At 45.3% G+C, this 287,263-nt stretch overlaps 5 protein-coding genes across 14 annotated transcripts; 3 read left to right on the forward strand and 2 right to left on the reverse strand.

The window, feature by feature from the left end:
* Positions 1 to 3,017: 3,017 nt before the first annotated feature.
* On the reverse strand, positions 3,018 to 151,957 carry MYO5B (myosin VB). Of its 2 annotated transcripts, XM_037374114.1 has the most exons (39): positions 151,832 to 151,957; positions 122,519 to 122,629; positions 118,800 to 118,968; positions 116,424 to 116,568; positions 101,417 to 101,573; positions 98,406 to 98,549; positions 97,385 to 97,466; positions 93,305 to 93,412; positions 91,042 to 91,151; positions 89,188 to 89,453; positions 84,163 to 84,244; positions 82,502 to 82,642; positions 74,810 to 74,932; positions 73,439 to 73,522; positions 67,656 to 67,805; positions 66,891 to 66,988; positions 61,375 to 61,461; positions 52,740 to 52,851; positions 51,376 to 51,587; positions 48,664 to 48,820; positions 46,174 to 46,413; positions 40,758 to 40,997; positions 35,972 to 36,056; positions 34,410 to 34,558; positions 33,495 to 33,614; positions 31,377 to 31,439; positions 24,531 to 24,782; positions 23,625 to 23,722; positions 17,417 to 17,494; positions 13,989 to 14,187; positions 13,058 to 13,151; positions 11,682 to 11,825; positions 10,431 to 10,582; positions 10,000 to 10,089; positions 7,862 to 8,012; positions 6,419 to 6,704; positions 5,148 to 5,322; positions 4,099 to 4,179; positions 3,018 to 3,284 (listed from the first exon to the last, which is right to left on the reverse strand). In XM_037374114.1, exons 1-39 carry the CDS (start codon positions 151,856 to 151,858, stop codon positions 3,132 to 3,134), a joined length of 5,415 nt encoding a protein of 1,804 aa, XP_037230011.1. In that variant the 5' UTR covers positions 151,859 to 151,957; the 3' UTR covers positions 3,018 to 3,131. The 2 variants fall into 2 exon arrangements, with proteins under 2 accessions (XP_037230011.1, XP_037230010.1); XM_037374113.1 differs by lacking the exon at positions 17,417 to 17,494 and having other exon boundaries at positions 151,832 to 151,956.
* A 6,207-nt stretch (positions 151,958 to 158,164) lies between these two features.
* On the reverse strand, positions 158,165 to 183,424 carry CFAP53 (cilia and flagella associated protein 53). Of its 3 annotated transcripts, none has more exons than XM_037374116.1 (8): positions 177,399 to 183,424; positions 175,873 to 176,102; positions 173,445 to 173,618; positions 166,713 to 167,016; positions 162,637 to 162,855; positions 160,841 to 161,057; positions 160,235 to 160,337; positions 158,165 to 158,741 (listed from the first exon to the last, which is right to left on the reverse strand). In XM_037374116.1, the coding sequence occupies exons 1-8, from the start codon at positions 177,417 to 177,419 to the stop codon at positions 158,519 to 158,521; spliced, it is 1,491 nt and encodes a 496-aa protein (XP_037230013.1). In that variant the 5' UTR covers positions 177,420 to 183,424; the 3' UTR covers positions 158,165 to 158,518. The 3 variants fall into 3 exon arrangements, with proteins under 3 accessions (XP_037230013.1, XP_037230012.1, XP_037230014.1); XM_037374115.1 differs by lacking the exon at positions 177,399 to 183,424 and adding an exon at positions 177,012 to 177,087; XM_037374117.1 differs by lacking the exons at positions 173,445 to 173,618; positions 177,399 to 183,424 and adding an exon at positions 177,012 to 177,087.
* A 1,332-nt stretch (positions 183,425 to 184,756) lies between these two features.
* On the forward strand, positions 184,757 to 205,438 carry LOC119141636 (tetraspanin-36-like). 2 transcript variants are annotated; one of them, XM_037374122.1, is made up of 7 exons: positions 184,757 to 184,886; positions 199,298 to 199,489; positions 200,332 to 200,406; positions 200,865 to 200,960; positions 201,530 to 201,682; positions 202,415 to 202,498; positions 203,901 to 205,438. In XM_037374122.1, exons 1-7 carry the CDS (start codon positions 184,827 to 184,829, stop codon positions 203,985 to 203,987), a joined length of 747 nt encoding a protein of 248 aa, XP_037230019.1. In that variant the 5' UTR covers positions 184,757 to 184,826; the 3' UTR covers positions 203,988 to 205,438. The 2 variants fall into 2 exon arrangements, with proteins under 2 accessions (XP_037230019.1, XP_037230020.1); XM_037374123.1 differs by lacking the exon at positions 184,757 to 184,886 and adding an exon at positions 191,199 to 191,345.
* Positions 205,439 to 205,660: 222 nt separating this feature from the next.
* SKA1 (spindle and kinetochore associated complex subunit 1) lies at positions 205,661 to 222,643 on the forward strand. 3 transcript variants are annotated; one of them, XM_037374121.1, is made up of 7 exons: positions 205,661 to 205,861; positions 206,715 to 206,818; positions 207,763 to 207,887; positions 208,588 to 208,679; positions 212,084 to 212,221; positions 214,106 to 214,275; positions 218,833 to 220,377. In XM_037374121.1, exons 2-7 carry the CDS (start codon positions 206,722 to 206,724, stop codon positions 218,979 to 218,981), a joined length of 771 nt encoding a protein of 256 aa, XP_037230018.1. In that variant the 5' UTR covers positions 205,661 to 205,861; positions 206,715 to 206,721; the 3' UTR covers positions 218,982 to 220,377. The 3 variants fall into 3 exon arrangements, with proteins under 3 accessions (XP_037230018.1, XP_037230015.1, XP_037230017.1); XM_037374118.1 differs by lacking the exon at positions 205,661 to 205,861 and adding an exon at positions 205,869 to 205,986 and having other exon boundaries at positions 218,833 to 222,643; XM_037374120.1 differs by lacking the exons at positions 205,661 to 205,861; positions 206,715 to 206,818 and adding an exon at positions 206,851 to 206,939 and having other exon boundaries at positions 218,833 to 222,643.
* Positions 222,644 to 239,946: 17,303 nt separating this feature from the next.
* MAPK4 (mitogen-activated protein kinase 4) lies at positions 239,947 to 286,366 on the forward strand. Of its 4 annotated transcripts, XM_037374225.1 has the most exons (7): positions 252,130 to 252,137; positions 255,044 to 255,053; positions 262,348 to 262,521; positions 271,936 to 272,080; positions 278,562 to 278,723; positions 280,877 to 281,078; positions 282,907 to 286,366. In XM_037374225.1, the coding sequence occupies exons 3-7, from the start codon at positions 262,363 to 262,365 to the stop codon at positions 283,592 to 283,594; spliced, it is 1,356 nt and encodes a 451-aa protein (XP_037230122.1). In that variant the 5' UTR covers positions 252,130 to 252,137; positions 255,044 to 255,053; positions 262,348 to 262,362; the 3' UTR covers positions 283,595 to 286,366. The 4 variants fall into 4 exon arrangements, with proteins under 4 accessions (XP_037230119.1, XP_037230121.1, XP_037230122.1 ...); XM_037374222.1 differs by lacking the exons at positions 252,130 to 252,137; positions 255,044 to 255,053 and adding an exon at positions 239,947 to 240,007 and having other exon boundaries at positions 261,113 to 262,521; XM_037374224.1 differs by lacking the exons at positions 252,130 to 252,137; positions 255,044 to 255,053 and adding an exon at positions 239,947 to 240,007 and having other exon boundaries at positions 261,113 to 262,521; positions 280,931 to 281,078.
* The last annotated feature ends 897 nt before the right edge of the window (positions 286,367 to 287,263 follow it).

The raw sequence follows: 287,263 nt of genomic DNA on the forward strand, positions 1-287,263 counted from the left end.
ACAGCTAAAGGCACACAGTGGGAAAATGCTCAACTTAATAAACAATATTTAAAAATAATGACAGATCTGGAAAACGGCCAGCTTTCTCAAAGCCATGCTTTGTGTTAAATTGGCTCTTTCGATAAAGAAGTGCCGATCTGAGGAAAAAAGGCATGCTTGAGCATAGCAATTTAACAAAACTAACATTTAAAAACAAATCTAGAAAATTGCTAACAGAAAAAATAATATATATATTAAAGATATTTCATACAGAGTCCTCTTCCAGATGGATTTTTATGGAGGAACTGCATTGTCACAGATCAAGACATTAAATCCCCATTTCCATCTAATACATATCAAGAGTTTTTAAGAAAGTCTCTTTGTTGTATATATAAATGATGATCCTTAAAATGCCAGTGAAAGACTGTTATCCCCTAGAAGACCGTTAACCACATTCTGTAATTGTGATCAGCAACAAAACTGTCATAGAATAGGATTCAGCAGCAACTGTCATTAGTCTGAACAATAAGCATTGGTTTAATCAATCTGTTGGGAATTGTACTCTGAATAATTTACATCAGAAAGAGGTAGAGACATGAAGAGCCTGAGAGGAAACTGCTGGCCTAAGGTGAATTGTGAGAACTAGCTATGTGTTAAAACGAAAGACTGAATTCTGCGTGGAATTTTTTTTTTTTTACATTTTTAAACTGTCATTAACTACTGTAGCATGGGATAAAAGTGATAGGATACAACTAAAAGATGAAATTCAGAGCACTGCAAAAACATTCATTTGCAAAACATGAAAAGAGGTAGAAACAATAAATAAAAATATTGTAGGTGAGCAAGTGACCAAAGAGCGTGGGCTCGCTGGGCACAGACAGCAAAACGGTGGCGTTATCCTTCTTGTGCATGAAGAGGAGATGAAGGCACTACTGAATATGCGCAGTACATGCAAATACTCAAGGACTTTAGCTTGGAGGTAGCGCAGGTACTATACAAGCAATAAATCTTCTATAATTAGCTGGGGAATCTTATCTTCTACAATCAGAGGAAAAGAGAACTTTTCCCTAGGGAACGGCCTCAAGTCTGTCTTTCAGTGGTAACAGCTGTGCTAAACCATGGGCCATCTGAAACAAGGTGTTTACCCACTGGTGTAGACCAATCTAATTCTTCACAACACTTGACTTTTTCTTAAAAAAATGTGCTTTTTGGATAGTAATATACATATATAGTACATACAGGACTATTACAGTTGGTATATACATAGATTATATACATGATGCTTAAATCAAAACACACTCCTTGATCTAAAAAGGTGATTGCAGCATGGCGGGATTTAGTTTATTTTTTAAAAGACTCCACATTCTATTTTAATCCCCAGACCAGATAGGGTACCTGGTCATGAATTTGCTGTTTGGATATGTTTTACACCAACTAAAAGTAGTCAGATGCAGAGAGGTGTTTTTGAATGCTCCTTCATCACTGTGGTATTGCTGAGACTTCAGGAACCACAAAAGCAGGTGAGTTAAGATCTACTTAGAAACAACTGTTATGCAAGCCAAAAGGGCAGGAAGCTCATCACAAAGTGCTGAGACGAGAGGCACTTTTGCTGCTGACAAACATCTTAGCTGCATTTTGGCATGCTGAGCTACGGCAGCAGCATCGCCGCATCTGCACTGGGGTCCTTGTAGAGCATCCCTCAGCCTCGGGAAGCCACCTTTTCCCCTTCTCGGCAGGGAGAGTGGTGCTGCTGTAATGGAGAATTCAACATGCCATAGCAAGTACCAAGAAAAATCAGCAACTGCACTTGTGAGTAGCTGCCCCCTTTCCATGGCTGCATAGCAAGGTCAAAGGGTTGGCTTGTTTTTATTTGTAAGTCAGATAAAAAGAAATCCTAACAGAATTTGAATTGCTTGCAATTATTCATTGAAGGTTGTTGTAGACAAGGAGTTCGTGTTCACACTTAAAGAAATGGATTACATTACTAACACATTATCATTCTTTTGTTAAAAGATTTTGTTAAAAGATCATTCTTTGTTAAAAGATTTTGTTGCTTATCCATTCTCTTTTTGGTTTAAAATTTTCTTTTTTAAAGTATTCTTCACTTATAAGCCCTGTATTTTCACAACTGGTAAAATTTTGGGTGGCTTTTGAACTGAATCGAATTTTTCCATGGACTGCTATAAGCTAAGACTAACCCACTCAATGTAAGTAGGACTAGGGACCTGACAATTAAACTGGGCTGCTTTAGCACGTCTTATCTACACCTGACATTCTGATACAGGCCACACAGGAGGTCTAGGAACCTTGACAGACACTGGAGGAAAGTTTTTCACTTTTGAAAGCAGAGGGAAAGCCAACAGTAGGGATCAGGATGACACTCACCTACACTAGAAGCAGGAGGCCTAAGGCAGTCCCTTTGTCTCCATACTATTTCACTAGGACAAAACCTTCACAAGTCACTAATGCAAATCTGGTAAAGGAAGAAAGTCTGAACTGCCAATCTAATCAAATTCTTATGAAGCAGATGTACTTAGTGTAGTTAGGAGGAGCAACAGCATTTCTCAAACATAGAATTGGTGACAAATTTGACACTGTGGAAACAAGCAGCGTCCAAGCCCGTTACGTTAAATGGCACGATAAATACATATTTGCACCTTCTGCAGTTCACTTTCTCCACTCACTAGCATGATGCAGTTACTAGCAAGAACAGGAGGCAGAATTGCATGTCCCATTATTAATACATCCAAACCCACCCAGCTATTAGACAAACTACATCCTTCAAGGCAGCATAGGTGTTTCAGATTTCATTTTAGATTTAACTCATTTCTTCATAGACACCTGCAAAGATCAAAGCTGTCTCCCACTCACCATTCTTTTTTGTTAGTGATTATGGGCTTTGAACTATGTCAATGTAAAATCAAGCAGTAAAAAATAAATCTACATTTCAAGTATCCTTATTTCTGAGCTGCAAATTAGCAAAAAAAAAAAAAATCACATAGAGATCAGTCTCTTTTTTTACTGTACAGTTTCACATCCATTTATTGGTTCTTCCGCAAGCCTGTTTGGTCCACATTTAAAGAGCTCCTTAAATTCCTTTCATGACTTTTCTTTTGTTGCTGGAGGTCTCTGGGTATGACAGATGGGCTTAATTAAACTTTCTTGAGAAATTCCAAGTGGAGGGAAGCAGGGATATGAATAGAGTCCATGGTTATGGAGGATGGGTTGAACGGGAACAAAACTGGGAATATGTGCTTGAAGTCTAACAGCAGCTGTGGAGGGTCATTGCGCTCTTGCAAGTGCTTCTATGAGGTGCGGGAGAAGAAAAAGTTAGTATCAGTTATTGCCTTTGCATTTGTCATGTTTAATGTCATCAAAGGTTTGAGAAGTGTACACAATTTTAGAGATACTGCAAAAAACAGAACTATTTTGTTCTCTGGTGCAGCAGCCTACCTCTGAGCAAATATTTACAGCAACTTCTACACAGGTGGTAAGAAACTGTTTCAGAAGAACCTGGCTATGTTTTCTACATGACCACAAAGCAAGATACAGGACTTGGAAATGACATGATCCCCTTGCACAGCAGCAGCAGCACTGCACAGAAGCACAGAATTGTTTAGGTTGGAAAAGACCTTTAAGATCGTGAAGTCCAACCATTAACCAACATGATACCCGCAGACCACTTTTGATTCAGCCGCTCAGCGATGGGGACACATTCCAGGAGTAGCTGAACACATTTCTGTTTCCTTTTCCTGCCTCCTCCTTGAGAGCATTAAAAAATGTTTTAATTTATTTATTTTTCCTTTAGTAGCTGATTGTATCAGAGAAGCAGCTCCATTTCACCAATGCTTCACTGACTGCTGCAACCTTACTTCTGAGTCACCTTGCTACCAAAGAGCTGGTTAGCTGAGCTGGGAGCGTAGGTGCTTATTGCTCTTTGTGATTAACAGCCTGGTTATCCCTGCAGCTCTATGTTGCAAGTAAGTGTGTGCACATACAGAGAACTAAATTCAGGACAACATGCAGCAGCATGCTTATTACAAAACACCTGAGTTAGTAGTGATTTTAATACAGATGTCATTAGCACTACCTCCTCCACGTTACAGCCCTTTAACTTACCTGTATGTCTCGTATGAAAGCTACTGTCACACGTTCTTCAAACTCATTCACAGGAGTGTAGAGATTAAGTATCTTTACAATCTGTTGAAAACAAAATAGGATTACAGACAGTCATGAGAAGCCAAACTATTTCAGAATACAAAGCACCACCAACCCTTTGTCTTGATACGGCCATAACAAGCGTCCCATGACACTACTGGGAAGCAGAAGCAGCACAAGTATCACCCTGGTGTTCCTTTGCCTGCTGTAAGCCTCCGTGGACCTGTCAAAGCCACTTCTTACAGCAACGTTTGTAAATTGGGAATAGACTTGAACAACAGCTTTATACAGGAACTCCACTTGGCTGGCACACGGTGACACAGCTGACCACTTCCCAGTACTTCTGATGTCACCTCTACAACACTTCTCCTGATGCTCCCTCACTCCTGCTCCTCCCCTACCACCCCTTGGCTTCTCTCAAGAACACATGTTCAAGACAGGGCGATGAGAGATACAGGAGAAAGGATCTCCACGAACCACTGGAGATCAGCTCACACCTCTCACTTCTCCCTTCCTACAACATCATCAAATTAAGGCCAGGCAATCCAGCAGCAAAAACCCCTGAGTTTATATCCTCCTGGAACAGAGTCTCAAAGTTTGAGGTCCCAGCCAGCCAGCCTAGGTGGGCAGTTCTCAGTCTCCTGCCCCGAATGTGAATCCTTGGTGGGCATCCTGCAGACCTAGCCAGGTTAGACCCTGGCAAAAAACAACAGGTGGGTTTAAAATCCCAAAGTTCTGAGTTATACCATGACCTCCTCAGGGCTGGGTTTCATCTTTGCCGACTTCTGGAGCTCCAGCACCATCAGAGGCGCTGCCAGAGAGGAGCCACCATGGTGACCATCTCTGACAGGGTTCAGTACCTAACATCTGTCCTGAAAAGGACAAGCTGTCCCCACTGTGCGAATGGCACACTGAGTTGGGGCAGTGAAGAGCTGGCTCCAGGAGACCACCCTTTCCCTCTCCTTTAATTAGCAGTACCCTCTGGTGTAAATCTCTGCCCTGCTCCCTACCTGCTGGGTCGTGAGCGATGTGCACAAGGAGCAGATGGCCTCGGCATCTTCTGAGGTTTTCTTTTTCAGCTGCAGAAGCTGCGCTGCCTGAATCAAGGGCTCCAAAGTTTGTGCTGCTCCACTCTGCTGCAGATTCTTCCCATGCAACCATTCCTCCAGCTGGCTTATGTTAAACCTGGGTGAAAAAACAAGACAAGATGTGAGCTGAAAGTCAAGAAATAAGATGTAGCATTTCAAAAATCCTCTCTGAGACTTAAGGTATGTAGCAGTGCTGGTATACGTGGCTTTTTGTGATGCACATTTGCAATACCCATGGCAAGAGACAACCAGACCAAAGCTTAATACTCAACAACTTGGCAAAATTCATACTCTGTGTACCTTAGAAATAGACAAGCCATGTAACAGCTAACAGGACAAGGGATGCGCTTCTCTACAGCGTTCAGATTCGTTCAAATTTCCAAAGTCAACTAAAATTACACTTTTAAAAATCTTTTAAATGCTAACAAAATCCTACAAGGTACCCAAGGACCTCTGAAAACATCTACACAAAACATGTCTTTGCCTGTGCCCACTCTCAGGCTCAAGGGGAACATGTAAAGATCCACTGTGGGCAGAGGACAACAGAAGGAAGGTTTAAATAATTTGCTCCGAGAAGTAAGTTGATAGATTTATGCCAGGGCTGACAAATACTCATTGCCCCTTTCTGGCAGGTTTGCGCTAGCTGTCCTTTCAATTTTTAATCCTTATTACAACACTACACTAAGACAGTGACGGGGCAGGCAGGCCCCTAATCTCAGCCCAGCAGATGCCTGTGCTGCCGCTTGCGGGCAGCTCACAGGAGGCCAGAGGCGCACAGCAACAGGGGTTTCTGTTTAAGATCCACTTGCGGAATCGGAGCCTTCGGCACCACAGCACTTGTTACCTGAAACTCGCGGACATGGCAGTGGGAGAACACCACAGACTTCTCCATCCCACGTGCAATCCATCCTACCTCACCTGGTGTAGTCTTTGTGCAGCCTTCCCGCTCAGGCAAGGGTGGGGAAAGCCCACCCCAGAGATAATTACTGTAACATGCATTTAACTCACAAGTGGCACAGCAAACTGCATTGCACAGACATTACACAATGGGCGTTAGCTTTAACGGGCACTGCATCGGTCTCCTGCTGAATCCAGTTTCTCCCCTCACTTACACTATTGCATTTTATTTTCCTATTTTCCACTACCTTATAAAATCAACAAAACTTCGTTAAGCAGGTACATCCCCGTCCCACCTTAGCTGCATGCCCGTGCTCCACGAGCAGACATCCTTCCTCAGCAGGAGGTTGTTCAGGGCGACAGCATTGATCATGTAGAAAAGCTGCTTGAAGACCTGCTGCACAACCTCTGGGTCCAGACCCTGGTCACACATGACACTGTGGAATGTGTTCAGCTGGTGAATGATTTCGTCTAAGCTGTAGGAGCTGTCACCATCTGGCATGCTGGAGGAACGATTCCTGTAGCCCATCGGTTTGATACCCGAAAGCCCCTGGATACTCTCATTTTCCAGCACCGCAGACACTGAAAAGGGGGGAGGGGGGGGGAAATGAGCTAAAAAAGCCTGCATCCACCTAACAGTCACTAGAGGTAAGAATTGGTCCCTTCGTGGGCAGTCATAAACATGCAGCAGCCTCAGTGATGCACCACGATGGACACTGGGAGATCTGAAAGCAGAACTGATCCACAGATTACTAGTTTACTATGAAAATATGAAACAGTTGAAGCACACAAAAATATCTGTAAGATCATGCCTTGCCTCCCCCCCTGCCCCTTGGTGTTACTACACAGAAATCACTTACCATGCTGCAGAAACAGGGAACAGCTCTCCTTTGAGTTGTAATCAATTCTCCCTCTATACCCACCACAGAGCCTTAAATTCTGCAGTCAAAGTGATTAACTAGCTCAAAGGATTGGGAGAAATAAAGATAGATTAAAAGTAATAAAATTCTTACAGCCTGACTGATAGAGGAATGGGACAACTTTCTACAAGGAGCAGGAGGTACACGCAGTGATGCCACCAGATGCAGCCAGAATTTGCGCAATGACATTTGGAGGGTAAAGGGAAACAGTCCCAGACAGGAGTCCAGGCTGGGAGCTCAAGGGAAACACCAGTAGTTAGAAAATACAAAGCACTGAGGACAGACCCTCAATTAGCTTAGCAAGGAGGAGGACAGATGTAGCTGGGGAGGTAACTCTTGTTATACTGACTCACCCTTGCAAAACAAGGTCTTTGCTAAGCTTTTTCTTCCTCCCATTTCTCTCCTCCCTCATAATGCACACTTCCACATAAAGAACTTAACCATGAACCTGGTCTGGAGGGGAACACTGTTCCTAGAGACACCACCAGCACCACCTCACTTCCCTCACAGAAAGGAAGGAGGTATTTTCTATCATGGGGGAAATAAGCCTCATCCCTATTAGTTGCATATCATGGGGGAAAATAAAAACTCATCCAGGTTTGCTTCCCTAACTCCAGGTCACTGCTTACACCAGGACCTGCTTCAAACCAAGATTTTTTTTTAAATTTTTTTTTTTAGTGTAGCATATTTCTCTCTAGCAGCTGCGGGCTTTTCCTTCAGCGAGAAGTCATGCCAGCACCTTACAAAGGTCTGAAGAACACTCTGAGTAGGTAATTAAAAAAAAACACCTTCCTAAAAGCTAATGTGCTACAAACTTACCGATCATGGGTTGGAGCATGCCCTCTAATATCTTAATGAGCTGCTGGTAGATCTGGACGGAGAGGTGGCTCAGCACCTGGCAGTACTCGGTCAGGTCAAAGTTCTTCAGACAGTGCTCATTCTGCTTCGGTGTGTTTTGTGTCATGAAACCCTGAACAGGAGGAGATTAAAACACCCGGTTTCATTACTCCACTTCTAGTCCAGTGAAGTCACTGTATTAGTTAAAAAAAAACAACTTAAAATATACAATATATCCAGGTATGTTACCAAAGGACATTTTTACTCTATTATGGAAAAGATCAAGACTCATAAATCACTTTTGATTTACTCAGCCATTTGTTCACAAATTTTTATTAGAGGGATGCTTTTTGAAGAAAAGCATCATTAGCGGTAAGTTTTTCATTTTAACTTCCACAAGGATCAACCTTTGTATTAACTGCAAAATATATATATATATGAACTAGAAAATTTCAGTCCCTGAAAAACTTTTTCTAGCTATTTATTTATCCCTGTGAGTTGCAATGATTTAATTTTGTAATTAACACAGACGCTTTAATTGCCTATTCATACAGTGTTATCAGTTTGGTGTCAAAATGAGAACTCTGCAACCGTCTTCGTTGTTTGCCAACCAGTAAAATGCAAAAATACAACATGAATAATTTGAGTTGACTTCAGAATTTCTATATTTACCTCACCAATGAAAAAGTGCTTTTTGCACTGCAAGACTTGGGATTTTCTTTTTAACCTGTTTTCTTAAAAATTGGTTGGATTTCAAACTAAATGTAACACTATTTTGGAAACTTCTCAGAAAGATTCACACACACACACACGCCCCCGGTTTTTTGCACCAAATTATCAACTGAATTTGTAAATAGCTGCTTCATTTAACACAGTAAATAATGGCAAAGAATGTGAAATTTAAGTTTGGGTTGTTTTGGTTTTTTTACCCTGTCGTTTTCCGTAAGTAATTTTCTTTAAATGTAATGTTGTCACTCAGGCAGAAGAGGGCAAACAGGAGCATATATATTAGTAAGAATTGTCTAAATAACTTTTCTTTTTAATTTAACTTTTCAGGTCCTGCACTGAGGTTTTACACACAAGCCATCATCTTGTGAATGACCTGAGTAGTTAAACTGATTCCATGAAATTTTTTTTACTTATTCTTAAAGCTTGATTGCTTACTATATCTAACACAAATCAAGACTAAATGAGAAATGACATAATTTGGCTCTGCTGAAAATTTTGATACCCAGAACATATGACTGTAAGGATGACAGCGCGTAACATACTAAGAGGACTACGATAATCTGATTTTGTCGGAAGGGATCAGTTGTAACAAAATGTATTTCAGTTTATGAAATATTACTGAAGCAGCAAGAAATGAGAGTATTTCCTTCTGAAATCACACATTGTGGTTATGCATTTTTGCTCTCTTGAAGGGTTATTTTGATCTAGTTGAACTGAACAGAAAAAAAAAAGTCAAGTAGAAACAATCAGAATAAAAATCACAAAATTTGGAACAGTTTTCACCTGTCTAAAAATCTTGGGTAATGAAAAGCTGCGGGACCTACTAAAGCCAGGGGAACAGCCTTCAAAACAGCCTACCAGAAGGAAATCCCCTGCTCAGGCAAATCAAGGCGCATGGTTGGCTATGAAATTCAAAATACTCTGGTACATGTTCTGTTGGAAGGGTCTTGGTTTCAGCTCTCAAATGTCTTGTCTCAGTGCAATGGCCCATGAACCTCTAGTCTAGCTCAGACTAGACAGAAGGAAGAAATGTTTTACGCTAGGGATGGTGAGACACTGGCACAGGCGGCCCAGAGAGGTGCCCGATGGCCCATCCCTGGGAACATCCAAGGCCAGGCTGGACGGGCTCTGAGCAACCTGATCCAGCTGAAGGTGTCCCTGCCCATGGCAGGGGGCTGGGCTGGGGGGACTTTGAAGGTCCCGTCCCACCCAAACCATTCGGTGATACCACAATTCTAGGAACTGCCTCACGTTATATCCAAATTAACGAAAAGAGAAAAGGCAGAGATGACCCCATGTCGTTACCAGAGGGAAGTCACTAGACCCAGAAGACCTGAAGACCCTTCCTGGAGGAATGCCAACATACTCAAGATCAACAACGAGTTTCTTACCGCATCTCCACTGTACTGCTTTAAACAGTGCAGGAGGCGACACGTATTCGCCAGCCAAAACGACGTCATCTGAAAATCATTGCTGTTTTTCTGGAGGAACAAAATTAAAACATGTGAGACCACCCCCCCTTCAGCAGGTGCTGCTGACATAGCAAGACAAAGTGCTTTTGAGTTTCCCCACCCAGAATCAGGAAGCTCTCTCTCTGAGAATGTGCAGTATTAGCCATTTGTTCCCTGCAAATATTTTTTTAAAATCTGTGAATGCAAAATGTTCTTGCTAAGATCGTAGTTCTCCTTACATAAAGTGAAGCCGTAAGACTGACTTGATTTGGGAATCGCTATAAGAGCTGAACATCACATACTTTGACATGGTTATTACCATCTTGCACCATTCTCAACCCCAAGACAAGAGAGAACAGATGGACACCTACCTTCAGCACCTTCTTAATGCCATTCATAGTGGAAGTGAGCAAGGAGTGCACTTTCTGGTCATCGTTGATGTAATCTGCGTGTCTGATGCACATGTAAAGGATGTAGGCAGGAAGGCAGGGAACAGTAGCAGACACTGCCTCAGGCTTGAGATCTAGAAGTTTTTTTAAAGTATCTTAAAATTCACCAACTGCCACGTGAAGCAGGGAACACCAGAGCTGGAGATGTACCCAGGCAAACCCCTCTCCCCCCAGCCCTGTGGAAGATGAGATTTCATCTCTGCAGCTTGCATCCCTCCCTGCAGCACAGACACATAACCAGAAGCCCAACTGCAGGACAGACGGACCTGCTGGAGCCAGCCAAAGCAGCAGAGCCGCAGGACTAAGGCTCAGGAGGGTAGCATCGTCTGCACTGAAGTTTGTGACACTGTCCTGTTACACCTTACGGATGCGCAGGTAGCATTAGATCTTCTCTACCATGTAAAAGCCTACCCAAGCAGCACACAAATAACCTTAGAAAAAAGCTCCAGGAAGCTTTCAGGAATACCTCTCACAGGTCATAAACCCCCACCTCCAAATTCACAACATAGTAAAATCACTCTTTCCCTCAAGCTACTGAATCCTAATGGCTGATGTGGGAATTTGCAGCCCCTAAAGAAAAAGCCTGTCTGATGAGGGGAACATCAAAGACCACATCAGTGGGCTAACACTGCTCTTTGAGCACTTTTTAGATCCTCACTAGATTCTGCTGCAGTTATGGAGTGATGGCAAATACCAACACTCAGCCAGGGAAGCCTGACTTCTCTAATAGCGCTGAGTAAGGGAATGCTGCAGCAATTCTGATCAGAACTTTCAGCGTGAAAGAGCTCACAAGTTTATTATCTGTTATTATCTCATAAACCAACTACCTTTGTTTCATTGCTGTGCAAAATCCCTGTGGTCTATCCCTTGCTGTGCCCTCCCCATCTATTACCACGTTGTATCAAGCTCAGCAAGTTACTGCCTGCTGTAAAAACTGCAACCTCCTTTTTGCATTTTCCATTTTTTTGCTATTCCTAAGGATAATATCCATGCTGGTCTATCTGCTTAGTGCTGCGCTGCTTTACATACCAAAATCACTTCCAATGAAAACAGGCAGCCCCCAAAGGGATTAATTTGACACAATCTATTTGCCTGTCTTGAGCTCTCAAGTTTACAAACTCTCTCAGGCAAGAGGAGGAGGAGCCAGGAACAGGAGCAGAGCAAGTTCCTCACCTGTAACAAGGTTTTGGATGAGGAGTGGCTCATCTTCTTTGTGATATTCCAACATGCCCTGAAAATCTTTCTCCTTTCTCTGGACAGCAACTTGTATGTTATGCTCATGCCACCTCCCCCTCATCGGTACAATGGCTTGGGTTGCTGCGAAAAGAAAAGAGCACAAAAGGTGGCACCTGGCAATCAAGGACTATTCAGGCCCTTCATTGGCCTTAGAGCAGACACCAGGTCAAAGCGTTATATATTAAATTCCTAATAACATTATCAGCTTTGACAGACTTACAAAAATATAAAGAACCAGGTCCTGAATTACCAGTCAGCAGTAGTTCTGACTCTGAATGAATGACAGAATGCAAAAAGTGGACCTAACGAGGAAAAGATGAAGTTGTCGTTTATTTTCCAAGGAACCACAGGCTAGAAGATAGTAACCTTACAGGAAGCTTTTTTAGTGTATGATTTTCACAGAGGAGAAAAAAGGTAGCCAGGCAATGAAAAAATACCTAAGCATCACATCTTCTGCCTGGTTGTAAAGCTCAAAAACTGCGGTGACACACCGTCAAACGTTGCGCTTCCATAAAAGTTTAATAAAACAGAAGAGACCAGCATGCAAATACTGCAGTAAGCAGCAGGCTGCTTGCATGCAAATTATGCTGACAGAGACCAGCTGTGCTAGCCATGGAAATCCTCCAGTTATTCAGCTTGATTTCACTTAATGCCTAGATTTCCAAAATTAGCTCCTGAGAATGGGATTCTCTGATTAATCATGGCATCTCCAGTGAATGGGAAGCTCCTTCTATACAACACAGATGTGACATTTAAGATTTTTTTTCTGATCAAGCAGAATATACATATGTATTTTAATCCTAAGTGGTTTTAATTCCCCCTCAAAAATTGCCAGATCAGAACAGTTGCCTGCTAGCCACTGGTCTCCTTCTCTATATGACATACATATACATGCATGCTTGGGTCAAAGCAGTAACAGCAATGACAGCAAAAAGGTTTCTTTAATTACCCTCCAAACCCTGGTACGCCAATCATCAGATCAACACCTCCAGCAAGCGCTCACCCTGCATCACTTCATGGACCCTCTTCCAATGTTTTGTTTAACGCCATCAACAAGCTAAAGCTACTGCAGCACAGCTGTACTTGCTCAAAGGCAGCCGAAGCATGACCTAGGAGCTTCATCTGGACTCTCAGGTCCCTGCTGTCGTGCCAACAATGAGCTCAGAGCTTAGTGCAAGTTAAGTGCCAGAATGAGCAAAAATCTTACTTTAATAGAAAGAAAAAGAAAAATCCTGCAGCTCTCCAAAGCTGGCTGACAAAGCAAAACCAGAGTGCTGTTCCCCCACCCCAATGTCTACCCACAGCCAAGTCACCTTCAAAATCCCGGACCTTCTTCAGGTAAATCTTCAGCTGCTTCCTCAGCTTCTTTTCATTCTTTTCCAACTTCTCTAGCAATTCTTTAAGAGCCTGAAAAACAGAAGATGCATTGGGTTAAGAAAAAATAATAACTAAACCCAAAACCAACTCATCTGGGGTGAGTTTGAGGCTGGGGTCACTTGGCAGTCTGGTCTATGCACTGCTACTGCACAGTGTAAGCATCCTGGTAGAAAAGCCATGTTGGCCCTGGATCACTCAGAGAGACCTTCACCGAAACCACAAAGACTGTGGATGTCGTCTGCCTGCTTTTTCCAGAAGCAGGCTACAGCAGGCAATACAAAACACCACCCAATCCATTTTACTCCTGGCTGTTAATGATGTTTAAAACAGTTCCAACACTATTTAGAGACCGGAGTTGTTGAGAAAGGCAAAAAGCCCTAACCTGAACTCAGGAGGGAACAACAGTCATTCCAGACCTTGCACACAGGTACAGGAGTGAGAAAGGGAAAATTTATCATCATCCAGGCCAACTTTTTGGAGTGGCAACCGCCCCTCCACATTCCCAATAAATCCCAGTAAGAAAAAAGGATCATGTTGTCTTTTTGTGCATAATTAAGAGTACGGGGGTCCTCAGCAATCTCATTTGGTAGGCAATGCCACAAAGTAGACAGGCTTAAAAAAAAAATTTAAAAAATGAAGTACCTAGGGAGTCAGAAGAGTCATACAGCCATTGAACAATGGTTCAAGGCCAAGTACCAGCGCTCCCAAGTGCACCAGTGGGAGATGCTGAAGGATTCTGCGGAGAGTTTATGAGGGATGGGGGAGACCCCAGCACTTCCCCTTTCCCTTCATGCTTCCCATCTCCTTTCTCTCACCCTGGTTTTTTTCCCCTCTTCCTTAGGCTGTGCACTCAGTTCAGCCTCTTACCAGATTTTCACTGGTGAGACGTGTAGTTTCTTGCTGAAGTCCAAACTCCACCTGGGCCTCTGGTAACAGCTGCAAGGTCTGCAGGAAAGCCTGCTGCTGTTTCTCCTGCTCTTCTTTCATTACATCCACCTGGTTTTTCAGAGCTTCTACCTCCTGCTCATGCTCTCTTCTCTGATCCTGGAGCTGCATTTCCAGCAACCTGAGAAAAGGACCACATTGATCAGACTGTGATTTCAGCATCATGGTAGTAACCATTGTTTGGGTTTAGATCCTTCTAAGTCGGCTAACTCAGGAGATGCTCCTGGTCAACCTCCCTATAAAACTGACACAAAGTGGTGCTACAGCTATTATTGCCACATTAATCTGTCATTTGCTATGCTGCAGATTAAATAGTTTTGAAATTAGAGACATGAGATCAAAATTTTGTGGGTTTTGTTTTGGGGTTGTTTTTTTTTTAAATAAAAGGGAGAAAAAAAAATCAGGAACTCCCTTTTTTCTGTAACTGTATCACAAATTTGGGTTCCTTTACTCTTCCCGTTAGCAAAAAGCAAATACATGGCAAGAGAGCGGTACAGATCAACACTTACAGGCTTTTTTTTGAAAGCTCAGCTTGAAGGGCATTTATTCTTGTGCTCACCCCCTTTCAAACATCAGTTCTTACTCTTGAAAACTGAACTGTATGTCTTGCAAATGACTCTGTTCAATTGGACTGCCACAGGCTTCATTTGCTACTGCTAGGAGTTTCAAGAAAGGTAGAAGGCGAAACCCATCATTCCTTCTAGTCGTTTGTAGAGCTGCTACTTATCTTTGCTTAAAAAGAAGTATATTCATGTATTTCTCAATTTTCATTCATAAACTACCCGCAGAAAACAATGCACAGGGCAGTTTTCCATCATCTTGATCAGTTCCTGCTCTCATTGTTGCTGCTGGCTTCACCAGAAGGAAAGAAGACTTCTCTCCTTGTACTCCATGATATACAAACACAAATGCCATGATACACAGCTGACAGAAGTCACCAAAACTAGCCCTTCTCCCACTTTTCAGTGAGTAGCCAATTTTTTCTCTAAAAATTTGCCCTACCATCCTCTCCCACCCATCTTTCCCCTACAGCAGCTCTCCCTCCATCCCTGCCCTGAGCCTGTGCACAAGGTCAACCCCTGGGGGGGTGGGGGAGTGGGAAACGCTGGCCTAAAGGGTTAGGACATTTAGTTAATGTATTACCCAGGCATTTGCTAAACCAGCATGCCTTTGTTAATCCAGCAGAAGAATAATTCATCACTGAGATGCTAACTGCTTTCCTGCACACACTCATGCTGATGGGCATGCTGATAAACCTGGCAAGTGATACAGTAACTAATTTTTTAAGGGTAACTCCTACCCTCTGCTTAACAGAAATCTCCACCTGCTCTTTCAAGAAGACCAAAATAAGTGACTCCAGAAGGTATGACACGCAGAGGAAGGGCCATCAAGCCAGAAACTGCAAAGTATTACTCCCAGATTACACTGGGCAATGGTGGCAAGGAGGAGGAATGATCCAGGGGGATAACCAAGCCCATGTCCTTGCTGTAGCTCATGGATGTGCTCTCCTCAGCAGAGCTACGGGCAGCCACACACCTGGCTCAGGGGCTTCATCTCTTCTAGTATCGGATGCAAACAGCAATCCTTAAAGACGAGGAAGACTCTGGTGTCAACAGCTTGGCAGGACACCCAGGACAAGCACAGACACAGAGCTGTGCCAGTGAGGAGAAAGCTACAACTCTTTTGGGTCCACTGGGAAACTCGTGGAGATTCATGCCTGTGAACTGTCTCCCTGCAGGAACAATTAAGCATTTTTTTGTTGTTGCTGTTGTGGGTTTTTTTTGTCGTTTTTTTGGTTTGTTTTTTTTTTCCAGGGCTTGCATAAAAGAACACATGCCTTCTATGAAAAATTTCAGGATGAAAAGTATTAATCATAGTATTAATCATTCTCCAGGGTTGTTTTATTTTGGGGTTTTTTGTTTTTGTTGTTGTTGTTTTACCTCTACTCCTACATTCCAGCAAGACAGAAAAGCATGTTTTCCAACTACAGAAACACGGGAAATAATGCACACAGCCTCATAATCATGTCAGGAGTTATATTCTTAATAGGCTTGGGAAGTACCTGCCTACCATGAAGTAAGCATCAAGTACTTAATTTTCATTTTATTTCTTCATATAAGTTCAGATTAGCCATGAGCCAGCCTCAGAAAAACATGCTCCTTCTATGAACTGGAGTTCCTACATTGCTTTGAAAAACCACATGAATCATCGCTGATATTTTTCCTGTTATTGTCTGGTTTTACTCTGGTATCTTGAGATGCAACCACTTTAGACTATAAAAAATATTTTAAACTTTCCTCTCCATAGCATCCTTAATCAGCTCATTTCATCCTCTATAAAAACCATATACATCGGCACCTCATAACCACCCTGCAAGGAGAACACAGGCTGATTAACATTTAATTATCTGCTCTTCCAAGCACCAGGCTGAACCAGGGGAAGAACCCAGCAGTCCTTCTGCCTAGCTGTGTTTCTAGATGTTCATTAGCTTGGAGATGAGAGATCATTACAGAATCACCAGCTTCCTCAGGACGTACAGCGGCTGCAGGTACTGCCCCGGTGTGTCCCGCTGGGATATTTTCCCACCAGACCAGGACACAGGGAAAGCCTTGGAAGGATGGCACTGTGGCATCCACCATGCACCTTCCTCCTTATACCTATAGACAATGCATGGATGGGAGCACACAATCCCCAGAAGCATGCAAAGAAGACAGCATCACAACACAAGCATGGGGACTCCAATTCTGACATGTCAAGGACTGGGAGAAAACAGTTCAGGGAGGTACCGTATCTTAGCGTAATTCAGGAAAAAACCCCCACATCTAAAAGGGGGGGGGGGGGGGGGGGGGGGGGGGGTTGCCTTCCTGGAGAGTACAGCTTCCTGCCACCTTTATCATACAATTTCCCATTAACCTAACATAATTCTTACTGAATCACAGCTCTGACGTTAGTCACAACAGCTACCACCAGGCAATGCCCAATTAGAATTGCAGTGACTTCCCTAATTTTAAGAGGAAGGTCTCAATTCCATCCACAACTATTGAGTTGTGGGTGCCCCGTCCCTGGCAGTGCCCAAGGCCAGGCTGGATGGGGCTTGGAGCCACCTGGTCGGGTGGAAGGTGTCCCTGCCCATGGCGAGGGGTTGGAACTAGATGGTCTTTATGGTCCCTTCCAACCCAAACCACACTATGATGTAAATTCCTCCAGTTTGGATATCCTACCTCTGGCTGCTCCTATAGAGGACAACAGGTCTTATAGAGAACAACAGCAGAGGAAGAGAAAGAAACAAGAAGGACAAGTGAAAGGAAGAGAAGGGAGAAGCAGCAGTGGAAAAAAAGAAAGTGTTTGACCTGGCAACTTGCTTTAAACCTTGATAAGCCAAGCCGAGCTCTCCATCTTCATTGAGATACCCCCAGTCCTCAGTCTTGCTAGAAATAAAGGACAGAAAAAGGAAACAAAGAGGACAGAGAAAGACAAAAGGTCAATTGCAATGGAAGGGGAGAAGGTACAGAACCCTTATTAATTCGGTTTTATTTTTTAAAGCACACTTTCATTACTATGCATTTACTTTTCCACCACAGTGAAGGAGAACCATGCCCTGGTCATGCCCCATCTGACACCCCTGGCTAGTGGAGCTTCTCCTCCCTTGCCAGCTGTGAAATGTGTCCTCGTACAGCCCTCTCCTCCCCAACCCACTGCAGCCAACATAGGAACCCCAAATCATGCAGGTCAGAAGGGATCATTCCAGATCACCCAATCCAACCTCCTGGCAGGTTAACATCATTCCTGAGTGGTTACTGGTTTTACCAAAAAGCCCAACTCCTGGAGGCCAAGGCCCGAGTTTTTGATTCTGTATGGTTAAACTGTTTCCCATATGATAGCAAGGAAAAGCTGGTGAGCCCAGGCAACACGAGCTAGCTCAGATCCTCATTAAAACCTTATGCTTAAACCCAGGGAGGAGAAACAAGGACCATGGGGGATAAATAGGAGAGCAGAAGTTTGCATGAGGGGTAAGGAAAAGCTGTCCAAACACAGATGGTGTGAAATGAAAAGTACAGAGTGATCCTTAGCAGCTCCAAAAAAGTCTTCTTGCCTCTCCCCACCCGCCCCGAAAAAAAAAAAAAAAAAAAGGAACTATTTTTGAGCTGGAACAGCACCCAGACACTTCCAACTCACAGTGCAAACACAACCCAACCCCGTATTTTGTTGTACACCGATAGCCTGGCACAGTTCCGTCCCAGACCTTCTGTGCTCTGGCATATTCCACCAGTAAGACATTTTAAAGACCAGTTTCTCCATTTTCTTTCTTCTGCAGCAACTTCCACCAGTTTAAAATAAATTTCTTCTATTTCAGTTAAGGTTCTCCTCAGCCATTAAGTCAAACACATGAGCCTTTCCTCAGGGCAACCTTCGGTCCCAACACCCCTTGGATGTTTGTTTCCTTCCATCCATATGAGATCAAATCTCCGCCGTATGCATCCAGGCAGAAAAATGCCCAGAAAAGCCTCATCTCACTTTAATATTAAAAGTTTCCTTTTGATAGGTTGGTTTTTTTTTTTTTTAAAAAAAATGTTATAAAAGGCAGGAAGCTTATTTATCTTCTTTAATGAGGTGCTGAACACATTAAAAATGAGCGGTCAGCCTAACTAGGAACACTTGCTACAGTAAGATTTCACTTGGCTTCGATGTCAGTTAGAAAATAGGGGTTTTTTTGGAAAAAATAATAGAAAAATCAAATAACCACAAAAAAAATAATCACTTAATAGATCATTAAACTTTCAGACAAAAAAAAAAAAGAACCACCAAGCCAATATACATCTCCTATTTTGTAAAGAGATGTAGCAGATGCCATTCACTGGCAGTGAAAGCTCCGCATATTTAAGTGGAAAAGCACAAGACACAAACTTCCTACAGCAAATCTTCACACAAGGAAAGCCGTGAGAGGTGCGGTGCTGCAGCACTCCCACCAAAGGGCTCAAGAGATGTCTCACCACCGCAGACAGCTTGTACATCCCTTCCATCCTGGTGTAGGAGCACAGCATTTCTCAAAACTAGCAAAAGTTTCATGCATTAACATTTGGAAAATTCAGCTGTTAAAGCTGTATATACAAATTTAAATTAAACCTTGGGGTTTACCCCATGCGCAGCACATTTCCAAAAGGGTCTGTAGGCTGACAGATACAGGGTTTATTGGTCTGATTTGGATCGGTTTATTAGTAAGGGGTTTTTTTGTTTGTTTGTTCAGATAACCTTAACAGAAGATGTACTGAGAACCATGAAAGAAAGCAGGAAGGATCCTTGCTATTTATTACAAGTCAGTGACCTGGGAAGTAACACAATGAGCAGGATTTTTGAGAGATGCATTTTCCTGGATAGCCTCCTTTGAAAAATAGCCTTCTTTCCTTTTTTAATTGTATGCGTTGCGGTAAATGAGGAAATCCGCTCAAGGGGGTGCCATTATACTAAGGGAAAACTGCCCTGGGAAATAAGCATTTGGTCCATGTCCGTCAACACAGCAGTGCCTCAGAAATCAGAGATCCCCTTCTCCCAGAAGCCCATATTGACCAAGACATTAAAAGTCAATCGGGGTCCTTTCAAGCTAATTAGATTAATTAGTATGCGCCAAAATAATTTCCTAAAATGCTGAGTAAAACCTTCTCTCAAATAAGGCTGAAAGGAGTTGAAAGGGCATGACTTGCAAAGCCTCATTTCTCCTTTATCCTTATCTTGGAGGTACAGGTCTGGGGGAGCAGCTGGCGACCTGCCGTTGGCAAAGTGCCTCCATGATCGAAGAGAAATTCCTGCCCAAACACCTCCCTCCCCTCCCCCAGCAGCCTGATGCAAGTAGCTTAAAGGACATGCACATACACCAAACCCCAGAGATGCTAATTTTAACATCTTCAGATAATCATCATCTCTTAATAAAGAAGGGGCATTTCATTTTCAAACACAGATATGCTTTTTTTTATTTTAACTAAATGGAAAACTAATGCACACCACAGATTAGATATAAGACAGAGTGGGAAGCAGCGGTAAGAGACACATTGGAGAGTGGGAAGCAGAGATATGAACCCTTTCCATGCTATGGCCTCTTCCAGCTGCAAAAGCGTCCTCCATGGGAAACCAGCATCAGCCCTTCACTTTGCACTGCAGGTGGGACTTACCCAGCAGCACAAAAATCCCCGTGCACTCTACCGACATCACCTGGAAGTCAGCACAGAAATTAATTTCAAAGACTAAGCCTGATCTGCTTTGAGCTGCCAGGTTATTATCTCTAACATCACCACCTGCTCTTTTGTTGGCTCTACGTTTCCATCAAGATCAAACAGGCTTGAAAGAAAGATCCCAAGAACCGAAACAGGGAACAAAAAGCCCACTGAGCTTTACATTCAGTTACTGAAGCAGAAAATTAGCTGGAAACTTCATGTTTTTCCCTTTAGCAGTTGAAAGTCGGCAGGGAAAAACAAACAAACAAACAAAAAAAAAACCCAAAAGAAAACAAGCTGAGTTCGCTGCATTTATAAGGGGCTGCTTTTAATTCAAACTCCCTCTTGACCTGGCATCGAAGGGCTTTCCTCTGAGAGCAGCGTGGAGAAAGAGAATCTCAATGTGGGCAGCGTTAGTGGCACCTGGCAGTTTTCCTGATTTCCTCCTGCTGTAATTAAAAGTCCTGGCTTTTTATATATATATCTAGACAAAGAGTGAATAAAAGGTCTGTCTCCCACCAAAATAAAGCCATGCTTTCTCCCCAGCCTAAATAGCTAAGACATGATGACTTCAAGTTAGGAGTGACCCATGGGTGGACCATGGTTTTACTGCATTGATCAGACTGGACCAGTGGAAGAGCATCCACCTCAGTTAGAAACAGCCCGCGGAATGAGAGCTATCGGGGTAAAGAGGGATGAGAGCACTTCCTGCAGCGCAGGTGGGAGAAAAAGTGGCTCTTGCTTATTAATCCCAATTCAGAACTGCAATCCCACCAGAAAAGCTTTCCATTAAAATATTTATTGATCAAGATTATAAAGACAAAGCAGTTTTATTTCTCATGCTGACACACTTGGGTATAGCACTGCATAAGAATGAATGCAAACTTGCACTGGGGGGAGGACATATTAATTTATAGCCACAAATACAATAATCCATGCTCCCTGAGCGTTTGTTTTCATCTGTTTTATTGCCATCAACTCAAGCCTACAGTTTATAAACCAATCCAATATACAAACAAATGCACAGGGAACCATATAACTGGGAAGCAGGTGGTGATTAATGAGCCACTGGATAAATCACTGCAGAAAATCAGGCTGATAGTACACAGAGCCACTGTGTTACAGGAGCCAAGCTCCAGCCAAGCTTCATATGAGGCAGATGAGAGAGCTAATAGGGAACAGCCTGGAAACCGCAAATTGCCCCTCTCAGATCTCAAGAGGCCACAAACCACCAAGACCTGATCACATGAACTTCTTAAATCGCAACTCACCTGCGCAATCGCAAGGGAGACAGCTGTACTCTTGAGGAAAATTAGATCATTGTAACATTTTTTATGATTGATTGTTTTTGATGATTCCTGTGTTTGATTCAATTCTCCCTGCAGTAATTGTTAAGTCTGGAAACCAGAACACCTGAAGAAGGACCAGAGTCTCCTGGCAGGCTCGGAGAAAGTGGACAACATGTACTCCAGGATGACCAAATATCAATTACTATTGGGGACTGGTGATACAGCCTGGGCAGACACATGCCCTATGGAAGCAGCAACTCTTACTTTGACTCCAGCTCCTTTACCAACACCTGAACACAAACTAACCATCCCTAGATGTGCACACTGGAAAATGAAGTTAAGGGAGTAATTATAGCTGTGCCCAACAGTGGGATTTCACACCCCATACCAGTGCCCACAGCTCCAGGAGGAAGTTGGAAGGAAACAGGAGAAATCCACAGAATTCATTAAGTGACCAAACCCCACACCTTGCAGTACAAAGCACACTGAGCTCCATCGGTTTACTGACAAAAAGGTGATGTTTAAATCAATCTCATCACCTCTACTGCAGGAAGGGCAGAAATTTCATCAGCAAGTTCACTTCAGAAAAGCAAATATTCAATGGCAACAAGTCGAAAAAAAATAAACACTAGTCCTGACCCAGCTAGACATGATGCCCAGGTGAGAACCCAGTGCCACAAGAGCCCTGGACCCTAACAATCCCCACCCCTCCAGGTCCCCGGGCAGAAGTGAAAGCTGGCGGAACTAGTGTGGGCAGCACCTCAGTCCAGCCATCAGGGTTTTAAAGTATCTTTAAATGCAATGCATGTGGAACCCAGCCCTTCCAGGAAGCCTGTCTCTGTACACATACACCAGGAGTTCTCCAAGGTTTTCCTAGAGCTTTTACAAGAAGTAAAATAGAAGAAAATTCAGAAAAATCTAGCCCATACTATGGCAGGAATTTGGGGGACATATAGCACAGGCACAATGACCAAAGCTGACTGTACAGCTATATATGTTGTATTTTTGCACATCAATCCAGGCACGCGGATTTCCCATTGCACCTTTTTGGCCATCCAGTTCTGAAAGGGTTAATCAACTCTTCATGTTTTTTCATATTGCATTCAAAGAGCGCATGCATGCCTTTGCTCATATTCGTACTGGCATGAACAAAATCCTAATTAAGTCATGGTCTTTCCCAGCCTGGTCTGCTAACAGCCTTCTGCAACCAGTTTCCAAAGTGGCAAAGTATACTGTATTATCAAAAGCCCTTAATCCACAACAGCTAGGTCTTCCGAGTACCTTGCTGAATGCAAATTATTTTGGAAAAAAGCCTCAAACATCGTATTTGTCAAAACAAAAGATGATGAACATTCGATTTCCTTGCGGTAAAATAAATATTTGCTTTATATATCATCTTGCGGTTTAAGCCATATCATTTTGTCTTCTTGCACGATACTAATTTTTTTTTTTAATGTCCTCCTGGATAGCTGCAGGGATTGCTCTAGCCCATTGTTACTGTAAGGACAGACACATGTTCACAATATTAAACCTCGCTATGGTAAACCTGTAACCAAACAGATGTTCCCAACTCTCTGTTTAGATGCAAGAAAAATCAAGAATGTGGGTGTTGCCAGAGAATACAGTGTGTGTTCATCAGCTTGGTTTGCCACCACGGTCTTTTTCTCCAGGAAAACAAGAGGGAACCGAGCTGTATTCCCAGCACAGTATAAGGACTCAATTGAAATAAGTAACTCTTAAATATATCCCAAATCCTAGTCCTACTACTATATATGTACTGGAAGCAAAGTCAAAATCCAGTGTTGCTCACCTCCATGGTGTCTCTTCTACCTGCCCAGTATCTCCCCTCCCTTTGGGGACACACCGCCCCCAGCAGGGCTCCTCACCCATTACAAGACATGCGCCTTCAGTCTCATCTTTATGGCCCATTCTTGACCCCAGGCCCAGAACACAATCCAGAAGCTGGTAACTCTCTAAAACACGTCGTTAATTCTAGTTTGGATCCCATCCCTCACACTTTTGTCAGCCCCTCCTGCTGCTGGAAATACTTGGGCCATGCTTACCGGTTCGTCTCGCGCATGCACTGGTAGGCTTCAGTCACATCCTCCTGATCAGTGTGCCCGTCACTCTTCGGCGAGCTGGCACTGGTAGTGATGCTTTCCTAAATTCAACATGCAAAACACAGCAGCGTGACATCCTGCACATCTCTTCCTGCCTTTCGAAGTCCCTGATACTGAACAAATCCCAGCAATCCTGAGCAGAGCTTTCTCGGAGCATCCATCTGACTAGAGAGTTTCTATGAATTCACACACATGAAAACAGACAGTAGCAGAGATTAGGCGATGGAAGGAGGATGCAGTGAACCTGGGAAGGAGATCAAGTGGGTGTGTGGTCTGAAGTACAAAACATACCAAAACCTCGAGGAATGACAAGGCAGTAAGTTAAAAAGCCCAAGTGAGAGTTTCCAGAAAACATACTCTTCCATCTGAACGAATCTAAGCAAAAGGCCCTTGAATGACTGGTAAGACAGGCTCTCTTCTTGCCTACATGTCAGTAGAAACATATCACAGTTGCTCCAGCATCAAGTGAGCAAAATCTGGTCCAGAGGCTCTTCTCCCCCCATCCCATTTCTTTGCAGAATAAGCTAGTTGTCACAAAACATCACCGGGAACATCTCAGACCATCGTATCTTGGTGCAGGGCTGAAGAAGTCGCTCCTTACCATGGGCTCGCTAGACCTCATCAGGTATGGGCTCCAGCACCCTACAGCAGTAAAAATCACCCTGGGACATACAGCCCTGAGCTGTCTGAAATGATGTCATGGACTACAACTCATCCATAGGCAGAACTTTCTATAACCTCTCCGTGCCATCCTGCTGCCCAGAGCCTACCAAAGCAGAAACAGCATCACTCAGGCAGTCTGTGAATTCCCAGCAACAAGAGTGGGAAAAGGAAAACAAAATCCATTACCCTCTCAGTTACCAAGTTTGTCGCCATCTCTTTTTGCTGGGCTGTCTTCATAATCTGTGCCCTCAGGATCAGCACCTCCTCCTTCCGTACTTCCAACTCCTCGTTGGCCGATTTCAGCTGATTCAGTAAGAGGTTATAACTGTCCTGAATATCGCTGGATGAGTCGTTCTGGGTTGCTTGGTCTGCGATAGCCTTCCTCAGCTCATTGAGTTCGTTTTTCAGCTTCTTGTTCTCTGATTCCAGCTCCTGCCTCTGGAAAACACCAAGCCATTAACCAATTTAGATAAACTCTCTTGCAGAGCCTCATCCTCTTCTGAGAGGCCTGTAAGGTAACTCAATTACTGATGATCACAGCTGAACAATCAATTCATTGCAGGATCTGGATTTCGCTGCCAGGCCAGCCATGAGTGGTTCAGAGATTTTTGCTGTAATCAGTAGCCTACTGCTACTTAGTAACAAAATACAAGGTGACACAGGGAGATTTTTTTATTCAGTGACACTGTTTTTAAACACAAAAGCAAGTCATTAGAGAAGCCAAACACGTTTGTTTTTTCTCCCTCCCTTTTCCTTCTAAATCAAGAAGTCACCACAAACCCCATGATGTTTAGCTTAACTTTCATATTCATTAGATAAGCTGAAAGATGCCAATTTGCATTACCCTTCATCATGGCAGGCATCCCATTAGGTGAGCTACAGCTGTGTGAACTCCCACTACAGCTTCTTTTCTCATACATTGTATAATTCTCCCACCCCTGTGCTATGTTTGCAGTTGGAGGATTTTCTCACCCGATGTCTCATCAGCTGCTGGCATTTGACAGGCAGGGGCAACACCGTACAAGTTTGACGGCAACTGCTTCTCCTGAATAACGATGCATGAGCATCGCTGTGTTTGCCAAGACAACTGAAGGGCTTATTTGCTTTGGTATGACAGTAGAAGACAGAAGAATAAAAATCTGGCAGCAGCAACAGCCTTTATTTCAGTATTCTACCAGGAAGCTTTGTTTGCAGGTGGTAACAGAACATTAGGCAGCTCTTTACCAGCACCCAAAACCTGCCTGGAGCATCCCAGCTGGATCAAGAGCAGCTTCGCTCCTGCAGATGGTGCAGTCCTTGCTCTGGGTCATGGACAAGGGGGGAGCCAGACCCCCGGGGTTCTGCTCACAGCCTGAATCCCAACAACCCACCTTCTCTTTGCACGAGATCCTCCATCACCAGGTGCCATCCATGGTAGCACCCAGGACTGCTCCCTCCTGTCCCCACACACCTAGACCTCTCCAACAACGCCAAAACCCAACAGGATCCATATCCAACTACTGCATGGGAAAAACAAGACATCTGTAAGTGAGCTGACAATGTCTGGTGCCTGGCTGACTTGGGGCCAAGCTCTTTCTTAGGGAACAACCCCCATCCATGTGGATTCTCTAGTGTCTAAAATAGCACAAGCTCTTTCCCCACTGAGATCCAGGTGCTTCCCCCTCTCCCCCACTGCCTTTTGAGCCTTTCCACAGCTTTCTTGCACAATCTCTCTCATCTATGGGAGATCTGCTTCATTATCAGTTTAGCTGAGGTGAGCTAATGAATCTAAAAATGGCTGGGGGGGATGGGCAATTTGCACAATTTATACAGTGTGTAGCTAGCACAGCTGTGTAAACCTCGCTTCCATAGGAAATGGGTGTTATAATTATAAATCCTTAAAAATTATAAATAGCATGTCTTATCACAGCAGAGGTGTGAACAGAATAGCTGATCTGGCATGTGGACAGCCAGCATACTTCTAGCTGAACAAACACCATCAGTAACGGAGCATATTCAGGTACTTTATACCATCTGTCATTTAAGAGAAAAAAAGTATAATAAATGCATTAGACCCAGTAATTCCTCCACATCCACACTAATCACAGCTCAGCACAGGAAGTTTGTAAGAGACAACCCTTTTTATTTATTTTTTAATTTTATTTGTTTTTTAAAACAAGAGTTTGAAAAGCATGCACATGGTGTCAAACAGATACCAAACTGGGTTTAACTCTTCTTGCTATGTGCCCAGAGCATCGACTTGCTTTCCACTTTTCTCTAATCATGCTGAGACTGCTGAAGGGTAAGATGAAAGCTTTTCTACACAATGACACCGTGATTTTTGTTATTTCTGGGTAAGACATCTGCTTTTATTTTCCCCTCCTTCTGCCTCCTTTTCCTCTTCTTTCCCTCCCTCCTTTTCCTCTTCTTTCCCTCCCTCCTTTTCCTCTTCTTTCCCTCCCTCCTTTTCCTCTTCTTTCCCTCCCTCCTTTTCCTCTTCTTTCCCTCCCTCCTTTTCCTCTTCTTTCCCTCCCTCCTTTTCCTCTTCTTTCCCTCCCTCCTTTTCCTCTTCTTTCCCTCCCTCCTTTTCCTCTTCTTTCCCTCCCTCCTTTTCCTCCTTCCGCCTCCTTTTCCTCTTCTTTCCCTCCCTTCCGCCTCCTTTTCCTCTTCTTTCCCTCCCTTCCGCCTCCTTTTCCTCTTCTTTCCCTCCCCTTCCCCTTCCTCCGCCTCCTTTTCCTCTTCTTTCCCTCCCCTTCCCCTTCCTCCGCCTCCTTTTCCTCTTCTTTCCCTCCCCTTCCTCCTCCTCCTCCTTTGTTTTTATGAAAGGGTCAGCCACACTGCTAAATCCAGGGACGGGTCACCTCAGGCTGTGCTCTGATTAGAAACAAAGTTGGGAAGATCAGGAAAAAAGCAATAACCAACAACCCTATCCCAAGAGCCCATGCCCTTGCCTCTTTTCAGAGTTTACACACATAAATCCATTCCCTACTCCTTTCTTGGTGCATTTCGTGGAGCAATGTTAAAATACCTATAGATATGGGCCAGATATTTACTGTCCCCTGCCCATATGCCCTTTTTGCACCAGCATCAGCGATGGCAGAACAGAAGCCTAAATAAAATGCTTTGAATGTGGAAAGGGAGATTTCTACTTGTGCTGCAAGAAATGCTCACTCTTCAGCCATAGTCAAATAGCGGTTATTTATTTGACAAATTATCCAGTCAGGGCATCCTGAACTTGAACTCGCACTTGTCCCCAACATGTACAGCATTACGGAGGTGTGAAAGGGGTACCCAAGCACTAACCGTGATGGAAATAGCCTCATTCTTTGGGAAGGGGCTTATATAGCAGCACTGGGTAAAGTATGAGCCTGTGTAAATCAGAGGTTAGCACTGCCATGCTGGGAATTTGCCATCTCTTCCATTTCTAGTACTTGATAGGAAAAGACAATAAAATCCTCTAGAAGCTCATTTCCTGTAAGCTTCCAAGTCCAAGGGACGAAACAAACATCCCAGCTACGTGAAAAGTGAGGAACTGAATTTTGCATTGTGCTCCTGCTAAGGAACATAGAGTCAGGGCAAGGACTCCTTCCTGCCTTCATTCCTGCTCCCACTTCCCCAGCCTGAAGAAACAAGCTGGAAAATAATGTTTCACTGGGGAACTTTGTCATACAGGCATGACATGGGGACTTATGTCCTCCCAGGGAGATGTTTTACACCCTTCCAGCCCTGCATCACGGCTAACCAAACACCTGGCTGGGCATATTTTGGGACAGCATCTACTGCAAACTCAATGTATCCATCACAAAGGATGCATAATTCATACCTACTGTAAATATATCAGTGTTAGCCCAAGTTTCTCACATTTCTTTGCAGTGTCAGAAGAACAAACAACCCACCCTTATCCAAATGAGCCTCTCTAAGGAAAGGTTGTGCCTCACTCGCATCTCAATCAAAAGCTGCTCCAAGAACAGGCTCCCCACCAAAAACTGATCCCAAAACCCCTGCCATCGTGGGTGCTGTGATGGTACAGGACAATTACACTGAGACACAAAGCTGGATGACAGCAGACAAATATGAAGTGGCACATCATGTGCTGTTTGCAAAAAAACAAGCCTATATGGCCATCCACTAACAATCACACCTTGTATCATCCTGCCCGAGGGGCTGTGCATGTCAAAAAGATCTTGAATGGGACCCAAAAGCAAACAGAAGGCAGTGAAGACTCACGACACAGAGTACTGAACAAGACCCAGAAACACCCTTAACCCCCAATAAAACCTGCTCTTCAGCAATAACCACATTCATTACATTTACCTAAACTGCTGTTCGTATGCATTATTTTAAAATAATGCATGTACTTACAAATACATTTACATTTTTATTGTATTTATATATTTTTACTCATATTTAACCAAACTAAACTCTGGGTTGTTCATGACCTTATCCAAATATCTCTTTCCCCATCCAGTGCAAGACTCCTACACCACGAGGAGCTGTTTGGCTGCATCAGCAACAGTCTTCACACCTCACCTAGGTCAAAATTCAGGTTAATTTCAGGGAAATATACTGGTTTCTGAAAAGACACTGCAGCCACCTTTTCTAAAACCTTCTGACCTTCCAACCTGGCTAAAGATTCTCAGTTTCCAAAATATAGTGTATCAGTGGTTCATCAAAACCAACATTCCTTCCTCCTCTGTCAGTATCTCATAAACCACTCAAGAGCATCCAAAGGAAGAGTTTGCCACGTGTAAGCTTTCAGACACCTCAGCCTAGTTCCCCAAGATAAAAGACTTTTTAAGCTGGCAAAAAGAAATAAATAATAATTTAATTGCACAAGACTCTTGAAGGAGCCAGAGATCATACAAATATTTGAGAGAGAAGTTTGCAGAATAAATAGAGAGAAGAAAGAGCTTTGTTATAGTCACAGAAGCAGCTGTCATGGGGGAAGGAGGGAAAAGCAGTGCTCAGAATCGGCAGTGAGTCACTTTCATTGCAGAGGGAGGCTTCAGGCAGTGCCCTATATTCAGAAGTGGGGAAAACATCAGTGAGTTGTATTTCTCTCTTTTTCAGTGGTTCCTAAGGCCAACCTACCTATGAGGAAGGCAAAATCCTTTCCTTTAGGGCTAGGGGTTGCCTCTCACTCTGGCAATGGAAGCAAGTGCTCCTTGCTTTTCACAGGGTCCTCAGCTCTTCCTAGACTGACAGTCACACAACATGCCAGTACCCAAAACACCACATGCTACAGCTGGTCCGAGCAGCTCATAGACCTCGTTGTTCCTTGTTGCAACTCTCAGCTCACTTTCCTGAAGTTCCAGCCAGATCCTTGTGCTGGAAAATCCTTAAAGAGAAACCCTTACGGTGCAATGCCACTAAAAACTAACTCTGAGATGTGTCTCCTTGCAAGTTCATTTTCCACCTTAGGATAATGAAATTAAGTTTTATGCTAAAGGTTAAATGAACTTAATTTAAATTGTTAAATTAGATTAGTTTTAGGCTAAAGGTTAATGAACCCTGCTCTTTTTGTAACAGATGCTACCTATTGTTATGAAATGGTAGTGGTAGGAAATTATTACGGTTGTTAGATATTTAGGACTATGTGTGTTATGTTAGGAAACCAGAAAGTAGGAAAATCCAAAATGAGTATTTCCATTCTGAACTTCCTGGGTTGAAACTCAAAGAAAACACAATTTGTGAACTCACACAGAAGTCGGAACTCCAGAAGCCATCTAAGAAGGTGGCAGTTCTTATCTGCTGAGTCTTCCCATTCCAAACTGCAACTTCACTTTGCTTTACAAGATCAAGAAACTTAAAACTTCCACAGCCACATTTAACCAGCTGGAAGACACTTGGGCAATGATCTTAAATTTCTTGTGCCACGCTTCTACTCCGGCAGGCTGTGCAGAGATACTAACAAAACTCAGCAGGGTTTCTCTCAATCACAAACAGCACATCTAGCAAATGCAACACAAATACTGTGCTTTGAGACTAAAAATTGCATGGACTAAGTGCCAGAAAAAGCTTTTGCTGGAGGTATGCTTTCAGTGGGGGTTGAACATACCTCCTTTCCATCTCTAATTTCTGCTTTTTTGCATCCTTCAGAGGAGATGACAGCAAAAATTGGTATTACTACTGTCAGATGGTTTGGTATGATATTATTCTGGGTAATGCAGGTTCCTCTGGATTTCTCAGTTGTATTGCCATATTTGTTAAGGGAACAGGGAGAGAATGAACATCTGAAATGTAGTTGTGCACTGAAAATAAACAAATAAATAAAAAAAAAATCCTTTACAAAGCCCATCCTAGAAACTGGTTTTCTGAGGATGAGCAGGACAGAAGAATTAGCCTAAAAGTCAAGCCCAGAAGTATTTGGGTCTAGTTAGAGCTGGAGGACACAACACACACAAGCCACAACAGGAGCCTAGCAGGCTTCAGTCACACTGTATGTCATGGGGAGAAAATCACAGAGGCGTAAGTGTAAGGATCTGGAGCTTAGGGACAAGAAGAATTGTAGGGTAGGACAATAGCTGGGAAGACACAAGATGACTATGGTGAGTCAGAACTTCTGCAGGGAGATGGAGGCTGTTACTGCAACTCATGCAGATTTATTTGGTTTTGACCTGAGTGGCACTTTTACTTTTGGGAACGTAAGGAAAGCAGACAAGAGGCAGAATTGGAGCCTGGAATAAGAAACACGTTAAGGGCTTCAGCCATGAGAATTCACATCTACTGCAGAGCAAACTGCTGAGGCCTCCAAGTGTCACATGTCAAAGGAAACCCAAGAAAAGTTCCAGTGGAAAAAGCACACTTCACCATAAGGGGGCTTGTTACCACCACGAATGACTCAAACTGGTAGCCCACTAGAGAACAGATGTTACTCAGAGAGAAACACCTGTGAGCCCACCTCAGGCCCAGAAGCCAATGGAGAGCTACAGCTTTCCAGCTGCCATTTCTAATAGAGACATTACAGGAGACTTGCGGTTATTACCACATTTAGACAAATTCTTTGGGCTCTTGGAGCCATGCAGCATGTTACAGGACCAAGTACGAACTCACCTTCAGACTGTTGTATGCAAAATCCTCATAGTCTGAAGAAACTTCAGTCTTCACATCGATTTCCTGCATGGATTAAAGAGATAAATTTATATTTAAAAGCAACCAGAGGAACAGGCACATGGCACAGGATAGCTAGGCATGCCTCCATCTACAGCCAGCCCCACTGTAGCGCTGCCAGCCAGCTCAACTGAAATAATGTTATTAATTGCCATTAGACAGAGTCCCAGCAACACATAGTGGGGTGGGGGTCACTTAAGGAGAAAATGGTTTAATCTCTCGTTAGTATCTTGACAACTGTGGCTTGCTGCAGCTTTCAAACAATGACAGTCATCAGGGTAACAATCCTCAACACAGCAGTTGGAGACCAGGTTTTCCATCTGCTTCTGCAGCAAGGAGGAGAGCCTGGGGAGTATTTCTACTTCATGTGCTTCCCGCAAATTGCTAGAGACAATTCATAAGAATATCTAGTGAAGCAAGTAAATAGTTACTGTTGATGATTTTGTTGAACCTCTTATTGTGTTCATCAAAAGATGTATAGATCTCACACTGGAAAGTAATGAAACAATTCCCAGACAAAGCAACAGAAGCCCCAGAAATTTCAAATATAAATCCAAGAGTGATGCCATTTGCTCAGCATTTCATACAAAAGCATCTTTACTGCTTCATGACATCATGCACACAGCACTGCTGTTTCATGGCATGCATCATCTCCCACACTCTGGCCTCTGAACAAGCCACAAAGCCTCAGTTACAGAAGGCAGACTAAAATGTATACAGGAGATCTGCTACTAAAAGCTCCCCATGCCAAACACCAGCTCACTGGCAGCTAGAGAGCTGTATTTCCAGACTAGCTGCAGACCTGGGCTGTTAGTAGTCTTGAATTTTTCAAGTATTTTTTTTTTCACTTGCTTCCAAGCAAATTACTCAAACTGTAGTACATATCAAATAATAATCATAAATAATAAAGAATATATCAAAGCAATATCCCTGTCCTGCAAAAGAAAAGAAGAAGCCATTCTTCTAACAGCTATCGTGCTATTTTTGATTTATTATACTGTTTTTTAAGCTACATTCCTATATGATTGTTATTGGGTGAAAAAAACCCCACCACACAGATTGTAACACCACCAAACTGAGGATGCAAGCATGACATGCCTGTGAAGTATTTAACAGTTCACGCCGCACATTGATGGATGGAGGGGAAGCCAGGACTGCAAAGAAATGCTTGAATAACCTGAACCAACCAAAATAAAGGACTGCTGGAGATGTGGGGTACTGGGGCCTTTGCCTACACAGCTCCCAAGCACTGACATGCCTCTAGGTTTGATCCAGCCAAAAGGTGGTATCTGTGTGTCCATAAGGCTGCAGCATCATGTCCATGTGCAATCCTCCAAACAGAATCACAGAATCCTAAAATCATTTAACTGGAAAAGACCTTCCAGATCACCAAGTCCAACCGCTAACCCAGCACTGCCAAGGCCACCGCTAAGCCCTGGCCCCGAGCGCCACAGCTACAGGTGTTATAAATCCCCCCAGGGCGGGTGCCGCCAGCCCCCCGGGCAGCCTGTGCCAGCCTTGGCCACCCTTTCCGTGACGGGATTTTCCCTCATTCCCAACCTAACCCTCCCCCGGCACAAGGTGAGGCCGTTCCCTCTCGTCCTGTCGCCTGTTCCCTGGGAGAAGAGCCCGACCCCCCTGGCTCCAGCCCCTCTCAGGGGGTTGCAGGGAGCCAGAAGGTCTCCCCTCAGCCCCCCCTCTCCAGGCTGACCCCCCAGCTCCCCCAGCCGCTCCCCACAGCACTTGTGCCCCAGCCCCTTCCCCAGCCCCCTGCCCGGCTCTGGGCACGCTCCAGCCCCTCAGGGTCTGTCTGGGAGCTTCATTATTTTCAGTGCCCTGTTTAAGCCTGATACCACGAACAAGTAAGCATTTGCCATAGCACCACAACTCTGCAATCCCTCTCATGCAATTAACAATGTATTTCTGTAGCACGAAATCAATTTCATCCATCACACCCTACCATCCCACCTGCATTCCTCCCATGTGCTCCAAGGCCCACTTCAATCACCCCTGCAGAGCAGGGCTCTCCACCTCCCCCTGAGCGTGCCCCATGTACTGTACCTCCACTTGCTGTATTCCATCCTCGGTGTCTTCTATCTCAGAGGTTGATATGGATGGATAATTGGAATCTGACTCCAAGCTGCTCTGGTTGGATGAGTTTCTTCTGTGCCCTGGTACTTCCTGCCAAGGAGCGGTGCAGATATGTAGAGCATTCAGGGTTTAAGGAAGGATCCTTCACAAAGCATTAGTTTCTTAGAGCAAATATTTGTCTATATAGTAAGGTTACCTTTATGAAAGGCCTGACTGTCACTTTGTAGTGAATTCCAGTTTCTAGTTCTTATGCCCTAGTGTAACATTCACATTAACACAAGGGAATACTTTAAAACATGACGTGATACAGAATCTCAGTTTAAAAATTCTCCATTAATTAAATGTTTCTTCATGACACCAGATGCCTGTTAAGTGCAAACATGCAAATCTGAGCTCAAAATTACGCTCACAGTTCACAGAACCCTGTGGGCCTCCCTCTAAACGCTCAACCTTCCACCTAATCTGGTAGCCCTTTAGCAATTATCTAATTTTCAACAGTTCTACCACTGTAGCAAAGCTGAACCTAAAAACTTCAGCTTCTGAAATCCTGAAGTCACGTTGATGGTTTTGTTTGTTGGGTTTTTTGTTTTTATTTTCTTTAACCAAACACACTAGAACATTGCTGAAACAAAAAGCAAAACAAGAAGCATGAACCAGCTTTTGCTGAGATTCACAGAGATCTCTAAGTAGTTAACAGAGAAGTGTGAAAGATCAGGCCTCTTTTTAAAAGCACACATATGGTTTGGCTTCAGCACAGAAGTTCAGTCTTAGAAATATCAAGCACAAATGGCACAATAACATCACTTCTGTTAAGTGTTCTGGTGTTCCAGCCATCATCACCAGGTCTAGGACACAACAGAATAGGGGTAATTCCAGTTTTATTACCTGTATAATAATAATTTCATCCCACAAGCGGTCGTATCTCTGCTCCAGCACTGAATACTCTTTTACCAGGTTCTGATAACGAGATCTCTCTTCTTCCAGCTCTTTCCTCATCTGGATATTTTCCTCAACTGTATTTCGTGCATATTCATCTTTAAAATATGAAAAAGAAAAAAAAATTGTGATCAACATCGCCAAAATTAACTTTTGTAAATATGTGCAATAACAACAAGTAATTAACAAAATGCTCTCTGCCAGGAACCTTTAGAATACATGTAAGCATTCTCTAATATTTAGAGACTATTATAATCTAGATCTGTCTCCTTGCCACTTGGAACAGCTTGAGCTGTTCTGCCTGGAAAGCACACTGCTCTGCCTTTTGAGTTAATGAAAGGTCTCCAGCACCTATAGACCATCAGACATATTATGCTTAACTCAGCTGTGCCAACTCCAGCTCCCATGGGCCTGCCATAAACCCACTTCAGAAAAGACCAGCACAGTATGGAAATACATTCATGTGTAAGAAGTGGTACTTGCTGCAGCTAAAGACTTCTCTGCCTGCTTCCCACCACCAGATCTGGCATAGGAGCCCATCAACAGCAGCATCTTTTTCTCATGTCATCATCAACACTTGCCATGTTAAGACAGTGGGGGTTCGAAATATTTCACAACCAAATAAATTAATTTTTTTGTTACAGACTTCCTTTTGGAAGCAAATCTGGTCCCTCCTCTTTCTAAGGAACCACGAGAATATAGTCCATGCGTCCTTTTAAATGGGTGAGCACCAAACAAACCCTTCCACTTGCTTCCCCCAAGCTTCAATGCTCTGAATGCATCCTGTAAGAGACAAAGAAACATTTGCAGCGATTTTCTTTTTAACATGTTATTTTCATTCCTTTACATTGGGCTGAGAGCAAGAGGTACTTCACGAGTACCACGGAGCACTGATAGATACACAATACAGAATGATGCATGATGTTCTTCGTAAATCCTGTAACCAAATCAAAGCCAAAACGGATGATAAAAAATACAAAAGCTCAATACACGCATGAGAGTTTCTTTTGTGGCTTGGGATTTTCCCAGACTGCTTTTCTCTACAGACGCCTCACCATCTAAGTGTCTGCTTTAAAAAACACTCCCAGACTCCTGTCACGTTACAGAAATCCTTTGTCACAGCTCAGTGTTGTTAACTGTGCAGTTCCTTGGATCCTTTATTCAGTCTTGGGACACTGTCATTCTCTACCCTCCACTCCCAGCAGCCCCCTCTGCCTCCCACATCGCCTGCAGCAAGTGCTGCAACACAGCTAAACTAAAAAGCCCTTTTAGGTACTTTATTCCATATTTCACCAATTAAACCAGCCTCTGTCTGAACATCCACCAGCAGGACAGCATGAACAGAGCTACCTGCACAACAGAACAGTGACAAAAACCACCAGAAAAGGGTTGCAGGAAGATTAGCACTTTTCAAGGTAGGAAAAGCACACAGGAAAAACAACCTTCAAGGGAGAACAGTTAAGCTCCTCGCTCAGTGGAGGCATAATGATGCTATAAGCATTTTTTCTTACTTTCAGATTGACACAGGATACTGCTGTCAAGCTCCTCTTTTTCCTGCTTCAGGAGAGCATTTTCTTCTTCCAAGTCGGATATGAGCTACAAAACAAGACAAAGAATTACTGCTTGCTGCAGGTCAGAGCCTCTGCAGAGGGATTACATTTCACCTGGCTGGAGCCAGGGAGCTTTGTTCGGGCTTTCTTTGCCATTTAAAAGATCTATCCCCTTGTGCTTTGCCAGTTTTTCTTTGTACATCAGGAGCTGAAGAGCAGGAGAACTGTGCTGAAACAACAGAGCCTAACTCTTCCCTGGGTGCATTTCTCCCTTAAATTCATGTTTTCAACAGAATCTCGTAAAACACTGAGCAGCTGGATATGGTGACCACAATCTGCAGGAATGAAACTCTTACAAGTGATCAGGTCATCAAATCAGAGGTTTATTTCCGCACCTCAACAGGCTTCATCATTATCTTAACCACAGCACTGACTGCTGTTGGGAGGGGAAAAAACCCAATCTGCTAATCGTTTCGAGCAACGTAGCACTTAGCAGTTAAGGTGGACACTACAAATGCCAGCAACAACACTAAATAGTTCAGGCTTTTCCAGGTTCATGTGTATTGTACCCAATTAATGTAATATGATTTGTCACTGTAATGCTTCACACTACTGCAGAACCTCTAGCATGGTGATGCATGGCATGTACTGGGGCCTTTGGTAATAAAACAGGAGCGTGTGTAATAATTAACACCAACAGTTGCCTAGCAAAAATTAGTGAGAACAGAAACTACACCCTGCAAAATACTATTATTCTCTTTTAACTACCTCTTTATTAAAGATGAAGGGAAGCAAGGCCACTTGCTACAGCTATAAGGCTGGACTGATGCTGACAGCAACCAATCCTATAATTTTGTTCATCCTCAGGAATTTTGATGTTTTCCACAGTGTTATCTCAGAACACAAAAACATCACATTATCAAGTGAAATATGGTGCTACGGTGAAGCAGGATGATTCTGCTGCTGTCAGACAGGAGAACAAACTGACACATCACCCCAGCACAATGTCATCTCTACGGCTGCTGCATCACATCCTCTAGGCATGGCTTAGAAAACAGGTACACACAACAGAAGAATCTCAAGATGCCAAAGATAAACACCACTGTACACACCATAATAAAAGTTTTCAGTGCTCAAGAGTAATAATTTTGCTGTCACCACTACACAAAATTTAGAGGGAGCCCATCTGGCATGCATTCCTAGCACAGACTTCAGTCTTCCACACCAACGTGTTCAAATCAAGGAATTTTATCAAGTACCAGATACATACAAATGGTGAAGATAAAAGCAGAACAAGTATTTTACTGTAAGTCAAGATCGAAGCAGCCATATCCCACACACAGAAACTGGAAGACCCCACTACCCCTTGCTCTCTGATCTGCTCATTTGCTTCAGCTGTCTCCACAAGACTATAATCTCCTGCATCTCATATATATAATAGGAAAGTTGGAGGCTGGAGATAACAATTAGAGTGAAGAAAACACAATTTAAGGTATACAGAGCTACTGGTATTTTTAAATGCTCTGAACTGAACTACGATTTTAATATTCTGTACCAAAACCAATCACATTCCCTCATTTGTACATCACTGAAATAAATACCGCAGTAGATATGCAGCCATTAAATCAGCACTAGTGTCTTCGAGTTCGGAAGAATTCTTAAAAAATAGGTGAAAAGCTACAAGAGTGGTAGAAGGGAAGGAAAACCTGCACTGCAATGGGACAGCAAGGAATTCAAATCTTTTCCCTGATGGAATGAGTTAAGGTAATGGGATTATTTTACCACTTCTCTTTAATGGGTGCTGATAATGAACCCTTCAGCCCAAAGGACAAAGCTATGATGGCTGGAAAACAAAACTAGACAAAAATTTGGAGTATTTTCAACTGTGTTGGGGGGTATTTCAGAACTGAAAGACTCGGTAGAATCTGCAATTATTCCCAGGTTTTAAAAATTTCTAATCCACATTGGGTATAGATGTTTTTAAGACGTGATTGTAAGTGGTTGAGCTTGTTTATCGCATTCCTTTCCAGTGAAACAGAAACAAGCTGCAATTCAAATTTGTGTTTAACAGAAACCTAATGAAAATGAAAACAGTCCCTTAAACACAGGTAGAGGCAAGCCGAGCAGGTTCCACAACAGTCAAGCAGCACAAACTCCATCTCTGGTACCTACACTGGTACCTTCTGTACCCCTTGCTCACCTTGCCATAGAAACAGATCTTTGAAGATGCTTCAAATGCAACAGCACCTGGTTTGAAGGATTTCTATGGAAAGTGTTGAGTGAGCACTCATGACGGCTTTAACCCTTTGAAATGTTACACTGGAATTACCTGTTTATGAGATTTGGCTCCAGTTGTCCCCCTAACCTTGTGAGGAAAGATGACGGCATTTAAGATTTTCCAAATAAAACTCCTGGCCAGGCTTTGAATCACCTTAGCTCACCAAGTGAAAAGATTAGGTGCTACTAAAAGCCCTAAGAAGAGCTGCTTGTACTCACCCAGATCTGACATTTTAAAATAAGAAGAGTTATTCTAAAATTAAGGAGTCAGAGAGAAAAGCTTTAAGGAAGAGATTAAAGGACTTTTTCCAGTAACAAAATCATAACTAATACAAATTTGCAGAAGCTGCAGCCCCAGCTGAAGCTGATAAAATTTAAGGCTGTCATTTGTCTCACTCAGAAGTGTCTGACGACTTTGGGTATCATCTCTAGAGCGAATGCATCCCCACCACAGCCACTGCCATCTTGATATTGAAAGCAAAAAGGGCTTCTCACTTGAATACAGTTTTGTGACACTTCCCATGATTTTGGTGGTTATTAGAACTCCTCAAAAATCTCTACCAGAATTTTCTCAGAAAGTGTTTTGGCTAAACAGGAAGGAAGGAAGGGAACAGGTCTTCTCCATCTTCCCACTGACAAGGAACTGAAGGGAGCTACTGAAAGTTGCTGTCAGCAACGGGAGCTCCCACTGCTCAGTAGAAATGTTTTATAATTAAACCATTTATTGTCACGGTAAAGTGCACAGTATTTGCTCTGCTGTAGGCACCTCTACAACAAGGGAAAGCTCTTGCTTTATTTTCATGCTTTTTGAAAGCATTTTTTTGGTCATTAAGCCAACCTTTCTTTTGAGTGCTCGAAGGGGATTTGCAATCAAGAACAAAGCGAAGCGGTTTTTCCCCAGCTGCATCACCTTCAAAATAAAGCATCTTTTCAGGCTCTAAAAGCTTGTGCTGCAGCCAGCTGATAAACTGAGCCCTGTGCCAAAAAGGATCTTCTAATTTGGTGCTGGAGAAAAGAAAATCACTGATTTCATACATCTCTGTGTGGGTACGATACAGGTGCAAAGAGCAGAGTAACTGCTATTCTGACAGCTCTTGGTCCAGCCAGAAGACAACATGGGTACAGGCTGAACGCCCTTTTGAGAAGCACATACAAAAATGCACTTCAGCTGCACTAAATTATTCAGATTAAGTTATCGTGACCACACAGTTCCCACAGGTTTGCACCCAAACCCACCATCTGGTGGCTTATCCCAAGAGGAGCTTGGCCAGGGCAGGTGCTGCTGAGTGAAGTGCCACAGAAGAGCCCCATCTGGGCATTCTTCCATCATAATAAAAACATGGCTAATCCAAGACCTTTTCTTCCCTAATCTCCAGAAGTGACTCATCTTCAGGTTGTCACACAAAAAGCGTATTCTAGAGTAACAGCTGCAAACCAGCTTTTTCTCTGCAACGTATCAAGTAGAAAAGCCCTAAATTCTTTCCAACAGCAGATTAAAGAAACCATTTCAATTGCTGATGCACAAGAAAGATCACAGATTTAACCTGAGCAGTCACATGCACTTGCAGCAGAAAACTAAACCCATACCTTAGTGCTTTAGGTTATGAGAACGGACATGAAGGTTATTCAGAATGAACCTGATCAGCAAAGAAGTTCAGGGTAAAAGGTCCATTTTTACTACTTGCAAAAAAACTCCACACTCTGAAGCCTGCTTCTTCCACTAGAGCACTTTCTCATACAACAGTGGCAATGCTGGACCACCTCCACCTCAAGAGGTCCAGAAAGCATAGAAGTTTGCATGAAGGAGGAAAAAAAAAAGTAAAAGTTTTCAGTCTGCATCACATCTCCAAACCCTACAAAGGCTCACAACAACCAGCCTAACTTGTGTTCGAGCAGTGCCTCTGCTTGGGTGGGACAAGCTGGTCCCCACACAGGTCATACTCTGCATACGCCTACAACACCAACCACTACAACCAGCTGCAACAGCCACGGACTGCACCACAGAGACCAAGCCCTCACGTCCCATACCAGGCTGGGCTGAGGAATGACATCTTCCTAATATTTACAGCATCGGCAACAGCCTTCTCCAGTGTTTTGTACTATATACTGTGAGGAATCACTACATACACAACACTCTTGCATATCCACATTTATTAACCACCCTTATTTCCAGATGGGACTGGAATTGTGGAGTTTCTTCATGGCTGGCAGTACAAAAGGCATCAAGATGGGGCATCCTCCTGACATGAGGCAGTCGCTGCTCCTGCAGGGATATCCACCTGCCCTTCCTGCCCTGTGACCTAGCTACAAAGGCAAAATTTAGGGGCATTCATTAACAAAAAGGAAAAAAAAAATCTGAATTAAAGAGTAGTAATTCTTTCCCCTTCAGACCTATTTTTTTCATGTACTTTCACCAGTATGACCACCTGCAGGAGTCCTACACAACATGAGATGTGACAAACAGACATACCCTTCTCAATAGGTCTTGCTCCTTAATGTAGCTGTCTTCCATAACCATCCTCTCACTGTTGGCTTTCTCAAGCTTCAGCCGGAGGTGCCCCACCTCTTCTTGCAAGCTCACAAGCTGGCTGCTGTCACCCCACTGGCTCTGCTGATATTGTGCCAGTTCCTTCTTCAGCTTTTCCACCTCAGAGGAGTAGGATGACATAAGCGTAGAGAGCTGTTCATTCAGAAGTTTGTATTCCTTGTTCTGCAGCCAACATCCCCAAAAGAAGAAAGACATACCATAAGCAAGATCAATGCATGCACCTGATGCACTACAAAAGTAACTGTTAAAAATCCTTGAACATGGTGGGTAATAAACTTCCAATAACAAACATTTCCAGGAAAATGCTAAAAGCTCAAGACAATTCCAAACTGTGACAAAAGCTCAATAATATTTTGGTAACAATTATACAAGCATTTGTTAAATTGATGTTAATTTAAATTTTAAATAAACCTTGAAGCAAAGGCAAACAATGCTTGGTAGCGGCTGGCAACCAAACCAAAAATCCTACTTATATTACAGCTTCCACACAATGTTGCTTAATGCAATTGGTTTGCAATTTTTTTTTGTCTGTAACGTCAGGTTTGCAGCTTATCCTTTTATTCCTGTCTCCTAGGCCTGCAGGAACCTGGGGTGACAATGAGTTGTAGCATAATTGCAGCCTCGAGCACAAAAAGCTCCCTAAATCCCAGCTTTAAGCCATGTGCCAGCTCAATCACCTCTTTATTTGCTCAGATTTTCCCTTTTAAAGCACTTAGCAAGGATTTGCTCCCAAGGTTTGAGACCTTAAAATTCAGCAGCCTCATTTGATTTTTCTGTGGTTCAAATCAAAGTCAATGGGGACTACACAGTGACTAATAAAACAGCATCATTATTAACCAGCCCCAGAAACGACATTCACAACAGACCAAGAGCTTCAGTAAAGAGCCTACGACATAGCTTTGATAACTTTAGGGAGACAATCATGAGAGCAAATGAAGTGTTTTGCAACGTATAGTCTGGTTTTTAGAGTTCCCTTTCTGAAAGCTTTTAATACAGCTTTAAAGATCGGGGCTCCTATCACTCACTGTACAACAGATTCAAAAGGCTTTCCTTTCTTGAATGGGGCTTTGGTAGATACTTTACTTATGTATCACAGATACCAGTTTGGGCCTTTCTTGGTCTTGCTGGAAAACATTTGACAAGAGTTCATTGTTCAGACCAGGTAAGTGTCACAGTAGTCTGTTAACTTTTTTTTTTTTTTTTTTTTTAACAAGTGACTTTTTACAAGGGCATGTAGCAATAAGACAAGGGGGAATGGTTTTCAACTGAAAAAAGGAAGATTTATCTTGGATATTGGGAAGGAATTGCTCCCTGTGAGGGTGGGAGGCGCCGGCAGAGGCTGCCCGGGGCAGCTGTGGGTGCCCCGTCCCCGGCAGTGCCCACGGCCAGGCTGGGGCTGGGACCCACCTGGGCTGGGGGGAGGTGGCCCTGCCCGGGGCAGGGGGTGGGACTGGGTGGGCTTTAAGGTCCCTTCCAACCCAAACCATTCGGTGAGTCTATGAACTCAGCCTTTCACTGTTTCTCAGAGCTCTAGTAACCAGCATTGTTACACCAGCTCATGTGAAAATGCTCCTTCCGTCCTGAAGTTTTTAGCTGATGTGGAGGCCAAGATAAGCTGAAGTGAATAAGCCAGAAGTCAAAAGTCTTAAGACACAAATGTATCATTTTAAAAAGTCAATGGACTAGGGAAGTCCTCATTTATAGCTTTTGACTGGTCAGGATGAGCAGAAAAGGTGCAAAGTCACACATCCTGAGATGCAGCTTCTTCCTCCAAGACGTTCACCGGAGTCAAGTAAGCAAGAGAAAGTTTCAATGAAAAAAAAAAAAAAAAGGTATGATCTATCTCTGTGATAGGGTCAAAGGCTCCCAATAGCTCCTGTACAACAGAGTTAGTTTTCAAAGAATTTTATAGCCTAGAAAAAAAAAAGAAAAAAACCCCATGAAAGTAGATAATTTTATCTTCTAGGTCTACACAGCTTCTTCCAGACCAGACAGGCCCCTGTACAAATGCATGGTGAGTGGGCAAATACCAAAATCCCCACCCATACTCTGGATTAGTCTCTTAGATTCCTAATGTGGCTCACAGGACTATTTCTTCTACTACCACACTGACCATCCTTGTGGCCCCTCTACAGGTGACCTCCCGAAGCACACCACTCTCCCTGCAGTCTCAGCACTCTGAAGCAAGATAAAGACATCTCAAATGGAAAAACAAGTAAATAAGGGATATTAACATCTTTTCCTTTGCTCCTTGTAAAGAATTATTAGTGAACATAAAAATTCAGCATTCATACAGTATTAAGGACTTAGTATTTCTGCATGACTGAAGACATTTCCAAAGAGAACCATTCAGAGAGAAAAGCTTTATAGAGAATGGCAATAATCATTCTGGTTCATGAAACTCTGCTGCTTCCCCCAGTCTCTGCTCATTTTCCGACACACAACGTTTCATGGCTTTGTGTCCCAAGGTTTATGTATATAATTTTAAGCATCAGCCAACTGAGATTTCAACCCAGATACAAGACAAATGCACAGGAATATTTTTTCTTGTTATAGGCTGCTAGAGACAGGAGAGAGCATTTAGTGTCTCATACCAAAATGGCTGGTCTCCATTGCAGCTGGAGGTTGCTCCACAGACTCCACTAAACCTGAACTTGCTTTATCTTAAATCATTATCCAGCCTAGCACAGCTATGACAGTCCCGGTTCCAACCCAGGCTCTGCGAAGCAATCTAGAGTTTATTTTGCAGAGACAACAACTTCATCACTGCTGGTACCCAAACTAGCTTTAGTCACAATAAACACTCCCAGAGATACTGCCGCTTGCAGAGACAGTGTGGGGAGCTCACTGTGAGTCTAATTATTGGCTGCGTGAACACAACACTAAATTAGGTAACAGCCTTAAAAGCGTCTCACACAGCTACAACACACACATTCACAGAAACTCACTTAACTGAAAAGAGGAAAAAAGAAAAAAGTGGCCCAACATGGATAGATAAAAGTGGTCCAGTATGGATATTTTGCAGCAAAACAGATTTAAACCTTTCTCGTGTGTGCAAAAAATCCATCACCTGATTCAGAAACTGCATTAAATAGGCCCAGTTACGGATACTAGAGTGCATGAAGCTGACATACAATAATAGGTTTTAATCTTTTTAAAGAAAGATCTTCTCTTCCCCAGGGGCACAGGGAGTATCGCATCTCTCTACTCACGCATGAGTTAAAGCAGCTGCAATGGAAGCATTTCTTTCATGGCTAGTCAGAAAACGATACAACTGCTGCTCTCCAGGTTACCTGCAGATTTTTTTTTCTTACAAATTTCACTGGCATTTTGAAAGGTTGTGTTTATGGATTAGTGAGGACTGAAATAAAGATATTTCTGGGAAATGACGGTGCAACAAATTCACTGCTGCCAGAAAAAAACTCAGTGTACTGAAAGGAAATTCCACTAGAACAGCACTTCTTATTAGCACTTCCAAAGCATCCCAGGGAAACCTGTCAGTCTTGAAACAAGGGTTGAAATTATCTCACTGGACAGACTACAGCGAGTAATACAGAGCAGTAATTCTTTCCTGCAGAAGTTACACACAAAGCAGCAAACTCCTTTAAAATGGTCTGTGCAGAGATCAAGACAAGCTCCAGCCCATTATTTCTGCCTACTTAAAAGCTCTTGATGCCTCCTTCCCTAAAGTAGAGCTTTCTGCTGCTTTCGTAAGTCCCAACAGGAAAGCCAACATTAACCAAAGATTGTTTTTTCTTTATTGTTCCACCCCTGCACTTTTCCTAGCAGTAAATCAGTAAATGGCAAGGAATTGGGGGGGGGGGGGGGGGGGGGGGGGGCGATCAAAAAAATTAATACTGCTGCTCCACTGCCAATTCCAGCAGACAGCAGACCTAACACTGATGCTCACGCTCATTGCATGACTTCAGCTCAAATACCTGGACCTGAAATGACTCATCCCAATTAATCCAACCGAATACCCTCCAGATGAAGGGTCATATCAAACAGGTTTCTAATATATAAAGAAAACCTTACGCTCAACATTTTCCATTCCTAAGCTATGGCTTGTCTGCAAAATCTAAGGATGCAATCAGGCATTTTAAATTGAAACACTGCGGTTTCAAAGTCAGACTCTACTGCGGTACACACTTTGCAGCCAATTAATACAGCAATGAAAGCAGCCAGCAGTAATGCAAATCCCTGGGTGTCTTGACTCTGCAGTATCTGAGCCAACGCAGAGTCATTTCTCATCATTTTCACGGCAGGAACTCTTGTGTCATACATACACATAGGGATGGGAGAGATTTAAGGCAGCAAGGAAACCAAGTGTGATATATAAGCATCCCTGTCAACATCCCATATAGACTGGTAAACTACGATTGCCAATAACTGGTATTACAGATAACTAGGTCTCCTGACTTACAGAGAACGTTTCTCTTGCCCGTAAAAAGGCTGTTTAAGGATACAGGTGGATATGAATTTCCCCACTGATACTGGTGGATACAATGGGGCCCTATTCAGCTTTTCTTATACTCATCCCTGAAATCTTTGTACAGCACTGGGAAGGAATATAGAGGGTATTTATCAGAGTAACTTGTACACGTTAGTAGGTGGGAAAACCCTCCTACATGTGTAATCAAACTATTATTCTGCAGCTCATTAATGACAAGCAGCAATTGATGAAGACCTCTCTGTGGTCAAGTAGTCACAGTAAGACCATCAAGTCACTCGCACAGGCATCTGTCGCTTCCATGGTACCATCTCACCCCTGATCAAGGCTTACTTCTGCACAGTTGTTATGTCTAGTAACACAAATATGCTCAAACTACTTTGCAAAGCGAGTATTCCCCCAATTTACTGCTGACCTTCTAAGTAACATGACTCCTAAGACATACAGTTCAGTAAAAGAAAAAAACTGTGGCAGACACTGCATCCTCAGTGCTTGCAAAGCAGAAAGCACAATGGAACAATCCAGCCCAAAGCTTGTTTGACATTGGGATCTCACATGGAGCTGGCCTGGGTTTTGAAGCAACACCTTTCAAAACTGCCATTTTACCTTCCTCTTCTGAGTTCTTCTGGGCAGTTCTCACAACAATTACAATGCAGCGCTTGCAGCTTACTGAGCAAGCTCTTCAGACAAGGTGGAGACCCAAGATCCAAGTGCATCTGCACTTCCACGGCAGTGTCCCTTACAAATGGCTGGCCAGCAGTAGCAGAAGGCTACCATGACATCCTTCCTAGACATCATAGGAAGATAAAATCCTTCCTGAGAAGGACAACAGAAGAGAGGCAAAGCTGAAGCAGGAGCATGCTTGTCCCAGCACAGCTCAGGACGTACCTGCTCTTCGATCTTCCTTTGAAGCTGGACCACCTTGTTCTCCATGCCAATGTTGAGCTTCTTCAGGTGCTGGGCTGATCGGGCCTCAATCTTCAGCGCCTTTAGCTCCCGCCTGGCCTTCATGCGCCGGTAGTAGCACTGCAGAACAATGGTAGCATCCCTGACCCGGCGGAAGCGAGTGCGGGCCAGCCAGCCACGGGTGTACTTCTGGAGGATGGTGGCTTTGTGCTCTGCGAGGATCTACAAAACACAGGTAGAAACGGGACAATCAAAGGAAAAAGTCACCTGTAAAGGTAGCAGCAGCCCTAGCTTGGTTGCGACGTGGCACTCAGCACTTCCCAATCTGCCTTTGAAAGGGCTTCTCCTCCAAGAAGGAATGTCCTGGTAGGTACAGGGGGCGACGGCGGGAGATAGAGACTGTTCTTTCACATCCTCTTTCATAGATGGGAAGAACTGCTTCAAACCCCACTCCTGGGGGGTTTCTCTAGTCACTGTGCTCAACTGATGCAGGCAAGACACATCCAGTCCTCCCTTAGGAGCCATGCTGCTCTTTTTAGAGTCAGGCCAGAGAAATGGGGGATATGAGCCTGGCTGGCAAGCAGAAGACTCAATGGGGATGGGGGACATCTTGGCTCAAGTGGGACCAGTACTCAGACCCATGAGATCCACAGCTAGCAGAATAAATAGCCATTAACAGATGCACCAACACTTAGCAATAAATTTACTGTCCCTTCAGCATCAGATATAACTCAAACCAGAACAGGTTTGTAGATTTTTTTCCCCTGTGTCGCACCCCTGTATTATGATAATTTGTACTGCAGATAAACACTGCCCCAGTGGGATTTCTTACCATGCAAATAACCTCCAAATAAAATCCTCAAGTCCTGTCCTTTCACTACAGTCTGCAGCCAGTTCTCTTGCATGATTCAATTTCTACAGACTTTTATCTGGTTTTGTGAAAAGGCTGGTACTTTTGCATTCAATTTCTCCCCAAAAATTTACAGCAATCTTTTCAGTAGGTGGTGGTCTAATTCCTTCCTCTAAAACTGAAGGCTGAATATTAAGAGATACGACCAGCATGCTGCTAATAATTTTAAGTTGATTTATGCTGCAGTATTGTGAGGAAAGAAATCGCAGGAGAATTTACGGATTACCAGACACTTTGCTGTTGTAAGTTTGGAATAAGTTGTCTCAAAAAAGATAACATATCAGCTTCTCTTACAAATCCTTTGTTTCACCCTAAGGTTTTCTTTGCACTTACAAATTTTAGTTCAGAATAAAGGGATTTTGTGAACTCAGGATGCACTAGGAGTTACTCTGTAACGAGCTTCATATGTCTCCAGCCCTGGCAGTCTTAGATGGAAAACACTGGGGGTACCCAAAGAGCTAGAAGAAACCCTACTGAATTGCCTTGAGGCCGACTGCAGCCTTACAGCAAAGTCTTGGTGGGCACAAGGCATGCCCTGACCCCACGGAGCATCACCTGCAGCCCTGCATCTGTTGCTGAGCATGCACGTGAACCAACACCAATGTCCAACACCTGTATCTGGGTGCTCCGGAGATTAAGGATGTTCAGATTTGAGAGGCCTGAACTTCAGCCAACTTCTACACCTCGTTAAGATTTTGCATTGCCTTAGACAGTTTAAATGCTGGACCGGCTGTCTCCCCTGCAGAGGCTTCCGATTTGAAAAACAGATGCTGAAAAAGCAGCAGCAGCACTAATTCCTGATCAGCAGCATCCAGATGCACTGTTTCAGAGGACAACCTTGTTCTCTCTGATGGGTTACATGGAGTCCAGGTAACCTCCATCATCTCCAGGAACAGGCTCTCGGCTCATTGTGCCTCTGATATTCTCTGAGTATTCTCGTGACTACATCTAGGCAGAAATTCAGGTAACTACCAAAACAAGGCTGGACCTGAGGAGTAGACAGAAGGTTCCCCAAAGCTGTTTTCATTTTCCTGACAGGCAGTTTCTCACTGTATCACTTGCTGTCATCAACCTTTAATTCCTTGCTTTCAGCTCCTGGTCCAACACAGAATACTAAGTGGTTAGAACTAATTAAAAAGGGATTTATATCAATAAATAACTTGATACCTTCCATGACAGGCCCTACTGGTCTTCCCACCATACTAGAAACAGCACTGGCAGCACAGCTCAGACACAAATTGGGGTTACCAAGGAGGTTTTTGCTGAGTATGAGTTAGATCAAATGACATTTCCAGATTTGCACAGTGCCTCCTGGCAGCCGAATGACTAATTTAATTTAGCTGCTCCACTGAGGTGCTGCTGCCAAAATCTTTTTTTCTTGCACTGCTTTAAATGGCAATGCTTGCCGTCACCACGTGCTCTCCAGAAACACCAGAGGGCTGTCGGCTTTGTAAAACATCAAAACAGCCGCAATAAATACACCACCGTGCTATGCCAGTGGAGGTAAATATAAAGGCTCTTCCTACCCTTCTCTAACGCAAAGATGCTCCATGGAGTTGTACCTTGTGATAAATCCTCCTGACAAACATGCCCCGAGCAAAAGCCTGAATGGTGATGGTTGCGGTGCGGACCCTCTGGAAAGCTCGGAGGATCTGCAGCATTCGGTACTGCTTCTGGAAAATGATGGCAGCTCTCGTCCTTCTCAGGTGCTCAGCCAGTCTGCAAAGCACAGAAAAGAGATTAGGGGTAAAACTAAACTCCCCTTCTTTCCGTTGTAGTAAGTTTTAAACTGGGCAGAAAGAAAAACCTTTTGCCCAGAAGTAGCTTGACAGTATTCAAAACAGACCATCCCAGCAACAGGGTTGAGAAAAGAGCAGCTGATAGCATGTCTGCCAGAATTATGGGAACACGCATGCAATCAGCGTCCATGGCACCCAGGAGCACTGGGATCAGAAATCAACACACCTCATGACTCCTAAACAGCATTAAACCCAAATATTTCCCCACTTTTCTCTTGGTTTGATCTCTCTGCCTTACATGCTTCAGCCAAACAGTGTCCAGGTTGGCTCCATCACTTCCCTAACTATAAAAAGCAAGCATCACGCAGGGTATCTACCAACTCAGTGAAAACGGCAGCAAATTGATTTGACATTTAAACCAGTGTGCACTGGTTTGGCAACATTCATGAGCAGAGCCTGAAGCAACTCAACAGAGTAAATAATAAGGGATGTGGTCAATTCCATGCCATGCTGCTCCCCATTCTCCAACTGAATTCATGTTCAATTTGCTGTTACACTAGTTAATATATGTCCATAAAACCTCCATTTGATTTGGTAATTAGCTCATTTTGCTGAATTTATGATTCATTTACTGCTCTCAGCATGAGGCATCATATAGATACTTGATCCACCTCGATCAAAACTAAAGAGCCATATAGGATTGGTTTATATATTCTTATTGTCAAGGCTAATGGTTTCTCATTAGAACCCACTGAACTAGAGCTTACAGAAGAGGACAAGCGATGGTCTGTTTCCAAAAAGAGGAGAAAGCATTATTTAGATGACATCCATCCCTACAAAACCCGCACAAAGATGAGAACTGAAAAAAATCACACTGAAGAAACACTGCAGCACGTGGTTTTGGCACATCTGTTTCCAACCACTCTTTTAGCTCGTACACCATCACTTCAGCATCACCAGGGATTCCTCCTCCCCTCCTTAGAAGGATGGATGGCTGATGCGAAGTCAAATATAGAGTCCAAGCCTGTAAGTATGCGTGGAGAGCCCACGGGAGGGGCAGTTAATCACCGACTCTCCCTTTTTCTTAACCATCCTCTCACGGCTTAGGTATCACCTGCCTTATCTTCAAGTCAGCTATAAGACTGCGAGAGGGACCTGCAGCCACCAGCCTAGAGAAGTACCTAAACTTCCAAGGACAAGAAAACCCTGTGCTTATTTGTGTCAAATAAGCTTTGCTTATTTGAGATCTTCACATCCCTGAATTCCTTCACAAGCACAACACCAAAAATCCAGCTAGCATCTCTGATGTTCATTCCAAGGATTTCCTCTAAATCGTACTGTATTTTGGAAGAACATGGAAGTTCTTCACCTTTAGTCGCTTCAATAATTGATAGAAATAGATATTCATTCAGCAATCAGGAGTGAAGAAGTGACTGTGCAGGAGCCTTGTAGCATAGTGGCAGCACCTGTTATTGCCCACGTGCAAGCAGAGTTAATTGGGCTTGCAGATCAGGCAGAAGTACTTCTGATGGGCAGATGCTGACTCAGAGCAAGGGAGAACATTGCTGTTCAAAACCAAACAACATAGCTCACACACCACAGCTTCTTTGAGCAGAAAACAAGAAGGGAAACAAATCTGAAAGGACCCACATCTACTCCTACCTGTGAATTGCCCAAAGCCAGCCTGGCTAGATGCAAGAGAACGGCAGTGTTTGACACCAATATGGGGCACAAGATGCAAGGTGAGCTGTGTGTTGGGATGCTATTACATTACACCAACCCCACATCTCCTACTAGCAGTAGCACTCTCCAGTACAGCACTCTCTACAGAAATCCCAATGAGCCACTGACACAAGGTAGCTTCAGGTTCCTGCACACAGAGAGTTAAACATCGAGCTCTATTACTCTGTACTGTAAATAGCCCCATCGCCAGCAATTTGGACTGATTTTTCTCGTTACAAAGAATACAGTAAATCAGTTCTGAGAACTCCCCTGGGATACCAAGGAGGCACAAACTTGGTCCTTGCAGAAGAGGAACACATACCAACTAGGCAAACTGCTCCCTGGCTGATCCAAACACCCTTTGCCAAAGGAAGTCCCAGAAAAATATCAGTTCTGTGAAACTCTTTCACCTAAACTCCTCAGAGTACTTTAGTCATCTGATTATAACCTAGTTGCCTATGTTATAACCCTGGCCCAGCACCTAGAAATTAAATTAATACCAATATGAAATCAGTTTGAGGCAAAGAAATTTCATCTTTTGCCCCCAAATAAAGCTGGAGAGAGTGGTCAGGAACGAGTCCCGACTTCAGCACAGAAACTTCCACCACAGTAGTACCTACATGCACAATATGGGTCTTGTTTTCACAGGGCTGAAAGGCAACACCCCATGCAGAGCATTTTCAATGCTTCTCACATGAAACCTTAAGTTTAAAGTCTATAAGATGGAACAGATTGAAAACACAAAGTACCCAAAAGCATTTTTCCACTTGACCTCCGAGCTAGCTCTTCCTCAGAGGGCTTCCCAGGACCCACCTCCGTGCCAGGTGCCCACGCGTGTAGCACTGGATGACGATTGCAGCTTGTCTCAGCCTTTTGTACTTGACCCTCTGCAGCCAGCCCCTCACCGTCTTCTGAATCATGATTGTGGCAGCCCTGAACTTAACTGCTCGAAGTTTCTCCAGATATGCCACCTGGCCTGCACGGAAAAAGATCTTGGTACGTCCAAACTGGAACTTGTCTGGATCCTTTTCAAAAACATAAAGGAAACTAAATTTAATTAAGGCAAACATTTATTTTTTTTTCAGTCTATGCTGCTCAGTAGACACATATTAAAAAAAACCACTTTGAACCAAATTTATCAGCTCAGCTCACATCTCTTCTTAATTAGGTGATGAAGGTATTATTAGATTCCAAACAACTTAAGCTTCTATATACCAACTGAGGAATGCAGCACTAGGATTCAGTCTTAAGTTTGATACACTTAGACAAATTTTGAATGTTTTTGGGGGTTTGGGATTTTTTGTTGGGTTGTTTTTTTTTAGTTAAATAGAGCAATGTGATGCCAGATAGTTCTTTCTCAAAAAGATTAAGGCTTACATCTCCAAAATCATACAAGCACTCTGGCTCTGTAGCTAAGGGAAACACTTGGTGCATACAGAGAACGACTTTTGCAGAGGAACTCAATTGAGTAAATTCCTCAAAATCCCACAAGGAGAACAAGAAATCAAAAATTACAACCTGGCTAAAGTGCTGTGCGCATTCTGGGCTGGTCAACAGCGAGAAACTTTTGTATGCATATTTGCAATTTTAAAATAATGCACAAGTCTGAGCAGTAAGGTTTTGCTGAGGAGAGGTGGCAAAGACTCCTTATTTGCTTAAGGGAAAAAAAGTCCCAATCTATGGGATGCTTTTTCTGCACATTAATAGCTATTAAAAGTCTCCCACATATCAAGATAGGGCATTTATTGCTTTTTTCTCTTACTCATTTGTGCAAAGAGCCATTTAATGACTGACTAAGGTTCCTGGTTTTGTCCAAAGCTGGACCTCTAAAATGTGCTCCAGCTCCAGCTAGCCAAAACCAGAAGGAGGGGTTGGGGGGATGTATTTTCTAAATGTGGCCCGTTGTTCACATACAGTCAGTGATAGTTCTGGACTTCTCCAGCACTGAAATGGCACACTCAGCTTGACTGCAATCAAGAGAACCCATGTCATGCTTCCTCTCGGCTACACCCTTACAAGACTCTCTCACTTTGGAAAAAGCCCCAAGCTGCCTACACTGAAGAAACACCTGCACAAGTAGCAGGTAAAGCAGGAGCAGGAAGAGCAATTCAGATCACATCAATGCCACAAGCTTCCATGCTGTAAGAATCATTGCCAAAGATCTGGTCCCAGCTCACCGTAATGAGGTCTTCCAACAGGGTCTGGCAGATCTGCTTCTTGTCATTCTTAGAGAGGTCTCTCTCTTTCATCAGAACACGGTACCTATTGAAAAAGTCATGGTAGGACCATCTGAAAGCAAAGAATACACAGGATTAGTCTGCATGCTGGGCATTATTTCCTTAAAATAAAGCATTTGGAGTCACAGAGGACTCAAAATATGAAACTCATATACTGAGGGATCTCTCACCACCACCCTCAGTATGGAACAAAGCCACCTGAAAGAAGTCTGATCACCCAAAAGCTGCCCCCAGTCTCAGCCCTCCCCTGCCACCAAGTGACCTTATCAGTGCATTTCTAGCCTGGAACAGAAAGGCCACAGACCACCTTGTTTTCACTCCTGATGTCCTTCCCAGGCTGCTGCATTTTACCAGTCAAATGCAACAACGCTGTTCCCTTCAGAAAGGATATGCTAAATTGAAGATATCACGGATCTCCTGAGATGGCAAATAAAATTTTAAAAGAAATTTTGATAAGATGATAGAGAATGGATCAAATAGAAACTCTTCCTTGTTTTGCTTTTCCAAACTCTGCTGAATATTAATCTGAATCAATTAATTCACTAATCACTCCATGCTGAGGTCTGTCGCTGACACTCTTAAAAACCAAGACTCCGAAAAGACAAAGCAGCTACCTGGAAGATGCCTCACCATCACCAGTAGTCAAGCTTCCAAACACACAACAGTACTTGCAGGAATTGGAGTATTGCTAGGAAATATCATCTCCTGCTGCTACTGTTAGATGTGGAGCCTGCAGACCAGATCCTGAAATTGGTTCAGCATCTGCCAAGTTTCAACCTCCTCCAAATGAACACAGTGAGTTATGAACCCCTCAAAACCCTGAGTTTTTAATTAAAACACTAGCCATGTCCAGCAATGTCAAGTACGGCCACTGTTATTTCAAAAAAGCACACAGAACAAATGTCAGAGGAAGACAGAAGAAGATTACAAATATTTTTACTTCTGCCTTCACTCAACTAAACCATCTGTGAGCCTGATCCTCACCCACATGGATGTTCTGGCAGCCAAAACTGTATGAAAAGGAGCCATAGAAACATGTCATCCTCTGCCCAGCAGCCCCACACATGCCTTTATTTTTGTGTTATTAAACCAATTCTTCCACTTCCAGAGACAGAGAGGGTAAAGAAAGACAAAATAAATTGCAATGGGCCACAGTGATGCTTGTAATGGGTCCTTACACTTGCCTAGTTTGCAGTGGTGGGGCTGGGTGAGATGTCACACCACCCGAACAAAGAAAAAAATAAAAAACCCCAACTGCTAAGAATTGGGAAGTACCACACAATTCCTGCATGGACACACAGCACCCAGGACACCACTTGCAAAGATATATGGGAATGGCAAAGACTAGAAAGAGTCCTTAGCATTGCACTTGAAGCAATGCAAGGTAAGGTGGAGGGCTCCTGGAGACAGGAGCAAGGACAAAACTGTAATCAGAGGACTTCCCATGGTCAGAGTAGCTCCCAAGTAGCCAGATTTAGTGATGATTTCACCCCTGTCTACATGGGCTAGCCCTGGGGCTGGACAGCCAAGGCTACCCACCCTTCAAATAACTAAAAGTACTGGATTATCACCCTGAAAAACCCAACAAAAACCTGCAAGGGGGAGCTCTCTCTGGGGAGAGGTACAGAAAAACTAAGCACAAAGATTACATGCAAGACTACAGGCTTGTGGCATGTAGGGTTTAAGCTTTAATGTGCTTTCTCTTTGCTTCTAGGTGCCTTGGATTTGTAATTACATTTCCCATTTTGTACCTGCAACCTCATCCTTTCGCACTGTGCAAATAAAACCCACGTTCATTTTAAGCACATCTGAGGCTTACGCAGCTCCAAGTCAAACCCAAATGAAATGGGAGAAGCGAACCACACAGTTCCCGAGGCACGCAGCCAAGCACGCGATGCTGGAGACCTCCTGCCTGGCTTAGGTATTACTCAGGCCAGGGAGAGCTTCAGGCAGGGAGGAAAAAAACGCCAGGAAGGGGTATTCCCATTAACCTGCAAGAGTCAGTTTAGGGACTGATATTCCTAACTGATGCTATTCAGAGGAAGAAACCATCCTGCAGTGCCACCCAGGCTCCTCCAGCAAAGAGCAGATGGTGGGTAGGCAACATGTAACTGAGGACACAGGTCCAAGCTGGGCAGAAAGCATCGAAATCCATCACCTTCCTGCCCCAAGACAGAGGTGGCAAAATCCTGCAGCTGCTTCAAACAAGAATCAGACACCTGCAGAAGTTCCTTAAAAACAGATCATAAGTCACTACACAGAGGGCCTTTCTTCGGAGCCTGTTCTCATTTCACAAGGTGGTAAAAACTGATTTTCTACTTGTTTCTATCTGAGTCCATCTTTAATATAAATAACTCACTTATTAGGATTAGGTCTCACACAAGACATTGGAAGTGGCAGGGAATAAGCTCACTGATTGCTGTCAGGCTGTTTTGCTGCTCTCACCATTCTCACTGATTTAGCAGAAGACAGTCCTGAGATAGATCACATTGCTTGTATTACTGTCCACAGAACATCAAGACAAAAGCTCTGCTACATGGGGGCTCAGGAGTTTCACTGAATATTTGCAGTCCCAGTTCACAAGCAAAAGAAAACTGCATGGGTTCATAGGTGCTGTTACAGGATCCCTCCCAGAGAAAGGAACAATTAAAGCACTCAGGTTTAATATAACATGCCTGGTTAAACAACTTCAGGTTCAAAGCAGTATAAAATTACCTTACAACTACGTGCTTTGAGAAAAACAAACATGATCCCCCAACCCTACACAGGAGATCTCTCTAATGCAGAAATACCAAAGCTGAATGCTTTGGTACACACGCTTCCCCCCCCCCCCCCCATTCTTCTGCATACATGACTTTTTTTTTTTTTTTAAAGGTTCAACATCCACATCTTCAACAACAAAAAAAAGGAAAAAAGAAGAAAATATATTTCCCTCCTGCTTGTTCACAAAGTGATTCCTAGCATGAGACAGAAGATGTGCCACATTACCCTAGCACTTAGCAGGTCAGGAGAGATTACAGGAAGGTTACACCTTGGTTCAACTCGATGACAGGTATTAAATTAAAAGCAGAAACTAGGTTTTCAGGATGCTGCCACAAAACACACAGCATGGGCACCTCTCATTGCTAGGAGTTGGAATCACAGCATGGTTTGTGTTGGAGGGACCCTAAAGCCCCCCCGGCCACCCCCTGCACCTCCCCCCAGCCCAGGTGGGTCCCAGCCCCAGCCTGGCCGTGGGCACTGCCGGGGACGGGGCACCCACAGCTGCCCCGGGCAGCCTCTGCCAGTGCCTTGCCGCTCTCACAATGAAGAATTTGTTCCTAATAGCTAATCTAAATCTCCCCTCTTTGAGTTTAAAACCATCCCCCTTGTCCTATTGCTACAGGCCTTACTAAAAAAATCTGTCCCCATCTTTCTCCTAAGCCCCCTTTAGGTACTGGGAGGCCAGAAACCACCAAGGACCACTAAATAAATACAATACCTTGTAATTATCAAGTTATAAGATCCAGACAGGTAGGCAAAGGGCTGTAAACAGGAGAATTTTCGTACCTGTGCAACTAAGAGGAAGAAAGACGCACGAAAGATGAGACAGATACTACTCAACTTTCCCAAGAGGAAAAAAAAAATAATAATAATCTCAGAGCTAAGGTCAAGCACTGTCAAACTCAAACACTGTTTGCTTTGAAGTCAGCACAGGTCACTAAAGGGAAAAGGCAATATAAGGAATGGAAGGACACAGGAAAATAACTTATGCCTGTGGAAAAAACCACCTCCCTGGGCTTGAGCAGCAAGCAGGATGCTTGAGGGCTTGGGCAGGAGCAGCAGACTTGGTCAGCTCACCTACTTCTGTGTCATCTCTAGGAATTAGACAGAGGGAATAAACCGTAACACATCCCACAGATTAAGCCTTTTATCTGCAGTTTGAAAAACAAGATTTGGATGCTTTACACAAAGCCACAACCGGGTGCAAAGCAAACAAGCTGCTCCTGCCCAAAATCACAGGGCTACGAACCCAAGAGCAGCTCTCATGCTGTAGAGCCAGCTGGATTTAATACAACCATGCAATTAAAGGGAGGGCTTGAGTAAGAAACAGGGTGAAATTCTACTCCCAAGGAAGCCTCTGAAAAGCACCTCTCCAAGCAGTCAGAAACTGCCCAAAACATCTCCAACCTATTGTTTTAGGGTGATTACGTAACATTATTTCAGCGGCACTGAATGAAGAGCTGAAAGGAATATAGTAAGAGTCTGACACTTTTATGACTTCACCATAATATGGCTTTTTTTGTTGGCCTAAAATAACTGAATGCAGAATTTTCCCATTAAGGGAAAATAAATCCATTGCCCCCCATCACCCAAGATCATCTTAGCAACTGTGTGCTGAGCAAACCTGGCTTCGTTAAGAAATCCCACCAGCATCACGTGGTACTTTCCTCTGAAGGGATCAATATTTTAGTAATCTCCGTAAGGAGCTGGGCTTTATGGGTCATTCTATAGGAGCCAAGGCCTATTTGGGGGCACACAGGTTGAATATCTGAGCCAAGATTTGACATTAAATTATTTTAGAATCTGTGGTTCATAGAGAAAATGTCTCTTGCCTTGTTTACTGCAGCAGAACAGATTTGCCTTTCAATTAGCTCTGAAACATGCACACTGGCATGGCTTGAAATTAGCTGGAATATATTCAAAGAGCTGAATGAGGGGGGAAAAACCTGCTATTTACATATTACACCTTTGTTGCGAGTGGGGGGAGTGGGTAAACAGAACTGCTAGTAGCCAGTCATTTATAGTTTGTATTTCCCTGAAATAATTGCACAACAGCTAAACACACATTATCAAAAAATAAATTTATATCCAAGGATGCCCACGATACATCTCAATTACGAATGTTTAATGTTTATAGAGTTTAACAGCTGTGATTTTATATGGAATTGATACAAAGATGCTGCATCTGACAGTCAGCTCCAGCAACCACAGGAAGCAGCCAAAGGCCAAGAATACTTCAACAATAAATTTCATACATAACAACTAAAATAAGAGTGTTTCAGCAAGACTGCAAAGACCACATTACTGAGAGTGACAGCACAGTGGGAGTCTAGTGATGTGGTACCATTGACTGGAAACCATCAGAACCAGAGAGTTTTGACAAAATGCAAGTTAAAACCTTGTTTTAAAGAATATTTTGTTACTAATGGCAATCTACACCAGTTAATTCTCTATAGACTAATCCTTACGTAGCCAGTTTCTATAAAGAAGATGAATGGTTTTATAGTACAGAGACATCTTCCATACTTTACCCATGCAAGCTGACAGATTTACTATCTACACATCTGAGACAGTCCATTCATCACAGTCATTTACGTACACGCGAACAAATACATTTCAAACCAAATGATACGTTTTCATTCCCATTTACTTGAGATAGCGGCAAAGCACAGCATACCATGGAAATGATAAAATAAAGCCAGGCATACCCGAAGTGCAGAGTGTGAGGCTTCATCTTTCAGTGGGAATACATCATGACTTACATGGGTTGAAGGACACTAAAAATTATATTAAAACTTTTTTTTTTCTTAAAGGAACCAGGTAAAAAAAGATAAAAATTACCAAAGCCTCAAAACACTCAGTTCCTCAAGTCATAAAGTAACTGTGATGGAGAAGAATGAAGTAACAGCAGAAGGTGGCTTTACCCAGACATGTCTGACCCAAGGCCACATCTGAGAAGAGTAACTCAGAGTGACAGTATGCTGGAAAATATTTAGATGTAAATACTACAGGATGAAAGTGAACATTTTCTCCTATTTCCGTAAAAAAAAAACCTCCTCTTGAGATAAAACATTTTGAAAAATCCTCGTTTCTCTACAGGTGAATTGCTTACACTGAAGTGAAACAAAACTCACAAAGGTTAAGTTTCCCATTATTATTTGAAGTGGTTTAAATTTACAGCCTTCATGCATGGTTAAAATTTAAAGCAGTGACCCTCCTTTTTGGTTTTATCCTTAATCAATCATGATAATCTGACTTATCTGTAAAATATAAGGAAATACAGAGGAATAATCAATGCTCACTGTGACGAAAACTGAGACAGATTGCATGGATGTAAAAATGCAGAAGGAACTAAAACATCTATTACATTTCCCACTAAATAAGATCCTGTGGAAGCGGGTTTTCCCAAGCTGGTTTATAAAGCAAATTCAAATATACCAAGTATTCAGAATCTTTCAATGAAGTTGTCCATCTCCTAGGTCTGGATTTTCAAGACTGGAATTCTATGACCAAGAGGGTAAAAGAATACCTGAACCCAAAGTGAGTATCTTATTTAGTGCAGAATTGTTCCTGAATAAAATTATCTTCTAGGAACACTAAAACTAAAAACAAACAAAAAAACCCAAAAAACAAACCCACGAAAAAAAACCCAAACCTCTCCTTGAAGCATCCCAAACACTGAATTGGAGAAGGTCACTCTCAAAGGCTCAAATAGCTGTTTGCACCCTTTTTTTTTTTAGCCCTGGAGGAAGAAAGCTGACAAGTTGCGGTGATGGAAGAGTTCTGTTATTCTTAGTGTCCTGGGAAAAAGATCTCATAACCAAAAGCATGTGCAAGCAGAGCTGAAAGCATCACTTTTGCATTTTTCAGGATGAAGCAGTCTTTGTACCAGTCAATTATTTGCCATAAATAGATCTTGTCTGGTCTCCAGGTGCTGCAGTGGTTCCTCCTCTCTGCTCCCCCTCCCCAGTTACTAATTACATGTCGATTTTAGTACTGTAGGGTCTAAAATACAGTTAGGTGAGCAGATACGGGAAAATGCTGCAAGTCTGTAGGAAAACAATGAATGGAGAGGAACAGAGGGTATCCCTGCAGGTATGCTAAAACCAGCAGCAAAACCTAGAGACAACCCTCAAGCCGGAGCTCCCCCTATCTCCCCAGGACCCACCGCCACAGAGCCAGGAGTGCAGACTGCACCAGGGGAACATGACCACTTGGCTTAGTGAGCACAAAACTGCCTTTCTGTGGCCTCTTCCAAATGAAACCACAGCTGTTGCACTGCTTTAGGGCTTTTACTGCAAGTAGGCAAACAGATCCGGCCCTGCAGCTACTCCAATAGAGATAACAGAAGACCCAGCCCATGGGCTGGTTTTTACTACTTTGCCGTGGAACTTAAGAGCATCTTTTTCTTTGTTACTTCCGCAAATGCCCTGAAGACTGCAGAGGTGGGAGCCAAAGGCGGTGCTGGGTCCTCTAACAGGGCCAGACCTCCAACATGAGGATGCAAATCTCCACGCACCTCTGCCACCCTCCCACGCTGGCAGAGGAGAGAAAGAAATTGGTTTCCATTAAACTTTTTATTTTTTGTTTCCCCCTTTTTTTCTTTTTCAGGCATTGAGCTCAGCTGGCTAAGGAGATCCCCATCACCAGTTTTTGCCCATCCATGGAGGTCACTGGCCAACAGAGGTTTGGTGCAGCAAAGCCACCTCATGTCAATGCGCAGAAGCTGCCATCAATTGTCAGAGGATCTTTGCAGCTGCGCTGGAGATGAGAGTAACTGGTAAGGCAGCACACACCTGCCCAAAAACCAGGGCAGGGAGTTTCTCATGAGGTTCAGCATCACACTTAGCCAACTCTTTACTGAGCATATTTATAACTCCTTTGTTCCTTATAAAAAGGCCGATGGCTATGCTGACATTAACACAAAGCTGCCTGCACTAAAATGCAATTGATGCATTATTTTTTTTTAGAATTATTTGTCCCTGTCATCTTCAGGGCTTATTTATAGTTTGTTTTCTGATTTATTAGGCCCTAAAAACCTCTTTTGAATTTTGTATCGCGATCAGCAAGAGCCACACCACCTATAACCTTTCCATTTGAGATGCAAGAGTCTGAAACCTGATGTATTTTGGATGTGCAGAGTGAAAGTCTCCAATAATAATTTACAACCCTTATTTTCCTTCTCTGCAAATATAATGAAATTTTTTTTGGCTGAAATGATTATTGCAGCAGGTGTCCAAAGCCAGGGAAAAAAAACCAAAACCAAACCACAGAAAGGAAAGCAAACTGTACACTGCAAAGAGCTTATGTATGGGGAGCTTCAGGCAAGCAGTGAAGAAGTCTTCTAGGGCAATATTTGCTTCCAGGGAAGATGAGTGCAGAGGATATAGAGCTGTTATTTTGCTTCTTGCTGTCCCCCTCCATATGGGATCACGGCTGGATTCCTTTATCTGCCATGCACCAGTGTTTTCAGAGATTTCACCACAGCAAATTACTTCTGAGGACCAAACTGAAAGCACCAGCTGAAGCGCTGGACACAACACAACAAACCCTCCAGCAGCCTCACTCTGCAGCTCATCACTTGATAACAAATCTCTTTGACTTGAGGAACCCAGGACTTAATGGGGGTCTTGCAAAACGAGAAAAAATACTAAAAAGGGAAAAATCTATACTGGATATAAACCAATGTAAATAAAACCTGTTTGTCCTGAAAACACTAGTGTTTTCTTTTCCCTCCCTCTCCCCAGATAACGAGTGAACCTGCCGAGTAAAGCACACCAGTAGCACGCCTCACCAAATCCCAGCACAGTACCTGGACGGGAAGCCAGCTGCGCTGATGTGGATGGTCTCCAGCACTCCACAAGCTCTCAGCTGCTGTACCACTCTCACCGGATCAAACCTGCAATTATATTTAGGATAGAGGTTAACACAGTGAGAAGGAACCACGTCAACCACCAAGCTGATAATGATTCTTCTGGGGACAGGAACTGTTTTCTGATTTGTGGTAGAGAGCTCTGTCCTCACCATTAGTACAGGGGCTGCAGAAACCACACATCCATGGATAGCTTTTGTCCACAGCCATTCCCTTGCAAACCTCAGCATAACCACAAACCCCATGCCTTGCTTTGGGTACAGGCTGCACAGATGTCACACATTTTCACTCCATGTCACAAGACATTGTGCTTTTCAAGTGCAACAGACCTCGCTATTGCCCTATTATCAATGCCAAGTGGTACTCTTGGGATGAGAGAACAGTTTGTTACAATTAAGTCTCTACAGCCATAATCTACCCAGCTGTGTACAGCAACACAATTATGATTAAGGAGGGAAGAGGTTACCCCACCACAAGCTGCTTGACGAGCAAGACAGTATTACTTTTGCAGCTATAAGGGCAACAATATATTTCCAGAATAAAATCACATTCAACAGCAAAATAAATCTGACCTATTACATTTCCACCAAAACAGAGTAATTAACAGATCCCACAGATTTGCAATCTTTAAGTTTACCAAGAACAGCAGCATTCATGTTCCAGACTAAATGTTTCAGTAGACATCATGTGGAAATTCAAGGTATTTCTGCTCCCAGCTGCCTGCCCTCCTCTTTTTAGCTGGCACAACCCCTTACCACTGGCATCTCATTTCCATCAGCAATTTGTGCCAACAAACTTTGTGCCAACTTCCAGCTGAGTACTTGAGCTGTGCTCTCTCTGGTTCCTGGCATGAACCCACTTTCAGATCAGCCTATCTTTGCAGAGAGTGAGTGAGTCCAAGTACCAGCATCCCCCATCACTTATCCACCCTTCCACCCCTGACATCGAAGGCACAAAGAGGTCCCAGCTCTTCAGCTCGAGATGTTGGACCCTGGAAGAGGTTGATGGATCAAGCTTAGATTCATATGATGCAGATGTCCGTAACTGTGTCAGATTTCCAGAACAAAGGTGAGGAACAAAAGCATCTTGGGTACCTGCTTGTCCTTTCCTGAAAGCCCAACCTGAATGAATAGTTCTGCCCAGCCTCTGCTGTGCAAAAGCAGCATAAGAAACAGTCCCCTGCTACTTCGTGCATTTCCAAATTCCCTGGATCTGTCAAGTCTACAGTAAGTTATTCACTACAACACCACAAACGTGACACAGAGTGGAAAATCAGTTTTGGCTGTCACTCACTTCAAGGAAGAACCCACAAGGGTACAGTTTCCATAACAATAAATAAGAAACAGGACTGGTAGATGGATGGAGAAGCTTCAGTCCTGGAAGATCCCAGGGCAATCTGTGCTGTACACAAGGGGAGCTCTCCGCAACACAGCCAAGCCCTGCTCAGTGGGGTGAAATGCAGTAACCAGAGCGGCTGCAGTCATTTATCAGCACAGAAAGCCAAGACCTTCTCTAGCCACAACTCCAGCTACAGACTAAAGCTGAAAAAAGAGTTTAAAAGGACAATACACATTATTATGAACGCCTTTTCCTTGCCATGGCAGACAGAAGCACGTGACAAGTTGCTTTTGGCCTGGAAACCCAAGTAAGAGATCATAAACCCTGCCTGAAACAGAATTTGGGAGGAAAATTGTCAAAGGTACAAGCTGAAGTCAGGCATTCCCCTTGCACCTCTCTCTTTGAAGTCTTCTCCCTCCACAAGGGATCAACCTCAGACGCAGCCAGCCTGCAGTGAGATGCAGCAAATGCCACTGTGTGGTGCTAATCCTTCCTCCAGGCTGGAGTTCTGATAGCCCTCACCTTCCTACAAAACAAAGCTTACATTTGCACCAAGATTTAAAGTTGGAATGAGAGTAATACAGGGTGCAAGGGACCTTAGGAGGTCTCTAGTCCAACCTCCTATATTCAAAAGCTGGGGCAGTTAAGAGGCAGACCTATAGCTCAGGGCTTTATCCAGTCAAAGACTGAAAACCTCCCAAGATGGAGGCTGCACAACCTCTCCAGGCAGCCTGCTCCACTGATAGACTGTCCTCACGGAGGCAAAAAAAAAAAAGTTTCCCTATCTCCATCTGAACCTCTCATGTCAATTTGTAGCTATCCATTCCCGTCCTCCCACCACAGACCACAGTGAAGGGCATGGTTTCATCCTCTTGGTAGCTCCTGTAGGTACCAGAAGGCTGCTGTTAGGTCCCATCTCTTCTTGGGCTAAATCTCATTTTAGCAAAACCTTAATGCTCTTGTGAGCTGAAAAATGTTATGTTTTAGAAAAAGAAAAAGGTATTTGTTTTTTTTTACTGAACAGTGAACATAATACCAACTGTTCTGCATGCTACAAGATACTTCAGTGCTAACCTAGAGCAGTGCCACTGATGTTTCTTCACTAATGCCTCCTAGCATCGTGTATTTTTCAGCACAAGTGCCTCTGAAATGCAGACTCATTCACAGCCAGCCCCATATTCTCTGAATTGTACATATAAACAAATAGACTTTACTGGAGCCACGCTGCCGTGATTGAGAGACAGGACACAGCTTGATGCAAGCAAATGTCACTTTAATTAGCTTAATATCATGATCATATACACACAAGCAATTGTTACATCTTATTTTGATCGGTTCAAAAACTTGCTTATTCTATAACTGTGTGGCAACTCCCGCAAGGATCTCACGCTAGGTATTTAGCAATTCAGCAATAGTTAAAGACAACAATTCTGCTGTTCTTGCGCCACGTCCTTGAGCGAGCTGACAAACCAACCGCCTTATTCCTTGTATAGTCTCAACTTGATACTTAGTCCTTGTTTCTATACCCTTCAGTAATTTCTCACGTCCCTTATCACCAGGGCTTGCGGCCCACAAGCTCAAGCACATTCCTTTCAACTAACTGATTGTTACTTGTGGTCCTGCTTCCCAGACCCCCTCCTGCATCTCCCCCTTCTTGTTTTTGAGCAATCCAAATCCTGTTTGTTTTAAACATGCGTTTGATCAAGTTACTCATCACTTGTTGTAAACATTGAAACAAACAAGGAACAAATAATACTAAGACTAACAATACTGTCAATACCATCAATGTTCCTTCGATTATGGTTTGTAACCAGACCCCTAACCCAAGGCTTAAAAGCCAGTCTGTTAACCCGTTCTCAGTCTTTATGGCCTGTACATTTTTTCTCAACTCAGCAAGCTGCTTATGAATAGAGTTTGAGTAATCAGTCAAATTCACACAATGCTTCCCTTAGCGCTGTTCACTATAGGCTACTCTCTACTGCTCATGCTGCTTCCTTATCTTCTAGAGGCGAGATCACATTCCTGCTTTGTTTCTGTCTCATCCTAGTTTCTTCTTGTACTCCCTCAAAGTTATTTAACTCTTTGCTGCAGGATCTCAGCTGCACATTGCCGAAGCAAGGCCAAAACTGCACATCATCAATGTCAAAACCCACTGTCCCTGTGCCGTACAATTCTACACCATGCTAAGGATACAAATTCCTCAAAGCTGGTGGCAGCAAGATCAACATTGAGCAAGATTTCTATATCATAATTTCAATTAAGCAGTCCATGATGAGTGAGGAGGGAGATAACCTCTTGCAGAAATGCCCCCAGTACAAGACACCTAAACCAGTGCTTTCTGGCTTGTAGATGGGGATGTGACACCACCACCCCAACCCAAAGCACTCTTGCGTAGTTTCCAGACCACAGCGACTCCTGCAATGCTGCTGGCTAGGCACCTACATACTGCACCTCCAGACCATTCTTAGGTCTATTTTTGTTTGCTATTTGTTCCCCAAATCCTGACATTTGCCAGTGGGGAGCATCGCACTGGACCAAGTTACCACAGACTGCGAGCAGACGCAAGCAGAATTACCCTCCTGGTATTTGCTACCCATAACATCTTAGAAGTACAACTTTGTTAATTTAGGTAATTACTGCACCTTGACAAGCAGGAGGTTGCAAATTTATAAAATTATGTTCACTGTATCCTGAGCATCACATGAAAAACTGAACTGCAAAGTTAAAGGCAAAGAAGTGAAGAAGGATGGGCTGAAGGTAGAACTGAGTTTGGGACACGGAGTCTTGGAAACACCCTTTGGAAAGGTGAAGCCATTTCACCATGCAGAGCATCTACCACACTTCCCACTACAGAAAGTTAGAAAATACTTTTGTGCTTTATCTAAAGAAAGCAATCAAACAAAAAGTGTAATGCTGAATTTCATTTAAGTGGACAACCTCTGCAATAGGCAACATGAGACTAAGGCCCTAAGCTTCTCCAATATCTACAAAATGGTACATGAAACTGATACAACAGACCACAGAAACCACCATCCCAGCACTGCCAGCCTTCTCCAGAGCTGTTAACTAATCATCTAATGAATCAGTTAATTGCAAGCCAGTTCCTGAATCTCTTCTAACTATTAATACCCTCTGCTTTGCTGTTTGCAGCAGGAGAAGCATGGAGCCAGGGAAGCTTCCTGGAGGATACATACCCACCAGCATGTCATGGCCAAGGGTAAGCCTGTTCAGGGATGCTTAGTCCTGCTTTGCAGGACAATGCTGGAGCCGTCTCTTCACTCTGAGGTGGCATCATGCTCACTGGGAGCACTCAGGTTGCATTGGATCAGCTGGAGGGCAATGCCTCACTGCTTACAAGTTACAATCATAACACTTTCTTAAATGTCACCACCTGCAGTTTATGCCAGGGTCTTTAGAAGACATCACAATGAGATCTTTGAGGTCCCTGCATACTAATGGCCAAGCTTTTTTGGAGTTACAGGGCACAAAACTGGGTAAAAATACATTGCCAAGAAGTCAAAAAAGGCTAACAGCTACTTGACCACAGTGTTTGCAGCTTGCAATACAGCTCTGAACTACAGAGGAAGATCAAGACTAGCTTTTTGCTTCAGCTGTTCACTCATCTGGAAACCTGCCTGAAGTTGATACAAGTCACATCTTTACTTTTCCCACATTTATTTTGGAAGCACCAAGACATTTTTAATAAATTTTACAAGCCATTTTGCAAGCACACTACTTATCTCCACTCTTTCACACCTTTCTCTACTACTTTTCACGGTTTAGTACTCTAACTATTTAAATCAAAGTGATTCTATGATGAAATTGTACAAAGACCCTATTACTGCAAAGCAAGGATGCTCAGAATTAGCAGAGTGTATCTATGAATTACTAGGACCTGCATTAGTTCTTATTGCATAAATTAAATATATAAATAAATATATAATAATGATATAATGATAAAATGAATGAAACCCAAGAGAATTAACTCCAGCAAACTACAGGGACCTTCCAGTTACGGGAACAACTTTACAAGCGGGAAAACTCTGGCAAGAGGAAAGGTCCAAAGCACACTCTTGCTACAAGGCTGAACACATTTGCTTATCTGAAAGCCCACTCACTTAAAGGGGAGCTTCTCATCATTCGGCTTGATGCAGCGCACATAGTGCGGCGTGGTCGCATTCAGAGTCTCCATGAGCAAATGCAGGGAGTTGCGGAACTGAAAGACAAAACCACTCGTTTTGAGGAGGCATGAAGGTGCCGTACCATGCAACCCAAGTTGGCAGGCGCTGCAAGCCACCTGCGGTGCAAGCCTCTGGACGTGACACAGCGTGAACCTCCCCATCAGCCCAGCATATACAGGAACAATTCAGAGAAGACCCTGGCGGGTTGAGGGCTTCCAGCTCAATGAGGTACAAGCAATAAGCATTTGCTTGGGACTTTACCCAGTTGGGTCCTAAAAAATCTCCAAGGGTGGAGACTGCACAACCTATCTGGGTCTCTGTTACACTGCTTGACTCTCCACACAGGGGGAAAAACGCTCTTTTTCTCAAATTGTTTTGATTTATGAGCACCATAGTGCACTGGGATACCGTCCGGTGAATCCCAAAGTGGCTTCCACCCTCCTTAGTTTCAATTGCTTCCAGTCAAGACTACTCAAGCTTGCTCTTCCAGAGGCACTGCTAGAAGGTGCCCAAAATGCCACAGCCAAATTGTCCCTACCCTACAAGACAGGTCACAGGAAAGCCTCCTTGCTCCCCACCCCCAAACAACTTTTTATTTATCTGTTTCACACTGAAGAAATGAGATCTTAACTGTAAAAATCTATCTGGATCCCCTGCCCAGCTCTCCTGCTGTTAACTGACCCCACTGAAGTCATACGTTACCTGGTGCCCCACCGTTTTCTTGTGCTTCTTACTGGCAGCTTTGATCACTGGTCTGGCAGAACGGACACTGATTTTGGATGTTCCCGTTCCCATGGAAGTGGTGGGTGCAGCATCCTTCTCATCTTGAAATAAGTCTGCTACCATCTGATCCTAAAACAAAAGACAATGCCTGAGCACCTCTGGCCCTGTGCTTTGCTGAATGAACCCACCCAAGTCACATTGCTCCGGTCATTTTTTGCCCATCTTCAACCAGGAAGGGGAAAAAGAAAATAAAAGCGAAAGGAAGAAGCGTTGCCTATATAAACCACATCAGCAGGACCACTGGACATTCTGTTTTGTAGTTCAAACAAGAAAAAAAAAGTAAAAAGAGGATGAGGTGTTGTCCAAGACACAAAACCTCATGAACGCAAGGTGACTCTTGCTCCCAGGTTTCGTTTCAAAGTACTGATCCAGTCCTGACCACAGCAAGGATGCTGCCAGCACAGTGCACGCCCCAGGAACAGGGGTCTCCACGTGAGGACAGGCAGCACCCACTCCCACCACGGACCCCAGAGGCACCCTTGCTTTTCCAGTTAAGAGACACCAGCACTTCCACACTAATTACCTGCATTTCAGCATGAATGAGCAAGGTGACAGCAGGACCACCATTCTGCAGCCCTGGAAACACTACATTTAGCGCCTCAGATCCCTGAAGTCTGGGATTTCTGGCAAGCCAGCAACAGCATTTCCACTTCATAAATGGGAGAACAGGTGAGCTGGCAAATGCAGTGATGCTTTTTTTTTTGTTGTTTTGTTTTGTAAAGGATAAGATATTCAATTTTGCACTAGCATGGGGAACATAAATACTAAGTCACAATAAACCTGATCTGTTCAGCAAGGCTGTTAAATTTTCACATCTCTAATCCATCTATGCACCCACACTGGCTCCCGCCACAGCTGCGCTAACATACAAACAGTAAATTCTTAAATTCTTAATTCATGGGCCTGTTGGAGCGGGGCCAGAGGAGGCCACAAAGATGATCAGAGGCTGGGGCACCTCTGCTGTGAAGAAAGGCTGAAAGAACTGGGGTTGTCCAGCCTGGAGAAGTGAAAGCTCTGAGGAGACCTTACTGCAGCCTTTCGGTACCTAACGGGGGCTTAGAAGAAAGTAGGGAACAAACTTCTTAGTAAGGCCTGTAGTGATAGGATCAGGGCTAATGGTTTTAAACTTTAAAAAGGGTAGATTTAGATTACATATTAGGAAGAAATTCCTTACTGTGAGGGTGGCGAGGTGCTGGCACAGGTTACACAGAGAAGCCCCATCCCTGGAAGCCTTCAAGGCCAGGTTGGACAGGGCTTGGAGCAACCTGGGCTGGTGGAAGGCACCCCTGCCCAGGGCAGGGGCTCGGAACTAGCTAGCCTTTAAGGTCCCTTCCAACCCAAACCATTCTATGGTTCTGTGAAATGTAAGAAAAACCACTCTCACCAGGTAGAACTTCATTTCTTACCAAGCTGAGCAGGGCTCCAGCCCAGTGCCACACCAGTGGCACATGCACCACCAGCAACACACACTCTGGAGCATCTGTAGGAGAGGGCATCAGCATCACCTTTCCCTTGTCCATGGCATGCTATGCCCAAAACTTCCATGCAAAACCACTGACATGACGCAGCAGTGTGCTGCACAGTGCTCTTGCCTCCGTCCCAGGCTTTTACAAAAGCCAGACTTGATTGTATTTCCATTAATGGCTTGCAGGTTTTTTGTAGTGTTTTAATGTTTTGTAGACATTAACAGACAGCCTGCTGTGAAGAGCTGCCTGGCGCTCTGCCACATCCCTGGCCTACGACAGGAATGCTTCCAGCCCCAGCCCTGCAGGCTGTTCACACAGCTCCCTAGAACAGCAGCCTAAATAACACTGTGGGAAGGAAACTGTTTGCATTGCATTAGCAAATTGCTTGCAGACTCTAGGACAGCACCTACTAAAGATCTCCTTCAAACTCACAGCTTTTATTTTTATCTCTGCAGCTCACTCAACTCCCACCAGAATAAAGGCTTGTGCATTCTTTGCTTAACCCTCTACACCCCCTCCAAAAAAAACATTCTGACAGCTGCTGTATTTCAATGACATGTCACTGTCTTGGGTGCTTTGACTCCTGCAAACATGGGATGTTTGGGGGGCACATGCTTGATGCTGGAAGTCATCCAACAGCCTCCACACGCTACTATCTCACACTTGATAACGCAGCAAAATCCCAGCTGTAATTTCAGGTTTCAAAATATCTTCTCAGCACATAGCTGGAAGTGCCATCGACCCCTCCATCCACTTGCTATTAATAATAGCAGTGCTTGCCTCCAGGCAAACGCTCCACAAGATTGGCAGAGGTGAGCTTTCACCTTGTGTAATGATCCCAGTTACACCAGTTTTGCATCTTTAGCAGCCCAGGATCTATTCCACAGATGCAGGGGGACAAGCAAGAAGGATGGATCCCTCCTTCCCAACTCGGAGTTGAAACCATTGGTGCATTATTCGCATTATAGAGAACTGGAATATGTTATCTTGACAGCATGCCTGTGTAGTTTTGATCAGTATTCAAATCAGTTTTCTTAATTCAAAGAACATCAACTCTCAACTCTTTTAGCTGACCAGCCCTAACAAAACTAATTTGCTATTTTTATAAAGTCTCTTTCACAATCTTGTTAATGGCAGTAATTGCATTCTAATTAGCAGAAAGCAATTCTGCCTTGGTGGAAGAACACTTCATCAGCAATGCACTTTAAGTCCTTGCCATGTTAAACGGAGTGTTCCCCTTCCTCTGTGTACTGTTTTAATGGGAATATAAAGAAGGTGGCAGTGAATACTGTATGCAGGCCTGATCCTGAGTACAGGACAAAGTCCTTGTGGCACAGCCTTTTGCAGCAGATGTTTAAGTTTTAGTCAAATTAGCACATCTGAGCAGCAGACTCAGCACTGGCACTGCCACTTTTTTTGGTTCAGAGAAACCAGGTTGCTTTTTACAGCAAAATAAAAAAATCTCTTATTTCTTTATCACCTGGAGGGCACATGATAGATGAGAGAAAAAAAACCCCCACACTAACTCAATCTACTGGCCAACGGGGTTAGGGAAAGCAAGAGCAGAGGATCAGGTTTTGGAAGTTTTGCAGGAAGATGAAGAGGATGAGGATGCTACTGGCAAGGGAAGCACTGCCCTTCCCTCCAGGACAGCACAGCATTGCCACAGGCTGACAACAGCCACCGCTTCCACATCATTAAGGAAATGGTTCAAAGGCAGAAGTTCATCAAACAAAAAACAAAAACTCTCAAACCAAGTGCATTTGAGAGTTTTTTAAGCTGGATCACATATGCAGATGTTGGTGTCACCTACAGAGCCACCACTGTGAATCCAGAAGGTCCTAACGCCTGGTCCCAAGGAGCACTAGCTTAGTTTGTAGGCCACGTAAACCCAGATCTTTGATCCTGAGGCACACGCGTTAATGGCTCTCTAGGTCAGGCAAGCCAGTTGCAAGGAGCTGGGTTTGGGTTTTGTTGTTTTTTTTTTTAATTAAACTGAAACCCAGCCTGCTGTGATATTATATTATGGTCCCTAAGTGAGATACCTATGTCAGTATTTTTTTTTTTCCATTTCTTTTTTTAAGGAATAGCACCGTCCCTACCACTCTACAACACACCACTCCAGTGAGCTACAGCTCCCCTCTGCACCCCTGCAGAGAAGTCAAACTGAAATCCCTACCAGGCACCGCCAGTTCTGCAGCACTACCCCCAACAGCATGTTCAGCACTGGCTAAATAATTAATTGTACAGCATCAATTATTCCTGCAGGTTACCTGGCATTTCTAATAAGCTCTAATCATGCCCAGTTTTTACCCTAGGAAAGCTGTGAGCTTCCCAAATGCACAGAGATCTTGATTTGGGTGTTATGAAAGCCCAGCTCCACAGTTATTAGACTCCCAACTACCCCCAGAGATGAGAAAACTGCATATCTTGCCATCTTCATATGAATTCACTGCTGAGACAAGGGAAAGCCACTGACAATACTCAATTAATTTCCGATTCTCATCTCTCATAACTTTGACAGGAACAAACTCCCATTTAAAATGCTCCTAAAAGTAGTACTTCCATCTCCCCTCATCACGCTCCTTGTTTAGGATGGCATGTGGAAGGTCACAGCCAGCAGTAAACTCAAGGGAGAGTGACAAGAAGAGAAGAAATCTGGATACACAAGACATCTGCTTGCAACATGCAGAGGGGATTCAAAATTTGTACTGCAAAAAAAAAAAAATTAAAAAATAATCAATGCAAGTTAACAAGCTGGCCCATGCTGGGTGAGGCTTTGAAATGGTTTGGAGAAAAGCAGATATATTCCTTCCCTACAACACAGACAAGGTCTGGTGGAAACAAGGGTGCCCCAAAGTCATGCAGTATTGATTCTGGCTGCTGGATGGTGTGCTGGACTCCACAGGGCTGGATTTTCATATTAACTTCCTAAAAAGTTAGAGAGCTGCCCCCGGAAGGGTTAATGTTGTTTGAAGTCTCAACTCATTAATTGACAATGAAAGACTCAAGGTTGCAGGGAGGAACTTTTGGTCTGCTTTTAAACAACAAGGACTTTAAATTCCTTAGATGTCTGTGTTACTGACACTTTTAACCCAACCTCAAGCGCAGATGGAGCACCCAAGTGCTCATGGAGAAGAGTGCCATGTAAGGAAGTCAATGTAAAATCTGCTCAGGTCATACAAGCAACTGTAAGGTCTCCAACGCGAAGCCCACTTGCCAAGTGCTCACTTCACTTACTGCAGGCACGACCCATGCCAAAGCCTGCAGAGCCCCGCAGCCACTCCTTTTCTGCTTCCAACAGCCCACTGAGTTCACAGCCCTCAGGACTAACAGAGACTTTAAACCCCAGGTGCCAAAAAGCTCTTTACCAGGAGACTTGGTATTTGAGATCAGTCAATACGTCTCCGCTGGCACTTGATGCAATGACAAGTCAACAAATCGGTTGCACAATACTCAGGAGAGCAAAGGTACATGGCACAAAATCTTGTAATACAGAAATGACAGTGAGCATGGCCATCAATATGTGTTAATTTGTTAATATTACATACTGGCAGTAGTGTAAAATACCTCTACAGCAGTGAGAATGTCTCAGAGTTCATGTTACATTTCCAGAATCATATATTGACTCTATTTTTTTTGCATACTAATTATTAAAGTAATTAAAAGTTGCAGGGCCAAGTATGATGGACTACAGTAAGGGTAACAGCCGATTTTATACAGAAGGGTGGTAGGGTCAGCATATACAATATACAAATACAGAGCACCACAAACTACACTGCTGATCATGGCTTTTAACCCCAGGATTCCCTGTGGCTCCACATGTCTTTAAGAACACCTTCAGTGCCCAGGTGATGGGCGGGGAGCTCTGAACAAGAGTTAAATGGGATTTACAATGCCCCATAACTGGCTGTTCCAAATTTTTGCTGTGACCAAGAAAGAAGACCATCAGCAGGTTTGGAGAGGATTTTTGTGATGCATCTTGACAGGATACCAGCACCAGGGTGGAGGAGAGCAGAGGACCATGCACATCCACACTTGGGTGCAACCATAACCCCCAGCACCCTCCTCTGCCCCTTTACTCCCTCCTCCACACACTGTTTATTTGCCTCTTTCACTGCTGTTAGCTGTTGGAGGCACCTGCATGCTCACATACACAGTATGCTGTGTCACGGCACAGGGATGCATGTACAGAGCCCACGTTTTGGAGAGTGGCAGCGCCAATTTAGCTTTTACCTTGCTGGCTTTCAGGATGTGGATCTGTTCCTCATACACGGTATCCCTGTTCTTCTCCAGAAATCCCTCACTCTGGTATTCCACCTAACAGGAGACAAAGGAAGAGCCCAGAGGGTAAAGCACAACCACACAGGGACAAGGTGCTGTGTCCCACCACTCCCCCAGTGTCAGGAGTTCACCTGAAAAATCTGAGAGGGAGGAGGATGGGGGAACAACTGGAATTTAAAGGTCACTTTTTATCAAAGAAAGTTAATTAAATTAAAGCAAAAATCCTTACTGCAAACACAGATTGCTTCTTAGTCCTTAAATTGCTCTGTATGGGACCCAACCACACTTCCACGGAAACAGGGGTAAAAATGCAACAATCATCAGTACCTCTATATGCTCTTTTGTCCACTCCTGAATAACTTGTAAGGTAATCAACAAATCTCAAAAGACACCCTGGCTACATCCCCTGTATGTCTCTTGTTTTTCAAATTGCGGAGGGTTGGGATGCAAAGGAAGAATTCAGAGAGGAGAAAATTTTATGTTATGTTTTACATTTGAAGTTGGCTAAAATAACTGACCATATACACACCAAAAAAAAAGGAAAACTCGCAAAGAGACATCATTTGCGAAGTATGCATGTGCAGAATCACAGGCCTGAGGAAAGGGAAGCATCATCCTTTGCCATGAAAAGTGTCACTCGCATCCAAGGCAAACCTGGTTAGAAGAAGCACCTGTGTGGGATCACAGCACCTGCAGTCATCTGGCTCTGCAGACACATCTCCAGGCTGGTTTTACATTTTTCTTTCTAACAAACATGTGTTTTGGATAACTGCAAGCTCTTAAGATTCTTATTTGCTGTGAGTAACACCTGTCACATCAGGGTTTCAGTGAAGCTGGAGCCCATGGACAAGACCCTACAGCACCAGACAGTGGGATTCAGAGTCCCACAGTTGGCATCTTCTCCCTTGGAAGGGTGAGATCAGCCCAGGGTCACCTCTCACATGCTCCTCCCCACTGTACCTTGCTGATGCTCACAGCTCCTGCTCTTGAAAAATAATTCCCTTCACTGGAAAATTTTTCATTTTCAGTCAAACTGCCCTTTACAGAAATTCATTTTGCTGCAGCTTTGAGAAAAAGGATTTTCTCTCCTCTAGAAAACATAACTATTTAAAGCTTAGCACGATAGTTTGGAGGCTGAAGTCCTCCAAGCTGATCTAGATTGCAGCATGAACCAAGATTACTGCCAACCAAGCATCCCTATCACCAAAAAAGCATCTCAGCGGTGCTATAAACTAGTTTTCCTTTGTGAAGTTCTTTTTTCCTCTCCATACATTTCCCATTTCTGCATTCAAGTCCCAGCGCATGCAACACACGCCTGGTTACCTTATCAGCGAAATGCAGGATGATGAAGGAGGAGTTGGACATGCGGGGCTTCTGGAAGTGCTGGCTGCCAGCGTGCTGGTCGTACAGCTTCTGCATCCAGTTCTGGTCAGTGCCTTTGGGAACCTGGATGGGGAGAAAATGGACCAGAAAAAGTCAAGGTCAGGCATGCAAAGGGGGTGTGCAGAGGTATTGGAGAAACCCTCCTTACGGGCCTTCTGTAGTCCACATGAGCTACAGGAATATTTGAGAAAAAGCAGTCCACCCTCTAGTTCTAGGAGCATGTGTTATTTTATTTTCATGTATATACTTGACAGATATGCTAGAATTTCATTTCCAGTGAAAAACACCCAGATGCTGGTTCTGCTCCAACAGCCAGAACAGCTCTTGCAGGAAAAAAAAAATTTAAAGAAGTATTTTTGCATTTAAGTTACAGTAATTGCTGAGACACCAACATTACTTTCTTAAAGCAACTTTTGGTGACCAAATAATTTCACGAACTGCCATCCAACATAACATGTGGGAGACTAATTTAAAATAATAATGATAATACAATAGTATATTAAAATATTAAAAAGTAATATTATAATAAATAACGTTAATAATAAAACCGGTAATTCTTAAGAAACTTCTGCCTCTCAGTAGGCTTGGGGTGGGGTCACTTGGATCCCAAACACAGGATGATTAAGTCCATTTGCACACAGAGTTGGGACTTCAGCCCCACACACCTGTCCAACCGCAGCTGAATGATTCCCACATCCCCCTCCCACACACCCAGCCTCCTGGACCACAAACCTCCTGGATGCCAAGCCCTCCTCCTGCACCCTATTTACACAAAAATCAGGGTCCAAGTCCTATGCAGACCTGCCGTTGAAAGAATTTGACCACAGTACACCAAGATATCAGGTGTTGCCCAAGACATTGTTTTGGTAGGATGGGGCAGAGAATGAAGAAATCCTAAACAACTGCCATGAGTAAAAATACCTCACAACACCACCTGTGCAGCAAGGGAACGGGCTACCTCTCACAAATCAGCAGTTATAAGGAGGGCTTGAGCTTGCTTTCCCACCCAGCACCTGCAGTTTTTACCCACTAAATAATCATAAATTTCTTCACTTAAAGCAATACACTGCCAAGATTAGAGAGAAAAAAATAATTCTGGTTTTGATTATTTTGCAAGCGTATAGCTGTATAGCAGTATGTAACAATATATTGTAAATTCCAATGCTCAATGCTCTCATGATTACACTTCCCGTAAAGATTCTTTTTTTTTTTTTTTTTTTTTTTTTTTAGGGTATGTTTAGGTCCCTCTAAGGCTAACCAGCCAAACCCCCAAACCTTTCCAAAAAACATAAGGGCATTTGAGGAAAGCACCATGGTTGTAAATATCTTTTATTTTGTACTTTTCCAGCACAAGTTTGCCATAAAGCAAAATTCTTGAAAACCAAACGAAACAAGGAGTGAAGTAGTTACACTTGAGAGCTGTGAGCCCCACAGTAAATGGGACTCGTCCTCATCCCTCCTGCCTGCCTGCCGGGGATGGAAAAGGCAGGGGATGGTGGACTCTCCATCACTCCCAACAGAACACCAATGGTTGCACATATATACACATAAATAATTTCTAAACAAAAAATGGCTGATCGGATTATTTGGGTTAGAAAAAGAGGAGTCAGGAGAAAAGTGTTAGGCAATATTTAAAATCAGGTGGCTGAAAGCCGAGAAATCACGGAACAATTGTGCAGCATCAGGGAAAACTCTGGGTAATCCATCAGGTCTTTTCATAGACCTTTATAAGAAAGGTGACAGCGGAATAGGAACAGCAAACAGTAAGAAGGAAAACTTGAGACAGAAGAGCAGTATTTCTTTACACTCCTCTGAAACAGCCTTTGATTTCATGACAGCAAGCCAAAACATGCCAGAAGGGTTCTGGACACTGGGACAAGCATCTCCTGCCCACCCCCATTAACTGGAAAATGTGGATTAACTAAACACAGCAGCCACTCATGCAAGCCATGCTACGTCAGATGTTTTATATTTATAAATTATATTTACAGCTGTAATATTACAGGTGCAAGTGTAGTCAATTATGGATACACATAGAAATAACAGATTATATATAAATATTAGAAGTCATTTATTTATGCAATTATAGATATATTTTATTATGCAAGACAGACATGCATGTTCCAGCTATGGAGTTATATAAATGCAGATGGGTTTCTTTTCATCAGTTATATTTAATATTTATATGCAAAACAACATCCTTTCTGGAGGTACCATTAGGCATTTCCTGCTCAGGACTGAGCTGTGGGTACAGAGCAGGAGCACTGCAGAAACCTGAACTGCCAGGTGCTGCAGAGAGCAGATTTGTCCTGCACCAGCGCTCTTTTAGGCGATTCACTTTTCTGAAAAACCTGCTTATCTCAGAGCTGAACTTCAAAGGTATCACTCCTGCCTCCCAGAAAGAGGGTTTCACTGTACCCGCGCTGCTCCCTGCTCACCGTTTTGCAGCCTGGGTATTTTTAGCTGCCTGAGAAGCACCTGATAGGGACCAAGTCTCAGAGATAAAAACTAAACTAACAGGGCCATTATCTGTACTATTGTAACAGCTTTTGGTATTGGCTTGGCAGCTTAAGGCCTTCAGAGCCACTGAGGAAGTTATTTGAGACTCACTCATCAGTGCAAGATGTTCTTTAGGGGATGGGGAAGAAGAAAACCGATGCAAGTATTGCTTGGAAGTCTCTTAACAGGAAAAACCTTCATCCACTAATTACACAAAGTCATTGCTTCTGCTTGTCTGCCCTCACCATCCCTCTGCCCATCACTCTGGATAAAATCGGTCAGGCAGTGTAATTCTGGCCGGTGTCATCTCCCATTTTCATACACTGCCCTCTGAGCTGCCAGGAACTACTGCAACTGGAATCAAACCCACCCAGCTCAGCCAGGGTCAGCCCCCAGGCTCCAGTCTGCTACTTTTGTATCAGAAGCATCCCATGGCCAAGAACCCACCCTGTTCTTCAAGAACCACCAGACAGCTGAGGAAATGTTAAGAGCTGCTTGGACTAAAGGGTGAGATTCCCACCACCATCACCTCCAGCAGAAGGACAGTTAAATGGATAAAAGCAACAAAGGTCCATTAAAATGTAATGACCCAAATGTCAACCCTCTGAAAACACAGTGGGAGCTATTTACATTTTATTTCCTTTGTCCTTATCACTCCAACACATACTAAAGCCTGAGAAGAGCCTGGGCCTCCTCCACGCTGCAGAGACACATTCCACTACAAGTGATCTGCCTGACTTTAAAAGTCATAAAAGCTGAAACCATGATGTAGGCAAGGTTATTCTGCCATCAAATCAGGTGGTCTGCCCGAAAGGAAAGCCCAGCGGTCCAACCTCCATGTATCTGCTCGTGGAGCTGAAACCCCCCTCGACAGGACAAGGCGGCACAGGAAGGCAGCATGTTAATTTCTAATGTTCAAAAAACTAACAAGTCCAGACAAGGAACACACATTTGTTCAGATACCCAAGTTCACAGTGATGCACAGGGACAAGCAGGACTGAAAACAGGTCTGCTAGAAGCCGACTTCAACATTTCTAGCACTTGACAGAAAGACACAGGAAAGGTTAAAGAGCATCTTTTGAACAGCGTTAGAAAATGCGTTTGGCACAGTAACAGCCTAACATGATGGCAACGTGCCATAAAACACAAAACTGAGCCACGAGAGAGTTCGAGAACATGAGGGAGTTTGTGGGTTTGGCTGGACACTTCCCCCCTTTGGCAGCCTTGGGGTCACTTTCCTCCTCAGCAGAAAGAACTTCACTAAGATCCCTAATAAATCTTGGACAACAATGCCGAGATTGATACATCAACTCTTCCAACCAGCCCATTCTGGGTCAAACCCTTTTAGATGCACTTCATGCTAATGGCAAAAAAAATTGTCATTAATTTTTCCGTTCCTGCTCCCATTCCAATGGCATAGGCAAAAGCAAGAAAGCAGCCAGGCAGCAGGATACCTTACAGAGAATCCTGGACATCCATAGAAACTTCTGACTGTCCTCCCAAATGGCACTTGGGAAGCATATGGAAGACAAGCAGAGCAAGTAGTTTCAGCCTGAAAAGCAGGACACTTGATCCAGCTTTGACACAGAGACTTGACAACATTTCTAGGAGTTTTCACCTTTCTTTGAACATTATTTAAGTCTCTTGAAACATCAATCCTGAATGGCTGCTCCTCTTCAGAGTGCAGAAGTCACTCTTCACGTTCCCTCAAAGCCTTTAAAATCTTCCTAGAAAGTCCGCTGTCCCTTCCACCAAAGTAATTCCCTCCACAAGAAGGCCAACCACACCCTAAAGCCATCCCAGACATCCAAGCAATCTTCCACATGTCCTCCCAACTTTCCACAACTGCATTTGCAGGGGACAGCCTCCCTCTTTAACACCCGTCTCTTCTCATAGGCTCTACATTTGTCTTCTTGCTCTCCTCAAGGACTCCGCCCTTATCCCAGATTATTTCCTACCACCGCTGGCCTTACAGTCACTCCATGCACACGTCACAGCTCACCAGCAGGGAGGTTCTCCTGGATGCCCTTCTCCAATTCTCTTCAGGCTTATCAGTTTGTGCTACAGGACTTCAATGTTGTGCACACCATGGTAGCCTTGACATGGCCATGGTTTCTAGCCAAGGCCATTTCTGTCTGTGTGACAAACTCTTGCTGTCCCTCTGGCATCTTTTTAGGTCAAAACAAAAATCAAGAGGTCCTAAAAGCTCCCAATCTGGGCAAATGACACTCTAGTGCAGGAAGCAGGGAAAAGGCACCTAGAGGACTCCAAGGTCACTTAGAAGAGAACATCAGGTCACAGTCCCATGGAAATTAGAAGGCTTCCTCTAGGCAGACCAGGGACATACCTGGAGGTTGGACCAGATGACCTCCAGAAGCCCGCTTCCAACTTAATTCTACAACAGCTTCCAATTCCTAAGACCTCAAAGCTGTTTAAGAAACTCCAGCCCAAACATATCATAAAGCCCTCTTTTTTCAGAGCTAGGGGTTTTATTATTTGCTTCCATGAGACAGGTTTAGTCCTTAAAATTCTGAACTCAATTCAAGAGCCCTCTTTTTAATTGTCAATTCCTATTTCAACCCTGTCTGCTCCCCCTCCTTCTCTAAACGGCAGCAAGACTCTCATATGACCTTTTTTAGCTGAACTGCTTCAGCACATACCCAGACACCCCCTCCTCAACCTCACATTAAAGATTTAACAAAAATAAAATCCATACTGTGAAGCAAGAACATTAGCGACAAACCCTCTGCATTTGCATTGTTGTTCCATTACGTTGGCAGGACCCCCTCGATGACACTTCAAGTCCCAGAGTATATTTATCTGCTGTTGTACGTGCTAATGAGATGGCCTGCAATTACCCTATCGTGGTCCTGCGCCCATCATGGCCAGCTCCCCCTGAGAGCTGAAATGCTGCTGCAGGGGTAAAGGTTTTCACCCATAAACCGATGCTTTCAGTTGACAGGCTCTGCTGAAATTTTCATAAACTGGAAACATTCTCCGGCTTTATTATAAAAGAGTCAATTACAGGGCCCATAATAAGGGCCTGTGACTAATGACAGCATTCCCCACTGACAGGTAAATACCCAGATAATTGGCATTTGATGTGGTGGGGGGAACAGATCCTGCATTTCATTTTTGTGGTAAAAAAAAAAAAAAAAGCATGAATGAAAAAAGTAGCCCAAATTACTGCTGGTGCATGAGTCACTGTCTAATGCAAAGTCACCAGCAGCAACCAGTACCAGGTGTTTCAGGGAGAAGCAAAGAGCATTACAGTCAATATGGCATGAAGGAAACTTCCCACAACGGTCCTCAACACCTAGGAGCCAGCTCGAGCCTAAAGAATTTAACAGGCTTAATAGCGCAGAGACCAAATTAAATGGTACTGAATATCAAAGAAATAATCTGACCTCCTTATGAGCCAGCACTGGCTATGATGCTGTTCTTAAGGGAATCAAGTTAAGTTTCATTTGTTCTCATTTTTAAGAAGTCTTCCTGAAACCAGATTGAAGAAGGACAAAACCCCGACTCCAGCTCATCACAAAGGGATAGTCAGAGTGCCTGTACCCCAGACAAGGTTTGAGCTCGTGAGACATGCAAGCTGGGGCAGTGCCGTCATGCCTGGGAAGGGAGCCCTGTCAGGAAGAGAGCAGTCACTTGACAGGTCACCTCTCTCCCAGACACGGACAGGTCACACATCTCCTTAAATCCCAACAGGGACACTAGTCTAAATAATGGGTCCAAACTTTTCCCTCTAATGCAACAGGACACTCCTGCCCTTGGGCCACGGCATCTGCACTCCATGCCCATGGATTCCACAGAGCCAACAAGAATCTGTTGTGTCCTTCTGTATCACCTTGGCTATCCTGGTGGGGGGGACTCTTCCCGGCTTCAGCTCTCCCACCATCCCCTTGCCTCATCCTTCCCTGCCCTCGTTCAAAAACACTCAAAAGCCCTTCCACAATCAGTAAGACATTTCCTGACACAGAACACATCCAGATCTTGATGGAAGCTCTTCCCAAGGACAACTTGTTGATCACACCATAGCAAAACCAGTCTGAGGCTCCACATGGCAGCCTCATCCAGCAGGAAGGCAGTCACCGTGCTCTTCCACTAGGCTGTTCTCTGTATTAAAAAGGCTTATTTCATGGTTGAATCTGTCCAACTTTTAGCTGTTGCACACTAGAGGCTTTTTTGTACTGAAGGGTCTGAACACCCTCCCATTCACTATGACTTACAATCGCTCCTGTGTATCACTCAAGTTTCTTTATCCTCAGTATCATAATGTTTTATAGCCCTCTTCTGGTAACACTCTCTCAAGTATTTCCTTGTCATCATTGCGGTGCAGACACCAGAAATCAAGAGATACGAGCTGCTCTGCCCAGCCTAAGAGGCTTTTTCACCACAGCATCACACCGAGCTCTGCTGTCAAGATGACCATACCTGAAGACCCTAGACCTTCCACGTACTCTTTGCACCAAAGACCTTCAAAACAGGCATCCCAACTTCTCAAGAAAAATCTCCCATCTTAAATTTCCTGTTCCTAGATGCTCTTAATTCATGACTGAACTGGGAGTCCAGCCTTTCTTATGGACTCTCATAAAGGTCTGTGGTTCTGGCCTTTCTTCTCAACTTTTAAGCAAGATTTAAATTTAGGCTGGTATGAGAGAGAGAGGGTACAAGACAGCAAACTACTCTCCCAACATTACAAGCACCTGAAGTCTGTACACTAAATGCAATCGACTTTACACCAAATAGCTACCACAAGACGACACAGGTTTCCCTCAAGACAAAATAAAGCTTGAGACAGGGAGGAATTCCAGCTCCTGGGTAACACTGAAGAAATCAAGAGTCACAAGCAACAGCTGTTCCTAAGTACACCCAGGTCAGAAACATGATGTCCAGTAACACATGGTGAGATCAGGTACCCAGGCTGGCAGCCAACATCTGCCAAGGAGGTTCTCAATCATCCTAGAGCAAAGCAAATGTCAAAAGCCTACCCTAGCCATGAGCAGCCCAGCAATGCATGTGAAAGGAGATGTTTACCCTCTTGCAAGCTACCACAGGTCAAAGCCGGCTCTTTTAATCTTTTATGAAAATAAAAATACCAGTGAAAAGGTGGGTCATCCTCTTTACCTTGCATTCTTCATCCAGTAGGTCCAAGATACCAAGTTTCATCTCTATAAGGTCTATGCAGGGTTGGTTATCGCAGAAGTCTATGAGAGTCCAAGGGATTCCCTCCTTCATGTACTCTTCTTGTTCCAGCTTAAACACATGCTGAGAGTGGAAAAACAGCAGTTACTGACTGTGACCTTAACCAGCCCCTTCCCCATTCACCCACTTGTCCCTGCTGGAGCAGAGTATTCCATCAGCACATCCAGAAGCCATAGAAGCTTTAGATGCCCTCACGTGCAGTTTTGTACAGCCTCTACCACTTATACAATCTAACTTCTGGCAAGGAAAATTAAAGTATTACAGTAGGACACCATGGGAAAAGAAAAAAAGGCTTTAAATTACTTTCACTGGAAAATGACTGAAACTGTCACTACACCTTGGTGGAAGCCATACACTGAAATGGCACTTATCTCTTGGGCTGACAAAAATCCCTCTTCTCCTTTAGCACTCTGCTGATTAAACTAGTGACCTGTAGCAGGTTCATACGCTGGAAGCTGAGTGCAGGTGCCCCCATCTGTGCTTCACAAAGAGCACCCATCATCCTAGAAGGGATATCAGCAGTAGTATCTGACTGACTCAGGAACACTTCTATTGCAAATTACTATTTTAAAAAAAAACTAAACATCCTATTAAAAAAGAAAAAAAAAAAATCTTTGCATGGCTTATGTATTTCAGACCTCTGCCCAAGCAGATAAATTGTCTCTGACTATTTCTGAGATACTCTAAGCATATTAAAAAATGATTTTTCAAATGCACTTTTTTCTTCAAAGATAGCTTTTTAAAATCTCTTCAAACACATCATCTCAGAGTTTGAATTTATAAGCTTCAGAAGTGATAGTTGGACATACTAAGTAAGATATGAATAGTGCAAATACCATCCATAATTTACTTTTCATTTTTAGTAGCAGTGATCTGATATATTAGATATACTGCAAATGTTCACGTCTATGCATATAAAACTGTTTCAAAGTGCCAAACTACTCTGCAGTACTTAGCTGATCAAATTTAACAAGTTTTCTCTTGTATCCTGAAACTAACAGTAATTTTTCCCCTGCTTACCACAAAAGCAGGAAACGGCCCCTTACTGGTTACACTTCCAACGCAGGCAAGCACTTATATCTAATAAAATACAAGAATCCCAGGTTTTTGAGGGGCACATCCAAGTGAAAAATGGGGAGCGTGTCCAATCCTGCTATTTATAACACAGTTTTTGTTGCAGAGGCTTAAGCCACACTTAATAGGCAGGTTTCTACCCAGGCTTTCTCTCACACTGGAAATCAGGACTCTGCACAAGATCATCCAGGTTTCAGTTTGAAACTATGAAAAAAAAAATATATTGGCAAACTATCTACTTACTCAAAATCACCAGTGAACCTTTGCATAAACCATTTGCAAACCTGCTTCCAGTATTGACCTTATAAGTCAACTAAGCAACATTTTCAACTTCATATGAATATTTAGCACAATTGCAATGCATAATCGTTACCTGGGAGAGACTGTATCCCATTCATGCTGGCCACATGATCTGGCCAGGCTGCAGGTAAATGGCACCAAACATAAAATAATCCCACTTTGACACATTTTCTGCTATGTTTTATAGAACATTTCCAAGCTGACCTTACCAAGTTGAACTGCTGCTGGAGCTTTTCGTTGGCATAGTTGATACAAAACTGTTCAAAGCTATTCACTTCGAAAGTTTCAAACCTGCAAAGCAATGAATAAAATAGCATTAAGCCTTGCTTAGTCTCAAAATCAACTTCTGTTTGCAACCACGTCATCTGTGTGATGGATAACACCACTTATTACACGGTGTCTTCGCATTCCTCCTATCCTAGATCTACACTTTATTCCTCATTCCCCAAAACAGGTATCTTTCCTCGCAACAACTCAAGGGATTCAAGAGGTCTCTCTGCTACACAGATGAGATATTCAGCGTGACTGTAGCTTCCTGCCCATCAGGCAGAAGTGCTGTCTAAGGCACGAAATGTAACAGCCTCTCTTGGGGAAAAATATTATGAAATACCAAGTCCAAATACATTCACTGCAAAGGTGATGGAGAAACAGTTAACTGCTGTCTTAAAAGACCCAACGTGGTATTTTTAAAGCAATTCAATAGAGCAGAAAAAGAAGGTATTAAATTCATAATTATAGTCTCTGTATTGCATCCCTGATAGCACAAAAATTAGATACATGCAAGCAAGTGACTTCTGGAGGCAGAGAGAGAAATGGTGCTTTCAGCTCTGATTCCGACACATTCCTTAGAGGGAGGTTGGTGTTAGTCTCTGTGATTCCCCCTCTTCACTAGGGCTTCCAAAGCTCCCCTCGCCAAAATATTATCCCACCCCTCTGCAGGCCAACTCCAAACTGAGCTCAATACTGGCTTCCTAGTCACAATTAGGAAAAAAAAAAATTTTAAAAATGCAGTTTTAATAACACAAACTACAGGCAAGCAGCAGAGAGCCAGCACAGCCCCAGAGGTGGTCAGGGCTGAAGCACGCAATGTCCAGGAACAGGCACAGGGAGCTGGGCTTACTCTTAAAAGAGAAAAAAAAAAAATTCAGCTACCACAGGGAATTATGTGATTTCTATTTTTAAGGCACAGTTGGAAGGGAGAGGGGGAAAAAAAGTCTTTGACACATGACTGTAAGGATTAAACTAAGGGAAAAAGCGGCAAGGGCTGCTGTAATGATAAATGCGTGGCAAAATATTTACTCAGGTAATAGGTGCTGTACGAGCTGGCCGTACAGTCTCAAAGCGCTAAACAAGTGAAGCCTTTTCCCCCTTCCCTCAAAAGAAAAAATAAATTAAAATCAGCATTTCTTGTACTTTCTGAGGACTACCTGGCTGTTATCTACACGATGCAGTTATTCCCCAGGTAGTGCCATGCAGTAAAGCCCTCACGATACAAAATGCCTCAGCCCTTGAGGAAAGGCAATACAAAAAAGCTAAAGGAAAAGGGGGCATAGGAAAAAGGTGTCATTTTGGTGCTTTTATCAGCCCCACAGCTCTCCAGGAAAGCCAGGACTGTTCCCCCTCTGCCTGACCCAAGGTTGGCATTGCTCCCAGAGCCACTGCAGCCCATGCTGAGCAGAGGATTCTCAATCCATCCCCATGCCAGGAACCAAGCTTTACAATCTTTAATGCAGCAAAATCTGGTGGCTGGGACACACAAATGTTTATATTAAACACGTCGCCAGAGCCTCCATGATGAATGTGTCCTTGAAGAGCTGCTGCTGCGCTTGGATCTTGGTTGCAACAGCCATCACACCGAGCAGATCCCTGCCTTCAGCTCTTGCAATTAAAGGGACTCTACTTTCCCAGTACTCCTCAGAAATCCCAGTCCTGCAGGTTCATGATTAGAGCCACAGGGCAAGGAAAGACTTAATTAAAACAGAGATGGAGAGGCACAATGAGCTAGGTGGGAAAACGCAATGAGAGCGAGGGTACAAGAGGAAAAGATATCAGAGTGGAAACTTTTTCCACTTGAGAAACACCAGATGTGATTTACGAACCCTCTTCAGTGCGGGCCAGCCGGGGGCAGAGCAGCTGTACAATATCAACTCCAAGGGAGATTTTGTGAAGTTTTTGATTACGGGACTCTGCCAGTGCAATTTGCTCATTGACAGAGCAGTTTGATCACCAGTTCCTCATGCACATTCACCAGGAGGTCCTACCTGCACACAGTGACTGCACTAAAATGACATCCTATTGGGAAAAGGAAACCAATGGCCATTTTGGTTTCTATTCATTTTAGGGCACTATATTTTGGTGCAAAAAATAAGCATATTCACTGCTCCAACCCACCATCATGACTCCCGGGAAGGCTTGGGGACAGCTCCTGTGAGCAGATGTTGGGAGCAAATGTTGCATTTTGGTTTTTCTTCTGTTCCCTTTTCTGCTGTGCGACTGGTATCTCCTAAATCTGCTGCAGCACCAGGGTTTATACTAAAATATTTAAACTTCATAAATAAGTCCAGCATACAGCTGGATGCCTGGATGTTCACACTTCTCTTCACATGGCAAACAGAGGAAAAACAAGCCATCCCCACCAAGTCCAGGAATGCCACGTGAACGCACTCTTCAGATGGACTGGGGTATTGCTAGTATAGTAAATGACATGATTTCAATAAAAGCATAAAGGCTTTTAGTGTGGCACCCTCTCACCTCAGTGTTAACAGAGAATTAAGGATGTGGAGTTAAGTATTAGAGAATTCGGAAAGAAACTCCACAGCCTCTAGACCATCTCCATTTGGACTTTGTCCCTAGAAATCCCACCCATGGGGACAGTCCTCCCCCAGGAGCACCAGGACAGAGGTGCTCTCAGGATGTTAGGGATGTGTGGTGAAGGCTGCTTGCAGGCTCCCTGCCTTTCTAGCTTAATTCCTCTCCTAGAGGAAAACCAACAAGCATTTAGGGAAAAAAACCAAACTAATTTCCAGTATTCGGCAGAATGCGTTGAAACTCCCAAATAACCCGAGCCTGGGGAACAAACCACTGTCCAGGACTGCAGAGAGTCAGGTTGTCAGTCCCCAAAGTCCCTGTATTGTTAGTTACTTGGCATTTACACAGCAAAACCCCCTTCTGAAAGGGATTTATGGTCTCTTGAGGAGGCCGGACTCTCACACAAGTATTACAGCCCACAGAGCAGAAACCCTTCCCCTGCAAACCTGCCTATTTCTACAGGACCTGCCAGTACCTGTGAAAAACCCCTGCTGTACCCCACGGTGACACTGGTGCTGTAAAAGCACCTGCTAGCTCACACACTGGATGTGACGTAGGAGACCTGCAGCTAAGGGAGGATTTTCTTCCACTCTAACAGGTTTTCAAGTCCAGCTTAATCTTTCATGACTGTTATCCTCAAGTCTCCTTTTATTCAGGTTTCTGCAAGGCCACATCTGATTTTTTAACTCAGACATCCAATTTTCTGTGCTGACCCACCATCACTCACATGGCTCCATCTCAAAGCTTTAGTTATCATATCCCAGCCTGCAGAAATCTCTATTTGTAGGGACACTGATGGGAAACAGCTTTTCCATGTCATACAGTCTTCAAACCAGACTGTGCCAATACCATCTGGTTATTTAAGATATTCCAGGTCCCATGCTATCTACCAAGCCCAGACACTTGCAAACCTCTGAGGGCCATCTCACCATCTCAACCCCTCCCACTGAAACCCCAAAACCAGAGGACTGTATTCTTACCATACTTGACACAAGTGTTCCTGTAAACCCTGCCATAGGCAGCAATCACTGATGGAGATGAGCAGGCAGTGGGCTATGCTGATGCTCCAGCAATTTCTGGTATCCTTTCTGCTGTCATGGCTGTCCAGTGGATGTTAAAATCAACATCCCAAACACCAGGAGCTGTAGAACCTTCCCTGGGAGGTTTTATACACAAGATCCAATTCCAGCAACCGTGTAAGTATTATAGATATCAAAGCTTTCTGCAGCTGACCCAGAGCTGCTTCGGCAGGATCTCATGCTGAGTTTCAGGTCCATCTAGATCTGACACACCTTACAAGGAGTCTGCCATTACACGGGATTTGGGATTCAGCAAGGACAGCAACTGCACTGGGTCAGGGGCTGGTTCCTGGTACATCTACAACTGATCCATCCCACCTCCGAAACAGGAGCAACTGAGAATCTTAATGTATTAAGGGAGCACAGCAGGTCACTGCTGTCCCACTTAGACTCACAGAATGGTTTGGATTGGAAGGGACCTTTAAAGACCATCAGGTACAACGCCCTGCCACCAGCAGGGACATCCTCAGCTGGATCAGGTTGCTCAGAGCCCCGTCCCATCTGACCTTGGATGTTGCCAGGGATGGGGCATCGGGCACCTCTCTGTGCAGCCTGTGACTTCTCTCTTGTCCTTGCTCCCCAGAGAGACAGAAAAGGGATGGTGTTGAAAGAGGGGAGGTGAAAATCCAAACCCAGAAAACCTCTTTCCATTCCCACTGACAGAATCCCTTCCTTTCTACTACATCTTCTGCTTCTTCAGTTAAAATGAATTCTTCTTCAGTTAAAATGAATTCTTCACAGCCAACTCTTGCATCCCTCTTCTACCAATGCTCAGGTGCCAGGATGAAAGACTGGACGGTAACTGGTACCCAGTCTGAATTTAAAGAGATTGCAGGCTGCAAGCCTTGCCTTCAGTTATGGCAGAGCCTTCTGCACCTTACTCCCTGCCACAGGCTCCCAAAGTGCTCTGAAAGCTCTTGGTGCACAAGGGCCCTGCAGCAACAGTTTCACAGCTGAAGAAGCAAAATAGTTTCCTCAAATCCCACAGCAACCCCAAGCAGAGCCTAGCACAGTCTTTGGTCTCCACATCAGCACCTTTACTCCTTGCTTATCTTTAAGCTCGATGCTTTCAACAGCATGGAGAATACAAATCCTGAATGGTGATGGCACAGGAACTAAATCCCAAAAGCAAACATCAAACAGATCTGTATGCGCTGTTTCAAGGTCAGGGTTGTGCAACCTAAAGGAGGATCAAAACTGAAAAACACACACAACTGCACTGTTTTGCACTCCTTTCTATTATTCCCATCACCTGCTGCAAGCCAAGGTCAAGCATGTGTTGCCACAAGGGTGAGACAAATCAGAAAGGACTAATTAAACAGCCTTAAAAGCAAAAAATATGCATACCCATATATATCGAGCACACCAATGAAGGAGTGCTGCTTGACGGTGGTGTGCATGGCCTTGTTGACATGCTGCACAATCCAACTGAAGAGTTGAGCATAGATGTGTTTGGCCAGGGCATTCCTGGCATTCACCACTTGCTGCACAGACATGCTCTTTATGTAGGTCTCTGCCATGGTGACGAGCTTGTAATGGCAAAGCCAGTGCTGCATCTGGCTGCACTCCACACCCAGCAAGCTGCAGAATTTGTTCAAGTGTTCATCCTCGCTCTAGGGGTAACAAGAAGCAAAGTCAGCAAGTTGGTGACACTCCAAAACTGCAGTTTAAATACTGAGTTCCCAGATCAGCACAAGAAGTTAGCAGTATTTCTTAACTATCTAGGGAAATACTCTGTTCCTCTGGTTGGTAAGAAACAAAAAAAGCAATGAGCACTCATCCAGTTGCACTACTTTTCATGGACATGGGTAACACTGCTTACAGAGAGCTCTGAACAGTGGTACACATATGGCTTTGCTCCGGCTGTTCTTAAGGTTTTGATTTTCAGAAAGAGCAGATTTCCACAATGACTGGCAACAGGAGAAAGCACTCTACCCCTCCTTGAGCTGCAACTACACATTCCTTCAGAGCAACCTTGAATAAGCCTTAAGTTAAAGCTTAGGGCATGCCATTACATCATGCCTTTTACAAACCAACTTAATTCGAATCACAAAGTTGCAAAATGTGCATTACCAGAAGGGCTCGTGTTTTGCATAATCAATAAAATGAACTTCATTTTTTCTAGTGCATTGTATTTTTCCCCCCTCAAAGACAGACAAGGCAGTTCTGAGTCTCTATTATGCTAAGATAGCAGGCACTGCCTCTTGGACAATGAGAAATCAATTTCCCTTTTCTCAGTGTAATAATACATGTCTAAAGGAAGTAAATTGTTTCCAGTTAGATACGAGCATGCACAGAAGCTGCATGGGTTTGGGGATGGAGAGAAAAATGCCTTTTAGAAGACCTCTAGGATGCTTTATTACTATGACATCTTTTTGACCACGGATTCAAAGTCATAACAGGATTGATTTAATACCTTGCAATTACATCTGAAAGTAATTAAACAACGTGAACACCATTACAGAACTCAACATTGTCGGAGCACGCGACTTTCACATATCTGTGTTTCCAAATATCAAGTAAATTACCCCCAGCATCTAACTAACTGAGCACTCCATTATGTCAAGGGCAACACTAAAAGTGTGTGCAGAACTCATTTAAATACTTTAATTAGGAACAAACGACCCAGTCTAGGTTGCGGTGATAATTGATAGGACAGACAGTATTTTCCATATAACTGCCTTTATTTTTGCCCTCCCTGAACAAACACAGAAAGAGAAAAAACACCACTAAGGCATCTTTGGTCTTATTTATTCCGGCTAATTAACTGTGCAGTCCTTCTTTGCATACTGCATGGCCAGATTAAAAGCAGCAGCTACATGGCTTTGCCTATAGGAAAGTGGTTGTAGGGCATCTCACCTTCTCCTGGGGGAGTCACTGTTCCCCCAAGGTCCCCCAATGTGTATCAAGTCTTTCAAGAAAGCGGGAAAAGTTAAAAGATGGGTTGGGATGAAAGGTGGCAAGCAACCTTTGAATCATCTCGCTTATCGAATGGCTAGAGCAGAGAAATAATACACTATCTTCCAGGAAAAACCAAGCAACCAGGAAATTACACTGTGTTTTCAAAAAAAGAAAAGAAAACCAGGGGGAAAAAAGGGCTTTCCATCAAAGGACACTGCTGTGAAGCCCAGCACACCCAATGTGGCTTAATTTATGAGCATACAAAGCTCCCCACATGCCCCACTCTTGCTGGTGACATACCGATATGCTACAGGCATCGCCATCTTGTTCCACTTGGATTTCCACGTTCCCTAGGTGCAGAATGGCAGCAATTATCCTAAAAATGGTTGTCTGATGAGACTCCTTCACTCCTATGAGAACAATTGAGAGCTGACTGTCACAACAGAACACAAACAGTCTTCACTGAAAATGCTTGCAGTGTTCGATTTCCTTCCCAGGCTGTAGGTAGAGAGACCTCTGCTAGTAAACACATCATAAACTCTCAGTAAAGTAAAAAATGACAGCAGAGACTGTGAGAGGAGCTCATGTAATTTCTTTACCCCTGTTGCTTGCCATTTTATCACAGACAGGTTTAGTACTATTGCGAACATGCATGAAACCAAGGATGCTACTCCGTAATGATCAAACAGGATTAGAGCTATAAGGACTCTGCAGCTTCTTTAGAACAAGGAGTTGCTTCTCTACAATCATAGTCCAACAGTGAGATCTAGCTGACAACTGAAGCACAAAAATCACAACTTATTCCCAGTGCCCCACAAACAGGAGAGAAAATTAAAGCCATGCAGGTGATGCACAACGCCTCCAGACCAGTGCTACAGCTGGGTGCAGCCAGTCACCAGGGAGGTGATGTGGAGCTCTGCCTTACTGTCCCCCCAGTGTCTCAACAGGAGCCACAAGTTGTGGGTCTTTGCTGGGGGTGTGAGATGTTATTTCTTTACATATTTTTTCTGGCAGACTTTTGCAGGCCTTCCCAGCAGAAGCTTTGCTCAGCAGCAGCCCGCACAGGGCTTTCTTGCCATACCTTGCATTTTTACATCCCATTTGGGTTTGTGTGTCCCTTTTGTGTTCAGTACTGGTGCCCTAATTATCCACCCAAAGTCTGAGGCATCACCTGCTGGCTTTTTGATTACCAAGAGCTTCCTCTTCTCTCTCCAGACTTTTCTGTTATCAGCACAGTGAAAAACGTTTCAAGGTTACTAAAAGGAGCAATGCTCTGCTGTTACTTGGCTCTCCTAATTAGAGTTAAGCCTGGCTAGGGTGGAGATTTAAAAACACATCTGATTTCTCCTTGTTACACATAAAGGCAAGACTAGAAAGTGTAGCAGCAATTTCACCAGGCCCTGAACAGAAGCAGACAAAGCTGGGAAACATTGAAGGAAAACAGGGAAAGGCAGAGCCAGAGGAAGCATGTGAAGAGCAGAAAAACGTCATCAAATTGGCAGCAAAGATGCTCACACAGTGCTTCACAGGGAAAGGAGACAAGGAGTCTGCTTGGGGAGGCAGAGAAGGGGACAAAGAAAGACTTGACCCTGGCAAGAAGATAAGGAGAGTGTTCCTGGGTGATTACAGACCTGTAGGCAAGTCTGGAGCAACCAGTGGAGTCTCTCTTTGAGTAGTTAACAGTTAGAAGTCACACAAGCCAGACTAGAGAAGGATAAACACAAGACCCCACTATCACCCCCTCAAAAAAGAGATCAAGCCCATCTAAAACACAAAGAGGATAAATCTGGGGGAAACACCTGCAGTTACAAAACTTGAAATGATTCCCCACGCTTGCTGCTGGCACAGTACAGTGGATGCGATACAGCGTTCGGGGGGATTTCACAACTGGCTGTGAACACCATGAGCTCCTCTCCCAACATATAAAATGCAGCAGAGACACCAAGACTTACCAGGATTTTAAAAACTGGTTTCAGATGAATACTAATAAACTGGGAAAGCTTTTCCCTGCAAAAATTGTTTTTCTTTTCAAACATTTGCTGCTGCAGGCAGGCTATGGCACTGCTCAACTGCAGCATGCACAGATGGTTGTTGCAGCAATAGATTTTGCAGCTGGCCATGCAAATGCAGACTCTGCACAGCAGGGATCTACTCGGACTCATTATTCCCAGGAATCAGCTACTCAATACAATACTGTGATGGTCTGAGAAGTGATGTCACCCTCAACCAAAATACAGACTGAATTGCAGAAAAATAGCTCTTTTCCTGCTTGTAAATAGGGTAAAAAATAACAAGTCAAAGCTGCAGCACAGCTTTGACTCCAGAATGGTTTGTTTAGGTGTCTCTTGAATTCAGTGTCCTCCATTTCACTGCTGCTTTGCAGACAGCTGTAAAAAACACTTCTGCAGCTCATATGAAAGAACAAGGTAAAGTCAACCCAGTCAATAGGAACATGGATTTATACCTCTTAGTGTTACAGGAGAGCCATGTAATTCAGACAGAATTCTGAAAGCATTTGCAAGAGACTTCTGCTGGGAAGGTTCCAAGAAGAGCAACCCCTTACCAAGCAGAGTGAAGGCATGTCTGGTTTTCTCAAAGTCATCAGCATCGTCCACACCACCAATAGATGTGTAGCCTCCCTGAGAAGTGTAGAAAAAGTCTTCAGCACATGCTAGGAGAGAAAAGAGAGAAGAAATACATCAGCAAGCAGCACTCACCTGCTGCAGCCACTCCCTGAGGCATGCACTGGGGTGCTCCCCGTCCCCCATCCTGCCCAACCTCAAAGGGCACCTGTTTCCTTTGAACGATAGTTTACTTAGAAATGAAGTATAACCTTGGTAAGTGACCGTTTAACTACTTCTTGTAGTGATGAAACCCTTCCCCAGAGCTATAGTATATTTGGGATTCAAATAACTGCTTCATTGTATGGGTGCAGGCTATTTCAAATACTGAGGTTACTACTTTTAGGGGATTTTATCCTGTTTTACATACCCATGACCAGTGCAGACACTTTAACACCTTTCTCACCTACCACTTTAAACCCAGGGAGCAAAGTGAATGAAGCATAGCTCCATTTAAGCGTCCGTGCTTTAGCAAAGTTATTTCAGGATGACACAAAGCTAAAACCTACGGAAACCAAGAGGCATGCAAACACAGATACAAGAAGAGGTCGCAGGATTTATATCCACTTAAAGCTGCACGTACAATTGCCTCCCCTTCAAACAAGTGCTTACTTGAGGCCAAAACCATTAAGATATGTTAAGGCTTGGTCCCAGGGATGGCTGGGGTAGCCGAGGAGTGGACAGCTGCCCCATCCCACCCAGAATCCGTTCTCAGCACCAGCTTTAGCTCATTTCAAAATGGGTAGGAGTGACTTGCCAAGAAAAACTCAGAAAGACTGTTAACACTCAGAAACACATTTCCCAAGTATCACAAAAATAATGAGAAAAACAGCCTACTGTGTGTTCCACATCAGCCTGCTGGTAATCTTTAAAATCACTACAATCTGCACTTTTTTTGACTCACAGTGCTACCAGAAAGTCCCCAACCCTTCCCAGCCCTCTCACAGGCTTTTGCATTAGCTGTACTTTCAGGCTCTAAGAAAAACATTTAATTCTTTTTGGCATACAAAGCCCTGGGACCCAGAGGTTTCAGCAACTCTGCTCATTGCTGGAGCATCAGGAATAAGGGGCAGAAAATTCTGACTGGGATCAGAGAGCCAACGTCCATCCTGGTCCTGCTAGCACAACAGCAGCTCACAACAGAGCGTGTGGCATTAACAGCTTGATGTTGCTGCATGTTGCCCTGCAAGGTGCATCCAGGTCTGGCAGTGGTTGATAGGACCAAGACATCAGCCTCCAATTTTAATCATCCACAATGGGATCCGTTTCTGCCTCAAGTCATCCCTGACGCCAATATAACTGACTCCAATATTTATATTTCAATATGTGTGCAATAATTTTAACAACCACAGAAACCCTTTGATTCACTGCAAGCAAATAAAATGTATTCCTGCTTTGCGCCGCTGCCCAGGCATCGTTAAGTTAGACACCACACTTCAAAAGGCACTGTGTTACACACAGGCTCCCACATCTTAAGTCAAATATTTACTTTCTCGTTTAAAATCAACCCTTTTGGATCACTCTGACTGAGGAGCCAACATTTACTGGTTTGCTCTGCTGGCTCACATAATTTTAGAGACTCTATTTTCCAGCATTTTGCAATACAAAAGAAAGTAACAACAATTCTTTCTATGCACAACACCCAAGGGAGAAGCAACAGCTCCTACTTTTGATATGGAAAAATAGACACCCTCCTCTGTCTAATAAAAAGTGGATTTCCACATCAAGGCACCTCTTGTTCTGTATAAGCCTTGGGAAGACAAGGTTGACAGATAAGATACAGCTTACATGACAAAGTAAGTTTGAGTTTTGACTAACCATCTCAAGATACAGGCTAGTAAATCTGAAGTGAAGGTGGCAATGAAAAAGATCCCTCAAAAGAAAGGAAAGTAAGTGAATTATGCACTTCTGCACTCACAGCACTAGTAACTCAACAGGTCAAAGCAGAGCCTTGTTCAGTCCAACAAAAGCAGCTCATGGCATCCACATGCCCCAGAAGCCATCCCCACTGAGCAATGTGAGCAACACTGCATCTGCCAGCTACGAAAACACTTCAGGGAGTTTTAAGCTTTTGCAAGGTGACAGTGCAGGAAACACCAAAGACACACAGCTTTCATTTTGGAGAGCATGACTTCTTTTTCCCTTGTTGCATTTCACCTGAATGCACAAGCAGTGGGTTGAGTGGATACATGTACACGCCGCGACACAGGAAATGCACAGGCACTACAGAAAAGTGCAGCTGCAGACTGACATGCACCAACACATCAAATTTTGATTAGAAATTACCTAAGAGGACTTCTTTGTGGGCTAACGACACTGGTACCCACCACCTCCTACACCGCCAGCTTGAGACACTGAAGTTGAGAACCACAATCACAACAGCACAAAGATGTCCTGGGTGATGCACCAGGAGCGCAGAGCTCTCAACCTTCACTATTACAGTCACCTCAAATACAGATGATGCTTTTAGAGAGCCATGTTGAACAAGACTGGTATTTCCTCTGATCCACATGTTCCCAAGAAGAGAAAGGTGGTTTCACAGCTAGAGCTCTGCCACATCAGCTCATCTGCCAGACTGGGTTGAAATAATTTGTGCCTGAATTTTAAGATGCCAGCAGACAACATCATCAATACTCAAAGTATCTTTGCAAAAATGAAGCATGTAAGCCCACAGCAGAAACTTTTGGAAGTGGCCAAAAGATGTGCTCTGGGGTCATACAAGCATGCAAGAGGACCAAACACAGGCTCTTTGACTGTAGCTGGGAAGCCACTGTCAGAACTTCGTTTTGGGACCCCTACAGACTGAAAGGAGCCTCAGGTCCATCACAAGCCAGGTTTTATACTATGGCTAGTGCCCAGTGAATCACACAAAACCTTCACATCCCACCCAGGTGTCCTGGGACAGACATTAAGGTTTACATCTAGACAGTCTCAGAAGTTATGTTATGCCTTAGCAAACTCCTGGATGTGGTTATCTGGTCTGGTGTCACTGGGGAAGAGTATGGACTGCAGTTTGGTAATATGCTGAGGTTTACCGGTGACAACAGGATGACAACAGGAACGCTTCCATTTCAGCACCGATACTCAGTAATTGTGACCAACGTGCCTATGGCAACCCAAAAGTCAAAGACAAACCCAGAATTACCCAGAAACTGAAAGCCTCTCTCTTGACCAGCTGACCAGCCACTCCTCTATAGCCACATAGTCTCCGTGAGACTGTAGCAGCAAGATGCTCTGCATTGGGATCACAACCTGCCTTGCTCACCATTTTAAATGCTTAAAAGCATGTTTTAAGCCTTACTTCTTTTAAGCAACAGCAGATATTGAAGATAAATAAATTACAAAACATCTCTGCACCCCCTGCTGCAAGTGCAAACCCTCTTAATCAGATGTCTTACAGAGATTTTGCTGCCAAGTCTGGGGAAAAAAAACACAACTCTGGATACAACCCAGGAGTTAACCACTGAAAAAACGTAACTGATTCAAAGGACACAACTGCTCCTGCCAAGACTCTGGCCAGATCAACCCACACTCACACTTGATATAAAATACACATCTTTAGGTAAGTTTCGTACAATATTAACACATGCTCTCCCTGCATCATCTGGCATCTATCACACGTGGTTGCACCGTGGCTCTGCAGGTAGCTTCTAGAAAACACACAGGTTTACTCCCTTCTCCCACCACGGTTAACCTCCAGCAACAGCTCCTGCCTACCAGCAGCACTTGGAGTAGCCTAACAGTGCTGACCAGTGCAACACAAACATCATGCACTTTATGCAGCATGCTGCTGCACAACAGAGGTGATAAGCACTGGTGTCTCATCCAAGGTGTCACATCCCCAAAGACGGCACAAGCAAACCTTGGCACCACAGGGGAGAAGCAGCCCTTCAAACACATCTCCTTTTACCTCCTCCCACTGAACAGGCACACACGACCCCATCACTGACCTGCATTTCCAACCCCACCACAATTTCCTGTTGCCATCACAACTAGGAGCACAGGGAGGTTGAAGTACTTACTTAGTCCAAGGTCTTTGAATTCTGGAAGACTTGCCGAGGCACAAAGTTGATAGAAGATGTGGTAGTTGCGCTCAGCCTCTGCCTACGGGGAAAGCACCGTTACCAGAGGCACAAAGAGGTTACAGCAGTGTTCCCACCCTCAGCCCAGTGCCAGATGAGCCCAGGGCCACCCTGACCCCATCCCCTGCGTCCCACCATCAAGACTCCCTCAGTGCCAGCAAAAAGACTGGGACCTCTATCCACCTAGGAGAACAGAGGTGCTAAGCTTTGCCCTGATCAATGTACATTGTCCATCTTGCAAATGTAATATACAGCTTTACTACCTTCCATGCCTTAAGTTAGCTAGCAAGCACGGCACTGCAAACCGACAGTAATGTAAAAAGAAGTGGCCTATACTTGCGGCTTCCCAGCGTTGTTCGTTTTTAGGATTTTTGTAGTTGGGTTGTTTGCTTTTTTCTGTGCAAGGACAAAATGTTTGCAGGTCCTTTTGAGCTGTATCTCAAGCACAAACCAGCAGAGACTGAGCTGAGCCCTATGGACTCTAAGCATAAAAAAATCCATGGGATATGCTGCAGCAGATACATCAGCCTCCTCAGCCTTTTTCCTGCCTCTCCTCTGTCTTCAAACCTGAAGACTGTTGCCTGCAATTTATTCTTCCTGGGTTTTTACAAGGTGCAGTAGAGATCTCAGCAGCTGCCCACAGAAAAGCTTTCCATCTGGGCTGAGCATCCAGGCCAGAAGCAACAGTCCCTCATCAGGGCTCCAGCTTCCGGCAGATGTAGGGAACAACCAGAGGCCAACTAACAAGTCTCTCAGATACATATTCCTCCAGAATGAGGTCATCAGGTTGGGATCATCAAGAACAACTGCAAAAAACTAAGCCTGAAAGATCTCTGGAAGCCATGTCCACCAGGAAAGCTACTTTTGAAGTAATTTATCTATGGAGAAGACCTTGACTATGAAATTCCTGGAGTACAGCACCCAAAAGAAAGAAAAGAAGGAAAAAAGCACAACTCCTCACCTGGAATACAACTCGTGATTTTTCCAACAGATATGTCCTCATGTTGGCACCAGTGATGCGGCTTCTCTTATCAAAGCCGATCTGAATGTATTTCCCAAAGCGACTGCTGTTGTTATTCCTCGTTGTTTTAGCATTTCCGATTGCCTGCATAAAACAAAATTAAACATTAATTTTAAATTTAATTTTTAAAAGTTTTTAAATATTTAAGTCTGTAATCAGTTTTATGTAAACAGTCATGGGAGAATTTGAGGGAAACCCCTTCCCAGGTGCAGAAGGCAGAGCAACAATGTGACTTTGGGGAGGACTCTTCACTGAAAACATGGTGTCTCCAGGATTTTTATGGAAGAAAAACCCATATAAACAGCAATGAGAATCTGTGCAGCAATTAGACCATCTACACACCAATAGCCACAGTACTCCTGTTTTCTTTTTTAGGATGCCCCCACCTTTGTTCACAGTCAACACTGGCAGGTTTCCTCGAGGGGACATGGGCAATGAAGCCCTGCGAGAGGGAGGGAACCAGTTGCAATATGTCACCAGATGCTTGGGCTTTGGTCCATGGATTTGGTGATGGGGCCAGAGTCCCTCTGTGGCTCTCCAGCACCTACCTGTCACCTCATGGTCATGTAATGCTGACACACACAGTGGCAGAAGGAAGCAGAAAGAAACCAGGCAACATGCAAACATCAGGGGTGCAGCACTGCAAACATGGGAAACCATCAAGCAGCCAAAGGAGCAACTCGTGGTGATGCAAGAAGGCCAGAGAAAGACAATGTTCTACTTCATAGCTACACTAGCCTTATTTTCTACCACCATTCCCCTGTCCTGAGACGATGAGCCTCAAGCAGGCACAGGAGAAGTGATGGAAGGGAATGGACATGTACAAGAAAAAGCCCTCGGGCACCTCTTGAAGGCTGGCTGCATTTCCCAGACTCTCCTTGCAGACCACCTCTACCTACAGCACAGCTCTTGGGGAACATGTCAAGCATGCACACTTAGCAAGAATCACAGTATTACCTACAGCATCACGTTGACATCACCCGAAACTTTTGATTGTAGGACCTGATACCTCAAGTTGCATGTAGTGGACACCCCACCCCCAGGGAATGACTCTGTGCAGCACGGTGCTGTCTACACCAAGGCTGCTGCACACGCAAAGCTGCTGTTTGCTGCCTGCCCCTTTGGCCACTCCACCTCTCCATTAAAGCATCACACCTAGAGCGAGCCCTGCCTGCTCCCTGCCCTATCCATCCACCACCAGCCCAACTCCTCCACTAGCCAATGCACCTCCTTTCCCCAAAGCCCACTTATGTACCCTTTTACCGCAGCTCACCCTTCCCATCGTTTAGTGCTTCCAGACTCACAGCCCCCAGTTCCCACCTCCAACCCTCCAGCACGCATCCCAGACCATACATAAAAACAGCAAGGCAGAGCACACACACTGCATTTCTGCCTAGAGCCCAGTGCTGATTCCCCAGAAATAAAGGGGTTCACAAACTGCTACAACAAACACTGCAATAGATATTTTCCATGCTGAATTGAGCATCCAGAATATCATCATCATCTTGTGTGCTTCAATTCCGTGTCTATAAAGCAGAGATACCTGCCCCATCTCTCAGCAGGGACATACACCCCACACAAACACAGTGCACCTCAGTAGTAAGAACTCCTTCATGACACACACCTGCTCTACTCCATCTTCACGTGGTAACTTCAGGGGGTTTTGCAAACCAGGCAGTTCTTTTTCATTGTTTTTGTGTGGGCAACATTCTCATCTATTTCCAATAAAGACAAACAGGTTCCCTGTCCCCAGCACTTGGAAATTACATCCAGAACTGAACACAGGCAAAAAAACTAGAGCAATAAAATTATGGGGTCATACAGAAAAATAGCATGCACTATGAATTTTTCCTAGGATGCTTTTAAGTGTTCCCAGGTATTGCAGCCATTTCACAGAGGCACAGGAGATGAGCAAGGAAAGGAGTAAAATAGCGTGAAGCCCGCACTGCAGCAGATCGAGTATCCTTGTTCTCTGCCAGCCATACACCTGTGTGGCTTTTCTTACTGCTCATCTGCACCATCACTTGTTTTATCCTTCCAGCTTGTACTCCACATCAGGCAGCACAGCGCTAGACCGTGCGTGCTGCCTCTTGGGCTGGGTTTTTGTCCTGGATCAGCCACTACCTCCATGTCTATCAGACAATTTGGCCACAAGGCACTGAGGAAGCCTCCCTGGAGGTTAAGCCAAGCCTAAGATTAAGCACAGGACAATGTTACGCTCTGCTACAGCAGCACTGCTAGTCATACAGGTCTGAAGTGTTTAATGGACTTTGGAAAAGCCCAAATCTTGTCTTCATGCTGACTTGGATATTTTGCAAATGAAGGCACTCAGACTCCAAAATCTGTTTGGAAAAATGGGGTTTAGGCACTCAAAAATTTATTTTCACCATCTGATCACAGTGCAATGAAACAAAGCTGCTTTCTCCCTTTCTTTTATATTTATAAAAGGAATTTTTTTCCATCAGAGCAGGGATTTCCCTCTAACGGGACTTGTTATTCTCCTACATGATGGATAGCAACAAAAAATTAACAAAAATAAAACTGTTGAAATATCTCAGATTAATCCCTTTCTTTTCTATTTCAGATCTGTATAATTAAAGAAGATTAGAAGGTACCACGTGGTGGCAAAAGAACAAGGAAGACTATAAAATACTAATCGTCCGGCAGCACTGCTCAGGCTCTCCACTCTGAAGCCCGCTCAAAGCCTGGCTCCTGGAGCCATGCTGGGGATGGACAGGCTCAGCTTTAAGACCATCAAATAGAGGAGCAATTGGGGTGGGCTAAATGGAGGCTACCAACGTATTTCTGCATTTTCATTCCAGCTCAGGGCTGCTGTGAGGCTGCAAATCGGGTCTGGCTCACAAGCCCCTATGGCTCTCACTGTTTTTGTGACTTCTGGAGAGAAACAGTGATCATTGCAAGCAGGACAAAGGAAATTATGCAGCTTTTACCTCCATAATTGGGTTTGATGCAAGGACTTTGGCTTCAATGTTGGTCTCGCTGGCAGAACCACCAACAGTTGCAAAGAAGCGCATGGCATATTTGGCAGAGACTGTCTTTCCAGCACCCGACTCTCCACTCACGATGATGGACTGGTTCTTCTCATCCCTGTCATGACACAGAAGAAAAGCTTCTGTAAATTAATTTGTTCTCTTGTTAACAGTTCATTTGCATCATGTAACAATCTTCCATCTTCATATGTCTGCCTCCCTTGCCTTGTTGCCACCTACATTATGGATGGTGGATTTATTCTGGACTCTACCAGGTTAACAGTGAATAACACACTATCGTGACACATCTCAGCTAAAACATAAAGGACACTGAACATCTCCAAGGGCTTGCCAAGGCAGCGGGAGATGAACCCCTGCATGAAGCACTGGTGCTTTCTTCACCCCTGGAGCACATAGCCCAGCGTTAGGAAGTCCACTGCTTACATGCTGCAATAACAAAACCTCTGCTGCTTGACATTTGTCTGGACAACTATTAACAGGCATTGGCTGAATATCAGCTTCTAATATTATATACTTAATTTTCCCCTCCAAGGTCTTCACTCAGGCATTTGAAACTTTGCTCAACAAAAAGGGCAACTAGTTGTGAAATTCACTTAAGTAGAGTATTGCTGAGCTATTAAAACATAGATACCCAGAAAGGTTCCTCTAATGCTCAAAATATGTTAAAAATATTGAAGTTGTGAAATCAAGCACCCTGAAATTAGGAAATAGCAGAAGTCATTTGATTCCCTATGCAATTAAATGAACCCAACATCTGGTTAAAACTTTGACAACAATAATACAAAGCATTCTCCGACATCAGACTCGCACCGTCTATTCACCCCTGAACCTTGAGTCACTGCTCCAAAACACAGAGGTACGTCTGGGACCAAGGGGTAAGAAAAAGAGAATAAAGAGTTTAAAAGCAATTCCTGGTAGACTGCACTAGGTCAAGTTTGTTCAGCTCCTGAAGCTCTGCAAAACAAAGTAGTTTCTAAGAGGGACTCATTTATTAACAGAGGGATCAGGCAGCCTTGCCCTCTCCAAGCACACACCAAATTTGCTTACAGACAGATAGACAGAGGTGTGCCAGCACCAGGGTAACAAAATCCAAGCAAATACACACCAGTTTTATCTGCACATATGAAAATGCTTTGCAGGAGTAGGAAGCATTATCCCAGCACCGAGGGGCTGGTGCAAACCCTTCTCTGGCTGTGATGGAAGCAGATGCCACTGCCCCATCCCTGGGCTGGTGCTGGGTCACGGGAGCAGCTCTGCCTCTCCGGGCTGCTCATGCCATCAGAGCCAGAGAAGACCACCCGATAGCTCCAGGGCACAGGACTTTGCATGGAAAAGTTGAGGGTGTGCCACCTCACGTAGCTTTTGAGCCTTGCACAGAGCACAAGACTCATTCAAATACCTTTTCCTACTTGCAAAATTAATCATTTAAACACAAAAAAACATTGCACAAGTCATCGTGGCTATATTAAATACCCAGCCCTTCCCATCACAGGTGTACAAGATGGTACCCACTAAATACATCCCAACAGTTAACCAGCTTAACATGCTTGAGCCACAAGGCAGATGAAGGGCCAAGGCAGTAAGAGGAGCTCATTTCCAGGAGAGCTACACCTCTCTAGGCAAAGATCTGCCAGCAGTGGGAGCAAGTACCTCTGCTGCAGTGGGATGCATTCCCCAGAGCATCACTGGCACATGGCAAACCCAGCACCTCAGCAATTTGACCATGGGCTTTGGGAAGGAGAGAGTTTTCACTACAGGACTTCATATAAGCTCCCAAAATACCAGAGCTATTGGGGTAAGCTGTAAGTACATTATTGAGTGTGTTTTTAAATAAGATCAAATTAAACTGCCCAGACTCTGCCTGGCTTTCATGAATTACAGCTGAATGCAAGCACACAAAATCCTATATACGAGTGCAACAATAAATTTACACCTTGCATTTTTCTTGACATCAAGAAAGACCATAAAAATGCATTTCAATTTAAGATACTCACTTCAAGTTTATACCAGCAAGAGATGAAAACAAAGACTAAATAATTGCCATATACCAACTTCACATTTTCAACAAAAATACAAATGTGCTGCAACATCACACCATTACTTTCCTCCGCCGTCAGGCATACACTTCTTAATTCTTTCTAGGCTCAAGATAATTGGTTTAGGGGAAAAAAACTCAGTCAAGTTAAACATGTAACATTATGGTGCAGACCACAATTTTGCAACACTTCCAGCAGGAAAGGACTGGCAAGCTGATTTCCAGTTCTGTTTATATTTTTCAGGCACCTACTGACAAAGTACATCCCCAAGACAGCTCCACCGCTCTCCTGGGCACGAACCAGCCGGAAGGAAACAGGAACCTCCAACCTCTCCAGCTCTGAGGCTGAGAAGCTTCACCTCCACTTTGATCATCTTCATGGACAACCACTTGCCGAGCTCGAGCAGGAACATCCCATGCTGGTCATCAGTAGCATACAACACATAAAACTCATGTCGGCTAAAAGAAAGGGGCAGACAGAGGCTTTGGCATGGGCTGCAAGCGCAGATAAACAGATTATCCTTCATCAGATGTGAGGGAAATGCAGAAGGAAGATGTGACAACCAAGACCTCTGCCAGCAAGCGCTGGCCCAGCAAATGGAACTCTGCAAAAGGTGGCTTGGCTTAGAGCTACACTTGCCTAAAAGTTACTTGAGAATTATTGCTTCTTACCCTTCTCAGCATGACAGGTACTGTCAAAGTGGCACATTTCAGAATACATTTCGCTACCACTTTTTTCTTTAAGCCAGAAAATGAAAACTACACCAGCCTGGGAGAGACTGTCCAGTTGAATGAAGCCAACAGAGCTCAAAAAAGAGGAACTACGCATTACCTGGCATGCAGTCAGCATTGCTACAAGATAGTATTTTGTAACCTGTCTTTTTTTTCTATCTGAGATTCATAACTAAGACCTCACGTTACCAACTTTGACCTCTTTCACATTTCTCTGCATCAGCTGCATGGGTGTGCCTGGTTGGAGGAGCCCATCCAAGGAGCTCTCCAGACCCACAGTCTCTGCAGGCTTCAGGTCTCATCACAAACTGCCTTTTATCTGGCATCCTGAGTGGTTTATTCCTCCCTCTGGCTTGTCTCTTTTTAAAAGTACCATCATTCTCCAGAAGACACTGATCCTAGTGACATAAATCACAGCCAGCACACTTACTGCTATTGCAGTTGCTCTGCCAGGTCGCGTTTTCATAGAGTTTCTCCAGAATTTGCCCTAATGGCTAATGTGCTGCTACATGAAATGGGTCAGGTAGGTTCTCTCCATGGCACAAGAAAACTTCTGGAGTTCTATTATATCAATAACGTAAAACAAAATTTGAAAAAAAAAAAAAAAAGTGCTGTCTTCCAAGCAAGACAGCAAGGCCACTCAAGCGCCTGCATTTCTAGTAACATGTCTCTTCTGTGGTTTTTTGGTGGAAAATGCACATTCAGACATTTCATTTCCTAATTCAAAGGATAAAGGCTACAGAGACTTTCCTTTTCCCTGTACAAGTTAACCAACTGCTGCAACGTCCACCAGTGCTCTGCTCCCCGTGGCAAACAGCCCCCACGATGCACACATGCTGGCACACAACACGCTCACACTCATCCAGCGGTGCGGGGCGTGCAATGGGGATTAGGTTTCAGCGATGGCCGAAAGCGCTTTTCCCACCACATGCCACTGCTGCAGCTCAAAACTAGGTAGGAGCCACTTAAGGATGCAATTCCCCAACCTTCACCCCACGAGTTTGCAGCATTTTGCTTCTTCACTTAGAGCAGCTTTCCAAGACCACCCACAGCCTGGAAAACCAAAACCATGATCTGAGCTACAGCCTCCATCCATGAGAGAAGGTAAAAACCATCAAAGCACAGAAGCCCGATATTATTTCTTCAATGCAAGGGGGCAAAAACAAGGAGGCAAAAGCACCTTCAAAGCTGCTGTGCAGGTGAATGACACATTATTATTGTTTTATTTGCAGACATTTGTCACGTTATGAAGAATACCCACCAAGACTCTCACTTTTGGCCACACACACAGCAAGAGATGGGCGAGGTACCCAGCCCAGCAAAACAATGAAGGCAGTGACAGGAGTTTTCACTACATGTGAAAAAAATCACAGTATCACAGAACGGTTTGGCTTGGAAGGGACCTTCAAAGTCCCTCCAGCCCAGCCCCCTGCCATGGGCAGGGACACCTTCAGCTGGATCAGGTTGCTCAGAGCCCGTCCAGCCTGGCCTTGGATGTTCCCAGGGATGGGCCATCGGGCACCTCTCTGGGCCGCCTGTGCCAGTGCCTCACCACCCTCAGCATAAAACATTTCTTCCTTCTATTTAGTACGAAAGTCTAGTAGATACCAGGTTTTTTTATTAATTGCCTGGGGCAATAAAATCAGCTGTCTATGAAGAGGAAGGACACTTCAAACAGATACCTGTGCTGATTAGGACTAGCTGCTAATTACCAGCCTTTACATGGAGGAAATGGATTTCCCTGCTTGTTTAAGCAGTCAGTCCTTCATCTGCAGCAATGCAAAGAATACTGCTACCCTTGGAGGTGCCTCCAAACAGCCTGGGAAAGGTGTGTATAAAAGTCCAAACTTCAAGCCCGCCCAGCTGGACATAGCTCTCCAACTGTACTAAAAGCTGCCCCCTTTCTGGTTGCATCAGAGCAATCAGAGATGAGACACTGCTCCGTATTTCAATACGTGGTTCTCAGCCTGGAAACGTCACTAGTCACTGTAATACATGATTTCCCATTCATTTACCTGATTAGTCAGGGCTGAACATCCCTGGAAGCCCTCAACGCAGGAAAATGGATGGTCAAGCCACAGCAACAGCAAAGGGGTTGAACACAAGGACAGCGATGGTTCTCACCACCAGTTCCCACCACCTCCATCTATCAGGAAGAGATAGGGGACATAGCACACACGTATACATCCAAGATCCCTAGCCTTCACTAACACTGCCTGAAAGCAAGAGAATTTGAAGACAAACATACCCCAAATGTTCTCCAGACCTAATTCAGAGTTTTTCCAAAGTCAGCTTTCTTTAAAGCAGTAATCTAAAGCACAAGAAGGGACCCAGAACTTATAGGACTTGTTTTCATAGTCATCTCTTCCAAAAACATCACCAGCAGCTTAAGCAAACCATGGTGCAATTTCATCTTCATCCCAGTGGTGAGAGCAAAACCAGTTGCACTGAAAACATGGCTCAACTGAGAGAAAAATATCCGAAAAATACCCGAAGCAAAAGAAGGCTGAGCCAGACCCTGTGAATAATTACCAGGGGTCACGCCAGCTCTAATCTCGGATCTGATACTAATTCTCCACACCGTGGAACAAGTCCCTCCACCATGGAAATCATATTTAACCTACTTCTTTCAGGATGCTTGGAGGATTAGTGTCCATAAAGCAATCTGAAGATTAAAAATGCTTTAAGTACCATAGTTTGAATTTAGCCTGACCACAACAAGAACACCCACAAAGCCCCAAAGCACAGCAGGCTCTAATACACTTCTGTATTGACAGAGCTGGGCAAGCTAAAAACAAACATGGCTATTGTACTGCATTGTTAGCGAAACATAAAAATGCAATAATTTCATTAGCACTTGGAGGGATGCAATCCAACGGTAATTACAGTGATGAAAAATTGGGGCTGTCTAACACAGCCTTGAACGGAATAAACAGAAGTTGTACACTGTGAAGATAAAAATCAGAGTGTTGTAGCACTGTAACAACGGGAAGAGCTGCCACTGAAACACCCTCTGACACCAGGAATTGATCCCATTTCAGCAGGATAACTGGAATTTGGAGCAGCATCACTACTGAGAGTGGCAGCAGGTATTCTTGTTGGCTTTAACTTGGGTTTTTCTGAATACCACGCCTGGCATTGTCACTCAATGCAAATATGAGGACAGAACTTTGGGGTAGTCAGACTTTCCCCTCAGGGAACCTGAAGATATTAATTCATCATCCAGACAAACAAGACTGTTTAAGGGCATACTTTCTGTTTGCATTATCAAACTTCGGCTGCAAATGCTTGTTTTATGCTGCAGCTGCTGAAGTCAGCAGCGACATAAGGACAGCTTTTCAAGGGCTATATATTCATCCGGGTGGTTTTTTTGCACTGTATGTTTCATAAATAGCATGGATTACCCTATAAACTGCTTTTTCTTTTTTTTTCTTTTGGAGATAACTCACCATCTTTGGAGGTATTTATAAGATGTGTAGAAGTAGTGCTTAGGGACACAGTCTGGTGGTAGGCTTGGCAGTGCTGCGTTAACAGTTGGACTTGATCTTAAAGGTCTTTTCCAACCTAAATGATTCTATGATACGTTTTATACAGTAGCTTATACTGAATGGGTGAGAGTGAGTTTTCTCACCAGCAACCTACACCCACATGGACTACATCACAGCTCAAAACCACGTTTTGGCCAGAACCACTCCAGAGCTGCTGTAACCCTTCTCCATCCTGGTACCATTGCAACTGTAAAGGTAATGCTGCACCTTAATGCAACGAACTAGAGAAAGAAAACAGCAATATCCGATTTCAGCAACGCCAAAGCCTGGTGTAACCTCACTCAGTTGTTGCAGGTGTCCCTGAGGATGTTAGATCATGCACAGCCCACCCAGGGTCTTCGTCGAGAAGATGCATCAGGGATGATGTACTCCTCAGCATCCATCCTGTGCAGCTTTGGAGACAATTTGTTCACACACCCCTGGGTTTCAGCAAGAAGCCAGAGAGAAAATACAGGCTTGAATCTCCCAGTGCTGTGGAAAAGCCTAAAAGTACCAGTTTGGCCCTGAACAGGAAAGGATGAGCATGTGGCATGATGCTCAAAGAACAAGGAATATGCAAATCAACCTTATCTTTTGTGGCACTCACCAGCAGCACAAAGCATTACCTTCCCTCCATACACCATTAGTTAACATGCCTATCAATCTACGTTTCTAAGCTGAGATCAAATACCACGGTGCAAATTAAGATGTCTTTGCAGAGGTCAGACACCTTTTATGCGATGCTCCTGCAAACCAGTTACTCCTCCTGTGAGAGAGGTGGGAGTCCCACTGGACTCGGCTCATTAAGGTACTTTCTCCCCAGACTGCTTTGTGCATCCAGCTGGAAATGCCCCTTCAATAGCAAGGAAAATCCTGCATACTCAAAGCTTCTGGAAAACGCTGTGCTGTCTCCAGTCCTTCCACCTATTCCTGAGGGCAGGCAGGAAGGACGACCTTCTCCCAGGATTTATGCTTTGCATACCCCATTGGGGAAAAATACAAGCTCCTCAGCTACGCTAAAACGAGGTCAGCAATTCTTTTGTGCTCTGTTTCTAATGAGAGCAAAACATGCACCCAGCCAATTTTATTAGCTCTCTGGCACCCTGATGCTCTTTTCTGCACTGGGATCACACTACAGAGTGTCACTGGCTCTGGCCCAAACCACCTGCAAGCAGCTGGCCCCCGTAGAGCACTGCAGATGGAGGAGGTTTTGTACTGTCCCCTCCCAAAAGGCATCACACAGGGGCATGATTCAAGCAGACTTTCTTCCCACCAAGCTTGTGAGATGCTACGCCTGGAAGTTCAGCTCTGCTGGCACCAGCACAAGTCAGTTGTTCTTCCACCCCATGGCAGTCCCAGAAAGAAAGTCCTTCCTACAGACCTCATCACTTCAACCATCATCAACCACTGATGCTTGTAGAACTCTTACACTACCATCTAATTAATTACAGTTTATACACATCAAGAAAACCGCAAAAAGATTTTCAGAAACCAGCAGGACCATTGACTTTTGAGTGCACACTCTAGGTTCTCCGTCCTGAAGTCTCCAACACTTCCACCAAGTATGTGGGACAGCAATCACTGAACACAAGGTGGGTAAGGGCAATCCTAAGTCTTTGTGCTCTGATGCAATTATGAAGCTTGTAAACACTTTTTTTGAATGTTTAACGATAGCGTCACAGCTTTCACACCTCAGAGCTTGAACAGTTCTCCTGCATCACGGCAGTAATTACGTGTCTGATGTAGCCTATTACAACTCCATCCAAGCTGGTGATACTTCACACGCACAATCATTACTCTTAGTCAAGTACTGACCTTTCTGTATCTTAGGCTCTCCTATGCTAGTGCTGTCCCATTGTAAGTATTTATGATTTTCCTGTAAGAGATGTCTCATTTATGATTAAAGCTGCTAGGAATTAGCATCATTCTCATTCCAAATTGCCAAAAAGAAAAAACCAAGAAACAAAAAAAAAAAAGGGGGGGGGGGAGATCATTTAGTTGGCCACTTACCACTTAACCTCAGAGCATCTCTGTCCCCTCCCATAGCAGGGCTAGTAAGACAAGAGGGTCTCTCCTCCAGTCCTTGGGAATCTCTCCTATTTTCTTTATGCCACCTCTGGAGAAGTTGCATCCAGCTGCTTTTGGTCTACCACCAGCATGTTTATGGCACTGCACTTCCAAAACCTTCTCTCCTCCTCCCCTTCCCACTTCTAACTAAACAGAAGAGATGCCCCTCAAGTTTCTCCCCTTCCTAAATTCAGGTTATTGAGGTTCACTGTTTCTCCTCCTGACCCTTTCTTTAGGCTAGGGCTCCAGTTTTGAGACGGTACCTGCTGTAAAGCCCTGCTGAGCTTCAGCACAGATCAGCCCTGCAGCTCGGTGCAAACCCCCGACCCAGCCTCATTCACCAGGAGACCTAAACCCTTCCCTGCCATTAATATAGCACAGCATTCAGCCTTATTTATTGAGCCAGTCTGATTCCTCTTGCATCTCTGTCGGGGGTTAATCTCTCTTTTAACTCCTACCCGCTCTCTCATTGTATGGTTTTAAATCCTCTTGTAAAGCTTTACATTTGAATTGCTATCAAAGGACACCCCCAACCATGCCCATACCTCTCCCCGCCTCTATTAGGTTATGGGCAGGGTCAATGCTGCAATTTTTGCTCTTTTCCAGCTCCAGCATCACACCCCACAGCAGAAAAGGCAGCAGTCATGGCCATGCACAGCTCCACCAGCACCTGTATTTCTGCAAGACACAGACCATCTGTGTCGCATGCTGATGTAGCCAAGCAGTGATTTTTACACTTTGACATATGCTTTTGCCAGTGCAATGCAAGACTTGGGCGCACTGACTTCCCACAAAAATGGAAAGCCACTACTAAGTAGTTACCCATCTGCACTCCAGGTGTTTGAGCATTTTGTGCCAGAAACAGCATGCCAGCAGCAGGGCTGAAAAGGGAAGACATGCTATTTCCATGTAACTTATAATTTAGGTATCACACAGTAGCTTCTGACCCTGGTTTGAATTGCACACACCAGGGGTTATCCAGTACCCACTGAGCTGCAGGTGAGACCAGCAGTCCAGATACACAGAAGCTGAACAATTCCACCAAATCACTCTTGCATTTCTTATTTTATTTCTTCTGCAAGAGCTATCAACAACACTGTGATGAGAACCTCACGCTGAGAAGAAGGAAACTCCAGTCTAACCAACAGTTTACCAGAATACTTGCTTGCCCACCAGTGTTGCAAGGGTCATTTAAGGTCTGCAGAGCCCTTTCACGTTCCTGGCAGAATGCTGAAATGGTCCACATTTCCAATTTAGCAGTTATACATGGATCAGATCAAGATATTTTTGTCTGACCACATGAAACAGCTTTGCACACATCATGCATCTGTGAAAGCATCAGCCTGATGGATACACAAGTGAATAAAGAGCGTGGCACTTCACAGAGTCCATGCACTTCTTCAGAGGCTTTTGCAAGTCCTTTATTACCCAAGATCTTTTTCACTGTACGATCTGAACATTGCACTTGTTTTGTATTTATCAGCTGACATGGACTGCTGCCACGTCATGTCAGTTAACAGGCCCACATATGGGATATAATGTTGATAGCACATCTGGATCTTGCCATGATAACTGGAAAACACATAGAATATACAAGCAAGGGGGTTAGGATGCTTTTGACATTTGATTTATGATTTGAGCAAAAGCCACCTTCACTACCTGCTCCCTGCTTTTGAAAGGTATTTGACAGCCTTAGGAAGGTTCTCCTGCCTTTCTCCTGCCCTATCACCCATAGCATTATTATTCACAATCACGTATCTTTATCCCCTAGTGCTGTTCAATTTTGCATTTTATTAACTATAACGTGTGACTTTAAAAAAAAGACACTAAAACCCTCACTTGGACTAGCAAGTCCTGGCCCGTGTCCAAAGTGAACCCTATGGTACAAAAGGGAGAGACAGGGGCCAAAGACAGAAAAGCCACACAAATATAATCACTACTATGGCACACTGCAGAGATCTTCCCAACAGACTCAGCTCAGCACCAGGAGACAACGCTGTGTCTGCACTGACAAGCCAAGCTGGCTGAGGATAGCTGGGGAGAAGGAAAATGGGGCTGCAGACACAAAGGGGAATATCTAACTAAAGCCCCCAAAGGCTGGGAATAGGAAGCTGGTGTTACACTGTCACCATGCAAAATTCAGGTGCCTCCATGGAGCTGGCACTAACTAATGGGATGTATCATCAAGAGGAACGTAGGTCAGGGCAAGAAGTGAGGAACAATCCCTGCTCGTGCACGGAAAGCTGCTGGTCAGGCTGACTTCAGCAGAAATAAAGTTTCATGCGTAATTCTTGCTGAACTCCAGGGTTCTGCCCACAGCAATGATACACAAGGAATTAGAGCCGCTTGCTGGGATTTAGGCACACAAGGGTTCTTTTGTTCTTCTGTAAAAACAGCAAGAAGCAATCAGCCAGGGCACTGGCGGCTGTTCTGGCTCTCCAAGCAGTCCTGGATGTTCCCCCAAACAGTATGCTTTCCGGAGCACAAATGCCTTCCACAGCACCCAAAGGTGTAAAAGGCACTAACACCCAACACACCTCACCAGGTAGCATTAGGAGGACAGAGACAAAGACCACAGGAGGAGACAGTTGCATTGCCCTGCAGAAAATGTGTGTCCCAAAGCACAAATTACTTCAAACCCCACACCGCCAGCTATTAGCAATCACTAAGTAATCCATCCTTCCACCACCCCAACACCTGACTCTGCCACCTCTGGTAGCAGCACATGGAGCAAATTAACTCTATGCTGTGTATTTTGCCTAAACCGGTATTGTTTCAATGACCCAAGCATGCTCAGTCTCCTACCGAGTACGCAGGGAGTTTATCTAAAGAGCTGGTCACTGCAAAAATTAGAGGCTGTCACATATGAATTTTAAGCACTTGCCTTTTTTCAAGCTGTTTTACATCAAGTACTGCAAAGCAACTCTCTGCAAAGCACCCTCTTTGGGAAAATCCTTCATTTAGAGGAGAGTTTTAACACATGCCCAAATCATAGTAGGTGTTCAGATGCTTTGTGAACTATTTTGTCCCAAAAAAGGGATCAGATGTTGTTATACATTCTCTGCAGCCACTTGTCCAGCCCACCCATGGCTTTTTATCCTTCCCCCCCCCCCCCCCCCCCCCCCGCCCCACTCCTCCTTTTAAATTGGCTTTTCCTGATGACAGGACAACACCAGACATAGGACCCAGCAGAGCTTTACAGCCACCTGTGAAGATTCCTCCAGTCCAATCTTCTGGATACTGTTGGCTTGCGGGAGGTAAGAAAGCACAGGACAACTTCACTAACACTTGTACACCAGCAAATGTCTTAAACTCTGCCCTGACACCCTGTACCTACATAGCAACGGTACACCAGAAGCCCAGAGAAGTAAAAATCTAATTGTCTCCAACTTCCCTCATTTAACAATTAATCTTGGACTTTGTGCCCCTTTTCCTTGCCATCTATGCAATGCCATTCAGTCATCTCCGTTACATCTTCCCAGTGTGCTCTAGGCCACTAATAAAGCTAAAATATACATATATCTATTATGCATTTTATGTAATTATATATGTATGTTTATTATTTATTTTTTATATATATGACCTTGCCTTCTGTACTGGAAAAGAGCTCTTCAAGGTGCCTGCATGGTTCCTGATTATGTCCTTGCCCTGTTTGTTCTATAAAAACATGTCACACCTTGCAGCCTTCCTTATCCAGGTCTTCATGAAAAGGACAAAGAGTTTACCCTTGGAGTTTACCCTTACCACTGCAACTTCCCCACAGCACGGGAGAAGACGGCACCATCAGCCCACTCACAGGCACTTGCTCCAAGTTCACACTATTTGCCTGTGGCCCCAAAAGAAGTCTTGAGCGTGATTTCAGCAATATTTTTTTTTTGAAGCGTTTATTAGCCCAGTGCAGTGTTTGATAGGAAGGAAGCAGTTCACTGAGAGTCAACTAATGAAATTCTGCTTTGCCACTCAAACCACACGAGTATTATCCTACGGACATATATGAAAATGAAGAAGCCACTCATTACAAAACTTGGAGATGACACTCCAAAGACCAGACAAGCTCACACGGCAACAACTGCTTGATGGCTCCAGCAAGGTATTTACTCAGCACCTTTTTTGCTCAGTGATGCTGCAAATAACATCAGCTCTTTCCAAGCAGCCTTCCATGAAGAAAGCTTGTTTCACTTGTTTGATTTTCTTACTTACACTGAAGACACTATCATTCAAAGAAAACCAGAGAAATTCAAACAATGCACATCTACATTATTAATCTTTCTTCTATGATGTGATTTGCATTTAATATTAGAATAATTCCATTTAAAAAAAAATATAAGCCTATATGTGCATATACATACACAAGTACACACTTGCATAAAGAAAGCAAAACAGAAGGCTAGCTAGAGACCTGCTTGCCTGCACTCAGTCACGTTGCAAGTTTGACCTTCTGAGATTGAAGGTTTGAGTTTTATTCCTGGTCTATCGGATGCACCAGACATAATACAATTTTTTAAAAGCCAAGACAATGCAAAACAAGTGATGTTTTTGCACCAGTTTAGGTTTAACATGCTCACAGACCTCCATCCTGATGGCTGAACTGCCCAAGTACCCATGCCCCACCATGCTCACGTGCACCACAACTGCCTAAAGCAGAGATCAGACAACACACCCCACAGAGTCAGTAATTCAGTGAAAATGAAAAAGAAAAAAGTACTTTCCAATGCACTACATCCATCACTCATGGGACAGGCCGTCCACACACCCTGCCTGAGCAGCTCCACCACTCTCACTGCGGCACTGTAGAGGGAAAAGCCCAAATCAAACTCCGGAGAACACAATGTCCACCCAGAAGCTTTCAGATTGAAAATAGTGTGCTACATTTTAAGGCACTTTACAAATAACCAGGCAGATTCCTATAATCCACATTCCAATCTCCTCTCAACCCCATTTGAATCCCTCTTTTGTACCCGAGCCTGCAATTACCATAGTATCATCCCAAGACAAAAAGCACAAGAGCAGCAGTGAACAGCAAGCATCTTGTTTAAGAGCTTTGAAGGTGGTTATTTCCACATCCCCCTGCAAAGAGAGGCGTCCTAACCATTCAGAGACAGCAGTTACCAATTACAGGTGGCTGTCAAGAGTAGATTTACTCTGATAAGGAGGAGAGCAGACATGAGCATCTCTGGCTAGAGCTGTCTGTTAGCAGACTGCCTGCAAAATTACACAGGAATGCCAGAAACCACCAAGTCTTCCCCAGCACAGACTTCAGCAGAAAAGCAAGTAATTGCCTTGTATTTAAGAAACATGCCCAGGAAAATCCATGGGTCCTGTCCACGCCGGTCAGCAAAACCTTGACATCTTCTAAAAACAACTATGCAGCTTGCTGCTGAGCCACGTAAAAAGGACACAGTCCTAAGTCCTTCTCTTCTACAGACAGCTCGCCACATTTCTAAATTCTTCTCAAGCGGTTTTGCTGAAAGCGCAAACACTTGCAGGTGGTCTGAACCGCAAGCCAGAGTCCGTTTGGGTACAATCCATCTGATCTCCACCCATGGCAGTGCTCTTCCAGGTCACCTCTGGATTGAACTCTGGCTCATACTTGAGTAGAAATGCATCCTAACTCACTACTTAAAGCCAAGACACAGCAGAAAACAGGCTGCAGCCCTTGGTAAACAGTTCAGTGCTGACTCTTGCTATTAAAAGCCAGGGCTGTATAAAAATCACAGCTAACCCACAAGCAAATCTAAACAGTGTGCAAGTCCAGAAAACTGTAATAAAACGATCCCTGATGCCACAACTTTCAGCTTCCTCTCAAATTCTCTTTTAGATCGTGGCTTACCTAGTAAGAACAAAATCCTGCATCTGTCCTCAGCAACACCACAGACAGAAATAAAGTCAAGTCATACTAATTCATCTGGTGAAGACACTGCTTTGAAGGATCCAAGTATCTCCAAAGGATTTAAGTATCTACAAATATCTGCCAGTCACCTCCTAACTCAAAATCACAGCGTCCCCATAAAAATGACTAACATTAAGCTCCTGGGTTTAGTCTGATTATCTCGCCAAATTATCTGAAATGTGGTTTCCTCCAAGATATTAAATATGACATTTGCAGAGTGGTTTGAATTTCTTCCAGGAAACTCATCCAAGCAGGAACAGAAGATTCCCTATCTGAATCACAGTTGCACCAAGCCCATGAGCTACCAAGGACCACAGAGATCCCGAGCAGTCTCAGCAGCCCATTAAACAGAATTAATTAGAAATACCTGACCTCAAAAAGATTTCAGTGTAAAGCAGTTCTGCACCATGCAAGCAAGGCTGCTGCAAGAACCAAGTCTTGCATCTCACAGAAAAGGGAGTGAGCTACAGCACCCATGGGTGAAGACAGCCACCATGATGGGGAGATGTCATACCAATCTAGGGATATAAAAGCATGATAGCAGACTCCCTGTTCTCAGCAGAGATGAAAATCTGGAAGTTTCATACTCCTCTCCACAACTTCACTTTAACTGCATATTTGCAGTATTTAACTGCATATTTACCTGCTTTTGATCCAACAGTTCGATCCGATCCCAATGCCTGTGCACCCACTCACCTTGACATCTGCTTATAGGCTTCCTCTGCCACCGCAAAGATGTGAGGATCCATATCCCCCGTGTTTTGGTCTCTGTACGCATAGATGACATCTTGTTCATAGATTGGCATCTGTTCATATGGATTGATGGCAACTAGTACAATACCTTCAAAGAGATAAATAGACATGTTACAAACCAAGCACAGAGTTACTACTTCAGGCTTTTCAGGAACTGCATTAGTTTTTTTGATCAATATTTGTCGTTTTCTTAAACATGATGACTGGAGGAAACAAAGAAGAAAAAAATAAGGAGGACAAAGGAATGGGGATAGACTCCCAATTCTCATCTCAGCATTTCCTTCAAAGTGCTATGCTTCGATAGCAAGGCAATCAGCTCCCGTACAGCTACAGAGGCGGCATACAAAACTGTTGAAAAGAGCAAATATATAACCTACATTGTGTGGAACCAGACTTTGCAGGGGAGTGAGAAGAGCTAACAGTGCCTGAGCCACCACTTCAGAAAAGCAGTACCTATGCAACCAAAGCTCTGCTAGACCCAAACAGATATCCTGGATTTTCCTCAGCTTAAATTCTGAGAAAAAGCTCATAACAAAGGAGGTACTCAAATCAAAATGAAATGCATAAATCACAGGAAAGGAATGCCAGAGCCTGCATTAAAGCTTTAATGTCTTCTTCTTCAGCTCTGGGAATGCCATGCCTGCCCAGAAGAGGCAGTGAGCCCAGGACTTACTGAGGGGCAAAGCCACTCGTGGTGCTACCTGTACGCTCAAGAGAGCTGGTCTGCACCCTGAAAAACTGAGGCACTACAAGTTCCACCTCCAAAGTACCTTCAGGTTTTGCTAGTTTAAAATGTTACTGTAAGGAGCTCTGGAAAGCACGTGGCCGGTGGGAGTGGGTGCTGCGTTCCCAGCACAGCCACGTTGAAGTTACAGCAAATCACAGGATACATGAGTTAAAGCGCAACGAAAGGCAAAGTTCAGCTAAGTCACATTACCTGCCTCTGTGGGATATTAACCCAACAGCTTCACCTCACTGTGCCCTGCTCCTGTTTGCTGCTCGGTTCTTTTAGGGTCATGCATCACTTTCCCTTAGTAACCAAAAACACACCTGCAGCCACAACGCAAGTCAAGCTGAAGGGCTGTAGTTGCCTCAGCACTGGCTGCCTGATAAGCACTTTTCGCCTTTTCTCAACTACTTTATAACCAAAGCACAAGGTATACTGCACCAACACAGAGTTTTGTAGCTAAATCTACACTAGCTAAGCCCAAACAGCTAAGCCTAAACTCATGTATCTTCATTAGCTCAATGCTGTGCTCAAGATTATCATAAACCTTCACAAAAAGCTGCACTAAAGAAACCTCACTGATTTTGGATGAGGGCAGGCTGGCAGCTCACTGGGAGCACACATGCACCTGCAAAAGGCTGCAAGTCATGCCCATAGTCTAACATTACGTATCATTAAATATGTAAAGCAAAGTCACCGCTTACCAGCCACTGAGGCCACGTATTTCAAGGGCACTACTTTAAGAAGTCAGATCCCGCCAAGCTTTTCTTCAACAACCCTAAATTGCAACACTTAATCATAGCTGCACACACCAGCCTTAACCCTGCTACGCAAATAGTCCCATGCATTTTGCTGAAATCTTGCAACTCATCACTTAGAGAATCATTAAGTCTATACCACTGCTAACAAGGTCATCTGGAGTGCCAGCAAGAGGGTTCAATATTCTTCAATGTAACTGAATAAAAGTGGCTGAATCACCTTTTTTCCTCTTTTTTTTTTTTTTTTTTTTTCCAGGTTGCAATTTATTTTCATCCCTTTACAGGTAACTGCTGTCTTGACTGGCTTTGGCAGGCCACCTTTCCTGGGGAATGACAATGACAAACCCAAGTTCACAGCTGCCTGCCCTCCTGCTTTGAATTTGTTAGATGACCCCCAAAGTCATCATGAAAAAGAAAGAAACAGCAGTGCAGCAAGGGGCTTTTTTTGCAGCCTTTCAGAAAGAAAACCTGCTGTGGACATTCTTCAGTCTGATCACACCTTTCTGGCACACTGCTGTTCTCCTGTGGTTTGCTAGGTCCAACTTTTTCCCCCCCTCAGGCTGCCAAGCACACACAAAGTTGGCCTCAAACTCATCTGACAACACGTTACCACCAAGAGTTACATACATGGATCATAAGGCTCAGGAAGTTCACAATGCACCCACCCTCAAAACCCACCTCTGGTTTTCCAACCTAAAGCTTATTGGCACGCACTCATGTTGTCCCACATGCCCCAAACTCACAGCCCCTGGCTTGTGGTCTCAAGGGGTTTCTTTGTGGACATGCTCTAACCTACTGCTTCCCAGGAGCTGAACGTGTGGCCTGGACACTCACCACAGTATGTGTAGATGTGGTTGGACTCAAGGAACCTGACTTTGAGGTTGTGGAGGACTGCAGGCTCGTGCAGGTAGCTCAGGGCCGTTAGGTCATTCTCTCCCACCAGGATATCTGGATTGCGCAGGAAAGGCAGCTCATTTCCTTGGTCAATAGGATATTCATAGAGCTGAAAAGACACACGCGAGGAACATGAGAACACAAAAAGTAACAGCCCCTTCAATGTCTTACAACCTATTCATAACTTAACTTATCCAAGCATAACTCCATCCTGATACTATAAAATACTTACACCTCCCACTCTAAATGGAATGAAAGCCCCTTTGAGCTAAATGCTATAGGGACCTGGCTGACATGCTACCAGGTAACAGATCATCCCCTTGGTATTTGAGCTGGCCAACAGACAGTCCTGGTGGACACTGATGGTCCGCAAGCATCAACCTGAGCATACCCGAGTTGTTTTCAGGTCAGCCTTGGGGCAAATAGCCTTTAGCCAGCTCTGAGCAGTAATAGGTACCATATAGAAAATCACAGTTTCATCTGACCTAAGCATCTTCACACTCTTTGAAAAGCAGCTTCATTTCAAACTACACCATATTCTTCCCATCAGAGCAATTTCTCAACTCATTTTTAATTCAAGTTACTTTTATACTCAAAATCCTACACCCCTTCAGGCAGAGGACATGGAGAAGCACAGAGCCCCTGCTGCTTCAATACCTGAAGAGCCAGGTTATGCTCTTGAAACATATGGCTGCCCATATGCTAACAATTTTTGACTCATCCCCAAATGAACAGCAGACCCAAAAGCTAAAGAAAAAGCGTAATTTTCTTCCTTTACAGTAAAGGAAAACAGAAATGGCCTATAATACTGCTTCCCACAGGGTGTCTCAGGAAGGGATCCCAATGCTCAGCTCCCAGAAGAAGGGAGGAATCCCAGTGTGCAAGCAAAAGGGCATCACTACCATTGCACTTGCACTGGATCGCTGCCCATGCAAACAGACCAAGAAAAACCCACCCAAGTCCACAAGAACAGGCTCAAGAGCTTCTGACAACCTCAGGCTTCTTTTATACTCCAATTCCATGTTGCCCATGCCAATTTTCAAGAGTCTGCACTCCGTCTCGCATCTTAATGGAAAACACACCAGGGATCCCTTGTGGTATTTAAAAATCAGCTCTTCATTCAGAGAGAGTACTCTTGCATACAGGGTACAGTCAGAAATGACAAAAACCATGAAAATTCACTTAAAGCACAAGGACAAAGGAGAAGCACTAAACAGTTGGGTAATGCACGTTGGCTGTCAGGAATAAAAGGCTTTCAACAGCTTCAAATCCCCCGAAGATACATATGCTCAGTATCTCCATCTGATGCACATATGCACCATTCCTCTTTGCTAAATATTTTCAGCCCAACATGATTTGGGTTCAGGCAGGGTTTAATACTGAAAAGCATCACACAAGTCTCTGGGAGCACCCACACTAAGCCGTGCTCTCTTGCACAACCTCAAAATGAGCCATTCCCGTGTTTCACCATGACAGCGACATGCTTATTAAGCTACTATCTACAACACCTAGTAATCCTTTAATCAACTTGTTCTTTCATGTTGCTGACCCTAAACTCTGCTGTACAAAAAGGCCAGATCTTGCAGGACTTCTTAGCCCCTTTGGTTTCTGGGGAGATATCCAGATTAAAGAGGAAAAAAGGTAAAGACCTATCCTGCCTCTCAAGTACTAGAACTGCTAAACATCTCAACCAGAAAAGAAGGATGGAGGGTGCAGTACTCAGCAATACATGCAGATGTACTTTGGCAGCCTGAGCACAGCAAGTGGTAGGTAAGAGCTGCTGCGGATGAGATGGGCACCCACCTGCACCCAGGCACCCATCTCTGCTGGGCACCCATTAGGGCTGCTCATGAAACCTGCCTCAGAGTCAAAGCCCGTAGTGCTTTTCACACCCTTCATAAGTTTCTTGCAAAGCCTTAAGCATTTGTGCTTGGTTTCTCCAAGGGTTCTATCTTCTTGCCTCAAGGCCAAGAAAAAAATATGTAAAAACCTGCCACAAGGGTAATCCCTTGGTATCTGATGCCACTGGAAGGCAGAAACAAGCTGCTGTGTGCATTGACTGGAATGATGGAAGCATGCCCATCATAAGCATCATGTCACTGAAGAAAAAGATATGGTCAAATGATGATTGATATGACTTCGAACAGGAAGTAACAGACACAGGATGGTCCACGAGGTCCAGCCACAGGGCTACTGGACAGGGAGCCCACCAAGAACCAAGGGGCAGTGACTCATGGTCCTACAAGAACTGCCTGCTGTTTCCAAGGGACAGTGAGGTGGTATCTGTGAATCTCCTCATCTAGATTTATTACCATGGAGGGGAAAAGAGCATCTTCAAGAGCAGCACCATCCACACTCTACACCCTCCTCGGAAAGCTGCCCTGTGCTGGAAGGACAAACTGAGGAGGACATCAAATCCAGTCGAGGCTGACCTGGGAATAGCCAACAGCACCGTGCACTGGGTGCAGATTTCAACACGAATGACTTTCTTTGCAAACCTGGCACATTCACATATTGCATACAGCCCATGCTTTGCTGCTCTGAAAGAATTCTTTTGATGAACAGTCTAATCAAGCATCTCTCATTCCTGTTCTCCATCTTCTCATTAAGTAATATGGTGAAAATACTCCCCACAGCATCAAAATGGTTGGCTGGCAGGGGATGTGAATTACTCACTCTCCTCAGAGTCTTTTCAAATTGGAGAAAGTGGCTTCTACTAACTCTTCCAAGCAACAGACCAGACCACGCTCTAGATAATAAAGAAAGCCATACCTGCTCAGTGAAGAGAGCTGGCTTAGGTGGAATTCTTCGTGAAAAATATATTTATTCTTCGCTACACCAGGCACCACACATGGGAAATGCACCTCGTGGTGGGTATGCAGCACGGCTGCTCCCCACCCATAAGCCACCCAAATTTTGCAGCCAATGCAAATGCCATGGTTAACTACATCTGCAATCCCCCACCGTTAACCTAACATCCCACCACGTGAGGTTTTTGTGCAGGACAGAAAGCAACTGCTCTTCCCCAGCCTCCGTCATGCTTTGGAAATGATTTATCACTGGCTGCACACATGCCATGAGCCGTGGCTGCTGTTGCATTTGAAAGCAGCACTTGCTAAAAAACATCTACATTTAAATGAGTTTTCTCATATCTGTCTTTTAGAGTTTTTAATTTTTTAAAAAATAGAGAAAAAAGGGGTTTAAATAAGATTATACTTAAAGAGGAAAAACTAAGGTGTAGAGAAAGCTGTTGCACAGCAGTCACTTCTGCGCTCTATGTGATTTTTTTCCATTGGTACCCAAGTTTGAGTAGATGCTACCAGCCATGCTCTTTCCAATTTGTTCAGCAGTAAAAAGCACAAACTGATATTTCTAACATACTGCTGCTATTAAAAAAAAAAAATAATTCATTCTGATATCACAGACTATTACAGCTTTGCCAGGGGATGAAGACAGATGAGGGAGGTCAAGGGCTTTTCTCATAACCTACTATAACACAAGCGTCTGGGGAGGCAGCAGGCAAGGAAAAGCTGGAAGTGCTAAGGCAATAAAACACATTTTAAAATACTTCCTAAAAAATATGAGATGGCTCAGTCTTCTTCACACATCAATTCAAAGCTTTAAATTACTGAAAAGAATAATGATGTTCAAAAGCTTACAGTTTCATCTTCAAGTTTCAGATGGAGGCTTTTATCTCCTTCTTTGTAATCCTTGATAATTTCTGCCGATCTCCAAACTTCATCAGGGTCGGGAATCCAAACCTTAGTGTTCTGGGGATAGGGAGGAGGGGGGGCAGAGAAAGAAAGAAAAAAAAACTTAAACACAAGAAAACCTCAAGAAATTAAATCAGAAATAAATAATTCACCACGGATACAATTTCACACTCATTGTAATGTCAGCGCAGCTAAACCATTTATTTCAGGCCAAAAAAAAAATATTCTCATTTTAGGTTTGGGGGCAAATTATAGACCAGAAGTCTGATATTCAATCAGGCTTCTCCCGGACAAGGGGTACACTGGCTTCTAATCGATCTAACAAAGTAACATAGAGTCTCAAGGTAAATGTGGAATTTAATTTCCCTGGGAAAAAAATTAAACAGAACAGCCTTCCAGAGGCCTTTATGAAGTTACACAATTCACCCCCAGCAGACTGTACACCAAAGCGTATTTCTTTTGCACAAAACAACAACAGGTTGCTCTCCGCACAGCAAGCCCTAACCCAATCCTACTGCTGTGGAGCTAAGCAGGCAAAAGACAACACTAAAGCCAATTTCTTCAGTTGGAGGCAAAGCTGCAAACAGGCTTCAAGGTTCCAGGAAAATGTTTAGGTGCAATGTTCAACCTTTTTAGCATCTCCGAAGTTAGGGCCACCGTTATGCCTTCAAGGAGAAATCCCAAAGGCAGACCTGTACAGCCCAGCCAAACTGTCCATGAAGGGACAAAATCCAAAAGCAAGTAGCACCACTCACATGTAACAAGATTATGGCGTTACTCAAGAGCCGCAACACTTCCTGCTAATGAGATTTAATTGCTTTTATGATGCAGAGATAAATACTCTGCCCAGACTGCATAAAAGCGTCCCCCCCCCATGCAGAGCAAGGAACTGTTGCTGTGCCAAGACCTCCAGTACAACCCTCAGGAGCTGGGACAAATGCACTGCAGACCCAGCAGTAACCCTGCAACCTCCATCCATGTGTTTCCCTCACCCTCTACCTTTCTTTTTGCCAGAGCAGGCACCAGATTCCCTGCTCATGAGGCTGCCAGGGCAAGATCCTGACCAACAAGGAAGGCAAAACTGCTCCATCTCTGCAGGGAGTCACCTTAAGCCAGGCTTTTGTTGCTAGACATGGACCCATAAAAGCCAGCCTGATGCTGGACTCAGCCAGCCAACACAGTCAACAGGAACCCTTCAACAATCACTTATTTATTGGCATTTGGGGTGGCATGTCTCCTCCCAACTCGTCCTGCTGATTGCAGCAAGAACTATATAAACTTACTGTTACACAAAACACAAAGCATTGGGGGAAATCCTAGCAAATCCAAGCAACACCAGTACCATAGCACCAAAGATGGGTTTGGCCCTCATCTTAAAACCAAAACCCCAGCACACTACAGCCAAATAACTCTCATAGCAACCCAAGAGTTAAAGCAGAAGCAGCAGCCCGCTCTGCAGCTGAAGAGCAATAGATTTTTATATGTATCGCATGTGATTATTTTTAGAGCTGCTCAATAGCTACAGCAGCAGGAACCTTTAGATGTTAATGGAGCTCCACAGATGCATTGCTACAACAGCAGTTTTATCATAGAAGGGAAAATAAATAAATAAATAAATAGATTTTTCTTAGCATATCACCTCTCACCCCATGAGCCTTCAGTGTTTTCCCTGCCACAAGGAAGGGGCCAGTTTGAGACCCCCAGCCCAATCGCCCCTGCCCCCTCCAGCAAGCAGTGTTGCAAGAAACAAAACATCCCTGCAGCATAGCCAGAAGCCCCATCTTTGGCTGGACCATAAAAGGAGCAGGTGCAGCTGGCAAGATGGCAATGCATCACTCAGCTTTCCTCACCCCAGTTTCTCCAGGCTCCAACAGTACGGGAAGGGCTTCACAGACCACTGCTGCAGCTCTCATCCCTCCTGCAAAGTGCCTTGCTTGCCTTTTCATCCCCATCCCTGCGGTTTCATCCAGTGCCAGTTCTCTCCTGGCAGAAGAGCTATCAAACACGTTCTAGAACTGCCCAAAATAGCCAAGGAACAGGATGTACCTGGCCCAAGGCAGCTTCAAAAACAAAATGTTGCTGGTCTTGACTGGAGTCATGCAAATTCACCACCTGTGCGCAGGGCTGGGCTGAGCCATGGACCTGCCTGGACAGAGGGATGCAGAGTGCAGCACGCTGACGCCAAAGCAACCCAAACGCCATGATGATGCCTGCGCACACTTTGGTGGATGAAATCTGGGTTGACCTCCAGCAGCAGTAAGAGGTCACATCGGCCCCTCTCAGCAACTCATCACCAACCATGGCCAAGAGCCACCTAACACCCGGGTGAGATGCAAGGCTCTGCCACTGCTGGTGGAGGGTAGTAGCTCTCAGCACTCACTGCCCAGGGATGGACTTACAACGTGGTGTGGAAGACTTCACATCCCATCAGCCGCCCCGACCAGAAAACTACAGAATTTTAATGATAAAACTGATTTTTCAAAACTCTCTGTACACACACACAGGGGCAGAGGACCACACAGTACAGAAGGCAGTAAGACCGAAGTGTTTGTCAGGTCTCAGGAGCCCTGGGGTAAATTGTTCCCCAGCTGGGAGATCCCAAATGCAATTGCAGCTCCAGCAAAAACACTCCCCGCACCGAGCACTTCCCATCCTCCTAAGTAGCTGCAGGCTGTTAGAACAGGCTGTTATGAATGCATTTCCCCAAGCAGCTATAATGCTGTCATCTCGTGCATGCATGCACACATACATCCAAAACAAGGAGCCCTTTTTTTTTTGGCCTGTGTTTTCACCATCCTCCCCTCCTTGCTGAGAGAGCTCCAGCAGAGATACAAGTGCTCAGCCCTGCAGGCAGGGCAGGTGGCTACACAAACCCGCACCCAACCCTTCCCTTTCCTCCATAAATCCCACATATATTAAACCATAGACCGCTGAAATAAGAGCACTTTGTCATTCGTAGATCTTTACAAGGCAAGCTTTAATTAAAACCCGACAGGCCTTGGAGGCAGCCCATGTTGGGGGCACGCTGGAGCCCCATGCTATCATTGCCTGCCTTCCCTGACTCTTGACTTCTGTAACCTGCTCCCTCCAAAGCGACTTCACTCACCATACATTAGCCAATTAAATTCACATGGATGAAAGCCACCAGGCCACCAAAACCATGTCCCCAGGCAGGTACCCATCCAGGCAGGAATAGAGAATCTCTGTGAACCTCCACTTCCATAATATCACCTCTAGAGTAATTACTCCACTTTATATGCCATGTCCTGGCTTCATTAGCTTTAACCATTTAACTTCTGGAGGAGCTTGTTATAAAGGGAAAGGGCAAGTGGGTCTATCTGGAAGTCCTTGGACCAGAGAATTAGCTGGACTTCGGGCTCAGGAGACACAACCCTGGCTAGACCACTTAACCTCCCGATACTCCAGTGTCTCCATCCAGGAGGACAGAAAGAAAAGCATTTCTTTAATCCTGCAGGACATGTTTGAATGATGTGTTAGCATTAACCAGAAACAGTTCAGCATGTCCAGCCTCTCAAGAAAAAAATAAAATCTGCATTTGTTTTTGTTTGTTTTTTTTTTAAACCAGATTCCAAATAAAACCAAAGTGATTTGGTGCTCTTGAAGCCTCTTGCATTATTCCACCCAGCTTAAGCAGAAGCTTAATAAATTCAGTCCCCACCTTCTGATTTGATTTAGATTTTAGCAGGATGCTGCTGTGGATGCAGATTAAAACAAACATTAAATTAGAAGAGGCAGGTTTTGTTTTGCTGTTCAAAAGCCATTGGTGCTAGCCAAAGGCACTCCCAACAAACTCTGGGTGATGTGTTTGGTGGATGCTCCATCACATCAGGAAGGGATGCTGGTGTGCATGGAAGGAGACACGTCTGTATGAACCGAGTATAATCTTCCATTAAACTGAAAGAGTATAACCTTCCATTAAATTAAGAAAAGAAAAATGCTTAAAAATTAGCTATCTCAGTTTAGCCTGTTTGGTGGCTGCAAGTCTTCGTGGCAAGTTGGAAGTCAGCAAATCCGTCTTTATTATTATTGGATTTTAATCCCCTGAGTTATTTCAGGAATGGCAATACTCACAGCTGACCCTGAGAAGTTTTCACTGCTCCTGGGTCAAGGGCACTTTTCCAGGAGCATCCTTCCAACAGGACTGCAGCAAGAGGGAGGGCACGACAGAAAACCCACAATACTGTCAATACAACAACACCAACCTCCTGTGCTATTAGGAATTCAGTAACAAAGATTAAGATACAGTGTCTCATGACTAAGGTTCTTCCACATAGGTTAAGGAAAACTTACGAAAAGACTTCAGTAGCAACCAGAGACAGTGATGTGCACCTTAGAAAAATCAAAGGTGAACACACAAATGTGAACTAAGAAAGATGTGAAGATTAGGAAAATTACCTAGATATTTTTCTTCATAAAGCAAGCACACTCCTACTTTTTCCCCTTTGCTCAGGCTTATTGTCAACCTTATTTAACACTCTTAAAAGAAATAACATGGTCCAGTATTACTGTATGCTCCTGAAGAGGACAAAAACATACAAAAGAAAAACCAGCATGAGCTTCAGTCCTGGTTTCCCCAGAATACTGGCATTTATACATACAGCATGTGAATGGTTAAGCAGCTTGCTTTGAAACAGTCCAACCATCACCCTGCAGCTCTTACAAGCCACCTATTACTTAAAATTAAAAGTTTTCCCCAACTTTGCTTTTCCCAAGTAAAAAAAGCAAAATACACACTCTACCTCAAATTAAAAGTGATCATATCAAGCAGCACAACTCAGGGTTTGGATATAATTTTTCTTTTCCCTATTTGTTTTTAAACCACTATTTAAATGATCTCTGTGGAGTTATCTTTAAGAGACTCTTGCAGCAAAAAAACAGGACTCTCCTTGCAGCCACTGTACATGGATGCTAACAGACCTGCTTCTAGCTCTGCACTAAAGCAAACAAACTTCTCTTCATTAATTTGCACTGGGTGTGCAGTCCTGGGCTGAATTGGGGTCACCGCCACATGTGTTTTTGTCCATCCACTGGCATTATGCCCACTGCAGCAGGATCCCACATCCCTTGTGATTAACAGGTGGTTATGGAGTTGTTTAGTTGTGCTAAATGTGCTTGTGCAAACCACCATGCTTGCTGGTGCTAGGAAAAGCCGCTCGATGGGTGCTGTCAGCAGGAGGGCATGGAAAGGCATCAGCTCCAGGGCTCTCCTGGGTGCCTTGCAGCCTTAAAAATCCATTCTACCCCACTTGGCAGATCCTCAGGAGAAAAATCTGCTTTGCCTGTGACACAGCAAGGCACAGGCAAGTTCTTCAGCAGCAGAGCAAAAACCTCTCTGGTAAGGGACTTGTGGATCATTAACTTTTTATTATTATTTACAATATTGAACATCAGGGCAGATGGCAAACCATAATCCTCCCTTTCCAATCCTCCGAACAAGACTTTTCATCCCAGGAGTGATTTCTCCCCTGCCCGACAGACAAGCAAAGCCCATATTTAGGTCAGAGCTCCCCAAGCTGCACCGCGACTCGAGGACCCACTGACCCCTGCATCTCACCCCAGGCTGGCTTCTTCATTTGCTGTCAGGTACCACTGGCTGGCAAACCCTCACAAGGGTCAGGAGGGGATGGCAGAGAGTTTCACCGTTTGGTACAGAGCAGGCAGGGACACTCATGCTGTACTCCTCTCCACTGCCATTTCTACACCAGTACATAATGGTGGGACACCACACATGAGCCCAGCACCCCCAGCACAGTCAGAGGGCATCTGCTCATAACAAAGACCTCTAACAGGAAAAGACCCACTTCTTCCTCACCATAAGAACCCAAAAAGGCTGAAAGGAGAGGTCATGACTACCAAATCAGCATTTCAACACACAGCAAGGAACACACACTACCCCAACATCATGCTCAAGGAGCAGGGAAAAAAAATAATAGTGGTTTACTTGTTAAAAACAAAAAACACCTCATTTTGAACTACAGAATGCAAACACTAACTTGCTGAGAGTGTCAAATGCAAAGGGAAGGCAACAGCACGCTGCAGAAACATCTCTGGTTCCTCAGCGTGAGAACAGGCAATTTGTGTATTTCCAGGACTGATAAAAATGCACAAATCCAAACAGTCAAGCCAAGGCCGATAAGCATATGTACATCTTGCCTCAAACTCCCCATCCTACTTGTGCTATCAGTGCAGAGACGGACCCAGGGAAAGCACGTAAATGCACACCCAGACCATGGCCACATCAAGGCAGGGCTCCTGAATTTTGGGAAGCATCTCTGTTCATCCCACAGCACTGTAGGGGTCGCTGGATTTGAGCTAGCAATGCACACGCTTCGCTGATGTCTCCTAGGTACAGGGCTATTTTCCTTCCCCCAAAGAGCTGTCACACTGATGGATGGCTCCACGTCTCCCACCAGCACTAAATCTGCTCTATTTCTCTTTGCTGAATTTTATTCCCCTGCCCAAATTAACTCAAGATGATGATTTGCATAAAGTGTCACAGCAGCTGAGCAGTACTCAGCTGCTCGGACAAGCAGCCTCTGCAGCATTTATCCACTGGCTCGTTAGCAGCATTTCCAATAAAGGGGCATTTAAAAGTCCTCAGTTCATCACTGCACTGCCTTCACCTCACCACCAGCAGAAGTAAAACTGGCACTGAGCAGAGCAGGGCTGCAGGCAAGCCCTGACACCAGGACAGAAATACTGGGGGTACCCTTGAAGGCTTTGCTTTACTTAATACATGATTTCCAGGACAATTTCCAGGGCTAAGCAAGTGTCTCATGTAACCAACAGTCTTCCCATCCTTTCCCCTACCATTTCCTCCACAGTGTCTCAGCGGTGCTCATTACTTCAGGCTTAATTAAGACTGACAAGTTCAGAGCCAAGGTCTCAGGCACACACACAGCCCTGCTCTCACTGCAGCAATGGGCTGAAACGTAAAACCCCTCGTGCATTAAGTCATTAGATGCTGCAAAACCAGAGAGATCCCTAGGTGCTTTGGGACAGTGCAAACAAACCATTCTGTTTTAATTTTGGGGGAAAAGCAGTCCCTTTCCTGGGCTGGGAAGCGATCCCCTTGTAGGCTGCAAGACCAGGATTTGCTCCAGGCACTGCAACAACTCTTGTATTTTTACTTTGCTCCTCTACTCTTTAAGAAACAACAAAACCAAACCTCTCTGCCAGGGTCAACAAGACTTCACCCACAGGGGATGTGCATTATCACCTGCATTGCCGCTAACGAACCATCTCACAGCAGCTTGAGATGCTACAGGAGGAGCACTGTGCCTGTTTAGCTGGAGCTGGCAGCACTTGGGGTCTCGCTGTCCATCTCCTTCTGCAGCAGTGCCTTTCCAGCCTTGCATCAGGTTGAGCACAGGAGCCCTTCATCTTTGGTTGCTCTGAAGCAGCATTAGCATAGCAAAGGCTGAGAGCTGCCAGCAGGACAGGTAGGCTGCTGCCTGCTGCAAGGACGCAGCCAGGAGCCTGATGAAAACATGGGGTACGAGGCAGGGCTGCCCCTCTGGATGTCTAAGCCTGGATTTAAAGCACATGCTGCACAGGAAAATTTGCTACAAAGCCTGGCAAAGCCCCCACAAAACTTAATATTCACTAGCATTAGAGAGCTGCACCAAGAGATGCCAGCAACTGGTCTGCTGGGTGGGAGACTTCACCCCAGGTCGTGTCCCAGGAGTAGCGCCAGGAGAGGGGATCACCACCCCAGCGAGCCACAGAAAGCACCAAGGTTCTCTTCTATCAGGCCCAGTGCAGCCCTGCGAGACACTCACCACTTGCTCTACAAGACGCTGACCATCACCTCTGCCCCACTGCCAGAAAGAGGAATGCTCTGCAACCCCCCTAAATCACTACAGAGTCGCTGGGGAAGCACAAAAGGTCTGGCGATAAAGCCACTCCAAATAATCATGCACTTGACTTGCAGCTCATTGTGAAAGAGCTGCAGGCATCAGGGCAGCAGCAGTTTGGAGCAGGCGGCTCAACACCCCTTTCCCAAGCACCTCCCCTGGGTCTGGCACCCACGGGGCACTCACAGCCACGCTCCAGCACCACCCACCCAACCCTGCTCCTCCAGTGCTCCTTACCTCTTCTTCCAAGCCACTGATTAAAAATTTGGCACACCATGAAGGATCAAGAAAAAAATCCTTGACCCAGTGTCCAAGGGGAATCAGGATGAGACCTGTGGTCCTAACTCAGCTGTGCAAGCCAGGTTTCTTTATTCCATTAAGGATTACTGGGGGTTTACAGACTTTCTCTTTTTTTGCCTTTTTAATTAAAAACCCCACACAGGGGTCAAGCGTCTCCATAGCATGACTTCTACCAAACAGCTTGTCATATTGCAAAAGTTAAATCCTTCCAGGCTACTTTGTGCAAATCCCTGTTGATTGGCATTAATTACCCTTCTCTCATATAATTCTCAATTAATCAAAACTTTGAGTAGTGCTGTGGTATAATCTTGTCTTCCCAGCTCCCTTTTCCATCTGAACTCCACCTAAGCACCCTGATGAACATATACTGGATCCAAAACATGCTCGATATACACCATATACATTTGACCACTAATAAAGTAGTTTTAAAACAGCCTCTGGGTTTCAATTAAGTAGTTAAAAATGGCCTTTCACTCTGGGTTTTCACAGTCTTCCATCTATAACATAGCCTCATGATGCTTTAGGGAAACTCATAAGCATGTTCATTCCCCAGTGCAGTGACCACCCTCCATTATATGATTTTATATGAAAACAGTTCTGTGAAGAGCCTGGCTCAGTGGCACAGGGCAGCCCTGGCCACAAGATGCAGTCAGGGGACACATTTTCCACTGGAAACGTTAAAAAACGTGGCCAACTCTAGGCTGTAATTGCAGTAACACACATGGCATTTACGGTGTCACAAGCATCTTCCAAAACTCAGGGTACAAGTCACCTCAGCCCTCACTTGAGTGCTCAGCTATCCTCCCTACCAAGCACTGCTATGCCCAAACAGCACCACCAAAATCTACATTTAATTGCAAGGCAACCTCTCCATCAGACCGGATTTTCAAGCTTATTAGAAAGAAGTAATTGGATTAATCAACCTATATAGTTATCCCTCACCTCTCTAGAACTCATGTGTTAAAAAACCCTCTTGGAGCATCACTCCATGCATGCTTAATTCAAAGGAGTTTTGACCGATAGTTTTATTTATGGGGCATTTCTTCAGCACTTTCTAACCAGAGGGGTGTGCTGCAAGACCCCCAGGCCGTTTTCTACATCCTTTTCATTGCTGAGCAGCTGAAGGAAAACAAACTGATTACTGGGGATTTAAGTAAGCAACATTTTACTGGTTATAATTAAGAAATTCCAGCAATAAGGGTTGTTAGCAAGGACACATTAGACACCCGGAGAACAGCACCAGGGATCAAGACACGAAGCTGATATAAGTAAGTTTCATCAAATTATTTGAAGGGGTGATCAAACACACACTCCCACTTGCTTAGGAATGGCGGTGGCACAGAAAATGTCTCCTGGAGCGAAGGACTCTCTTGCATTTTCATTTCATTGCAGTAATTTCCAGGTCTTTGGGAACATTATTTGCACCCAGCCCTGCTTTTTCCAGGATGTCTGCATGTCCAACCCTCAGGTGCGCAGCTGTGCAATGAGCTACTCTATATTAGCATATGAACTTTGCCTCTTCTCCCCAGTGAGACATAAGCTGAAATTGGTTCAAATCACATCTCCAAGAAAAATCAAACAAAAGGTGATTTCCTTTTTAATAAATAAAATAGAAAGTACAGGATGGCTAGACAGTCACCTGTTTTCCTCTCTATTCCTTCTAATAACTTCAGCTGTCCAGCCACAATACTGACATTTTGGCTTTCCAGAACTTCCAGCACTGATACCCTGCAGCCTTTTATTTATACCACACAGCAGCTCCCTGGAAAAAATCCCCTAAATCCCATACAGTTTTCTCTAACAAATTTAGTGGAGATAAGGAAGGATGCAGGAAAAAACACCTCCACCAACCCCTAAATTCTGAATTGCAGGAGGAGATCTGAGGGGTGATGCCGCTAACAAAACAGCATTTGTGTTCTGCAGGAAGGGCTCGAGATCAAAATGCAGAAGACTGCCTAAGTAGAGGGAGGGTTGCAAGAAGGGCAACTGCACCCACATAAAATGAAAAAAATAAAATAAAATCTAAAATCTAAATGCGTCTTTTCTAGCCTTCACCTTCTGGTTTGAATTTCTCCCCTGACTTGGAAACTTCCTCTGTGTGTTAGGCGCATCCAAGGTTATGTTATCTCTTCCCCTCGCAAGGGCAGATGACCCACAGCAGCACACAAACACACACTCCTATGCAGATCAAACACAGCTATCACAAAACATCAAAGTGTCCACACAGCAAAGCACCGAAAATCGAAGGAGAAAATAAATGTTAAAAAAAGCTATCACAGTCACCAGGTGCTGTCTCTTCCTTCCCCATTCCCACAACAAAACCTCTCTGTTGTGTGTCTCTTGGATCGACACACGGGACAACATCTGTAACCCAGCAGATGTATTTACTCATTTATATATTCCTCCCTGTCTTACAGGAGCTTTTTTTTTATTCCTCCCAAGCAGTTACACGCTACCTCTGGGCACAGGCAGCACTGAGCGGACAGCAGGTGCAGAGTTTCAATGCAGGTAAGTCCCAGCTCTCGCTCTTCCCATCATCACCACCAGCATCACATCACCCCAGGGACACCCCAGCTACAGGATTTCTATCCCACTACACATCACCCAGCTTATGAGGGTTTTGCTCCAAGACCGGAAAACCCAGTTCCCACTCAAGGAATGTGTTTCCTTTTGGGAAAGACATGCATTTATGGTCACACTTTGGCCAGTGCCACTTGCCTTGAAGCCACCGGGTACCACCAGCACAGTTTAAGAACTACAACTTGTTTCAAGCAGCACTAGTTAACATCTCCTCTAGGGAATGACTTCATGTTTTGCTAGGCAGCTGAATAAAACAAGGGGAAAAAAACTAAACTGAATTGAAGAAACATTATGCTACCCAGTTTACTTTTCTGTGAAAGCAAAGCTTTTTCAAACTCTGCTGCTAGCTCCCGGCTCATAACATACATGCCCACTATCTTCCGCCTTTTCTGACAAAATACTCCATCCAAGACCTGCAACTCCCATGGGCCAGAGGCTGGATGGGGACACCTGAACTTGTGCAGCTACCTTCAGCCACTGCCATGGGCAAACTGGCACACATGAGGCCCCAGATAACCCACAGCATCACTCACATTATGGGTTTGTCCCACAGGACCTCCAAACGCATCAAAAGAGGAGTGGTCTTGCACATCCATGCAGGCAGCAGTGATTTAGGACCCTGCTCACAACGGGGCAAAAAGCAGAGAGATGCTGAAGCAATGCATGTCCCTTCATAGCTGCTCCTTCTTCCAGTTGGCCACCCTTTATCTCCCCCTTGGGCTAGAAGGTGTTTTCCCCTGTCCAACACCACAGAGAAATTGTAGTCTGCTGTAAATTTTCAAAAAGGTATTTTTAAGTGCTGTCTTAAGAAAAAAAAAATATCCCTGTTTGGATCACTGCATCTGGCCATCACTTATAGCCGCCCAACCTGTGAAGCACATATCAGCACGTTGGTCCTGGGAAAAACCCAGTTGCACAGTGTGTTGGGGCTGCCCACACCTGGTGGGAAGCCAGGCGGGCACGGGGGGCAAGGCACAATCCTCACCATCACCATGGTGCCCAAACCGCTCCAGCCTTTTCAAACCTCATATGCAGATCAGCAAAGACTTTTCTGCCTAATAGTAAGCATGCAATGAGTCCAAATGTGTATTTTAGGAACAATTTCCAAAGCCTTTAGCACCCCTGCCTTGCCAATAGCCCCTTAATGACATGCATTTCAAGTTCCACAGCAGTCAGCCTTTGAAATACTATTGCCTTTCCCAGAGAGATGCATCCACACCAGCTCCCTCCCAGCAACTAACGGGAAAACCAGCTGCTGCAAGCCAATGGCTGTCAGCTCAACAGGTTGCAAGAAAAGAAATCACACTCGTCCACCTCCTCCTCAATAGGAACATCCAATTTAGAGAAATACTCTATGTTATGTTGTTCATAGGCATTTCTTGTTAAGCCATTGCTGCTAAGGCACCCACCAGCATCTTCAAGTGGATGCCATGTCCAGCCTTTCACTTCTCTCAATTTTGGATTTGCTGGATGAAGGTTCCTCATCCCATAAGGGCCTCAGCATAAGCGTGGATGTTAAACAGTTTAGTCAGAAGCAGTCGTATCAACATAACTAAAACCTCAAGCAACATTCAGGCATGCAACGTGATGCAGTAGGCTGTAATGCTTCTTTCCTGTCTATGAAATGTCTCATGTATGTTTTTAGTACGAGCTTTCTTCAACTGTCTAGAACTTGATCTAGATCTTGTCTGAAGATCCATTCCCCCACATACCTAGTGCTAAGTGCCACGCAAGCTCTGGAGCATTAAGCAAATGCCAGTGCAGGAGATGCCCTTGCAGGACCTCCCCTTTGCAGGGGCCTCGGCGTTGTCTGAAAGCCAAGGGCACAAGCACACGATGGCACCAGACAAGGGACCACATCTCCACAGGCTTCAGCAGCACAGCCGGCACTGGGAAGCAGCTCAGGAGAGACATCACCAAGGCATGGTATATTTTTGGTGTCCATAAATAAATGAAATACAGGTCCTTTTTGGAGGGACCAGCAGACAGCGTCTTCCATATATGCAGAGTATAAATGACTCCTCCATTCACAGACAATTACAGTCAATGAATAACTTAGATGAAAGGGATGATGATGCTGTTATCCCCAAGCCAAACATGACCCACATAGCTGAACTCCCAGAGCTTAAGAAACACAGAGTTAAAACTCCCAGAGCAACCTTAGCCCTGCTTCACACCATGGCTGCAAAGGTCCAAGGTATTTTAACCTTCAACTTGGACAGTTAAAGGCACTTTTTGACTTCTTGCCCCAAATCAAGACAGTTTTTCAGGCATACAACACAGACACCTCTTGCCTGTAGAAGCATCCTGTGCTGTGATCCCATCACCCAGCCTACTGAGAATACACACAAGCATCAAGCCTGACTGCAGGATTAAGCTGAAAGTCGTGATCTGAACTTTAGTTATTCTCCATCCATGTCAAAACTGCCTAGAGGAACTGAAAAGGGTTCCCCCACCCCAGCTGGACACAGCTGCGCAGATAAGAGTCACTTTTCCACTACTCGCATCCCACGAAAGCTCTCCTAAGTGACATCAGAAGTAACTGAAGTATTACTGTGCTTTGAGCACAATTATAAGCCTTTACTCAAGCAATAGGTATTAAATGTTGAATTTCAGCTGAACTCAGAGCAGTTTTAAGTAGAAATTCTAAGAAAAAGGTTATTTATATATATAAAAATATTTATTTATAAAATGAAGCCACAAGAGTAGGAATCAGAATTTGGAGTTAATTTCTCATCAACTTATCCTGTCGGAAGAGCTGTAATTTCAAGCTTTCTGCTTTTCAGGCCACCTCAGGAGGGTAGGCAGAGCTCAGTGACTATCACAGGGACAGTGGCCTCACTGAGGCAGCACCAGGAACCCAACTGCAGAATTACCCAAAGCTCAGCTAGCAGCTGAAAGTAGGTTTCCATCACATCCCAGACTTCTCCACTTGAATCAACTCCCTTTTCCCCTTAAAGCCACAGAGGTATCATCAATACCCATTTCCCCAGAAATTTCAGAATATCAGATGCAAGCCCCAAGTTACCTTAATTACTGGGCTATAATTCATGAAAGTAAGGCATAACAAATTGGGGTATGGGATGTTTAAGGAATAAAATAACCTCAAACCACTGACTTGATAAACATAAAAGTCATTGAGATTCAGTTTTTATCAAAGAAATCATGCCCTTGCCTCTGCTCCTCCCAGTATATTGAGATAAGCAGTGCATAGGTGCTTTCCAAACTTAGGACCAAACTCTTCACCTCCTTCATGCACCAGCCAAGCTGTCTACCAAATACCAACCAGCCTTTGCCACCATTTCAGTTTTCCTTCTCCCCACGGCACCTCTCACCCTGCTGCTCCCCGATAAGCCAGTGCTGAGCCCTTATCAGAGCATTATTAAAGCTACTATTGGAGCACAGCCTCCTTATTCCCAGCTACGGTGGAGATAAGACCCACTTTCTGTAAATAAACAGTACATTCAGAAATACTTGAGTAAGAGCAGAGACTTGAATGAGAGAGGAACAGGTCCTACCAAAGCATCAGCAAGATTGATTAAACAGCAGAAATGCAAATATTTGCTTTCCCCTCCTCTCCTGCATTGTCCTCCCTTTCCTCCCTGCATTGTATTTGCAAGACAGGGTCACTTCCAGATGCAAAGCTAAAGGATGTTCCCAGCAGTAACTGCACCACACTGGAAAGCCCCCTGTCAAGCAGCCCTGCGGACCAAAACCAGCCTGACCCAGTGCCCAGGGGACCTGCTGGTCACCTCCTGTTGGATCTTCCTTGATGATTTCAATCATTCCCCTACAAAGGTGGTGCAGAATCCCTACATTTCCATGCTCCCTCTCTTTCTGGCATTTCTAGCCACAGCAATGTGGATCGAAGTGCCAGCCTAACGCGTTTTGGAGAAGCCACCTCAGTCAAAACACAACACTGCCCAAGTCTTTGCAATGTCTGCAAAGATGACACCAATGGCCACAGCAATGCAGGAGCAGGGGACAAAGTGGCCATCACCAATGGGAACAGCACAGCCACGAACCAAGCTCATTTTGGCTGCCAGCACTGATATTCCACTGAGAAACCCAATGGAGTGGTTTTCACAAGAGCTCTTTTCATAGGAAAGCAGTTTAACCTGTTTAAAGGATATTTTAGCCTGTTCTCAGAGGTTTTCTCTCCATCAGCTACCAGCAAAGCACTGTCAGAAGGCTAGGCTTTGTTTGAAAGTAAACCAGCACACCTCAGCATTCCCACTGCCTGTTTCCAGCCAGAAATGCTGGCTGGGAAAGCTCACAAGCTGGGATTTCCTTGTTCTTCCTACACTTTTGAACTCCCTTCAGGATTTACAAGCACAGAAGAAAGCCCAAATCCCATTTTGCACCGACACAGGGGAAAACAAGTTACAAGTCTCTCCCTATCACAAGATATGAAAGGGTAGGGGCTGCTCCAGTAGCCAGACTGCTGCAGTTCAATGTTATCAACGGTCCTAACACATGTTTAATTGCTACAGCAAATTTATCCCCAGCATCATATGCTCAATCTGCAAGAGACATCCCCAGAAACTGTTTAAATCTCCTGAAGTGGGAAGTTCTCTGAGCATGTGGAAGGGACATGCAATATAAGTAGAGAGATCAGCAATCTCTAAACACACACAGGGGAGCTCAGGGCTCTCTAATTCCACAGGCTCACAGCATCCTCATGGACCAGAGAAGCTCTCAGTGAGACTCATGCTGGTGAAAAGGATGCTGTTCCAGCATGCAGCTGCAAGACATTGCCACCAGCACAAGTAGCATTTGGTTACTGAAGGGACACCTAAACCCTGAAGAGACGGATCGAGATTTCACATGCCACTTCAGCCCCACAAATGTTCAAGGCTGATTTAGCGGCTAAATGACACTACCATACTTTCACACCTGCCTTGACTGCCCACATTCAGTGCAATCAAGTGTTGATGGGATGAAGGAAGCTCCACCCACCCCCTCGCTGCAGGTGTATTACCAGAGCACAAGACCTACACATGGCTTTCTGGTGGCTTAGTTTTTCTTCAGCTCTACCTGAAAATAAAGGGTGAACAAAGCTAAGTCTCCATTTTTAACTGGCCTGCTTCCATAAAACAACTTAAAACATCCTTAACACAACCCAGCTCAACCATCTAACATGAATCCTTTTGATGAGTGCTGTGACTCCCAAGAAACTCCTCCAAGCCTCAATCATGGGCACTGGACAACTGTGTTAACACAGCAGTCAGCTTTAAAGCAGACATAAATCAGACAAAAAACATGTAAGAGGCAAGGGTCAGTGCTGTTTATGGGGTTAAAGCAGGTAAGGCAAATGCAGCCAGGGCCCTTCCGTCTCTTGGAGCGTTTCAAAAGCTATGCAGCTCTCAAGTCACGAGCCATGGTTCAAACCTGCATTTGTTTCCAGCACATCCAGCTGCTGGGCTGGCTCTTTCAAGCCTTGACCACCACACTTTGCTCTGTCCTGACTTGCTAAATTACATACGTTTTGTGTGAGCAGGAGGAGTGGAGCCAAGTCCTTCCAAAACGGGCTCTTCCCTCCCAGACAAATTAACTATATTGAAGTTTAGCCTGACTGCAGGACAGGTTTGTCCAGATCCCAGATGTATTTTAGCTCTTCTCAACCTTCCATCTGCTTCGTAGGCACGTGAGAGTGAGCAGGCAGGCACCAGCAACACCGGTGCTTACAGAAGCAGCAAGACCACCTTCCTGCCTGACTACGTACCATCGCTCCTGAGTCATCCAAAGATCACACAAGCTCTCAGCATCACACATGACTTCAATCCAGGCTTCAACATCCGCTGCTAATGCTTCAGAATTGCACTTAAGTATTTCAAGGGACACAATGATAATTTGAAGTTCAGAGCCCCCATGAATACCCAGTGATCAATTCACCAAACAACCCAGAGATATGTGCAAAGGAAATGGATTTATCTAGAAAAGAACCAGGGCTACACACCTTGCAGCTATCACAGCAACAGCACATAAAATCAGCATTTACCAACAGAGATGCACCCAAAAAACTGTTAAGTCTACTAGCTTTGAAGCTTAAAGGCAGAAGAAGCAAGACTTTAACTTCAGGAAGGCACTAACTTGCTTGGTAAAGATGCTTAAAGCTTGTTGTAGCATGGCTCTCAAAACAAGAGAATCTGGGCAACACTTAGAAAATGAGCACCTTTTTTACTGTAGAAGAGCAGCAACAGAGTCACGGCTACAGGCAAAAATAAAATCAAAAATAAAAATTAAAAACCAGCCACAGCTGAACGATCATACAAAAGATTGTTTTCAAAAATAACAATAGAAGTTTTAAATACTTGGATCCCCTTCCAGAAGCCAGCAGAAGTTCCAGCACAGCCTTAAGGTGGAGTTTCCCCAAAAAAAACCACTGCCCATGCAGCACAACTCATCTTCCCATTTTCAGGTGGGCTCTGACATTGCTCCCTTGTGTTAGATACTCACACCAGCAAGGCAAATTGCAAGAAATTGCCAGAGTTTACCTACAATATGAAGTTAAGACAGAAGTGTTGTTGCTGTACTCTGGAAGGATTACAAAACTATGTTTAATAAGAGGTTATAATAAGTTTTAGGCATACTTTTTGTTGTTTTTGTTCAGCTCATACAGCTGCAAAGATAAAACCCTGAACAAAGGAACAGCCACAACAAGCTGCCTGACAGAACTTGCAGTGCTGAAAATCATGCAGCTACTACTTAAAGAATGCTCTCTCATTGTCTTTGAAGAAAAAGTTTATATACTACAACTTCAAGCATCAGGTATGGCTTTCTCACAGGCATCATAGTACTACACCTCTGCAATTTCTGTTGCTGTTTTGGTCAGAAGTCCCCAATAACACAGGTATAGGGATGAACCACATAGAAGGTTTGTGGTGTGAAGAAAACACAGAAACCTGGCTTTACAAATTAATATTCTTCTCTCTTTATGTACTTAAGGCACACTTTATAGGGTGGTCACCCTCCTGAGCTGGGACACTCAAGGCAAACTCCCACACCAGGTTCCCCATCCCTAGTCAATGCTGGTCACCAACAGCTAGACCAGAGCCACATCATGCTAGACCACAGTTCCCAACACCCTCCATCATGACAGCCATCAGCCACCTCCTGTGCCCAAAGGGGCATCCCAAAGGTGACTGGCATCTGCAGCCCAGAGACGGCCATCTCCAGATAACACATATTTGTTGACAACCAGTTAGTACCAGTATTTTCTTTTTCTAACAAACAAAAAAACCACACACCAACACACACACTCCCAAAAAAAACACCAACAAAAAAAACACACAACACACACACCCCAAAATAACCAAAGGGGGGGGGGTGGAGGGGGGGTTGAGGAACAACATAACAAGAAAGCAAACATGCATCCCAAGCCTGGGAAAGAGTCAGCACAAGAAAATAAAAATTTCAAAATTATAATTACTAATTATTTCTACTCTGTGACTTTTTCTCCCTCCCCCACCATGTAGCACAACCTCTATTGTCTGAAAAGCGTTTATCTGAAAGTGGGTCATGTCTCCTGGCATTACTAAATCTTCCCAAATTTCCCCTGATTAGTCAAACGCGATATCCTCTCTGACATCTGAGTGATTGAGGTAGTGTGTAATGCCATTTTTCCCCTGAATGAGCCACATCAAAAAGGGTTATAAGCCAAGAGATGGCATGCTGGATAAAATAGTCACCAACAGATTGTCCCCAAAATATTACTGAGGAAAATTAAGATTGTTTTGTTGCAAGGTTCTTCCTTTAGAAACATTCAGCCTTTAGTACTGAATATGGAGAGACAAGAAACTGCCTTCAGAGTTGCTAAAAGGCTAAAACCTAGCTAACTTACGTGTTGTCTGATACACAGGATTCTGCACACTAAAGTCCCAGGGATGTTCTGTAAGCCACAGCATCCAGTCTGCTCTTCAAGCAGGGACACCAAAAACTATTGTGCTGTAAATTAATGACAGTCTAAATCTGGGTAATACCTCACAAATGAATGAATATTAAAGCAGAGTCATCTGAGACTAAAAGGAAAAAGAAGGAAAAAAAAAAACCAATAAACCTGCTACTTAAAGAAGAAAATACCATTTAAAATTGGGATACAACAGCAAGTAAATTGCTCAGGCACAATTTATATCCAAAGGATTCAAAAATATCATCTTTTGGAGCAGAAGGATGCCAGCACCCGAGCAGGATGCTCAGCTGGGACAAGTACTGCCAGAGGGATTGGATATTGGGCTGAGCTCCTTCCCTGCAGGAAAAGAGCTGGAGTTTCTAAGTACTTACCAGGTTGGCAATTAGACTAGATCCGGGCAAACTTTAGCAAGCAACAGCAGGGTCTGCGTTCCGCTGATTTACTTCACATTGCCTTCCAGTGCTGAAACTTTGTACCAGAGCAAAGACTGCTAGGAGACAGCACCCTTTTCAGCCAAAAATTAAAAAAAAAAAAAAAAACCCAAACCAAAAAAACCCCAGTGAAATCTTGGAGAGTCTACAGACTTTTTGGCATTGCCAAATAGGATGTTCTCAGAAACAGAATTGACTTTTTTTATTTAAAAATACAGCCTTCTGCACCACACTATTCCTTGGACAAAAAGAGGGGCCTCAAGGAGGCCGCATTTGGGTAACATCAGCAGTTTTTCTGCCTGATGCTGAATTCTGGGATGTAACCATCAGTGCAGCAGTGCTTGGGGAGGAAAAGCCTGCTCACAGCTTGCTCTTTGGGGCTGCAAGGAGTTTCCCAGCCTGAAGCAGCCTCAGCCATCTCATCTTCTCCAGCATGGAGTGTCAGGTGCCGAAAGGCAAATTCAAGCAAGTTTTGTTACTAAAGATGATTTAGGCCTACCGTGATGGTCAAGCAGGTGGATATTTCAGGTGTTTCAAAGCTGGGCAGCACTGCTCACGTCCATCTACTGCCACAAGGATAGCCCCCATGCTCCCATGCTGGGGAGGGATTTCCCTAAAACAAGCAGGCGTGAGCACAGCCATTGCTCACCAAAACAGCACCAGGGAGGGCAAAGCACAAAAGGATGAAGATTAGCTCCGACAGCCTCGACTCTTTGAGTTTATTTTGGCACAGCAAGAGCACACAAGGCTTCAAAGCAGCTCCTGGTGAGCAGGCGAGGGGCCGGGCAGCAGAAAGCACCCCCAGGGCAGCAGCAGCACTGTGAGGCTGAAATCCACTGCTGTTTCTGCCACAAGCTGCACCCAAAGCATCAGCCCTTTAAAATTGAGCACAAGTATTTTCTAGAATTCAGATTTGTATGCTTAAGACATCCAAATTTTACCCCTTCTTTCTCCTTCCTTGCAACACCAGAACCTGGGGGAGAAAACCCCAGTACTCAAGAGTAGGGAAGACATGGCAGACACCCCTGAGGGCAGCTCTCCACCAGCCCCAAAGTGAAATGCTGACACCCTGTGTAGATGGGGCTTCCACAACTTTTTAGCAGCATTAAAGTTCTTGTTTCAACCAAAACATGCCTTGTTGGTGCTACAAGATGGCAGTGCAGGTAGGTGCTCATGGTCTATCCAGCAGAGAAGTCATTTCTTACAAGGGCAGGTGGAGACAGGAAAGAAGGGGACAGCACGGTGACAGGAGACACTGACCAAGCACTGGATGAGGACCACCTGGTCTTTCACCTCCTTTGTTATTTTATTTTTTGCCACTGAATGTAGTGGTGAAACCAGGCATCAGCTGAGCCAGAAACAGGCTCTCCACAACCATGGGAAAGGCTGGCAAGAACCACACTGTTATTTCACACATCCACCTCCTGCTGAGGTCTGTGTGGGTCTGGGGCAGGACCTTCTTCTCCTACACCTCCACTTTGTCCCTGAAACAGGACACACAGTCCTATCAGGAGATGTGGGACCAATCCAAGACCACAGTAAGCCAGCACAGCCACATGAAAGCCACCTTCAGTTCCCCATCCCTACCCCACCAGGAGATTAACTGTCCTTGACCGAGACCCACGCCATCCCCAAAGCACTCAGTGGGTACTGCTCCTCCACTCCAGCTGGACATCACACTCACTGCTCAAGAAACAGCAATACCCACAGCACCCATGTTATTAGAGCTCAAAGTAATTAAGAAGCATAAATACACAAGGGAGTTACTCAGCTTAATTAGATTGAAAATTATAGCTTCCATCATCTCTGCATCTCTGCATCCACTCGCTGCCTTGAGATATGCTTACGCTGACTTTCTGCTCACGTGGGGCATAGCACCAAGGACCAGCTTCTCAGCATGCACAGGGATTCAAATTTTATTTTATTTTTTTTAAAACAGTTTTCAACACTCATTTGCTACCACACACGTTGGCAGCCCCAGCTGCCTGCCCATGTCCAGCCTGTTCAGGGATTTGGCAGCTGGAGGTTTGCCTGAGCCACCCAAAATCATCCCTGCAGGGCTTTCAGAAGAAAACGGACATTCCCATCACCATTCCCCATGATTTTAAAAACCCATCTTTAAATATATTAAGGGTCTTTTTACTTTGAAGAGTGGTAACTTTCCAGAATGCATCTCCAAGATGCAACATGTCATTTTGATAAGTAGTGGCTGTGATTCATTCAGAACACAACCTGCTCCAACAGCCCTGTAAATGGTGGTTAGCACATCCTACCAGCACCTCACACCTCGGTGAGACTATTGTAAGGCAGCTGGGGCAATGACTCATGGGAAGGGTGAGAGTAAGGATTATCCGGGTTTAAGCACCAGCTCCACACCTCAGTGGAATCACCAAGTGAAACTTACCACCTCATGGAGCCCACCAGCCCCACAGGGCTGCCTGAGGTTCAGCAGGATGGGAAGCAGTCATGGGTGGAAAGGTCAATCTCAGGCACAGAGAAATTCTCAAGGGAGAGCTAAGCTGGAAGCATGTGGTAAACAGGGACACATGGGCAGAAGGACACATGACAGCCAATGGGAAGATCCAAAAATCAGGATGGACAGGTGGACACAGCACAAACCTCCTCCTGCGGAGCCAAGCCACATTAGCACCAAACACCCGGAGCACACCAACACAAAACCACCCCACTGGTACCACCACCAATGCCCATATGGGAACACGAAACATGGACCGAAGGAGGTGGTGATGGCCATGCATTAAGGAGGACATGGCCAGGGTATCCCCTACAGCCTGCCCTACACCTTAAATAGTATTGGGGAGGGCAGCAAGATGCGTTACACAGTATCGTTGGTGACCTGCTGTAATTGCCAGAGCAGGGTCTGAATGTCCTAACAGCACCACCAGCTTCAGATGGACGAGTACAGGGGACTAAATGCCAGTATAAAAAAAAATTCTCATGGAGGAGAAAATAAATCTATTTTTTTAAAAAAAATCAAATGGGATTTCATTAACAACGGTGAAGGATGGTGGCACAGCAGGTCAGGAGCAGGAACCCATGCTTCTGGAGGACCTGCACCAAGCTGCGGGTTCGGGGCCATACCCTGCAATTAAGGGCTTATATTCCTTATAGTAAGAGTTTATAGACCAGCGTTGCTTATAGTTCTTGTAGTCCTATAGTTCAGCCTTGGACACATTTAACCCATTCCCATGGCTCACAGGTTTCAGTTGGCTGGAGAAGACTTTGGACACAGACAAATCAAGGACAAGAGGAGAGCACAGCTGAAAAGTCACATTTCCAAGGTGCAAGCTCTTCCCTGCAGGGATGTTCCTCTCCAAATCCTCCGAATACTCCAGGAAAGGCAAAGAGCAGAAGTACCAAATCCTTAACAGCGTCATTAGTAAAACCGATGAGTTTACCATGACTCCAGTTGTTCAAACGAGAAAGGCTACGTGAAGCCCACTACTCACCAGTCCCACCATCATCTCTGGACAGGTCTCTGCTCATTTCTGGAGGACCAGGCTAAGCCAAAACCCAACCCAACCCCACGAGATGTGTCTTTCAGTGGGCCAGAGGCATACAAGGGCAACTGCTTTACACAACCAATACAAGACACGGAAAATTCACAGCAATTTTTTTCAGTTTCGCTAAATAGCAAATTCTTCACTAAAATGTTTTGCAAACATTTCAGTGCCTGCCAAAGCTTGAGATTTCGCTGCTGTAAAAGCAGTCATTTTCCTGACTTGAATTGTAGTTCATACTGGTATTCCTTTAACTGCCACAAAATGCCTCTGTTTGCAGAACAGGTCAAAGAGCAGAAAATAACACCACCTTAAAAAAAAAAAAAAAAAAGCCAACCACAAAACAAAAAAACAACCCAGGGCTTCACCTACGCTACCTGCTATTTATTACACCGCTGACTAACTCAGAAGGTGCAAAGTCCACCTTCACACTGAAGTTAGACTACTGCTGTGGCTTCCTTGCCAGACAGCTATCACAGTAAGGGTACACTACTCCTTTTTTGGCCAGAGCTACAAACCAATTGATGTGTAAATTAAAAGCCCAACATGCCTAGAACTGCACTGCACCTACAGCAAACTGAGACCAGCTTCAAACATGTATATATATAAAAAAATATAGATACAAACATATATAGCCTTCTTTCATGGTCATCAGAAGGTACGTGCACATTCATGTTCAGGGTCACCATTTTCTACACCTGGGTATTGGCAGCAGAGAATAAGTGAGCAAAAATCCTACCTTGTAAATGCACTCCTCAGCAGCAGCCAGGCTGCCTGTGACAAACACACTCTTTCCACAGGGCAGAAAAGGGTAGGACCAACTCATCCCATAAGAACCAGCACAAGCCATGCACTACCTCAGGCTCTGGACCTACCAGTCCCCAGGTTTCCACCCTTCACCTAGGAACTAAACTAGCAAATTGCTGCAACTTGGGCTTGTGTGTATTGGGATTTGCAGCCTCCTCCCTCGATTTCACACCCTTAAACAGTATTTTTAAGAATTCCTCCCCTGATCATTTTTTTAAAAGGCAGTTACCTAAACCCTACCAGCAAGAGGGCATATAGCAGGAATCAAGCTGATTAAGCCTGCCAGAGTCATTGCTGGGGCTGTGCCCCAGCACCTGCACTGAGCTCCATGTTTCTTATAGCTCAGTGGCTCTAATCTAACCTCAACACAGGCGCTATTAAATGCACAACTGAGATGAACAATTGCAATAACAAAAACCAGTTATTTTTGCAGCACAAAGCCACGGGTACGCCGTTCCCTGCAGCAGGGTATGTATCTGCACAGCACCAGGAAACCATGGGGTGACCTCCGGACATCTCCTGCGCATTCAGAAGAGTGAAACACCCACAAAGACACCAACACACATCTCACACCTCCCTTGCATCTACTCAAGGCTGTTATAATGGGTGGACTGAATGGCATCTAACCCCCCAAGTTTGGCTCTGCTTTTCTCTCCCCCATGCTGTCCCCAGGGAAGTCAAGGTAGTCCCCAAGGTGCTGTGGAGGTGGCCATGCCCTTGGCATGCTCTGCAGGTGCAGAGAGCTGGCTGGAGCAATCTTGCTGTACATTTCAATTATTTTCTCTCTGCTACTGCAGCTAGTAATAAGGCATGATCAGGAGGAGCCCAGGGATGCCGATGGATCTGGCTCCTTCAGCAAGACAGCCCCATCTTTAAATAAAAATCCCAGCATGGTCTCCGAGTCGTCCTTGTCCTTTGTGGCACAACCGAGACGTGTTCTCATAATCTAAAATAAAGACAGAAAAAAAACCACCAATCCCCTTCAAGTATAACCTGCTTTTCCTACCAGCAGCTGCAAATGGCAGAGGCAGGAGTTCAGGAGCTCTGCACCAAAGGTCCCATGATGTCCTGGGACTGAACCCCAAACTTCCCCTTTGCCCCATACTTATTCCTGGAAATTTTTCTCTACACAAAACACACAAAATCTTCTCTCTTCTTCCCAGCTGCCCCTCAACCCCAAAACAGCACATAGGCATTCACTAAGGATGAATCCTCCCCGAGCCTTGAATAATAAATCATTTTCAGAAAGGTTTTATGCCAGAAGGTTTATGCCAATTCATTGACTCAATCAGTGTGTGATCACACTGGCAATATTTGTTCGCTTTTGAAAATTTTCTTCCCAGGGAAAGAAGCCACCAAGTCATTCCAGCTACTTTATTTAATACAACAACTTTAAGTAAAAACCAGAGCGTTTTCTATACCCAACACTAGCCATTAGGATTTTTTTAATGCATTCAGTTCTATCATCTATTAAAAAATACTTGGCAAATAACAGTCACTTAGCACAACAGGAGGAAACAAAATAAAAAAAAAAAAAATACCCTGGTCTCTTACTCATCCAGAGCTTGCAAACGCTCTCAAGAGCATATCTTGAGCTGCATAACACCCCAGGAGCAGAAAGGCACTGGTGATTCCCTAGCCTGGCAGAAGCACTATTTTGCATGAAGTTCAGAGGCTACACTTAAATTAACAATTAACATATTTTAAGAAGTGCCTTTAAGAGAGCAGAACATCCAGAAGCAAAAGCAATTGTATTTGTTTTAGTAACATGAAGAGCCTCACCTTATAGTAACGAAGGCTAGCTACACAAACTAGTCTAATCTCCAGTTTAATGCCGCAAATCAAGCCATTGCTGCAGGCTGCATCTTCCAGGGGCAATGTCCTCCCTCCATCCCACCCAAAACTCAGCTCACAGGAGCAGAGCATCCCTGTTATCTCATTACAGAGTAACGCTGGCATCTGCACAGGCTTACAGGGACTGGACTGCAGTTACCTTGGCTGTAGTTTAGCTGCATCAGCAACAAGTTTCTTTAGAGGGCTCTCCGGCTGGAGAGGAAAGAAAGATCGTTGCACACAGGGAGCTGCCTCTGCCTCCTGGCTCAGCTAAATAGGGTTTGAGAAATTCCCCTGCCCAGCTACAACCACTTTGGCTGGGCAGTGCTGCAGCTGGGCAAGTTCCACCGCTACCATGCTCCAGCAGGAACCCTGGGAACATGGTGGCAGCAGCAGGACAGCCTTAGAAAGATGGTTGCTCAGGGTAACCAGGTGATACAGAGGTTATGCAAAACTCCACCAATTCTCTATCTGGAACAAGATTTTGTAAGCAGGAGTCCTCAATGCCACTACCTCCCCTGCTCCTCTTGCACGCACTGGTGCTGGCAGCTTCCAGGACCAGGTTTGCACCCTGTAGCATACAGCTCCTCTTCTGCTGGGACACAAGTCACATTAAATTCCTGTTTGCTTCTGCAACAGAATGAAATCCACAGCCAGGTAATCCAGAAGTCCCCAGGTACTGCATCAGGAGTGAGAAGAGTATTACAATGGTCTCCCCATAACTATTTACCCAAGTGGAGTCCTACATGCTTGAAGGTTGATGCAGTTTTGGAACTACTCTCATGCCTGTAATTAGGTACAGCTGCTAATTACCTCATTTGATGGGGGCTATTAAACACCAGTCATCCCTGCCCTTAAAGGGGCATAGATGGGACATCACATGGGAAGGGCTTCCACCAGCAATTCACAGCTGCTGGTGTTTCCAGGATGGGTTCCTCTCCAGTTTAAGTGCTCCTCAGGGCAGCGTTGAGTCTAACACAGCAAATTTATCAGCATGGTTTAACAAACATGAACTTAAGCACCAAGAAAATACAACATGTCCCTGGAGATCTTCTGTAAGCATCAAGTGGAAGTTAAGGGCTCTCTACACAACACATAACAGCCCAGCAGGAAGGAGAGGGGCGAGGACCTCACTCAGCCACTCTGAAGTGGCTCCCCAACAGTTTCTCTCCTCCTGGTTCAAGCAGCAGAAGGAAGGATTCCAAGGGAGGTACCACTGTGGCTGTGCTAACGCAACACTGCACATCTGATCAATAGGCTTTTGGCAAAACAGCTGTATTGATTCCAGCAAGCCGGATTGTCCGCCTTCCCTCAAAAAAACTTATCCTCATCCTGCCAACAAGGTGATCCAGGAGGCCCTATCTCTGCACTTGGAAAGCCATCTCCTGCATGGTAACACCCCACTGAAGCTCTCCTGCTCCTCCCCGCTCCTTTTCTCTGTTCATTCCCTTGCCCAGCTACTCCGTGAAAGCATCTTCCAGCAGCCATGTGCAGAGGGTGCACCAGCACCCGACTGATCGGGGCAGGGCAGCCCACCACAGCAGGTTGTCTTCTCCACACCACACTCTTGGAAGCCTCTACCATATACAAGCTGTAAGCACCCAGCAGAGCTACAGGCCACAGGGCCAAACACCTCCATGCACACAGAGGTGACGTGCAAGCCAGCACTGGGACCTTCCTTAATGCTAAGAGCAGGCTACAGAGCAACTTATCTGCTTCATCTTCAGGACCTTCGTCAGCAACTGGCATCATCAGACTCGGCATCTTCAGGCTGTTGGGTTTGTTGGGGTTTTTTAAAGCCTTCTGTGCTCTTTTTCTTATATACTCAAAGTCACAGAGAACACTTTCCTGCTGCTTCTAAGCCCAGCACGACAGCCCTAAATTTCACCGCAACACCACCACTCAGCCCCACAGATGACAGACTCATATGGGTTTAAGGCACCATCCACGGCCCCACCACAGCTGTGTCTCTAAAGTGTCATCACATGACAGACAGACACCAGCAGAAGGGCCAGCACTGAAACATCAGCTCTCATCAAAAGGTCTTTTTTATTATTCAAAATAAATTAAAAATTAACAGCATGCACAGATTGTCACCAAATGCCCATCGCTTCTCAAGTGCCTCATCAAAAAGTCCCTGTACAGCAGCCAGGATCACAAGCAGTGCCCCAGCAGCCACCTTATACCCATTCAACAGATGAATGGGAACATAAACCTAACCAAGTTAGCATAAAAATACAACATAGGTTAATTACCTGATTCTTGAGTTAAGAATCAATTAACCTGGTTGTTAGAACCAGCCCACAGACAGGGGTAATACAGCACTTGCAGCCAGCCTTCCTCCTCCCCAGGGATACTTGCCATTGCATCCACGCATTCATCCAATGAGACACTGTGGTCAGCACATCTAAGCAGTTTAACCATGGCTTGTACGTGCTCCACTTCAGACTTATCCCATGGAAAAACGTTTTCCAAACCTGACACTTTGCTTTTGAAGAGCTCCTGAGAAGGACAAGGGTTAGCTCACTCACAGACAGCCCAACTCAATCCAACAGGGCTTCTTAAATTCCCACAGGTTCAAAGGAGGGGCTACCAGATTCACAATTCATCCTTCATCTGTTTGATTTCGATGGCAAAAAAAAAAAGTGGCACCCCCCAATTTTACATAAAAGCTGTCCGCGAAACGAGTTACAGAAGCAGACATCTGCAGCAAAGTTAAGCCCAGAAGACTGGCACGGAGACAAAAAGCAGTTTCCTGAGAGGGCTGGTGCCAATCTGGCAGCATCTCTACACTGACCATGGTCAAAGGAAGAATTTAAAACACTAAAATTCTCATTATGACAGTAGATGATGCTGGCACTTTACAGTCTTTCAGCAAAAAGTGTTCTGAAGCCAAGCACTTTTCTCGATGAGCCCCTGCCTAGCGTTATTGATGGCTTTTACTAAGCACATTCCCTGGATCCCGGCTGCCCGCAGCACTCCCAGTAGCCTCGGGAAGCCGCGGAGCGCGGGGAGAGGGCTCCCTCCGCACGAGCCCGCACCGGGTGGCCTCCGGGTGCCTGCGAGGAGCTCCTTCATCAGGCCAAGTCAACCAGCAAAGATCTCTCCGGACACAAACCTCCCACTGGGAAAGGGGTGAAAAGCCCGAACAGCGCCAGGAATGCCGCTGCTCCCTCAGTATCCCACAGCCACAAAATGATTTAAAAAAATAATTTGAAAAAGTGGTATCTTGCCTAGATCCCAGGCTCTGCTTAAAAATCACCACCCGAGCCTCCCATTACCACAAGGCACACTTTTCAGAAGCAAATCTGGGTTTCTCTCCGGGAAGCAACGGGGAGGGCGGGCGGCTGCCCCCCGGCCGGCACAGGGCGCCCCGGCCCGGCGGCGCGGCACCCTGCGAGGCCACCAGCCATGTCACCTGCCCCGCCACCGCCCGCGGCCGCCTCGCTCCCGCCCCCACCCGGGGATCGCGTTCAGAAAGCTGGACTCTCAAAACCGGGCGCCTTGAGAGCATTTCGGCTAGTTACAGCACTTGTACGGGCTGTTTTCACCTCTCTCTCCGCACCAAGGCTTTAATAATATGAGGGGGGGAAATTTTTCTGTGAGGATCTGGGGGAGCTGAGCGTGTTCTAGCTGCGCGTTCGCCCCCTGAGGTGACAGACCCCGCAAAGGAGAAGCCAACGCTGCCACAGCCGCAGCCCAGGGGCGAAGTTCACCCTTCCCTGAAGAACCCCCGCCACACCGCCCACCCGGGCGGGTGAAACCCCGGGAGAGATCGCTCACCCCAGGGGACGACGACGACAACACCACACCCGTCCCGGCTGCCAGGGCGGGCCGGTGCCCGCCGTGAGGCGATGGGCGGCCGGGGGGGGTCCCTTCCGCTCCACAAGCGCCGTTCCGGGGGGTGCGGGGAAAGTTGTGGGTCCCTCCAGGACTGGGAAACAACCGCCCGAAAATACAAGGAGCCCCCCCACACACACACACACACACGCTTCGCTCACCTCGGTGTAGAGCTGCACGGCGGACATGGCCGGGGCGGGCGGGCTAGGTGCAGGGCATGGGATCAGCAGGCAGACAGCGGCGCCGCCGGACCGACCGACCGACCTTTACACTCGCCGCCGCCGGCCGGGGCACGGGAGTGAGCGGCGCGGCGAGAGAAGCGGGAGGAGGAGGCAGCGCGGCTCCGCCTCTGCCGCGCCCCGCTCAGGTATGGGGCGGCTCGGCTCGGCTCGGCTCGGGCTCGGCTCCTTTCGGTTCGGGCAGGGCTCGGCTCGGCTCGGCTCCTTTCGGTTCGGGCAGGGCTCGGCTCGGTTCGGGCCCGCTTCGGCCCTCCCGCTCCGCGCTGCTGGGTGCCTGCGGGCGCAGCTTCTCACCGGGCTCGGGCGGCGGGACCAGCACTTTTCTTCATGGCTTGTGTAAGCTTTTGTTATATTTTTTTAAAGCCTTTTTTTATACTTATCTCTCCTTCCTTTTCTCGGTGGGGGATCCTCAGGACCCCACCAGGCTCCGGGCAGGGCCCTCCCAGCCTTGCTCCCTTCACCAGAGCTGCTGAAACACACCATATTTGGTCTTCAGTAGGGTTTTTTCCCTTTTATTTTTCTATTTTTCATCCTTTCCCGTGCAAGAAGAGTAATTAAGCCCGAGGCAGGTGCCCCTCGCTGGTCTGAGGCCCTGCCTGGGGATCACCCGTGTATGGGGTGCCAGGAGCGGCTGTAACGGGTGCCCTTTGCCAGGGCACGCCTGTGCCTGGGACTGGCAGCGTTGCCCACGGGAGCCCGTTGGCGATGCACCAGGGATGTGGTGTTCTCTCTCATCTCCTTCCAGGAGGTGGGTTTGGGTTCCCCCACCAACACTGTGCTCTTGGGTGCTGCTTGTGTGTCAGGCACTCCACCCTACACCAATGGCTGGGATGGTTTCTTCAGCAAAAACAGCCAAAAATTGTCGCCAGCCTGTCAGTCCGTGGCCACGCTGCCTCACTCCATGTCACCACCATGTGCTTCAAGTCATGTTTATACAGCGCTTTTTGAGCCCAAGAAGGATGATGCAAATTACAAGGTATTCCTTATTAATCACTATTACTATTTATTATCATTCAAGGTATTCTGCATATTAACTAAGGCATAAAACATGACTCATGGCACAGTAAAAATAATCAACTTTTTTCTCCCTAAAACTGAAATCACTTCTGGAGAAAAATGTCTTTTCTATGTCAGATGGAAAGACGGTGCAAAGCATCATGGGATCACCTTAAGGCTATAGCAAAGCATGAAATGAAGCCAGCCCTAAAGCAAAAAGTGTCTGAGTTCCTTAAAGACTGTGCAGAAAGAATCATAATCCTGAAGACTGTGGCTTATTCTCTGCCATAGTTATTCACTCCTTAAGGGGGGATCCTTCCTGTGGTTTTGGGCTGTGCCGCCCGCAGGGCACACACAGCCTTTCTTTAAAGTCATCACAGGTGGCATCTCACCATCTGCTCCTCATCCCTTGGGCAGCGAAACCCTCCCTTCATCATATATTTCCTTTAGCCACCCCAAAGCCTGATAGGGAACAGCACCGATTTGGTGGGAGTACAGCCGACAGTGCAGATACCTTTATTTTCCAGCTCTGATGTTCTTGATGAATCCAAGTAAATAGCAGGTGACTGGGGGGGAAATTTGGGATGGAGCAAAGAAGGGGAGAAAAACCTGCACCCTGTCTGGAAATTACCCTGGGTAACACATTTGACAGCATAATCTCTGCAAAGCCTCCAAGATAGCTTTGTTGGGCAAACAAAACTTGTTCCACTCCTTTTATTAAATCAACTGTAGAAGCAAAATGTGAAGTACCAGCACAACCAGGAACAAAGTTTTCAGTGAAGCCTAGGTAGCAGTGATAGCCCAGAGGCAAAGCACAGCCATTCCCATGAAATACCGGCTGGTGCCATATGTGATCTTCCATTAATCTAAAACTTTAATTAAAGTTAGAAACTAAAAACCCAAAACCACATACAAAATCCCTGAAGTGTATCCTAAGTGCTGAGTTGCTGGAAACTGTCTCCTGCAGGACAGAGCTTCTTTTCATTTGGGAATCAAAACTTGTGTTGATCATAATATTTAATGAGCATTGGCTCTTAAATAGCATTTTATGGTACCACCTCTTGTGTTCATGTCAAAGGTGCTTAGAGGTTAAAATGAACCAAATACCAGGGCTTTTTTCTCTTCTAAGCAGAGCCAGTGGCTTCCTTGCAAGTACAGGACAGGTGTGGGAGATGTACGTGCTCCTCCAGTGCTCACAGGTCCAGGCTTGTCCTTGTGTTGCCATGACATATGGAGACCCCAGGGACAGACGGATGTACAGATGATGGCATGGAGTGGTGAGGGACTCTGGAGGGCTCAGTGAAGTGAGCAGGGAGCTGTGGCTGAAACTGGAGGTTAGGAGTGTAGTTATTTGCTCTGCAACAGCCACCCCATTGTTCTATGTCAGCTTTGGGGTTTTATTTAGGTAGAGGAGCAAAGGCCAGTTTGCTGTTGAATTCAGATGGGCAGGAAAAAACAGCATTTCTGCAGTGAAATCCCCCGACCCCCAAACTACAGTTACAGCACTGAATTCCAATACACGAGCAGTGCATTAACACTGACAACCCCATCCCGAAATCCTCCACAGAAGTACTTTACAGCAGGATCTATTGCTGAGAGTGTGCATGGCCAGGGGTAAAATGAGAGCTGAGTCAACCTTATTCTTCAAAATCGGTGGCAATATCTGCACAGTTCAAAGTACTTTAAACTCTGTGCATGTACTTTAAAGTTTGCAGGGAAAGGTTTGTGCTTTTGCTGGATGTCTCTTGTATGTGGTACCCCTTGTGCAGGTAATGTGGAAATACAGGGCATCAATTCAGACAGCTCCAAATGTCATTAGGACAGAGTTGACTGTTGCTAAACACAACCCCAGATCCTGAATTTTTGCATGCACAGGCATCCTAAAGACTCGAATCCAGACTTTCGTCCTCCTGGGTTGTGCAGAAGTCACCACATCCTACGTCTGGACATGATCCTTGGGTCTGGCTGGGGCTGTACCCTGGGCAGGGTTGCACTGGCTGTTTCTGCAGCTGATGTTCCTACCTGTGTTAATGAAAAATTAATTGAGGTGTTAAAGCAATGAATAATTAACACAGGTAGATTTTCCTGCAAATAAAACTGATTTTGTCCAAAGCTAGATGTAGCTTTGGAGCAAGCCTCCAGCCCTGAAGGTGCTCCCACAGGCGTGGGAGCCTGCAGCCCAGCCCCAGGGAGCAGAGACTAAGCTAGCGTCATGCCACGGGGCACCAGGAACTGCTTCCCAGCTCAATGCCTCATGCATGGCCAAAAGCATCAGTATAAAAGCCCTTGGGAGCAGACAGGTGGGTACGGAGAAGTCTTACAGCCTTGGCAAGTGCTGGGGGTTCAAACACTGCAGTGGGTCTGGGACAATGTGATCAGGGGCTGGCATTCCCAGCTCTGCCACAGGCAAATCACCCACATGCTCCACACCTCCGCTCTTCCTCCGTCAACGTGGAAAATGTAATTCAAAAAAAAGCACAGGAAAGAATATTTTTCAAAGCTCTAGTACCTTTATAAAGAAGAGGCTGTAACTGCCTGGGTTTTAAATGCCAGTGGTTTCATCTCTGGGTTGCTCACAGCCCTGGTGTGGGGAGAGGTCACCTAGCCACGGACCAGGCTGCTTCACTTAGCATCAGTGTCCCTGTGCTCTCCATTTAATAGACAGTTTGGCTCCAGGATTGCTCACTTGGTGTAAAATACCATACGTATGAGTAGTATCTAACACTCCTGAGATGCTCAAGACCTGTAAGCTGCAATTTATCCATTTGGCTGGTGCTGTAAGTCACAAATCTAACATGAGAGCTGGTCGGAGGGAGGCAAAGGCACAACCACCCTTTGAAACGTGCTAGTCAGCACTCTCTTTGCCCGGTTTACTGTGAGGATGTTAAAGGAACTGGAAGAAGATGGACATCAATAGGATTAAGGAAATTCTTCAGTCTTTGACACACAAAATCATTCTTACCACTCACTCATCTGACTGTTAGGGGCAGCGGGAGGAGTCTGCTGACCCACCAAGCCACTCAGCAGCCTGGTATGAGTCTTATCTGTTCTTCTCAGCTAACCTGAGGTCTACAGAGCACTCAGCAGCAAAGGGGTCAGCCCCAACAATGTGTTCACCAGCCACAGATATCAAGTTTGGTTGCCCATTATCCCATGGGAATTAATTTTTGCTGAAGGCAAACCTCTCCCAGTCTGATCTTTATATTTTTGTGCAGACTTCATGTTCATTGCAGAGGAGTTTTGCCTCCAGGAGCAGGAGCTCAGACACTTTATAAACGCTTGTAGCTCTGACCACCTTGTCTGAGTTATTATTTTATTAAAAAAGGATTCATTATGGTTCTGGATAGCTCAAATTCACCTAGCTCACCAAAGTGGTATTTTTTGCCTCTCATATTGGGCGTACCTAATGACAGTATCACAGCCTTTAATAACGTCCTTTAATTAATCCTGAAATTCTGAATGTGCTGTTATGTTCATTTTTCAAGGACAGGTCACAGTAGTAAAGAAAAATCTGCATTGCTTGCACAGGGCCATACCAGGAGTCTGTGGCAGACCAGGAAATTAAGCTCTTAATCATTCTGCCGATTTGACCCAGCAGTGAGAGCAGAGACCTATGACTACCTGAGCTCTCCGGACTGATTAAACTATAACTATTTCCATTATCTGGGATGGCATTTCCCACCTGCAAAATAGGAGGAGCAGCTCTGAAGTCCTCTGTACAGCTTTGGAGACTGCGGCTGAAAAGCACCGTGCAAGGACCAGACATCCTGACTAATGAGCCACCTCTCCTGCTTTGCAGCATTTTCACATTGATGAATGTTTTCTTTCTCTGTGTCTGTAGGAGACAGATCCTGTTTGGATTCAAGTTGAAGGAACTAGACATGAAGAGGCTCTGCTCTGTCTAGTCACCTGTCTGGATGGTAGCAGCTGGTGAACTTCTGCCTCTTCACCTGCTATCTCAGAAAGTTGCTCTCAGAGAAGTTTTGTCTGTAAGAAAGAATAAAACCCCACCACACTCCTTTGCCCCTCAGCAGGGCAACATCTCCGAGCCAGGTTCTTCCACCATTTACACACCTAATTAGCTGGGCTGCTCTGCTAGGATCACTGATACTGTTTCAGATTAATACCCTGCTACCCGGCCTTTTGCAAACAGCTGTAGGCCTTTCTCCACAGACAAAAAGCATTTGTCAGCTTCTTGTCTGCTTTAAAACAAGATGAGGTGACTGTGCAAGCAGTTTATTCCTGATTTGTTCCAAGAGGTCTGGGAGCTGGGGCTCCCAGGCTCCAATCTCAGCCACGTATCGGCTTCTCTGTACACCCATTCATGCTCACACACACAAGAGTCCTGGTACTTGCCCACAGGGAGCCAAACACAGAAAGAAGAAGGTAGGGAGGAGAAAGAAGGTAGAGAAGGTGCTTAGTGAGGGATAGAAGTTGAAGAGTGGAAAAGCAAGGGCTGGAGGAAAGATGGTAGAAGCTAAAAAGCTGAAGGAGGAGGGAGAAACACCTGCAGATCATCAGCAGCAAAGACTCAAATGGAAAAATGCAACAAACAAAATAATAAAAAAAAAACCCCAACATTTCCAAATGCCACAAAGTCTGTGAGCAAGAAAGGACATAAGGAAATGCATTCTTCACTTCCCTCCTCTGAAAAGGACAGAAGAGAAACTAATGAAACACATATCAGGGAGGTGGTTGAGGCAATGCCATGGGGAAGAAGCTGAATTGCTCCCACCTGTCCCCCTTGTGCCACCCACTGCTCCTCCTGCATAAAGGGCAATCTGGCCAGTAATATGGGGAGTCGAGAGGCTGGTGAGGAGGTGTTCCTCCTCCCCACTGGCAAAACCCTTCTGAGACCTTCCTGTTGACAACTGCCCATTTTTTGTGTTGCTGCATTGTAAAATGGTGTTGGTGGTCCACCTGCCCCATTTTGTGTGTTCAGACTGTGGCATTAGTGGCAATCCAAAGCAGTCCAAAGAAACAGAGTTGCCATCAAAGTGATAAATAATAATCCTTTTCACAAGAAAATGATAGCTTCAATCCTGCACAATTAATTCTGTCCAAGCAGAGGTCTCAGACTAGTGTTGGGACTCTGATATTCCACAGATCATTCGACAGCTATCAGAATATACGCAGAGCAGAATCAGCTCTTTACTGTCCATGCCATACTAAAAGAATTCATTGTTTTTCCTTTAACAAGGAAAATCAAGATAAGTCACCAAGTACTTCTTGTCTAAATGCAAAAAAATTCTGCAAATATTTGCAGTTGGAAAGGCATTTTAATAAAAGTTTGCTGAAACTCTTCTACAAATTTTCTTTGTCCAGATCTTAAAAAACGCCTACATACCATTCATGTCATAATAATACACTGTTATACTGCAGAGAACATACAGTATTCTTGTATTAAAAGGTGAAACGCTTTGATTTGGATCAGTCATTTTGTCAAAAAAATCCATGGGGAAAAAATAACTTTTAGAATAATATTTCTTGTATTTTCCAGTTAAATAATTTGAGCATCACAGTGGAGAGGCACTAACTCGAGTCAGTTATAAACATCCGTAGAAAATGTTTTTAAAGGCAACTGAGTGAGCTAAAATATCATAGTAACTGATCTCAAGAGTTAGACGTTAGTTTTCTTCTCAAAGGATGGGTGTTTGCTAGTTTCTCACAAGGCCTTGATAAAATGTCCTGTATCCTTTCTTGGTAAGCTCTCTCTGCTGATAGACCCAATTCATATTCTCGCTGCTTCTCTTCTTCCTCAGCATCATGGGCCTGTTGTCGATACGCAATTTGAGCCATGAGTTGTTCTTGGTATTCTTTTGCTTCCTTTACTTTTCTGGAAAGAGTATGCAGATAGATTATTTATGAAGTGTGGGTAAAAAAATAAACAACTTTTTATTTATTATTATTTAATCTGTTAGCATTCAACCATAAAGAACCATCCAAAACTCCTTTTAGGTTTTAAGAATAACTACCACTCTGTTAACCAAATACTACATGCTAACCTAAACAATCTTTAGAAAATTAATTGTATTCGATAGAGCAGATTGCAAAATCAGTGCTTATAAAAAAAAAAAAGAGAGAGAGAAAAAAAAATGAATAAAACTCCTCGTAACCACCATGCCCTTCACTGCCCCTCGCAGTGGCAGCAAGAGGACAGAGAATGAGTGTCAGGCCTGAGTCCTTTCCCAGCTCATTGCTGCTACAGCCGTACACCCCATCTCCACTCCCTCATTCTGAAGATTACAAGCTCCTGCCAACAGGGGAGGCAGGGTGCAGGCTCCTGCTTTGGCTTTGTACTGATATTCTAGGAAATGGCTGTCAGAAGAAATCATTCTTCCATTCTACCTCGAGACTCATATAGTACTTTCACTACCCTCTGGAGAAGCAGTGGAAATCTACCTACGTGTTCAGGCACTTCTGCAGCAGGAGTCGCACAGACTCACACAGACACTTAAAATGCCAACAGTCTAGTCAAGACTTGTGCACTAACACAACACGTTGAACCACAAACACTGACACCACTGAATGCCATCTTTGCTGAGTGAAACATAACCAAAATGAAGCCCAGCATGTTTCCTTCCAAAGGGTGAGATTTCTCCTGTAGCCAGGAGATTGTTACCAACGCAGCCATCAGAGAACACAACAGATAACTGGCTCTGGAACGAGCTACCTGGTTACCTCCCACAGACAAGCTAGGGCATTGTACAAATACAGTGGAGCTAGGGCAGGAGTACAAAAGTGAAATGGAATAAGTGAACTAAGGCCCTCTGCCCTAAGCCTTGCATGACACCCAGAGGAACACTTCAGCTACTGCGTATAACTATATTCTCACCCTGAGCTGTGAGATAAGCAGAATCCCATGCAGCTGGGTTACACGCAGCAGCCTGGTGTTTTGGTGGCTGCCTATATGATTGTTTAGGGCATGTGTGTGGGTGGAGTTCAGCAATAAGCCTGAAAACACTTGTTCTCCCAGGTAAGTAACAAACTAACCTTTCATTAACCCTCCTCCCCAAACCTCTGCAACTCACAGTAACAGCTTGGAATATGGGGGGATATGTAAGTCAAACGATGGTCCCAAAAGCCCAAAACAAGGATATTTAATGAAATGCCAGTACTTGTAGAATGAGATCAGAATTAGTGATTTAATACCAACTGCAATATAATAGGGCTGCTATTGAGCAGTCCAGAACTGAGAGGCTGCACGGTTGCAGAGGCTCCCTGAAAAGAAGAAAGCCCACCCAGCGCTCTTTAGACTTACCTGAAAATGAGAATTAGCCTACCCAGAAGCTTAAAAGATTGAGCTGCAATAAAATGAAAGAAAAATACCTTGCATGTCTTTCTTTTTCTGTATGCTTGAGTTCTGCGACTGCTTCAGCTAATAACTTCCTCTCTTGAACGAGTTCTTGCTGCTCCTTTGCATTTCTCTGCACTGAAAAAAGACCAAAACAAAACACAAAAAAATAATTTTCAGAAGGTAACAGCACTGCTAAGTTTCAAGGAACAGCAAAACTGAATTCAAGCCAAGTAGCCTAAACAGCAAGCCTGAGTTTTGTTGCTTCTGAAGAAGCACACAAACAATGACAAGTATATTCTTAGCTTGTTTTTCATCTACTCAAATAAAAAAGATCTCATATTCAGAACTTATTAATAACAATAATTAATAATAATGACTGCTTCCTCATGGAAGCCTTACTTTACTAAGCTTTGTTCTGGAGATAGCAATAGGAAATTAGTGCAAGGAATGCCCGTAGGAGTAAAGTTTCAGATGCAGATTCAGAGAGAGTAGCATTGTTGTCCACTCAACCATACAGCCTGTGCATGCTGGGCCAGATGGTCTTCCCAAAAGACATGTGTCATACCCCCTCTGTCTTTGCCACAGCCTGCATTCATGCAGTAGGTTCAGTGCACAGACAGAGAGCTGTTATTACTTACACTTCTCCTCAATCTGTAGTTGTCTTGTATTCAGGACATCTTTCAGTAGCTGCTTTCTGGCCTCCTTTTCTAATCGCATTTGCTCAGCCTTCCTGGCCCAAACTTTTGCCATCTCTTCATCGAGGAGCTTGTCCACCTCTTTTTCTCGCTGTTTCTCCTCTTCCTGCTGTTGAGCCAGGTGTGCCAGGTAAGTCTGTTGCTCCTTCAACAGCTCTTGCTGCAAGCACACAGACATTTGCAGATCTGAGTTAATTAGTTCAAAAAAGCCTTTCAAAACATAATGAGAAGTGGTGGTTTGTGGCCATCGTGGGAACTGGGAGCCTAGAGTTCCATTCCAAACCCTGCCATGGGAAAGAGCTGTGCAGAATCTTCTTCCTGGCCAGTTGGCAGTGCCTGGACAACAGCATAAGAGCAGGACAAATACAGAGTGACCCTTTCCCTCATAGCAGCTCAGCTGCCTACAACACAGATTTTACAAACTTTTCACAGCTAACCAGGTGATAACCAGGGTAATTTTACCAGTGTGCTTAACTGTAAGCATTGCAACTAATGTATCCATGACATTCCCAAGCTATGCAAGGCTGTATTACAGTTTAGCTACTAGTAGAACGCTGCATTGTATAGCTTAGCTACCGATTAGATAAGAACCAGTCCAAAACCAAGACATGAGCCAAGAGTGCTGAAACAGGGCCAGAAGAAGAGAAGGTCATGAAAAGAAAAAGAAGAAGAGGAAGATGATGAACAAGAGGATGAAGATGTCCCAAACGACCACCAGAGGACCCCCAACCCATTAGACCACACACGCATAGTAAGTGTGCAGATATGTTAAGTAGTTCTTGGAACTGTAATGAATGTGACAATAGTTTCTCAGAAGTGTCATTAATATGCATAGATTGGCCATATAAAGATAAACAGTGAAGAAAGTCGGTATGCACATTGAGCAGAACTTATCCCCCATGCATCCAGGGCCAAAAATAAAGAATGCCCGCCTTCTAACACTCCAAACTGGGTATTAGAGAGTTTTGTCTCTGATTTTTCAGTATCGCAGACTACTTGCCATCATCTGCATTAGAAGCCTTTGGATCCAATAAATATACGTATCATCTCCTCTAAATTTGTGCCATGGTCTAACAGTGAGTTTATACAACTTCCCTAAACTACATGAGCTTCCAAATACCTTGAGCAGAGTAATGAATGCAGCTCCCTGCTCTGTCTCAAAGTTGCCCTGAGACCTGTTTTCATCCTGAAGTTGGATAATCAATTTGTTTAAAATTTAGGAAGTAACAGACATATCCATCATTTCATGGCATCTGCAAGACACTTAACGTGAGGTTTTGCATCTATATATCCAGCTATTAAAGATTTACAACTATTTCTTAGTATTAATGAATTAGAAGTTAAATATTTACTTTCTTCTGCCAGTTACAAATATTCAATAAATCAGATCCATGACACAAAAAATATTTTTCTAACCTCCATTAAAACCGTACAGTATAAGGATGAAAAAGCTCAGGTGATTTATATACAATGAAATCAGCACAGAGAGACAAGATTCCAGCATTTCCTGAGAGCCCCCTTCTTTTGTCTAGCACTCACTGTGGTTTTAACAGATAATGAGCTTCTTCTGAGAAGCAGAGAGCTGGCAGGAGAGGCAACAGGCCATGCAACAAAAGCAGCAACTTCTTCAGAGAAAAGGGCTTGTGTCTGATCTCATTTATACTATGCAGTTCACTAAGGGCCACATAATTAGTCTAGATGAGGTGCTACCCCGCAACTTCACAATGAACACCGCTTACCTTTCTTTTTGTTTTCTCCTCAGCGTCCTCCTGAGGTTCCTGAAGAGATTTTTCTAGGATCTTCAACTCTAGGGCAAGTTCACCTTGTTTTAATTCACTAAGATGATTCTTCTTGTCTCGTGCTGCACTGAGCAATGCATCCCTGCATTCCTTCTGTTTCTGTAGTTTCTCCATCTGAAGTTGTTCATTTTCTAGCTTAAGCAGTTGTTGCTGTTCTTCCTATAACGGTAATAATAACCAGCTTGTAGAATCATTGCATACCTAAGGGATGGCTAGAGCGAATTTGATTGGAACATTGAAAAGAGAAGATAAATATTTAAAGCCTTTCTGGCTGACATTAGAGGATTAGCATCATCTGTTAGAAAGCATGAACATTTTAGCATATCATCCATTAGAACTCAGGTTTTTTCTCTTTAATTATCGCATGCACTTCAATACAAAACACTGGAATACCTGGTGTTCTCCAAATATTTCAAGCAGGCGGTCATCTGTAATCAGTATCATTGCAAACACATACAGAATCATAGAATCACTTAGGTTCGAAAAGGCCTTTAAGATCATCAAGTCCAACCGCTAACCCAGCACTGCCAAGGCCACAGCTAACCCCTGGCCCCGAGCGCCACAGCTACAGGTGTTATAAATCCCCCCAGGGCGGGTGCCGCCAGCCCCCCGGGCAGCCTGTGCCAGCCTTGGCCACCCTTTCCGTGACGGGATTTTCCCTCATTCCCAACCTAACCCTCCCCCGGCACAAGGTGAGGCCGTTCCCTCTCGTCCTGTCGCCTGTTCCCTGGGAGAAGAGCCCGACCCCCCTGGCTCCAGCCCCTCTCAGGGGGTTGCAGGGAGCCAGAAGGTCTCCCCTCAGCCCCCCCTCTCCAGGCTGACCCCCCAGCTCCCCCAGCCGCTCCCCACAGCACTTGTGCCCCAGCCCCTTCCCCAGCCCCCTGCCCGGCTCTGGGCACGCTCCAGCCCCTCAGTGCTTCAAGTCTTCACACAAAGCCATTATCACTAACCAATAATAGAGCCATGTGTTCCTCCTGTTTCTGAATATATTATCTGTCCTGCATCTGTGCTGGATGTTCAGAGCACTATGTCTCTACTGGACATGAGGTTGCACAAAGTAAGTAATTGGATCCTTATATTTTGATGGGCAATTACTGAATTTCCATAGCTTCAAACCATTCTACTTCATATTGGAAGAAACAGAAAAATGGACAGTAAAGCTGAGTTCTTAAGGAAAAACCAATGAAAAATTGTGAACGTGTATTCACAATCAAACAAGTATATGTGTATTCAAGACTATTTAGCTGAAAAAACAAACCCAAAATAGCATCAATAAAGTAACGTAACATAATTCCTGAACAACCTGCATTTGCATTTACAAGCACAACTGCACTCAAACATAGTCATAAAACAGTACATAACCATCATTTACTTATCTACAGGTCTCAGAAACAAATGCTTCAGCAGTCTTGAAGGTACACAGGTTTTTGTTAACCTGTTATAAAATTAAATGTCTCTTTTGTAATGTAAGTCTTCTAAAATGCATCAGCAGGTTTGTCATACACAGCAGGCCTCATCTTCCCCATATGGAAGTACAAGCTGCACTTCCTAAGGAACAGAAATTGTTGTGCTGGACATAGAGCACTCACTGATTCTTGCATTTCAAAGCCAAAGCTGACTTTGCTGTCTGTCTGCATGGTCAAATTCACTTTCAGAAGCTGGTAAAACAGTTTTGAAACTCAGTATATATTATCTGAGCCACAGAATAAGTAATCCAAAAAACTCTGAACAGTGAAGACTGAAAGTGGAAACAGCAGTCTACTGGCCACGTTGGCACATGTTTCAGGCTGATTTCTGATATCAGTGAAGTTGTATGAGAGTAGCCAAGGATGGGATCCATGGTGCTTATTCTATGAAAGTTTACATGATGGGGTAACACAACACTGTAAAAGTACAAAGAAATTGTTACCAACCATCCATCTGCAAGCCATGACCAAAGTCCAGCACTTGTGAGACTACAGCCAGAATAACACGATTTCAATTACCTTCTCAATAAATCACAATTTTTTAACAGAGCAAAAAGACGGGGGGGGGGGGGGGGGGGGGGGGGCGGCGGGAGGGGAAGGCAGCTATGTAGGTAATGTAGCTAATGCAAAAATTGCTGGCTGTTTTGTCATCCAGCCTGAGATACCCTGATGCACACATATAGTCTATCATGGACAAGGTGCAAGTTTTAGGTTTACTAACTAATCCATGTCCATTGCAACAACCAGAAGAAACTACTACACACAGAGAAACTTAGCTACCCATACTGTGTCCTTCACCCAGATAAAACCCCTGATCATTAGAGGCTACCAACACTGCACTGAGAAACTTGTAATGAGGCCATCTGTCACATCTTTCTTCTGCTGAAAAAGGATTACATCCCATTTTTAATACAGAAACTCTCCTTTACAGATCCTTTGAAGAAGGCTTGTTTTCCAGAGACTAAACCACTTCACCAGAAATTTATCCTCTTGACAGAGCCCAACGCAACTGTCTTCAGGGGAAGCTACAAAGTCTTCTATTCTAACAGCATTTTTCTGAAAAGGCCAGTTACGTAGAAGTCGTCTTTGCCTGGGAGGTTTGGCAGTGCCTTAAAAGTTGTTACAAGAAAATAATATTATTCTGCATGTTTTTAAATAAGTGAAACATCACAGCCTAGCTTGAAATAAGGACTCTACTGTTTTACAGCCAGGATTTTCAAAGCTTTAAGATTCATTAATTTTAAAAAGCAGTAAAGTATGTATCTTGCTAACATCAGCTTCCAGTGCCTGAATGAGTACCCTGAGTGATCATTCAGTCAACTACATGTAAATAGCCACAAAACAAAGACCAAGTCTGAACTAGTCTCCCATAACTCACAAAGTCAACACAAAATACTGTGAACTAGCAAGCCCCATGAAAGTCAGCACCACTACAGCAAGCCTAGACTGGGGAGAGCTGAGGAAAAAAAGAGGGTAGTAGTCAAACAGCTGGGCCAAGGTAGCCAAACGCCTCCTGGGATGTGACACTCAACAGCAGCCAGCACTAACAGGTGAGAAAGCTTAGGCACTGCTTGCTAATTTGTTTTTTAAAAACTTAGATTCTGAAATTCAGTCAGCTGGAGCATAAGCAGTTGGAATTTTTCATATCAATGTGTCTCCTCGAGTATGTGTCAGGGTCCTGAGTGTACCAATAGGCTCTGCAACCTCTCTGCAGCGGCTTGGCTGCCTGTGCTCACAGCCAGCCCTGACGTCAGCCCTGAATCAGTGAGCTGAGAAAGAGCAGTGTGAGAAAGGGCTGAGAGAAGTCACTTGGGAGCTGCAGTTAGGCTCAGGTTCTCGCCTTTGGTGCTGCCTAAGTAACCTACACTGCAGGTATGCCTGTGCCTGAGGTCTGTCCTGCTTCAGACCTGCTGACTTGACTTGCTGGCTTCATCTTGGACTTCATCACTACAGACCTGCCGAGCAGTTTGGACTGTTAGATGACAACCCTGGTTACTGTCAGCAGACCTGCTCTGCTCCATTCCTTTGGGTACTGTGGGACTCTTGCTGGAAAGGACAGCTTACCCACCTGCCCTGCTGTCACCTTTGGCTTCTGGCTCACCTTCCCTTCTGGGAGCAGCACACTCGTGCTGCTTCCTACCATTGCACTTACTGTGATGATTAAACATATATATCATGGTCTGAGATCTAGTGTTATGCATTACAGCTGGGACACAAGACTCTAGCTATCCCACAGGAAACTGGAAATCAGAAAATTGCAAAGATGTCTAGCAAAAGCTTAAAAACATTTCTATTTCCCACAAAAGCACTGAGAGGTCTTGAATGCCAAAATCCTTTACAATGCAAAGTTTCAAAAGATGTATTTCCCTCTGTAAACAGGAATGCATTTGCCACAGCTCTGGAAAAGAGGCTTAGCATAATAGGGCAGTCTCAGATACTAATGGAATCAGTGAAGATACAAATAAGGTATGGATTAATCTAAATATCTAGTAAGCCTATCATTAGGAGGGCCTTACACACAATGCCAAATAGAAATTATATGGAAATTACCAGCAACCGAGACTCTTCCTCCTTCAGCCGCTTCTCCTCCTCTTTGCGAGCACTGAGCACTGCTACCTGGGCACTGAGCGCATTCAGGATTTGCCGATTCTGTTCCACTGACTTCTGCATCTTCACCGCCTCTTGCTTCTCCTGAGCCAACCTATCCTCTTTCCAAAGCTCTGCAAACATCTGCTCCTTCTTCTTCTGTTGCTTTTTCAGTTCCTCCTTCAGAGCTAGCTGGGCCAGCTGGTCTGCACACAATTCCTTCTGATGCTTCTTCATCCAATGTACACGGAGCTCCTCACATTGTTCTCTGAAAGGCAACATAAAAGTTTTAAAAGTCTCCAAATAATAAGCAAGTCTGGAGGTGTGTGATGGATGAAGGCTCCCAGCTCAGAACTACTCAAAGGATTTTGGCTCAGGGTGCCAAATTCTATACCTGGTCTAACACTGACTCCTTGTGAAGCCTAAGGAATCACAGAGAGCCTGATTTGATGGAGGTTTTGATATTAGTGAGTGGAAGAGCAGGTCCTATATTTTCATTTGTTAAAAAAAAAAAACAAACCACCAAACACAGCTATATATACATGCATAATATATACATACAACGTGTATTTTATATAAAATGTATACATGTAGTTGGAACATGCGTTGTGTGGGGTTTGTGTGTATATACATACCCCTTTTTAAACATACAAAATATGTACACTATGCTTGTTCAAACACGTAGGTTGCTCTTTATTCAAATGAATAGGTTTTAGTCACTCAAAAGCTCATTCATATTCAGAAAATACTTTGAGCGTGGAAAATTAGGTTACACAGTTAAAGAGGAACCACTAGAAACTTATTAATTTTTTAATGAATTTTTGTGGGATAATTCAGAAAAGTTGCAATAGAAGTCTGGAGAAGCTATAAAGTCAGACAAATAATGCAGCTTTCAATTTTCATTTACTCACTGCAACTGACTTACATATAAACAGGTATTTATCTCTTCAGTTGAAGAACACTCAACTATTTACAGATTCTGCTTTAATTTTTACAAACAAAGCACTATTGAGATCAACATATGCTATGGAACAATATTTAATTTGAACAATATACAAGCATTTTAATTCTGTTCTATAACAAGGATATAGATTTTCATAAAATCAAAATGTGAAACTAGTACATTGAACTGATGCATGACAGCAGCAGTTACCTGTACAACGTGAAATACTATTACTTTATACATTTAGCTGACAATCCTGTGTAGCAAAAATATTAATTATTCATCAAGCAACTATCTCATAGTACTATCAGTCACCATATCAGGACAGTTATTTAATTTTCTTAACTGCAGCAATGAAACAAAACCTGAATTGATTCCATTGCCTAAGATCTTTTTTTTTTTAACTGAAAAGCAAAGCGAGGTTTACCAGCACTAAAAGCAGGACATTTGGTGGCTTGCTTTTTCATGTTCTGTGACTCTTCCAAGGATCTGTCTTTGCAGTCTTCACTTCCCTAAATGATTCCTCAGTCCAATATAGCTGCTGTCTCCATCTAAACCCACATCTATATTCCCTGGCATGGGTTTTGCATGTAGAATTAATAGGAGCGTTAGTCTCTATTCGGGGCCGTGGGTGTCACACCTCCACAGAGGCTACAGAAAGGATGGAAATTTGGCCTCTACCTAAGGCAATTGCTATATCCGCTGGCAATGAGGCAAACAGGGAAAGAGTTTAGCAACACAGGTTGTTACTGGTGGCCTATAAATCATCTCTGCCCTAAAACTAGTAGGATTATGCTCTAGAATAATGGCTTCTACTTGACACTACTCCTTCATCACCTCCTACTCACCTCCTAACAAGCACAGAATGAGCACAGCTCCTGGTATCATTAGTATGTGGCGGAGGCAACCACCAGTGTGTAATAATTATACACTGGCTTAGAAGATTGTCCAAAGCTTTACCAATAAAACTCCATGTTAAGCCAGTCTAATAAAAATTACTTAGGGCTTATAAACCACAGGACATTTCCCCAAAAAGTTCTCCTCTGGTTCAAAATCAGCTGAACAAGCTGCTGACAGGCAGAAAAAGCAGCAGTGCCAAAAGTCACACTGACCCTGTTCTCAGTGCCACAGCAACAGCCATCCAACCAGTCAAATTTACAGTGGAGCAGTACAAAATCAGAGCTGTGACTGCAGAGGAGAAAGATTGCTACACCTTGTTGCCCCTTGGTGCTGCAGGAGTGAGACACAGCCAAAGAACACAATCCATGACCTGTAACTTCATGCAGAAGCAGAGGCCTTGCCACATTTTCTTCCTGTCAGCTTTCACTGTTTGCTGCCTCACATTTCATCTGTAAGTTTCTGGGGCCAAGGGCATCTCTCTCCATCCTCTATTTGTAAAGCACCTAATGCCTTGGAGCCTGTGGTGGAAGGTGCTAAGCACTATACACAAAAAATAGAAGGGAGAGCAGTGCCATGAAAACAAAATTCTCATTGTGTTTGACATCCAGAAGGTAATTCTAGCCTCTTACCTGATCCTGACTGAGAAGAAACATCAGTAATCTGTCAAGCCCCCTTTCATCAATACCAAAGTCTCTGTAAGATAAAACTTGCCACATACAGCACTTTCTCCCCCAACCCAAGGACAGACCACATCCTCTAACCACATATTGGGTTCCTGGAATTGGGCTTCGATCCTTTAACAGGGGAACTGCCCCTGGAGTGAGGAACCATCCTTAGCTCAGCCTCAGAAGAGAAGGGTGAGGATATTCAGTAACAAAGGGGCAGACACCAGTGCAGGCTAGTGAAAAGGGATGGCTATTTTACCTCTAGTACGGCACAGGAACCTTCCGACTATGGTTGTCTCAGCAACAAACACAGAGCACAGCAGAGTGATGTGCATGCCGTGAGCCACGGCACACTCCAGGAGATGCTCCTGCCTTCAAGCAGGTCAACAAACATACCACATCATTGCCTGTTTTTCTTACCTTTTAACACTGCGATCCAACTCCTGGGTAGGAGTTAGTGGTGATTAAAGACTATAGTACTAAGTAACACTCATGAAAAACATCTTTCTCAAATGTTCTGAGGGAAACGTGTCATTATTAAGATTTGAAATCCTGCACCATTATAAATAACTATATCACCTTAACGCAATGGGTTCAAAGTTCTCTCAGCAGTGAAGGAATAAAGAATTAGTTATTCTTTTTCATGATTACAAACTAATCTGAATTTAATTGAATTCTCAGAGGGGAAGAGAAGTTAAACAAAAGTTCAGCATGGTTAGAATTTTAATATAAAATAACCCTGTAATTGCTTGATTTCATCAAAATAATTCCTTCAAAGCAGCTTTTACAGCAACCTATAAACATCTGCTCCCCCAGATGGCTGTTTTTCTTCCTCACTTTGCTATCCTAAGCTTCTTAACATTAAAATTGTGCCTGTATGTAGCTACTTCCTGAAGTCAGAAACTGCATTTATCTTCCCACCACCACCACCACCCACCCACCCACCCCCACTCCTGTTATTTATTCATTTTATGGCTGCAGTACAAAGTTGCTGTGATAACATTCTCTGTGTGGATGCTTCTGATGTTATCACAAGAAAGAGGATGTAATAGGTGTTTTATGCAAATTTTAAAACATTGCAATTTTCTTTAAAGGTACCAATGACAGACATGCCCTTGGGCTAAAACTGGCTGAATATCTTCTCATACAAGTTGTAGCCCTTCATGAAAATGAATTTCAGTGGGACTCCAGTGGTCTAAGGACCATGCCCTCTGTCACCTTGTAACAAAGGACTCTTCCTGGCTAACACCACTACTGACAAGCTGTTATATCTATACCATCAGGCTACAGCTCCAAACCCAGCTCACATGGCTGATAGAAGAGCTGCCTTTTAGTACTCTGGAATAATGTACTGGAGCACTGTATGCTACAGGTTCTCCTGTACCTCATGTTTGTGAATCTATAGCTGCAAAAGAGTGGAGTGCCTTGCTTAAAGTTAAAGAATATAAAGAAGTCTGTATTAGGTTTCAGAAAGTCATTCAAAAGAGTTGTAAATCCACAGGCAAAGAGAAACAGAAAATGATGTGTATGTCCATTTGCTGCTGAAAGGACCTCCCAGGGCTCCTCTGGGTGTGCCCTGGAGCAACAGTCTCCAAAGCAGGGCGTGCAAGACAATCCTTTGGGGTGGGGGAAGAACATATATTTTGTACCATTAATAAATAACATTAAAAATAAAAACACCCTTTATTTCAGCTTCACCTCACCCTCATAATTTCTATTTTTGTATATGTTTTTATAATGTACCTAATATACTAGTACAGTAATTCAAGTTTATAATTGATAAATAAGTATATGTATTGAAGTGAGTGCTAAAAATTCTTTTTACTGTTAAGGTTGTGCAATCAAAGATGTTTGGAGACCACTACCCTAAAGGACAGGCTGTGACACAATCACAGATTTCTGGTTGTGGATCTTCAATAAGTGTTGCTCTCCTGAGCAGCAAAGCCTGCTCCCAGATCTCTGCATGGACCAACATGGCTTAGAAGGAAGAGTGACAGCTAACACTGGGGGGAAAACAGATTTGGGGATATGTAAAGACAACAAATACATGCAGATTCAGATATTAGAAGTTACTACTCTAATCAGAATCAATCATCACAGTAAAGACTTCCTTTCTCATTGGAGAAGGACAGAGAAGAAAAGACTTCAGAATATTACTAGGCACATACATGAAGAAGGATATCTGTCTTTCAAAAGAATGATCAAGACGCAAGGTGGACTACTGTCAGTGGTGTTATTAGAGTTTTGGGTTTTTATAGGGACCTTAATTTAGAAGTAGAAATAGAATGAGCTAGAAGAACAGAGTGAGGAACCAACTATAGAAATTTAGTTCCATCAGGACAGTCAAAGAGAAGGACTCTGCACTGTAGGATGAAGATTCATTAGCAAAGCTACTCAAAGACTGCCACTCATAAGAGCTGTGAAGAAAGATGATTTCACTGCCTCCAAAGCCTCTGAAAAACTGAAAAACCAGCAGAATGCCACCAGTAAAGCTTCAGCAACACCTTTTAATGGAGATACTATGTGGTACAAATATTGCCTAGATCCAAGAGCACACTGGGAAAGGCAGAAGGATGATGGGAATGATCCCATGAGACTATGTGAACCATCAGTAGGGTTGTACGAGGAAGAATGTGGACCCGAGACATTAAGAGAGGCAATGGCAGTATGAAAGTCCAAGTATGTATTGCCAGATGGTGAGATTCACTGGTGGGATTCAATTTGCAATTAAAATACTAAAGTAGGCATCTAAACAGGAATACACACATAAGCTAAATTCTTGTTCTAATCAATGGGAACCAAATCAATGCAGTCGGTGGAACCTAGGGTGCACATCAACTGACAGACCACGCCTACTTTAGGATGACATTAGGTTCCTCTAACTGCCGTCTAGAACAGAATTTCAGATTCCCAGTGAATGTAAAGATACCAACAGTCGCCTACATTTAGATGTCTAAATCGCAAGCTGATTACCTTCTCCTTGGCATGTAAGACAAGCTACAAGTACAAAATAAAAGGTATTCCAGCATCATCACCTCTAAACAATTTTAAAAGTCCATTTCAACCACTGTAGGATGAGTAGAAAACAAACTAGGAATTGTAAATTGTGAGGGCCATATTTTAAATCCAGCATGTGAATTTAGAAGTACCTACACAGCCTTAACACCCATGTAAGTCAATAAACCCCATTTTTAAGAAACATTTATCTGTGAAATTAGTTAATCAGAGCCTGCACAAGTGAAAGCAAGCACTTTCGTCCCCAGACTCTGCACACCAAGAAGCAGGAGTTGTGGATTTCCATAGCACTGAGGGAGACTGGGAAGAGACACTTCACATGATTACAGTTAAATTACTTTAATATTATTTTCATCCCTTCCTTAGAAAACCAGATTTCCAAGAATTGAACAACTCAGATTTCATGCCAAGGCCTCAGGGCCTGATAAGTACCTGCAAATCTTAATGTCTTCAAAAGATGCTGCCATGCTCAGCATCCAGGACATCTTGGCACAGAACTTCAGGCTGCATTAAAACCCTATCTTCAGCTGGTACTCTTGAAAAATATACAATAAATAAAACCACTGACTTTTTGGACAATCTTTACTTTTCAAAGAACTTCAATGTATGAGCTTAATAAGCATGATTTAGGCCAAATTAACTTTCCATGAACCCTTTTCACACCAACAACATAAAGCCAAAATAGAACTGTACACCAGAACAAGGAATTATAAAAATAGCTGACTTGGCAGGTGAAAGTGCAGGAATGCTCACACAGGGCAAGTTTCGCACATCACTTTGAAGAAATTTTTCAAGGTATCTCAACACTTAAATCAAATAATGCAGACAGTACAGTTCTCTCCACCTGTTACCTTCATCTCTATTAATGAAAATTTTTCTCACACACTTTACTGAGCATTGCAGCATTGCAAATTTAGATCCCTGGTCTTTAGAAGCTGTACTCCTTCACTGGAAGTCAGAAAAAGACTATACTCCACTGCACACAACATAGCTGAGACCTTTCACCTTTGGCAAAGCTCATACACTTCTATCCAAATCACCTTAATTTTATTTTTTTTGTTTATCATTTCAATCACATTCATCTTTCCTTCCTTAGTTTACTATTGTTGCCTTGTTCTTAAATTGCATCTTTATATTCAAGTTCTCTTTTATAGAATATTTCCCTGGTGTTACCTGAACTGCTGCTCTCGTTTTTCAGCCACCACTTGCTGTCTTTCTTTTTCTCTCTTCTCTCTCAGTAATTTTGCCTGCTCCCTCATCTTTGCTTGTTTCTCCTGTACTGTTTCTCCAAGCGCCTCCATCTCAGCGAAGTACCTACTTTCCTCTGCCTCCAGAAGCTCACGAAGCCTGTAATGAAAACATTTAAATAAAAGCTAAAACAATTCCTCAGTTGAATGATAAAGTTTTACTTTATTTGTTATGAGCACAAAATGGGTACTGGGCTCTTTTCAAAACTTCTTGCAAATGCCAAAGAAGGGAACAACCAAGGGAACATCAAATTTTAACTCGGGGATCATTCCTGCTGTGCCCAGGGAGGAAATCTTACAGCAAAATGTGAGTGATGCTGTCCTCACACAATTTAAGGTCCTTACCTTACAAACCCATTTCCAATGCTGCTTTAGAATGCCAGTTCCTCATTAACAAATTATTCTAATTTCCACACTACATCTGTCATCAGCTGATATCAATTTGATCTTGTACCATTGTAATTCTTCAGCATAATCCCTCCCTGGTATTTATCACCCTTCACTATGCATCTACAATTGTATCTTCTCTCAACCTACCTTTTGTTATTTTAGCATCACTCTGTAAACCACTTCATCCTGAAAGATCTTTGATGAGAAAATCATGTCAAAATTTTTAAACACACCCTCTACCTCTCGATTAATCTTAGCAGTAAAGAAACCTGGGGCTAAGAAATCCAGAAACTCGGATTCCAGCCTGAATGCCACAGTGGCCTCTGGGAAATCACTCTCAATTTTATGCAATGGTAGGCCCCTGCTACTGCATGAGCAAGAGCACTATGGACCTACACTGGCACTGCTGGTGGGAGTTACAGTAGCAAAGCCAAAGACTGACCAATTCTGGAAACTGAATTGCACTCTCTTCACCCCTTACTGAGCCCAGTCTCCTTGCAAAAACAGCATAAAGATTCTTAAGCAACTAAATAAGAACAAACCCCAGGAAGTTCAACAAAAATCCTGCACCTGGGGTGGAATAACCCCATGCATTGGTGCACACTGGTGGCTGACTGGCTACTGGTAGGAAGCTCTGCTGTAAGAGACCTAGGTGTCCTTGCAGACAAGCTGAACATAGGCCAGCAATGCACCCTTGTGGCAAAGGCGGCCAACATCGTCTTGAGCTATGCAAGTCAAGAGAGGTGATCCTTCCTCTCAGCACCGATGAGACCTCATCCCGAGTTGTAGGCTTCCCAGCACAAGCAAGATACAGTCTCAGGGAGCAAGCCCAGTGAAGGGCCGCTAAGTTGATTAAGGGACAGGAGAATATTTCCTAAAGGAGCTGGGACCGTTCAGCTCAGAGAAGAGAAGGTTCACGGAGATCTTATCAATGTATATAAATATCTGAAGCAGGGGAAGGCAGAAAAGGGAGACTTCTTCTGTGTAGCATCCAGATACAGGACAAGAGGCAATGGGCGCAAATTAAAACATGTGAAATTCCACCCGAACACAAGAAAACTCTTTTTTATTTACTATGAGGGTGGTCAAATAGTGGAACAGGTTGCCCACAGAGGTGGTGGAGTTGCCATGCATGGAAATAAGCAAAACCCCAATGGAGAGCATCCTGGGCAACCTGCTATAGATGACTGTTGAGCAGTGGGTTGGACTGGATTATCTCAGGAGGTTCCTTCCAGCCTCAGTGATTCTGTGCAATTGGTGTATGATTCCTGTGAAGACACATCAGATCAGGATACCGAACTGATGACCTTCACAGCTCTAAAGTCACTTAATGTGAAAGAATAACTGAGAAATTAAACCATATGATTTTTTTCCTGCAATCACCACAGCACAATTCTGTTCTTTACAGGACAGTAATATGCCTCACCTTTATTATTTTTGAAAGACTTTTGGAAAATTTCTACTTTTTTAAACTGCCCATGCTGCGAAGTATTACTTGTAGGACCTAAACATTGGCTTGATGAGGTTGCAACAAAACCCCCAGTTACACCCAGCAGCTGGAGCTTCTGACACTTTGATACAAGTGTTCTTTGTACTTAAAAAAAAAATAATAAACAATGGAAGTGTTATAATACTTTTATCTAGCATTTAGCAGACAAGGCTCTAAATGCAATGTAAACGGTACTACTGTGTCTGAATATGTATCTCTAGTGATTGGCTCACTGATAAGTACTAGTAAGAGAGCCCAATAGCTGCCATTTGCTCTACGCATGTTGCTGTTTAACCGACAAGTAGGCATGCCCATGCTTCCTGTTACAATGAATAACAAATACCACACCCCAACGGACAGCATAATGTACAACACTAAGCTCTGCTGAGTGTTTTTCCCTGTAATAATTCCTCTAAACATACAGTTAAGTTGAAAATAGTAGGGCAGACAGTGGTATTAGCTACTTGTTTGCTACCTCTCTCTTCTCCCATCAATTCCTGCCAGATACTCCTGCATTGTCGCATCAACCTTTCTCTGTACAATGCTGTGCAGCCATTTTTGTTCATTGCATTGCTGCCACTCACAGACGTTGCGACACTGGTTATACAGCTTTAAGAAATCAGCATTTTCAGGGAGTTCTTTTTCTTTCTGCCTTTGGGCCAAGAAAAAATTGTCACTTCTTTGGTCTTTAGGAGGCTTGGCTCTCTGTAGAAGAAAGAGAGTATCAGTGGTGAAAATATAATCAGTTATTCTGGGTTTTTTTTCAGTTGAATTCATGATGTAATAAGCACATAACATCAAATTATGAGAGTTCTGGGTAATTAGGGGTAAATTCCAACAAGCCTTGAAGAGCACAACATCAGTTCAAAAACATGAAATGCCTTCAGGTGCCAGCACCTGTCTGTTGCCCAGGCTACAGCTTAAATCTTACCCTGTACATCCAAGGGGATGTTTATGGTGTGCTTCAAACATACCAAACCAACATTCTCACCACAGGTAACCTCCAGACACCTCCCTCTCCAGGGCACAGCTCCCGAGGCTCTGAACGCCTCCTCACACACGGCCACACCCCACCACGCATATGCAGGGACTGTGTACCCCTAAAGGGGTGACCTTGCCCCACACAGGCACAACTGGCCCAGCTCTCCAGGGGACTCACAATGGATGGCACCAGGTCCTCCCAAGGCCCCCAGCCCGCACAGCACCAGGCTGCCCTGGGAACCCGCATCACACATCGCTGCCGGGTCCTCTCAGTGGGCCCTGCACCGGGCTCCCCTAGGAACCACACCATACATTGCTGCTGCGTCTTCCAAGCACGCCCTGCCCCAGCCAGCACCGGGCACCCCTGGGACCCGCACCCCACATCGCTCCCGGCTCCCCTCAGCGGGCCCTGCCCCAGTCAGCACTGGGATCCCTCGGGGCCCGCTCCCGGCTCCCCTCAGCGGGCCCTGCCCCAGTCAGCACTGGGATCCCTCGGGGCCCGCTCCCGGCTCCCCTCAGCGGGCCCTGCCCCAGTCAGCACTGGGATCCCTCGGGGCCCGCTCCCGGCTCCCCTCAGCGGGCCCTGCCGTCTCGGCACCGGGCTGGGGCACCCGCCCCACGGCGGTCCCTCACCAGCGCCAAGGAGTGTGGGACGGGCCCGGTCACCTCCCGGCACCGCCGCCGCCGCGCCTCCATAGCCGCCGCTGGTTGCTATGGCAACGCGCCGCGGCGGAAGTGACCTCATGACGCCGGGGACGCGCAGCCGGGGGGAGGGGTGCGCAGCGCAGCCCGCTGGCAGGGCTGAGGATGCAGGGGCGCTGCCGCGGCGCTCTGAGGTGAGCCTGCCTCTGGCCCGCCCTGCGCAGGCTGTGCCACCGCTCCCGGCCCGCAGCCACCGCGGGGCAGCCGTGCAGATGCTGAGCTGTGAGGCTGCAGTTCCTCCAAGGCTGGCGGAGCATCGAGGGCCCTGTCCCTGCTGCGCATCCCCCCAGTGCCCGGTGCCCCTCGGTGTAACGTTACCTCGCTGTGAACTGGTGACATCTAGTGGGAGCAGCGACTGGCACAGATGGGACAAGAGCGAAAAAGTTTTGCGTTAACAAGCAGATAAAAGGAAAGTCGAGTTTAAAGGGCAGAATGGGAGCTGTTGAACCCCTCAGCATCAGCTCTCTGGTCAGGATGGGCAGGGCCCTTGTAGACGCCTCCCGCTGGTACGTGGCCTGCTGATGGATGGGCTCCAGAGCTGCCTGGCGTGGAGGAAAATGGGAAATAAAATATTGGCTGTGGATCAACGATTGCTTCCAAGTTCATTGCCCACAAAGAAGTCACAGGAAAAAGCTGTTGCTGAAGCTTTGAAGCCCAGGAACACAGATAACTGCCAAGAACTTTGCTGTCTCACAGATAACAAGGTGAAAAAATGATCCAGAGGAGGAAAGGTCAGTGTTTAAAGCAGACTGCAAGGCTTATTTCTCATCCAATTGAAATCCACAGTGCCAATACTTAAGGTGTCAGTGATGGGATCCTTGCACAATCAAAGCAAGCTGTATGATACACAGCTTTTACACACTGGATTATGTGTTACACCACTGCAGTAGTGCTTGAACTGGAACCTCTGAGTTTATTTCAGCAAAGACTTACACTATCATCCTGTTGTGACTTAGTCTTTGAGATGTTTAGGAGAAGGAAATAACTTCACAGCAGGGAACTGTGGATTTTCCCCTGAAAACTCTCATGTTTAAGTGTTGGGAGGGCTGGATTTCTTCATATATTATAGTTTTGCCTAACATTTTCTGGGGTGTTAAATGGGAAATGTCACGACAGTCTTAACATTTACACAAAAACATTATCAATTTTATGGCTAATAAATAAATTTAGACAGTAAAGAAATGTGCCACACTTCCATCTGTTTGAAATCTTAAAAAAAAAAAAAGGGGGGGGGGTGTGTATCCTCCAATCCCCCTAGTAATGTCTTCTGTGAAGTCCCTCGACCAGCTTTGAAAATATTTCCTCTTGAAAACACTAATTTTAGTCCAAAGGCATTATGGATGGCTTGTGACCTGGAGGTTTTTTTAATGTTAGATGAAAAAACAGATTCTTCTAAAATTACGTGCCAAAGGGGATCCTGCTTACTGGGGTGTTCTCCAGGGTTTCGTCACTGGGGGAACATATATATAGGATATATGAAGCATATGATCTGTCCTGGGTTTACTGCCTTGAATTCTCCTTCCTGAAACCTCTGTCTAAGGAACAGCCAAGGAGTTTTCCAGGAAGAACTTCCATTTGACACTCGGGTGTCAACAACTGCACAGAAGTCAGAGCTTTAGATGTGGGCCAAGGTTTCAAATCACTTTTAAGTGGAGTGCTGCCAACCACAAAAAGGGATGGAGTTGCCTCTCCTTTCTCTCCCTGTTCAGACAGACAAGCACAAAGATACAGCTCATGCAGCTAAACCCCGATCACGGGATGACACAGGTCCTTGGGCTTGATCTTCCTTGGCTCAGCTGCAGGAACACTAATGCCAGCATGAGGGGAGGGCTGAGAATGAGCAGAGGGAAGGACAGCACCGTGTGATGAGTTAGAGCAACATGGCAAACCAGAGCCATTTCTCAAGAGTGAAACCTGTGCTGGGAAAACCCAGCCAGGACAGTAGAGCCTTTCTCCTCTTTGAGGAAGTATAAGAAGTTGATTGATAACAACTGATGAGCAATTCCCCCTTTTCTTTGTTGAAAATAAACCTTCTACTTCTTCCTCTAGAATAAAAAAATAACTCAATTTAAGGGAACCAAAGTCATCCCCACCCCTCATAAAAGACAAAACTTTTCCTACAGTGGCTGCCTCTTCCTTTTTTGTGAGATTGTGGTGGCTGCATGAGCCAGCAGCTTGGGCACACCAGGTGCCTTCCTTCTGCAGGATCAAAAATCCTTCTCCCCCTGCAGATGCCCTGGGCTTCCCCGGCAGGGCCTTTGAGAAGTTGCAAGTTCCTCTGTGGTTCTGAATTCACCTGGGGTTTCCTCACTGGTCACACTCCAGACTGTCTCAGGTTCCTGTGGCCGTGCTCCCTTCTAATCCTTCCTGCCGGCACCTTCAGGCAATCTTCAAAATACTTGCTTAGGGAAATCATGACTGCTACGTTTTATGTCTTTTGTGTAGTTTTATTCATTTTTTTGAAGGGCTTGAGGTTTGCTTAGATCCACGTGACTGGCTGAGTCAGGAATAGGGATAGGAGAGTATCACAAACATGCCTCCAATGGCATGGTTCACATGAGTAGCAAAGCTCAGAACTTCTACTAAAGTACATTAAAAATGCAAGTTAAACATAAAACCTTTCATTCAGCTGTGTGTCACAGCCGGTACCTGCCAGCTAGCACCACACAGAGCCATGCAGCCCTCACGCCTCACTGTGACAGGAACGTGCCGTTTCCCCTGAGAAAGCAGCCTCACATCTTGGCTCTCACCTTCATGATTAATTTGAATTTGTGCTGGTACTAAGTTCTGCATCCTCAGAGTCCTGCAGATGTTTCATTGTGCAGCTGTAAGGAGCGTCGACTGTTGGCATTCTTCGGGGTTATCTGTAATAAAGCACGTTTCTGTTGCAGCCATGTATCTCCCCATGGAATTATGTGGCAGCATGCAAGCTTCTAGTGTTGGCATATAATTTGGAGATGAGTAATTCTTAATGATTAATCAACTCTGAGCTTCCTGTGAGGGCTGAGAAGTTTTGAGTTGGAGCCCAAAAGTAGTTGGTCAGCTTTCAACTATTAGGAGCTGAAAAGAGATCTGCGAACTTTCTGAGTGAATAAAGGAGGCAACCGGTGGGACAAGTCTATGTTTGGTCTTGACTGGTGGTGTCAGCTGCTTGCACGGGATTTTAAGACATAACAACGTGCTTGGTTGTTATGGTGTAAATATAGAAGTGCAAAGATCAGAGCCTTTTCCTGACCGTGTCTGAGCAAGGCGCCATCAGACAAATGCTCTTTTTTACCCCCAGTCCTCACAGCGGAAGGGAGTGGGAGAGAAGATCAGCTGCTCTCCTCTTCCCACACCCATGGGCAAGTACAGAAGTTGTTACTCTCCTTTCTTTCTCTCAACCTTGGAAGAGCAAAGAGTAACCACAAAAAGGGGAATACAGCGTGAAAGACGAGTGAATAATCTCAGTATGAGAAGGTCATCATGAACACAGTGTATCTTAGGGCTGCCCCACCAGCGGATTTACACAGTTGGATGGATCCAGCCATTAAAAACTGCACTTATTTTAGAAAAGCTGCCTGTGGTCCTTCCTACCCTCCTTACCCCAACAGATGGCTCACCAGTGCTTTCCTCGGGCCGCTTCTTCTCTACCCTGGATGCTCCAGGTTGCACTGGGAAGACTGCCCTCCCACCTGGGCTTGCTGGTACCCAGTGCAGTCCCCTCAAGCTACTGGTTTAAGTCCTGTGCTGGATGCAGTGCCACAGCCTCATCTGGTTTCAGGTGCCAACCTTTCGCTGCCGCCACTGGGATCCAGAGACCAAAACATCTCTGAGTTGTTTTAGCTGTATAACTACAACAAAATATCACAGAGAAACCAACCAGGCATCTTTCAGGGTTTCATTGCTTATGTCCTACGTGGCTGCCCTTGGCTACCAGGCCAGCAAGTGGAGTAAAGACCAGTGGTGTCATCAAAATTCCTGCCCCAGCTCATCAGGGTTGATGGAGCAGAGTGAAGCATGAGACCTGAAGTCGCTACAGTCACAGCTTTGGAGTTGGTGCAGTGTAGTACCTGCTCAGCAGAGTACTCGAGTATGGTAGAAATCAAAACTCTATGTTTTAGTGCTACGGCAAAGTTTAAACTGCAAACCCTCACATGTGAACGCTCCAGTGGATGCAGCTGCCATGGGAGGCTCTTTGCTGGTGTGGGATGGACAGCCATGTCAAGTCCTTGCCTTTTCAAGTCTGTGAGGGAACAATTCCCTTACTGTAAAAATGAGAAAATGTAAATGTTTTTTCACAACTGGGACAAGAACAGAGCATGTAACCCAGCTGGAGTATTTAAAGAGGAACTGAAAGTATTTGAATTTTGAGTTTTTAAAACTTAACTTTTTTCTAATTTTGTGATCTCCATAAAGGATTGTTTCAATGATTTTAGCTAGAAATCTATCTCTGCTGACTGTAAACTTTCCTTCCCACTTTTTTGGGGGGTCTTTGCAAGAGATCCAAACGATTCTGAGAAATCATGCATGAAAGGTGCTTCTGTGTCATCCTCACATGCCAATCACAGGAGACTGATTTTCTGTCCCCATTGCACCACTGGTCACCAAAATGTCCAGCACAATCAGCAGCTGGCACAGCAGAAGGCAGGGATAAAGGGTTAGAGTCAACAGAAAAATGAGGAAAGGGCAGGTTACACTGAGGTTTTATACATCAGTTGTTCTCAGATTAATTTTGTGTGATGGACTTTATCCTAGAGGACTTAAAAGTGATTCCAGCCTCTCTGAGCTGTTTGCAATGGGGGTGCTGGGAGAGAAGCGAGGTGCTGGCAGGCTGAGAAGCAAGGAATATAGGCTCTAAAAGAAAAAGGAAGGGCTTGGAAATTACAAGCCAATTAACTTCAGTTCCTGAAAAATATCAAAGAGACCATGGAATAAGTAATTGGGAAATCATTCATAAGCAACTAAGAAGAAAATAACAGAGATGAATACCAGCCAAGGTAGATTTGTCAAGGACAAATGGTTTCACTTTAATCTCATTTCATTTTCTGACGGGGAACAGGCCTTGTGGGGAAAGAAGCAATAAATATCGTATGATAAGGCCTTTAACACCTCCTGGCACCCCACAGTGGCTTCATCCCCACTGCCCATCCAGAGCAATCCCTGACCCATGGACAGACACCCATCATTTGCTGTCACCTGGGCTTCTGCACCCATCTCTTGAGGGGGTTAATTTCAGTAAAAACCTGGAGGAGAGAATAAAGAATTTAAATTTGGAGAGCAGGTGGAGGTTGTGAGGCCTAGGACTGGATTAGGGACAGTTTCCACATGACCATGAGTATTTGGAGGAAAGGGCTGAAAAAATCAGATGCAGCACAGAAAGCACAAGGGCAGGGTCGCCTACCTGAGCAGGAATAATCAAGAGAAGCAGATGGGCAACAGATGGTTCAGGCATGGTTCCTGTGGCAGAAGTAGATCTGCAGCAATGGATGATCCCAAGCTGGAAGTGAGTCAGCAACATCACAGTACTGCAGGAGAAGCCAGAGGGCTCCCGTCTCCTCCACAGCTAAACACAGCTAAAAACATTGGATTTAGGCAATTCAGGAAAAACGAGGCTTAATGGGAGAGAATCGGTTCTGGAAAATACGAGAGCTGACAAGTTGTTTATTCTAGCAGGAAGAAAACCAAAGAGATATTTTCAGATACACTGTTTGCTGTGCAGAAGGGAATTTTTATCTTTACATCATTGATGTCTAGCGGCTAAGGGAAAAAGATCTTTTTCCTACCAAATGTTATGTCTCCAGTGCAAACTGTTGAGCTTACATGTTGCAAAACATGAAAGAAATGTATCAGCAGAAAACTTGTTTTCCCAGCGTGTTTCCTAAATGAATTTCAGGCTGAAACCTAAAAAACCCAACCAATTCATCCAGGGCAAAACATCCGACAACAGACAGGAGCTCTGGAGACTGAGCCTCCTTTTAGGCTATCTTTCTGTTACTGTGTTAGATACACTTATTTTCCTTTTCCCCTACTCTTTCTGAAGTTGTCTATGAAATTTCCTGATTACTGCTTTTTAAAAATCCCATGTTCAACAGGGATCTCTTGATTTTAAGACCTTTGGTAGATAGTGGTGCTGAGTATCATAACCAGGGCTGCCTGTGACGGCTGTGACATGTTCCTATGGGCACATCCTTCTTCTGGCAAATTTCTTTCTAGACCACCTGTAATAACAAACCAGCCATCATTGATTTTAATAACATTTTACTTTGAACATAACAACATACAAGTGGCAACATTTTGATTCAGAATGCTATTTCATTCTCCTTGTGAAACTACCTTTATTTTATTTTTAAATAAAATAGAGAACTAACAAGCTACAAAAATGGAAACAATATTTTGATATTAAAGATGCATGAGGTTTGGCTAACAAGGTGGTTTCTTTGGTGTTTGGGGGTTTTTTTATTCCTTTACATTTTATTTCAAATGAAACTTTGAATTTGCCCTTCCATTCTCACTCATATTTCTCCCAGATGACCAGTCATTCCTAGAAAATTATGAAGATAAACCGTTTCCAGGGGATTTCCTTTCTTTATTAACACTTCAGCCTGCCATGCTGTAAGGAAAAAATGAAACTGCTGATTTTTTTTTTTTAAATGAAGAAATATTCCACATTTATACACTTGTAATATTTATTGCTGCAATCGAAATTATCACAGCAAAGACAGGCTTCCTGGCAAGAGGAGCTCTGTCAGCAGTCACCAAGGTCTGACTTCGCACTGATCTTTACTCTTAAAGGAATTTAGTTTTGGAGATTGGCTTTACCTTGCTTTCAGCATGGGGATTTCTGTGATTTCAGCAGCCAGCACAGACCCTTCTGCTGCCTTTCAAAGCAGCCATGGCTTAAATTGATGGGCTGTGGGCAGAGACTGTCTGTAATCTCCCTTTCCGTGATTTTCTGCTGGAGAGCTACTTCAGCACAACCCCTCCAAAATCTGTGTCCCCCAAAGGAAACTGGCTCACAGATATTTTTGCTGAGAAGGGATAAAGATGGGAAATTTATCGCTGTATCCTGTAGCATAGTGGAGAGCTGAGTTCAGCTCAGTGCAGGCTGTCAGCATCCTTGGTAAAACAAACCCCTGCCTGCCAGCCCTACACTTTCAGTGAGTTTTTCAAAGCACAGGGCTCGGCCGATGAAAAGAAAGCGATGTTTGCAGCCCTCTGCTGTCACCAAATTCAGATCTCTCTCCCTGTGGCTGCTCAGCCTCACATTTCAGTGATTGGGACATACTGGTGTATGAGTGTCCAAACCAGCATTGTAGCTGTATTTGTTGTGCATGTGATTGAAAAAATGGGCATGAGACGGTGACAAATCAGTCTGTGCTGGATGAAGGGAGAGATATTCTGCTGTGGGTTAGCTGCCTGGGAAGGCAGAATTAATGGAAACTTTTAGCCATGGTGAGAGGTTTTCACAAAATCTCTGTTTAACTGAGGTTGAAAGTTGCAAAAGTTAAAAAAAAAAAACAAAACACAAAACTCCACCGAACAAAAAAACCCCATACCACCACGTCAAAGTCAACAATAATTTGCTTTGACATTTGCTCCCGGTGCTCCCCAAACGCCTGCTTGGGAAACTGCCTCGTTAGCCAGGGGAAACACTGACCGCCTTCCCGTGGGTGGGAAGAGACGGGGCGGGCCGGGGGGCGGCCCCACGCGGGACCACAGCCTGCCAGCTCCTGAGCCCCAGACCTGCGCCCTCTGCCCCACGCCATGGACTGCGGCGTGATCACCTCCAAGACCGTGCTGTTGCTGCTGAGCCTCGCCTTCTGGGTACCGTGGCGGGATGCTAGGGGACCCGGGGGTGTGGACTCGGACCCGCGTGGTTTACGTGGGGTTTGTGGCCCCGGGTGTTGGGTGCGACAGAGGGCTCTGGGAGAGGGAGCCGGTGCTGTGGGACACGACCGTGTTCTGCTTAATCAGTGTTTCCAGAGTTAATCAGGCATTTTAGTTTACCGGTGTGCAGCTGACTCATGCATTCCTATAGGAAAATACATATTTTTTCTACATATTTATTTCTAAAAAGCAAGAAGATATGGTATTTTAAGTTTCTAAGAAAATTTTTTTTTTCTTTTTGACAAGGTGTTTTTAATGTAGTAGGTTTTTTTAATAGTGGGTTTTAAAGATGTGTTGTTAAAGCAAGCTACAGGCTAATTTTGTGATCGGAAACAAATGGAGCTGCTTGGCTGCAGCAGGGTGCAAGCATTGCGCAGGGGCTGCCCTCCCAGTTTGGGGTGCGGAGTATCTGGGGGAGGAAAATGGCTGAGAACTTTGTTCCAACGATGTTCTGGTATTATTATGCCTTCCCAAATCACTTCCTCAATCATTAGGGGGAAAAAAAAAAAAAAGAGGGTGGGGTTACATACCTTTTACTCTAAGCCAGGGGTCGTCAAACTTACTAAACACAGGGACCGGCGCGCAGATGAAGTGGCAGGAATTCATCTGCAGCTGCTTGGTTTCCCCCCCAAGTCCCGGCGGGGGAGGGGGGGGCAGGGGGTTCTGTAAATACCGGGGGCCGGATTGAGGACCCTGGGGGGGCCGTAGTTTGAGGACCCCTGATCTAAACCCTGTTGTTTTGGGGGACTCAGCATTGCAGGCTTGTGGCATGGCAGCCTTGTGATGGGGACAGTAGGGCCTGGGGTGGGTGGCTGCTCAGAAGAGGTGGTGGTAATTTTGGTAACCAGTCTCCGGTTCTTCCCCTGTGTAACCCCCTGTCATCACCCAGGGATTTGTGTGCTGCTCTCGGAAGGAAACCTCATGTGTATCAGTAGCGTGGTTTGAGCGTTCTCATCTGCTATGTAGCACTTAAGTATTTTCAAAGCAGTGTTTTGCAAAGGATGCTTTCAGTGTGATGGTAGTAGCCTGAGAGTGAGGGTTGGGTGCTGCACAGCTCAGGTTAGGGGCTGTTCTCCCATGGCCCTGCCCGAGCAAGGCTAGGTAATGGGGAAGGCAGAGGACTTTTCTATAGCAAGGGAGAACTAAAAAGAACCAGATTTTTCCCAAAGAGAGAGCTCTGTGTGTGTGTATGTGTTAAATAAAAGGAATGGGAAAACCTGCTTGAATTAAACCCTGAGGTCTCATGGGGTGTTGTCCCCTGTTTTGTAAATAGGGGCCTTGCTGCTGGTTGTAGTGAGGAGCTTGTTTGTTCCCTTCCAGTCCTGTGCCTGTCAGCACAATTTGTTGCTGCATGTGTTCCAAGTAGCTCTCATGCTGCTAGCCTGAACAGCGCAGGAGGACATGTCTACTCCTGTGTGTCAATTAATGTGAGCTCACCGTGTATGTTTGGTTTGTGGTCATTTTTTTGAAATACACGTAGAGAAATATTGGAGCATCTCATTATTTCTATGTGGAAATCCCCAGAGCTTCAGCTCAGGCATACCTCAGGTTATCATCATTGCTTGGCTTTTTAAAAATCGAAAACCAGCCTTTTGTCCTCCTAGAAATGTCTGTGGTACCTTTACATCTGTTGTAGGGGAACTCTCTTAATTGTGATTGAAGCTATTAGGTCATCTGGATCCACAGACCATCAGCTATTATCCTTCTGCATGTCTGTAGCCTCGGAATTTGGGGTGACCCAGACCAGCCCTTTGGTTTTTTTTTTAATCCTAGGGAGAGCAATGCAACCCCAAAGCTTGTGGCATTTAGACACTGCTGCCTCCATTATGTGTGGTAATAATCACATTTCTGCCGCAGAACTGCAGAACCTGGAATTCAGGTTTTAGGAGGGTGGGGAAGGAGGAACTGACTCTTCTTATATGCTCTTTCAGAACACTTCTAAACAGTTGGGACTCTACAAGTACAAGGCTTCAGATCATTATCAAAACACAAGATTTGCAAGGAGCATTAGAATCCTTCTCTAACAAGTATTCATGCTCAAGCATTGCACGATGCAAATCTTGCCCAGCTTAGAAATTATTATGGAAAATAATCCACCACCTGCGTATTCAGCAGACAGTGCAGTTATAGTGCTTTGACAAAGGCTATTGCTTGGAAGTGTCCTAAAAAGCCTATAAATCCTCTTCTGGATCTCTGTTATCGTTGTGCAGGAGTGAAGAAAGACAGATTTTTGAGGATGACAAATAGGGGCTTCCTAAATTAGATGGAAAAAGTAACTTCTCTCCTACCTACCAGGCTCAGCATCATTATCTGCAGAGCATTCTGCTGTGAGGGGTGAGATCCGGCGTGCTGTAGGTGTGCATACCCCCAGACAAGGCATTAATTGAAGTGTTTCAACTACACAGTTACTAAGGGTGGTGCTTCAAGCTATGGGAGGTCTGCCCACCTCCAATTTTGCTTTTTAGCACCTATTAATTAGGTCCAAGTGTGTGGTTATTTTAGGAAGTGGGTGTTGGCCTGTTCTAGGTGAAGACTGGGGATGATGGTTTAACTTGTGGAACCTAAAAGAGGGAAAGGAAAGGTCAGAGGAGATGCTGATGTTCTTAGCAATATCTTGTGAGGGGACTTGGCTGAGTGGGATGTTGTGATGCTCCTTCAAGGAGAGAGGTGAAATGCTGGGGAGTCACTTGCTGGTCTGAGGGAAGGAACTGGCAATTTTAAAACTGGATGGAAGTTTTGTGCTCTGGTATTTCTGTATAATGTGACCTAAACACCCTCCTGGATTGCTTTTCTTCTAACCCTCCTTCTTTACTCCAAAACTGTACTGCTGAATTCAGCTGTTAGAACCTTGCTTGCTTGCCTCAGCTTCCTTGTCACTAAACAGGCCTCTCCTTTCAAGGAGGGTTTGATGTCCATCAGGAGTCCTGGGTATTTTATTGTGAGAAGGCCACCTTACGTGTTGCTGCAGTGATAATACTGTTTGCCCGAGTTTCCCATTCACTTTTTACGAGAGGTAGGCACATCTGCAGCCTTGCTTCGCTTACCCAAGGGCAGGGAGGAGGACACAGATAAGATTCCCTGGGAGGTTTTAGCAGAACTGGTGGATTTGAGAGAGCAGAATTTGATTTGATGACAGCAACAGGACTGTTCAAGAATGAGAAGGCCAGGAGAGTGATCCCAGTGCTGGTCTCTAGCAGGGTGTGCTCTACCTGTGAGAAGTGAGGGCAGGCTCGGATTTCCCCAGCTGATCCCTGGCTCCCTCTGCACCCACACACACTCAGGGTGCACCTGAACTGATTACAGGTCCTTCAGGAGCTTTACTGACTCTTCAGAAGACCCAGCTGCGTTCTGCCTCTTTGCTAACAAGAGGTGTGAACTGCAGTTTCTTGGTTGGGGTTTGACTCCAGATGGTTACAAGAGTCACCCATTGACCAGAGACTAGAGTGGGGGTTTGCCTTCTTGCCTAGTCCTAGCAAAGCTCACAGTGACCGTTGTCCCGTTTCCCTTCTCTGTCCTCTCCAGCACCCTACAGCACCTGTTTTTTGCAGGTATCTTCAGATTTGTGGTGTAGGCATTTCCAAGGAGCGTGAACCAAAGGTGTTTTGGGGTATTGGTATCATCTGTGCTTTGAGCAGCTGGTCTGGGCATCCTGGAGTATTTGGTCTGTACATAATCTTAACTCCTTTGCTCTGGATGCATCCAAGACTAAAAGCTACTAGTTTTCAACCTAACGGTGGTTTGCTGAGTGATGTGAGATGGTGTACTGGAAGCTTAAGCAATGGTAATATTGCTGTGGTATCACTTCTAAGTAATTTTTAGTAATTACTTGGGAAGAATAAATTTATCTGTGGAAAAAAAGTTCCTGCAGGTGTGAATGGTTTGAAATCACTCATGCTGGTGATGGCTGGTTTGGGAATGGTTGTTCTGAAGCCTCAGTCAGTGAGAAATCAGGATACTTAAAAAAACAAATGAAAAAAAACAACGAGGAGGATAATTTTTAATCCCTCAATGGGATTAGAAATGTGAATAGCAAAAGCTGTGTTGGAGGTTATTGGTGCTATAAACACATTTATTTCTAAGGATGGAGGTATTCTTCAAAGAGTCATTAGAGGTCTGGGTGTCAGCAGCCCTGTGACCTGTTTCTCACCTTTCCTCCATCTGTTCTTAGGCAAATCCTTAATCCTGCCTGTAGCTGCCTGCTGTATGTGACAGTGGGGGACAGGCAGCTCTGCCAGGTTTTAATGCTCTGTGTGAAACTTGACAGGAAGACGTGAAGCTGTGGAAGCTCTCCTCCTCAGTCTGGGTCAGGGGAACGACACTGATGGGCCACAGGGTCAGTCTGACTCACAGCAGTGTCCATGGTGGAAAAAGCTGCTTGGCCAAGATCTTTATTATAGTTACATTTTTTGTACATCCAGTGAGTAAAGCTGTGGTTGTTCATCCACTTCTGAAAGGGCTCCGGACTGGTTTCCCTCTGGGCTTCTTGTTTCTGTCCCTCTGATGGAGCCATGGCACTGTCTGGGGGCCCTTGGGACCCATGGAGTGATGAGCTGGGAAGGGCTGGGGGACGTTTTGACCCAGCATGAGAAGTGTTGGGTGGGAAGGGGTGGGTTCATTTCTAGCTCTGCTGTGAACTTGTTGCTGAACTATGGGAGGAAAGCAGAGCCAGAGTGGTCACTGTACAAAGCTGATACTGGGGCTTGATGCAGGATTTAGACATTTTGGCATGATTCACTTGAGCATGCCTTGAAAGGGCAAAGTTCCATTTTATTTTTAACTATTCTGCCCAAAATCGGGAAGCAGAACTGAACTGACTTTCAGGAAAATGTGCTTTGTTGGATGTATAGGGGCAAAATTAAAACTTAAGATGTCGGTGCTGTGTGAGAAATATTACTGTTTCCTGTGCACTTCTGAGGAACAAGCTTGGTTGGACTGTCCCCAGCAGTCCCTGAGGCTGTGAAAACACCTGTTAGATGGCCGAGTTACGGATCCAGCCCTAAACACACTTTGGTCTCTTCACAAGTCTCACAGTTGGCAGGTCTCTGAAACCAGAGGTCTGGTGTTGTAGAATTGCCTCTGAAAATTACAGCTGCTCGAGAGGTCCCATTTCGTTACCCCTTTGCAAGAAGCTCAGAGCTGGAAGACGCTTTATCCAGGGGGAATAGAAAGTGTCTCTTTCCTGTAGTTGATGTATGAACTGGGCCTTTCCTTCATTTTCCTTGAAAGTGTTGCACCGCCAAGCTGCATTTGCTTTACCGTTGGAGCTGGCAGGATCCTTTTCCTTACGGGAAGAGGCACGCAACAGTCACGTGGCCCTGCTGCCTGCGCCCCTTCCCTTTCACCTGGGTGACAATATTTCAGGGCAGATTAGAGGTGTCTGCCCTGTACCAGCTCTGAGAAGTTTCCCCAGGCTTTTGGATTAGCTCCACTGTTTGCTATTCAGTTTAGTCACATGATCTGGTGGCTGAGCCAGGAACAGCTTATCAAGTAACTGGGGTGGTTGTGAAGGCAAATGTTGAACTAGAGGGTGTTTTGTGTCTGAACTGGCCCTTCAGATACGAAACAGCTTGGCAGTGGCTGATAAATCCATCCATGCTCAGCTAAAGTTACACTCGCAGCAAGCTTTTGCCCTGCAGTCTGTGTCTGTATTTGGGGAGAGTAAGAGTGAAATGGGTGCTGCTGTTTTCTCCTAACAGTGGTCCTGGTGTCCTCAGAGGTGCATGTTGCTTTGCTTTCGGTTTTAGCAGCAGCACACTGGCCGCAAGGCAGGAGTTTGAGTATTGTAAGTCAGAGGATTGGGGCGCGATTCCTTGCTTTGCACTGGTGTGCAGTCTCCACAAGGACAATCTTCATGCTTCGTAGGATATGTGCTGGCTTTTAGGGATGGGAAAATAACCCTGGAGTTAGGCTTGGGGAAGAGAAGAAGATATGCTTGGACAACTCTAAGGAAAACATTTATTTAATATAACTTGAAAACAAACCACTAAAACCAGGATCCCCTCTTGAGAGTGTCGGTTTGCAGCATGTAGAAACTGGCAGTGGATGTCGGTTTAGTTTTTGTTGGTTTTCTTTTTCCCTTAAAAGAGCCACAGGTTTTCAGAGCCTTTTGGCTGCTGCTTCTTGTTTTCATTTGAGAAAGAAAAGGAAAAAGCAAGCGCTTCCGACTGTAGCCACTGAGGAGCCCTGCGGCATGTTTTGAAGGCAAGCCAAAACATGCCCCATAGTTGTACATCTCAGCTGAATATTTAGATATAATACAAATTGAAGAGTTTCCCATGGCTTTGTGTAAGTAGGCTCAGTACAGTTTTGTTGGTTAGGTCCCACTTCTGTACCTCGCATGAGGAGACTGGTTTAAAGGTTTTGAAGTTGTGGCTAATGACTGGCACGAGATCAGTGGTAAGTCTCTCCTGGGGCTGTTGGTGCTGCTGGCAATCAAAGACAGCTTGGTAGGGGCTCACAGCTTCGGTGCTTTTTGTTCCAATCCAAAGCCAACTTGCTAAGTTCAGTATTTTTTTATTATTTTGCAAATCAATCTTTTCACAACTTGAGAGTCTGAGGGAAGACAGAAAGTTCTTAAATTGCTTTTCTTTCTAGTAGGAGGTGGGGAAAGATTTGAAGCTATGGGCTCCCAAAGCCTCAGAAACTAAAGGAGCTGTGGGACAGTGGGGAGCAGAGCCATGTGTGTCCTGGAAAGCAGCTTAGCAGAAAAAGCTCTGGGGGTCCTGGTGGGCACCAAGCTGACTGTGAGCTAGCAATGTGCCCCTGCTGCATGAAAGTGGAGGGTACCCTGGGCTGCATCAGGAGGAGTGGTGCTAGCAGGTGGAGGGAGGTGATCCTTCCCCTCAGCACTGGTGAGGCCATGTCTGGGGTGCTGTGCTCACCAGTAGAAGAGAGACAGATGTGCTGGAGAGGGCAATGAAGGTGATGACAGCACTGGAGCATTTCTTCTGTGAGGAAAGGCTGAGAGAGCTGGGATTGCTCAGCCTGGAGAAGAGAAGGCTCAGGGGGATCTTACTGATGTATGTAAATACCTGAAGGGAAGATGCCAAGAGGATGAGCCAGGCTTTTCTCAGTGGGGCCCTGTGACAGGACCAGAGGCAATGGGCACAAACTGAAACACAGGAAGGTCTCTCTGAACATCAGGAAACATTTTTTTCATTGTGAAGGTGACCAAGTGCTTGCACAGGTTGCCCAGAAAGGTGTTGGAATCTCCGTCCGTGGAGATACTCAAAAGCCATCTGGACATGGTCCTGGGCAGCCAGCTCTAGGTGACCCTGCTTGATCAAGGGGTTGGACCAGATGATCTCCTGAGGTTCCTTCCCACCCCAACCCTTCTGTGCTTCTGTGACCTCCTGCGCTCGTGCATGGCCAGCCTGTCTGGCGGTGGCTGGGAGCTGTGGCAGATGGTGGGTGCATCCCCTCCATAGCAGTTGTTGCCTGTGTGGCTATCGGGTGGACATGCCGGAGCCTGCCTGCTGCTCTGTGCTGCAGGTGGAGGCTCCTAGCCTGTAAGGAGGGTCACACACTGTCCTGGATGAAACAGTCAACATAAGTGTGGCAATAATTTATTGTTCAGAGAAATGAATACCATATGCAGGGTTGGAAACGGTAGCTGAGGCCAGGAGGGCCTTCCTGGCTGGCAGAGTTTTAAACCTGGGACAGAAAAAGGGAATCTGTGCAGGTGGGATGGGAAGCGCTCAGCTAGGGTTGCCCTAATTGCTGGGGAATAAACAGCTGTGCCTTGGGTGAAGGGACACTCTCACGTCTGCGGAGCTGCATGGTCCGTATGGGCTAAGTGGATTTTTAAACAGGAGTTGTAAAGTCATTAAAGCGAGCATAAAATGAAGAAGGCTTTCTCAGATGTGCTCAGTGCCTTTGTTTTCCACTGAAGTCACTAGAAAACCTGTTGAATCCATGGAAATGGAGTAACACAGCAGCTAGGGAGGACTTGAAAATCTGGTGGCAAATGGGAAGAATAAAACTTGTAGTACAATAAAGCAGTAGTAAGAGCTGGAAAGTGTAATTCCCCTTGCCATGCACGTGGGCTGTTAACTAATAAATTATTTATGGAGGAAATGTTGTGCAAACCCTTTTCAGCAGAGGATTTACGTGTCAAGGTAAATCAAAACTTTTTCTGTGCACAAAAAACCCCAAAGACAAGGACTGTCTTCTGTGATAAGGAGGGGCTCTGCAGCTGTAACTAAGAGCAGTGTGGCTGGGGCTTGATTCTAGATATGGGGAGCATGGGGACAGCGCAACAGAGCCAAACAGTTGGCAAACTAATAATTGAAGATGATATCTTAATCTGTCCTCTGGCAAATAAAAATTGCTGAAAGGGTGATAGCATCCCAGTGAATGCAGCTGTTGGATCCAAAGGCAAAACATCAGCATCAGGTGTTGTATTGGGTGAGGTTATCTGACTTAAATCACTGCTATGCAAAGATACTGGTGAAAAAAGGTGGCTTTCAAGCCTTAAAATTAGCTAAAACATCTCTGTGAGCCAGTTGTCTAATGAAGAACTAGAAGGCAATGATTCAGAAAATGTTTGTGTGGATATTGATAGTTCAACAACTGCTATTACTCTTTAAAGATAAACAGTAATATTTACCATAACTTCCTTTGCCCATAACCATAAAAAGTTAATGGTGTGGGACAAAGTCAAATCAGGCCAACTTTTGCACTGTGGCTTTTCCTTTTAACGCTATAGCTTTGTCACTCTGTATTTAACAGACCAGCCTTTTAAAAAGAAATTCCTATACTGACCACGTTAACAGAGCAAATGATGAAATCAACGCTCTGCACCTGGAGGGTGCTGGGAGAAGCCTTCAAAAAAACCTCAAAACTAAACCCACTGCTTTTTAATTTCATAGCTACTAGTTTGGCTCCTTTACTGTATTTTATTTAGGTTTGTCAGGGGACAGAGAAGCTTATGCTGATAAATGTGAATAAACACAAACCTCTGTTCTCAGCTATCATGTAAGGTCAGCTTCTTAAAACAAAGGGGGAAAGTAGAAAAATGTCTGTTCTGCCTGACCGATAGATGCAAATTTTATTTTTTTCTTTTTCAGAGCAGTTGTATAGAGGGAACTCTAAGGGGCCCTTAGCTATGGCTGTGACACTGATAAAGTGTTGTGAAGTATTTGCATGAAGGGCAGGGGCTCATGGTTAGCAGCATATTAAAAATTCCCCTTCTGTCAGTGGGATACAATGTAAAAATCTTGCTGTACTTTAAAAATATATAAAATCTCCTGTTTTCCAGCAGCTGTCCTGATCTGCATTAGTGAGGCAGCACAGGCTCCTTACAACCATCCAGTCTTGTTTGCTTCTCTTTCTCGGGTAAGATTGAATGTTCACAGTGCTATGTGTGCATCATTATCTGGCTGGAGGGAGTTTCAGCTTGTTACATAGATTATTGCAGCAGAGCATCACTGTGTACCTGCCTCCCTGGCTCAGCCAGCTGGGCTAAGTATGGAAGAGGTGGATGAAGGGGTGAGTACCCTTGCCCCGATCCTGCTGCAATTACCAGCCTAGGAAAATCCAGTCGTTACAGCTTTGCTTTCTTTTTGCTCAACCCCAAGAAGGAGTTCATTGTTTGCACTCAAACAATTTAAGATCTCTGCTTTCTGTCAGGGGCACAGGATACGAAAAAGCAAGTAATTCTGGTGTTAGGTCCTTGAACCATGTGAGCTGTGGTGGGTGAGACAGCAGAAACAGTTGCAGCTTTGTTGCTCAGCTGTGAAATGGGGCTTTCTTGCAAAATTTGCATTTGCCTCATGTCTTCAGCTTGTCTTATGGGAATCATCAGGGTCACAAAGAAATAGCAGCAGCGTTTCCTGGAGCCCCGGTAAGTCAGCTGGTGGTGTTTGGGGAGGAAGGGGTAAGGTTAGGATGTTCTGCTTGCGTCACTGGCAGATCACAGCTACTTGCCAGCAGCAGTGCAGCCCCACAGACCAGGTGAACTGGTTCTCCCGTATCAGCCTTGCATCACTCCTTGGCTGCCTGCGCTGAGGTTTGTGCCAGCTGTGTTGAGCCAAGCCTCTTCCATGCATTGCACGATCCTGTTCTGCACAGAGTTCTTCTGAAAGTAAACATCCAAGCAGGAGATGAAAAAAAAAAATACTGTAAAGAAAAATAACAATTTCTAGTGTGAATTTCTTGGTATAATTCTGGCAACCTTATGTGTAATTTTAGATGTGTTTGAGAAAGTGTTTGATTAATTATGAAGAAGGAATTCCTTGATCTTTCTCCCCAAAAGTAGATGCTTAAACTGTGAAAGATTTGTGAAAAAATTTTGGGGAAAAAAATTGTGAAAGATACTTTTTGTTGAGATCCAACAGAGATCTGTTTAATTAGGCATAATTAACAGACTTAAGGTCTGTCTCCAGCAGTGCACAGGACATTTCTTGTATTTTTTTTCTAGAGAAGTTTCATCTTAGATCTAGGAAAGGGCTGAAGGTTTTGCAGTGTTGGAAAATCCTTCCAGCAGATTTTGAACTTGCCTTAAATACTGGGAAGGCTTATGGAGAGAGTTTAGATTTATGTCCTGAAATATTTTTCATCCTTGCTTTTGAAGTTTGCCTCTGGGACTTATCTGCAAAAATAAAACAGGGAATAGACTGTTAGCTGAAATGCCTTCCACTCCTGAGTGACCCTGCTCTTCCAGGCTTCAAAACCTTCACTTTGAATTAAGAACAATGGGTGAAGTTGTGGTTGTATCTCAGTTTGTGGGGAAAAATGTGAACTTCCTTTAAGCCAGATCTTTACCCAGAGTCTTTTAATTTTACCTCATTATACTTCCTCTTTCTGCTTGGAAGCAGAAGTTCAGAAATTATAATAGACCTCTTGCTGGCAGTGTTTTGTCTCTGACCAGAACCCAGACAATCCTGGATGTTGCAATAAAGCCAACTGTGAAAGTGCTGGTCTATATTTGCATTGCTAAAGTTTAGGTAAGTATCTCCTTGAACTCAAGACTGGACCCTCTGATGTTGGCTTATTGTTGTGGAGCTTTGCTAGCCCTGTCTTTATGGGACTTCTGTGAACTGGCTTCACAGTTCTGTTTCCTTTTTTTAAAAGTTGTGGTAGCCTTTTAGTAGCAACAAGGTTTTTCGTAGTTTTGTGCGGTTGTTCGGTCTTTAGCATTTCTTGTGCATACTTCCATTGCATTGTGCAGTGACCACACTGAAAATAGGTAGAAAACCAGTTTTAAATTATAGATGAGAGATGAAGAATGTGTCTGTTGTCTAAAGTGCTTGCAGAAGGATAATAGAAATATTGGGGGTTCTTTGGTGTAAAAAATCCTATAGGAAGATTAAATTTTGAGGCAGACTGTCTTTAGAAGTACAGAAGTACTTGCAAAGGCTGGGGCTAGAGTTAGGCAGAAGAGCAGGGCTTTACATTCACTGAAGACATACACTTTGCACATTACCTAAGTCACAAGGCTGTTTCATTGCGCACATTTTGACGTGTCATTGACACTCAATGTGGATGACTGATTTACTTGCCAAAAACATGGTTTATGCCTTTTTGTACCCAGCTATTTAGTCTGTGCTGCCTTCCCTGTGGTAGTCACTCCAGCTCCCTTCCTCCAGGCACTACTTTCCTCTACCACGAACCTTTCTGAGGGTCTCTCAGTCCTTCTGGTTGTCTCCTGGAGCTTCAGGCACCTGGTTGATGACAGCTGTGGTGGGACATCTGAATGTCGGCACTGAGCTGTACCCAGGGCTGATGGTCTCAGGAAAAATGTTCTCATTAGTGGCTATGCCCAGATTCAAGCACTTGGTTTAAAAGTGCATGTGCAGGAGGCTTTGTGCTGCTAGTGGCCGGCTTCACCTTTGCTTTGGGGTGACTGCCTGGCAGTACTGCCTCTAGTCTGGAATTTGTAAAGCCATAACTACACTTTGCATTAGGTTTGCAGTGATGGCAGCAGCACAGAGACCAAGGATGAGGTGATTTTGGGGTACAAGTACAGTGGCTGGGATCGTCGCCATATTGTGTCTGTATTCATCGGGAAGGGTTATGACTTAGTACATGCATCTGCCTGAAATTTCCCCAAAAACTGAGAAACCAGAATACCATTACTATCCAGCCATACCCATGTTTACCAGGAAGGCTTCAAAACCCAGCCACAAATGCAGTCAGGGGTTGCAGTCAGGTTTGGAAGGCTGACAGTAACTAACTGCAGCATTATTCATGTAATGCTTTCAGTCATGCACAGTGCTAAGTAGGGAGAAGTTTTAAAGTTAACCCAGAGCATCATGCTGTTCCTGCTGCCGTCACCTGGATGTTTTCCACAGCTTCTATGGGAGCAGAGGCCAAACTCTGAATCCTTTTAGGAACTGTATGAGCTGCTTTCTGAGCTGGTGCTGGCCCAGCTAAGCAGAGCAGTTCTGTGGTTAATAAAAGGCCCTGCAGCCCTTGTCTTGAATCTGCATTGTTTTCACTGGGTTTGGGGCCAACAAGGCAAATCACAGTGCTCGACGGTCCCAGGAAATATTAGAAATAAAGGATATATTGGGCAAGTCCCATCATCACGTTTTCTCCACGGTGATGGATAGTTAGCCTGGGAGTGTTGCTTCCTTCTCGGTGGCAGCCCTTGCACAGATGGTGCCATTCCAGAGTGGATAATAGGTGGACAGTTGCACATGCATCCAGCTCTCCAGGCCAGAAATACGGGATGTGCTTTTTGAGTCATACACCTCGCTCTTTTTGTGCAATTGAAGGCAAGGCAGGATGGAGGCATGGTGTCCCTAGCTCCACCTTTAGTGCTTCTACCACTCCAGGGATTTTTCCTGTCCCGCTTTCATTACAAGAGCATAGTGTTGGAGAAAGAAGAGGTGATGTTGCTCACGGTGGTGAAGTGAGAAGGCAGCGGTGCTCTTTGAGCTAAAGTGGTCGCATCTTTCCCCGGCATGCCTAAAAAGGGCTGGGAGGAAGAAGCCCTGGTCACTGTATGCCTGCAGACAGGGAAACAGGAAAGAGCTTATCCTCAATGAGAGGAAGTTAAAGGAAGTTTTACAAACTGCTTTAATCATTAGCATCACCTGAAAACCCAGTGCGTGTGGAGAAGAAAAGAACAAAACCCACTCTTGAGAACTGGTGGATCCTATAGCTTTTCCTATAATAGCTCACTTTGTAGAGGACCTGCCGTATCTGAGCCCCAACACAGCAGGATCTTGCATGATGTGCTGAAAGTCTCTAAGGGTGGTTTCATCACTTGGGGTGCCTGATCCTGGTAATTTTGAGGTACAGATAGCGTCCAGGAACGCAAGAGTAGCGTGGGATGGGAGCTGCCTGAAATGAAGGCTGTTCCCTGTGCTTGGAGGTAATTGAAGGGCAGGCACCAGACCTGGCTGGAGGGGAAGGAGCCAAACAAGGTAAAGGAATTAGCAAGTCCTAGCTCCAGTGTGAGGAGTGTTGGATTTTAATTAAAACGTTCAGCACTGAGGGAACTAATGAACTGCTCATAAGCCGTGTGATGAAATCCAGCAGTAGCCTATTGAAAACAGACAGACTGGTTTCCCTCAAGTTTTCAGAATGTGAGTTATGGATGGTGTTTCATTTTATAGGCATTGTCTTGTGCTGCAGGATTATAGAGCATGGATGAGCTGTTGTAACTCCTGAGAGAATTTTTTTTTATGCCATTGGTGAGGTATTGGCAAGGCATCGCTGAGTCTTCTGGTGCTACTTCCAGGGCTGTACCCAGTTCTGTGCATAAAAGCCTCTGTTTTCCAGGGCTGCTAGCTGGGCAGCTGTCACTGATGCACTGTATCTTGGCCTCAATCAGCAAAACACCTTTTTGGAGGAGAGTTTTATTTCAGAGGTTGCAGAAATGTTTCCTCCAGGACAAGCAGGGACTGTGTTTTGCTGAGACTAGGAATATTTGTACCTGTTTTAGTGGTTAATGCTGTGTAAGAGTGTAAAGAATGAGTTTTTTCTCAAAATAAAGCCCCAAACTAACAACGCACCCCTGTAGTGATCATCTTAAAAAGTTGATTCCTGCAAATGCAGCATTGGGTAGGATGTGGGCGATCTTGGGTAGGCAGTGTGAGCTTGGCCTTCTGCAGAGGCACTGGCTGACACATGTCAATAGACTCTGGTGTTTCACAGTTAATGTGGTGGTTCATTAATAGAGGAGTGAATACTGGGTTGTGAATTTTGTCTTCTCGGTGTTAAAATTCGAATGGGTAGCTAGTTTCAGACAGCATTTTTTTCTTCTAGATCTTTGCATTCTGTAGTCATTGCTTCTAAAGTGGAAATATTAATTGTACCGTTACAAAAAGCTCCATGTTTACTTTCCTGGGTAGATGCTTAATAGATGACTGCTAATAATTTACTTTATTGCATTTCAGGCAGCAGCAGCAGGTCTCAGCTATGTTGGGGCATATGTCATTAACACCTACAAGAGCTATGACAACTTTCTGCAGGACAAGTATGCTCTGTTGCCAGCCATGATCATTATTTGCATTGCTGTGATAATGTTCATCATTGGGTTGATCGGCTGCTGTGCCACCTTCCGGGAGTCTCGTGTTGGTCTAGGGCTGGTGAGTGGTACATGTTCTTGCATGTCCTCTTCTTCACCCTGTTGCATGGTATGGGAGGTGCTGCACTAGACCGTCTCAGGATGTACAGGACAGAAAGTGAAAGATTATTCTGAAATATACTGCTGAAGCACTGCTCCTCTGTGGGAGTTACATAGAGCTGTGACACACTGATTGGTGGTGAAGTGCAGGCTAAATTATTGGTGGCACTGCCTTGTACAGACAAGTACCCACAGCCATGGACAGTTTCATGGCTCTGCCTCAGCTAGCTTGCTGGAGATGAGTGTGAAGAATAGCAAGTTTTGAGAAGCAAGGTGGTGGTGTAGGAACAGAAGTGAATTTTCAAAGCAAGCAAAACAGATAGATTTTTCTACTGACTTTAGTTCTCTGAATCCTGTAAGTACTCCTCAATGACTTCTAGAATGATTTTTAAAAAGCTGGAAAGGTTCATGTTGAGTAATTTCAGGCCCCCAACTCACACCTTGAAGGCGATGTGAGCTCAACAGGCAGTGCCCAACATATCTAACTCAGCTGCTGGTTCATCTGTGCAGTGTCCTGTTTGAGACTGCCCTTGTGAAGTGTCTTCTAGGCTCTTCACACAGACCATGTCATGGCAGTGTTCAGGAAACTGCCTACATTGGGCACAGATCGTGTGGAGCCGCAGTCGTAGTCCCAGCCATGCACAGTAGTTTCCTATTCTAAATTATTTTCCGGAAACTGTTTTGATTGGAGAGGCAACAACAGATAATGATAACCTACTACTATAAATTCATGTGATGGGTAATGTGCAATTGAATTGAAATGCTGTGGAATTCTTCCTTACAGTCTCCCTCTTTAAATTTCAGTTCTTGGCCATTATCCTGATTATCTTTGTTGCAGAAGTATCTGCTTTTGTCCTGGGATTTGTTTACAGGGAAAAGGTAAGCAAAGAATTAGCATCTCTGTACTAACCTAAAAGTAAAGAATAGATCTTGCATCTTTAGGGCATTTAGATATGTCCAGTTTTCTTGCACTTCATCCCCTATCCTGCAGCCTACAGGGCAAGCAGGAATGGGGATGTCACCATCTGGTATGTGGATCAGTCTTTGTTGGGAACATGGTAAATACATAAAGTTATCTGACAGCCATCGCAACAATCTCTACATTGGATTAAACAGTTGTTGATGCTCACAGTGGAGGGCTTTTCCATCAGGGGAGGCAAACTTCGATCCAGGAACATGATTCTGGTTAAGTGCCACTTGCATTTTATCTAAACATCGCTTGTTTTGGGGATTTATTTTTTTTTCCCTGACTTAGTTGGAATACAGGTCTTTTGCAGTTTCCACTAGATAAAATTTTTAGCTCTCATGTTAAAACAGTATGTTCCCACCCCAAATAGGTAAAAACTGATGTGCAAGGCACAATGCGCTCAGTCTTTGAGAAGTATGATGGGAATAATCCAGAGTCTACTGTTGTGAATTACTTGCAAGAACAGGTAAGAAAATATTTAAATTGTCCTGAGAATTATTTAGAAAAGAACACTTGGGCCCTAAACAAGGTATTTAGGCTCAGGGAAGAGAGTCCACACTCAGCAGTAAACACTGCAGCAGTGAACACTAGCACATGATTCTCCAAGGCGATTGAGATGAGGGTGCTCCCCACTCTGCAGCGTTAGCATTTTGAGGTTGTTGGTGTAAAGTCTATGTAAACGAGTGATATCGCCAACACAAGTAGCCTTTAGATCAAGCCAAATGAGTACATCTGAGTAACTGCTGCTAAGAACCTCGTACCATAAAATAGAAAGATGACAAAAGACTCTGTCCTGCAACCTGTCACTTTCATGTGAGAGCTGTCACAAAGAATAAACCAGTAAGGAGGTAATAATGTATGAAAGGAGGTTGATCTATTTTATCTACGGCTGTTTTCCTGAAGTACTGCTACTTGTAATTCTGCCACATACTGAGGGCAGCTCCTGCCCAGTATGCCCAAGAGAGGTCTAACTCAACATTAGCATTCATGTTTGTATATATTCATACATGCCCATAACCGTCCTGTGTTTGGCAGCTTCATTGTTGTGGGGTAAAGAACTACAGCGACTGGACAACCACCCAGTGGTTTAACTCCACTGGTAACAACAGCGTCCCACTGAGCTGCTGCAGGCAAGAGATGAAGAACTGCACAGGGCATCTGGATCAGCCACAGGAACTCAATACACGGGTGAGGATAAAGGGCACAGTTTCACAACCGGGCCATGATCATTCTCAGCCAGCCAGAGGAAGGCACTTCAGGCAGGGTTTAGGGATAATTTCATCCAATTCTTTTCATCAGTTTGTCCCCTGAGCCTTTTTCTCCCCATGGTTTTCCTCTAGCTAACTTCCTTCTTTAATTCCATAAAAACTCCTACATGACGAAAGAGAGGCACCAGTCTGGATATTTGGTCATGTCTGTCTGTTGGTAACTCCTCCATTTCATTTTGCTACAGAAGCAACACGACAAGGCCAGAGCACTAGCTATGCACACACAGTAGTTCAGACAGATCTGGGGTAGGGGAAGAAACTCTTTTAGGATTGACCATGCTGAGTATGGAGAACTGCATACCAGGTTCTTCAGTCTGGGGCACAAGCCCTTAAGTTGACTTTTATAGATACCATTGCTGGTCTTCCTGGCTCTGGTTGTGGGCACATCTTTAAGTCACTTGAGCTACAGGAGACTGAGAAGCAGCAAAATGTCAGTGAATTGTGGTTTGTCAGTGCCTCTCAAGCAAGAGGAGAACAAAAAGCCATTGGCTCTGGAAGACAAGAATGGAAGCCCTCAGGTCTGCAGTGGTTGGTTAGACAGGCCTTGCAAGATCCTGCTTCCTTTGAAGCGTTGGGGAGAAAAATATTTTTTTAAAAGTCCAGCTGAATTAACATGTTTTAACTTGTTTTCATGTTATCTCTTTCATGGCAGGGCTGTGCAGATGAGCTGGAGTCTGGGCTGCAGAGCGTTATCAGCTACGCCATGCTTGTAATCCTGGGGTTTGCCATTGTAAAGGTAAATGTTTCTGTCGCTTCCTGTGTGAAAAATAATACTGTTTGCCCTTCGATCTTGGGGCTTTCTCTTCTACCATGTCCTATTAGCCTACAGTCTTTTTCTGGCTGTGAAGTAGACTGGGTCTTCTGTTCCTCACTTGTTTTCTTACTTGTCTCCATTTTGTCTGCCCAATGATGAGGGGGTTATCCAAAAAGCTAGTAGGGGATTTGGGATGGCAAGTCAATTGAGAATCCATCTCGGTCCTTTGGTAGGAAGTACAAAAAGGTAAGTGTGCTAAAAGGCCTGGATCTAGAATTCTTTATTAAAACAACTTTTTCTATATTTAACTGGAATTTTAAAAAATCCTCATTAAAGTTTGTTTTTAGATATAACCCAATGAACAGTCCTGTGCTTGAAGACTTGGAATCAAAATGGATTAGAAATATGAATAGGAGTGAAACCAGCGGGCCTTTTTATAGATTAACAAGACTGAATTAAATTAAATGTGAAAACAGATCATCTTGTGGGTGAAAATTAGATTTGAAATGCTCTGATGGAAAACTCCTCACAATTGACACATCAAAGAAATGCCTACATAGCTTTGTGAAGGTTTGACCCATAAGCCTGGTGGTTTGTCATTGTTCCCCGTACCTGTTCTCCAAGATTAGTAACCTGTTCCTTGTTGGCAGTGATTTGAACCATCTAGTAACAGCAAAGTGTTTTTTCTTTGACTATCTGCTCTCTGTAGAAGAGTGGCTGTAAGTTTAATCAGTGCAGAACATTTGCAGTTTAATGCCCCACTCCTGCACTCAAGGCAGAAGCCAGTCTGTCCAGATGTCAGCTCAGGACTGGGACTCGACTTAATTAAACTTTCCTTTTCTTAATTTTGGCCCTAGCAGAGAGATCATTGTTTACAGTATTTGATCTCATGGGCATAAATTGCTCAGTGATGAGGTTTCCATCATTTCCTTTCCCTCTATAAAAGTGATGAGTTCTAAGCTCCCATTACATGTCCCATTACTATGTGTGATGAACTCTCCCATCATGATCTCTCCTGTGATTGTCTCCAAAGATTGCCTTTGCATATTCTGTGCTATCTTTATTTGCATATTTTATATGCTTATATATTTTGTAGACCTAATTTTAAGTCCAGAATAATCCCATACTTTCACTAAAATTTTTCCCCACAATAAGGTATGTGTATGTAGAAATTAATGGGAGAAACCAGGGAGGAAACTGTTGAGGTGGAACTATTACTGGAAATTGATATGCAAATAAATCACTTTCTGTAGGTGTGTTTTTAAAGTGTTTTTTAATATAAATGTTCTTGCTATGAGGAAGAAGTCTAACATAGGTGTTGAGCCTGATGACTGAAACAAAAAGATACAGCAAAACTAAATCTCTTGTGCACTCTCTTTTTCAGTTCTTTGGCATGCTGAGTGTCTGCGTGCTTACTTGCAGGAGAGAAGACAGTGGATATCAGCCTCTTTACTCGGGGGTGTTTGCTTAATAAAATGCAAAGATCACTTTTTTTTTTTTTGCTTCCTGATGATAAAATAGACTTGTAAAGATGAATGCTAAAGGACGATTTATGACCTTCTTGCTAAGTATTTTACTTTATGTATATGAGGTGGGAAGAACGTTGTGTACTGATTTGGGAAGGTTTCTTGTGGGTGATGTGAAATGGCAATTTCAACATTCAGTGCCCCACAGTAATGTACCCTGATGTTGCATATACCACAACTTTATGTAGGTTATTGTAGATTTGGATTTGTGACTTTAGATAGCACCAGATGGTGTAACAGACTCCAGAAATAATCTTTCTTCCGAAGTTCTTTCCTCTACCCTTAAACCATGGAAAAGAAATGGTATTTTTGATCGCTGAACTGAGACAGCAGGAGTGGTTTCAGTTGTCTGCACAAGTGTCAGATCATTCCCATGGCATGCTTAATAAGCAAAAGAAACTTTAGAATGCCAGGTTCAAATATTCTTCATAAACATGCGGAGTTAGAGTACGTTTTCTCTATATCTCATGGTGCTTCTATTAAACTCATAATTTTTAATTTTTTTTTCTTTTTTTCCCCCTTCTCATGGTCATATGTTGTAATTCAGTTTCCAGCAGAGGTTGTTGGTGCAAGACAACCCGATGTTGAAAGTCTAGAAGAGGAATTTGAGTTGGGTTTTGAAGCAGCTAGCAAATGTGAACATTCCCAGGGTAGGAGGGGGATGTGTGTTTTGAGCTTTTTAGCTCAGGACATCTCTCTTTAGCTTGTTTTTTTAAAATTATTATTTGACATTTAAAATTGCTTATGAAGCAGGGGGTTTGAATATTATTTTTTTTCTTGTACTGATGCTTTTATGGTTTGTCTACACAAAGACCATGTCTCTGTGTTCAACGTAGAAGTTGCCAGAGTTATTGCGATGCTGGGAGACAGGAGCTACAGGCACCTTGACTCGGTGCGGTCGTGCAGACGGGGCTGGGGGCAGGGGGGGCTAGCACAGCCTTCCCGGTGCTGCTGAAGGTCTGGCCACTTCCCACTGCTAAAAACGTTAAGATGATGCATTCTTGTACTGAGCAATTTCACTGTTGTCTGGCGACTCGTGCTTTGTTAGTTTTCCTTTCTCCTCTAAGGTTTGCTGAATGCAGTCACTTCTAGGATTGCATCACTGCTTCAGAAATGGCCTTTTATCTCATTTGTATGTTAATCTGTTTTGGTTCTTCAGGGGGTTCGGGGGAGGGAGGGAGCTATGAGCTATTCTTTGCTAGGGAATTGTGGAAAAGAAGAGGTTTTGCTTATTTTCTTTCTTTGGAGAGATAAGCAGTCTACCTTTAGCAATAAACCTTTGTAGCTAATTAGAAGAGAGGAGTTTGGGCTAAGTGTAAGCTGTTTATTTATCCCACCCAATTATGTATCCCACCCCACAAAAAAAAAACCAGCCAAAACCCCAACTAAGCCAATTTAAAAAAAAAAACCACCAATAGCCCCAATGGCTGATATTCTATAAGATGTACCAACATGAGTATGTTTATGTTGAAAAGTGACAACTTTTATTGAGGGCTTTGTCTTCTGTTGAACGCCGAAATAAACGGAATTTATGTAACCGATTAATAAATGCTGTGGCCTTGGTTTTTTTTACGTTGGAATCCCAGTTGCCAGCGCGGCCGGGAGCTCCACCTCAGCCGTTGCGCTTCCCCTCAGCAGCGCCTCCCGCTTCCCGCCCGCCGCGGCCGCGCAGGCGCCTGAGCTCTCCAACGGCTGCGCGGGCGCGGCGGGTTCGAATCGCCGGTGCCGCCAGAAGCCGGCGGAGCCGGTCGGGGTCGTGCCGCAGGGATCCGGTCTCTTCTTCAGCACCCCGAGCGAGCCGGCTCCGGTCGGCGCAGCGGTGAGAGCGGGGCGCAGCGGGAGGAGAACTCGGGTCGGGTCGCAGGACGTGAGGCAAAACGGAGCGCGAGTGGCCGGGGGCTGGTGCAGGCTGAAGAGGATTCCTTTCCCCTTGACTCTCCTGTGGTACGGAGGGTGTGGAAATGGGCGAATCTTCAATAACTAACGCAGCAAGCGTGCTAGTTCGTGGTATTTTAGAACGACAAGGAAAAGAAAAAGTTTGTTTCCAGGTGCTGGCCGCCAGAGGGAGCAGCGTGAGCGCGGGAAGCGCCGGGCCAGCCAGGCCGGCCTTGAGGGCTGCCCGGTCGGCGGCGCGTCTTCATCTGTTGTTTTCTATAATACAGTTAATACTTGTACTTATATAAGGGTAACCCATGTATAATGCTGCCTTTTGTGCGTGCATACTCTTCTAGCAAGCAAGTGCACGTTTCTTTTTGTTTAAGTACTGGTCATTTAAAAAAAAAAGATCAAAACACCTCAGTCTCCCTGAGAGAGCCTTATAGAACCATATAAACCATATTTCTTGCTCATTGCAGTAAATTTCCAATTCCTTTAGTAGTTAACGCCTTAATATAATAAAAGACTTACCCAGTTTGATGAGGAATCCTTGTACTGATATTACGCTGCGTTTATCGCCAGAGTTCAGGGGAATTGCTTTGTCTTGTTTAATGCTGGTCACTGCGCTTTCTCTCCTGCATGCAGTTTGCTAAAATAGAAGGTGGTTACTACATTTACTGCTTCACTTAGGTTCCATTTGGTTGTGTGAGAGATCAGGGTCTTTTTTTAAAATTCTGCTTGTGTGCTTAGTGTTTGCAACTGAAGTCTTAAATTACTGCACTTCTGTTTCCCCTCAGTGTGGTGATGGAGCACAGGGTGTCCTCAGGCCTGGAAGATTTATGCCTTCACATCAACAAGAAGATTTCAAAAATTAAAAAGACTCTTATTTTAAGAAGGATAGGTAAAAGAAATTAAGAGTGGCTTTTGGTTTGCACTTCCTTGCAGAAAATGGCAATGCTCTAATTAGACAAGGAATGTACCATGAAGTGGGAATCAAGGAAAATGTAGAGAATAACAATAAAGTGAGCAAGGATGACAAAATGGGAGCATTATCAGGGAACTAGGTGCCAAGCAGAGAACGTAGGCTGGGTGAAAGTGTGTTGCTCAGAGGGGCTTGAAGACTGTTGGTGAATGTACCCTGTATTTTATGTACTTGGTAGTGAAAGCTCCTAATAGGAGAAGAAAAAATATGCTGCCAAGTATGTTAAGCAATTATGTCAAGCCTAATCACAAAAATGTGCAAAGGCACAGGTGAAAGTTTATACAGGTGTCTTGTCCTAGCATTCCAGGAGTGGCTGGCTGTGGCAGTGGGCAACAAACTTATTTAAACTGACATACTGAAATTGATTGGAATGTTTCAGATTCATCTCTTACCCTTTCATAGGCTGAAAGAGGAGTTACACAGGATCATAGAAATGTTGGTTGGGAAGGTCAGTTGGTCGTCTAGGCAAACCTGTTGGAAGAGGAGCTATAGCCCTAAACAGTGTGAGGTCATGAAGGAGAGAACAGGGTGCTATAGCCAAGCAGCTGTGAAAGTGAAGCTGTGTTTAAGACCTGTGTCCTCTACCTGCAACCTGCAGTGGTAGTGGGTACAGCTTAGTGCTTTCCAGCCTCATGCTGGAGAGAGGCCTTCATTCTTTCAGCAGCTTTGAACACTGTTGGCTGTATGGAGTAGGAGGTTGGCAGTTTGACTAGAAAACATTGCTGCTTCTCATGGGAAGATACGGTGGTTGGGAAGCATAGTGTTAGTACATAAACACTGCTTGTGAAGGGGTGGGAAGTGGGATTTTGGTTTTGCGTTGGAGGTGTTCTGGCTTTTTTGGCTTAATGTTCTCTCTTTGACAGGTCGAGAGCCATCCCTCAGGTCTATGTTCTCTAAAATAGGACGTGAGATAATTCTTTTGCATGGTCTCCTGAATAAAATGGAAACAGAAGTTGAAGAACAAGAAAAACTGAAGAATTTGCTAAAAGTAATCTTTTTTTTCCTGTTCGTAAAATACTGAAAGATTCTAGAGGCATCTTTGATAAGTGTGTAGTTGTTATTTTCTAGATCCTTATTGATAGGTTTGGATGTATGTGGTTAACAAGAGAAACGGGCTTGGAACAGGCTTACTGATAGTTTAATTAAGCAGCTCTCCAACATGATGATCTGTCAAGATTTTATTTTTCAAGGTTTATACATTGGAAGCATGTCTGTGTCATAATAGATACTGTGATCTAAAGGGTAGTTCTATTTTTACATCCTTGCAATAGCTATTAAAACTCTTTAATTAGAATATTTATCTGTTCTACTTGTGTGTTTGCAGTGCCTTCATGTGTTAAGTCTTTTGTGAAAGTGTTGTGTGGGGAATGTAGATGAGTTTCCTGTAGTATCTTATCACCACCGCCATTCCCCTGCCCAGACCTGCTGAGGTATATTGTTAAAGGTGTACTTCTTACGCACTAAGTTTTCTCTGACACTTAGAGGGCACTCTTAGCTTTGTTTATCTGAGTTTTACTAGTTGCTCTTGGGAAATTAGGGGGTAGGGAGGCAAGATGATGGAGAGAGAGAAAAGAACACCTCTTAATCAAGATGGAAAGTATTTTAGCGTTGCCCTAATACTAAACTAATTTTACTTGCTTGACATTAATAGTTTCAGATTTCTGATGAAGTCTTAATGTCAATTTCAGAGGCTCCAGAAGTCAGCTGAGAGAGATCTACGTAAAGCACTGTACCTCCGTGAACACATTCCTCCCCATCTGCCTAAACTGACTCAGAGCTGGTAGGTAGTACATGAGCGTGGACATAGCAGGCTGCTCCTGGCAGTGTCCAGCTGCAGCACTACAATACAGCTGTACTCCTTTTAGTGTATATTAACTGTGAACTTCTGGGAGCCAAGGTTGTTATATGTATTGATTCTGGAGTTTGCTTTTGACTGTTCACTACCAGGCTTGGGATAACACCCTAACAAATCCCTTGGGTAAAACCTGTAAAATATTAAGTTGTTCAGATGGAAGTTTCCAGTGGCAGATATGACAAGATGGTAGAAAGCTTGTTCTTCTATAAATCTGAACAGTCCTTGCTTTAGAATTGTAAGCACGCTGATTTGATAGCTGTGGCACCTAAGGATTGAAGAGTAGGTTAGTGATCCAAGTGCTGGGTCACTAGGACTAAAGTTCAACACTGCCCTTACAAATACCATTTAAAAAAAATAAATTCCTCTAACTCAGTCATCTGTCTGTGGAGATTTGAATTATGCTTGTGGTAATTTTATTCTCATTTCCATGCAGCAGCCTGGCATTTATTTTAGCTGGCAATGACATCCACTTGCCTTTGAGAAAGGGCTGCACTAAGAAGCTGTTCAGAATAAAGTAGCTCAAGTGAGAGAATGAAACACAAGTATGTGGAACAATAGCTATTATTCAGAAGGTTTCTAAGACATAACTCTGACTAGGTTTCTTGGAGTGGTCAGCTCTTTCTTTGGCCTGTTAGAATTGTTTTTTATTTTTCAGTGATGCTGGCATATGCCAGATGGGTATCTCTGATTTTAGAGTAACATCTGAAGATCCCCCAACTTGCTTCTACCCTCATAGCTTGCCAGAAGGCAATGCATCAATCTATTTGAATTCAGTGCTTCCAGTATGTGCCCTGAATCTATCAGCATTACCTGGTCTTGCTCCTAGTGCCAGACAAGCCTCAGGCTGAAAACATTACCGGTGTATTCCAGCAAAATTGGGGTACAGAAGAGAAAAATTAACTAATTTTAGATAGTGTGTAGCAATGTTCTGATCTGTATAGGTACTGCTTGTATGGAAACTTGGACTAGTCTTAGCCCGTAAAGAGATGAGTTGTGCAGAAGCTTTTTTTTCTGAATGCAACCCTTTAGACATGAACCTTCAGTTTAGGAAACAGCCTCCTAAAAACGTGTCCAGAGATGTCTTATTCCTTTTCAATTTGGATCTTGTTTTGTGTGTGCGTGTGTGAAAGAATGGAAGTTCTTCAGAAATTGTCACTGGGGCTCTGCCTTCCTTTTGTAACTTCCTTAATTTAGGAAAATCCTTTGTCTTAAGTTTACATTAGCTCCTGGAAATCAGACACAAATGAGGCTTGTTTAGTGACTGTGCCACCTCTGATATCAAAAAGATTCTTTGGGATATCGGTTTCCCTTCCAGACTTGTCCTGGTTTTGATCAAGAAGTTAACTGTGATACGACTTTAGTTGGTCCTTCCCTTTCTAGACAGAACCACACATGTAAAACTAAGCAAGTTTTTCTAATAATTTTCTACAGATTGTGCTCTACCAGCTTACAACTGCTGTTCTGTCAGTCTCGGTTTGTGTTGTTTTGTCCTGGGAATAATACATTGATAGGTTAATGCTGTTTGTCAAAGCACCCTGTCTCCTTTCTCCCCACATTATCACTTCTTGGTTTTCACTGTGTGATACAGTGGAGGATTGAGCAAGTGCAAGACAGACCGTAATTGGTCAGAATCCATCTGTATCACTGTAAACAGGCCTTCAGTCCTCTTCCCCAAGCCTTTCTCCATTGACCTTCTCCATTTCTGTTCCTCCACACCCCAAAATGCTTGAGGAACTGAGTACTGATTGTCTGTTGAGTTGTTATCATGAGACAAGTAATGCAGAAAGCAGAGCAAGCACTTGAACACTGGTGAGACAGGCCTTCAAATCTCAGAATGAAAACGCCCACACAGACAAATCGAACAATTCATGACTTTAGCTGTTGTTTCTTTCCTGTATTCTTGGTTTTAATGTTCTTGTTTACCAGAGGAATCACATTGAACATGCTTTTTATTTCCGTGAATCTTAAGTATTCCAGGTGTTTATTGAGAGAGCAGTTTCTCACCACACCAAAGCCAGATTTTTGAATACTTCAGTTCTTTGTTTTCATGGTCCGGCTCAGCAGTGAACTGCATATGTACCATCTCACAGCAGCAATGTAGAGGCAAGGTGGTGGGTGGGAACCCAAAGCAGAAGTACCTCCTGGGGAAGAATCATCTAGAAAAGATAAGAAGTTTGTTGCAGTGAGGAGGATGGCAGGAGACTGGAGTGTATGGGAGGAGTGAAGTTTTAAGACATGAACTTGCCTCTCTCACCTGTCTCAGTCACTGTTTCAAACCTGCCTCCAACACCACCAAAAGTCCCCACCTTTCCCTTTCCCTTCCCTGCCACTAGTGCTAGCTCCAGGGTGCCAGGATTAGTTTTGAGCAGGGCCTCACCTTGTTTTTTTCAGATGTTTACATCTGGGTTAGCTTAACTGTTGGTGTCCTGGATTTCAGAAGGGCACTGCATTGCGGCATGGCACAGTGGGTCAACAGATGGGTCACTGCTGTGCCGTTCAATGACTGTTAAACAAAGGTATCTCCTTGTGGGAAGGTTAGATCAAAGCAGAGGATCAGATCTTTGTGACAGGTCAGCTTGGTACTGCATCAGTTATTTCTTTGCACATCTCAGCCCAATAACGTCCTTGTATTCAGCTGACAGTGGGTTTGGCCAAATGTATCCTCTTTGCTGTCCTCCCACCAATGAGCAGGAGAGCAGCTAGGTGGGTGGCTGGCAAATAACTCAGGGTTTGAGGCTCTAAGCTGAGTGTTTGGAGGAAGGGTGAATTTATAAAAATAATGCTTTAATAATCACTCAAAGCAGGAAATTCCTTGGCTTTTGGGATCTAGCCTAAAAAAAAAAAAAAAAATTAAAAAAAATCCCAGCCTGCTGGATGGTGTTGAATTTCTTTGCTTCAAAAGATTATTGGATGAGTCAGGCTTCCCAAGATTTGAACTTGTTTCAAAGAGCTGTGAAGTATTTCAGATCTGCCTGTTAGGTGCAGCTCTGTGCTGTGGTCCATCTGATAAAAAGCAAGGCCTCGTGTTTTGTGAAATGTAATGGTACATTGAATTCTTAACTGCTCTGTGCTGCATTTGGACTGCTTCCAATTCACCTGCTAGCCACCTCTGTAGCAGAGAAATGAAGAGCTGTAATGAATTCAGCTAAAGTATGCAATTTGAAATGGAGTAGGCTTTCTTTATTTTTCTTCCAGGAAAGATCATGAATTGTGTTCATCCAGCCTAGCAGATGGGTAGGAACTTAGGTCTGAGAGTAAGCAGACTTGATAATATAATGGTATTCTTCTTACTACTTATCTGCTATTTATGCACTTCGTTCTTTTTACAGCATCGCTGGTCTGACTGTGAAATTTAAAGAACAAACAGAAGTTGTAAAACCCAAACATGCAAAGAAACCTACAGAAAGGCCAAGACTTGCTAAAAAAGTACCCTTAGTCACTGTGGAAGAATTTGAATCTGTTCCTGCGTAAGTAAGCGTGGCTTTTCTTAGACCCTGTCATGCCAATTTGGGTGGCAAATGTAGGTTTGGGAGAGTGTGCTCTTGCAGAACTGAGACTGACAGAGATGTTTTGAAATTTTAAATGTTCCACAGCATGAAACATAATAGCTTCAAATACTTTATATGCAATACTGTCAAACTAGTAAATTAAATGAATACAGCTAATTAAGTCTTTTTATTTATATGTTGAGAAGATCAGAACTAATCGGTGAAAACCCAAAGCTCTTGTCTGAAAATTCATTTTAATTGTATAGACAGAAATATGTTAGCTAATGGATGGGTTCTCTTCTTGTTTTGAGAACTGACTTTTTTTTTAAAAAAGGAGCCATCATCTCCTAAGATGGAAGGTAGGGTTACACTTAAAAGGAAAAATAATCATGGAATCAATTAGGTTGGAAAAGACCTTTAAGATCATCAAGTCCAACTGTTAACTCGGCACTGCCAAGTCAATATAATGATAAATGCTATTTTTATTTGACCCAGCTCTTGGTTTCTGAAAACTTAAGGTCTTGACTTACCACTCTGTTTTGAGACAGGAAAAGAAATCAGGCTTGCTAAAAGCAAAAAATGCCTCCAGCTGAAATATCCCAAATTTCTGGAATAGAAAGCCATGGGGTTTTTCCCCCTACCATTGGGACCTGATTAATAGAAATCCTCATCTGAAGTCTGTTGTGTAGGGATAACTTTTCTTAAATGGCATTTTGGGGACAAGGACAAACATTTCTGCAAAAAGGAGAAAATTCTCTTTTAAGGCTAAATTGTTACCAAGACTCTAGATTCAGTGTGTTCCCTGGCAACACTTATTTCAATAAGATTATTTTTTTTGAGTCTGCGTTTACTTGAGGCTTTCAAATAGTCTTTCCTGTAGCTTTCACAGTTTTCAGGTGAGCAGTGCCTGCTTTCTTCCACCAAATTACTCAGTCCAAAAAATGAAGGAGCCTGAATTCAAGTCGTGAATTCAAGTCGTGAATTCAAGTTGTGAGGTTGCCCTGGCTTTTACTGAAGTGCTTTCTGGGGTTTTGTTTTGTATTTAGCTTACTGCTCGGCATATGAGTTTCAGATTTAATTTTTAAATAATGGCTTCTCAGTTTGTAGCATGTTTCCTTTTCCCTGAATTTGTGCCTTTACATCTATAAATACTGAATAGCCTTATTGCAAGTATTCCGGTGTTCTAATAGTTCCACATCACTTTGTTTTTATCTCTGTGCTTCCTGTACCTCTAGGCTGTTATCAGCAGGTCTTATTATTTTAGTACTAGTTTTATGAAATGCTCTGAAAGTTCAGAAGTGGATGTTGGTAGTGCAGAACTGTGTCTGTGTAGCTCAGTCGGCTGCATAATAAAATGTAAGAACCAACACAAAACTGGTATTTCTTAACAAAACCCACAAAGGAATGGCTGTTAAGGTTAAACACAGGTTATTTATGGTTATCACATGAACCAAATTGCCCTCTTAAGCAAAAACATTTCGTTTCAGTTTTGACTCATGCTATGTTTGCTGCAAAGTTGCTTGTTTTTTCTGTTTGTAGTTTAAGGGATATGCTATAAAAGCAACTTTTATTCCATTTTGGAAGGCTCGTTAGAGCTTAAGCACTGGATATCTTTTACTTTTTAACTTAGCTTTCTAATGTTTCATCTTTCTGGTTTAGGTTTTATCATGGCTTTTTTACCTTCAAGATTATTAAAACAATCAGGGAAATGAACAAAATTAATGACAACGCTTATTCATTAACACAAAGCAGAAGAAACTGCCTCTAACTAGGAATAGCATGTTCAGTTAAGGCTGCCGAAAGAGAAAAATAAACATGGAACTGTGTGACTTTCTGGTTACTGATTTTTATTTCTATTTGTAGGTATATGAAAGGTCGTTTAACATGTGATCACGTTAATGCAGTTGTTGAAGCGATGAACAAGGCTGTGGTGTGCAAATACAAGATCTTGGATCAGCCTTTGAAATCTGTGAATGGAGAAGTAAGAAAACTCTACCACAGGTTCCTGGAAGAAGACACAAAGGATACAAAAGGTATTCCCGTCCCGTCGTCGTCCCCCCCCTCCCCCGTTAGTACCAAACTCAAAACACTTGGATATTGCTGCACAAGTATAAAAGTACTGGAGTATTGAATGATGAACTAAGGACAGCACATGCTTTTCATGTTATAGTCTAACTTTCAGCATCTTTTTCTCAGAAAATCATCTATCCAGGCATTCTGGTAGTTGGTGGAATGGTCTAACCTGTGGGAGTGTTTAAAACTGTCAGTCCTGAAAAATTTTAGAAAACCTGGCATTGCTTATTCTCAGGCAGAGAACAGGAAAAATAATTAATAATCTTTAGACTTAGCAGGGCTTTCCCTTCCTTACCAGCACAGGGTGCCACACTCTAAATCAGATTTGGCCCTAAAGAATCCACTACTGTGGATAAGCAACACTTTGACTGTCTGGAGCAATGAAAGTTCTGGTTGCCCTTTGATATAAGGGGAGGAGAACAGAAATAAAGTTCATTTCCAGATCAGATTCTAGGCCGTAAGGAATATATCTTATGTATATCTTAATGTCTTCTTACGATACAGAACTGCATAGTCAGTATAAGATCCTGTCACCTCTTCTAGATAAAGTCATACAGTGTAGCAACAAGGGGTTATTGTTTTGACTGAACAGTTTTCCTATAACTGATTTGGATACTTTTTTATGTTTTCCCTGAAAACATGTCACTTTCATGGTGTGTTTGAGTGTACAAAGATTTAATTTGGAATCGCCATAAGTTCTGGAAACTCCTAGTTTGATAACCAAACTAGAAATTGTGGTTTCAGTTTTTAAGCTAGAAAGGACATGAGGTATTAAAAATTTGTTCTGAAGTTGGGAAATAAGGGTAATCAGTCATGCTGCAGTGGGTCTGTGGAAGAGACAGGGATGTCTGATAATTTAAGAAGCTTTCTCCTCTTAAAAGCATAGAGGGAACAAAAATGCACCAAAATGTCTTTCTCTCAATTTAAAAGCAAGTTGTACTTACAGCTTAGTTTTTCCAAAGGTATGTGGCACAGTAAATCTCTAATATTAAAATCTCCTTTTTGACATTCCTTTCCTTTTGAGAGCAAGTATGTAATTATTCCTGGGGGGGTGTACTGCACATGTCAAGCTTGGCAATGTCCTTAGAATACCCTCATGTTTCCAAGTTCGGATGTAAAATGTAGAGCAAATTTTCTTCTGTCTCACAGAAAGAGATGCTTTCTGACACCTTGGCCTCTCAATTTTTGCCCTGAACAGAATGCAAGAACATTCTGTCCTGAGCATTCACTGGGTACTTGGGAGTCACCTTATGACAAACTATGACTTTTTCTGCCTTCCTTTGGATTTGTTGCTAATCAAGAGTCTCTCAATGTTATATTGCGGTGATAACATCACTAACTCTAGATTCTAAATGCAGCTGTTCTGTAGGAAAGCGACTGATATGATGGACACGCCTGGCACTGTTTTGAGACCTGTGGGGTAAATGTGTGGTATGAAAGTCAGTGTTGTAAAGGATTTTAGCATGTTAAAGCACCATATTAAAGACATGCAGCCAGACTACTTCACGTAACTGACTTCTGATTTGAGCTCTGATAGTTCGGCTTTTCTCTAGACAAATTTTGCTTCAGTCTAAGAGTGGTTTATATTAATCTAGGATTTCTTAAAAGGCTTGCTTCTTCATTTTTAACTTAAAGTATCTTTTTGGTTTAGCTGTTCCTGTCCTCAGGATGATAATAAGGACTTGGAGCCTGTGGCTACAGAGGAGAGACTAAACACTGTAAGGGCCCTCCTAGGCCTGGAATGCTGCTTAGACTGCACTGTGATCCATGGCAGCCTCGGCTGCGATGAAGGAGCCATTCTAGCAGCTTGAGAAAGCTACAGCTAGTCAGAGATAATTTTATCCAGAAAGTATTATTTTTTAAAAGTCTGAAAAATTGAGGCTTTTAATTTCTTAAAGTACCTGAGAGACAGTCTTGATTTTCTTGTTTATGTTGGAAAGCTTAGTTAGGAAACTAGGACATTCAGCATGTGAGAGAGAGAGAGAGGTTTTTTTGTTTTTTGTTGTGACTAATCATCTAGAAAGTCTAAAGAAGAGGTCTGGCAGCCTGTCAGACAGTTCTTAACTGGCCTGCACAAAATGATTAAATGTCTTTATCCATTGCATTTTTCAGGATGAGGTTGTGCATTCATTGATTTGTTAGCTTAAATTTCTACTGTGAGTGTGTGTCTGCTTAGGATTCCCACAGTTTCTCAGCCTGGGCTGATTGCCAGCTGACCTCTTCTTCTGATCAGAAAAGATGCTGCCAGGTTTATCAGGGTAACCTTCCACACAGTAAGGTAGGTCAGTTTAGCTAGTTATTTAGTGCCTTCACCTACTCCTTCCAACCAAACCACTGCCCTTTTTCCAGCTGTGGTTTCTTCATAAAAATGATCCTGCTATGCTGAATGTTGCTGTCCTGAATTCTGGGCAAATACAAGAAGAAATCATATTCTGCCCAGGTTGAGGACATTCTGGTGCTCCCCCAGGTATAACAGACCAAAATTGGTTTGCAGATTATCCCTGGGTTCCTAACACTGTTCAGGTGTATCACCCTGTTACTGGTGATTGCAAATGGTCTCTGTCCAACTGTAGTTACGTTTTTAATCAGTAATGCAAGTTTTTTCTTTTCCTAGTAAACAAACTTTCCACTTCTCATCTGTATGTGAATTGGCAGTGTTGAAAGCTCTGCTGAGATCCAGCATAGTTCATCTAGGGGAAGACCTCCAGCTTTTGACAGTTGCTGTCTCTGGAAGATTCTACTAGAATCTGTGTCACCAGCTCTCAGAACAGCCCAGTCTGTGAGAAACTGATCTCCTAATTCTTCAGCTCTGGCTATGCAATATTTTGGGGAAGACCACGCTTATAAATGGCACTCTGAGACCTTAGCTCTAAATGGCCATTATGTCCTTGGTTGCTCCTTCATAGTGGAGTGTGTATCCTGCTAAACCACTCATAAGGTGAAATTTAAAGATGAGATGTTTACAGGAAAACACAGATGTGCCTGTGTAAAGCTACGTTGTATTTGTTTAATAAATAAAAGCTTTCTTGGCAGCTGGGGCTTTCCAGCTAGCATCAGCTACTTTCTCCTTAGTTAAGCAGGAAGGACTTTCCAATAACTTGGTTGATGCTGCTGCCTCTGCCTTACTTCCAGTGTAAAAGGAGGGAGAATGCTATCCTCTTTTTCCAATCTCGAACACCCCTGGCCTTGTGACTTCTTGCATGTAAGACTTGGAAGCATGATACTACAGAAGAATGTGTTATTTCCTTCTACTTCCTCCCTTTAAAGATAATTGCTTTTCTTTCTTATGGTTTTGTGCAGATGCATCGTTAAAACCTTGTGCCATGTTACAGAAAGCATTAAATCTACGGTCTTTTTACTAGATCTATAATTATCTCCTATCTGAGCAGTGTATAAAGACTGAATGTGAAATCACAGTGAATGTAGCTGTGCTTAGAATAATTCCTGCCTGCCTTCCTGGTGTCTACTGTTAGCTTGTGGGGACTTTCTTGGGGTTCTGTTTTTAAATTTTAAATGCTTTCACTCCAGTCAAGGCCTTGGTTTCTTACAAGCACTAAATAATGAGAATTGCCTGTTAGAAGTAGTTAATCAAGCACAAGAAGGGATAGGCTGCCAGCTCTGATGCAGGACCTTCCTGTGACGTTTTCTTAGAGACATAAGGAGGATGATGTTCCAAGTGATTAGTCTTTTTCTTGCATTTCCTTAATTAATGAAGAATTACTCTTTTCTAAGTCTGATGGAAGTCAAGGGGATGGTGGGCTGCATAGCTCTGATGTATGCAGGGCTCTGTCCTTCTATCTGCAAAGGGCCAATGCCAGAACTTGAGTGCCTGCTGAAAGGACATCATCAGGCCACAGCTCATTTCAGACATTGCAAAGCAATTACTTGGGATGCAAATTACGCTGCTGCTCAGCTGTGTTCCATGATAGAAACACTGAAGCATTGTGCCTTTCTTTGTAAAGCTGTTACGGTCTTTAGACAGACCCTGAGCATCTCTTCGGTTTTGCTCACGTCAGTGCTTTGGAGCTCACTAAAAGCAGAGCACCTATGGGCAAGGCCTCGAAGAAAATTTTACTGTTAGGCATCAAGACTCTTCAAAGTGTGCTGTAATCAACTTTCTACTAGCCACATCTTCTGGCGTATCTGTGGAAAATCTCGTACCTGGTCCTGGGTGGCGTTTTGGTCTGCTACAGACTTTACACCCTGATAGAGGAGCATGGATGTTAGTAGTTGAGAGATGTTAGTAGACACAGCTGACAACAGGTGGAGCTCGCTGAATGGGCCCTGTGGACAATGCAGGGTAGTGGAATTTAATGGGAAGGCTGGTAATTCCTCTTTCTGATGACAAATTTAGAAAGCAGAACAAAGTTCCTGAGGTCACATGAGGCTGTCCTACTGCTGATTCTATTTTTTCATCAGTGTGCATTGTTAAGAAGAGGTCGTATTGTTACTTGTGTAATATTAGATTATCCTACAACATAATCATTTCTATAGCAAAGTCTTTGTTTGTTTTCCAGGTGCATTTTTTATTGTGGAGGCTGATATCAAAGAGTTTAACCAACTGAAAGTGGATAAGCGCTTCTATAGGATCATCGATATCCTGCGCCACTGCCAGAGATTGAGAGAAGTCCGTGGCTCAGGACTTGTACGCTATGTGATCTGTTAAGAAGCTTTCTGTACTCTGCTTACCCAGGACACGGAAGGCAGAAGTATTTTGAGATGCAGAGATATTTTGTTGTCTGTAGAGCGATTCTATGTGTTGGTGTTCTATCCAACTCTCTTATTTTCTAAAAGGCAGGAGTGAGGACCAAGAAGGGATTTTCAGACATCTATCCTAAATTAGGGGTGGTGGTATCAAATGGCTTTGAAGTATTTGAGTTTTGTTTTGAAAACTTGAGAGGAACGACTGCCTCTTGGAAAATTACAAATGCAAACCAGATTGGCAATTGGTGCACCTGTAGTCACAGGCAGTTTTAATCACGTTTTCAGGTCAGCGCTTCAAAGTTTAATTCTCTGCATGTTAGTAATGTTCCTTTGTGTTTATGAGTTGGAGACTGTGCCTAAGGCTCTGTAGCTACTCAAAGGAAGCATTTGATTGTTTTCTTTTAATCCCTCAAACCAATTTCCAGATTTCCTTTTCTTAATCTTTTTCTTCTTATCGTAATTATATGTTTTGGTGTTTCCTGCATTGCTTGAACAGGAGGATCTGAAGTGGTTTAAACATTTCCAGACTGATGATTGGTAGTTCTGTTCGCCATGTGGTTTTCATACTTCATCATGCAGCCAGATTTTTTCCCCCAGACCAACCCGTGAGACTGGGACAGTAGAGCAGTGGGATTTTGTAAGTGAAGCTGTTACTTTCACTTCGAAAATACTGGTCAAACTTGCCACAGTTTTTATTATAGAAGGTTGCTTTCAAATGACCTATTAGTGTAGTAAGTTCCAGAGTAGAATTACTGTGATAAATATCAACTCTGCAAGTAATCAAAACTTTTGATAAGAAAAGCTACAGTCTTTTTCTTCTATAAGCCTGTATCTGCTGCTGTCCTAACTTCTAATCTAAAATAACTCCTCCTGTCAGTATTAAGATGACAATTTAATGAGCAGAAGACCTTGAATGAACTTTGAACTTTCTCAGCAAAGAGATCCTGGTGAGTGCTAAACAATCCTAGATTCCCATTTTTGTGTGTAGAGGGTTTTTTTGTTTGTTTTTTTCGTCTTCTGCTCTGGGATGTTGAGATCCAAGTTGAGGTATCCACTCTGCATCATATTGCAGTGTATTTCATGTTCAGGTGCATGCACAGCATAGGAGCCTGTGCAAAACCAGTTTCTATAGGTGGCAGATGAGTCCATCTGATCTTTTGCAAAGCTCATTTTATATTAAATAATAAGTGTAGAGGTTTGGGTCCGTGGATCATCAGGTCCTTTTTTGTTGTTGTTTTGTGGTTGTTTTTTTTTTCCGTTTTGCCCAGCTTCATGTACTCTGAAGAGTCTTTCAAGAGTCAGGACTGGCAATATCATTAAGACTATCGTGACTTAATAAAAAGAAATTTCCTCATAAAGCAGTTGCACTGGCTTGCCTTTTATTTCATTTTTGGTTTTGACAGTTCCAGGTGGCTTGTTCCAGACTGTCCAGCAGCCTAACTTCTGTTTTCTTCTGCTCTCCCTGATCATCTGACTCATCAGGTCTCCAGCCTGCACCAGGAGGAGCTCCCATTGCATACGTGCCCCTACAGGGAGGTTGGTCTGTTGGACACGGGGCTGTTTCAGTATTTGCAGCATGTTGACTTTTCTTCCTCTGCAATTTATTTTGCGATTACATGGCTTTAACTTTAGAAGTGTGGGGAAGAAGCAAAAAGAGCCTCAAATGGGCTCAGAAGAACCATGTCCAAGTAAACACTTTGTTGTAAGAATAGGTCTGTGTATATGGGATAGTTATGGCAGGCTTAAAAAGGACCTTACTGATGGGAAAACGAGACCGAGGGGCAGGTGTTTAATGTTTCAGTTATTATAATCAGGGAAAGATGAGAGTCCCTTTCTTAATGATTGTTTAAAATTGGCTGTTCTTAAAACATTTGATTCTTCACTGTTCAAATGAGCAGGTCTTTGGATCGTCAAAGCCCTGTGGTACCTGCGTAGCACTAGGGACAGGAAGCACACAGCTGCAGCAGCTCTGAGACCTTCTGTCCAGGCACGGAACCTGCACTAGCAGATTGGAAGGCTGGAGTAGAGCAAGAGCAACAGAAATCAGGCAAGCTCACAGCACTCGTGCCCTCTGACAGCTGGTGTAATTGCAAACTGTAGCCAAAGCCTAACCTCTGCTTCTAAAATGGCCGAGTGGTACTTGTGCCAGCATGCAGTGTGATTGTTGCTTGTTGCCAGCAAGGTGGAGGTTTGATACTCGGCTTAGGCTGGCATCCGAGAGATTGTCTTCTGCAAAATACTAAAAACCAAAACCTGATATTGTACAACATAACCTTGGTTTTGGCTGTTCACAGCCAAGTTCTGTTAGTTTTGTAAGAAGTTTTTTCTTTTCTGATATCATCACTGTGGTGGGGGTTTCTTGTTTCATTGTGTTTTTTCTTAGTACTTGTTTTGGTCTGGGTAAGCTTGGCTGCTGCATGGAATTTTTTTTTTCCTCCTGCCTGTAATTCCATTTAATGTTTTATTGTAGGGATTGCAGTTTGTGATTAATTAGATGTTGGTTAACAGCTTTCAGTCTGTTACTATGGAGTTTTTAATTTTCAAAACTGTTTTCCCTCAAGCAGATTCTCACAAATGTGCTCAGTGTTTTAATCCCCTCTCCTCATACTGTGGGTTTTCTTTTACTTCTCATGAGAAAGTCTCACCATGGGTTGTGGTCGCTTGCTGTACCCTTCTGCCTTTCTTCCTCAGAAAGTTCCCACTGACTTGCAAGCCGAAGCAGCATAATGCCCTGGTGTCCCATGTGCTCAGCGAGTTCCTGTCTCCTCTCTTGAATGAGCTTTGGATATTTTCAGAGTGTTTCAGGAACAAAATGTCCATCTCCCGGAGTTGCCTCAGAATATTAGTCTCTCCTGTGCTATGTTTACTTATTTCTCTCTGGCTAGTGTTCCCTGTATCTTTCATCAGCCTGCAGTTGGCAATAGCAGCAGATACCGGTGTTTCTGACAGTCCTGCCAGATGGTTTAATGTAATACTCCTCCAAAATACAGCTAACTCACATCTTTCCAGTGCTAACTTGCACTCTTCCAAATGTCAGCTTCTCTAATAGGTCAGCCTCTGATAACAAGGAAATAAAACTGAGGTAACGCAAATTTAATTACCTGATACAAGAGAAAGGAATCATGATCTTTCCGCAGCCTTAATCTGTTCTCAGGTTGTGGGTTGGTTTGAGCTTTCATGGCTGTTGCTCTCTCTCTACAACTTGCACGTAGCAGGAGCCGTAAGGAACAGGAGAATCAGTTGATGAATATGTATTTGATGAGCAAAGTTACCTCCTCAGGCTCGTCTAGACAGAATACGGGACTTAATGTCTGCGATAATCTGATATGATGTGGTAAATGTCTTGGGCAGAGGCAGAAAGAAATGTCTGTTAAATTGGGCCTCGATGCTGAATCCTGTTGCCCTGTGTGTGGCAGTGGGGTTTGGAGGACAGGAAATATGCACACATGATCTAAAAAGTTGAGACAAAACAAAGTTGCTTTTTAAAACGCTCTTTGTTCCTGTTGCTTTGCTGTTTTGTTGGGTTTAAAAAGCATATTTTGTTCTCCTTAACTCCTCTTTGAAGAGGCGCTAATGGAAATAATTATCTGTTGAAATCAAGGCTCAAAGCACTTTTACCCATGAGTATTTCATTCGGTGTTTAGCTGTGGGTTATTTCAGGAGGCAGCGATTTCCATCTGTGAGAGCACATGTTCCCTTTCATAGTGCCCACAAGGAGGAAGAGGGAGGAAGAGAAAACGAGCGTTTTGTGTCATCCATGCTAGATCATAGCTTATAGGGAGTTAATGCTGAACAGTAAATAGCCGTGTAAAGGAATGCTGGATAAAGAAGTTAATGGATATGGAGGACTTTGACAGAAGAGTGTCCGCTTGCCTTCCCCTGCCCTGTACAAGCATGTGTATAAGCTTGCCCTCATCAGAGGAGCGGGATGGTTTTGTGTTTCAAACAAGCTATAAAACCATTCAGCTTCTACAGAGAACTCCTGTGCTGAGGATCAGCATGGAAAAGCAGGAAACCTTGATTTAAATCATTATTTTAAATCCAGTTTTACATTTATAGGTTGGTGGGTTTTCTTCTTGAGTGCTTGATTCTTACTGAATGAGACCCCTTAAGGTGTGTTGTGCAAAATTTGGAACCCATGCATGTGATAACCAGGAGAATATGTATTTAAGCAGCTACAAAGCTTAATATCCACATAATTAGGCTTACCATGTTCCATTGGAAAGACTAAACGGTGCTTTCTTATTAAATGTTTGGGTTTATTTTTTTTAATCTAACTTGTGTCACATGGAATTTCCTGGGAATTGGGATGCAATTAAAATGCAGAAAAACTTGTTTAAATGAAACCATTTTAAATATGCTGGGGTTTCTAGGCAGAAGCACTTTATGCATTTTATTTGTACAGACAGAAACATGGAACAAGTTTATTCCTACATGTGTTGCTTCCAAGGCTGAAGAAAACCCAAGTACTTTGGAAAGCCCTGATCGAAACCAATTAAGTGTATTTGTACTTCGATGTGTTAGGTTGTAGCCTCTGCTTCCTTGTGAGGAGAATTGCACTAGGAAAATTGGTTTTCCCATTTCCTCAGTTCTTCATGGATTTTCTGAATGTGAATGAACTAGTGAAATATCAGAGCAGTGAATAGCAACACGACGGCTTTGAAATTCTTTCTATTCCAGTTTAGTAGTGTTTCTTACTTAATTGATGTGAGAATAATAAGTGACAATAAGTCCAGGCCTTTACGTCAATTTGTGGACTCAAGCTGTATGGACTTTCCTGGCAATATTTTAAGGCCATGTCATGCTCAGTAGAAACCTTCTGGATTGATTCATTCTGAAGTTTGTCTTTTGTCCTTGTTTTTCTGTTGTTCCCCCCTGGCTGATTGCAGTGGGAATTTGTTCAGGAAAGAAGCTCAGCCCCTGTTCCCACATATCTCTTGGCACTGGCCAGCCTCACCTCACTCATCCCTGCTGATGCTGCTTCTCTTGCCGTGTGCTGAGCAGCGGCATTTCAATTATGAACTAATGTTTTATGTTTGATATTTATGTGGCAGCTGAGAAACCTAAATAATTAAATTTCCCTGTGGTCCAAGCAGGCTGGGAGTTGGAGGTGCTTCTTCCTAGATGTGAGCTGTGCTGGCTTAAAAGATTTGCTGGTGTAATGGTTGCTACCTGTCTGCTTGCACCTCAATAGAAACCACAGTGCTAATCATTAATAATTCAGCTGTGGCTCAGCAAATCAGATTAACCTTTGGGAATGCACCCAGGTTGCTTTTTTGTGCAGCCTTTGTTTTCAAAGTAGAAAAATGATTCCTTCGGAGCAGGGAAGAGGCCTGCAACTTGCTTCTGGACTGTTCATTTGAGGGAGACGGCTGCGAGTAAGCGTGACTGAAAGTCAGTTGTTGTGTGTCTGAGATTTATTCAAATGTTTGCTTTTCATAATCCACATTTTCCTATTTGTTTTAATAGTCTGGTTTTTTTACGTGACGCTTTTAGCTGTGCTGCAGCACCTCTGCCTTGAGCTGTGCAGGGATGTCAGGAAGACTTGCAGAGTTGCTGTGATTGTGTGATACTTGCTATGGGAGCATACAGGTGTGAAATCTGTCGTTTCTCGTTGCTGACATCTCACCTTGGTCTTGTCTGCAGAGACCTCATCTCTGGGCATCTTCCTTCTTAGTTATGGCTGGATACAATGAATTATCCAGGAGTTCAAGGTGTGCTGGGTTGGTGAATTTTGTTAAAACCCATTTTACAGACAACTCTGCTTCTCTAGCTTGTGCATCTAATGCTGCCTCACCTTCTCCTTGTGCCACGCCCTGAGATGATGCCAGATGGAGACATCCATGGGGAGGAGAAACTGGGGCAGGCTGAAAGGGGCTGGCCAGCAGTGGTATGTCAAAGGAGACCTGGTAATCACAGCAGAGCAGAAATTAAAGTAGGAGTCAATTTGTGTGGCTATTGCAAAGTCAGCCAATAAATATATATAAAACCTGGGTTTACCAAATGGGAACTGCATTAGAAATGGAAAGCAGTTGGTCAACCTGCTAATTACTGGTGGGGACTACTCGGCTTGAACCCTTTCGGTGTGAGGTCCTGGTTGTGTCTTAGGACAAATTAAAGAGAAGCCAAAGGATGGAAGTGAGGATGACTAAAAAGGATTGATGTAACAGAAGAGAAAGGAATTGGGGTTACTTAATGTAAAAATTGATGATTCAAGGGAAGGCAGCATTGTGTTTGGAGAAGCTGTTTTGCTGACCCCGCTGTGGGGATAGGTGAAATGGAGTGGGAGGAGGGACAAGAAGAATAACCTGAAGCCACCCTTTGGGATTTCCAGCCCCATCGTTTGCAGAGCCACAAACCTTGCAGTGATCTGTGGGCCCTTAACAGTGGGTTCAGGTTTACCCTTCTGGAGCCTGAGGACAATAAAACATTGGAAGGTGCTATGGAGGGATGGCACACAACCACTGAGGCTGTTGGCCATGCTCTAGGTTGTACTGAGCCTGGACCAAGGCCTGGAAGAAAACATCATCTGTCCTCTCATTCCTGTAATGGAAAAATCTGCTAGTTCAGGCTAGTTCTTCCTTGAATGGGCTCGTATCCTCCCTTGTAGTGGCAGCGAGTCTGTGGACGTCCTGCCCTTCCCTATGCAAGATCTCAGGAATAATTGCAAAGGGAGAAGACGACCCGTTAACCTTTACCGTCTGTTTCTTCTCTGTGTAATCCAGTTGGTATTTGTCTTGATGGCGATAATTACTCAGAAGTATGTAATTGCAAGACAAATGTTTAATTAAGAGTGGGTTTATTGCTAGTCTCTTGTCTGCTTCCATCTGGAAAGAGTGTGGTTGTGTTGGTTGTCTTGGCAGCCGGGATCGAAGGTCTGACGGCCTGATTCCGCACCCCTGCAAAAAAGGAAATAAATCAAATTAAAATACTAATGGAACCCTTTGTTCCCTGCTGCTGCCATGTGAGCTTCTGATTTTGAAGTAATACTTTGCCCATGTTCCACACCTGATGACACCTGCTGTGCATAAACCAGGTTCACCTTCAAATGAATCCATAATCTGGGACAGTGTCCTCTACCTAGTCAGAGCTCCAGGTGCCTTGTAAGGAAAACTGCTCTTCTAGATGATGCAGTTATTTGCTTCCATATGAGCTTAAATCAAAATTACATTTTCTAGCTCTTCAGCAATGCCCAGTAATTTATTCCTGCAATATCCTAGAAGTCAGAAGGCTTTTAAAACACCAAAACATTTCCACGAGGTGCAAAGGCTCCTCATTTAAGCATGTCTGAATAAATAGGCTGTAAATTATCTGCCTGTGCTGCCTCCTGGGAAGACCCAACAAAGTGAATGTGGCCCCATAACCTGACTGTATGGAGAATTAGCATAAAAAATCCTCCTCCTGTCACTGCTCTTGGGTGTCTGGGGCAGAGCCGCCTCCCTGCCTTACAATAACTGCAGTGAGCATCAGCCACCAAAGTAATTTAAATATGTTTTCCCTCTGGGAAATCACACTGATCTTAATAGGGTTTTTAATTAAATAATGTGCTGACTGTTACAAGCTGGAAATATGTTAATTTTTTGTTTATTCTTTGCAGCAGTGTTCCTTCTGGTTGTCGCTCAGTTGCTTAAGGAGAAAAAGGTTCAGGATTGCTCCCCACCAGGAAACAGCCCCAGGACCCTGCACACAGGTGGCTCCCAGAAGGAAGTGGTATAGGAAATATATACATATGTATACATGTGTATATATATATATGAGCAGTTGCAGAAGTGCTGACCCTGCAGCTGAGTTGCTGTAGGGTCTCATCACAGGGTGCATCCTAAACCCAGCACTGGGGCTCTCCTGGTGAACCAACCCCATTGAGCTCGCTTCTCCCCTCCCAGCAATGGGGAAATATGGAAATTGCTGGAGTTCCAGCATTTCTTCACCCTGTTGATAATGAAGTAGGTAATTAGGCAGAACGGCAGCAATTTCACTAATTCTTTAAAACCTGATGAACGTAAAACCAGCCCCTTTTTCCCTGTGCTGGTGCATGCCAGCTATGAACCCTCAGCTCTCCCTCAGCAGTGCCGGGTGTGAATAATCCGGCAGCGGAACGCCAGTGCTTTGGGGCTGGGAAATGCCATGGCAACATCTCAGGCAGGAGCTGGTTGGGTATGAATATATATGCTCACACTAATTAAAATTTAAACAGCCTCATGATATGAGGAGCAACCGAGCCTGTGTGGCAGGACCCCTGCTTTATTAATAAAGTATGAGTATTGAAGGGATGTCTCTGTGCGGGTGGGTGCCTGGCTGAGGGTCCTCCACCCTTGCCTGGCCCCGCAACTTGCTTGTCCCTCCTTCCTGGAGGGGTTTAGAGGTTTTGAGGTACTTTAGCTGCTCCATCACCTGCAGCAATGTGCTTGTGGGGCTTCTTCCTGCTTTGGGATGGGCTGAGCTCTCAGACTCTCAGCACTGTCACAAATGTCTTGAAGTTATTAGTATTTCGTGCTGCAATGCAAACCAAGAGGGGTTCTCATGTGATTATGTCTTAACATTAATGTCTGCAGCAGTTCCTAAGCACAGGTTAGTATTATTATCCCTATTGTACAAAAAGGAGATAAGTCACCAGGGCATTAAAATAGTTCCCAAGGCCACACTGCCAGCTGACAGTTAAGATTGCAGCACAAAGTGCTTCATTTCTGGCTGCCATCTCCCTGTACTTCCCCCAAGCTTTTGCCTTGCAAATCCCTTTCCAAGGAGCAATACTTTTTGCTTGTTGCCTTGCCCAGCTCCATGTTAAAACCACTTGGCTTCACCTGTGCTTATTTGACTTGGGAAGTCTGGATCTTTCTGACTGAACAGAAAGAAACCTCTCCCAGTATCCAGCTTAAATCCAGCCATGGCTGAGAAAAACCTCTTGTCCTTGTACCTGGCTTGGTGCTAGCTCTGGCCCCTTGTTTCACCCTCTTCTCTGAGCTAGTCCTGCTCTCCTTCGCTGACCTGGCATTTTCTCAGCCGGGGATGCCGCTGCCAGAAATTTGCAGGAATCCTTTTTCCCCTTTGCTCCACAGGATTTGGTGATACTACCTGTAGGACCAAACATTACAGGCTCAGCTCACGGTGATGGACACCAGGCTGAAAGCAGCACTTGCACTAGCATCATTTGGTTAGCAGTGGTTGGCATCTTTTAAGTTGGGTCCTGGTCTGAATACATGGGATGTGCATTTTCTGTGGTTCTGGGTTTTCCTCCATATTTGGACACTTCTCCTGGTTATGGTTGGCTGTGGTTTAGAGGTGTCTGTGCCCAGAAGCTAGGAAGAAATGGGAAACTTCACCATCTCTGTGGCTCCTTGCCTCCAAATCCCATGCAGGTGCTCTACAGGAACCTTCCCCACATGAAGCCTTGGTTGTCCCTGTTTCTCCCACTTGCACTTCCGATTTGTTCCCTTGTGTGTTTTTTTTCAGCCCTGTAACCATATCATTTATTAACCTTGGGAAGCTCACCAGGAAAGAGAGAGTGTAGGAGAGATGCTCTGCTGAACAGTATCAGAAGCATCAGAAAGCACAGCAAAACACCCTTTCATTTAAAAGCTGGAAGCACGTGGTACAGAGGTGGTGGGGAATGCAAAGCTGTGTGGCTTTGTAGAGCCAACTTCTGGAGCAGATCAAGCTTAAAACTCGGGTTTTTGAAGGTTTTGCTCAGCTTGCCGCTGCTGCAAGGGTAGCGCAGCTCTTTTCATGCTGGTTTCAATATTTCCCTTCATCTGCCTTTGGCTGGGATATTTTCATTCAGTGAAACCTGAGGTCCCAGCTTTTTGGTAGCATAGGGAGAAGGCGGGCTGCCTTGCGTGAAGGATGGGAAGCCCACGCAGAGTTATCCCTTGGTGGCTCGAGAAAATATTTCCTACTTTTTCTAGTTCTACAAAATATCCCTCCGAGGCACAAAACAGGGAGGGAGGTGACAGAGGGACCATATGATGGCTTGAGCTGCACCTCTTATCCTTTGCTTTCTCCTGGTTTTATCCCCTATCATCTAACCCTGGTTGAGGTGATACAAAAGCTCTACCAACTGCCTTCTCGCCCCAGAAGCAGTGAGGGAACAGGCTGAAACACTGATTCCCTGCATCCATGTCTGGGGGAGGATGCCTGGAAGGGGACCTGGGTGGTGGTGGCAGTGCTGGCTACAGAGGTTTTTCTTGCAAAAGTGCTTCAGAGATGGTGAATCATAACTTCTTCCTATTTTCCGAGCTCAGATGCAGGCAAGCAAATCTCCAATGATTGCTTGGTATGGCCTGCACATCCTCTGTGCTCTGACTCCAAAGCATGCCTGGGGCTTCCAGGCCCTCAGCCCCTCTGGTTTTCTGGCTCTGTGTGTACATACAGCAGCGATCAGAAACCTGCCCTGTATTTCTTCATTCTTCTAATGCCTTGACTATTTTGCTCTGGCTCTTCTTGCCAGGCCTATTATCACTTGAACAGCTCACTTAACTGGATTAGCCTGATTAATGACAGTTCCTCAGCCTGGTCAAGTCATCTTTGCCATGGGAGAGTTTATAGTCTTTTCTTCTCTTTTGCTACAGCCAAGCTTTTGTCTTGGCTGTTAGGTGGGAGCACAGAACCCACAAACACATAGACAACATACAAATGGGTCATGGAGTTCCTCAGATGATAAAAAGAAATTTCCCTGGCTGAAAATATCAAATTACAGGTTAATCTGTTGCAGGTATCTTAGAGGTCTCCCCTGAAATCTTGCAGCACCTTCCTCTCCCTCATGCTTTGTTATTGACACTGGTGGTCTTTAGCGACAGTGATGCTGAGGTTTGAAGCTCAGCATCTTCTGTGCCTTCTGCAGGTTGTCCTGTCTGAAAGTCTCTTGCAGCGTGACCTTAAGCATCGCCATTCCTGCGCTGTCCTGCCCTCCCTCCCCAGCCCATGTCTGTGCCACAACAGAGCAGGTTTCCAGAAAACGTCTTGGTGATGCCAGCTGGCTCTCAGGTGGAAGGCAGGCATTAGGATGAGCTGCCTGACTCAGTGTGCCGGCAATGAACGTCATTCAGATGGGAGTTTTCAGTCCATACGGTGCAAAAAAAGGCTGTGCTTTGCTTGGGGGTTGCAGAAGCCCTCTGAGGTGCCAAGGTGCATCTCTAGATGTGGGGGTGGAGCTGGGGCCACCTTGACCATCCCAAGATGAGGCCTTGAGCAGAGGTTAGTGGGTACAGGGGGCAGCTGATCCAGAGCTTCCTTGGGTTTGAGTGAAACCCACTCCTGGCCTCAGACCTCACACCAGATGTCCCAAAAAGGCAGCTGGGGGATTAAAGCCCTCTGGACTTGTATGAGGAGCAGGGCTGGTCAGTGCCAGAGGGGCTTCCAGAGCTGCTGCTGGAGGTGGAATGGAGTCTGGGCATGAAGAGCTGCATGTACGCCGCTGCGCTTTGCCCCATGCCTTGCAGAAGAGAAATCACCCTAGAAAATTGTCTCATTTTTTACAATAAGTAATGCTGTTGTTTTTTCACCCAGCGCTGATATATCAAGGAGGCTCCACCCAGCCATCTGTTAGGGAATTACTGTACGAGTGAGCCACACAAATCCTCCTCGGGGCCATTGTGACTCAGCCCGGAGCAGTTTTTGCCTCTGGCCTGGCAGAGGTCGAGCATCGTCTGCTGCTGTGACCCCGCCCAGGTTCCACATGCTTCCATAGAAGCTGTCTGGCAGCTGGAGTCTTCTCCAGTCTGAAGGCACCAGTTGGCACTGGTGGCCCAGCTGGTTATTCTGGTTTTGTTCTTCAGCTGGAAACACCTTCTCCATCTTGTGGGCTTGGGAGGACCAGGGAGGTCAGAGCTGCACTGGAAGAGCCTTCAGGGCTCCACATGGCCATGTGAGCCGGGGCTGAAGCTTCTTTCCTCCAGCAGCCCTGGCTGATCCAGACCCTTTCCTGGTAATGAGCCATAGTGTGTGTCATAAAGAGATGTTCCAGTGTAACGACGTAGTCCTTGCCTTTTCTTGGAGACCACCAAAAAGGAAATGTGGACATGGGAGCTGCAGGTTGAGGGGTAGGGCCCTAAGCTCTGCTTCTCACCCTGGAACAGTGCAACCTTTGTCTGCAGCCACCTAAGAAAGGAGAGGATGGGAGAAACAGTCCCCAGTGGCAACTGCTGGTGTCCCACGCAGCAGCGGCATTCCCAGGATGACCCCCTGGTCAGTGAGGACACAAGGCTTGCTGGCTAATTCCAGGCACAAAAGCAGTGGCTGGAGCCCCCTGGGAGAAGGCAGCAGGGAGACACGTGCAGTGGGAGTGAGCAGTTGCCTCCCTGTCCCATTCAGACAACCACTCTAGCAAAATGTAGCTGCAGGGGCCTGGGAGGAAGGAGACAATGGGGACAGCTGGGGACCCCCGGCGCTCCTGCCCTGCCCTACGTACTGTGCCTGGTGCTGAGACACCTCCAGTGACAGCCAGGGCTTGCCAGGCTGGTCCAGCACCATATGGCCAGAGGAGACCCGGCTGGCAGGGAAGAGCAGGCTCACAGCTCTGCCATCGTTAGCACCTCATTGGCAGCCAAATTTTCCCATGGAAAATGACCTGGAGCCGTGTTGTCAGGTCTTGGTGCGGTGCCGCCGGCTGCCACACGCCAACAAGCTGCAGCATTGCTTCCCACATCCTGTCCTGGGGCTGCCTGTGGGCCATTGCCGGAGGCACGCTGAAGCCTGGAGTATGGTAGCTGGTGTGTGATGATGCAGGTGCTGTCAGAGGGCACTTTTAAGCAATATTGGGCTAAACGAGCATCTTATGAGCTGTTCTTCCCCAAACAGCCATGCTGCCATCAGAAGCACGTCAGATGTGCAGCGTATTTTGCATCTTCTCAGCTTTTCGTGGAAGGCAACAGCTCTGCACCACTGCCAACCTTGCCCTGCTGAACTCCCAGCTGAGAGCCTCTAGAAGAGGCACGGTAGTATTAATTAAAAGCTGACTTCCCAAACTACCTAGGGCATTATCTCAAATGTGCTCCCCATGCAATATTCACATGCTGCTCCCAGCCAAACTGTGTTGGGCCGGGAGCCTTCTCTGCAGGGAGGTTGTTGTCAGCATCTGCTCCTTTACCCCTCTGCGTTGCGAGTTTTGGAGTGTTGTTTGGGGCTGAGCTGTAAATTCAAGTTGACCCAGCTATTTAAAAGGCTAACTCAGCTAAATACTGCTCAGCTTCAGCACATCGTGGGATCTGAGAGGCTGGGAGGCTGGACAGTTTGCAGCACTTCCAGAACACCTTTTCAAGCTTAAAAGTGCTGTTTACAATTAGAACAACAATGCAGGGAAATGGCCAGTCTGGGGGTGGGGTGGGGGGTGGGGGGGGTGGGGTGGCAGGGGAAATAATAATTCTCTTGCTGTGCACTTGGCATTGGTTATTTCTCACGTTGAAATATTCCCAAGATGTTGGATCTGAAACACAAAGGGCTGAATGATGCCTCAGCTGCGTTGTCCTTGGAGGAGATAGCATCTCCTGGCGCAGACAGCACAACTTTCCCGAACCAGGCTGTTTAAGGTCATCTGAGAGCTCTGTTTGCACATGTTCGAACAGCTCCTTCATTATCATCCATCAGTCCCTCGTCCTCGCCCCGTCCCTCGGATACCCACTGCGGCTGGTGCAAAGCCATCCCACTTAATTGGGACCTCAGGGAAACTGTTCCCATTCTGAAGCCTGCTCTGCTTTAATTAATGGGTAAAATAATCTATAAATAGGAAGACCTTGACTAGCTCCCGTTTTTATTTCCTTTCTGCTTCCCCTGCTTCTCCCAGGTAATTTGGAGCAATGCTTTGTGAAGGTCTGTGCGAAAGATAACCTGACTGCTTGTTTTCTGCAGGCTCAGTCCTGTAAAAGAGCAGGAATGCAAATGCTGGGAGCTGGTAAAACACTTCAATACTCACACGAGCAGGTGGGTTGTTCCTGGGAGAGCTAAGCGTAGATTCAGGTACTTTGAGGGATTTGCCCCAGAGGGTGGGGAAACGGCAGGTTTGAGGTGATGCTGTTTAATGTGGATTTGGCATGCTGGGGACAGGCACGGCAAAGGAAAGGCATCTGCTTTTAGAAAGAAAAACACAATTTTAAAGTAGTTCTGTTGGTTTGCTTTCTTCTGAAGTTTTAAAAGAATTGTGTTGGTTTGCTTTCTTGTGGCTGGATTTCTGCTCTGAGTGCAAAATGCTCAGAGCCATCAGGAATGCAGCTGATCTGGGTGCCAGTAGCCAAAATTGCCTTGCAGCACCATAGACCCTGCGCTGTCCCTTCCCACTTGCCTGGGCTCCCCATGCCCATCACGGCATCGGCAGCCAAGGCTAAACCGACATCAGGAGTTCTGGGCAGGCAGAGACAATGCTTTTAATTAGAACCTTTGTTAATGATTGAGATGCCAGGATAAATGGCTTGTGTGGGAAGCAGGGAAGTGGGGAAGGACGTTGGGCAGGGAAAGGGAGGGGATGCTGTGGTGTGCAGGAGCTCCTTCTGCTCGGGCACGTTGGCGCCAGCACTAATTGCTCACAACAAACTGACTCTGGGGTAGCACCATGGCAAAATTTGGGCTCTCCAAGGCCATCCTTGGAGCCCCACAGCTGGGAGTCGTGCCATCTCCTCGGGGGTCTCCTGCCATCACTCTGGCAAGTGCCTCCACTCCTGGGTATGACATTCATCATCTGTAAAGGCTGGTTATAGTGCACGTGAAAAATAATAGCAGGAGGCAGAAAATGATGGAAAATGTGGGTGTGCAGAGAACTCTATGCTTTAATGGCATTCCCCTGCACCAGGGAATTGTGACAAGCTCGTTCCCAAGGATTTACAAAGGTGGCTGCCTACAACATGAGAGAGACTTCATCTTTTTTCTTTGGCAGTTTTAGGTCAGTTCAGTAAGACAGAAGAAAAAAGGAAAACCTTCAAGGAAGTTGATGCCAAATCGGTGACAGTTTGGGAAATCAAAAGGTTTGTTCTCAACTAGTTTTGTTGCCAGTGAGATGGAAGGAGCAGGCTGGGATCCCTTGCAGCTAGCAAGTGGCAGCAGTCACTGCTCTTGCCCCAGTCTGGTGAGTGGGTGCTCTGACACCAGCATTAAATCAGACGCGATGTGGGAAGGTGAGGAAGGAGTGAATAAACAGTGTTATTTCAGGATGCAAGAGGGTGCTGAGGCCTGGATGCAGCTGTGGTGAGGTGGGGACAGGGAGGGAGAGCAGCAGGCACAGGCTCTGCAGGCACATGCTGGCGAACAAGTGTCTGCAACAGATAGAAAGTGAATGGGTTGTGCTGCTGACACTGCTTTCATTGCATGGACTCACTCCCAGAAGCTCAACGTCCGAGCATCATGTCTGCTTGGCTGCTCAGTTATGTTCAAACGGGCTGCTCTGTGCTGTCCTCTGCTGTGTTACCCAGCCCTGGATTTGGTGCAGCTCCGAAATATCTCAGGCCCTTCCTCCTCCATTTAATTCTGCATTCCTCGCAGAGCACTGGAGGAGCTGGGGGGAGCTGGGGGTCACACCTGATGGGTTATGTACTCTGACATTGCCTCCTTTGAAGCACTCCTGTTTTGAAGAGGCATACCTTTATGAGCTGTTTCCTTAGCGGACAGCTCACTGGTGCATGTTGGCCGGTGCTCTGGTGCCCAGCAGTGGTCTGTGCCCGCAGGCAGGGTCTCACTGCTGTGTGGGCAGCGTGAGGTGGGCACAGGCAGCTTCGTGCACAGCCAGCTTTGCTACACAAGGGTAGAGCAGAGCTAGGGCTGCAGCAGCGGCTCATTCCTTCTAAGAGATGGAAACTCAAATTCTTGATCTCTCTTCGGTGTTTTAAGGGTAGGGAAGAGTGAGGAAGGTGCGGTGCCTGTGCCAAGGAGCTTGGGTTTGGTTTAGGTATCCTCAGTCGTAGTGGGAAGGAGGGGAAGGGCACTGTGTGCCGCCAGCAGTGTTGGGGTGTCATGATGTGATGGGTGCAGGCAGCTGCTGCAAGGCGAGCGGCCCAGAGGGCTGCTTCCCTCCACCGCTGTGCCCCACCAGCCAGGGCTCACCTGCCCAGCTGCTTTGTAGACACCAGCATTTAAGTATCTATTCGATTTATAATGCTTTGGGGAGAAATCAGAGCGTGCACGGAGGAGCGAACAGCACACATGGTGAATTAGAGTGGTTTAATTTCCTTAGCTTGACACTCACGGCACTTTCCTGTCCTGCTGTTTTTAATGTCCACTTTATTTTTGTACATTAATACTACTCCGGGGCAACTGATCACACATTACTCTCACACGCCTCCCTGAGGGATTAATTTTTTCCTGATGGCATCAGTGCAAATGCAGAGTAATTTCAGTGGAGCTACCAGGGCTAATGCAGCTGGATCATGTTCAAGCGGTGCCCTACACCAGTGTTTACACTTACCAGAGAGCTACTCAAGCAACGCACCTCTTAGTAACAGGAGGGAAAAAAAGCATGTGGATTACTAAATGGCTTTTGTTGTTGTTGTTGTTCCCCAGCCCAACTGTTGTGTGCTAGAAATATGAACTGACCTTTGCAAAGGCAAACTTGGTTTGAATAGGAGACATGGGCATGGGCAAAGAGCTGTGGCCCAACCATTAATCAGCCTCTCGTCCTTCAGTATTTTTTTGTGTCCTTTTTCTACACAAAAGGTTGGAAAGTCAAAGAGCTTTTTAAATATTTTATGTTGTCTTTTTTTCCACCTCTGTTCTGAGAGCTACTTGCTTAGTACAGTTTGGAGTTGAGGTGACAGCTGAGGCAAGTGCTGTACCCGGCTCTCTGGGGAGTTCCACGTTGGCTGCTCAGCTGGGCTGAAATCCCGGGGGTTTGGGTCCGTCCACCTGGGCTGGGCAGACCCAGTGGGACCTGGGGTGAGAAGCAGGAGGAAGAGGGTCTCGCCAGTGTGTTTTCTACCCCAGGACCGATACGGAGCCTGTCTGGATGAGCACTCCGCTAATTATCTCAATCTGCTGACAAGGGGGTCCAGCCTAGGTGAGATCATTCTCTGCAGGCTCCCGGCTGTCCTGGCTCTGTAGCACCCAAAACTTCCCTTGCTCTGCTGCACCGGTTGCATTCTTCTCCCAGAAAGCTGGGATTTGTTTACTATGCACCAATTTATTTTATTTTCAGTTCAAAATACAAAAAGTACGTGGGTTACAGCAGCATAATTGGCAGCCTGCTGATTAATAATACAGCTGACAGAACGGAATTGGGCTGCGAGCTCAAAGTGCTGAGGAAAGCTGAAATCTGGTGAGTGGTGTGTACATGTGGGGTAGGCAGCCTGCAGCCTGGAGAGCAGACTTCTGAGGCAAGAAACGCCATTTTCTTTTTTGCTGCCTCACACACAAAACCCAGTTCTGTTAAATCCCCTTTGCCCTCACCTGCTGTACAACCTTCCGTCTTTGGAGGTGGTCAGGACTCAACTGGAAAACTCTGTGAGGAACCTGATCCGAGGAGATGTGCTCCAAATGTCAGGGGGCTGGACTAGGTGACTCTGGAGGTCCCTGCTCACATCAGTTGTCCTGTGGTTCTCCATAAGCACGAGAAAGACAGGAAATTCTTGTCACAGAGAGCAGTTCTTAACAGTATTCCCCATCTACGTGGAGAGAAGGCAACCTACAAAGTGTTAATGAATTTTTTTTTTTTTTCATGAGTCCTGAGATGCCCCCAAAGCCCAGCAGCTGGTCTTGGCACCTCTGGAAATATGGCTGCTTTTACACCGGTTCTTCATTTTATAGAATTTGTTATGAGAAAAGAGTCTTTATTCTCTGCCTGTGGCATATGGTCCTGTGAAAGTGGTAATGGTTCATGCCAGGGTGTGCTGCTGCAGGTCAGCGATAGGCACGGCAGCTACCGACCTTCTGCACCTTGTTCTGAGATCTGTTAAAATATCAGGGGTGTGTCTGGAAAAGGCAGCGTTACATGTGTCGAAAAGGACGCGCTGGATGTACTGTATCCAGCGGGAAATGACTGCACCAGGCTGGCTTGCATCACTTCACTGACATCACCAAGTTCAGATCTGGCAGGGGATTTCTGAAAATCATTCATGCTCTAGATGCTCGGGTCCGTTCATTTCAGCAGCTAACGATTTAATTTCCTAAATACGTTGGATAAGCCCTGTAACTGGAGACAGAATAATATTATGCAAGACAAACATTTTGCAGTGGGTGTAACGGCATCATTATGCAACTGGAGTGAAATCTACAGCTGGACAGGGTGTAAGTCCCCTGGTACAGTCTGCGTGTCACCCCTGTGGGTTTTGGCTGCTTTGCCTGTGGAAGGGGTGAATTTCAGGCTCTGAATAAAATGCTGTACATGCTGTGATTAGACAATAAAAATGCCCCCTCTCTCAGTAAGAACAAGCACTGGAAAGGGAGACAGCAGAGAAAAGCACCCGCTTCCTGAAGGCGTCCGACAGCCTGAGCCTGTAGCGGGAAGGCCAAATTGCTGGGGTTCAGGCAGGACTAGTGCTACGCCTTTCTGCGTTTGCCTTACGTCTGCTTTCGGCTGTCTGACACGGGGAAGGGAGAGAGCCTGGATTAGGAAACCACATTATGGCAGGGTGAAAAAAAAGAGATTCTCATCGCTCCCAGTATTGGCACACTCTGCAAGCAACAGTGCTGCCTGCTTTGATCAAGTGTGCTGGGTCCCTCCTCACCAATCATAATGAAATTGATGTAAACACTCAGGCAGTTTTTTGAGAGTTTGGCTTCTCCCTGCTTAAAAAGAGACACAATGCCTCGCGCATGAAGTTGCAGCACAGGCCCGTGATTATCTATTCAGTCTCACCAGTGTTTAATTAAAGTCGCTTATCATGTTATCATCCCGTCTCTCTTTATCCTGCTTGGAAACACGCACCCTTGCACCCACCTCACGCCAGAGAGCAGCAGCTGCTGTCTCTGTGTGTGCCACAGCACCATTACACACCCATGGGTGCCAAAACCTCCAGTTTATGGTGTACGGTTTGAGTCGCACAACACTGCATACCGTAAATATGGTATTTTTCAGCCATTACGCTTGGCAGCTTCATGACGACGAGCCAACTATAGCTGCCTGGAGTTACTGCCATGCTGTCACCCCCTTTGAACGGAGGCCCCTTTATCCCGTTAGCGTTCGGGACCGATCCTGCCAAGCTGCGGCATTTGGTGGTAGTGGTACGCCATTCACAGCACTGCCAGAGTGTCATTCACTTGGCACCGCTCCGGGGACGACGGCCAAGGTCCTGCGAGATGCTGAGCGCTGCCCTGGTTTGCTGAAGCCCCAGTAATATCCAGCCTTGTCACCAAAACCAAACCTGTATCAATCAAACCTGGCATCCACCCTTTTAAAAGAAAATATAAATGTGTACGTGCGTGGGCATATGCTTGCTGCTTAATTGCAAGAGGCTAGCCTGCTTCTTAAAACAAAATGGCTAGGGCCACAAACCAAAGGGTTCAAGCTGCAGAAGAGAAGTCCTCAAATCGCTGGATGACTCCCAGTCAGCACGGATGCAGAGCATGCTCCCGCAGCACAGGGACTGTGTGCTTCAGCCTCACCCCACAGCCAGGATCATAACTTGTTTTCTGTTCCCATATGGCACTTTGAGCTCAAACTGAGCAGCCAGCAGCTGCCTCGGTGGTGGAAACCTCTCCATGGAGCACTGGGCCCATGGCATTGTCACACAGATCGCCGCAATAAAACCTTGATGTGAGATACCAGCCAACAGGCATGTGGGAGAGCATCTTTGCCCAAACAGCCCCATTTTCCTCCATCGAGCTCTTCCCTGGAGGGGTGTGTTTGTTACCTGTGTCAACCAGAGGAATAACCTCCATGCGTGGCTTTGAAAGGCAAAGCTCGCAGCAGCACGGGGCACATGAGATCAGATTCCCTGGGAGGTTTCAACGATAACTGTTAATGCTCCTGTTCCTCTTTCTTCGCCGTTTCTTTCCCCCCTTGCACTGACAACAGGTATAAGCACCAATTCAACACCTTCTGGCTCATGGGACAACCAGCTGGGAATGTTTGTTTTAATCTCAGCCAGTGACACAGTAGAGGGGCTTGTTACCTCCAAAAATGATACACCTTCATTTCCTCCCAATTCCCTGGGTGTTTAATTTACCAGACCATTTTATCTTTTTTTTTTTCTTTTTTTCTTTTTTTTTTTCTCACCGCTGTCCCCTGCAGAAGAGGAGGGAGGCTCAGTTCCTCCAGCTCTAACAAAGCCGCACGCTTGTCTGGAGGGGATCGATAACTATCGAACGATTGCGCTTCCTCCACTTAGGCTGTTGAAGCAGCTTCCTTTAATTGTTCTTGCCCACTCTAAATACAGCGGAAGGTGATTTTTTTCCATTGAGGCTGCTCAGCGGGGTCGTGCCACCAGGAGGGGAAGGGCCGCGGCTGCCTGGCCTGCAAAAGCCCCCGCCGCAGGGAGCGCTGCCCCAAACCTGTTTCTCCTGGGGGCAGGGGCCGGGGGGGGGGAGGGCCCGGGGGGGGACGGGCCCCGGGGCGGGCAGGCGGGGGGACGCTGCGGGCGCAGGGCAGGGTGGCGCGGGGGGCACAGCCGCGCAGTGACACCAGCAACAAACCCCCGCGGGTGCGGGACGCCCGGCCGGGGATGTGTCCCTGCTCGGGGTCACCCTGAGGGACGCCGCCAGGTGGGCGCCAGGCGGGGTCGCCCCTTGATGGCTCCCCACAGGGACCGTGGCGGGAGGGCAGGCCAGGTCCCCTCCGGCGGCGCCTGCCGGGGACACCGAGGGGACACCGGGTCCCCTCAGGGCTCCGCACCGGGACAATGCGGGGGTAGTCGGGGGCACCGGGTCCCCTGAGGCGGCGCCTACCGGGGACACCGAGGGGACGCCGGGTCCCCGCCGGGCTCCCGCCGGGGCTCGGCCCCGCCCCTGCCCCTCCCCCGGCACGTGGCCCCCGCGCGGCGGCTGAGGCCGGTGGGTGACGTCAGCGGCGGGGGCGGGAGCGCGGTGCCGGTGCGCCGAGCCGGGCCGAACCGGGCCAAGCCGTGGCGGAGCGGAGCGGCTCCGGTAAGTGCGGCGCCCCGCCGCTCCCCTCGTCCCCGCCGCGCCCGGGCGCTGCTCCCGGCCCCCCGCGCCCAGCCGGTGCTGCGGGCTGAGCCCGCTCGGCGGTGAGGGGCTTCGGCGGGCGGAGCCGGGCGGGGGGAGCCGGGCGGCCGCTCCAGCGGCGCTGGGCTGGCGCGTGTGCTTGCCCGGGTTCCCGCTCCTGCTCCGTGCGGTACCGTAGCCGGGGGCCGGGCGCGGGGAGCCCCCGGCACCCGCCCGGGGGGAGCCGTCCGTGCCAGCGCCCGGCGGGGCCGCCTCGCCCTCCCGCGGGGCCTGGCCGAGACCCCGCTGCCTCGGGGCGGGGGGCTGGCAGCCGCCGCAGCCCGGTGCGCCGCCGTGGCGGGGGCACGGCGCCGTGTGCCTCTGTCCGGGTTACACGCGCTTTACGTGTGTGTCGGTGCCGTACGGTACGCACGGACCGAGGGGCTCGCACGGCCACATGGGCGCAGAGCCCGGCCGGTGCCGCCGTGCCTGGCGTGTCCCGGCCCCTTCCCGGTGCGGGGGGCGGGAAACCCGCGGCTGCCCCGGGCCGGGCGGGCTCTGCGCGCCGGCGGGGTTTCCTGCGCCCGAGCTGGACCCCGGTCTGCCGGCCGCGGGGGCCAGGGGCCGGGCGCCAGTGGCAGGGCACCGGCGCCGTGTGTGGCGAGCGCGGTTTCGGCTGCAGCGCCGGCGGCACGGTGCCGCGGGAAGGTGCATCCCAGGCGGAGATGCGAGTACCAGAACGGGGCGGGGGGGGAAGCCCCGACCCTGCTGTCCCCGCAGCTCTGACAGGGTGTCCTCGCACAGCGTCATGCAGCCGCATCCTCCAGCCCCCAGACGTGGGGTGGGGTGGGGGAGAGGGGGCTCCCTGCGGTTCGGGGTGCTCAGCTTTTTTTGGGGTGCTGGAGGTGTTTGGGTACCTGTGCTACGTGTCTCTTCTGTGTGCGAGGCGGGGGCACCGCTGCCGGAGAAGGTGATGTGTAATACCAGGGGTTTCTCCTGACGAAGCAGCTGGCTGGGGTTTGGACCCACAACACTTGGCTGCTTGCTGAGGGGTTTCAGTCCCTTCGTTCAGCTCTGTGTCACTTGCTCCTTGCTGTTAATTTGGCACATCTAATCCTACCTGGTGTTGGCAACTTCCCAGGAAACGCAGAATGCTTTTCCCTCTCTGGTCTGCAGCAGGAGCCCAGCCTCCTGCAGAAGGAGGCCTGGGGACAGTGACTTCTTTTTCACCACCTTGGACGTGACTGAGGGGTGCAACTGAGAGTTGGATTTACGGTGCGCATTCCTCTTTTTGGATGGATGGATGTCCATCAGGTTGAAGGTGACAAATAATCCCATGGAGACATGTGGGGGAAGGGCGACCAGGACCATAGTGAGGATATCTCAGGAGCCAGGGCTGGAGTTGCATGTGATGTTTTCAGGACAAATCTCATACCCAGCAGATGAGCATCAGCATTCCTCCTCTCTTCAAAAGAGGACAGGGTAAAGGGGCATGATAACCCATGTACCATCAATTCCCCTGTGCCTGAGAGCATCACCACCGTGAGCCTCTGCCTGACCTCGGAGCCAAAGCAGAGAAAAGCCAGGCTCACCACAGTCCCTCTGCTCCTCAGGCTGAGCCCAGCCTCCCAGTAAGGACCAGTGAAGTCTGAAATCCCAGTCAAATAACTGATGTTCTGAAAGAAGGATGCTAGGCTGCGAGCATCCTGGCTAGCCTCAAGCTCTCCAGGCCAAGTGCTTCATGCAGATGGTCTCTGTTTATCTCTTCTTCATATCTAGACCAGCGATGTGAGACCTGCTTCCAGGTACTGGAGTCGCTTCTCATCCTGCTTCTGCCTCCTGGGCGCTGGGCAGCTCAGTAAGGCAATACCACCAGAACTGGCATTATCAGCCAAAATTACCTCTTGATTTTCCAGGTGGCGTGAGGCAGTTTACTTGCAGTTGAAGCTGTTTTGGTGGGTGCAATTGGTTTGCCTTCAGTTGGGTGTCTAAAAGGGTCTGGTCTGAGCTGTACACACCCCCCCCCCTAGATGGAGGGGGTGGGCACCTCCTGAACGGGATTGTTTCTCCCTGTGTTAACCCTCAGGCGCAGGGCAGGCAAATGCCTTCCAGGGTGCTGGTTCTGACTTGGATATCTGAGTTTTTTGATATTTGAGGACTAAATCTATGTGAGATTAATCTAACCCAGTGCTTGCAAGCCTTGGGTTTTAGTTGTTTGGTCTTGATCTTTCCTTTTTTTGGCATGACCCTGCTGTTCTCCTACCACTCAGGCCTTTTTCTGAAGCATAAATAATGCTTCTGAAACTTTCCATGTCCCCAGGTGGGAGGTGTTGCAGAAATGCAACTGCAGGGAAGCGTTTGCAGCTCATCCTCCTGCAGACACAGAAAGCTGGGTTAAAAACCAGCCTGTTAATTTTATTTTAATGGCTCTAAGCAATGGTGAGCCTCCCCCTCCCCACCCCTTGCTCCCAAACCTTGTGCCAACATTTAATTGCTCTCGCTCTGGGGAGATGCTATCTCATTTCAAGGTTGAACTTACCTGGCTTCGACTTGCAGCGGGGGGATGTTGTCGTGCCCTTGTCACAAAGGTGACTTGTCACTCCCAACTGCATGCCCGCAGTGATCGGGTCACCTCTTCATCTGCTTCTGTGGAGTCTGAAGGTGCCATAACCTCGTGCTGAGAGGCTCCTGCTCAATCTTGTGCGTTTTTTGTGGCCACCCTTGGGACTTCACTGGTGTGACTGCGTTGCCCGGGTACCGGCCTGGATGCAGCTGTGACCTTGATAATGGCACGTGTTGGTGTGAGCTTGCTTTGCAGCTTCTAATGGATGTGTTTCCTGTTGCACCTTCAAGGACCACCTCCTTTTGCTCTGGCTTTGCTCTGACGGTGTATGCAGAAGAGGTGCCCCACACTCATCCCAAATCCCTTTCTGGCTCAGGCAGAGATCTCTTTTCTGGCCTCATGTGTTACTTTGCCACACAAAAGCATGATCTGTTGGACTGTGACCTCCACCGAGGTGATTTGGGTCTCTGTGCAACTGTGTCATCAACCAACCATCCATTAGTTACTGGGTTTTTTTGTGTTACAGATTTATGTTTAATATAATCCTGCAGAAGATCACGGATGAGACTGAGCAGTGACAGAAATCCCTGAGGACCGTGCTTGGCTGCTGGCTTCCCTCACTGGTCTCACCCCATCAGCAGCCATGCTGGGGGCTGTATCAGCAGGCATCTAACGTGTGTGGAGTTGATTACACCTGGTGTGAGATTCATCCTCAAAATATTATCTGCTTTGGAGAAATATGGGCAAACACTGTGTCCAGGCAGTTGCCTGTGTCATGCAGCACTGTTAGCTCTCTCAAAACAAACAAAAAAAAAGGTCTCTTAAATAGATCTAATTCCAGGAAACTCAGCTGGCTGATTGGAATTGTATTTTTAGTCTCCGGTTTGTGTATTTACCTGAAATTTCTGTCCCACTGTTCTAGCTGGAGCTGACCCCAGGGGTTGCCTGCTGCTCCTGCCTTTCACCTTTCATCCTTTCTTAAAATACCATGACTACACAAAGTTTCCCTGTGTTTCACTGGTTGACTTGTAAATGCTTTCTTTTTTGTTGATTTTTTAAATGCTTTCTTCAGCCTGGCAGTACTGAAGGCTCTGTCAGTAAGGGGTTTTAAGGCAGGTTATAGAGGTTGGTGGGAAGGACCCTGCTTTACAGTGTGGTGCACATGGTTAATCTGTAGACTTGTGTTTTTCTTGTCCTCTTGGTAACCCTTTTAGTATCCCGTCGGCAGCACAGTACTCACTTCCACTTTTACTGGTGGTACTTATTAGCGAATCTAGCAGCTAACTAATTGTCTATTCCTTGCATGCTTTAAAAGTGACTTACTTTACAATTAATTCTGTTAGCTGTTAAGATTTAATGGATTCCTTTAGAGGTCCTCATCAGTCACCGACCTTGGACATTTCTTTTTCAGTGCAATTTCTTTTCTGTCTTCTTTTTCTGTGCCTTTTTGAAAGATCATGTTTCCATGCGGATTCCACATCTTGTTTTTGCCAGAATGTTTTCTTTCATTATTTCACTCTTGCTGCTTTTCTGGGTTTGTAACTTTTGGGGTCTTTGGTAAATGCTTTAAGCGAGTCCCATGTTCCCAGTGATGCTAATGATTGCTTTTGGCTTCGTAAAATTTGCCCTTTTAAATTTAGACACTGCTGCCATTATTTTGGGCTTGTAGTTTCTGTGACTAGCACAGAAACAGAAAGAAGCTATAATGGAAGAGGACTTGCATTAGACGTGGCAGTTCATTTGGGCTTCGTCCTTGTCACGTAGATCTGCTGCTTGGTGGGCAATTAACACTGAAACATGAGCTGCTCCATGTGCCAGCAGCCGCTTCTCATCCTAAAGACTTACCGGTGTGTTCCTTGGGCTTGGTATTGATTATTCATTAGTTGTCTGCGTTGCGGTATTTTTATTTGCCTCTCTGGGTGTATGTATGTGATGAATAGCGGCAAGATGTTGCCTTCCTTGTACCAGTGCAGCTGAATGCATAGAAGAGAGTGAAATTTGGTGCTTGTGACCCACGAACACCTGGCAAATGGTCTTCGAGTGGCTTTGATACCATTGCAGAAGAACATACTGTACTTCATGTAGTTTGAATTATTTTGGCACGTTTAAGCACCTAATCTCTTCTTTTGTACCTCAGTGTCTTCATACTCCTCTCCTAGCTGAGTGCTGCACCTTTCAGACCTCACCAGCTGCGCTTCCTAGGCAGGCACGATGCTGACTGGTGCAGACCAGGGCCGGCACTGGGAAGCCACTGTGTGTTTCCCATGACCAGTGCTAGGGCAGGGTTAAGCAGTGATCTGCTTCAAAGGCTTTCCAGGCAGAATTGCACGTGAGGATTTACAGGAGCCAATTTCAGCCCTGCTGAAAGGTGCCAGGATGACCTTGTGGTTGCTCCCAGTCCCTGGAGTCGGGTCAGGAGCGGGTCAAGCTCCCAAATCTCCCTACTGAAAATTTCCCCTGGCTTGGAGGCTACAGGGGGAATTAGCGCTGTTTGTTCCTGCAGCACTTTGCATCCGAGCTAAGCCTTTCTTTAAAAAGCAGTCGGCGTGGTTGTGCTTGGAACAAGCAGCTCAGTTTCTATATTATACACAACAGTCATCTCTGTAGGAAGCTGGCCAGCCCACGCCGCTGCAGCGGCCCAGAGCTACATGGCTGTTGGTGTGCTTATCCTCGGGGCATTCCTGGGAGGAAGACAAGGAGCAGGGGAACTTGAGGAAGAAGCTTTCCAGGACGCTGATGTGAGTGTTCCCAGGTGGTGTGAGAAGTGGTGCCCAGGTACATGCGTGTCTGTTGGGTCACTCGCAGGGGTGCTCACGCATCGTTCTGGCTGCACAGCTGCTCTGCGACAGGGAGAGCGGTCCCCTCTGGAGACCCAGTGTGGATTTGCCGTGTGCAGGGCGAAACCTGCATTCTGCTCTTGTGCCCTTAGCCTTGCATCTGCTCTCGCACCCTTGGTGCCTTCCTCGCTGGCTATGACCTGCCACGGATAAAAAGTTGCCCTCTGCTGTCCTGAGCTGGTTGTCTTACTCCCAGGCTGAGTGGTGGGAGACCTTCTGACTCTGTGTGATTTCCTAGGGAGGTGGGTTGGCTGTGTCTCAGCTCGACGTTAGGATCCCTCCAGATTCAGGGAAGAGCAAGCAACCTCCCCAGGCCAATACCCATTAGTGTCCATCTGTCCCAGCTGCTCAGTTTGTTTGCACAACTCGGTTCTTGGCTACACCTGGTTTTACAACAGTATTAATTACATGGTAACTGATACACCTGCAACAATTAGCTATGTAAACTAAGATAAAAAGCCTAATCAAATGTCATGTTTCAGAGTACAGGCTGTTTCCTTCTGGAGGCTTCCTAAGCCCTCCTCCCAAAATCCCTTCCTAAAGGAAACTCTGCAGATCATCTCTGGACCCTGGGAGAGGTTTGTCCCTACGTGTAAGTGAATCAGGGCCAGGGGAATGCAGCGTATGGCTATGGAGGCATGAGCCTTTCTGCAAGGAGTTGTCCCTTCCCCATCTCTCGCTTTTGTGGCTGTGATGCTGCTGATCCCTCTGGAAGGAGCTGGGAGTATCCCCAGCCCCAAACCGCGTGCTCCTGAGGTCTGGGGGTTTATGGAGGAGAGGAGGCAGAAGAAAACGCAGGCTGGATCATGTTTGCAGTCAAGGTGGAATATTGTCCCATGTCTGCCATAACAGCACTGTTTGTACCCAGCCCCTCGCCAGGGCTCTGCTCCATTAACTCTCCCTGCCCTGTCCTGTGAAATATGGAAAGTTTTGAACTATTAGAAAGTGCCTTTGGGTAAAGGGAAATTAAACCCTTGACTGCTGTGAAGAGGCAGGGCTGGAAATGTGAATGTGGAAATAGGTTCTGGCTTAAAATGACTTCAAGGACAAAGGGTAGGTGCTGGGCTTCTCAGGATCCAGTTCAGCTGGGACCAGTTCCAATTAAAATGAGATCAAGGAGAATGGGAAGGGGGGGGGGAAGTTGGTTCTTTGCATTTATGTCAGTGTTGTGGGTTGAAACATTGCGACTGGTTTGTGTCTCTTCTACAAGCAATGAATCTGATCTGCAGAGCATTTCAGATAATTTCTTTTAAGAATGACATTTCTTCTTCTCTGTGGGAATTCTGTTTTTTTCCCTGTTTGTTTTTTGTTTAATTGGAGGTTTTATTAACCTCAGAAAAGCCTTTCCCCAGAGCCTGAAACAAGCAGGCCAGCCTTGGTTTCCTTCCACGTATCTCCGAGGCTGAGCGTGGCCAGAAGTACAGAAATGCTGTAAATTAGAAATAATTACGTGCTTTTAGTAGGGCAGCAAGCATGGAGCAGACTGCTGCTGTTTCTGGGAAGGTTGACGACGCTTGTCTTGCTGAAGAAAGCTGGGAGTGGGAACAGGTGGCCAGGGAGCTGGTGGGGGAAGCCAAAAGGGAACCTCGTAAAGCAGAAGTGATTGTGGGGTGGAGAGGAGCAGGTCTTGCAGCTCCTGGAGTTGCTGCTAGATTGAAGGGGATGCTGCAGGACGGGGGGCAGATGTGCGTACAGCTGTGCTAGCAACAGCAGCTGGCACGTGTTCCTCGCTTCTGCATGCCTGTGCCACCATTTGCTAAACTTCAGTGAGATGCGTTGTAATGCAGCGTTGAAATTTCATATGTGCATTTCTCTTTCCCCCTCCCCCTGTGTTTGCTTTATACCTGAGGTCAGGTTTAAGTTGTCTGGTAGCAGAGGTGAACAGGGAAATGTGGAGTTTGGTGAAACTCTTTTAAGAAAATAAAGCTTGCGTCAAAACCAGTGGCTGTGAAGGGATCGCGATGCGCGCAGTATCATTGCTGAGTCATCTCCTTTCTTGCATGAATAAGGGGCAGGGAAATCTCAAAGGGCATCTTGATGGGCTTTACATTTGCCAAACAGTATCAGCGCTTGATATTACTGACTTTTTGTCTTGTCTCACATGCAAGCTTCACCTGAGCCTTATCTGCTGTTGTTATTAGACAGGAGCTCATTCAAAAAGGAAAAAAATTCTGAGAGTAACGAGGTGGCTGCATCCGTTCCCAAAATACCTGCTTGATTTTAGGCACGACAGACGCCCGTGCCATCTGCGTGCCCCTTCGGCGCTGGGTTTTGCCTGGGGTTTCAGTTGCATGGTTGAAGCAGGTGAGCAGGCAGAACAGCTCAGCACAAGCGACCTCGGATTTCTGCTAAATACCAACTGATTAACAAAGTGTAAATGCTGCAGAGAGCGTTTTGCTGAACTGGGTGAGGATGGAGGAGACAGAAGCAAGACTGTTAGCAGCACTAATCGGGCTGGTAGAAAGGAGTCTGATCACGGCACTTGAAGGGCCTCATTATCTTGTGTGCTTGGAGAGCGCCGAGGCAATTCTGCATTCAGGAAAGGCTTTTACAGTCTTTGTCTCCTTAAGTCATTAGAAATGCCACGATCTCAACTGTTAGAAAGATTAGTCTAAGGATGAAAAAAAAATAATACATCTCTGAGCTGGAAAGATAATTGCCGCCTGCTCTTCAAATGCAGCAAAATGGGCAGAGTGTGTTTTGGAAAAAGGGAAGGAGTTTGAAGGAAATTCCAATTATAATACTTGTAACATCTTCTCAGTACATGAAAATGTTGTGTGTTTCAGCAGATCCCAGGAGCAGTCACAGGATTAATGCAGAAGCTGAACAGCTAGAGAAAAAACGTTATGGCAAAGTTTGGAAAACTTTTTTCCCTACAGAGGAGCATGGGTTAGTACTCTGCTCGTCTCACCACCTTCATTTCACCAGTGCAGTGAGACTGAGGAGGACAGTTGGTCCTGCATGCCCTAGAAAGGGTATGGGGATGCTGCTTTTAATGCAGGACACCCCCTGCTGCGGATGTGGGATGCCCGTCCCCCATGGAGTCACCAGATCTCCCAATGATTTGGACCAGCATCCTGGAATCTAAGCTCATCTCTTAATGCTGGCCTCTTTTATCTGAATAAATCTCATGTGCCTGCTACTACTCAGGCAGAAAAAATAATCTTTATTGCCATAATATGTTTGTCAGCTTTCCTTCATCCCAGCAAAGTACTGTAAGATCTGCAAAATCTTTAGAAAGCATTTTTTGAGCAATAGATATTGAAAGGGGGAAAAAAAAAAGTACGTCACTGAGACTTGAGTCTTGCCAACCAAACCACTCAGTCAGGTTTTCTTGGCATGGTTCCTTTTGCAAACTGGGTATCTCACTGCCCACTGGAGCCAAAAGTGAAGAAATGGATTAAGGCTGTGAAACTGCTCCATCCTGATCACTCTTTTATGGCCCTGTGCAGAGCAGAAGGGATGTTTGAGAGCAACGTTTGGCTAAGTGCTGGGCACTGGGGGGTCTAGAGCCCCAGCTGGTGCAGAAGGACCTTAATTTGCATTGCTCTCAATGAAGCGATGGGCAGGCTGATACTCTAGCCCTACATTTAAAGCATCAAATTTGAAAAAAGCGCAAACCAGCCCAAACTTTCAGTAGCCTCCCAGTTTTGCCGTGGAGCTGCTGTCTCACTCCCTCCTCCCTTCTGGGCACCCAGGTCTTGATGGGGAACAGGATTGTGCCCAGTTCAGATGATCCTCGTGTAGCAGGCAGCGATAGCCAGGCAGTGAGCAGGCCATGCTCCACTTGTGCTCCTGTGAGGTGCTGTTTGGGCTTTGCTACATATGTTCACCTCCTGTTTATATCTTTTCTTTTTTTTTTACTTTTTTTTTTTCTTTTCCCTCGTCCCCCCAACAAAAATGTTGCGCTAGAACATTTCTTCTCCTGAGTGGTGGTCAACTTGGACACAAAGTGTTGAGTAGTGTCTGAGGAGCGTAAGCCCCATGTGGGACGGAGCAGATCTTCCCAGGGCTCTGGAGGGCTGTGGTGCGTGGTTGAACCCTTTCAATTCTCTCATTTTGGTTAAGACTCCTTTTGGCATGAGGAATATCAACTTTGTAACTGTCTTAATTGCATCTGGGCAGCAGCCGGGGTGGTATGGCCCAAGACAGGCTGGGTGCCTGTGATGGGAGCCCGCGGCAGAGCGAACCCAGCGCAACTGAGCCTGGTCCTTGTTGCGGAGAGCTGGGTACAAGGGCTGGAGGACTGGCTGGACCTGTTTCCCCATTCACCGCCAACTCTTTAAAATTTAAGGGTAAAAATGGGAGGAATGGAAGAGAATTTGCTATTTAAGGCTTAATTAATTTTTAACCTCGAGCATTAGCTGGGGTTTGAGCAAACCACTGGCAAGGCAATTAAAGTGACTTTTTAATGGGTTATTTTTGTTGCTTCACCAGGCTGGGAGTTGGAGATCCCAGGCTGTGAGCTTCCTGGGGTAGGGGCCATCCTTTTGCTGTGCTGCTCTGATGCTTAATCCCTAATTGTGTTTTATTTACAAGCCATGGCTGAGTCATGATGAGAGAGGAGGCACGGAGATGCGGCTGGATAGAACATGTGGAGAAAAATGTCCAGGCGTCAGTCCCCAAGGCTCCAGCTTGGATCCATCCTGGAAAAGAAGAGTTCAGGACTTTGGACGGTGCAGTTTATTTTGAAGTTGCTGGCTATTTTGGTAGAATGATAGAATGTACTGGGTTGGAAGGGACCTTAAAGCCCCGCCAGTTCAAACCCCCTGCCACAGGCAAGGACACCTTCCGCTAGACCAGGTTCCTCCAAGCCCCATCCAGCCTGGCCTTGAGCGCTTCCATGGATGGGATTTTGCAGGAGTAAGGTCCGAGGACAAAAAGCAATGAAAATAATGGATTCTCTGAGTTCCTCTTAAATCCTGAGGGTAGTTAGGAGAAAATGAGAGTGAGTACATGAGCTCTGGGTTTTCTGAGCAAGAGTGCAATGACTGTAAAGCAGACCTGTCCCTCTGAGCACCGGCCAAACGCCTGTCTGTCTGTACCTCGGTGACATGCTACTGCCACGCTCTCTGTGCGATGCAGCTCCTGCATCCCACGTGGTGAAGGATGCCATGAAGAAGTCTAATTTCAGTCTCGTTTGGGAGACACCTTCCCAGACATGCGCCCTGTCTGCAGCTGGGGAGAGGACTTAGGACTTGTCACCTCCATAGGGCTGTGGGGTCAGGGAGTGCAGGTGCCCCAAGAGCACCAGGCACAAACCCCAGCATGTTCATCCAGGATCATCCTGGCCTCTCATTTTCCTCTTAGCAGTGTGTGTCCTGTGCTGCTTGTTCCCTCCAACCTTTGCCATGTTGTGTAAACGGACTCATTGGAGGAATGCAAGCTTGGGTCTGACTCAGTTCATTTCTTGTGCAACTCAGCCAAGAGAAACCAGGGATGACTCTCTCTTTCTCTGCAATATTCATTCATTCAGCTACTGCCTGCAGTAACATACCTCTGTTGCCTTGCTGTCTCTCTCCACCTAGTTATTTAGAGGAATGCTTTCTAAAAATAGCCGCCTGGTTTGATGTCTTTCTCATACTATTCTGTGTAGCACTAAAAACCTGCCTCGAAAGGCTGTCCAGTTCATTGACGTTCCCTTAAAATACAGCTAATCCACATAATCTCGTTATAGTAGTAGGTGATTATACTGAGAGCAAGCTTTAGCAGTGGTCCAGCAAAGCCTTTTGTTCCCCATCTATTATCTGGATGGCTAAAAGTCACTGGGAGTGTGTTTTGGTTTTGCTTGGGCTATTTTTTACTTACAACATTTTTGTTTTAATTTTCTAGAAAATCTCATGTATTATTTTTGATGATGCCGGCGCATTTCTGCCACGGGCTTTCAGCTTTGTGGGCTGCTGACACCCCATGACTATGCTCCATGGTCTCCCACAGTCACTGGGAATCATTAAAACCTTTTTTCCAGAGTGGAAGAGGGGGAGCTTTGCTGTGTGAAGTGTTTAGTGTGGGATTCCTGGTCTCCGGCTTTGTTCTGGGGGTGTGGGACCTTGTGGCCCTGCTCTTTAGGGAGTCAGACCAAGGAAGGAGCTGAAGTTTGGGATGCGAAGTCTCCATCTTTGGGAAGGACCAGCCTTGCTCCCCCAGGCAGATTGGGTGTACAGGGGCAGGTGGGCTGGTTGTGTGGGTCAGGCTGCGGCGGCTGCCCTTTCCATTGTGCATGGATACTGTGGGGCGGAGGTGTGCAGCACAGAAACCTGGCCATGAATGAGGGCTTGTGTCTATAGGAGTGGGGAAGCCGTTTGGGCTTGAAGTGCAGCTCGAGCCTGCCCTTGAAGGTGAACATCTAGGAGATGTTGCTACCTAAACCCCCGTGTGCTTGGACCAAGGGCTGACTCTTCAACAGTAGCCAAATATCACAGAGCTTATGGTGAAATGCCACATCTGGACAGCCTCCTGGACGTATGATTGATTCTCCGTGAGGTTTTAACTGTGCTGGTTATGATGGGTTACAGGTCACGTTCTCTGTATACCTGATCGAGCCGTGCTCAGTGGCCGTGGCTCTCGGTCCAGCTCCCCCTGGCACCTCAGGGAGCATCGGTTCAGGCCATTGCCATCCCAGAGGTTTGTAGATGGATGTCTGGTCACTCACCCCTCTCAGATGATGGAAGCCAGAGCAGGTGGCTGGAGGTGCAGCTCCCCCAAGCCCTCGGTGGTGCTGCGTGGGTGGAGAGGCAGGCATCGGCGGGGTGTTCCTAGCTGGGGCACTGGGCCAGTCTCTGCACCACATAGTTTTACCCCCTTTCCTCTCTGGGTTGCTGCAGGAGCATCTCTTGCTATGTTGGGGCTGCAGCAGCGTGGGGCCATCACGGCGGGACTGCAGTGGGAGGAGTGAGGGCGGAAACCTTTATGAAATGGTTTCTGCAGGCAAATGCAGGGTTTTTTTCCTTTTCCTAAAGCCTGTCTTCGTTGTTTTCCCAAGCTGAGTGTGCAGATCTGCAAGCGGTCCAGCCCTGGCCCCCAGAATAAGCTGGATGAGATTTGTCAGTGAGCAGAAGGATTAAGGGGAGGTTACAGACCAGCTCTGAGAGACACAAGTGCAAGCACTTTTGCAAGATCCCAGCACAGTGTTTTGAGAGGACATCACGCTCTGCTCACGGAGGTACCTTTTGGGGCCCGCGGAGGGTAGGGGAGAGTCAAAGAAGTTACTCTGCCATCTCTTTGCATGCTGGTAATATGCTGCACATACCTCCTTTGGGGCAAATTCCTGGTGTGGGCTCTTCAGTCACAGTAAAAAACCCTCTAGGGCTGTTTCTGTATTTTTTTTTAATTATTTTTTTTAATAACTGCCCTGCTTTTGCTTATCTTGGTCCAACCCCTCCAGTGATAACACAGGCAAAGTCCTGACCTGTGGCATCCTGGGGAGCAAAGGCCCGGCTCTCTGACGAAGCGCCAGCAGAGAACGGATCTTCTTGTCTCTTTTTTTTTTAGAAGAAAAGACTGTAGGTGCCAAACGAAAAGGGCAAAGTGATTTGCCCCAATGAGGTATTGTGTTTCCACTCTGATTTATGGCTAGGGGAGAGGCTTCTGAGTCATCCATTCTAGGAATTGCTTTATTTAGGTAACGGAAATAATTCTGCTGGTTTTAAATCGATGTGTTGTCAGCCGTTAAAAGCCCGTGCAGCATGAAAACCGCAGCTGGCAGGACTAGGGCTGAGGAGTCCATCCAGCAGGATGGACACTAGAGGTGCAGCAAAATGCACTGACTATGATGTCTGTCCATCATGGACTGCTTGACACAGGGGGATGCCTTCATAGAGATGGAGCTGGGCTTTTCTCCTTAATACCATGTCAAATGAAAGTACTTAGGCTGGTGGGAGAGGGTGCGTTGACTGCGGGATGCCTGTACTGAGCCATGTTTGTTCAAGGCACTGTCTGGTTTCTGTCTGGCTGCAGACTGTCAAGTCCAGAGTAGCTTCATGTGCTGGGTACCACTGGGAAACGAGACCTTTCCCCATGTCTCGCCTGTGTTCAGCCACTCGCAGCCCCCTGCCACGGCTGATTTACCAAAACCAGCTCTCTGGCCAGGGGCAGATGGGTGGCTCCCCTGCACAGCTTAAAAAACCCTGCAAGTGTCAGCAGGTTCTTCATCGTTTTCTGTTCTTTCTATGAACTAATGAACGTTGCCTGATTTTTCTTTTTTTTTTTTTCCTTTTTTTTTTTCTTAGTGTAAATTGCCTTGTCCACAGGCACCCTAGTCATTAAGGAGGAAAATTCATATTTTCCTGCAAGAGGTTTGGGCAGCAAAGGTGGCTTTGCTGTGCTGGGTGATGCTGCCCTGCTCACGTACAGTCCAGGGGTATACATGGGAAAATTGTGTGTGCTTTACTAGTGTTCAGGCCAGGACTCTGGGTTAATCTTTGTGCTGTTTCCCCTTGGTTTTGCCTTTTCCCTCTGGCTTTTCCCACAGGTTCACAGAGATTTCGCCTTCCTTCTGGGGCCATGCTACTTGGTGCCTTCTGGCCTTTAGCTGCTGGCAGCTCTGTGCATCTTATCAATGGGTTTCTGTTTGGATCATGGTATTAAAGTCATCTGATAAGTAGTGTTTTCGGAGAAATAGGTATATGATCTGCTCCTGAGCTGGTTGTGTGGCGGCTGTTTGGTACAGCGGGGTTGTCAGGGCACAGCAGATCCCAAAGGAAAAAACTCTTCATGAAAGACATGTTCCTTGGATCACCCAGGGTACATGAATGTGCCGTGTGTTGGCACCTCTAGTGAAGCTGGGAGGATAAAACTTGTGTTTAGAAATCTCAAGCGTGCTCATTGGTTTGACTGTAGTAGTGTCTGACTCTTTGCTGTAAGCAGCTCTGGCGTAAAAGGGTCTGATTCTGCTGGGGGGCAGGACTGTGCTGGTGATAGTTAGCAAGAGCTTCACTCAGAGGAGCTCACAACAGCAGTGCTCTGACTTTGCAGCTTTTCAGAGAGGCCCACATGCTTGCCGGTGTCAGTGCACAGGCTTGTGAATGCTGTCTGGGGTCCCAGTGTGGGTTGTCTCTGGTGGAGACCCCCGCACCAAGGTAGCTGAGGACACACAGCACAAGAGCATCACTTGTTCTTCAGCAGCCCAAAAAGGCTGAACAGTTCCTGTTGTTGGCTGTGTTCATCATGAGGTTTGGGGAGCAGCTCATTCCTCTTGAGATCAGACCAGGTTTTTTGGGGTGGGTTCTTGCCCCCCAGTTTTCCTGTTTCCCTGGGATCCACATGTGGTCTCCTCATGTGCTTTTTCTGCTGGGGGGCCAGTGCAAAGTGCAGCCTGTAGGCATCAGGGGGTGTGGAGGGTCTCAGGGAGGGGCAGAGCACGAACACCCCAGTGCTGTGATAGAAACTTCATATTCCTGGGTGATGCAAGAGGTTGCAAAGCAGGGAACCAGATCCTGTAGTTACAGCTTGAGCTGCAGGAGGGAAGAGGCTGTTTGCCAAGACAAGAGCACAGGCATTGCCTTTACCCGCGTTCTGCCCCAAAGGGCGACGCTTCCTGGGGCTCTCTGCAGGGTGTTCCTGCAGAACTGAGCACCAGGAGTCCATGTTTATTGATGGGGAGGACTAATTAAACTTCAGCCTTGAAGCAGTCGCTGGCCGGGAAGCTAAGTGCTACAGGAGACTTGCCCATATTTCCCTCTGCTTCAGTAACTCCATTACTGTGACTAAAGCTTGGAGACATTTCCGAAAGACCTGCGAGTCCATCATGGGAGCAGCAGGCACCAAACTCCCTGGTCTTGGTCTGCTGCACCCTCTGCCGCAGGGTCTCTGCAGCCCGGCTCCTCTGGGTGGGAGATGGCTTCCACCATGCATGGCGGGGATGCTGCTGCTGCGCTGTGGGGAGCAGCAAGGCAGAGATAAAGGACGTTTGAAAGGCTTTTGCTGGGTGGGGGAAGGATGCTGGGGAGAAGAGAGGGAATGAAAAAATGAATCTTATCGTGCTCCTGCCAGATCTACCTGATATGGGAATCAATAAGCGAAGCCCATATGATGTGCACAGCCCCTGCTAGAACCCTCCTGCTTTGTAGCAGAGCATTTTATCTTCAGCCCGGTTGAAAAGGCTGTTGAGGTGTAATGGTTTGCAGGATCCAGCCCTTTACAAGTAGTTCAAGTGAGAGATGATTGTTATCCTTCTTTAATTAGCACCTGTGGTGCGCTGTTAATAACAGACATCTTGTTAGGACGCTTGAGCTTTAATGAATTCATCTAGCTAGAGAGATCGCCAGTGCTTGGAGTGGGTTTGGTGAGAAGGGAAAGCTCATCGCAACATCACAGTCCAGCCTTGTGCTGGGAAATGCTGGGAGTCTGCTGGGAGACAGCAGCAGAGAGCCTGTGTGAGGGCACGCAGAGCCCCCCTGAACCTTCGGAGGAGTGAAGGGAGGAGAAAGGTCAGTGCAGATCCCAGCAGCAATGTGAGGACAGATGCTTTCCTTGTACAGAATGATATGGGAGAGAGAGAGGAAGAACAAAAGAAAACTTAATTCTACCGTCCTTGTATTTTATGGCAGAAGGGGTCCCAATTATAAAATCGGTTTGCATCTGTGCAGCAGCAGCTGCTAAGCTGCCCTCAGTGAAAAAGCAAGCAAGAGGTAAATTGAAACTGTAAAATATGTTCAGTGTTCATAAAGAGGGAACATGTCTCTACATTTCCTGCATTATTCTTACATGCGCAATGTTTCTTGGGAATTCGTTTGTATAATTCTCCCTATAAGTAACCGCACCCCTTCCTTGGTCACCCCTCTGTGCCCAGGTGACTGGAGGGCAGGCTGGTGGGAGCACGGGCATCGCCGGAGTTCCTGACCCTTCCCTCTGTCTGTGCTGCAGGTCTGATGACTTTGACCTCGCACATATTTATTAAATCAGTGGGATTTATGGTCTGCAGTACAGGAGAATTTTCCAACAGAGAGTATTTTTGGTATGTGCTTTCTGTGAGTACCCCAAAGTTTCCTAGCTTTAAGAGGTGGGAAAGGGCATGGGAATAAAGTTAGTACTCAGATACCTAAAAACTAGTGTCCCTTTGTGTCTTACTGTATTGCAGCACCCCAGCAAATCCTTATGTTGAGCACATGAGCAAAAAACTGGGGCAACTCCACCAATATCGATGAATGAGACTTATTTTCCCTGCGCACTGTCTTGGTGTAACCACAAATTTTCCTGCTCTCTGCTCCTAACCCTCTGTTGTGCTTCAGGACTTGTCGGCTGTATTCTGCTGCAGTTTGCGCTGAAGCTGCCATTGAGTTCGGCTTTTCAAGTGGATGGCAGATCCTGGCCTCACCAGACTGAAAAACCCCTGGGACTCTGTTCATCGTTCCATGAAAATAGACTGCGCTTTCCACTGTCTGCAGCCCAATAGCATCGCTGCTGGTTTTATGACTGCTGTTGGTCTCAGCGGCTATTTTCATTAGGCTAATGAAATAATACCTTTTCATTAGAACAGACTTGGAAAACCAGGAAGAGATGAAAAACTGGGATTGCTGATGGTGCATCTGGCATCCTGAAACTCCCCCTTGGTTAGCTGCACCAGGATCCAGCCCTTTGGTGAAAATGCGCATTTAAATAGTTAGAGGGTTGTTTCCCTGCTGCAGTTTCCAGGCATCAGCTGCTCATTTAACTTGGGAGCAGCATCCAAGGTGTGTGCACATTTTATTTCATTTCTTTAGTGCTGCTAAGGGAATAACCAGTTAGAAATTATGTCTGATGTAGATAATGGAGAGCATTGGAAAAATAACTCCTGTAGCCTCTCAGGGAAGGCTGGTCAGCCTGATCTCTTGGGTTTGCTGTCAGCTTGGCTGGAGGAGGCAGAGATAAGAACAGAGATGGCATTCAGTCCCGTGGGGAGCATGCTGTGTCCCTCAGCCACGGTGCATCTCCCCGTATTCACTGACAGCTTTTCCCTGGATGGTTCAGTGAGAGGGACCCAGCCACAAGAGCAAGGACAGGAGCATGGCTTGCCATCCCCTGGGGCCATCCTTTCAGGGGTGATATTCTGCCTCAGCCCCTCTAATTACAGAAGATGCTGCAGGGTCATCACTCAGCCAGGGACTGAGACATAGGCAGGAGCACCGCAAAGGCCATGGCTCTGCTCATGAGATAAAACAGGGCTCTTTCTTCTCTTTTAGTTTCATGCATAGCATTTTCCCTTTCACTGCTTCTAGAACTGTACTAATTATTAACAATCGAGCTGACGAGGCAAAACTTGGTTTCCTTCCACTGCATCTAGAGTAAGCCAAGAAGCTCAGTGTGGGAGTGTGCACTGCGTCCTGTCCAGCCCTACCTGGTCTCAGCGACACCCACCAAGTGCTAAAAAGCTAAGAAGTGTGTTGAGCTCTGGGTGATGGGGCTGAGAGGCAAGACGCAGAGATGGATCTCAAACCTGACGTGGCACCTTCTTGAAGCATGTTGGCCCAAGCCCTATTTCACCAAGTTCCCTTTGCCAGTAGGAAATTTTTGCTACTTTTTGGAGGGGTTTCTTTTTTTCCTCAGACATTCAGGAGACCTGTGCAGAGACTGAGGCCTTCAGCACAGGCTTAGGAAACTCAGGCACCCCAAGTGGAAAAGCTCAGGTTTTGCTGCAGCCAGGTGTACCTCTTGCAGCCCCCTAGTTGTTCCTCAGGTTCCAACCTTCCCTCAAACCTTCTGGTGGTCCTCAGACACCTCACTGCCTTCTTGGGGTATAAGCAATGTGTGCTCCCTTTCCACGACCATGCAACTGGTTGCAATGCAGGGGTAACCTTCCTGCACATGTTGATCTTTACTGCTGCCCTTGGAGAGCCTCTGGATTTATGTACCTTCTTTTTCTCCTTCACTCCTTGTTTCTCATCCCCTTTTTTTTTTTTTTTTTTTTTCCTTTGCCTGTAGACCAGGGCATCTCTGGCTGTGCATTGCCCTGCTTCCTAATAGCAAGAGCAGCTTTCTCTGTTCAATCCTTGTGTGCAAAAGCCAGCATTAGATAATCACTGGATTGAAGAGAGGCTGTAATTATTTTTGCTTTCAACTACAGGAGCAAGCAGTGTTTGCCAAACTGCTTGGTAACTGCTGGCAGATGCTCTTCGGAGGGTATCCCTGCCCTGCCTACATCCCTCCCTGCTGTCATACAGTCCATACATCTTTGTTTTAACCGTTAACTCGTTCCTCCTTCAAATAGCTGATCTGTGCTGGCCTGAAGCGTTGCATTTCTCTTCCACCTTTAATGACTGATGCTTGCAAACTGAAACAAAGCTCAACTTAAGTATTTTCCCTATCATTGCTCTGGGTAACTTCTGCTAGAGAACAGGAGCATACTGCCGGCAATGCGCGATGCTTGGGGAGTGCAGAGTGAGGGACCAGGCTGTGAACCCACTGCTGGGTTAATGGAGCAGCTCTGGTGATTAAGGGCTATAACAGAGGCTTTATTCTGGCATGAAAAATGCATTGGGAGCAGATCTACAGTGATTTTATCTTCCCCCTCTCTGAGCAGCACTGTCCAACTGGTTATCTGGGACATCCCGGTGCAAGGTCAGAGCCCTTGTCATGCAGCTGGCTGGTCCCTGCAGGTCTCCCCAGCTTTAGAAGGATCTGGTGGTGCTCTCAGTGGGTGGCACGGGGCATCCGTCTGCACATGGGTCTTGTGGCAAAGAGAGTGTGCAGCAAAATGAGCTGTTGCGGGGGTGTTTGGGAGCAGGACACGGGCTTGGATCAGGCAGGAGTGGGTGTCCTTGCTCCTCTGAGATTCATAAACATCTGCAGGGAGACATGGTAGGGCGAAAGCTTTGATGAGCTGATCATCTCAAAAAAGAGAAAAGCCCAGCCGTTTCCTAATGCTTCATGCCTTCTGTTCAATGCTGTTTCTAAATGAAGTAATTGCAGCTGAAAAATTGCAGCAGTTATCTGGAAAACTTGAAGTGCTTTGAGGGCTTTGAACTGTCTTTTCCCACCTGGAACATCTGTGAGAGGTCACCCCTTGCCCGTGGTCACTCCTGCATGGTTGCCTGCCACTGGAAAATGATATTTTGTCAGGAAAATCCCCAAAATATTGGGATCCTCTGGCTAAATCTGCATCGTTGTCCCCCGCAGACATTGATATACGCCGGTTATGCCATTGCCAGCAATTGTTTGAGAGGCCTGCCGTGGTGCTAGCACGTTCCTTTGCTGCTTTTTTTTTCCTTTAAAAGCCAGTGCATCTTGATAAGAGATTCCCCTGTCGCTCAGGGGAGCATGTGTTAGCACAGCCAAAACACAGAGAGGCTTTGAAGTGTAGAGTTACGCTCCTGAGGCTATGAGTTATGCAGCCGTGACTTGCCGCTGTTGCTCACCCTCCTTGTGTTGGGTCCACATTTGTTTGCTCCAGCTTCTTAATGCCAAGGGTGTCATTAAGTCTTTTCATATTAATAGGGAGTGAAAAATCCACAACTTAAATGTTGTATTATTCATCTCTGTATATTTACCTATATTTATCTGTTCAGATGTACTTTCAAAGACCCTAGATCTGTCTTGTGTATGTACCTTGTTTGCGTGGAGGAGTTGTTGGGTTTTTGAAACCGTGACCTCCTGGAAGAGAAGAGCAAAGCTGGGAGGCTGCAGGCTGGCTCACGCCTCTGCAGGGAGCAGCTGCTAAACTTACATGGGGGAAGTGTTTTTGCAGCATCCGGGTGGCAAGCACATTCTTAGGAAGGACACAGCGAGAGATGAAGTCAGCTCCTATTTTCCCACCAGGTCCTCCCACCCGTGGGTTCATCACCAGCAAAGCTGATGGAGAAGCGGGGAGCTGGCTGCTGTGCTGGGCGGCTCTTGGTGGAGCAGGGTGCCTGAGCTGTGGTTGCAGGCACTGCTGATGGATGGCAAACCCTTGCAGCTAATGACACATCTCCTCTGTCCTAATGAAGATGCTCTCCTCCTTCCTCCCCCAGCACACCGGAGAGGAAACAAGCTGTGTCGTTAGCTGCTTGTGCACCCCAGGCTGAGCAACGCCAGAACATCTCTTTATAAATGCACTAAAATTGTGTGGTTTGGTGCATGAGGGAAGGGCTTGGCAGCTCCCAGTGACCACAAGCACAGAGCCAGCAGCATTCCCAGGCTGCTGCCAGGGTTTGCTGTTGGACCCCAAATTTGGGGGGTGTTCCACCCTTGTAGCCAGTTTTTAAGGCTCTTTGCAAAACCAGCAAGGGTGGCACAGACTTGTTCGCCTGAGCGATTTTGCTTGTTGTAAGCTGAGAAAGTCCGCGGCCCTCCCTGCTCTCAGCTGCTCAGCAAGGGAGGGTTTATACGCTTGCAGGCTGCTACCGTGCTTTCCTTGCGATGCAGTTTAAGTGGGCAGTTGGAGACACAGCATGCCATTCAACCTTTGCAAATCGCTCCGTAACATTTTCGGCCAGATTAAAATTAAAAACAACAACAACAAAAAAAAAAAACCCAAAAACCCCACAAACAAGCAAATGAAAAAACCCACCAACAAAGGGGAAGGGAAAAGTTAGTTTTCTGTGTATTACAAATTTAAAAGGAAAAATGAACCACCTGAAAAATGCTGGTAACTATGCTTGCTTTTGGAGGGGATAATTAATGAGTCTCCGAAAGGTCACACTTTGGCTTGTGGTTAACCTTCAGCAAGCCATTACACAGGCAAGGCATAGGCAGCGCTGGTATCAAATGAATCCATCTCCTCTTTTCTTCCAGGAGTGGGGCTGAGACCTGCTGAGGGATGAATGGACTGCCCAGCGCAGGGAACTCCTCCGGCAAGCTGTAAAGATCAGATGGTGCTTGGCTTTGTCAGCAAAAGACATACAAGGGGAAGGTGTTGGAACGGCAGACGTGAAAACTTGCTGTGCTGAATGCAGCCAATAAAATGAGTTTTGGTCTGCAAAACATTTGCTGCCATTGAGATTTCTGTCTGCTGATGGGGAAGATGGGGTCTGCCCCTACTGAAAAGGCAGCGACAAGAAGGGCGAAGCTTTGCTGACCATTGGGGAGCCTGGCCAGTGCCTGGATGTGCTTCACTGGTGGGGAAAACGCTCTCAAAACTTGTGGGCCGGGAGGGTTTGGGGCAGTGGAGAGACCGTGGGGCTGCTCTGGGCTCTGCCTCACAGCAGGGCTGGCCAGCTGCCCTGGCACTGAGATGCCGGGGATGTGGGGGACACCAGCCCTGTGCTTCGGCATCGTCTCGGGAGTATCGGAGAAGGAAAACAAGTTGCTGAAAAATGTAGCAGCGCTGATTTTTTCATCTCAAGAAAAATAATCTTTCTGTTTTGCTAGAGATCTCTGGGCTGTGTTTATCCACACTGCTTGGAAAGTCTTTTCTACCCCTTGATTTCTCACCCAGCTTAAAACGTTTTATATTTGTGTGTGTGTGTGTGCTCGCATCTGTTTTCACTGTATCTGTGTGTTGTCTTGAAGCAATGGGCTCAGAGCAAGCCCCCCCATGCATCTGTAAGTAATAATGAGGCGCTTGATTTCAAACCACATTTGTAATCTGGAAGCCCTTCAATTATCTCAGCTTTTTAAGTGACAAAGGAGAAAAAGCCGAAAGGACGGAGCCCGCAATGGCTGAGAAGTGCGACTGTATCGCCAGCATGTATGGGTACGACCTGGGCTGTCGCTTCATTAATTTTCGCCCCCTGGGCTTTGGGGCCAACGGGCTGGTGCTGTCCGCCCTTGACAGCAAGAGCTGCCGCAAAGTGGCAGTGAAGAAGATCACCATCGGTGATGCGCGGAGCATGAAGCACGCTTTCCGGGAGATCAAAATCATCCGCCGCCTGGACCATGATAACATCGTGAAGGTGTACGAGGTGTTGGGGCCAAAGGGCACCAACCTGCGTGGGGATTTTTTCAAGTTTAACATGGTGTACATCGTCCAGGAGTACATGGAGACTGACCTGGCGCGGCTGCTGGAGCAGGGGAAGCTTGCAGAGGAGCATGCCAAGCTCTTCATGTACCAGCTGCTGCGGGGGCTGAAGTACATCCACTCGGCCAACGTCCTTCACCGCGACCTCAAGCCGGCCAATATTTTCATCAGCACGGAGGACCTGGTGCTGAAGATTGGCGACTTCGGACTGGCCAGAATCGTGGATCAGCATTACTCGCACAAGGTAGGCAGTGCCAAATTGCCGAGGCCAGTGCTGTCTCAGCAAATACACATGTCTTGTATTCCATCCCAGCAATGGACTGTCGTGAGGCATGTGTTTGCTTGCTGCTTTACTTAAATGACTAAAAACTGTGTTTCTTGCTTTGCTGCTTTTATAAAACACAAGCTGCTGTTCATCCCCACAGTGGAAGCACACGAAAGAGGTATCTGGCTCATCCACAGCCACTCTGCTTGTCTTTGTCCTCGCTTCTATGCCCACCTGCTTCTTAAAAACCCAACTCTGTCTGAATTACACTTATTTAATCGTAGGGAAAGGGGGATGGGTCTTTAAGATACTTTCATATTGAGGTCAAGATCCAAATAACATGTAAAATTATTTTGCTTTTTGGTACTTACCTACTGTATTATAATGCAATAATAATTGTGGGTGGCCGGGTGCAGCCCAGGGCAGCCTGGTGTGTCCTACTGCTGCCCTGCTTGGGGCAGGGCGTACCCAGAGCCCTCCGGGCCCTCCAGCCTGGGCATCCCCTGTGATCCCATCTGTTGGTCCATGCACACCTTCTTGCAGACTTCTGGCTGGGATGGAGGAGGAGGGAAAGGAGGAATGAAAGAAAATGCAGGAAAACAAATATCTGTCCTTGAGTAAGGAAAATCCATCCCCTCCTTGTGGAGTCTTTGGGACAGGCTCAGTTTTCATCTCCTGGTGGTGTCATCAGCTCCTGTCTGTCCACCTAAGGAGGGCTGAAACTGCCCCGAAGTGGCACTTTCTAACAAGGAATTAGTGAACCACAGGCCATAGGCTCCTACACAAAGGGTCGCGTTCCCCAGCAGCTGCCAAACCCTGCAAAATATTTTATGGTACTGAAAACAGTTTTATACTTAGGCAAAAATGCAGTTGTTAAAGGAACTGTGTTTTTCCTCTTTAAGAACTGTAATTCAGCGTGGCAGTCTCTTGCAGTGAAACCTAACTGGTGGGGTAGCCCCGGGTGTGGTGTTCTCTCTTGGGACAAGGGGCTGGGGAGGGACCAAACATCCCACGGCCACCACGGCCATGCTGCCCCCAGGCTCTCCCTTGCCCTCCAGAAAGGGAGGTTGGAGCTGGGAGAAGCATGTGGTGGCTTTGCGCGCGGAGCAGCTCCAAGTGGGAGCAGTGGCTGTGTTGACAGCCAGCAGGCAGTGTGGGAGGGAGGGAGGCAAGGAAAATGGGTGAAAGTCTCTGTCACATGCAGTCCTGATGCTAATGGATTCTGAAGGGAGTTGCAGGTGTTTAATGCAGGTTGCCATCCAGGCTGGAGCTTTTGAGCAGCGGAGGAGCACAGTGGAGGCTTCATCAGCTCACAGATCCATGAGGTCCTGGATGAAAGCGAAGTATCACATGGTCTGTGCCAGTGGATGTGATGATGTCTGCAGCCAGTTTCTGGTTAAAGTTAACTATTTGATATTGTAAGATAAGATAAATTCTGTTTTCTTGAGCTGGCTGTTTTTGTGGATGAGTTCAGTTTCCCCCATGGACCCACTGTTGCACCTGTGCTGAGGTTTAAATGGGCTTTGCATTTACTCGTGGGTTTCTGCCCAGCACAGATCTGGGCACCGTTGCTTTGTGCAGGGAGGCAGGGAGGATGATGAAAAAGTGATCTCATGATCCTGAAGCTGAGCCCTGATCTATTCTGAGCCTGGGGTCTGGGGAGAAACAGCCTGGGGAAAAGGAAGAAGGTTGCAAGGGACATCGGGGTGTGTGTGTGGGGTCCTTGTCACTGCTGCCTGCCCATCCTGTGCTTCCTTTCTCACCGGTTGTTTATTACCTAGCTCAGGAAGAGGCTCCTGGCTTTTTAAGCATGTGGGTTTTGGTTGGTTTTGTTTTTTAAAGTCAAGTACATTCAGACACTTTTCCCAAGGGAGGGTAACTCCTGGAGAAAACACCTGCAAAGCCGTGCTATGTGAACTCAGAATGTCACTGATTTAAGGAGCATCATCTTGTCAGAGACTGCAGGATCACGGTAGGAGTTGTCTGTCCATGTCTGCTGCGTAATTACTGTTATTTCTAAGCAATTCTTCATCCCTAATACCAGCCAGAGCAGTGGGAAAGAGCTGACAAAGGCTGTAGCTTCATGGTGGGACGTAACTTTGTGAGATGCTGTTGCTTGAGCATCGTGATTCCTCCCAGGGGTGGGAGGCTGGAGCACCAGTGCAAAAAAACCAGCAGATCCCCACTGTGCAGAGACCTGGGTACCGCTCCTGAGCAGAGCTGAAAATGGCAGCTGTGGTGAGCATCCAGCACCACAAATAATGTCAGTTATTTGTAAATTCTGGTGATGGGAAAGACTGTGTTTGCTGAAGCTGGGTGATGGGCACTGCAAAGACAGAGGTGCAGCAGGAGGGCTTGTATGGGGCTTGGGTTAGTCCTGCCTTTGGTTGCCAGGTCTTCTCAGATGACTCAGAAAAATCAATTCCTTTTGTATTTCTCTTTCAGCCTCCGCTTTCTTCAAGGGCTCATACAGATTTATAAGCTCCTTGCCCCGTGCTCTGAAGCTGCAGAGCCTCTACACTGCTGCTGACCAGCATTGGGCAGTGCAGGGATCCTTACACCCTGAATTTTGGTGTAGAGCTGCTCAAAAGCAGATGAAATCCTGCTCCCTGGGTAATTAATTGCTGAAATCGCCCAGACATCCAAATCTCTGAAGGCACTGCAGAGCTACATCTCTAGCATAATGTTTTGTTACAAGCCTTTGCAGTGAGGAAGGGTTGTCTTACATGCTTAGATTTTTTTGCCCTTGAGACGTTTTGTGCTTAGTCTGATGGCTGGGTTCTGCTAACACAAAAAATTGAGGTTGTGTGTTGTTATTCATCTAAAAGGTCACAGCTTTTCTGACCTGATGTTTCTCAAATCCCAAACCATCCTCCTGAGTGTTAAAATGGCAAATAATAACTGCGGTAGATGGTGAGCAGGGTTTTAAACACAGTTTAGAAATACATGTGCCACCTAAATAATAGTCCGTCCTTGGCAATGTGTCTTGTTGACATGGCCTGCAACAGACAACCATTTAATTAGGATAATTTGATGGGAAAAGGAGAGGTCTCCAATTCTGGGAGATGCCCTGGGACCACAACAGAGTGTTGGCCTTCACCAGCTTTGAAGCAGAGCAGCTTCTCCTGAGTTTCTCCCACCATTTGGCCGGTGTTTGCTGCTCGGATCCATTTCTCCTTGTGGTAAGCACAGCATGGGGGCATCCGTTCGTTTGAAACTTCCCTGTAACAAACGAGATGAATTTCAGGCTGCCGAGGTCATATCCAGATCTGGGTCCACACCTTCACAGGCTACTTAGACCTGATGGCTTAACTTTTAGCCCTGTATTAGATAAACACTATTCTAAGCTCCCTGGGTGCTCACGTACTTGCAAACATATCTTTAGGGCACAGAATGTCAAGTCTAGCGTCTCCTTTGGGAGATGATCCTGTACGTCCCCCTCACTCTGTCACCCTGTCTCTTCCTCGATGCTCTCACCGTCCAGCCATGCAGGCTTCTTTCTTTTCCTTCTTACTACTCTTTATCCCCAGGAGTTTGCTAATCCTGCTGTCTATCCCTTTAGAACATCTCCACATTAATCCCTTTTTCCTGGGTTGCTGCTGTTTGTGGTCTGAACACTTTGCCGTGTGGCTTGGTACCCAAATGGTGAGTGCAACAGTGTTGGAGATGAAGATAAGGGCAGCTCTGACCTTCATGAGGTCCTTATCCTTATAACATAATAAACGGTCAAAGCCAAGTGTTTCCCTTCTCCTAAACCACCTCCTTACTGAGTGCAAGCATCTCGCCTTTGCCATCAGAGCACTTTGCAGTGCCCCCTCCATCTGCAGCCTCATGGTCCTGCCTGCCCCACACCTTGCTGCCTTCCCGCCATGGTCCAACGCCTGCCTGCAATTCTTCAGAGGCTGCCTACGTGTGTTTAGCTGCCCATCTATCCATCCGTTGCCACTCTTATGCCCCGATAAATATCTTTGGCTGCAGATGAGAGTACCCTATGTGATCTGCCCCAAGTTTGGAGGAGAGAGGGATGTAAAAGTGAAATGTTGCCCTCCCTTGACCATCCTCAGCTTGTGATGGGCCCGAGGGATGGGAGAGCAGGGAGACAGCAAAGTCAAGCATTACAAATTAGAATAAACGCCAATGAATGTCTAGATTTAAAAACAGTAAGTGTTTTGGAGGGCAGACTGAGCCCTGGCTACACCTACCATGTGGTGTGTTGCCTGGTGCTGGTCAGAGAGGAGCCATTGCATTGGGTGGTCCTGTCTGGAGAAGACAACAGAAATACCTGCCGTATGGGGACTTGGAGGCTTGCTGAATCTCTTTACTTGGGTGATGAGACAGCAAAGTGGGACACTCCTTAGCCTGCCCATGTTGTACAAGATAGTCAGATTATCTCTACTGGTGGCTCTGCCTGGTGCCCCAAAACACTTGGGTGCATCTGCATGGGCATGCCAGGGGACCTTCTCTCTCTTCGTCTGTTGGAAACATTAATTTCAGAATAAATTGGCAGAAGTTCCATGCTAAGGAGGGTGCAGCAGCCCCTTTAGGGAGAGATTTTGTGGTAAATAGTTTCCAGAACATCTTCAAACCTTTGAAGTCCTCCCTTTGTTTTATCCTTGCTGACCAGTGCAAACATAACAGCCTCCACTTCATCCAGTAAAATAGTAAAATTCCCAGGTCTGTCATCATGAGGAGGTCTTCAAAGAAGGTGAGGGTGTAGGATGTTGCTCTGTACTTCCCCCCTGGAAGGGACCACCTTCCATGTTCAGCCCTTGGGCAGCTGCCTGTGGCCCCATGCAGCCAGCGCTGAGCCTCCCCACTGTGACCCTGACCGGGTTATTCTCCTTCTCTGTCCTCTGATGAAGCATGTAATCGTCTGTGGTCCTGGAACAAATGCACTCTGTCATCCCAAAACTATGAGAACACATGTCACGTTGCTGGAGCCATGCACAACGGCGGTTTCATTATTTTATTATGGAGCAATGTTCCTGCAAACCTGCATCTTTCTCAGCCCCTCCTAGAACTGCTCTACCTGCCTTTAAAAAAATAAGGTTAAAAACCGTGCTGTGAAGAGGCAGCAGCCTGCTGCTGTGACAGGATTATTCCAAAAGCTTGGGATTGTTGCTGTTTTGGAATCTCCCCCTTGGCACTGCAGCTGTCTGCACCAGGACCTGACCTAGATTCTACAGGTGCAGCACCAAAAATCCTGTTCATGGCTGTAGACAGAGGTGTGGATACATGGGCTGTGGCTTGGTCCTGCTGAATTTCCAGTTTGTGGCCACCTAGTCTGCACCTCTGTGGCTTTTTGTGTGCGGGAAAATTAGTTTTGGTGTGAAATACCCTTGGGAAAAGCTTTGGGCTGCAGCATTTGGGGCTGTTTGGTTTGCAGTGGGTGGGATCCTGAATTTTAGTGTCTACCTCGAGCAGACCTGCCCTTGGTTCATCCACCTCCAAGAAGGTGCTCTAGGCTTGGGCACTGGTTGTTTTGGAGCACTGGCAGGTCTTGCTGTGCTCCCCACGCGCTGCCTTGCCATGCCAGCTTCCCTCTGCTGCTTGGGATGCAGGTGGTCCAGTGTGACACCAGAATGCAGCAGCACCCACCCAGAATTATGTCTCCTGCTGCTGCTACAAGCAACACACACAATCCATGTTGTGTAAAGACTAGAAAAAGCATTCATTTTTCTTTGCTTTTCAGTTTCCTTGCTGTGCTGTTTGGTACAACCTGACGCTTACCCTACCTATAGTGAATTCATCACCTTTATAGATTGCCTGAGCTGTTCCTGCACATGCCACAGGAGCAGAGGGGGAGCAGGAAAATGATACTTGAAAATAGCAAAAAAAATGCGTGGGAGGGCTTGAGAGCAAGCCCGGGACTTGAAACTACTTCTGTTTTTAAATTAACTCTGTTATATTGGTTTTTAAAGAGATCCTGGTGGTTCTTCAGAAAGGGCTGTGCTGAATCTACAGGATATTGTCATGAAGATTTATGTTCCATCTTAATTAGAACTAATTAATATGCTTCTGCTCTTGGTCTTTCTGTCTGGTTGAATCTACATAAATGGTGAAATTCTTGTGCTAAAGCCCATGCCTTGCATAGGGAATGGCTGGAAGGGCTCAGGCTCTCCATTCTGGTGTGGCTGCTGCCCTCATGTAAGTCTTGGAACCGTAAGCCCGTACCTAACCCAGGTTTAGGTGGATCCTTCCCCAAGCATCCTGCAGCTGTGCTGGCAACTGCATAATTCCGGCTCCCAAAGCTCTGGTGGTATTTCTCCATAGGACTTGATAGTCCACAGGACTGTAATTACTCCCTGCAGGTGGTAGGACAGGAACTTACTTTACATATTTCATAAAAATAAAGGTCTAGTCCATGTTTTTAGCCACTGTGGAGGAAGAGCAGGCATAGGCACTGGGGCTGTCTAAGCAGATCATGACTGGGGTGCTATGCTGCCCAAGCCACTCCAACCAGAGGAACTTAGGCCAGGTTGGAAAAGTCTTGATTTTCAAACCTCTCAACACTTCCCAGTATTTCCCCACTGAGAAAGAGAAGGTATAACCCAGAGCCCAGCAGCAGAATGCCATGGGAAGAAGGGGGGGGGGGGGGGGGGGGGGGGGTCCGGCTGTACGGTCCACGAGTCAGTGGGATGGGGAGCAGCTGTAGGTTGCTCCCCTCCATGGGTCCTTCCTGCACTTGGCGGTGGGTGACCCAATGGTCTGAGTTATTCAGCTGATGAAGGCAGGGAGACAACAGTCAAGTACATGGTGATGAGTAACAGACGAGGGAAGCACAATGAGAAGCGCTGCCAATTAATTACTACCTGTAACCTTGCATGGCAGGGGAGGGGTTGAAGATGTGTCCAAAATATCCAGGGAGGTTTTTTGCAAGGAATTTACTCTGATGCGTGAGAGATGCCTGTCGAAGAAAAGGTTTGGCTTGTCGCAACATACAGATATTTGCAGTATGTTGCTCATACATTTTGCATGGTGTGCATACCCCCGAGAACTCAAATCCATCTTGCTGTCAGAGGGGAGAAATATATGAACCAAGGGTTAAATCTGTAAGGAGAGTGGTATTCCTTTGCTGGGAAAGGGAAGGAATTGCTCTAGCTGTGAATTGCCCTGGATCACTATCCCCAAATTTTATTTCCTTAGGATTTTCCAGTAAATTCCAGCATCTCCATCGCTGGGAATAATTGCAGTAGCTGAAAAGTGGCAGTCTGATCGGGTAACGCCTGGGGCTTTTGTGCTGCTTCTGATTCGGTAGCATTAGCAAAAAAATAACAGCATTGAATGAAACTTCTCAGCTAATCAGTCTCCATTACAACTTATATTAAGAAGACCAAAATTAAAATATTCTCTTAAAAGCAACCTCTTTACGATTAAAAGCTTGACGGCTTGAGCATTTGGAAATTGAAAAAAAAAACCACCCTGCATTGGGGGAAGAAGAGCATTATAAACCTTGTAGTGTTTGTGGTAGTGCACTGTGCTCATGTTTAGGCTGAGAGATGTATCCTATAAGATCGTGGGAAATGTTATATAGCATAACTGCATCTGCACTTATATTGCAACTGAAAACAGATTATGAAACTACATCAGTTAGGATGGAATTTTTAACAGAGTTTTTACATGAACTGTATTCTCGCTGTCGTTGCATTTTGATATTCTCTAAATGCTTCATGGCATTTAAATGCAATTCAACTTTATAATTTCATTTTATTTAACTGTTCTACTTCCTTTCAATCTTCTTCTGTTAATGCATTATATTTAATATAGAAAATGCCACTTATGAATATTCCAGCATTATCCTGATGAAATAACCATTCATGTCCAGCCCCGACGTGGCACCCATGCATCCGGAGCTTGGCTGGCAGGTGAAGTGGGGAGCACTGGGACATCCCTTGTGATGCCAACGTTATTTGCAGGATTGAACACATCACCTTGATTTCGGCGGGAGCTGCTGAGTGCGGAAGGGCTGCGGTCCAAAGAGACGATTGCACTCTGGCTTTGTCCCACGAGGTGCTGCTGAGGGCATCTCCTTTAAAACCAAGTCAAGCATCCCAACTGACCATCCTCACTGTAAGCAACGTAGGTTGGAGGACGAGGACCTGCCCCACACCGCCTGGCTGCTGGAGGCAACGCCAGGGCACCAGCAGCTGGGTGGTGAGGGAGGGAGGCGATTTATTAGGCAAGACTCGGGCTCGGTGCAGAAAGGGCAGGGTTTACTAGCTCTGCATCAGCTAGCTAATCCCCAAACGGGCATTCCTGCTTATCCCACGGCATCTTATTTTCAAGATTCTTGGCTGGGAACTATTGTGGGGCTGTGTTACCCACTCGGCAATGCTTTGAGACATCTGCTGCTCCAGGAGGCTTTCCTTCCACATGGTAGTGATATCCCTCCCTAAATCTGTTTTTCTGCCCGTTCTTTCATTTTCCTCTTTATTACCATATCTCACATCTCACCCCCATGAGACGCTGCATGGGCTCATCTGCAATCCCCAGCACACGCCCCAGACCAAAGTGGGGTTCAGTGCAGCAGCATCCCAAGGATGCAGGTGGGGTGAACTCGCCTGGCTTCTGTGAGAGGCCGGATCCTGCTGAGCAAATCCTCTGGGTGCTGCCCGCTCAGGAGCCCTGCGTGCTCCCCGTAGCACCTCTGCTCCCGTCTTACATCCCCCTGCAGCGCTCGCTGCGGGTTTGTGCACAGCCATGTGGGCTCCCCTGGGAGCTCCTGCCACTTAAAAATTAATTTTCAGCATCAGTGCTGGGAGTTGGATCCATGGGAACTCAGCAGTGCGTAGCTTGCTGTTACCAGCAGTTTAGGTAGCTACGGAGGGACTATGGATGCAGGATTAACTAGAGATGGAATCAGCAGAAGATGCAAACCGGTAACTTTTGGAAATCTAAGCACTGCGCTTGGGGTACCGAGCTGGGAAAAGTTTCCTTCAAGCACTACTGTGTTATAGCTGTGACCCAGCAAAATAATTAAACAACGTGTCTCAGATGGTGGAACTGGGGTTTATATTATAGGTGTAAATGTTCTAACAGTGACCTGAAGTAACTTTTGCAGGTACAATCTGCAAATCTGTGCTATTAAAGCCACCTGTCCTTGTGCAGAAGGTGTTTCACTACCGCGGTGACAAAGGGCAAATAAGTTTTTTGGGAGCAGCAAGTGCTTTGCCTCCTGGAGCACTGAAGCATCTCTGTTTCCAATGGTGTGTGTCTTGTGTCTTTGCTTCCTGCAAGATAATACAACCACAGTCTGCCATCAGTGCAGCACGAGCATGGTGGGCAGGTTTCTCTGCAGGGATCTGATGGTGGGACCACAGCGGGCAGCGAGGGCTGAGCAGGGAGGAGTGGAGTTCTGCAAGGCTGCTGACCTCTCTCTCTCTGCTCTTTCAGGGTTACCTTTCTGAAGGCTTAGTAACGAAATGGTATCGCTCCCCCCGCCTCCTTCTCTCGCCAAACAACTACACCAAAGCCATCGACATGTGGGCGGCTGGCTGCATCCTGGCCGAGATGCTGACCGGAAGGATGCTCTTTGCTGGTAGGTTTCTGTTTCCCATTGATTCATTTGTTTCTTTCCTCCCTCCTTCCTTGCTACCTGATTCTAAGGCTTTCTAGCGTGGCAGAGGGAATTCCCCTCTCCTTGCCAGCCACAGCTATACTTGCAGCATCGCTGCAGGGATCCTATGGTTGGTTATTAGACATGAGAGCTGTCTGCAGAGCAGACTTCACTTGGACAGCCCCTCCTATTAGAGGGTCCCTTGGTTGGTGCAAACTCCTCTGGTACAGGCAGGCCTTTAGGGATGGAAGAAGAGTTGCCATCTTGATTTTCACTCAGCTGTCTTATGCTTGTCTGGGAAGGACGTGTGGTGGATTGGGTGCGATGGCACCCAGTGGGAAGCCACCGGCTGGTGGGGTGTCTGAGGCTGGCCAGGGTCGACGGTGCCTTTGTGCTGAGCCTCAGTAGGCAGGGATGGTCTCCTGCCGAAAGCAAAACGCCAAAGAAAGAACAATTCTGATGAAATAACAACATTTTTTTTCTGTTTCTGAGTTTCCAACAGAAAATAAGAGCTTTTTGTTGTGAGGGAGGATTCTAAAAATATATAATAGGGTGGAGTATACGGACAGGAGATAACGTGGCCCTGTCCCAGGAGATTTGTACTCTATGGTGTGGATCATGTGAATCATGATTGGTGTCTTCAAGGTAATTTTTTTTTTTGTGAGGGAAGACATTTGAATGCCACTACCTATTTTCAGCCATTTCCAGGATTGTTCTATGAAGTGGGTATTGGAGTTGTAAAGGCGCAGTGCAAGGAGGCAAGGAGTGCATAATTACCAGTGCAGCATTTGAAGCTCCACTCTGATGTTCTTGAAAAGCAAATTTTTATTTAATACAATTCCAAAAGCACTACTGTCAGGAGCAAAGCTGGGCTTCCCAGGCTGGGGTGCAGAACCATTCATTCAGGAATGAAGCAGCGGCACTCTGCCTGTTGAACAAGCTGCTGCCCTGCCCAAGGTCTGCAGCAATGCTCCTCCTTGGTTGTCTCTTCATCTCCCATCAGTGTTTTGAATGACAAGGTTTAACGCATTTTGTGAGCAGCTGTTCGCAGAGTTGTGTAAATAAATAATTAGACCCATTAATAATAGAGAAGGACATTTTCTTCACAAACATTTCAGTGCATCATGGAGTTCTGCAGCCGGTGCTTGATTGCAGCTGCTCTGTTGCTCCCTCCCTACTCCCACTTACAACTTCCATATTTCTTTTGTGAAAGCTGAAAATTAAACAGTCAGTATAATTTTGAAAAGATCGTTGTAATTGCCTCACTTTCCTTCCTTCCTCTTGTCCTCGGTTTCCTCTCCCCAAAATTTTCAAGTCCAGGGATGTCGGCTCTGGAAATTGTACATCAGACCTGGCTGCTCCTGCTACCTCGGGATATATTCCAGGAGCAGGGACATCTCCACATGACACTTGTTCCCTGCAGGTGCAGGGTATTTTCTGGTCTCACTGGGAGATGCTGCACGTGAGTGAGCTCCTGAGGCAGCTCTGCCAGACGCCTCCCCTTGCTAAGCTGTGGTTTGTGCTGTGGAAGAGTCTCCAAGCTTTTTGGGTGGAAGCAAACTGGATGATGCCTGTCCAGGGCACTGGACCCAAACTAGCTGCAGGTAAACCAGCACAGCAGAAGCAAACCCCAGCGCAGATGGCAGTCCTGGTCCTGCAGGAGTTGCACAAGACCAGAGCAGTGCACTGCCTTGTATTAAACTGGGTGTAGCTGGAGCCCCAGGCAAATCCTCCTGGACTCTTAAGTCAATTTCTGTTCTCCTGTACTTGTTCCTCATGTCAAACAGCAAAACAAGACTTGACTTGTCCAGGTCTTTTTCAGGCAATTGCTACCATAGCACCCAAGCACTCATCTTTGTGCTGGCTTTTCAAACTTGCTTAACCACGTCTCAGCCCCAGTTTGGGTTTGTCACTGTTTGTGGACCCCAGGGTAGAAGTTACATTGGCTGACACCAGCTGTCTGTCACCTATGCATCCGAGCTGGTCCTTAAAGCTCCATTCATGGTCAAGGCAGAGGCAAAGGCAGCTCCAGGATGTGTTCATCCGGCCTCTGTTAGCTGTCTGTCTTACATGAGATTGACTGTGCCTTGGAAATAGTTATTTTTCCAATTCTGCTCATCTGGAGAACACACTGAAATGCCCATGCTGGTGTTAGACCTGGCTACAAGTGAGGTCAATCCCGTCCTTGCTGCCCAGGCAGGGTGCCCCAGAGCAGCCATATGGGAACCTACTTTGCAGGTTGCTTCCTAAGAGTCTGCAGCAGGTTAAAAGATCAGGAGATGGGACTTGGCAGGTCACAGACTGGGCTTAGCCAGACGTGTGCTGTGAGCATCCCTGCTTCTCTGTTTTCCAGCCCTGTGCAACCACTTAATACGTCCCCAGATGATGGCAGGATACTTAAAGGATGGGGATCAAAACCGAGGCTCAAAATAGATACTCCTTCCAGGTTGCTTTAAAAATACTCTGTACAGTTGTTATGCGAAGGTCCTGGTCCTGTGCCCTGTTTTCCTGTTCTCCCCTCGTAGCAGTAAATAAAGAAGGGCCAGGGTGGGAGCCTTGGCAGTGGGGCAGTGTGCCTGTGCTGTCCCCGTGCCACGTACCATCTTTCATCTTCTGGTGTCCAGAGAGGAGGAGAATAAAATCCAACCCCTCAGAAGAGCTAAAACTGGCAAACATTTCCATGACAGCATGCATTCATCTTTTGCTTTTGCTCTTCTCCTCTTCTCTTGGAAAGAGTTTGCCCCTGGCCATCTGCAGCCCCTGTCACTGCAGGACGAGGCTTTCAGAGAGTCCTGGGTCACTAGCAAACACCTTGTGGGAAATAACAGCAGTGTAGTTTCCAGAAAGTTGCAAACCTCTTGTAATTGCCTTACGCTGGATAAATTGTTTTTTGAGTATGCGTCAGCAGTACAATTTGAGTGCTTAGCATAAATCAATATAATTAACTCAGTAGTCTATCTGGAGTGGTTAAGCAACGCAGTTAAATTAAGGTGATTGGTTATTAGGAATAGATGTCACTCACTGCTTTCACTCTCTTACACCAGTTAATAATACCCAGTCAAGAGGGACCACAGCACCCTTGCCCTCCCTGCAGCCCATTCTCTGGGGGGTGCGGTGGCAGGAGCAGCTTTGGGTTTGGCAGAGCCCCGGGAGGCCACAAGAAGTTTGGATAACGGAGCGTAGCAGGTCTCCAACAGCAAAAATCTGGTTCACAGACTTTTGGAGAGGTCCCCACCACGGGCAGTGTGGGGAAGACCGTAACTGCGCGGCTGCAGCTCCCTCCAGCCACTTTTCTGCTCTCTGCTGCTGATGCTTATCTGAAAGCATGGCCAGTGGAAGCAAGAGAAAATAAGAGAAAAAGAAAAGTTGCCTGTCTGCGTGGATTTCTGTGAGGTTCACCAGTGGGGCTGCGCCTGTGACCAGGAGCTGGGAGGTGGCATGGTGGCTTTTCCCATGGGATCAGTACTTGCTCCCAGAGGATTTACCAGCAGGGCTTGAGCGCTTACCCAGGACTTGGTTGCAAGCCCAAGGAAGGCTTTTGTTTTCCAGCACTTGATGCAGAGCTCCTCGTTCTCTCCTTGGGTAACGACAGCTCGTTGTGCTTATTCTGTCTGTAGTTTGCGTTTTTCTTTTCAGATATTAATGCCTCCAGAAGGTCCCTAGGAATTACATAAATGGAGGATAATGGTGGAGCACTGGGTTCCTGAGAGCCATAATCAAGCCTTCCAGCACTGCATTAGCAGCTCCTTTATATGACTAAACATGGTACCTTTCAGCTGCCATTTACCTTCAGTGAGCAGTGGCTGGAGCTGCACTGAGAGGATAACAGCCATGAAGCCTTTGCAACCTTTAATACCCTGTAATTTTGATAGAAATTTGGGAATTAGCCTGACTAACAAGGTGTTTGTTTCCTGATGGTCATCTTTAGTTTCTCCTGGAGCCATGCTGTGAGCCTCTAAATGACCTAAAATTAGTTTTTCTGTAGGAAAGTGAATTAATTTGCCTAGGGTTGATACTGAGAGGATGTCCCTCTGTGTTTTTTTGCTTTTCCTATTGCTCTGTCTTCTTCTGAGGCTTTGTTCTGAGCAGATGTGTGGTGCAATGGTGATCAGCTGTGCTAATGTCAATGTTGCTTTGGGGTTGTCCAAGTTCATTGCCATGTCTTGGCCCAGAGCTCTGCCATTTGGGGTGAAAATGGCCACGACTGCATTGAACCAAACCTTGTTGGAGTGATGAGGCTATGATGGACGGTGACTCTTTCCCAACCTTGATGTTTGGACCTACCTTGCCCAGAATGGGTGTGTTTGGGGTCAGCTCCAGGGATGTGAGTCTGGAAACCCCCTGCAGACCCACAGAAGCTCTGAGCTGGGGAGGGCAGCCCACGTGAAGTGCCAGGGACCTCCAAAGGGACAGGATGGCCTGAGGATGTCAAGCCAGCAATGGTTTCTACCATCCCCTATGAGGTGGCCTCTCCACCTTCCCTGCAGACTCATCAGAAGTGCTGTGCCACAAATGAGCTTCACTCCTCTTGCTGTGGATCAGCCAAACACTGCTTGCCAGTGAAGCGGCCTGGAATCTGTGACTTGAACAGCAGGGATTCGGTAGCCAAAAAATCCCTATTGGTTTGTCTGCCCCAGCCAGCTCACTGTCTTAATGGATAGTCCTGCCTCTAATGACAGAATATTTATAACTGGCTTTTCTGGCAGACAGAAGATCAATAGTACGACTCAGTATTCCTGCCAGGCTGCTTCTCCGTACACGTAGGAAGCTGGAAATCAGCTGCAGAGCTCTTGGTCACATCCAATAGTGTGCTAAAGAATGAGATTAATGTTCATTAATGAGGTGGTTGGCTTCCTTCCGCTGGCACTGCTGCTTCTCTCCTCTCACTGGTAGCCAGTCCTGAGCGGGGGGGCTTAGGGATGCATGGATAAATATGTCCTGAAGGAAAAGGATTAAAAATACATGATTGCTCATAGCAGTTGTGAGGATTGTCACCATCAGAGCCTTGACTTGGTGCCCAGGAGCCAGCCCGAGTTGCTCAGAAAATGCCTTTCACATTAGCAGAACGCAGAGGTTGGGCACTTGTTCATTTAAAGATGAAGCTTTGCTATCCCTGGAGCTGGGTTCACGATCTTCTTGTTACCATTGGGGTTGTGGCAGCACTTTTTGTTGCTGCTGTACAGAGGGGCTTTGCTTCTTGGTATAGCACAGCATGGCAGGTCCATGTGGTGACAGCATTGGGCACTGCACTGCCCAGCTGCAGCCGTGTGAGCTGGAATGCTGTTAGGGGTTTTGAACAAACCCAGCCATGGCATTACTTAGAGTTGTCAGTTTTGAGCTGATATTCATCTTCTTCCAGCAGGCAGGGTGGAGCCCACCGATGGATAATAGCTCCTGCCTCTGTGATTTTGGCTGGGTAGTTTCTGCTCAGCCTGGCAACCTCAGGGTGATATGCCAGGAAAGCAAATCGTCTAGGTTAACTCTTTCACCCTTAAAATTAGGTGACCCAGCTGGGAGTCCCACCAACATGAGTGGGAGAGGGAGGTGTGGTGGCTTTGGGGGCTGCACAGCCTGCATGGGTGCAGACAGAGGCACCTCACCTGAAGCTCTGCCTCAGACATGCCTGAGCAGCTGCTCTGTGTCTGCTGTGTAGGGGGGTGTTGGAAGAAGGGTTCGCCGGAGTCAAGAAGACGCTCAATATGAGTTATGCATCCTGCTCAGCTTTATTAGTTTCTAACACTACTCACATAGAACCGATACACATGCATATTCGTAAAGCAGAAATATAATTGGTTAGTAGTCTCTAAACGCGCGCGGTTCTCACACCCCTAATTATCATGACTGAAATAAGCATTCTATCCATGTAGCTAATTGTGTTGCTGTGCTTCAGCCTTGTAGTTTGTTACTCCCTATTTTCCCGTACGGTCCCTATCTCTCTTGGCCCTGCACCTCTTTCCCAACAGCTGTAGCTCGTTACAGCCACGGCCTGTTGGCACAACATAATGACTTGGTCTCAGGATTCAAGAGTAGCTCAAGGCTACCTTTCTTGTTACCTTCAGCACAGCAACTTCAGCACAATTCTGATTGCAGGCCTATTCTGATACCAGGCCTGGATTGTGCAGGTCTTCAGAGATTCTAAAGCCATGCTTCTGCAGCCATTCTTCTACAGGGGGAGAACCAAAAGGCGAGCTCTCAAGCAGGAGATGGGATGGGAACAGAGGGGCAGGGAAGTGACCTGGGGACATCATTGCACCTGGTTCATAAGAAGGTGGCAAGGGCATTTTCCTTGGAGCAAAGAGCAGTGGCTAATGCTGGGAAGCGTCAGTGTGGAGGGGCTGGTGAGAGATGAGACGTGGCGCTGCAGTGACATGACTTGTTTCAGAGGGGTGGTTGGTAATACCACACATTCCCCCTCAATTTAACTTCTGGGTCTCACCTCACTGCCTGTTTTCTGCCCATTTAGGGGGTCACGAGCTGGAGCAGATGCAGCTTATTCTGGAGACAATCCCTGTTGTCCATGAGGAAGACAAAGAGGAGCTGCTCAAAGTGATGCCCACGTTCATCAACAGCACCTGGGAAGTGAGGAAGCCACTGCGCAAGCTGCTCCCTGAAGTGGACAGCGAAGGTACTGTCATGCCACTGGCTTTGGCAGTGTCCTTCTCCTGGGACTTCCTCCAGCTGCCATGTTTTCAGACCTAATTCCCTGAAGGAGGGCGGGGGGAAAGGCTTGTGCTCTAAGGCCAAGTGCACGAACACTGGTGAATGGTATTTAAATATCTGGAGGTCTGCTGTGTGTGGTCCCACCTGTAGCTCAGGCATCCCTACTGTTGTCCCCCCAGGTCCCGCTCACCGTTGCAGCAGGGAAGGTGTAGGCTGCAGGACAGCACTCATGATGCAGTAGCTTTCTTGCAGGTAGCTCCTACAGAAATAAGGGGGAAGTAGTCTTCCAAGAGTATTCCAAGACACTTTCAAGGTGCATCTCTGCTTTCTTGTGTCTCTTCTTGAGCTGTGAGGGTTCAGTCTAGAGGTTATTTTCAAGACCTGTTCATTTTCTTGGTATGCTTTTTGCAAGAATGCAGTTGTGTAGTACAAGGAGATAAAGGCTTTCACTTCACAAATATCTGAACTTCCTGAGGTGGTTGCTACAGACAGTAACATTGTCTGAGTGCTCCAAGGCTTGGACATCACTCACATCAGGCAGTTGCAGCCTGCAATGCTTAGATACTACTTCAGTCACTTCCCTTCTTTGGCTAAAGCTTAAAAAAATCAGTGTGTTGGTGCAAGGAGGCTGCAAACCACAGGCTTTTGGACACGAACTTTTGCCTGGAGCAGCTCTGTAGGCAGTGAGAGCTTGCAGGGTGGCACCAGAGTTGATCAGTGTGGACCAGGTGCGTCACCTTTTCTGAGCTCCTTCCAAGGCTTAAACTGGGCTGGTGGACCTGGCCACCTGCTTTTGGGAAGACGTCTAGATCAAGCCTGGCTTATGTTTGCTGGCTTAACTGTACATTATAAGACATCTGCTGTATGGGCTTGGCAACACGATACCTGTTGGCCAGGGTTACCCAGGGACCGTATCAGCCTCTGGCAAGCAGGAATGCATTTATTCCCTGTCGTTACTGCAGGAAGAAAGGTCACCTGTGCCCCTTACATAATTCATTGACATCTTCCTGCCTCTCTGACCTGTAATATATCGTAATATATACCTAATAATATATTGTTCCACCACGCTTCTTGCCCACAGTCAGTGACCTGCTGAAGCTATTGATTCCTTCCTACTTAATTAGTCTAAGCAATGAAATAATCTCGTAGGAGGCAATTGGATATTAGTTAATGTTTAAGCACTGAGGCCATGGGTACAGCCCACCCTTGCTGAGTGATTTTGTCCCTAAAGAAGCTGTCCCATTCACACAGTTACATCTTTAACAGGGATATTTCTGAAGGTAAAATACAAAGTTGTAACTGAAGAAAAACTTACTCCTATTTGTATTATCTGAACTCTAAGGGACTTTTCCATGCACCAAGAATCAACTGAATAAGCCACGGCTTTAATGACAGGATTTGATCTATACACATAACCTCAGTAAAAGGAATCATCAAAGAAGTCACAATGAACGCTCTATGTTTAGATCTAATTCCAGCCACTTTAACTGAACTTAATTTCCTCCTTTATCATCATAGAAAGAGTTCATGCTCTGCAGTTTTACCAAAATAATTTTAGGCACTTGGAATCCTTTAAATATTAATAAGTAAAAATAATTTAATAGTGGTGGTCACACCAAAGACTTTTTTAAATTACACTTTAAATCTAATCCCGCTTCTGTTGCACATAAAGATGTGAAATTAGTTGTCTGAAATGCAGTGAGCTTGCCGAATGGATCTGAGAACATGGAATCAAATCCCAACACCACCCAAAGGTCCTTTTGAGGTATGAGCTCAGTGTTCTGGCCTGGGGTTGCAGCACCGAGTATAATATATATATGTCCTGTGCTGTGACGCTGTGATGCTCTCACAGTCGTTTCTCCTGCGTTGCCAGATGAAGTGACACCTGCAGGGGCTGCAGGATTGCTGCACTGCGAGCACACGCACACGGCTTCCATGGGGGGCAAGATGGATGCAGCACGGACAGAAGTACCCATTTTAGATGCACACAGGATGTGACCTTTAATTCCTTCCTTACTTTGAGGGGATTTGTTATGGGGGATCCATGAGGCTCATCCTGGAAAGGAAGCTGGTATTGCTTTTGAGGAATTAGTAAGCTGGTTTCTCTCTGCTTCACAGCTATTGATTTTCTGGAGAAAATACTGACATTTAACCCTATGGATCGATTAACAGCTGAGATGGGTCTGCAGCATCCTTACATGAGTCCGTATTCCTGCCCTGAGGATGAACCAGTGTCTCAGCATCCATTCCGGATTGAGGATGAGATTGATGATATTTTACTGATGGAAGCCAACCAGAGCCAGATGTCTAACTGGGACAGGTATGGTACCCAAGGCTGGGCCAGAGACCAGATACTGGCTTAAATTCCTTAGACAGACCTTGACTGGTGAGTCTCTGACCTTCTTTTGACTGGGTTCAGTCAGGCATGTTCCAGACCCATGGCAGACACCTCCTTTTCCTTCTTTATGCCATATCAGAATTCTAGCCCAAGCGCCGGCACCTTGTTGAAGCCAGTGAGGTGTTCATCATTGATTACCACAGGGAGCAGATGTTGAATCTGCATGTTCCGGTTACTGAGTGTCTTTCTGCTCTTGATTTTATTCACAGCCTCTATTGTCTTCATTTGAGTTACATCTGTTCAAGTGATGTTACGGTTCTTTCTGTCCTCTGTCCCTATAACACAAGTGATAAAATAATGTAATTCTTGTACCTTTTGGGGACTAGTCCTGATCTGGAGCTCTATATTATCACTTTTCAAGGTGCATAAGCCCCAGAGGCCACAGATCTGGGGTCTTTTAAAAAAATCCTTAATTGTTTTGACTTTTAAATGGTTTGCTGAAAATTGTACAGGAAGTTCAGAGCAGATCAGAGCCTTGATCTGAGGTCTCTCATGTCCTAGATGATTACCCCAGTTACTAAGCCAGTCCCAGTACTAAAGCAGGTAGGACAAAATAAGCAGCTAAGAACTAACTAGGTCCACTTTCTTATGGAGCTCCTTCCAGCTGGGAGGGTGAGCTGGCTGAGGATGTCTGCAGCATTGTTCCTCTCTGCATGGCAATTAAATTCCCTCGCCTTCTTAATGCACTGTATTTCACCAGCATTGAAAAAACAATCTAAAGAAATCCCTTGTCTTCACTATTACTAATCTCTTTGCCTTAGTGAACAAGTATGAGGATGAAGGCTGGGGGGGACAACCAGGTAAATTAAGTAAAGAGGAAAGGTGGAGGCTTTTCTCAGGATATCTTATCTTCACTGTATCCCCACAGCTCCAGCATCCCTGCCACTTATAGTCCCCAAAGCAGCAAATCAGTTGCTGGAGGTCACATTTTTATCTCACAGCTTTCTTGGTGTGATACAAGAAGATAGGACCTGGACTATTGGTCCTGCTACCCAGCTGGGGGACATTTGCTATAGGGCCGTAAATTTTGCAACCCAAGCTGAGTATTTTAGACAAGAAATGATTTTGCCTGGGTGTTGTGGGACACCTAAAGAGTGTGTCATTGGTGGGACATAGAGCCCCAATACCTGGAATAACATATCTTTTAAAGGCAGCTTAGTTAGGAGCCAGTAAGTTAGATGTCACTTTGAAAACCATGTCTAAGAATGGGTGTTGTCAGGTAATTGCAGTCAAGGGAGTTCAGCTTGCTTGAGAAGTTAGTGCTTAGCAAGGTGACCTTTCAGGGGTGCTCTTGGTCCATGACATCAGAGTAAACTGGTGATGTCCAGTCTCAGTGGGGATTTAAGCTTGTCTTTTTTACTTTTATGGCAACAAACAAGGAGCATTCACTGCAGGTACTTGCCTGTGGGATGAGGGAAAGTTTATTAGTGTTTTTAATCATGTCTTAATTGCAAGCAGAGGGAAGGTGATGAAGGGCTAAATGCAGGGGCCGGTTGGTTTGGTTGTTGGGCTTTTATTCCCACTACTGGTCCCATCTCAGATTCTTGATAAATTACTTGGCCCCTCTGCCTTTTTTAACATACAAGAAAAAGGTCTCTAATATAAATAAGAACTTAAGAGATTTGTAGGTGAGTGGTATATCAGCAAGAAAAAGGCAAGAATGGCAGCAGCAGCATGCATATCTTTTTGAGCACCGCTGTTTCTAACGAAGCCATTGTCTGCGTGTCTAATAGCAGCATGTCTTTCACAGGTATCACGTAAGCCTCTCCTCTGATTTGGAATGGAGACATGATAGATATCATGACATGGATGAGGTTCAGCGGGACCCCCGGGCAGGGTCTGAATCCATCGCTGAAGAAGCACAAGTTGATCCACGGAAGTACTCACAAAGCAGTTCAGAGAGGTTCTTGGAGTTATCCCACTCATCCATGGACCGAGTATTTGATGCCGATTGTGGGAAATCATGTGATTACAAAGTGGGGTCACCTTCCTACTTGGACAAATTGCTGTGGAGAGACAATAAGCCCCATCATTACTCAGAGCCCAAACTGATTTTAGATTTATCCCACTGGAAAAGGGCAACCATAGCACCCACAGCTGAGCTATCGCTGGAAGAAGAACCATCCAACCTCTTTCTGGAGATTGCTCAGTGGGTAAAGAGCACGCAGGTGGGTCTTGAGTGTCCCAGTCCTCTTCCAGAGATTCAGGAACAGAGCCTGCCGTCTTCTCCTCACCATCTCCACAAAGAACCCACGGAGGTGAACAGTGAAACAGACCCTGAATTTGACTTGGATGTCTTCATCTCCAGGGCACTGAAACTTTGCACAAAACCCGAGGATCTTCCAGACAACAAGCTCAATGACATCAATGGGGCCTGCATATCTGAGCATCCTGGTGAGATTGTGCAAACAGAAGTGTACCAGAAGGAGCGATGGTGAGGAACCCACACCCGGGAAACCCCACTGTATCTCCTGTTCCTCTCTGATGGTGTGGCCATTGCCCAGGGCTGAGTGGCTTCCGTCTGTCATTGAGCATCTGTTTTTTACACTATACCGAATGCCTTTTTCTGAAAAGGCAAGCACAAACCACATGCCCCTTTTGATGCCTTACAAATATCTTTAAGGGAATCAAGAGGTGTGAATGAAATAATGAGTTTCTTATACTGCCTTAACACTCTTGCCTTGCAATCTCTGGGACCTGTTTGAAACTTAAATGTACGAGGGAAAGATGACAGTACATGCTATGTTCACAAACAGAAGTCAAATTAACTTCTTTTCTTTTCTTTTTCTATAGCATCTTAAAATGATGAGGAAAAAATCAGCATTTTCATTATGGTCGGATACCCTCTTGGTTTGACACGTTCTCAAAACGCCAAACTTTGAGCTCCTCTGAGACACCTGTGTGAGTACAGGCAGTATAGAGAGAAGCAATGCCAGGCAGTGTCCGTGGTCAGCCGTCAGTAAGCAGACAATGAAACTAGAGGTAGAGTTTGGCCATCACACAGAAAATAACTCTTTGAGAATGTTAATGAGAAAGGAATTTGACCTACAAATATGGGCCACTTGAGATTTTTTATTTTTTCTGATTGGAAGACAAAGTTTTTGCTAAGCGCATTCTCCTTGTTTGGTTTCTCACACATAATTTTTCCCTTCTATTGCACGGGGTAAATCTGAGCACTCCATGTACTTAGGAGACCCCGTACAATGCATTTCAGTGTGCCAACCTGGTGCTGTGAGTCCTGTCTGGGGCAGCTGCCCAGCAGACCAGCAAATTCTGGTGGTAAGGGTTGAACAGGAGTTGAGAGCTAGAATCAGGGTGTCTCACAGTGTGGTGCTGCCTGGCACCACCAGCTACACAGACTCAGCAAGGGCACCCACCTTCGCTAGCAAAAAAGGAATGAAACTACTATTTTACCTTCTGACAAAGATGCTGTGAAGAAAACAACAGTTCCTGTGGCATTAGATCCGTAACTGGCCACTTTGCTTCCAGCTTCTTTGGAAGATGCTGGTGTCAGCAGGCAACTAAGCGCAGTCTGTAAATAGACAAAAACCTAACTGATCTACTGTAACTTCTCTCTTCATCCACACTTCTGAGCACCTTAATAATTAATCAGCTAACGAGTTTGTATATGGAAGAAACATTCTATCTTAGATTCAATCAAACTTGGCAGTTTTTAGAATGGAAAATCTGTAAATAATATCATAAAAGCCAGTCTCTGCTCTCCTTGCCATCATGTCACTGTGCTCTCCAGCACAGCAGCACTACTTTCATTTGTAAAAGAGAAACTACTGTACTTAGTAACTCTAAGGTCCATATTGAACTCTTGTTCCTATACGAGTTTTTTCTACCCTTTTAACAAGCAATCTACTGAATGTTCTGAGATGTGAAGAAAATTCATGTGAGACTCGAATGAGAACTAACAGCAACATTTACTACATTAAATTAACCCTGGTTTCTGTTCTTGGTGGGATCAGGTACAGGTTTAGCCATAGGAGACCTTGTGCTAGGCACTGACAAGCCTAAAAACTTGTTCATGCTTTGAAGATCTCTCCTTAGGCTGATTGAAATGCCATTACTCCAGCTGATTAGCAGCACAGGTGTGAAGGCTGCCAGCTGCAGCTTCTGGAAGTTCTGGGGCGGGGATGGAGAAGGCATCTCGAAGGCAAAGCCATTGGAGAAGGCAAAGCCATTGGGCTCTGGTGTTTGCTTTGAGCATTTGGATGTCCCCCACAGTGGTTTAGAAAGCAGAAGCAAGGGAGAAACAGAGGGTTGGTTTCCAGTGTGTTGCAGATAATTAATATACCTCAACTGAAGCTCAGCACTTTTACTGGTGGTGGGAGAAGCTCAGATGCTGAAGAAGTGGCTGCCCCTGCAGTGGAGCAGATCCAAATCTGGCCCCAGCAGCCCACAGCTCAGTGCCCGTGGTCCTGCTCAGCTTCACCATGCACCCAGCAGCAGCCAGCAAAGGCTGGGAATGGGATTGCCAGCACTCAAGTGTGTGCCAAGAGAGGAGGCATCAGCCACAGTTGTGTCCCATCGCTCCCTGGTGCCACCCAGGAGGAGAGGAGCAGATAACGCCCAGCCTCTGACGGGAGATGCACAGACACTGCAGCTGGAGGCATCAACTGAAAATTAGATGTTTGGGAGCCAGCAGAGTTCAAACCTGAAGGATAAGATCGGCAATACGAGAGATGACTTTTAAAACTCTCTTCTGGCAGATTCAGCAACTATTTAGTACCATTGGGTTAAACATGGAGATGCGCTGACATGTGAAATCAGCAGTGATCAAACCATGCCAGCATTTTCCTCGGTGGACATCAGTCGCCACATCTTCTGAAACCAGAAGCCATTTTCTGTGGGTTGTTACATTCAGGCTGAACATTTTCACCAGAGGTGTACGGGACTATTTATTATGGCCATGAAAGTAACGGTTTTGCTTTTGAATAGTCTTCTAAGGAGTGGGAGCTTAAGGGCCCACAAAGTGTAAAATTAACTTCACAAGAAGCCAACAGAGCATATAGCCATTGCTCTGGGTTTTCCATCTTGGTTCATGAGCTGTTACTTAATGTTGTTCGAAACCTTGGCATCACATGCTGGGAAAGGGGGAAAACAAGAGGGGTGGCTTTAATTTGTTACCTGAGTGTGCTCAGCCGATCACAAGCCAGATTTATTTCTCATCTACAACAATAAAATTTAAGGCCTGAGCCTTCCCTGCTTGGTAGCGTGTAATTATTTTGTGATTAAGTTTCAAATGTAAACTTGAAATACTTATTCCAGTACTCGTGTCTGTGTTTCTTCTGCAAATCATAGGATCATTTAGGATGGAAAAGACCTTTAAGAATGATCACAAACACCTGCATTTGTGCATGCATCACAGGAATATTTGCATTCTGGGGTTATTTGGTGTTGGTTGCTTTTCACCAGGCTTTGCTTTGGCTGGTGCAAGCTATCAGTACTCATGGTCATGGGGAGGAAATTTAGACCTCGTCACCAACACGGTGACTGCTGCAAACTGCGCCTTCTTGCAGTTGTTTGAAGAATCATTTCAGTGTAAGGTTAACCATCAAGTATTTCAATAAATTTGCCAATGTCTGTTATTTGCAAAAGAAAAAAGGAGCACTGCTGTCGTTAAAAATGCAGTGTGTTGGGCCACCGAGGCTGCATGGCACTGGAATGGGTGGATGCCCTGGATTTAAAGATATGCCAGCATGGCTATGCTGAGCAGAGGCAGGAGGGACAGAGGGTGCTTGTTGTGCTCTCCAGGGCTCAGGACTGAGCGATGTGGTACTGTTCAGTGACATGGAGAGGCATCACAATGACAATGCAGGGGACTTCACTAACAGAAGCAGAGGGACTGCAGATATCTCCAGGCTGAGGAGGACCTCAAGTTCAGAGGCTGGTGCTTAAGCCACTGATCAGGTATGTAAGTGCCCCTGTGGGTTGCAGTTGTTGTGGCTGCCTTTTACATGGTTTTGTTTGGTTTTATTTTATTTTATATTAAATTGAAGGGAGCTTTGAGCAACCTAGTCTAGTGAAAGGTGTCCCTGCCCATGGCAGGGGTTGAAACTAGATGATCTTTAAAGTCCCTTCCAACCCAAACCATTCTG

Source organism: Falco rusticolus, chromosome Z, assembly GCF_015220075.1.
Source record: "Falco rusticolus isolate bFalRus1 chromosome Z, bFalRus1.pri, whole genome shotgun sequence".
Taxonomy (NCBI): Eukaryota; Metazoa; Chordata; class Aves; order Falconiformes; family Falconidae; genus Falco; species Falco rusticolus.

Bases quoted from the DNA above. Each gene is read 5' to 3' on its own strand.
- LOC119141636 (XM_037374122.1), top strand. From the start codon at position 184,827: ATGGACTGCGGCGTGATCACCTCCAAGACCGTGCTGTTGCTGCTGAGC. The intron at 199,490-200,331 runs GTGAGTGGTACA...TTTAAATTTCAG, and splicing joins CTCGTGTTGGTCTAGGGCTG to TTCTTGGCCATTATCCTGAT. The intron at 201,683-202,414 runs GTGAGGATAAAG...CTTTCATGGCAG, and splicing joins CACAGGAACTCAATACACGG to GGCTGTGCAGATGAGCTGGA.
- SKA1 (XM_037374121.1), top strand. From the start codon at position 206,722: ATGGAGCACAGGGTGTCCTCAGGCCTGGAAGATTTATGCCTTCACATC. The intron at 206,819-207,762 runs GTAAAAGAAATT...TCTCTTTGACAG, and splicing joins TCTTATTTTAAGAAGGATAG to GTCGAGAGCCATCCCTCAGG. The intron at 207,888-208,587 runs GTAATCTTTTTT...TGTCAATTTCAG, and splicing joins AACTGAAGAATTTGCTAAAA to AGGCTCCAGAAGTCAGCTGA.
- MAPK4 (XM_037374222.1), top strand. From the start codon at position 261,976: ATGGCTGAGAAGTGCGACTGTATCGCCAGCATGTATGGGTACGACCTG. The intron at 262,522-271,935 runs GTAGGCAGTGCC...CTGCTCTTTCAG, and splicing joins ATCAGCATTACTCGCACAAG to GGTTACCTTTCTGAAGGCTT. The intron at 278,724-280,876 runs GTACTGTCATGC...TCTGCTTCACAG, and splicing joins CCCTGAAGTGGACAGCGAAG to CTATTGATTTTCTGGAGAAA.
- MYO5B (XM_037374114.1), bottom strand. From the start codon at position 151,858: ATGTCCGCCGTGCAGCTCTACACCGAG. The intron at 101,574-116,423 runs GTGAGTGGGTGC...GTGTCATGACAG, and splicing joins GCCTATAAGCAGATGTCAAG to GGATGAGAAGAACCAGTCCA. The intron at 3,285-4,098 runs GTAAGTTAAAGG...CGCACCTCATAG, and splicing joins CTTTCATACGAGACATACAG to AAGCACTTGCAAGAGCGCAA.
- CFAP53 (XM_037374115.1), bottom strand. From the start codon at position 177,074: ATGGAGGCGCGGCGGCGGCGGTGCCGGGAGGTGACCGGGCCCGTCCCA. The intron at 173,619-175,872 runs GTAGCAAACAAG...TTTTCATTACAG, and splicing joins ATTGATGGGAGAAGAGAGAG to GCTTCGTGAGCTTCTGGAGG. The intron at 161,058-162,636 runs GTAAGCGGTGTT...GTGTGCTTGCAG, and splicing joins AGGAGAAAACAAAAAGAAAG to CAAGAGCTGTTGAAGGAGCA.